The sequence below is a fragment of the Astyanax mexicanus genome, chromosome 22 (assembly GCF_023375975.1).
Source record: "Astyanax mexicanus isolate ESR-SI-001 chromosome 22, AstMex3_surface, whole genome shotgun sequence".
NCBI classification, from domain to species: Eukaryota; Metazoa; Chordata; class Actinopteri; order Characiformes; family Acestrorhamphidae; genus Astyanax; species Astyanax mexicanus.
In genome coordinates, this window is record NC_064429.1 from 20,378,637 (window position 1) to 20,666,994 (window position 288,358).

At 37.1% G+C, this 288,358-nt stretch overlaps 7 protein-coding genes and 2 non-coding genes across 13 annotated transcripts; 3 read left to right on the forward strand and 6 right to left on the reverse strand.

Annotated features, from left to right (window-relative positions):
- The first annotated feature begins 4,236 nt into the window (after positions 1–4,236).
- sv2ca (synaptic vesicle glycoprotein 2Ca) lies at positions 4,237–75,610 on the forward strand. Its single transcript, XM_015608127.3, has 13 exons — positions 4,237–4,446; positions 20,607–21,286; positions 36,341–36,521; positions 43,216–43,367; positions 60,090–60,223; positions 61,937–62,026; positions 65,357–65,467; positions 65,570–65,658; positions 66,768–66,932; positions 67,039–67,172; positions 67,418–67,621; positions 68,018–68,177; positions 69,406–75,610. The coding sequence occupies exons 2-13, from the start codon at positions 20,698–20,700 to the stop codon at positions 69,587–69,589; spliced, it is 2,193 nt and encodes a 730-aa protein (XP_015463613.3). The 5' UTR covers positions 4,237–4,446; positions 20,607–20,697; the 3' UTR covers positions 69,590–75,610.
- LOC125787029 (E3 SUMO-protein ligase ZBED1-like) lies at positions 10,606–12,100 on the reverse strand. The gene has a single exon (XM_049470782.1). It carries the CDS (start codon positions 11,768–11,770, stop codon positions 10,748–10,750), a length of 1,023 nt encoding a protein of 340 aa, XP_049326739.1. The 5' UTR covers positions 11,771–12,100; the 3' UTR covers positions 10,606–10,747.
- Positions 75,611–77,255: 1,645 nt separating the features above from the next.
- iqgap2 (IQ motif containing GTPase activating protein 2) lies at positions 77,256–179,546 on the forward strand. 3 transcript variants are annotated; one of them, XM_049470783.1, is made up of 39 exons: positions 77,258–77,580; positions 90,557–90,656; positions 103,493–103,649; positions 105,325–105,402; positions 111,960–112,036; positions 119,802–119,869; positions 121,167–121,280; positions 122,791–122,969; positions 126,279–126,366; positions 127,649–127,812; positions 128,092–128,179; positions 129,406–129,566; positions 130,609–130,775; positions 131,071–131,195; positions 133,066–133,229; positions 140,624–140,650; positions 141,288–141,378; positions 142,374–142,541; positions 143,402–143,544; positions 144,978–145,148; positions 145,367–145,450; positions 146,315–146,386; positions 146,520–146,589; positions 147,370–147,578; positions 147,790–147,942; positions 149,766–149,929; positions 151,146–151,370; positions 153,513–153,653; positions 155,801–155,885; positions 156,706–156,938; positions 160,455–160,587; positions 166,601–166,703; positions 166,784–166,925; positions 171,172–171,259; positions 172,613–172,825; positions 173,176–173,336; positions 173,773–173,916; positions 177,050–177,158; positions 178,633–179,546. In XM_049470783.1, the coding sequence occupies exons 1-39, from the start codon at positions 77,535–77,537 to the stop codon at positions 178,744–178,746; spliced, it is 5,019 nt and encodes a 1,672-aa protein (XP_049326740.1). In that variant the 5' UTR covers positions 77,258–77,534; the 3' UTR covers positions 178,747–179,546. The 3 variants fall into 3 exon arrangements, with proteins under 3 accessions (XP_049326741.1, XP_049326740.1, XP_022523273.2); XM_022667552.2 differs by lacking the exon at positions 140,624–140,650; XM_049470784.1 differs by lacking the exons at positions 172,613–172,825; positions 173,176–173,336; positions 173,773–173,916; positions 177,050–177,158; positions 178,633–179,546 and adding an exon at positions 171,423–172,585 and having other exon boundaries at positions 77,256–77,580.
- On the reverse strand, positions 134,509–138,541 carry f2rl2 (coagulation factor II (thrombin) receptor-like 2). The gene is made up of 2 exons (XM_007258304.4): positions 138,260–138,541; positions 134,509–136,826 (listed from the first exon to the last, which is right to left on the reverse strand). Exons 1-2 carry the CDS (start codon positions 138,321–138,323, stop codon positions 135,781–135,783), a joined length of 1,110 nt encoding a protein of 369 aa, XP_007258366.2. The 5' UTR covers positions 138,324–138,541; the 3' UTR covers positions 134,509–135,780.
- Positions 179,547–179,649: 103 nt separating the features above from the next.
- f2r (coagulation factor II (thrombin) receptor) lies at positions 179,650–183,268 on the forward strand. The gene is made up of 2 exons (XM_007258305.4): positions 179,650–179,888; positions 181,705–183,268. Exons 1-2 carry the CDS (start codon positions 179,810–179,812, stop codon positions 182,868–182,870), a joined length of 1,245 nt encoding a protein of 414 aa, XP_007258367.3. The 5' UTR covers positions 179,650–179,809; the 3' UTR covers positions 182,871–183,268.
- A 411-nt stretch (positions 183,269–183,679) lies between these two features.
- Positions 183,680–239,941, reverse strand: ssbp2a (single stranded DNA binding protein 2a). Of its 3 annotated transcripts, none has more exons than XM_022667554.2 (17): positions 239,690–239,941; positions 217,210–217,282; positions 212,666–212,727; positions 212,478–212,562; positions 198,157–198,237; positions 194,456–194,515; positions 192,000–192,057; positions 191,275–191,345; positions 191,070–191,131; positions 189,955–190,003; positions 189,784–189,819; positions 189,600–189,657; positions 187,834–187,904; positions 187,623–187,701; positions 186,523–186,551; positions 186,289–186,379; positions 183,680–184,301 (listed from the first exon to the last, which is right to left on the reverse strand). In XM_022667554.2, exons 1-17 carry the CDS (start codon positions 239,743–239,745, stop codon positions 184,264–184,266), a joined length of 1,059 nt encoding a protein of 352 aa, XP_022523275.2. In that variant the 5' UTR covers positions 239,746–239,941; the 3' UTR covers positions 183,680–184,263. The 3 variants fall into 3 exon arrangements, with proteins under 3 accessions (XP_022523275.2, XP_007258369.3, XP_007258368.3); XM_007258307.3 differs by having other exon boundaries at positions 186,281–186,379; positions 194,456–194,512; positions 239,690–239,937; XM_007258306.3 differs by having other exon boundaries at positions 186,281–186,379; positions 239,690–239,935.
- Positions 239,942–251,716: 11,775 nt separating this feature from the next.
- LOC125787084 (U5 spliceosomal RNA) lies at positions 251,717–251,832 on the reverse strand. Its single transcript, XR_007429003.1, has one exon. It is a non-coding gene; the product is annotated as a U5 spliceosomal RNA (small nuclear RNA).
- Positions 251,833–253,778: 1,946 nt separating this feature from the next.
- Positions 253,779–253,894, reverse strand: LOC125787085 (U5 spliceosomal RNA). The gene has a single exon (XR_007429004.1). It is a non-coding gene; the product is annotated as a U5 spliceosomal RNA (small nuclear RNA).
- A 16,390-nt stretch (positions 253,895–270,284) lies between these two features.
- LOC103027433 (piggyBac transposable element-derived protein 4) lies at positions 270,285–272,330 on the reverse strand. The gene is made up of 2 exons (XM_049470871.1): positions 272,220–272,330; positions 270,285–272,132 (listed from the first exon to the last, which is right to left on the reverse strand). The coding sequence occupies exons 1-2, from the start codon at positions 272,328–272,330 to the stop codon at positions 270,285–270,287; spliced, it is 1,959 nt and encodes a 652-aa protein (XP_049326828.1).
- Between the last annotated feature and the right edge of the window lie 16,028 nt (positions 272,331–288,358).

Below are 288,358 nucleotides of genomic sequence, written 5' to 3' on the forward strand. Positions count from 1 at the left end.
TTGGCCTCTCTTGTTAAGACTTAATGGGGTACATTTCTTTTAAGCTTCATCAGTGATTTTGACCTAGCAGTGTGACGGTAAGAGCTACCATTCATCTCCAAATCAAATTAAGCTCAATAATCTGACTGTGCTCTCAATAACAGTCACATCCATATGAACATAGTAATCAGTCAGAAAAGGCTTGCTTATGCATGACGGCTACGTGCACATCCTGCATCCATGTGGTGAGGAGGTTATGCTCATTCTTGTTCTTAAAAAATTAACATTGTGCATACATACAATTCGGTACACTTGATTATTGAGTACTATTTTAAAAGGTGATGTAGAAAACTTTACAATGTTCTTTGATCTGCCCTCTAATTAAAACCCCCCCTAACACATGTAGCACACGGGCAAGTATGAAAATACGGTTTTGCATTGACTTGTTAAAAACTCCATATACTGTACATCGTTGGAAAAGATGTCCTCTTTAAGGCAGCAGGTATTGCTCTTAGATCTCAATGAACTTTTCTGCATAATGGTGCATAACCGAAGTGTTCTGACACAACCTCATACCATGACAGACCCTAATATTTGGACTAGTTGCTGATAACAGTCTTTTTTTGGAGCACACATTGTCTATGTCTTCCTAAAAACATCTTCAATACACACAAGGCTTTTCTTTTACACAGTTAAAGAATGATCTTAAGGATGGTGGTTTCTGTAGTAACTCATAACTTGATCAGGATGTATCATCGGATATTAAGGAAACATGCTGAGTTGAGCATGTTCAGCTCTTGACAGCAGGGCTTTTTTGTTTTTTCTTATTTAAAATATGTGGTATGTCACGGTAATCTACGTGGGATTTAGTCTCTGAATCTGCCCACCTCCATTTCCTCAGTCCCATTTACACATTCAGGGATGCCAGGTATAGACAGCATCAAGCAAGCATCAAGCAAGTGTGCTGTAGCCTTGAAAATGGGCGAGCTGGTTATTTTTATGCTGAACAGGTAATCACTAAGCTTCAGTAAGGTTACTAACCATATCTAGGTAATTTACCACCACAACTAGCATTGCAGAGATGGACATTTTGGACATTGATATGTATAAATTCAATGATCAGCTACAGAGTGAGACTCAACGTCGCCATCACTCATTCTGCCTCATAAAAAGAAGAGTTAAAATTCATGGCTTGTATAATATACATTTGCGTCAATATATGTTTGTAGCTTTTCATTTGAGCTATGTATTGTTTCTTTGTCGTGGTAACAGAGGTTCATTTTCTCCTGGCCGTTCGCATGGCAAACCCTGATGGACCTAATGCAGGCGCAGTATATTCTACACTGGCGGCTCATTAAGTTAAGTGCTTCTTGGCTTTCCATCATTCTGGCTCTAAGTGTAGTCAGCATGCTGGGGGAGCACCCCCTCTTCCAACCCCCCACCAAGTCTCAGTCATACATGAAGAGCACCAAAGCCTAAGGTCACACACCATTACAATCAGCTCATTTAGAGGACAAAGACTGAGACAGTGTTATTCTTTCCATGGATAAGAGTATAGTATGTATGTTGGGTAAATGCTGTCGTGGAGGTTTATAAGCATTTATAACATCATGTTAGTTTCCATAAAAAGTAGCATGCTTAATAAAGTAACCTTTCTCATAAGTAGAATCACATACTGTTTTGTTTTCAAGGTGCTTGAATGGACTTGATCTATTTAATATTTCTCATATTGTCTTCCTACATAGCTGGGGTAAAGTGATTAAAGCTGCAAAATATGATTTCTGTGTTCTCTGAAGTCTTGTAAATATAATAAATAAATAAATACATATTAGCTTTTAAAAAGGGCCAAAAGGCACAGTATTTTGGTATTCTGTATATCCATGGGTAGGCCTATATTTTAACTTATAACAGGACACATCCAAAATCAACAGTCTGAAACCACACAGCTTGATGTAGCTGTTTTGGTGATTTTAGCTACAGCACAAAATTTAGCAAATTCACTGCCAGAATCAATAGCTGTGACACAGTGTTAGCATCACACTTTTCACCACAGGGCATATCTTCTACTTTTTAGATTGTACTTTTCCCTAAGGTCCACTTGTGCTGGTGTTTGTGCTGTGCATATGCTGTAAACAGCATTATTTATTTTTATATGAACATTTTCAGTTTTGGTTCCGAACCTTGTAATTTATGTAGACAACCTTTACTGATCAGCCTGTTTTCTGGCTCTTCAAGCCACCTAAGGCGTTATTTAAAAAGCTGGTTATTTTGTCAGCCATATAACCATAAGTAGATGCTTGTAGGACAATCAGATGTAAATAGAGACAGAAAGAGGAGCTCAGCATGGAATCCCTGGGCTACTCTAACTGCTCTGTATTCTGTCAGGGGTCTATGTTTGAAAGTGTATGCTGTAATAGATGGCAATAGCAAATCTCCAGAGGGGTTCTGTCTATAGTTTAAACTTGTGAGCCCAAATACACACAACACACACACTATAAAAGAGAAATAAACTATCACACATTTCTATATTGTACATACTAAACAAATGAATAAGATTCTAATGATTTTAACACACACTGTTTTTTTTAAGAAAAGTACTTTTCATTAGTAGCAGATAATTAAAATAAAAAGAGTATTTTGGAGGAGCCTGTCTAAATCTCAGACATGTAGTTTGGTTTGCTCTTGATTGTTAAGGGTTTATGAAAGAGCACTCTTCAAAAAGAAGAGTGTAGATGCAGATAATTCTGGGAGGGGATTTAAAAAGCCATTCTACTGTCTGCAAAAAATAAACAAGTAAAATAACTGTCAACATGACCAGACGCCAAACGCAATTACAAGATGCCTAAAGAAGTATCCAAGAAAGGTCAAGTAATCAAGTAATGGCCAATTTAAAGCCTGGATTTTAATTCTACTGAAATAATGTGGGCGGGTCCTATTTTTTCACATGACTGTATATACAAATGTATTGTAACTTTGTTCACTTTTTCAGGAATTAAGGTATTGAAAATAACTTTTATTCAAGTAACTTTCTTTACAGTCAAGGACAAGCTAAATATTGGTTTGAATCCAGCAACAAGAGCATACGTTATTCCCAACTCTCCAACTCGTCCCATTAATATTGGCTAGGGCACAATGATTCCAGTAAACACCTCTGGACCACACCTGGCAGTAGACATAGTGCCAATAAGCTGGCAATACATCTCTAGCAGGACTATAAAATACATGAGATTACACATCTGTGTGAGCAATGGGTGCAGCTTAAAGTAGCCAAATTATTTATTGTCTTCTAACCTCCATTCCGCACACCAACTATTTAGAATTAAACTCTCTCAGTAAGCATGGTGGCTGATAAACAGAATCAGAACATTTCAATAGCTCACACCCCCATTCCTCTTCATCTACAAATGTTTCTAAAAACCTTTTCTAAAGAGCTGAATTTACTGATTTTATCTTTGCTTTACGTCACATTATGGTGATTTGGTCTACAAAGCATGAACCCAATGAACCCCTCCATCTATCTTTCTACCAGTTTCTCTCACTCTTCAGCACTTTCTTTTTCACTTTTTCCCCACCAGCATCCCTCACTCTCTTTATATCTTTTTACCAGTGTCTTGCTCTTTCTCTCACCCTATAACAGTTTCTCTCTCTCTCACTTTCTACCAGTGTCTTTTATTTGAATTTATTTCATCTCCCTCTCTACCTCTCTCTTTTTCTCTACCAGCGTCTCTCACTCTTTTATCTCTCTCTTTACGTGTCTTGCTCTTTCTCTCACCGCACAACAGTTTCTCTCTTTCTCTATCAATGTTTCTCATTCTTTCTCTCTCATTGTCTGTCTACCATTGTCTCTCTCTCCCTTCCTCTCTTTCTCTATCTGTACCAGTTTCTTTCTCTCTATTTCAGTGTCTTGTTCTTTCTCTGACTTATAAATATCTCTCTTTTTCTCTGTTTCTCTACCAGTGTCTCTCTCTCTCTCTCCCTCTCTCTCACTCTCTACCAATGTCTTTCTCTCTGTTCCAGTGTCTCTCTCTTTCTCTCTCTCTCTATCAGGGTCTCGCTCATTTTCTCACCCTATAACCAGTATCTCTTGCTCTTTCTCTCTCTCTACCAGTGACTCTCATTTTTACTCTCTCCCTATTTCTCTCACTCACTAGTCTCTCTCTCTCTCTCTCTCTCTCTCTCTCTCTCTCTCTCTCTACCAGTGTCTATCCCCCCTCTCTCTTTTTCTCTTACTCACTACCAGTCTCTCTCTCTCTCTCTCTCTCTCTCTCTCTTCTGAAGTGGAGCTGCGGAGGAGGAGGAGGAGGAACCTCCGGACTGCAGCTCTGGAGTAGAATCACTGCTCTCCAGCTCTCAGTCTCTATCTGAGGTTGTGGATGTTCCTCTGAGGAGAATCGAGAATCTGTGTTCACTGGACTCCAGCAGTCGCTTCACCACAATGGAGTACCAGAACCGAACCGCCGCCAAAAGGTAAGTTTACGCCTTCTAACGATATCTAACGTTAGCTAGTGTTTCCATTTTACCTGCTCATCTTTATCTACTGCTGTTTAACTACCTCAGTAAAACGAACCCGTGTTTAACCACTGTGGAAACAGAAACAATGAGTCAGACAAATTAGTTGTTTAGTTTTTATATTCTGGAAAACCACTTTATCACAAAACCTAAGAGAGACTCGTTTCAGTGAGCTGTTTTACCTCAGCCACGGCAATTAAGCACAAGTTAGCAGCAAATAAGCTAGCTAATTTTCTCCGCAGTTATTTAAACGGGACTGTAGTTTGTGAGTGTGTCTTAAACTTGAGTTTTTGGTCAGAAGTGTAAAAAATATCGAGTTCACAGTAAAAAGGGTGAGTAACTTCTGTAAAAATTGAAAATTAGCCGAGTTAGCTCGTGTTTAGCTGGGTTAAGTGGCTAATCTGTAAAAGTGTAGCTGAGTGACATGAGTCGAGTCGACTCGACCGTTAGAGTAGAACACAGTGAGCGCTCACTGCACTCAAACACACACACACACACACACACACTTCACAGAGAGAGAGAGAGAGAGAGATACAAATAAATACACTGAAAAAGATAAAACAAAAGAGGGAGAAACAGATAATAAATTATAAAAACACAGAGAGGTACAGACTTCAAGAAGACAGAGAGAAAAACAGATAAAAAGAGGAAAAGAGAGATTCAGACAAAAAGAGGAAAAGAGAAATACAGACAAGAAGAAGGCAGAGATAAAAAAAATACAGATAAAAGAGGGGATAGAGAGACACAGACAAAAAGAAGGCAGAGACAGAAATACAGATAAAAAAAGGGATAGAGATACAGACAAAAAGAAGACAGAGACAGAAATATAGATAAAAAGAAGGGAAAGAAAGAGTTTCAGAGAAAGAGAGATACAGCTGGAGAGGTAGAGAGATACAGATAAAGAAAGATATGCCTTAAATATATACAGACAAAAATAAAGGAGAGATACAAATAAGACAAAATAGAAATATAAAGAGAGAGATACGAATAAAACGGAAAGAGTTGCTGAGAGAGAGAGAAAGAGAGAGGTAGCCTGGCAAATAAAAAGGAGAGAGAGGCATACAGAGTGAGAGACAGGTAAAAAAGGAGAAAGACATAAAGATAAAGTGAGATATACTGTAAAATATATACCGAAAAATAAAGGGAACGAGATAGAGAGAGATACAGATAAAAAGACTTACAAAATATATACAGAGACATAGAGAGACAGAGAAGTATGGGACAGAGACAGATAGATAAGGAGAGACAGATAAGGAGAGAGATAAAAAAAAAGAAAGAGAGGCAGATAAAAAGGAGAGAGATACAGAGTGAGAGACAGATAAAAAGAAGGTAGAGCAAATTAAAAGAGTGAGGAGGTAGGGAGAGAGACAGATATGAAGAAGAAGAATGAGTGGCTGATAAAAAGAAGAAAGAAAGATATGCAAAAAGAAGGGAGGGAGAGAGAGATATAAAAGCTGGAGAGGTACATAAATACAGATCAAAATGATATATACAGAAAATGATATACAAATAAAACGTAAACAAAGGAGGGATGCAGATAAGTAGACAGATATAAAAAGAGAGAGACAGAAAAAAGGAGAGAGATGCTGAGAGAAAGATAGGTTGAGAGGCAGATAAATAGAAGGGGAAAGTCTGATTATGAATATACAGATACGCAGATAAAGATAAAAAGAGAAGAGAGAGAAGGTACAACGAGATACAAAGGAAGGAGAGAGGCAGATGAGAAAGAGAGAGAGATAGAAAGCAATAAGAGAGAGACATATATGGAGAAGAAAAAGAGATAGAGAGAGAAAGAAAGTTTCCTACAAAAAAGAGAAAGAAGTGAAAGGAGCAGTTAAGGAGCTAAGTTAAGGAGCATTAGTGTCCAGTCTGAGCAGCTCTTTTGGAGTCACACTGAAACACTGAAATTCATTATTTTGTTGTTTAAAAGATAACAAGTGGATAAAAGGGTGTCCAGGGTGATTAGTTTCTAAAATCTCATGAACAGAAAGTGTCCTACAGAGGTGTTTCACAGAGGATTTGAACGCTGCATGGTTGAGACAGACCAATGGGTCACTTGACTAATGGACTAATGTTGCTAATTTCTCATTTTTTTGTCTAAAAAGATTAACATGCATTGAGTGGTCCTGTCGGAGTAACAGTGTAAAAAATGTAAAAACTAGCCTTTCAGAAAGCTGTATTATAGCCTGTGCTAGCTTGCTGTAATTCATCATTTGGTGGAGTGTCACCAGCAGTAGAATTTTCTTTCAAAAAAGGCAACTTTCTCTGCAGTCTGCTGCCCTAGCTGTTTACTGCAGGTCTGTTGTTGTGTGCCATTTTTTGATGCCAAGCAAAAATAGATACGTCAGGCACTAGAGGAGGTACATATTTTGTTTGATTTCTGAATGTTTTCAGATGTGTACATGAATTCCCCTGATTTTATGCCATAAGATGGGTCTTAAATCTAAATATCTACCTTCCTTTGCTTAAATTTATACACCATTTTACTCCATAATCTCGTTTAACTGGCCAGAAGACTCCCAGGCCTCAAGGTTGTATCCTTGAGACAAGCACTTTGTCAGCCATGCCGCATTATGGGGCACTTTCGCAAAGTTCAAATACAGCAGCCTTCCTGGGTGAGTCAGGCTCATTAGAGTATATTTTAAGCAAATGGGCAATTTAGAGCTAAATAATTCATTATCTGAGAAACCGTATGATCTATAGAAGGTGAGTGAGTCCATGTCCAGTAATTTTATTACTACAGCTGTACTTCTTTCAGAGCAGGGGGACTAATGTGATTACGCTCTGTCCTCCAAGATCGGCATCCTAGACAGGGACTAATGCATGTGGCCGCAGAAAATGGTCTGCTTCTTCGGTATGTCTTCAGCAGCAAGTTAGCTATATATCAAGCCATCTACTACTTTCATCCACCATGCTTAATTTTCCTTCAAACCGCTGACACACTGTCACTGACACTGACTCTTTCTCTCAAATGCTCGCTCTGTTTACAGGGAACTACCAATGTTTAAGAAATTGATCATAATTTTAATATTAATGCAATATACCAATAGAAATATAATGAAATTTTGCCAATCTAGTACTGATTCTTTTATTTACATTTAAATACCCATTAATACAAGCTTAAAAGCTGTTAGGCCAAATTGTTTACACATTCGTATACTGTTATGTTTGCATTGGTGATTTTAATGGTTTTGTTAAATTAGGTAAATTAAAAAATGATTTATATATATAATTTCCATTATATATATAGAGTGCAACTATTATTCTTTAAAAAGTGCAGGCTAGTGCAATTTAAGACTTTTTAAACACATTTTTGTGAATAAATGATATGTTCAACAATAATAAAAAAAATTTAAAACATTTATGTTAAATTAAGAACCTTTATGTATTGTTCCTTTTTTTACTGCAGTATTGTTTGGGACAAAAAATATAAAAAAATTATCAGGGGCAAAAACATGTGATCGGGACATCCCTAATAAAAATACAAAAAAAAAATGAGTTTAATTATTTTTTATCATGAAAATGTCATGATAGTCAATGCTGACATGTTAAAATGGCAATGTAATAATGAGCAGTGATTAAAAATAGTATGTCTTTAAAATACTGCCTTTTAACCCTATCAAATGAAGCAGATGGAACCAAGTCAATTTTCTAGCATGACTGAGATGTCGCTCTCTATATGCACATTTCTTATATTTTCTTGTAATAATATATGTATATCCCTCCATATTTTGCTTATCTTGTCCCATCGCTCGCCGTAGATCACCATCCCAGCCTGCTTGGCCCTGTGCCTTTTTGTTCTCACACTACCCGGGCATGTGTAGCCCAAACAGTGGGTGGAGAGATCGTCTCAGTGGTGTAGAGCTGGCATGCCTGGCTGCACATATGTCCACTGCTTAGCTCAGAAACTGCATAGAAATCTGCACTGGAGCCCCCGTGGCTTTGGGTGCTGTGCTATGGGAGCAGGTTCCCAGCCCACCGCTCTGCCCATTGAAGAGCGTCTTTATTGAATCACCTACAGAGCGGAGCGGCCGGCCGTGGCGTAATTGAGAGCGACAAGCCTGATATAATCTCAGCCTCCTTTGCTTTAGTGTGCGGCGGTGTACGGCGGTATGCCGCATTATGATACATAGCTAGATCAAATGCAGAGGGTTTCCGGGACAGGAAGGAGATAAGAGAAAAGTGAAGATTAAAGTACAGATGTGAAGAGTAATGCTAAATTTGGAAGGGATTGCTGCAGTAAAATGTGGAAGTGTGAAGATAATTAAAAATAAAAGAGGTCACTTAATTGTTAGTTTAAGTGTATACATAGTTTGAGTTTTCTGGGAAAAATGGCCCCAAATTTCCTTAATATCAGAAAATATTAAGGATATTATAACATAACATGATTCCATTTTCAGATAATTGCCCCAAATATATTCTAGGGCTGGGCGATATGGAAAAAAATCTTATCACGATATAGTTTTTCATATCAGTCGATATCGATATATATCACGATATATCACACTTAAAGATTTCAAGTGAGAGAATAAGGGAGTGAAGATATCAACAATTTTAGTTTCAATTTTATTTAGTCCGTTTATTTTTGTCAGTTAACAAATGAACATTATACAACTGTATAAATAAATAAATAAAAATATAACTCAAATCCTGTATATTGAAAATGGGAACCAAAGATAAAGTAAACAGAACTAAATTCTTTGTCAGTTCCAAATAAATAAAATCTCTCATACAAAAAGTAAATTCTTTTTAAAAGAAAAACAGACCTGGTCAGTTCCATAAAATATTAAAACAAAAATGTCAAGCAACTTTCCAATGTAAACAAAAGATAACATAAAATTCACTCAATTGTGCTCAGCTTATGCTCAAACGCAAAATAAAGAAAGGCACAATAACTATTAGTGCAATACTGTCTCTTAAGTTGCAAGTTTACAAGTTGCGGGCCAGGAAGACAAGCCTGTCCACTGCCTCAGGTTTTAAAGCTGCCCTGTGGCAGGTCACAATATTTCCGCCTGTGCTAAAAACTCTCTCAGAGGGGGTGCTGGTGGCAGGGATGCACAAATAGCGCTTTGCCAGGCAGCTTACTCTTGGGAAGCTTGTCTCATGGATCTTCCACCACTGCAAGGGGTCCATTTCACTGTCTGCATATGGTGCCAGCAGGTAATTGTCAAGCTCCTTTTCCATGGTTTCTTTGTCACCAAGTCCTGTACTGGTGGGGTAAGATCTCTTAAAGAAACTGCCCAGTGACCTTTTCTGTTTCTTCTGGGAAGGGAGCAATGCAGCAGCTCCTTCCTCTTCTTCCTCTGTTCTGTGTGAAGTGGAGGGGTCTTGGTTTTTCTCCAGCATCTCAGACACTGCTCTCATTTTGATGGTTTTGAGTTTTTCTGGCTTGATATATTGTACCTTGAAGCGTGGATCCACCAGTGTTGCCACATCAAGCAGGTCATCTGTTTTCTGATCAGCATACTTTTCATCTAGGTATACCATGACAGTCTTTCTCATGTCCTTTGTGAGCTGAGTTTTACAGTCTGATGGCTGCAGAATCTGTGTTCTGAAGAGATGCAGCATCGGCTTGAGGTAGGACACACTCACATAAGATTCTCCAGAAAGTGAGTCAGTGAATTCCACTAATGGATTCAAGGCCTCATGCATGGACTCCACCACATCCATGTCCTGCCAGGTGGGAACCAAGTGCCTGGTCTTCTTATCTGCACTGAGTACCTGAGAGATGGCCTTGTGCTGCTCCAACACCCGTCCAATCATTTTTTGACGTGAACCCCACCTAGTGGGTGACTCTGTCATCAGCTTGTGTTGGGGAAGGTGATGCTGCTGCTGGGCAGTAGCCATCTCTCTCTTCTTCTTCCAGGAGTAAGTGAAAGCAGCCACCACTTTTTTACACACCCCCACAGCTCGCTCCACCCTCTTGTCTTTTCCTGCTTTCTCTGAGAACAAAATGTAAATATATAAGTTACATCTAATTAATTACTTAAAAAAAATATTTAATTAAAATGTCTATAAGCTAAAAAAAAAAGTTACTGCTAACCAAAAATAACTACTTAACTATTAAAGTTAAGGTTTAGTTAACTACTAAGCCTAAAATAAATAATACAAAATCCATTCATTAAAATAAAACAATCAGTTTAGCTTCTGAATAAAAGACTGACCATTTTTGTAATCAATTTTAACTTTAAAGTAACCAACTGTGTATCACTATTTTCCAGTTTCATTATTAATTTACTCTTACACTTAATGCTTAAAGTTAGTGAGATTTCAAGCTCATTCTTGCAGTTTGTCTGAGTTGGATATGCAATTTAAGTCGCAACAAATATAAAATTCTTCTCATCAACTTACCAACAGCAGAGTGAAGTACATGCCCGAAGCACTGCAGCCGTGTCCAGTTGTTAATTGATGTTGCCTTTACTATATTTGTTCCACTGTCTGTTGTGATGCAGACTTGTTTGGCTTCACTTAGTCCCCAGGATGCAAGTGCTTCTGCCAGTCCTAAAGCCATTATTTCGCCTGTATGGTCTTCAGGAAAGTAGGCGGTTTGAAGACATTTGCTTTTCAAATTCCAGTCATTGTCAATGAAGTGGGCAGTGAGGCTCAAATAAGGTTCGGAAGTGCGACTTGACCACAAATCTGACGTGGTCGCGAAGTAGGACACACTTTGCAGTTCGTTTTCAACTTTCTCTCTGCACTCCGTGTATAGCTGGGGAAGTGCCGTGTGAGAGAAATGTTTACGGCCAGGTAGTTGGTAACGGGGGTCAAGTACTTTTATCAGCCGCTTAAATCCGTCATTTTCAACCGTGTTTATTGGCATCATATCTTTTCCAATAAAATAGGTTATCGCATTTGTTATATCACCGTGTCTCTTCGTTTTTTTGTTGTATGGCATCGCGGCGGAGAAAGCAGACACTACGGTCTGCTGTTGCATGGGCATCACACTGGTTGTTGTTTTAGATGGACCACCGGTGCTTGCTTTGATCTGGGACTGTAAATGCTTGCATTCCGTGTGCTCTAAAGTATGGCACTGCTTCAGATGGTAAAAAAGATTGGTAGTATTACCTGTCTTTGTGGGAACATGCTTGCGACACAGTCTGCAGTGAACGCTGCTTTGCCTCTTGTCCGACTTTAAGTATCCAAAATACCTCCACACAACCGAATTCGTCGGACCATTTTTTTCAACGATTTCCTCATCATTTGAGCCTTGGGCTGTGTTGGTTGGGGGGTCTACCTGGGTAATGCTGTCGCTTGAGGTTTTTTTAACGTTTTCCGTCTCCATTTTATTTCCTTTTTGTTACTCTAGCTCTTAGCTAGCTAGCGTTAGCTAATTAGCATAGCAGCGTGCAGCTCTGCAGAAGCCCAAACATTAGCGTGTGACCTACTCGCCCCGGGTGGGGAAAGCTGTGGGCGTCAACCAAACCCGACGTAGCTCTATTCCAGCCACATGATTGGTTCAGCGTGGCGCTACTCTTAATCTCATTGGCTGTTTCCGTTGTCTGTCAGAAACATTCCTGGAACAAGTTATATCGAAGATTTATCGACTATGTCTTATTGTTCTATCGAGAAAAAGTTATTTCGCGATAATTATCGTTATCGTTTTATCGCACAGCACTAATATATTCCCAACAAAATATGGGCCGCTTTCAATTGCGTCGTCATTGTGTCGTGACTCCAGCCCATTTGTTATCCCACACACATCTCTCTTTCCCTCCTTGTATTCATTCATGTCTGCCGCCTTGTCTGTCTGTCTCTCTTTCTCTCTCTCTTTTCTTCTCCTCCTCCCCCATTTTCCGTAATAGCATCAGTGCCTGATGCAATCTTTTAACGTGAGATGTCCTAGCTTTCTCCTTATAGAAGAGGTTATTCGCTTTGTGTTTTGATGTGATTATATCCGCCTCCGACCATTAGGAGATTGGACCTGGCTGATTCCCACTGTCTGACACTAATGAAAGAAACCACCTCCCTCCCACCTTAATTTCAGTTAGTCAGCTGAGTGTGCGGATGTGTCCGTCAAAGTCAAAAAGAGTGGCAGATTTGCACAAGCAACAAAACAACTTGTACCGTATTTTTCGCACTGTAAGGTGTAACAGATTATAAGGTACACTATCAATAAATGTCTATTATCTGGTCTATTTTTATTCGTAAGGTGCACCAGATTATGAGGCACATTTCATGCTACACTAGTAAGGCACAGGGGTGTCGGCATGTTTTCCTTCTAATTCAGCAGGTCTCACCTGACATGTAAAGCTAAGCTAAGTTAAATAAACAAAACTGTAATCGAAAAAAAAAAAAATCAGACTAGAAAGACGAGTCAAACAAATTCTGAATATTAATCTACACAGATTTCTCTCCTGTTCGTTTGGGTGAGTGAAGCGCTTCCATTTATAAGCTTAGATTTCCAGATTTCCACTAAAGCTAGAGCATTAGCATTAGAGGCTAATGCTGCCTGACAGCTCTACACTGAGAAACTCTGAGTCTTCTGGTAAGCCAGGTAAATATTAGCTAGCGGTTCAAAGCTTGTTTTAATACAGTAAACACACAGTCCGGTATTCTCACCTCTGAACAGCAAAAGAGCTTGCGCCTAGCGCGGTTAGCGGTTAATGCTAATGTAGCTCCAGCAGTGCTAGCCAGGGTTAGCAGCAGGCTACAGGCCGATAATACGCAGCTCTAAATAGCAATTTTAGAGAGCTGGCGCTTGGTGCATTTAGCGGCTAATGCTAATACTGCTGGAGAACTAAACTAAATCTTCTGTATAATGCTGCACTTAGTGGAGTGGCTTTGTTTTGCTTCTTAAAACTTGACTGACAAAATTCATATATAGAGCGCACCGAATTATAAAGTGAACCAGATTATATGGTGCACTGTCGATTTTTGGGAAAATTTAAGGATTGGAAGTGTGCCTTATATTGCGAAAAATACAGTAGTTGAGAAGTAACCTTCCCAAAGCAAACATCGTTGGTAATTCTATTACACATTCTATTACCTTTATTGAAGTAATGTTGTATTTTGACTATGAATTAATGTTAGGTTGTAAAAAAGATTCGATCAGTGGTTTAAAATATGCTTTTTGATGCTATTTGACCTTCAATTTGAAGTATTTTGGTCTATTTTTGGACTTGGCTGATTCCCACTGTCTGACATTAATGAAAGAAACCATCTCCCATCCACCTTTCTTTCAGTTAGTCAGCTGAGTGTGCGGATGTGTCCGTCAAAGTCAATAAGAGTGGCAGATTTACACAAGCAACAAAAGAGTAGTTGTGTAAACTTGCACTACTAATATAGCCAATATGGCATAAATATAATATCACAGTATTTCAAAGAGGGATCATTATGCACAATGATTTACAGTTTTCAGATACAGTGTTTTAGGGCTGGGCGGTTAATCAAATTACTACTTTAAAGCGATTTTTCAAATAGGGTACTAGAAAATGTACATCTTTACATATAGATGCTTCCAGAGAGAATCTCAGTAGATAGATATTTGCAAATATATGCAAATAAGTTTATTTCCTCCATTAAAGTTAATTTCTAATTTAAAAAGTATATAACTGCACTATGTTATAATATAGATATTATAATACAGTAAAAAAGTCTAATCTAAATCTAGTAAATCTAATATTTTCTCCCTCCAAAAAATACAGAGAACCAGCAGCATAAAAAAATTAACCATAATCTTAATTGTGATAAATCAAAGTATTGTTTTTGTCTGACATTTCTTAGTTTGTTTATTTAAGAAAAAAATGCATATGTAAATGGAAATCATTTATATGGGACTTAGGTACTTGTTGGTTTTGTTATAAAAATGTTTTAATAATAATTAATATTAATATTTAATTAAAAATTAAAAATAAAAACTCTTCTTGTTTTTTTGCATTGACAAAGTATCTCATCGGGACTCAGTCTACCTAACACAACCTAAATGTGAAGAATACTGTGTTTCTTAATATGGAGATCTAATTAATGGATTGCAGTGTCAGCAGAAAAACAATCCCCTTATGAAGCAGCACTGTGTGTTTCAGCCTGCCATATACACTAAAACATTCACGCACGTGGATCTTGACCTGCTGTTTTTTCACGCACCCTGCGAGACCAGCGAGAACAGAAACACCATAGATCATCCAGACAGAGGCTATCAAGAGTGCAAGGCCTATTTTCAGTCCTCCTGTGAGTGATCATGGCTAAACTGTACTCTTAAGTTAACTCACACACTCTCTTCGGGATTAGAAAACTTTGAAAGAACCTGTGACAGTACCCAGTTACTTAAATGTCAAGTTTCACAGTTGTTTATATACTGCGGGTAACATTCTGTAGCAAAAGACACTATGGCTGGGTATTGTTTAAAAAATTCTGATACAGATATGCAAACAGTAATTTTTACGATACTTTTGACATTGATTTTTATTTCTCTGCCCGGACCCGACCCGGCCCGAGGAAAGTGATGGAGAATTTTGGGTAAGTCCAGGCTCCAGGAAATAGTCTGTGATGTTGTCATCTAAATTTTTAATACTATTTTTATTTTATATAAAGCTATGGCCTGATAAATCACCATATACCTAAGTAACAAAGTATTATTGTTAACGAAAACTAACAAAAAAACGAAAACTGAAAGTGAAATTTCTCCTTAACTAAAACTAATAAAAATAAAACGAACTGAAATTACAGATTGAATACCCTCATTTTCGTGTTTGTTAATTTATTTTTAAGCGCTGTTTTCACTACAGCAGTTTAACAGCGGGTGGTGTTGTGCCGTTTCTGTTCGCAAAGTGGAGCCGGATTTTGCGGGGGTCAGATTTCGGCAGCGTGCTGCAGTGCGCAGAGCGCCTCGCGGTCCGTGGAATTACTTATATTTACAGCGCTCGAGCTAGCCGCGAAATAACGACAGAAAACCCTGAGGAAACTGCAGAATTCTGTATGGGATTAAAAACCTGTTTTGTAGAGAAACAGGAGATGAGGAATATTTGAGAAGCAGCTGTAACTTTACCTGTGAGTAACTCATACACCAGAACACCCCACGCTGCAGGATAAACTGATAAATCTGATCATTTCGGTGGTTGGTTGGTTGTTGGGGTTTTATTGCCACTCCAGCACAAATGTGGCTATTTGTGGCGAAATTTCCGTAAAAATTAGTGAAACCTGTAGAGTTTATTGAGTTTTTGCTGTATGATCTCCTCAGTGAGAATCTCTAACCCATAACCAATCAGTGAGCTCCAACTGCTTACCCCTCCTACTGCTCTTTCATTGTGGATTCGCAGAATGTCTTAAACGTCCCGTTTTTCAAAGTACAGCTTTGGCACGTAACGTGGTTAATATACCGTCATATTTAAATACCGTGGTATACCGAAATACCGTCATAGCGCCCAACCCTACACAGGATACACAGCAACATAAACATTATATACGGACAGGTAGTTTAAAATATTTTTGAATGCTAAAGCAGTAAGGTTTGCCTTTCCTGAAACTAAGGGGCCGAAGCCATCACCTAAAAAACATCTCCAAAGCATTATCCCTCCTCCGCCAAACTTTACAGTTGGCAAAATGCAATCAGGGGAGTAATGTAGCATTTGTCAAACACAGACTTGTCCATCAGACTTCCAAATAGAGAAGTGTGATTCTTCACCCCACATACTCTTCATAGATATCACATTTCACTATTGTTTATATACTGTAGGTCATTCTTTCTAGCACAAGGTAGTTCTTGTTCTGATGTTAATGCTTGATGTTTAAAACCAGCTCATATTGTGTATTTTGAAGCTGAAACGGGGAAAAACTACAGTGCAATACAACAATTATGGATTATGGACTAGATTTAATGTTTAATTAACACTAATCTATGTGCTGTAATATATAATAAAATAACAAGCTCTGTAAATAGATGTATTTTATTTTTAACATATAGGAATAAATACAGTATGTAGCATTACCAAAATATTCTAATTAGGACTCAACAGACCAGCAAATTATCTCTCCGCTACAGAAACTAGCTCTGTCACTGGTGATGAAGCGCCTGCCCCCAGTGCTGATCAGGTGAATAGGGGGGGTTGGGGGGTGTCTTTTTGTAGCAGGGCCCAGTGGCGAGTTGCAACGCTGCTGTCAGAAAGAGAGCGGAGCTCTGCCTCACTGCCTCGCTGACAGACAGCCGGTCCACATCCATCCAGCAGGCCAGATAATGGATCGCTCCCCCGCCTGACCACTCAGCTCCCCACCAGCATACAAACACAATGATAGTGAAGCCGGCCGCTGGGCTCTTCTGATCCCATCAGAGTGTGTTAAGGCCAGCAGTGCGTTGTCTGGCGGGAAGAGCATGACTCTGAGCATATGGTGCATTCATACACACTGAGGGATGGCTCTACGTCTCTGAGTAAGCCACATAACTTTACAGGTGCTATTTGAACAAGTGGGCTTTGCTGTTGCTGTTGTTCTTTGCTTTATTGTGTCGCAGTATATCACTGTATTATGGAGGAAGGAGAAGGAGTCACACTGCCTGTTGTAGAGCGCAGTGGATGCTCCGTTATGTCTTTCTGACATTGTTGTACTAGAGGTATTTAGATTCTAAAAACAGCACAACAGCGCTAAGTTTCTGACTGTCCACATTGATTCATATCTAGTGCTAGAACCATTGAGAGATTCTGTTTACAACACAATGTGCGTTCTCTCAGTCTCTATCCTTCTTTTCCCACCTGAAGAAAAACTGATGTTCATCCGTCTCTGCAGAGAGTTGACATTGCCCCTGTTTGTTTATTGAATTCCCAACCAAGGTTTCGACCATCAACTCCCAATTTATCCCCCTCCTTAAACTCCTATCCTTTCTTCTCCTGCACCCCTGTGCAGTTTCTAATGTATGTAAGGTTCTCCCGAAATGTCTTAGTCAGTCAGAGGGACACAGAGAGAGAAATGTAAGGCAACTGGACCAGACTGTCGACAACTGGACCAGAATTTTGATCAACAAAGCTGCGCCCATGTGTGATTTTCTGTCTGAATGAGGATAAACTTGCAATCTGAACATCCAGCCTCCTGATTCTTGAATCTGACTCGATAAAATGTGACATTGAAGTGTTTTCCCTAATTTACACGACATTGAAGTGTTTCCCTAATTTACACGGCCAATTACCCAACCCACTCACTATACCTCCGCCTATCACTAGTGATGCACCAACACACCAGGAGGGTGAAGACTAACACATGCTTCCTCCGATACATGTGAAGCCAGCCACTGATTCTTTTCGAGCTGCTGCTGATGCAGCATTGCCGAGCAGCCAGTGCGCATGGAGGAAAACGCAGCGACTCGGTTCTGATACATCAGCTCACATACGATCTGTGCTGCAGACATCACCCTAGGAGTGATGTGGGGAGAGAGCGCCATCTACCCACCCAGAGGGAGCAGGGCCAATTGTGCTTCCTCTGAGCACTGTCAGCTTGATGGCAAGGCTGCATGAGCTGGGGTTCGAACCTGCGACCTCCCTCTCATAGTGGCAGTGCTTTTGACCACTGGACCACTCGGCACTTATTTCAACGATATATATTGCAAAATTACAGAGATCCCGGCCAACCGAGAGCTGAGTTAGCACTTTAGAGTCAAGTGATCACTCAAACCTAAAAGAAAACTGCAAAACAACAATAATTGGCCATTTTAATCTGGCATTTAAATGTTTAAATGGCATTTTAAAAGGTTTAACTAGAAATATCTGCACAAAAAACTGTACCAGACTGAGGTGCACAGCTTTTATCAGGCTGTCAGTGGCTGCGTTTACAAGCACGTGCCCAGCCATGTGGAGGGCATTCGGTTACCTCCTGTTTACGCCCCCTTCCCCTCCCCTTCGTGCTTCTCAGGCAGCAGCAGCCTGTCACTCACACAGACACAGAGACAGCTGCTCACTCAGAAAATAACAACACTGTGTTTTTACTTTTTGTGTCATGAATCAAAATATTGCAACAATGATGTGTTTGATTTAATTTGATTTAATTTAAATGTGACTATTGCAAATGCACACATCGCAATGACGATGCTTAAACGATATATCGCGCAGCCCTACTGCTGATTCCTGAAGGCTGAATTTCTAACATCACATATGAAAGAGATTCAAATCTAATTTATGTCCACACAGCACTGAAAAAAATATCTATTCCACATTCAAATGCTAAAATCAGATTTTTGCTACTTCACCTTGGTAACGTGAACATCTCCTGAACCTCCTCTCAGGCTAAATTGAATTGGCCGTGGTGAATCACCTGTGGAAAAGCTTTTAGTTTAGGCTGAGGTTTAATCTAGATCTGGGAAACCTGCCCGTGAAGGATCAGGGGATATAGTGAGTCCAAAAAAAGGCTTAGTTTTAAATACCCCTCTGCATTACACCATATAAACCTAATTACATTGGCAGCCTTATGCAATGCAGACGTTCTGAAAAGTTGGAGCCCACTCTAATTTAATGATTAATTTGTACGAGAGCTGAATACAGAGCAGTCACCTTGCAGTGGGCAGTGTGACAGTGCATAGTAAGATAATGTTATGGGGTCCAGTAGTCAGTCAGTGATGGGAGGCAGTGAGAGCTCTCCTGACAGTGCTTCAGCTTTCATTAGACCTCCACGCTGCACAGCTCCCAGATCAAGAAAGAGAGACACACACACTCTCACACACTCACAGTTCCTCCATGAGTTGAGAAGACCGTGTGCTTTTATATATTTCTATTAACTAACTATTAAAATATTTGTTTCTACTGTTTACTGTTTCTTAAATTATATGCGATAAAATCTGGAACAAACAGACTGATGCGGACAGGTATCCATCCATAATTTAAAGCCCCATATGCTTACTGTTCTAGACATAATGTTAGCTTTTTTCTAGTCTATTAGTGCATTTGATTTCATATCACGCAGACATTCTGTGCCTGTGGCTGAATCATTTTTAAGAAATGAATGTTTGAGGGCACTACTGATGCCTGAAAAATCCACTAGTAGAATGATTTTTCTCATTTTCCTTATGCTTTTTACCTTTGTAACCTTACATTACCAAAGTAATCTATCAGAAAGAGATCTGTGCATGGTTCTCAAATCTACTCCTGGATAGCAGAATGTACAGTGGCTTACAAAAATCACATTTTGTCACCCTAACACCAAAAGTAAATGTATTCTATTGAGATTTTAAGTGATAGACTAATGCACAGTAGCACATAATTTTGAAGTGGAACGAAAAAATAATACATGGTTCTAAAAATTTGAATCAAATATCAATATATCAGTATGCAGTAGGGCCACCTTTTGAGACTGAGATTTTTGCCCCATTCTTCTCTGCAAGAGAGCTCAAGCTCAGCCAGTTTGAAGGGAACAGCATAATTTTTTTTATTTCAATGTCTTTCCATAGATTCTCAAAGGGATTTAGGTCAGGATGTTGATTGGGCCATTCTAACACACATATTCATATTCCACTGTAACATATACATATTCCACTGTAGCTCTGGATGTATGTTTAGGGTCATTGTCTTGCCGGAAGGTGAATCTAGTTCACAGTCTCAAGTCTTTGGCAGCCTCCAACAGGTTTTTTTTTCAGGATTGCTTTGTTTCTAGCTCTGTCTATCTTCCCATTAAATCTGACCAGCTTCATAGTCATTGATGAAGAAAAGCATTCTGACAGCATGATGCTGCCACCACCATGTTTCACAGTGGGGATGGTGTTTTCAGGGTGTTAAAGGTAATGAGCAAAATAAATTAAAAAAAACACTTGGATGTGTTCTTCCTTTTTTGTTTATCTCATTACCAAAATATTGGATCGGGACTCGGTATCGGCAGATACTCAAAATCAAATGACTCGGACTCTAGTCATGTTGCGAATTATCTGATTAATCTTTTTAATCCATTGACACCAATACTATAAATATGTGATTTGTCTCTCTGCTTCCTCATCTTTTTGTTTATCTAAGGAAATGCTGTCATCCACCTTTTTTCACTGAAAAATGTCTATAAAAAAGAAATGGAAGTGAAAGTTCTAGAGTTGTTTAACTGCCTGCTTATGCACATCTTCCACACTGAGATCTAAAATCACAAGTAAAAAGTGACTTAACAACTTTTGCACTATTGTATCTCAACTAAACATAACATAAGCATCCTCTCTCTTCTTCTTTTAGACTCCACCAATGAGAGCCAGGGAGTTTGAGGCTCTTCTTTTGTGGTAACTGCAGACGTCGCCCTCTCCACTGACCGGGTCCTTTCCAGACCATGGATGACACAGACCCCCGGGACCGGACGTCCCTGATGAAGGGGGCAAAGGACATCGCCAAGGAGGCCAAACGGCAAGCCACTAAAAAGGTGAACAAGGCCGTGGACCGGGCCTCAGACGAGTACTCTCACAGTCGTGCCTACCAACGCTTCCAAGACGAAGACGACGGTGACTACTACAGCCAAACCCAGGGGAACTACGAGGGTGGTCACGCCAACGATGAGGAAGGATCCAGTGATGCCACTGAGGGCCACGATGATGAAGACGAAATCTACGAGGGCGAGTACCAGGGCATCCCATCAGATGCTAAGCCTGGGGTCGGGCAGGTGGCTCTGGGGCGGCCTGTGGCGGACGGCCTGAAGGACCGGAAGGAGTTGGAGAGCGAAAGGCAGGCAGATGAAGAGGAACTGGCGCAGCAGTACGAGCTGATCATCCAGGAATGTGGGCATGGGAGGTTTCAGTGGCAGCTCTTCCTCACACTGGGACTGGCGCTCATGTCGGACGGGGTGGAGGTTTTCGTGGTGGGCTTTGTCCTGCCCAGTGCTGAGACAGACATGTGTGTGCCTGATTCAAGCTCTGGCTGGCTTGGTAAGATATCTGTTGATTGGTCAGTGTTAGAGGTGGGCGAAATGACCCTAAAATAATATCACAATATTTTATGTTATTTTTGCGATAACGATATTCTTGGCGATATGACAAAACATTCAAATAAAACATAAATACACTACTGCATGAAAATGAAAAAAAAAAATGTAATATTAATATTGCATACGATATGATATGGCACACCTATAACTGAAATATAAAAAAAATACAAGAAATTTAACAGATTTGTAACAGAAGTCAATGATCCAGAATGTCATGATACTTATACTACACTTCAAATATCTCTATATATCCAAAACTAAAGTAAAATGAATGATACTGGACATATATATTCTGTCTCTAGTAAATATATATAATATATAATAGAAAAATGAGAACAGTGCGATTTTTCCTTTTGCTAAAAACATAAAAAAAGTAGTAATAAGTGTAAGATAATAAGATAATTAGGGGTGGGTAATATGTCACGATATTTCAGGATATAATATCATTCACAATATTCAAAAAAGTTGCCGATATTATCGCTTACTATACGAAATGGCACACCCCTAGTCAGTGTATGACGAGATGCATTGTTATACAGTTATTAAAATGTAGCTTCTGCTGAAAATGATATAATGATTAATGATTGAAAACATTTTTCACTTGATTTACATTTTAGTTTTAATTTTTATGGATGTCTCTAATGTGTACAGTACCACTTTTACTACATTGTAAATGAATACTGGAGGCATACAGACTATGAAGGAGCACATAATGAATCATGTAGTAACTTAAAAGTGTTAAACAATACAAAATACCCTGTTAACACTTATCTGGGGAGCTGTTAACTTGGGTTTTTTTGAGGCTGGTAACTCAGAGGTAACTTTGTCTTCCTTTCTTGGGGTGATCCTGATGAGTGCCAGTTTCATCATACCATTTTTGATGGTCTTTGCTACTGCACCTGAGGATACTTTCAAAGTTCTTGAAATGTTTCATATTGACTAAAATTCTTTATTTTTTTTTCTTAGTTCAGTAGTTTGGATTAGTTTTGGATTAGAACATTACTCAAATAGGGCTAATCACTGTATACCAACTCTACCTCTTCACAACTTTACAAATGACGCTCTCAAACACAGTAAAATGGCAAGAAAAAGTTCAGCACAGCTGTTAACTGAAAGCTGTTGTTCAAGGTGACTCTACCTCATAAAGCTGGCTGAGAAAATCCAGCCAAGATGTGCAAAACTGTGATGTAAGCAAAGAGTGCTACTTTGAAAAATCTAAAATCTAAAGCTTATTCTGGTTTGTTCAACACTTTTTTGGTTATCAAATATTTCCAAATAATTTTTCTCATAGTCTGGAAGACTTATAGGTAATATAATTTGATGGGGGCATTACTATTAATTTTTGTCCAATTTCTTATGTAGAGTTTCTGCAGGGTGTTTGAAATATACTTTTTAATCACAGCAATTTTTTTTCTACTGTCGACTCATCAAATGAATTGGAATTGCCTTACATGCGTCACAAATTAATCAATCAAGCCTGAGTCAATCTCTCTCCCTCTCTCTCTCTCTCTCTCTCTTGCTCTTCCTCTCTCTCCTCTCTCCTCACTTCCTCCACGTCCTTGTGTGTCTGGGGAGAGCCCTGTGGGCATCGCGTGGTACGCTCTGCTTCTTTCTCTTTCATGCTCCCTCTCTCCCTTTGTCCTTCCGCTGTAAGTGGCTTTTAAGGCATAATCGCACGTGGCCACCCGTGACCACCACTGCAGCCTGGCCTTTGAGATCTGAGATGTTCATCAGATCTGGAGGGCTTTTCTTAGGTCCTCACCCCAAAGAGGCAGAAATACAGACTAAAACGTGACCAATTTATTTTCCGTTCCTTACCGTTTTTGCTTTGTTCTCTTGTTTTTGAAGACAAGAATGCAACGATATGCTAGATGGCATTGATCAGGAAATAGTACGGAGTCCCTTGACTTTTGCCATGTCTCATGGAAGCTTGGTGAGGGTCCCGATACAATGTATGTTTTACTGCATCTTGACAGGTAAACTTTTAGGGCGTTTTTTAGAGTTGACGTACCTATATTAAACTAAAAATAATAATAAAACTGTTATGGCCCTAAAATAATATAAAAATATTTCATGATATTTTCACGAATATCTCGATAATTTTATTATTGCATATGATATATGTCACACCCCTAACTGAAATATTAAAACAATACAAGAATTTTATCAGATTTGTCAGATCCAGAATGTCATGATACTAATACTACACTCCATATATCTCCATATATTCAGGACTGAAGTTGAATAAATTATTCTGGACAGATATAATCTGTCTCTAGTAGATATATAATGAGAACAATGTGAATTTTTCTTTTGCTAAAAACTGCAAAAAAGGAGTACCCTAATGTTATAATTAGGGGTGGGTGATATGAGACGATATTTCAGGGTATAATATCGCTCACTATAATAAAAAATGTTGGCAAAATGATTTTGCACGCCACGATATGGCACACCCCTATAGGAGATTCACATGCCGGATATTGTTATTTTCAGGAAACTCTACTTAAATGTCTTCAGTTAAGATTGAAATATTAACAGTACAAATATATCACTTTAAATTTGACCATGTTTTGATAAAAAATTTAATAATCTCTAAAACAACTTTAAGGCTTAAATGTCTTCAAATGAGATGTAAATATTAACAGTACGTATATCTCACTTTAAATTGGACCATGTTTTGATAAAAAATTAAATCATCTCTAAAACAACTAAAGCACTATATGTTGGATTTAAACACTGATAATATTATTAAATGTATAACGAGTTGATGTATAGTGAGTATGTGTGTTGTCTTGTCCCTTATCTGGGGTGTTTACATTTTTGGAGACACAGAGAGTGAGCTGCATGTGATTCCCCGGAGAAAATTTAACCCAGATAGGGACTTGAACCTAGAACCCTAGAGCAGGCTGCTCCATCACACATAAATGATGCGTGAACAGTAGGGGTGTAACGATTTCGATGTTTCATCGAAATCGATCGAAATTATGTCATGGTCTCGAGCCTCGAAGTCAAAAAGAGGATCGACGATCCCTCCCGCTAAGCTACGCAAGCACCCACGCTACGCAAATGGTGCAGCACACTGTGGCCGACGCCGCGGTCACTGTGACTGCTCAAAGAGCAGCCCTTTCTACAGAGAATGTGGACATTCTAATCTTCTTAAGAAAAACTTAAATAAAATATAAAAATATATATATAATACATATATATCTTAATTAAATTATTTAAATTTGACCATTAGTGCCTAATGTGGTGTATTACAGATCACTTGTATCACTTTGCATCAGTTATATCAAGCCCACCTTTTGAAATAAGATATTGTATATTTTCGAGAAAATCGAGAATCGAATCGAATCGTGACCCTAAAAACGGAAATAAAATCGAATCGAGGATTTAGAGAATCATGACACCCCTAGTCAACAGTAAAATTCAGTGTCGACAATTTTTTTAATCGATGTTGTCGACTATGTTGTTGCAGTCCAACTATCAGGCCTCGCTGCTTGAACTTTTCTTTTTCTTTTTTTTTTTTTAATAAGCCTTCCAGGAAATCAGTCCTTTCTTTTTCAGTGAAGTGTGTTGAGTCATAATTGTAAGCTCTCTCCAGTTGCAATCAGTTGTGGATGTGTGTGTGTGTGTGTGTGTGTAGTGTCTCTTAGAACTATCGTGAATGAATTTGTACAGGTCGTCCTCTGCTGACCTCTTACCGTGAAGAATTGCCTAAAGGTCATTGAGAGACAGGACTGTCTGATGATTAAGATGAGCTCAGTTAATTACGCTTCTGAATGCTATCCACTCAGCAGTTGTGTAGTGTAGAGAAAATTACATCTTGAAAGAGCCTTAAATTGTATCTAGAGGGGAATAAAGTCACCCAAAATTGAGCTGTGGAGCAGTGGGACCATTTTCTGTGGGGGGTTGTAACTCTATCCAGTTTATTTGGGATTGTGCAAAGAACTAATACTTTAAAATCGGCACTTAACCTCTCTAATTCTCTACTGGCTTAATGCAGTCAAATTAAAGATACACTAAAATTAACAGAAATTGACTGAAGCCAGACTAAATGAAACATTTGGCTAAAATGCCCTAAGTGACCAATGACTAGGCTTAATATCTATCTGGGAGGCTAAGTGTGCAGAGAAAGGCACACTTTCATTCCATTCAGAGAAAAGGCTAAAATCATGTTAGTACAGGGTGTTCTTCTTATGAGATATCAATAAACCTGAGCCTAAATGTTCTCAGATCTGAGTCATTTCTACAGCCCATAATCAGCATTCTAACGTCACCAGTTCCAGGACATTTAGTCATTTTCTGTCCACTCTTACACCCTTTCCTCCTCCTCTCTCTGCTCTTCTTACACCATCTCTTTCTCTGTCTTGTCCTCTGTCTCTGTATCGCTGTATCCATCATCACCACCCATTTAAACAAGAGAAGCTAACCAAAAAAAAAAACAAACGGAATATATTGCTCATTTTACATATATGATGCACAAACACTGTTTATATGGATGTCGGTTGTTATTCATTCACTTAATATTACTCCTAATCTAGCTATGCTCTGCCTAGATTCTATAATAATTTTAGTGTAGTTGTGGAATAGCTTAATATCTATTATTACATTTACAGTAAAAAATCTTCTGGTAATCATCACCCCTGTGTGCTAATTATGCAGCTCAGGGGTTGTAGTAGCTGTAGCTGTTAGGAAGTTAGGATGACTACATGGCAAGACCAACTATCTGAAAACTCCATAACAACCACCTAGCAATCACTTTGAAACACTAAAGAAAAATGTATTATATATATATACACTACCGTTCAAAAGTTTGGGGTCACTCAAACAATTCACCACCATATTGGGGTCACACTTATTCACCACCATACGTTGTGAAATGAATGGAAAATAGAGTCAAGACATTGACAAGGTTAGAAATAATGATTTGTATTTGAAATAACATTGTTTTTACATCAAACTTTGCTTTCATCAAAGAATCCTCCATTTGCAGCAATTACAGCATTACACACCTTTGGCATTCTAGCTGTTTATTTGTTGAGGTAAGCTGGAGAAATTGCACCCCACGCTTCTAGAAGCAGCTCCCACAAGTTGGATTGGTTGGATGGGCACTTCTGGCGTACCATACGGTCAAGCTGCCCCCACAACAGCTCAATGGGGTTCAGATCTGGTGACTGCGCTGGCCACTCCATTACCAATAGAATACCAGCTGCCTGCTTCTGCTGTAAATAGTTCTTGCACAATTTGGAGGTGTGTTTAGGGTCATTGTCCTGTTGTAGGACAAAATTGGCTCCGATCAGGCGCTGTCCACTGGGTATGGCATGGCGTTGCAAAATTGAGTGATAGCCTTCCTTATTCAGAATCCCTTTTACCCTGTACAAATCTCCCACCTTACCAGCACCAAAGCAACCCCAGACCATCACATTACCTCCACCATGCTTAACAGATGGCGTCAGGCATTCTTCCAGCATCTTTTCATTTGTTCTGCGTCTCACAAACGTTCTTCTTTGTGATCCAAACACCTCAAACTTGGATTCATCCGTCCACAACACTTTTTTCCAGTCTTCCTCTGTCCAATGTCTGTGTTCTTTTGCCCATCTTAATCTTTTTCTTTTATTAGCCAGTCTCAGATATGGCTTTTTCTTTGCCACTCTGCCCTGAAGCCCAAAATCCCGCAGCCGCCTCTTCACTGTAGATGTTGACACTGGTGTTTTGTGGGTACTATTTAATGAAGATGCCAGTTGGGGACCTGTGAGGTGTCTGTTTCTCAAACTAGAGACTCTAATGTACTTATCTTCTTGCTTAGTTGTGCAACGCGGCCTCCCACTTCTTTTTCTACTCTGGTTAGAGCCTGTTTGTGCTGTCCTCTGAAGGGAGTAGTACACACCGTTGTAGGAAATCTTCAACTTAGCAATTTCTCGCATGGAATAGCCTTCATTTCTAAGAACAAGAATAGACTGTTGAGTTTCAGATGAAAGTTTTGTAGCTTCTGTAATGAGCTAGACTGTTTTCAGGTGTGTGAACATGATTGCACAAGGGTTTTCTAATCATCAATTAGCCTTCTGAGCCAATGAGCAAACACATTGTACCATTAGAACACTGGAGTGATAGTTGCTCTATACACCTATGTAGATATTGCACCAAAACCAGACATTTGCAGCTAGAATAGTCATTTACCACATTAGCAATGTACAGAGTGTATTTGTTTAAAGTTAGGACTAGTTTAAAGTTATCTTCATTGAAAAGTACAGTGCTTTTCCTTCAAAAATAAGGACATTTCAATGTGACCCCAAACTTTTGAACGGTAGTGTATATATCAATACATCTCATTTCCAGACCACCAATTCAATCTGTGTAGATTTATTCAGAAGCGCTGTTGCTATTTAAACAGTGCAGGCATTTCCTTTTTACAAAAAAGCAGAATAACATTTTAAAAACTGATTTCTTGGGGTAAATAAAAAAATCTGCTAATTTTAGCACAGAGAAAACTAACTATTGGAATCGGACACAGGACATTAGACAGAAAATTTACATTTTTGTCATTGAAACATATGGTGATGGGTGGACCTATGAAGTCTTGGGTACTAGACATGTGGTGGCTTCTTTACTTTACACTTCTACCTCAGACTTCTCTACTTTACATTTTTCTACCTCAGACTTCTCGAATTTAAACTTCTCTACCCCAGACTTATTTACCTCACACTTCTACTTTACACTTCTCTACCTCAGACCTCTCTACTTTAGACTTATTTACCTCACACTCCTCTACCTCAGACTTCTCTACTTTAGACTTATTTACCTCACACTCCTCTACCTCAGATTTCTGTACTTCACACTTCTCTACGCTACACTTCTCTACTCTAGACTTGTTTACCTCACACTTATGTAATTTACACTTCTCTACTGTAGACTTATTTACCTCACACTTCTCTACCCCAGACCTTTTTACCTCACACTTCTCTAATTTACACTTCTCTACTTTAGACTTATTTACCTCACGCTTCTCTACCTCAGGCTTATTTACCTCACACTTCTCTAATTTACACTTCTCTACTCTAGACTTATTTACCTCACCCTTCTCTACCTCAGACTTATTTACCTCACACTTCTCTAATTTACACTTCTCTACTTTAGACTTATTTACCTCACACTCCTCTACTTTAGATTTCTGTACTTCACACTTCTCTACGTTAGACTTGTGGTGACTTCACTTTTGATATATTCTGCACAGTTAATGTTTTTCCATAGTTATCTACAGTCATTGGTCTGAGCAGTGTAAATGCTAAAGGAAACAAAATGTGACCTAGAATGGACCCCTGTGGAAACCAGCATGGTTGTTGAGAAAGGGTCATAAATCTAAATATAAATCATACAGCACATCCAGGAAGGCTGTCTCATGCTTCCAATAATTTAATACAGAATCCTATTTGGCAAAGAGAGAGCAGACACAGGAGGGGCGAGCTTTTATAATAGAGCGTGAAAGAAACAACGGAATCCCATTCAGTTCTTGTTTTTTCTGTGTTGTTTTACTACTGCAGAAAATTGTGACTTTGCTGTTCTTCATAATGTGCATGTGCTCTAAGAACGCTCTTCATTATCTGACCTCTTCTTTGCTAAATGAAGAAATTAAGGTTCTACAGGCGAATCAGCCCAAGCCAAAAGGAAATTGCTGCATCACACAATTAGGATAATGGACTGTGCTTTAAGCAAGCAGTGTAGTCCTTTCCATTAATGCTGACACAGAGCCAGAAGGCCTTTTTCTTTCTACTTTTTCTTTTTTTTCAACATCTACATCTTCCTTGATCTCTTTCCTTCTCTCCCCCCCCCCCCCCCTCTTTCTCTCTCTGGCAGCGCAGTTGTGCTGTATAGACCAGGGGCAACTGAGCATGGCTAAACTGCGGTGAAATCACACCACTGCAGAGATTACAGCTCCTGCACGACTCCTCTGTGAAAAGGAAAGAGAGAGAGAGTGTGTGTGTGTGTGGAGGGGTATGTATGTATATGTATGTACATACCCCAACTGTAACAGAACATAAATATTTTTCTCTGTATCTATCTGATTATTTTTCCCTCTACAGACTAGCACTGCTTTAGTAAACACAGCGTTCGCTAGTCCACAGGTTAATGTAGGGTTAATGAAGAAACTGTACTGATGGTGTTAATGCGGTGTTGTATTTGCTAGTCTTGCTCGATCGAGTGATTTTTTTTTTTTTAAGTGAAAGCATTAATAATGCACAGCTCCTGTAAAACAGTTCCTCCAACTCTCTCTTTCCCAGTCAGGAGCATCAAAGCGTGAAATCAGAAAAGAGGCTGCCATGCAGTTTGAACATTTCCACTGCTCCCCAGCGTTCTCTCTGAGGAGCTGACAAAGCAAAAAGATGCTCCTTCTCTTCTCTTCTCTTCTCTTCTCTTCTCTTCTCTTCTCTTCTCTTCTCTTCTCTACATGTCTCTTTTCTTCTGTACCTCACACATTTCTACTTTACACTTCTCTACTTTACACTTCTCTACCTCACACATGTCTACTTTACACTTCTCTACTTTACACTTCTCTACCTCACACATGTCTACTTTACACTTCTCTACCTCACACATCTCTACTTTACACTTCTCTACTTTACACTTTTCTACCTCAGACTTTTTTACTTTACACTTCTCTACCTCAGACTTATCTACTGTACACTTCTCTACTTTACACTTCTCTACTTTACACTTCTCTACCTCAGACTTTTTTACTTTACATTTCTCTGCCCCAGACTTCCCTACTTTACACTTCTCTACTTTACACTTCTCTACTTTTCTGTTCTCTATTTTAGACTTCTCTACTTTACACTTTTCTACCTCAGATATTTCTATTTTACACTTCTCTACCTCAGACTTCCCTACTTTCCCTACTTTACACTTCTCTACTTTACACCTTTCTAACTCAGACATTTCTACTGTACTGGTCTCTACATTACATTACATTTCACACTTTACTCGCTCAGACTACTATACGTTACACTTCTGTACCTCAGACTTCCTTACTTTACACTTCTCTTTCTCAGACTCCTCTACCTTACATGTCTCTACGTACATAAATCTCCATAAACTGCTTTGTGTTTAAAGCGTTGTCTATACTTTTTGATTCATTCTCAATAATTATTCTTTTCCATTACTCAAATCCATTAATTGTATTTATGCTGGCTGTTAGAATTCAGATATTTGAGCATATAGTAAATAGTAAATAGTAGTGCATTCACAAGTCTCGACTGTTGATAAATGGCATGTGTGTGTAATGCTTATGTTAGTGAGGCCGGTATCTCTGTTGTCAGTGAGCTGTGTTGTGCTCCTCTTCACTTTGTTACTCCATTTGTAACAGTTGCAGTTTTCCCATAGAGCTCTCCCCGTGTGATTTTCAGCTGTGTGGATTGGAATTGATGATTTCCCTTTAGGTCCTGCTGAGAAAAGCAAGTGCTCTGTGAAATCTTGTAGCCTATAGGCATGTGTACCCCTGCTCCCCCTGCAGTGCTAAAGTTCACCTGACCACTGCCACCGCCTGGCATTTACCAGCTCCAGACTCCAGTGCACTCTAGCATTCTACAGCACGACACGTCCCGTCACCTCGCCTTTACTCAGCTGCAGGTTCTCCACTTTAAAAAGCCTCAGAGATCTAGCTTTACATTCATAAACTCACTTTCCTTTATACTTAATTAATAGTAGCCGGAGATATTGTGCTCCCAGCTCAATAAAACACTTTAGATGAGTGTCCATCAGTCCTTCATTGGAAGGATGAATTGCCTAAATTAGAATGAATGAATAATGAGCCTTTGTTTCCAATATATTGATCAGAGAGCATACTGAGCATATTGATCCTTTAAAGTGGTTTAAACTCAACTTTACAAAAAAAGCAAAAAAAAAATGTTTAGGCTTTGACTTTGGTCCCGACCAAATATTTTGCCCGTGTTTGAGTCCTGTTATTTTAGTCTCGCCTGATGCGTTGGTAAAGCTAAGAAAAAGAAAGAAAAAAAAGAAAAGTTGTCCGTAAAGTTTTTTTTTTTTTTTACTATTTTTATATTATTATTATTGAAGCATTGTATAAATAAAATAACCAGTTTTAGCACAAATTAAACAAGTACTTAACAGCAATATAAATGATTTCCACTTAAATATGCATTTTGTCCTTAAATAAACAAACTAAAACAATATCACACAACAACAGTTCTGTGACCAATCATAATTAAGATCATGATTATTTTTTTTTTATTTTTGGTCATTCTATTTCTTTGGAACAAGGATGTCCTTAATTAATCTTTAAAAAAAAGATTCACCTTTAATGTGTTATTTTCCAAAACAAGTCATTTTAAACTGAACTAAATGTTTGAATAACATTTTTAAAATGTAGCCTTAATAAATAAACTATGCTTCTTAGCATCACCTGGAATTCATACAGTATAAGTATGTATATATATATATATATATTTTTTTTTGACATCATTAGATGTCTAGATTGACTCATTAGAAATTTTGCTCATTTATGTTTTGATGAAAGTAGAGACCCAGGCGTTTATTAGAAGCGGAGTGAAAATGTTGGAAATTGCTGTTTGGAATGTAGCTTTTGAAAAGCAGTACAGTGGGTACCTCTGGGGACATTGTGATGAAAAGCTGTCGTCCTGAGTGCTGCTGTAATCCATATTTCTCAACAGCTGTAAGAGGAGAAAAATGACCTGCTCTGGTTTATGATACTCAGTCTAGATTATACGGTCACTAAATGTCTGCTTAATTAGAGAGTGAGAAAGAAAGTAGAAACCACAGATACATGAGTGGACTATCAGTGAAAAAAGGTTAATAATGTGTTAATATAGTTATATATATGCAAATAATTATTGGCTGATACTGATATAATTCTGATATCAATGTGCATCCCTAATATACATACATACAGCTCTGGAAAAAATAAAGATGCAGTTTCTTAATCAGTTTATCTGATTTTGCTATTTATAGGTATATGTTTGAGTAAAATGAACATTGTTGTTTTATTCTATAAACTACAGACAACATTTCTCCCTAATTCCAAATAAAAATATTCTCATTCAGAGCATTTATTTGCAGAAAATTAGAAAAAAAGAAAATCTCAAAGAAATGCAAAGAAAACAAGTTAATATTCATTACTCAATATTTGGTGGAATAACCCTGGGTTTTAATCACAGTTTTCATGCATCTTGGCATGTTGTCCTCCACCAGTCTTACACACTGCTTTTGGATAACTTTATGCCTGCACTGCTGTTGCAAAAATTCAAGCAGTTCATCTTGGTTTGATGGCTTGTGATCATCCATATTACTCTTGATTATATTCCAGAGGTTTTAAATTTGGTATCAAAGAAACTCATTGCGTGATTCTATATCGTGATACTCGTGAAATCAGTCTATTTTGTATTGGTTTTGTTATTTACAAAATTAATGTTTAATTGTTTGTTTTTATGCATGCACTAAATATACTGCACTTTATTTTTAAGGTAAAATTTTGTGGTTAATTTGTTTCTACTTTTGTTACACTATTACTATTTTAGACAAAATTATAGTCTTGGCAAGTTACTAACTTTTTTTTTATACTGAATGTTTGAAACTCTTACATTTATATAAAATAAAATTATAAAATGTATCTTGCTGCATTAGTATATTCTGGAATTTATTATTATACATATTTTTTTTTCACCAAGAATATCATTATCGCAAAAATACCCTGAAATATTGTGAGATTATTTTAGAAAAATATCACCCACACCTAATGGAAAGGTTTGATTAGTCAGTCAGCTTTATTATTGTTAAACTGTTTATCTATCTAAAGCATTGTTATTGTTTAGTAATAATAAGTATTGTCTGAGCAATCATTGCATCGCTTGTCTTATTAATCTAATGACAAATGATTCTGATCTCCACAATAGAGGTGGGCGATATGGCCCTAAAATAATATCACGATATGTCATGGTATTTTTGCGATAACGATACTCTTGGCGATATGATAAAACACTAAGTTAAAAAATTAAGAGATATTAAAAATATCATGATGCTAATAATGCACTCCAAATATCTCCATATATCCAGGATTAAAGTAAAAGAATGATACTGGAGAGATATAATCTGTCTTAAGTAGATTTAAAATGGGAAATGAGAACAGTGTGAATTTTTCTTTTGCTAAAAACAGCAAAAAAGTAGTACCCTGATGTGATAATTAGGGGTGGGTGATATGACACCATATTTCAGGGTATAATATCGTTCACCATATTCAAAAATGTTGGCGATATTATTGTGTACGATTCGATATGGCACACGCCTACTCTACATTACATTTAAGCTGAAATCAGAACATGGCGGAGGTGAGGAGAACTAAACACCTCTTTAGTCTCAGTCCACCTATTTCCCAGCGTCCTCCCTGTGTCCTCCAGTATGCTACAAAACGCAGTGCAATGCAGCAGATTTCCCCCTAAAATCGCTGTTCCGTCGCCGGCCTGTTTCCAAGACAGAATGAAACGTTTTTAATGAAAAGTGTATTCCCTGAAGAGACAGGACTTTTCCACGTCACTGATTTTCTTCTCACTTTCCCAGGCGGAGCGCTGCTTGCTGCTGTAACAGCAAAAAAAAAATACAGTTTGCTGCTTTTTAATAGTTGCTGTGTTTGTTCTACAGCAGTAGACTGTAAATGCTGGGGTGTACAGAAAACTGCAACCCAGACACGGGGATAGATTTTACTGTCTGAAAGGTTTCTGTGATTTCTTGACATCCTAGACTCAGCAGTGTGCTGACTTAACTTTAAAATAACATTTTTGATTATACGTTAAAACATTATTATATATAGTAATAAGCAATAAGTTGTATGGATTTTTGTGAGAAACCTAATCCTCAGTGAACTGTTTACATAATAGGCTACAGTACAGCTAGAGTTTGGCTGTGGAAAGCTCTCTCTGCGTACACACTGCGGCATTCTCATTCTGTCCCTGAGCAAGGAGAACCCTACATGATCTGCACGTTAATTTAAAATCTGTTTTATAGCGAAGCACAGTGGCCAAAGAATTTAGAGGACCATCTGCAGAATTGTACATTTATATGCCGGAGTTTTCAGCATCTCTGAGCACTGAATATGTGCTCTGTGTTTAATATTCAGTTCACTGTTACAGTGTTGTTCCCAGTGATCTTAGATGCACTGTTGTGGTCAGAAGAACACATGGATGTAGTGTTACCGAGTAACAAGCCTGCTCGGATACGCTCAGCTCTAATACAACAGCTAACAGAATGATGTGCGGAGAGAGAGCGCCATCAATCCTCCCAGAGAGAGAGCAAGATCAATTATGGTGTTTCGGACTCCGGCTGCTGATGGGTTGGGTTTGTCTACTGCTGCATGTTTCTGTGTGTGTGTGTGTGTGTGTACAAGTGGGAGTGTATATGTGCATTGGGCCCATTCCTGCGTTACCAAGATAGTAATAAACATCTGACTGTTGACTGTTGCCAAGGTTCTAGTCAGTTGTTTATCAGCTGTTGTTGAATGATGGTTCTTGATGCAGTCCCATCTAAAGGATTAAAGATCACAGTTGTTCAGTTGTTTAATTTTGGGTTTATTTTGTGTGTCAGCACCATGCCATTTCTTCTAAAAGTGCACATAACTATAACAAATCTGTATTTATCTGTTATCATTTCAGACTAAACCCATTTGTGAGGTTCTAAGCTATAACAAAACAACATTTCATTCAGGCAGTCAGTGATTCTGAATTATGCACTGAATTAAAGATGTTATGTTTTATTAAAGAGGCTTCAGAAGACAAGGTTTGAAGGTCTGAAGGAAGGATTGCAGAATTGCTGACACATGTAAATCTTTAATAAGTTTGCTTATGTAAAAAGCCATTATGAGTTGGTATGGACTCAAGCATAAAGTGTGCATTTCGTCACCTTGTGAAACGTGTGTGTACAAGTTCTCAGAAATGAATTCTATTGAAGGTTTTTTCCTTTTTCTGTAAAGTTACTATTTTTTTTTTGGACAGCATGATTTACTGTTGTTTTAAAGGTGCTATTTCGTTAGTAAGCATTTAATACTTGCTCTTTTAGAAATAAAATAGGTTGCATATTCATGATACAGGTGAAACTGTTTCTCTACCCCCATTGCCTGCATTAGCCAGTAAATGAAAATATACTGAAAAAATAGTTACTTAGACAACCTCACAGGGCATTCATTCATACTAGAGACAACTGCAAAATTTTAGTGATCGGTAGCGCACAAGTCAATTTCAGATCGCAAAGCTGAATTTGGGGCGTGCTGATGTCTTTGACATTGTGAGGGCGAATAAAATACACCTTGTCCGGCTTAAAAGGGAACAAAAGATGTACTAATTCTCTTAATTAATCATGGGTGTGCTTTAGGTGAAATGTGAAATAGACCAAGTGCTCGGACTTTGGCGCGTTCGTATCTTAACAGCGCGGCACTTTGCGCGTCACAGCAGAAGATACTGACCTGCTCATTCATGCTGTGAAAGTACACCAGCAGCTCATTCTTTATTCTGTTTATTGTTGAGTTAAGTGTTTTTTGTTTGAGGTATTTATAAAATATATGCTTATAGTTTAAAATAACAATAATATATATTTCCTGATTAAATATTATGTAATGATTTACATGCACCTATTCTCACCCCTTCTCTGAAGGGTTAGTAGGGCCTAACCCTGCACACCACTGCTAATAATTAATAAACAAGATTCTCAGGTGAAAGCTGCAGTTTAGTAATAGAATCTGATCTCATCTCCTCAAAATGTAATACCTATAAATGTAACTCCTTCAAGCACTGCTCACAGTGCCGTTGACCAAAGCCAGTCGAGGAGCCTACGAGACACTCCAGAGTGCTCTTCTGCCTCTTGAGTACCATCTTTACTATCTGTGTATATTTCTCCTCCCTGAGGTGCATGTAGTACCTTCTGTCTCTGCTAATAAACTCCCTCTTTTTTCCCCTCTCTCCTTTTCTTTCTGCTCACCTCCTAGGTAGCGTTGTATACGTGGGGATGATGGTGGGGGCCTTCTTCTGGGGGGGCATGGCGGACAAGGTGGGCCGACGGCAGTGTCTTCTCATATGCATGTCCATTAATGGCTTCTTTGCCTTCCTGTCCTCCTTCGTGCAGAGCTACGGCTTCTTCCTCTTCTGTCGCACGATAGCGGGCTTTGGGTGAGTCTTTAGCACTAACCCTCTTTACAACCTCTTTTCTCACACTCAATTAGGTTCTTTTATTACACATGTTTACCCAGCATGTAGTTATTGGAGTACCATATATCTTTAGGAATGTTTAAAGGAGAACTCTGGTGTTTAATGGACTTGTGTTGTACTGAAACATGATAACAAGTACACATTTTTGATGAATAGCCCACTTATATTATCCCCCAGCATTCTGAAATACAGCGCTTTTAGCCGATGCTCCCAGCAGGCTGACGATGCTAGTGATATTGGCATAGCATTGCCCATTCAAAGAAGTCACTATTTTACTTGGAATTCTACCAGTGAAGTCTGGATTGAGTTTGAGCTTGTTAATAGTGTAAAAATAGTATGGCTGAAGAGGTCTAAAGCGCTGCCACTATGAGCAGGAGGTCGCAGGTTCAAACCCCCGCTCAAGCAGCTTTGCCGTCTAGCTGCCGGCGCTCAGAAGGAGCACGATTGACCCTGCTCCCTCCAAGTGGGTAGATGGCGCTCTCTCCACAGAACAGAGCGTCTGTGAGCTGATGTATCAGAACCGAGCTGCTGCACATTCCTCCGAGCGCGCTGTGATGCTACTCGGCAATGCTGCATCAGCAGCAGTTCGAAAAGAAGCGGTGGCTGACTTCACATGTATGGGAGGAGGCATGTGCTAGTCTTCACCCTCCTGGTGTGTTGGGGCATTACTAGTGATAGCGGGAGTCCTAATGAGTGGGTTGGGTAATTGGCCATGTAAATTGGGGAGAAAATGGGAAAAATTTTATAATAAAAAAATAATAATAAAAATAGTGATTTTATAAGCTTTCCCCAGAACCCATTAAGATTGCATTGCGAGGCCTGAAGCTCTGAAAAAAGAATGAGGTAGAAATGAGGCAGTACTGTGGGGAACGCAACTCTATTTACTCACTATTTGCTTTAAGATATTTAGAGGCAGGACTGGCTGTACAGAACAGTCATAGTTAGTTTATTTCTGGTTAAATGTGCTGAAAACATTTTTCTCCTTCTAAATTTATTAAAACTAATAAAAATAAATAAAAATATTGTCTTAAATCAATTAATTATAATGTAGCACGGCCAGTGTCAGCCAATTATAGTAGGGTCGGTCAGCGTTACTTGGTTCTTTCCAGCATACAATAAAAACTTCAGCAAGTATTGGTTTGAAAAATTTAGACATCGGCTGGTGCTGATGATTCTAAAAAAAAAAAGCAATTGCAGGTGAATAAAGATATAATTCTGATATCATTGTGCATCCCTAAAAAATGCATTAAAAAGTTACAACAGTGATAATGTATTCTGTCTGCAAAAAATTCAAAGTTAAAGTAAATGTAAGAAACACTGTTTCTTTTATTTGACGTATCCATATTGTATCAACTTGGGTTGCGTAACATAACATATGATTTACTCATAAAGAGTGAATCAGTTTTAGTGCATAGCTAATTAATCATTTAATTAGCTAAAATCAGGCTTTACTGAACAAAGTATAAGATCTGATTAAAACCTTAATGTGTGTTTCATAAAATAAAGCATGTTATAAACATTGTTCCTGCATATTATAACAAGGTTTGCTTTTCTGCTGGTTTATTCAAAATCAAATGTAAAAAATAAATACCTCAATATAGAGGCAAACTGTTGCAGATCTTTCTTTTTCCCTCCACTGGTAAAAAAAAAACACACAGCCAACCCCCCCACTAGGGTTGCAGCGGTAACCGGTTTCACGGTATACCATGGTATTAAAATGCACGGTTATCATACCGTGTGTGTTTGCTTATTACCGGTAAAAGGCAAGCCAGCGGAGAAACTCACCCGCGCATGCGCAACTCTGCTCCGCTTCAGCTTCTCAGCACACAGCGGTGAGAACAGCAGAAAGTGCATCAGACTAAACAAATCTCCGTCCGCCTACAAAAAGGCTAAACTAAAATCAGCAGTGTGGGACTATTTCGGATACCCGCCGAACGCACCCGAGGATGGTTATCCGATTTGTAATCAATGTGGCCGTACACAGTCACAGCTAAAGATGGACATACGTCAAACCTGTTCTTCCATCTCCGAGAACACCGCAGCGCATATATGTGTGTGTATATATATATACATACACACACATATACACACACACGTGTCACACATTACATGTACTCTAAAAAGTAAAGATCCTGTATTTAAAATAATTGTACTGAATATTTTAAATACAGGATCTTTACTTTTTAGAGTACATTACATGTACTCTAAAAAGTAAAGATCCTGTATCCTGTATCTGTGACACGTGTGTGTGCGTGTGTGTGTGTGTGTGTGTGTGTGTGTATGTATGTATATATATATATATATATATATATATATATATATATATATATATATATATATATATATATATATATATATATATATTTATAATCTATATAATTGTTCCAGGTTTCTACAATAAATAGTTAATTGAACAAAAAAAACTTTGTTGTAATTTCTTTAAGGGACAGTTTAATAATATATGTAACAGACTGTGATACCGTGATAACCGTGATACCGCGGTATTTTCTGAGACGGTTATCATACCGTGAAAATCTCATACCGTTGCAACCCTACCCCCCACACACACACGTAAATGTAATTAACATACAGACGTGCTAACTAAAACTGTGTCCATTTCTTTCTGGACACTGGTCTCTGGAGGTTGTCATGAGAAATGGTCCAGTAGGGATCTTTTATCTACTCTGCTCTAAACGAGAATGCCTTCCTTTTGCTTTAGATAATAGTCTTTTTGGGACAGACAATACATTACGTCTGGCCGGATCGATAGCCGCTGCAGTGTCGCTCTCTCGACTGTGTAGCAGCTGCTGTCACCGCTACACACTGCCACCGGCTCTATACTTAAAGCACTTGTCTTCAGGGTGATGGGATTGTTGTAGTGTTTCTGAACACATTTCATCTAACACTGACTTACAGAAACTATGATACATCCCTTTTTCGTCCCAGTTGTTTTTGTTTGTTAGTGCTGTTGGTACTGCACTCTTAAAAATAAAGGTACTTCAAATGCTTTTGTGAGTGAAGCCACAGAGGAAACACTTTTGGTTCCATACAGAACCGTCTTTGTTGTAGAGGTGTAATGTGAATTTGAAGAATCTTTTTAACACTCGCGTTACATCTCTATTACAATACATGTGGTACTTTGTGGAAACAAAAGTGCTTCTTCTGGGCACCGAGTGGTCCAGCAGTCTAAAGCCACTGCCACTATGGTCGGGAGATCAGTGGTTCGTATCCCAGCGTTGCAGCATTAGCTGCTGAAGTACCGAGAGAGGACAACTGACCTTGCTCTCTCTGGGTGGGTAGATGGTGTTGTTTCCAATCATCACTCTAAAGAGTGATGTCGATCAGCACAAGGCATCTGTGAGCTGATGTATTGGATCCAAATTTCTGCTTTTTTTCTTCAAAGTGCGCTGTGATCCTACTCTGTAATCGAAAAGAGGTGATGGCTGACTTCACATTTATCGGAGGAGGCATGTGCCAGTCTTCACCCTCCTTGTGTTGTGGTATCACTAGTGATAGCTGAATGGATGGCCTAGCCAAATTGGGGAAAAAATGGGAAAAATTTAAAATAAATGTTTTAAAAAAGTGCTTGTTTTAAAACTATATGGCTTCTATAAGTGTTTCTCAGTCTTGGTTATGGATGGACCCTGTCCTGCACATTTTAGGACGTTTTTACTCTTGTCCCGAATAAATGAGTGATAAGCCCCATGTTACAAAATTAACCAATCAAATGAACTCTTCAAAGAGCACTTACTCTTCTAACACCTCTAACAACCTTTAAACTACTTTTAACCTAATTTCCTACTCCCATTCTTTCCTCCTCTATCCCACACTTTCCCCTTTAGGGTCCTCCCTTGTCTTTATAACTTATATGTCCTCTATTGCTAGTGTGCATCATTACTCGTTAGTTGCTTTGGACAAAGGTGTCCGCAAAATGAAATGTAATTATAATGTACAGGGTTTGGACAATGAAACTGAAACACCTGGTTTTAGACCACAATAATTTACTGCCTCGACGGACAGTTCTGGTGGAAACAGGATAGTTGAGGTGCACATTGAATTCTGCTGTGATTTGAGCAGCCGTGGTTTTATGTTTTTTGGAAACAATCCGAGTTAGCACCCGAACATCCCTTTCAGACAGCATCCTCTTACAGCGTCCACAGTTAATCCTGTTGGATGTGGTTGGTCCTTCTTGGTGGTATGCTGGCATTACCCTGGATACCGTGGCTCTTGATACATCACAAAGACTTGCTGTCTTGGTCACAGATGCGCCAGCAAGACGTGCACCAAAAAATTGTCCTCTTTGTCCTTTTGAACTCTGGTATGTCACCCATAATGTTGTGTGCAGTGCAGTATTTTCACACTTTACCTTCACACTCTGCTCTTACTGATGCAATGTGCAATTAATGAAGATTGGCCACCAGGCTACTCCAATTTAGCCATGAAACTTCCCACACTAAAATGACAGGTCTTTCAGTTTCATTGTCCAACCCCTGTATATAGAGTAATGTATGTTATAATGTAATAAAGAGAGAGAAAATATAGTTATTATTAAATTATAATATATATGATAATATCAAGTTTACAGAAACTCATACAGTAGATCACATGTTGAGTTGAAATTTACACAGAGAAAGGCAGCCATTCTGATGATAAAGCTAATTTACCTCAGCTAATGTTACTATCATAGTCCTGAACAGCTCATATGTTTCAGATCAAAAAACTTTCCTTCAGGTTTGAAGAGATGGTAAACTGACTAAACTTAATAAGTGCTGCTGAACACTTTATTTTATTTCAGCGCTTTGATATGCAGTGCTGTGCTACTCTATTGATCTTATATTTACCCAGGGGAGATGGTGGATAATCACTGTACTAAATTAGCTCATACAAATTCAAATCACATGCTGAACATACAATACAATAACTATTATGATGCTCTTCAACATGAATAAATGAAAGAATGTGTGGCTGCTCCACTTCCTTATCCAATCCAACAAAAATAAAATCTAAAACACCTAAAACTGCCCCAAAACATCTAGCTAGATTACGTCTGATTTTCTACAACTCCTGTATGCTCGAGGGTTTACCAGCATAGCATAAAAATATTATAGTGCTACTCATTATTTTTACTGCCTCAGAACATCTTATCCCCAAGGAATACCAAACAAATGACTACCCCACACACAGAAAGCAAGATTATATTTGCAGTTATATGCAAAACATGGACACACTGTTCAAAGTACATTTCTTCCCCTAACTCAGTGAATTAATCATATACAGACCACTAAACTAACTTTCTGTGCCTTTGCTGAATGTATCTGAATTTATCTAAACATAATAGAAAATGTGCTGTTATACATTAGTATGAAAAAGTTTAGGCACCACTGATAATGTTCAGAATTGTCCTATATTATAAATCATTGATTGTTCAGATCAGCAATTTTCTTTAAATATATCACATAGCAGAAAAGCACAGTGATATTTGAGCAGTGAAATTAATTTTGTAGGATTTTCAGAAAGTGTGCAATACTTCTTTAATCAAAAGAAGGCAGGTGCATAAGTTTGGGCACCCCAATATTTAGTAAATCCTCCTTTTGTAGAAATAACAGCCTTTTAAACGCTTCCTATAGCTTCCAATGAGAGTCTGGCTTCTGGTTGAAGGTATTTTGGACCATTCTTCTTTATAAAACATTTCCAGTTCAGTCAGGTTTGATAGTTTCCGAGCATAAACAGCCTGCTTTAAATCAAGAAAGAATTATTGCACACTTTCGGTAAATCCTATGAACTTCATTTCACTTTTCAAATACCTCTGTGTTCATCTACTATATGATATATTTAACTAAAATTGCTGATGTGAACAACCAATGATTTATAAAGAAAAATCACGAAAATTATCAGGGGTGCCTGATCTGTTTCGGTGGATGTCCATTTCTTGGAAGGTTTGCAGTTGTAGAAGAATTATTTTTTCCATTTTTGAATATCGTCGCAGTCCTATGAAAAACACTTATCTCCATTTTTGTCAATTTTTAGTTTACTACATAATTTAAGACAAAATTTCAGACAAACTGTCCCTTACACTGTGCCAAAAGTTCTGGATGAACAGACCAATAGAAACTCTTCAAAATGACCTGAAATGAACTCTTTTACATTGACTTCCATTGAAAGTTTACAAGCTTTTTCCTCTCTCCTGTAAAGTTGTTGTTTTGGAGATGATTGGTGTTTGGAGGGGTTTTTCATTGGACAGCGATGATATATAGATTGTACATTGTGCTCCTTGGGATGCTCAAAACTTGGGATATGTTTTAAAAACCTAACCCTGCTTTAAAATTCTCCACAACTCTGACCTGTCTGGTGAGTTACTTGGTCTTCATGATGCTATTTGTTCACTAGTGTTTTCTAACAAACCACTAAGGCCTTTCTCAGGTGTATTTATACTAATTTATACACAGCTGAACTTAAGTTAATTGACTTCTGAAGGAAATGTCCCCCATGTTTAGTTTGTTGGATAGAGATAATATTTTCAAGATTACAGAAAGAATTTATTTTGACTGAAACATAACTTAAATTTTATTTTTTTTATCCTTGTATCCTTATTAATGACTCATCCATAGAGCAAACATTTATTTTCCTATTTTCCTGTTTATTTATTCTTGTCTAGGATTGGTGGTGCCGTGCCCATTGTTTTCTCCTACTTTGCGGAGGTGTTGGCGAGGGAAAAGCGTGGTGAACATCTCAGCTGGCTCTGCATGTTTTGGATGATTGGGGAGATTTACGCCTCAGCCATGGCCTGGGCTATCATACCTCACTACGGTAAGCAAGATTCACAGATGTTTTGTCTTTGACTCATTAATAATTAACATCAGTTTCATAGGTCCTGTGGGTCTCCATGTGATACGCTTAGGCCTATAAATATTTGTATGGTGACACAGTCACTAATTTGGGCTCTGAAGGCCACCACATTGGGTTTGTAATGAAACAAATGAGATGCAACTGAAGTGTAGACTTTTAGCTATTCTACGAAGCATTTAGGAAGGTAATTGGAAGTCTGGAACCTATGGACATCACTAAATGTTGGGTTCCCTCCTTTATGATGCTTTGTGTCGAGCCATTCCAAGCATTTTCCATACTTTCTTCTTCCCATCATGCCGCTACAGGTTGATCTTCTAAAGCTGGGCTAACAAGTCTAATATGGCCTTTCTATTAATGATTTGCAGCTTGTGGTGAACCCTCTGTATTTGCTTTCATTAAGTCTGATTCTTAATGAAAGACTAATATACTGATAAACCTTCTTCCTCGAGAGTGTTCTTTACTTGTTTGGATGTTGTGAAGGTTTTTTTTTTCTGCAAGATAGAAAAATATCCTACGATCATTCCCCACCGTTGTCTGCCGTCCAGGATTTTTTGAGTTCCTGAGCTCATAACTGTGCTCTTTTTTACCAGAATGTACCAAACTGTTGATTTGGCCGGTCCTAACATTTCTGTTTTCTCTTTGATGGGTTTCATCAGCCTATTGAAGGTCTGTTTCACTTTCATCGAAAGCTCATTTGTGGGTTCACAGCCACAGTTTTTAAAACAACACCCTGCCACACCTGGAATTATCTCAATACCTTTTACCTACTTAACTGATAATGAATTAATAAGGGAATAGCCCATACATCCCATAAAATAGCTTTTTAGATCATTTGTCCAATTACTTTTAAACCCCTGGAATGAGAAGGCTTTATCAAATTGTTAAAAATAACATTTTCTTTTGTTGTGTACCTAGATAATACACCCAAGGTTAAAGGGGTAAACTGATGATTATTACATTGACTAGCTACAGGGGTTGGACAATGAAACTGAAACACCTGTCATTGTAGTGTGGGAGGTTTCATGGCTAAATTGGAGCAGCCTGGTGGCCAATCTTCATTAATTGCACACTGCACCAGTTTTGTAAGAGCACAGTTCTGCTCAAAATATTGCAATGCACACAACATTATGGGTGACATACCAGAGTTCAAAAGAGGACAAATTGTTGGTGCACGTCTTGCTGGCGCATCTGTGTCCAAGACAGTAAGTCTTTGTGATGCATCAAGAGCCACGGTATCCAGGGTAATGTCAGCATACCACCAAGAAGGATGAACCACATCCAACAGGATTAACTGTGGATGCAGGAGGAAGCTGTCATAACATAAAACCACGGCTGCCCAAATCACAGCAGAATTCAGTGTGCCTAGTGATAGGGGGAGTCCTAATGAATGGGTTGGGTAATTGGCTGTGTAAATTGGGGAGAAAATGGGAAAAATTTGAAATAAAATTATAAAGAATTCAGTGTGCGCCTCAACTCTCCTGTTTCCTGTTTTCCACCAGAACTATCTGTCAGGACAATAAATTATTGTGGTCTAAAACCTGGTGTTTCAGTTGCATTGTGCAGTCCCTGTACATTCATTTAGATAAAATAAAGCTAAACACAATTCGCCTGGACTGACTTCTTCATCGCTCACAAGATCTAGCTGTAACTGATCAAGACTGATAAAAAACAAGGATCTTGGCAGCGCTAGGTTGGGTTAGCAGCCACGCGACCCGGCTGGCAGTGATGAGTGTAAGTGCGTGTGAAGCCGGGGAGCTTTAGGTTAAGTGATTAATGCGTATAGAGCACACTGCAGGGATATTTAAAGGATGAAGGCGTTCCTGTGGGGGGAGGTACAACATCATGATTTATGAGGACCTCAGTGCTGGAAATAAGCTGCACTCATCAGTAAAGAAACTAAAGAACGGAGAAGAGAGGAGAGGAGAGGGGGATGGTGGTGTGATGATGATGGTTGAGTATGAAAGAAAGAGCCTTCCAGCAGCACGAGTGAGTGTAGTGTAGACTGTAGTGGCAGAGTATTCTGCTTTTTTTTTTTTGGTTCACAATGATTGGAGTGTAATGAGTTTTTTCCCCTTGCCTTGTGAGACAATGTGCAGGCAAAGCATGATTTATGAGTGACCCACAGTAAGCTCCAGCCATATGCCGGCAGACAGGAATACAGGCTGTCAATACTACTAGCTTTAAAGCAATTTAAGCATTTTGACCAAAACAAACTTGCACGATTATCACAATTTTAAAAACACTATTCTTTAGTTTTTAGAGCTTAATGAAATGAATGTACTCTATATGGGCACCTTCGTATCTAACGTTTCTTTCAAACAGAAGTTTGTACTCTCTCTGTTGTAGTAATTTTCTTCTAGAAATCTTCTAGAAATATTTTTCACTTGAAAATACTAGAGAATTAGGGAAAGCTTTGATTGCATTCAGCCACAAAAAGCATTTATGTGGTCAGATAATGGATGTTTGATAATTAGTTCAATAGGGTTGTTAAAAAAAAAGCTCATATTAGTAGGAGTGGGAATCTCTAAGCACTTTACGATTTTCGATTATTGATGCATCTTGATGCATCTTTTTCTTCTATACAGGATTTCTTTTTCCTCATTGCATGTCTACTTGGTACTACTTGGTACTCAACTGAACTTTGACTAGGCCACTCTTAAATCTTAATTAAATTTTTTTGAGCCATTCCAAGGTGGACTTGCTGGTGCGTTTTGGATCATTATCCTGCTGCAGAACCCAAGTAAACTTGAGATTAAGATTAAGCTTGATCTTGAGCCTAAGAAGGATTTTCTAAATGAGAGCAGAATTCATGTTTTCATAAATTATAGCAGGTTGTCCTGTTACTAAAGCAGCAAAGCAGCCCAGACCATCACACTACCACCACCATGTTTAACATTCAGTACGATGTTCTTTTTCTGAAATTATGTGTTCATTGTACACCAGCTGTAACGAGACACACACCTTCCAAAAAAATCCACTTTTGTCTCATAAGTCCATGGAATATTTTTCAAAGTCATGGGATCACCAATATGTTTGTTGGCAAATGTGAAATGTTTTTTTTTTTTTGGTCAGCGTTGGTCTTTGAAATGGAACACTCCCATGGATACTATTATGAAATCATTAACACTGACACTTAACTGAGGCAAGTGAGACCTGCAGTTCTTTAGATGTTGTTCTGAATCCTTTTAAGACCTCCTGGATGAGTTGTCCATGCCCTTTTGGTGTAATTTCTGTAGGCTGGTCACTTATGAGAAGGTGTAACACTGTTTCATGTTATCTCCATTTGTAATTAATAGTCCCAAAGCCTTAGAAAAGATTTTGGAACAGTGTTACAAGAGGAAGGGGTGAAATCCTCCCCCTAAGAATTGGGACAACTCTTCAAGCACCCAATACATCCTCAGGAGCGCTAAAGTTTAGTAACCGAGCTGCTGCTGGTTAACTAGTTACCTTTAGGACATTGTATGTCTTCAGAAAGGGGGAAGGTGGTGCAGAAATGAATTATAATTGTGCATTTCTTATTGTCTCTGTGAAGGGGAGCTGAAATTAGCTTTGATTAGCTTTTATTTTATTTTATTGTTCCGTTCGACCCTAAATTGTCTGTTATTTAAAGTGTAACGGGAAAGTTAGCTAGCTAGCTACTGAGACAAACTACTAGTGATCGTTTTGTTATGCTTGTTATGAAGAATTTGGCAATAAAACATTGAAACTACACATTGAACTATAGTAATATAGTGCTAATCATCACTTTTAACAAGGAAAAATATTTATATTTGTGGGTTTCTTACCAATTCAATTTAATTTTAATTAAGTTTTATTTATATAGCACTTTTAACAACAAAAGTTGTCTCAAAGCAGCTTTACAGAGAAAAACAGGTCTACGCCTCTTATGAGCAGCACCACAGAGATGCCATTTTTATGCTGACACAGTGGCAAGAAAAACTCCCTTTAAGAGGAAGAAACCTTGGAAGGAACCAAGACTCAGTCAGAGGAACCCAATCCTACTCGGGTTGACCCGCTCAGTACAAACAAATAACAAACAACAAACAAATAACAGAACAAAACAGTACAGAGAATGAGCTATAGTTAATGTAACAGGTACTAATTTCTGAACATAAAATGTGATAGGTACGAACTATAGAGCTATGGCTAATATAGAGGGGTTAAATAGAATTGGGCCTTAGACTGCTTCTTTCTGTTAATAAATGAAATCATTTAAAAACTTTCTGTGATATTAAAGTTTGTTTAATAATCAGAAAAATGTAAAAACAAACAGAATCTCTAAGGGGGTGGGGGGTGGGGGGGGCAAATACTTTTCCACAGCATTCATCTACATTTGTACAGATGTAATATGCAGTACATTGTCAGAAATGGTTAGCATGATTCTACCTGTTAAGATAAAAACTTTCCTTTCTTGTAAGCGGCATTGTTCTCTGTCCTCTATAGACCAGAACCTCTTTAGGCCAGAACAAAAGAAGCAAACTTCAGATGCCAGATCTGCAGTCTTTTCGTAGTTTTGTAGTTCAGTAAAGAGGAAATGATGTAAATGAGATAGCTTCATGTACATTAGGCTGCTCCATTCTCTGTCAGGATGATGGAAATCGATGGGAAAGGAGGACCTGGGGCTCAGTAAAGAGGAGGTGAAGGTCTACTGATTGCTTGGTCACGGTTGGCAAGCCTGGTCTCCTCAAGCTCTCCCTCTCTCAGCCCATCCCAGTGCAGGACATTCGTTTAGCGTTGTATTCTTCTCTCTGTATTCTTCTCCTTCTTTTGTTCATCCCGTTGCTTCTCTTTCTCACTCACACCCCCTATAATTCCCTCTTGCTCAATTCTCTCTCTTTCTCTTCCTCATTCTTTCTCCGTCTCCATTTCTGCCTCGTAGAGTGAGGTACGTGCCTAGCATGCTGCTGATTGCCCTGCTCGCTATTGAGATTTCCCATAAGGAAGCAGAATAACAGCGGAGAAGTGCTCCAAGCTTAAAGTATGAGGCATCTCGCTATCAGAGAGATAGAGAGAGAGAGATAGAGAGAGAAAGATACACGGTGGGTGATTCATGGTGATGCATTCACCACTTCATTTGTCTTAAACAGTCCATTAGATCCTCCCCGCTGGTTTCTCACTTCTCATGAGCTATGGGGAGCCGTCTAAGTAGCTCAAGCGGCGCTGCAGTCATCCAGCTTCATACAATGGTCCACCCAACATCACTTCTTTGTAGTTTTACAGATTTAATGTTCAGTAGACCAAATGTAGAACATCCATCCAGCTAGACAGGGTTGGTGTCCAAGTTTGCTTATAAACATGTAACATGAGCTTATTGACACCATTTTAGGAGTAATTGGCGATTCTATGCTTGAGGTGTAAAATCTTGTATTGTTTGTTACAAGACACTAGCTTGCCAAAAGTCACAAGATAGAAATATGTACAATTATAAAATGTTAAAACACCCTCACTTGTTTAGACCTGCATTTTGCTTGATGTCCTTTTTTTGGATTAGTAGGACCCAACAAATATAAAAACTAAACTGTCATCTGTACAGGAAGTAGTTTTTGCAAAAAACAATGTCCTCATATGGGTTCAGTGGTTTATTTTAACGTTTAAAAATGAGCTATGTCATTATTGGAGGACAGAATAAATCCATTTTTTTTCTACAATGTTTCTGTCTGGACTGGCTGTGGAAACTTTTGACTGGGATTCCCGCCATATAAGACCAAAATTGTGAGGTGTAACCTTGTGAGTGAGGTTGAACACAGGCCAGCATGCTCATGCCAAGATATTGTAAATTGTTGTATGGCAGAGGCCTCATTTGCATATGATTATTTGCATATCAGTTAAGTTTGTCTTGATCTCAAGTACTAAGTAATATTTTTAATTATGGAAGGTGAAGTGTTTCTTGTACAATTAAAACTAAAACTTTCATTTTCATATCCTAACGAAACTTGAAATTGTAACTTAAATATCATTTATTGAATTGATATAAAACTGGATTAAATTATAAACCAGAATTGAATCGTTTCGGAAATCAGTGGAGATACCCAGCCCTACATTAGTATCTATATTATTCCATTGTTTTTCCTTGACTGTCTTGCGGTGTTTTCGTGCAGGGGCGTGTGTCTGTTTTTGGTAGCTTTCGTGCCGTGTCCAATATAAACCAAAGCGAACAAGTGGAGGATCATTAGTGTGCTTTTCAAAAATGTGATTCCTTTGCTCAGCCAATTACCCAACCCACTCATTAGGGCTCCTCCTATCACTAGTAATGCCCCAACACACCAGGAGAAGACTAACACATGCCTCCTCTAATACATGTGAAGTTAGCCACCGCTTCTTTTCGAGCTGCTGCTGATGCAGCATTGCCGAGTAGCATCACAGAGCGCTTGAAGGAAAGCACAGCGACTCGGTTCTGATATATCAGCTCACAGATGCCCTGTGCTGCAGGCATCACCCTTTTAGTGATGTGGGGAAAGAGCGCCATCTTCCCACTAGGGCTGGGCGATATGGAAAAAAATCTTATCACGATATAGTTTTCCATGTCAGCTCATATCGATATGTATCACGATATAAATCAAATCACTTTCTGTTACACTTAAAGGTTTCTTTTTACTCATAAGTGACAGAATACGGGAGTTATGGCTAAGCTCACTAGCAGGCTCAGAGCCTTGTGGACAGAGCAATGATGAGGTTGCTCACTGGCAGGTAGTGATGTTATCCACTGCCCCACACCAACCACTATTGTGTTAAACCAGGTTGAAGTGGCCTAAATCATGTTTTACATGTGTGGCAGTGTGATTGACCAAAAATAGACACTGAATAGACTGAATCTGACATTCTCAGTTCTGACTTGCGCCACTGTCATACATGGTATTAAAATCCAATCCACGTTCAGTATTCGCCAACATTCCAGTTTACACAGGATTAATATGACCTGTGATTTTTACGGGTCATTTTATAGAAGGTAAAAGGCTCTGGAGTCTTTACTGTCACGGGAGCTCACCGTCCGTAAAATTACCTGACAAGGTGGATTTAGACAGGACTAAATCTCCAGGGTACACTGCTGATAATTACATTACCCCACTCTCTACATGTAAAATTCATCCCGTCTGAATTGGGCTTCAGACCGATATGTGTAAATAAGCTCTGTTCTGATTGGCTGCACTGTATTACACCTTATTAAAAAAGGCAGCCTGGTCATGAATGAGAAGAGCTAAACTGCTGTGGGCTGTATAGAGTTTTTATGGCATAACAAAACAGTGAATTAAACACAGTATGGCTTTGCAGCTTCCTGTTTATTAGTTTATGTATACATGGACTGGACTTTATTGATTTTATTTTTTATTGCATACAGTCATTTCAGGCCTTCAAAAAAGTTGGGACAGAATATCATTTACCACTTAATAATGTTGCCATTTTTCCTTCCAATGCCTAAAATACTTTTTAACACTGAAGATACCCTGTGATGAACTTTTTTTTTGTCCTTTCTACAAACATGTCTCAAAGGAAAAAATCTGGTGTGAAATTGACCTGGGATGTAGTAAAACATGATAACAAGTATGAACCTTTGTTTCATAGCCCACCTCCATAAACCCCCAGCATTCAGAAATATAACACTTTTAGCCGATGCTCCCAACAGGTTTACAATGCTAGTGATTGGGGCATAGTGTTGCTCATGCAGAGAATTAACAAGCTCAAAGTAGCGCTACACTTCATTCGTAGAATTCTCAGGGCTCTGACATTTAAAACGAGAACTTAGAAAGTGCACAGATAATTAATTAAAAACACTCTTTATACACACAGTACCTTTAGGTAGTTCTCCAGGTGCCGCCATTTTGAAATTAAGTCATGATAAGTCGACTGATGAGTCCTACCCATTTGTTAATGCTTGTCAGTCGATTTATCGTTTCACAGTTGTGAAAGTATAAGGGGAAATTTGTATAGGGAAATTTGCTTAATATTGTTTTTTTATTGGATATTTTATTTTAGCACAGAGGGTGCTATCTTACACCCTGAGAAAGGCACGTAGCAATATTCATTGCTATCTTACACCCGTCATCAGTAACAGTGATTGTGAATATATTTACACCGATGGACGTGGTAGTCTGGAAAGAAGGTCTGTTCAGGTAAATTTCTGGAGTATTACTATCTTGGCAGCGAAAAACTCAGGTGCACCACTTACTGAAAAAAGCTTAGACAATAGTCAACCATCAGACGTTTATTGCTATCTTGGCAACGCAGGTGCATTGTGTGCACCTACGTCCCAGCTCATTACACACGCATAAGAACACACAACAGGGCATAAAGACAACTTTTACATCAATAATAAACAGAACACTAAATAAAATAACATTACTGTTCCTGTAAATGACCTGCTCCAGCACTTTAACAGTTTGAACGGGCAGGTCAGTTTGCTCAGCTGAGAAGCGCAGAAGCTTTGCACTGTTAAAATACCAATCTGCCAAAGTCAAAGCACACCTGGCTCTTAAATGTGAGGCAAATGACAAGCTGATTAGTTTATTTCACGTTACACATTACCAAAACACAATCAAGAGAATTAATCAAAAGAATTAGTACATGCCTTTTACACGTTTCGAACAACGCAAAGCATACTTTTCCTGACATTACTGCCCTTTTCCCGACACACTACCACCCTAAATTAAGCACGGTTGATGATTCACTTATAGGTCCATAAAACATCCGAAAACGCTACTCATTTCTAAAGTGTTTATTAGTACATGTCTTTTGCACATTTTGAGCCACGCAAAGCATACTTTTCCTGTCGTTACGATAGCAAAGACACACTAACACGCCCTAAATTAAGCACGGTTGATGGTTCACTTATAGATTCATAAAATATCCGAAAACGCTACTAATTTCCGTAGTGTTTATTAGTACATGCCTTTTGCATGCTTTGAGCCACACAAGGCATACTTTTCCCGTCGTTATGATAGCAAAGACACACTAACACGCCCTAAATTAAGCACGATTGATGGTTCACTTAAAAATCAATAATAAGGGCCCAGAATATTATAAAACGTTACATTACAAAATCTCATCTCTATCTATTATGCTTTGGATGTGGCTGCTACTTAACTCACAAAATACAATCCATATCTAAATTTATTCACACACACCTATTACTTTGATCACACACACACAAACACACACACACACACACAGTGACACAGACCTGACAACAACCTGTATGGAGAAAAACAATAATAAATAAAACAATAAAACTGAAAATGCTGGGTTTTTTATGTGACAGCTCCACCACTTTCAACTGCAGGCAGTCGTCAACTCGCAAACCTACCGTTCATTGATTTTAGAAGGGAATTAGGGGTTTTTTTTTTCATGCAAATTTGAGCTCCCTCCCTTCCTTTCGAGCAGTCACGACACCCATCTGCTCCTCTTTTTTTAACTGTTTTCTAATGTTCTTCATCCCTTTCCACACTTTCCGTGACACAGTTGCCTAGATTTTGAGAAATGAATGTAGGGTTGTTGTTTTTTATTTATTTTATTTTTTCTGGTGTGCTCGTGCTTCTTTTATGAAGGGATTGAACACACGATTCAATGTCTCAGTACTCTGTGCACATATACGTAGTATATGCATGTGTTGGCGTGAGTGTGAGTCAGATTTAATCCCCTCTTCCAGCATCAGTGTACAGAAGCAGCAGCAGCAACAGCAGGAGCAGTTACACTGGCAGCAGCTCTGGCTGTCTGATATACGCAAGCCTTTTAAAACAGTGCAGGTATGCCGGCTGCTGCTGACTCAATTATGTACATAATCCACATAATGAGATTTCCAATGACATGGGCGAAACACGAACCCTCTGGGTCTGGCTGCTGCCGCCTCACACAGAAGGCAATTACAGCAGCACTAGTTCCCTCTGAGCACGACTCTACCTATGTATTACACAGCGTGTTTTTATACCGTGGGAGGACATCCATAGGCCATCCATGCCTCCATACATACTGTGGCTTGCAAAAGTATTCCTACCCCTTGGAACTGTTGCACATTTTGTCATCTTACAACCACAAACTTAAATGTATTGTATAGAGATTTTAAGTAATACACCAACATAAAGTAGGCAAATAACCAAATAAAAATCTGATCTGAAGTGTGACGTGCAAAAGTATCCATCCTCCTAAAATCCAGTGCAAACAATTGCCTCCAGAAATCATGTAATTACTTACAAGTAACACTCACATCATGCTCATAACCTTGAACATACCATCCCAGCTGTGAAACATGGTGGTGGCAGCACCATGCCATGGGGATGCTTTTTCTTCTTCAATCCTGGAAGAAGGGTGGAGGTTGCAAAGACTTGAGACCTTCCAGCAAGACAATGACCCTAAACATGCAGCCAGATCATATTTAAGAAGACCTGGTCAACATCCTGAACTAAATCCCATTGAGTATCTGTGGCAATAGTAAAAATAGTGAAAATGCTGTTCACAGACGCTCTCCATACAACGTGGCTAATCTTAAGCTGTTTTGTGAAGAAGAATAAGCAAAAATCTCAGTCTATAGATGCGAAAAGCTGGTAGAGACAAACCCCAAAAGACTTTCAGCTGTAATTGCAAAAGCAAAAGGTAGCTCTTTTGAATACTTGATTGAATACTTTTGCACATCGCACCTTTTTTAGATTTGTATTTGATTAAAATTTTGAAAACCATATATAATTTTTTTCCGACTTCACAATTATGCTCTACTTTGTGTTTATCTATCACTTAAAATCTCAATAAAATACATTTAAGCTTGTGGTTGTAAGGTGACAAAATGTAAAAAGGGTATGAATACTTTTGCAAGCCACCGTATTCTTATTCTAGAGACTGTACTCATCAGACATTCAGGTTGTCAAGACACCACACCACCACCTCTACACATTTATGCACAGAAAAGGCTCTCCATCCCACTCGCATACGTTTACACACCTCTCACGTTCAGTTATCTTAAACAGCGCTGTTTTACATCCCACATATTCCTTACATGCAGATTCTTTAACAGCAGGCTTAAACAGTCCCATCAGCCATCACCCTCCATGTCTTTACAGCACTTCTTTTAATCCAGGCATCTATGTATAATCGGCGCATTTATCAAAGTCTTATTTGAATATGTCAGTGGATTTATTCAAAGCTGTCATTTTCTTGCATTAACACCCCCCTCCTCCTTTCCTCCCACCTTCAGAAGCCTCCCCCTCTCCTCCCACACATCAGTGGATTAGTATTATGGTAATTCTTCCAAAAAATATAAATACAGTTTTCAGCAGCTGCCTGGAGGAGGAATTTGTCGTAGGAAGGAACAACATCGTCGTGGTGGCAGAAAAACAAAAAGGACACAAAAGTTATGAAAAGAAGAGAAAGAAGCGTAATAAGCTTAAAATTGAATCTGTGTTTTGGATTAAGTATATATTTTTTCTATTTTCATTGTTTTCAAAAACATTTATTTTACGTTTATTTTATTGTTTAAAGATTGTATGAAAAATGTCAATATCAAATCTAAAATAAATGCTGCCTGGTTAAAAACAGGTAATCACTTGGATTTAACTAAGCAAATAGTTAAGAGCCTCCCATTGGATAATTACTGCATCAGTGATTCATGTTTCCGCTAGCAACAAGTTATTTAACCCTAACTGATGCAGGGAGTAGCTTCTCATCTGTTAAACAACCATGTGAAAAGACTCATCTTGTGGTCGTGGAAAATATGTTAATCTGTTTTAGTAGAGGCAAATTATTGGCATGCATCAAGCAGAGAAAACATTTAAAATCGGGTGAAGAACTGACCAACGCATTATTAAAAAGTGGAAAGACAGTGGAGAAACATCATCTTTGAGGAAGGAATGTGTTTAAGCTCACGCACAATTTATAACCTCACAATGTATGCAGGTTTGGGTGAATGCAAGTTCCCCTTTTGCCATGTTAGTGTATATAAGATTGGACTAACACGCAGCAGTTCAGGAGTGAAGCCAAAACGTCTCTAGCGCTTTTAACCTCATCCAATCCCATGTAAGTAAACAGGGCAAAAAAAGTTTTAAAGGGGACATATTATAAGAAACTTACTTTTTGCGTGCTTTTGTATTTTTGTATTTCCACTCGGATCTTGGCTGTCCCTGTAAACACTCCAATTCATCCATCCGTTTTCTGTGAATCAGCTGAACAAGTTTGGTGCGATTAATTATATGCTTCTATGAGCCGTTCGGATCCTCCCTTGTTGTGATGTTACAATATGGAAACCTGCATTGAACTATCTTTGCACCACTCTTCACTTTTCAGCCCCCACCAGTGCCCCACCCACTAGATTAGTTGAAGATCTGCCATTTCGGTCTGCTGGTTTTACCAGCACTGTGCTTTGTCTGAAGGAGGGATCTGTAACTACAGTCTGGGGCAAGTCAGCAGATGAGGGAGATGTTAATACTCTCAAATAATCAATGTTCTGCTCCTATTGCACTTAAGCACTAAAATAGCTCGTTTGTTTTTTGCATTTTGCAGAAGAGTTATCTTCATGTAGCCAGCAACAGCTTATGTGCATAAAAGTGACAGTGACTAGGCTAGCAGTCAGGAAAGCACAGAGTGCTGCACAGAGATTCCTAGTGGCAGTATAGTGTATTAATGTAATTCTGAGAGACCATAAAATGATATAAATCCGTTGTAACGATGCTGTTGAGGGATATAATTCTGCTCTAAATAAAAGGCTAAATTTCTTTTATAGCTATAGTTAAAAATCACAATTATTTTAATGGCTAGATGTAGAGGATTTAATTTTTATTTGGATGGGTTGGATATGTTAGAGCCGCAGTATAACTAGGCTAATTCAGCTCAAGCAGGGGTGTTTTCTTATAAAGCCATATTTACAGGTCATTTACACTTTAATGTTGTCATTAGTCTCCTACACCACTTTAAATCACGGAAATGACTTTCAAACTAGCTGAAATGCAAAAAGCTTTAGAGAGAAAAAGCAATTACTGAATCCTGAGAGCAGTTAGCTGCAGCAGGAACCTGTTTATAGACCTGCACTTTACATTTTCTCCTGAAATTTCACAGTGTAACTCACTTCTGCACCTCATATAGGCGTTATTTTATAAGCCTAAGTCAACTTTTCTGGTTGTGAGGCTGGTATTATATAATATGTACTGGTCTTTACTGGCCAGTATAGACCAGAGAGGTAGTTTAAAGGGGGTTGTTTGAGATTTATAGCAGAAAAATAGATTATGGCGTGTTCTATTGAATTGGATTCTTTATGCATCTTGTGCCCCCTATTCATAACAGGAGCCACCTCCCACCACTGTGTGCTGTTTTTGTGCTATAGCTACTACGACTGCAATGATTAGTTGACAAAATCGACAACAAATTTTTATGTCGTTTATAACTGAAGCACAATACAAAAGGAAGAAAATACTATTACTATAGTGTACTTATTAATACATAAATAACATACAAAAAAGAGTTCTTTTTATTTAGACTACTGTCAATTAATGTCAAGTACTATAAATATTCCTGGCAATATAGTAATTACAAAAATGTTTAGTAAATTTTGATCAAAACATGGTCAAATTTATACTTAATTTAAAATAAAGACATATTTAATTAGCCTAGGGGGTTGACAATATGGAAAAAATAGGATGTGCGATATCCCAATTTCAATGTGCGATATCCCGATATACTGGTATTGATGTGTGATATTGTGATATTGATGGACAATATCCCGATATTGATGGACAATATCCCGATATTGATGGACAATATCCCGATGTTGATGGACAATATTCCGATATTGATGGACAATATCCTGATATTAATAATGACACTGAATATGCCAATAATGATGTGTGATATTCCTATATTAATGTGCGATATGGCTATATTTATGTGCAATATCCTGATATCGATGTGCAATATCCTGATATTAATGTACGATATCCTGTTTTTGATGTGCAATATCCCGATATTGATGTGTGATAACCCGATATTGATGTGAGACATTCCGATATTGATGTGCGATATCCTGATAACAATGTGTGCTATTCCGATATTGGTGTGTGATATATCGATATTGCTGTGCGATATATCAATATACAATACCCCAATATCATGTGCGATATTGGGATATCATTATCATAAAGAGAGAAAAAAGAGATGACAGAATTAATTGTTGAGTAATTAACAAAAGGACTAATTGAAAACATTCGTATCAACAGAACAATTGATTACTAAAATACTTATAATTATTAGTTGCAGTCCTAATGGCTACGTAGAGTAATACATTACTACTAATAATAATGATAAGAATTATTGTAGTGCTACTGTATGAGTATAATGCTGTAATAATACTATAATAATAATAAATACTAGTGTTGGTTGTGATTAATGGCAAATCATTTCCAAAAATTCTAAAATAGTTAGACATGACCGCAAAATATCAACTACCGCCATATTACCAGTCTCACATTGAGTTCACATTGCAGATGTTTATGCATGATACTATATTAATATCCACTCATTTCATGGTGAAATGGCTTCTACATATGTTTCAGCATCATATAACTGATGGTGTTGCAAAGCAGCTTTATAGAAATCTGATTGTAACAGCTCATAAACAACTCATAAAACGTAAAATCCGTGAGCAACGTGAAGCAAAAGTGGCAAGTAAAAACTTCCTCAAAGCTGAAGAAAGAAACCTGGGATTGAAACAAGACAAGGAAATATCAAGGTTTGCGTTCTAGGTCTTGGGCCTTCCAGCAAGACAATGACCCCAAACATATTTCAAAAAGCATTTATAGAATGGTTAGAAATAAAGCACTGGGGAATTCTGAAGTGGCCAGCAATGAGTCCAGATATAAATCCCGTTTAACAGCTGTGGAGAGATCTTAAAATTGCTGTTGGGAGACAGTTCTTCAAATATGAGACCTGGAGCAGTTTGTAAGAGAAAAGGTGTGAGAAACTTGTGGATGGGTATAGGAAGCGGTTGATTTTAGTTTTGTTTTAAGGGTGTGCAACCAAATATGAAGATATTAAGAGGGTACCACTAATTTTGTCTGGCCCATTTTTTGAGTTTTGTGTAAAATTATGTAAATTATGTAAAAAAACACTTTAAGCCATGACTTGTGTAATATCAGATATTGGCATTAGCCCAGAATTCCCACATCGAAGCGTCACTAATAAAAACTAACACGGTTAACACTGTGGGTCCTATTTTAGAGATCTAAAGGCAAGCTCCTATCATAACGACGGGAAAAGTATGCCTTGTGCGTACCAATCTGCATGTCATTTGCCTCACATTACCTTTAAGAAACAGGTGCACTTTAATTTTGGTGGATTGGTATTTTAACAATGCAGCACTTCTGCACTTCGCAGCAGAGAAAACTGACCTGATTGTTCATGCTGTGAAGATGCGTGAGCTGCAACAGCAATGTTATTTTTATACTGTTTGTTGTTGTTGTTGCAAAAGTTAGGTTTGTGCACTGCTGTGTGTCCTTGTGTGTGTTATGAGTGGGGGTTTATGTGCTGCCAAGATAGCAATGAACGTTTGACGGCCTAGGCGTGTTTCAGTCAGTGGCGCTCCTGTGTTTTCCATTTGCCAAGATAGCAATACGCCAGAAATTTACATTAAAATACACCCCACTTCCAGACCACCACACCCATCAGCATAGATTTATTTAGAAGCTGTGTCGCTATTTATATGATGCTGGCACAAGGTGTGAAAATAGACTGTTGGTGGGGTGAAAGATAGTTTTAGCGTACCTAATCATGTGTGAGAGGAGAAAGGGGTCAGAAACACTGTGTTTTGAGTTCTGTTTGGATTCTGTCACAGACAAGAATTTTTGGGGGCTGTGGGCTCTTAAAGGAACACAGCATATATGTCTTGTAATTAAAAATTTAAATAGAAAATCTGAAAAGCGCATATAGATTTTCCTGGTTTTTACCATATTTTGATCATTAAATGTTGAATAATTTTAAGTCCACAACAGGATCTTCTTGTCAATCATTATCTACTGCAGCCAATCATCTTAACAGATCTTTCAAAAAAGGCAGAAACTGCAGAGCAGCCATTTAGGTTATTATATCTTATTCAGGATAAGACAGTTGGTATCGGTATCGGTACTTGGTATCGGCCAATACCAGAAAAGCTGGTATCGGTAACGGTAAGGAAAAAGTGGTATCGGTGCATCCCTATTCTTAACCCTCAGTCTGTCTTTCAGCTTCACATCAATTTAAAACAAATAGATCTGCCATGACATTTAAACCAATAACAGGCAGTTTATATGTGTTCTGTGACAAAGACAGAACTATATAAATATATTTAATTTGATTTTATTTAAAGATATTCGTGCCAGCTACCACAGAATGCCTTCAGATGTGTTCCAGGGGTCTTGTTTTAATGTGTTAGATTGTTTTGGTGGCAAGATTGGAACCTGTACAATATATGCAGGTGGTTTTAACGTTCTGGCTGATTGAGTGAATGGATTGTATGTTTTTCCATACATCATTGATGCTCTCACAATGTGAAAAACAACATCTTTCTACACACTTTTTAATGAGCTACATATGTGTAATTATGTACAGTATATACATTATGGAGCAGTTTTTTAGGCTATGTGCATCATTGATTAATCACGTTTCTTCTTTTTTTTCTTTAATGCGATTCATTTTATTTTGCTTAAGCAGCATTTTACATGCTTCTCATTCTGTGTTCCTCAGGCTGGAGTTTCAGTATGGGCTCAGCGTACCAGTTCCACAGCTGGAGGGTGTTTGTGGTGGTGTGTGCTCTGCCGTGCGTCTGCTCTGTGGTGGCCCTCACCTTCATGCCTGAAAGCCCCAGGTTCTACTTGGAGGTAAGCAGGTTCAGTTGGGTGGTTATGCGCGAGTGTGTATGATTTATAGGAAGAGCAACTGAACTCACATCCATCACCAGCTAGATGTGCAAACCTCTGAACTCAGGAATTGCAAATATCAGAATTTATTTATTTAAGTAAATTCTAAATATGTGATTATACATCATTAAATATTATTATAGTATATTTTATATAGTACAGGTTGCGTAAGTTATAGATTATATTAGATTAAAGTGCTGAAGTAGTTAAATTGCAATTATAGCAGCAATCAATATTTAAATTGTCACTGTCATGTAAAACTTTCATTTTGTCGTATTTTTTACTCTTTGACATAAATTGAATCTGAAAGTTGTTTATTATACTGTGTGTTTCATGATGAATGGACCAGTAAAAATGCCCATAAAGGATTTTTACTTTGGCTTCTATTGAAAATGTTTTCTTCCTCTGGTAAATTCCAGCAGAAAGTATCTCATAAAATCGCAAAGGCATATTCGGCTTCAATCAACGTCCACAAATTTTGTTTCACATGAAGTTTTCTAGGACATTGACTACTCTGGGCTCAAAGGTATCTGGGATGATCCATTAAGGTGGAAATATGTATTGTGTAACTGGCTATTCTAGGGGTGGGGCCATGGGGGCAATGGCCCCTGCTAAAATCTGATTGGTCCCCAGAAGTGCCCTTGTTCTATCATTTTCATTTTCTTTACATACAGTAAAAATAAATGCAATATTGGGAAGGAGATTTTTATGGAGTTAATTTTGTGCCAAAGGTTTTACACAAAAATATAAAATCTGCAATTAAAATAGCAGATTATATACATGTAGAAGCATACACATAAGCAAGAGATTCCAGAAGGAAAAGGCTTTAGCAACATAAATCCACAAAACTCCAAGCAAATCACAAAAATTCTACAAAAATCCATTTAAAAATATAAATAACAAAAAAAAAATCACAAAAAATGCATACAATTCCACAAAAACCAACACAAGAAAGAGAGAGAGAGAAGCATACACATGGGTGAGAGATTCCAGCAGCAAAATCCACCAAAAAAATACACAATTCACAAAAAATCACAAAAAACAAAGTCTGGCCAAATCAATGCAAAATATTTTTTAAATAACTGCAAAGAATAATAAAGCAACCATGTATATTTATTTCTGGTTTGAATTTGGAGCTTACATATTTCCTTTTGTATTTTGGCACAAATTACCTCCATAGATTTTGCTATGTAAAATAATATTCAAGTGTTTGAACATCTTTTTAAAAAAAAAATCAGATTGAAACTTTAAGTATGAAAATGTAATACTATCAAAACTTCGTTTTTTGTGTTTTTTAGAAAGCCTGAAATGCAATGTGTATTAAATGAAATAAATTTGATTCATACTGACTGCACTCGAATAAAAGTCAAAGATAATACAATAAGAAATGCATTTTTTTTTATTATTACCATTTTCCATTCTGTTCCTTACCTTTTTTGGGGAGGTTGTATATTAATTTTGCACTGCGTTGCTGTATAGTGGATCTTTTTAGATGTTCTTAACAACTTTTTATGTTTCAACAACTGTGAATTCGTTTTACAAAGAACGAGACTCCCTTTGAAGCTCATAACTCAGGCGCGTCGTGACTCCGTCTGCAAGCTTTAAGGCGAGGGAGGTGGGTGGCTGTCACTGGATCGTGTTAATTCCCCACGGATTTTCCCTCTTCCTACTCAGGTGGGGAAGCACGACGAGGCCTGGATGATCCTCAAGCAGATCCACGACACCAACATGCGAGCGCGGGGACAACCCGAGAAAGTCTTCACTGTGAGTCCAACGCATCCCTCGCTGTGATAAATGAAGCCCATCAGCCCCCAGCCAGGCTTAATTAAGCTCCTTATCTCAACAGTGTGGTCTGAATGCTCAGAGGACCTCCAGTGGCTGTCTTTTTCTACCTTGTTATTTAACCTTAAGGGACAGTTTTGTGTCTTCCACAAACAGACACAGTGACGACCCAGCTGAGAGAGAGAGAGAGAGAGAGAGATGACAGCCAGCTTTAATGCTTGTCGCTGTTATTAAGCTTTACTCACTTTACATTACTCACACGTTTCTCACTGTGCCCCAGGCTTTAGCGTAGGCCCATTCCACAAAATATATTAAATTTGAATCACTCATTGCTTTGTAATGGGTTTTGGAGTTGTAGGCTGTTGCTATACATGCACTGATATGGGAATATTTGTCATGTACTTATCTCTCTGTGCCGATGATATTACACCAGGATTTATAAAATTACATTATTATTACACAGAAATATAGAACTGTTATTTCTGTAGGATTACAAATGCAGTAAAACGAATAGATGCAGATATTTTACTGTGAATATTCTCAACCATTATTAACCATTATACCAAGTATTAGTCTGAAATTTACACAGCTCTGAAAGGACATGAGCTTTTCTATATGGGTACAAAAGTGACAAAAATATTGATATTCATTTCTCTGTAGGTGGAAGTATAGGTCTTAGGGTTTAAAATGCTTCTGTAGAAGTTGGAGTATCAACTCTATTAGCGTTTTTTTTATAAAAGTAAGTACTGGTTTCAAAACTACTTAAAGTATTAAAGTAAAAGTAATGTAAATACATTTTTCCTATGGCCGTAATGACTATAATGTTCAATTAAAATGAATTTGGGATGCGCTAGGCTCCCTGTTTCAGCTGCATATATGCCCATTGTAAATTAATGTATTTTAGTAGAATGTAAATATATTAAAGAAGTTTATTTGGGACATTTCTCCCAAGTTCTCTTGAGTCTCTGCACAGATCAACTTCAAACTAGACTACATATGTCTGGTATGTTCTTGCTGGAGTGGTATAAACCAATAGGGTGTCAGAATGATATATGTTTATACTTCTCATCCAGCTACAATCAAAAATTAGTTTTGAACGATAAGAAGCCGTAATGAAAACAAGTTGAAATAAAATAGGAGTAATAAGGCTATTTTTAAAATGTAAGGAGTAGAAAGTTCAGATAATTGTGTGGAAATGTAAGGAGTGATAGTAAAAAGTCATCTAATAAAATAATTACTCCAGTAAAGTATAGACATTTCTATTTAAGTAACGTAACAAATTAGTTGTGCTTTGTAGGTCGACACCTCTGTAATGGTACAAAAAAGATTTTGTTCTTTAAATGAATGATCTCATAACAGATATGTTAATAAAATTTTATCTGGATCATTTCCTTGGGATAATTAATGATCCTAAAATCTCAAAATTAATGTCTTAAGATGTATAGGGAACGCTTAAGCCGCCTAATGACTCTGCATTGTACATTGCATCAATACTTCATTCACTATTATCTCTACATGCAGAAATCAGAGGTGCTGGAAGTTGTGTATCTATTATCTATAATTCTAACTGTTTTAACTATTTTCTGTATAGCCCTTATTTTAAAGTGTCAAAGTTTTTCAGTGCTCTCCAACCAGTGGTGTGCAGTGAGGCCCTTCTAATCCTTCAGAGAAGGGGTGACAATAAGTGCATGTAAATAATTACACAATATTTAATCAGGAAATATGACTTAATTAAGAACATTGAAAAACATTAAGAAAAAAAATACAAAGTAATTGAAAAGGATAAAATATTAACACTGTAAACTGACATGAGGAAGATAAAGTCAGTTTGAGGTTCTGAATATCAGATCCAGTTATTTAGAACCAGGAAGAGACACGACTTTCAGCACCTCTGAACAACGGACTTTGGGCCTGAGGAGATAACAGTGAATTAGGTATTGGTACCACCTACAGGGCAGAGTGAGTAATGCACTTAAGCTTTCTCTAAGTATCTCGAGATAATTATCTTGAGATAATTACCTTGGAGTCATTAACTATGGATGGTGTAAATATATTGTAAATATATAAAAATGCCCTGAGATAATTAATAATCTTAAAGTAATTTTGATGAAAAAATCTTGGTATAAAACAAATTTAATAAAATTAAAATTCAAGTAATTTTCTAAGTGATTTTCTTAAGATAAGTGATTATCTTAAGAATTATCCTGAGATAATTAATAACCTTGAGTAATTCTGATGAAAAAAATAGAAAAAGGATCGTTATGTGGGGAGTAATATTAATTTGAGAAAAAAACTCAAGTTATTTCCTAAATTGTTTTCCACATAAGTGATTGTCTTGAGATAATTATCCTGAGATAATTAATGATCTTAAATAATTCTGATGAAAAAAATAGAAAAAGGATCATTATGTTGGGAGTAATATTAATTTGAGAAAAAAAACTCAAGTTATTTCCTGAGTTGTTTTCCACATAAGTGGTTGTCTTGAGATAATTATCCTGAGAAAATTAATAATCTTAAAATAATATCAACTATAAAATCAAATATGATCAAAAATCTTCTGATTAAAATTAATTTAAGAGAAAATCTTAAGTGATTTCCTGAGGTGATTTCCACATAAGTGATTATCTTGCGATAATTACAAATCTTGATTTTGATTTAAAAATGTGAAAAAGGATCATTATCTTGGAATTAATGCTAATTTAAGAAAAACAAATCATAAGTGATTTCCTGAGGTGTTTTCCACATAAGTGATTATCTTGAGATAATTATCCTGAGAAAATTGTCCTGAGATATTTAATAATCTTGAGATCATTTTGATGAAAAAGCATCATTATCTTGGGAATGATATTAGTTTAAAAGAAAAAGAAAATCTCAAGTGATTTTCTGAGTTGTTTTCCACATAATGATTATCTTGCGATCATTATCCTGAGATAACTAATAATCTTGATAATTTTCATAAACAATTATAAGAGAGTTGTTTTCTACATAATTATCATGAGATGATCTTGTGATCACTATTCTAAGGAAATTAATCTGGGACAAAATTCAAAAAGATAATTTCTGAGATTCATTTGATTAATTAATTTGGGAAAAAGTCACAATAAGATTTTATAAATTATGTTCTATTTGTGTATAATGTATATCTGTCAGTACTGTCTTAATTCTGATATTATTGTGAATTTCGTATGCATGATGAATAAACTGTTAATATAAAATGAAATATGGAGTATATTGTGTCTGTTATAAAAGTTAGAGAAACTGATCATGAATTGGCTCATGATTTGCATTTGTCTTCATTTCACTTTCTTTCAGGTGAACAGAATTAAGATCCCGAAGCAGATTGATGAGTTTGTGGAGATGCAGGCCGAGTCTAGTAACGTTGTGTCGAAGGCTGTTTTCCGGATGAAGACTGAACTGCATGGAGTGAGTGTCAGCGTCTGATTTCTCTTTATGATTTCTCTTGAATGTGTTATTAATGTTTTATTAGTTTATATCATATTGATCTATAATTATGTTTTGTTGCAGATCTGGTTGAACTTTATGAAGTGTTTTATTTATCCAGTGAAAGATAACACAGTGAAGCTGGCCATTGTATGGTTCACACTGTCATTCGGGTATGTGTTATTTGTTATTTGTTTTGTTAGATACCATCATTAAGAAAAAAAATCATAATTAACACAACTTCATTATCATGTTTATATATATATATATATATATATATATATATATATATATATATATATATATATATATATATATATATAGATAGATATATATAGATAGATATATATATAGCTGTTCAGAAGAAAAGTGTTTCTTTTACTGCTTCGGTTTGTAGCAACTGTATGTTATGTAATTTGTGTAGGGGTTTTTAGGGCTGTATGGATTATCAAATCCAGTTTTTATATCTAATTTGTGTCACTTTCAAATGTGGCCCTAAATTGAATATACACTACCAGACAAAGGTTTGTACACACCTTCAATTTTAAAATGTTAAGATGTTCTGCATTGTAGAATAATATTAAAGACATACAAACTATGAAGAAAAACACATTAAAAACACAAAAATAAACTAGAATATGTTTTATATTTTAGATTCTTCAAAAAGTAACACCTCCTTCTTAGATGACAGCTTTGCACATCTTTTCCTTTATTTTCTCAGTCCGCTTTATGAGGTAGAGTCACCTGGAATAGCTTTCAGTTAACAGCTGTGGTGAATAATTATTTGAATTTCTTGTCTTTTAATGTGTTTGAGAGCATCAGTTGTAAAGTTGTGAAGAGGTAGAGTTGATATACAGGGAATAACCCCGTTTGAGTAATATTCTAATCCATATTATGGCAAGAACTACTCAACTAAGTAAAGAAAAATTACTATTACTAAGTAATAAAGGTCATTAAATCAAAAAAAAAAAAAAATACTGGAAACTAGATTTGTTTATATTACGGACAGATTTACTGTAGGCTGTAGGTATATTGCTACATTTCATTGGCTTGTACTTGTTCTTCTTTTTAATCTCACATTTATGAATATTAACTATCAAGATATCCAACAATCATATCTGAGCATGGAATGGAATTGGTTATATCTGTGTTTAAACATTGTGTGATATAGTAACTGTATTGCTGTATAGAGATATACTTGCTGTTTGGCCTTGCCTGTACTCTATTTCTACCCTATTTCTGACACTAAAACTGGGTTCTGATCTGTGGAACTCTGCTGCAGATACTACGGCTTGTCTGTGTGGTTCCCTGATGTCATCAAGCACCTCCAGGCTGATGAATACGCCTCCAAAGTGCAGAGACACAAAAACGAGTTAACTGAGGACTTCACGTTCAACTTCACATTAGAGAACCAGATACACACCAACGGAGTGTTCATCAATGACAGGTATTTACAGTAAAACGTTGCTGATAATAATAAAGTGTTTTTTTATTGAATGGCAAGCAAACTTATTGGCTTATTGCCTTTATTGTGTTTTTTGCCACTTTTACAGGTTCATAAATATGAAATTCAAGTCAGTCACGTTCATCAACACCACTTTTCAGAACTGCTACTTTGAAGATGTGACCTCAGTGGGCTCCTTCTTTCGAAACTGCACTTTTGTTGATGCCTTCTTCTACAACACAGGTACACTCGCTGCACTTTTCCTTCTCCTTAACTATTACACATTTTAAATGTAGTAATTTCCACACATTTCCACAGATAACAACAGAGGCATTCCGAGTTCATAGTAAATTAACACAATTATCCCACAGTATCTATTATTCTGAAACCGAGACAGATTACCGAATTGTTATTAATTGTTCATTAACACGTGCAGGCATTAGAATCAGAAGATGTTAACACGTGGTAACAAGTTGTCATCCCTACAGATATTGACGACTCCAAACTGATCAACACGAAAGTCGTAAACAGCTCATTTCATCACAACAAGACGGGTTGCCAGATGACTTTCGATGACGACTACAGCGCCTACTGGGTTTACTTCGTCAACTTCTTGGGGACGCTGGCGGTGCTACCAGGGAACATTGTGTCTGCGCTCCTCATGGATAAAATCGGGCGCTTATCTATGCTGGGTAAGATCAAATACTGGGTTGCATTTTTGTGTTATATTACACAGAAATTGCCATCACCTACAAAACAAGATATAGAATGTGACCATTGACATGCTCTAATAAAACTCAATATATGAGTCTTAGATCCTGTTTTTATACGTGGTCACTTATGTGACTACTATCTGGATTGCATCATGATAAAATTTTACGCACATACATTTACACTTGGTAGTCTGGTTAGTTAGCCTGAGTTTCAGTTCTGCTGGATGTGTATATACTGCTATAAATTGTGGCTCAAATGTGTCTACCTCCTAAAATGTGTCTAAGAGAGTGGTGAGGCGTGATCTCGTCTTGATAAAGTCCTGATACTCAAGAACTTTTATGTCTAATTGCAGATTGTGTTTTGTTTGTTTTTAGGGTTCTCCATGGTTCTCTCTGGAATCAGTTGCTTCTTCCTCTGGTTCGGCACCAGCGAGGCCATGATGATTGGCATGCTTTGTCTGTACAATGGCCTGAGCATCTCTGCCTGGAACTCACTGGATGTGGTCACTACAGAACTGTATCCTACAGACAGGAGGTTTGTGCCAGTTACATGAAAACATCATGTGCACATATTTGGACTTTTATGCTGTCTTTCATGTCGCAGGTCCGTTTCTATTATTTTTGTCAAATCAGATTTGAGCAAATTTCATATGTGGTCCTAGGTCAGACACAGTAGCTCACAAACACCCCTCACATTTTATAAATATTTTATTATACTTTTTCATGTGAGTAAACTAAAGATATGACACTTTGATTCAATGTGAAGAAGTCGGTGTACAGCTTGTATAACTTTGCTGTTTGCTGTGCAAAGCAAGTGAAAATGATCAAATTGTGCCCAAAGTGTCAATATTTTGCGTGGCCACCAATTTTTTTCCAGCACTGCCTTAAATCTCTTTGGCATGGAGTTCACTAGAACTTCACAGGACATACTTCTCCATGACAACGTTAAAGAGCTGGTTTATGTTAGAGACCTTATACTCCTTCACCTTCTGTGTGAGGATGCCCCAGAGGTGTTTACTCTTGTCATCTTAGATGTGTGTCAGGGGTCATTATCATGTCGGAAAACTGCCTTGAGGCCATGTGGTTAGAGTGAATATTGCACTTAAGTTATTGCCCCTAATATAACAAGATAACTATTTTGAGATGGCATTGTAATTATCGTATTTTTCACACTATTTGGCGCACTTAAAAATTTTCCCAAAAATCATCAGTGTGCCTTTTAATCCAGTGCACCTTATGCATGAATTTTATCAGTCAGGTTGTAAGAAGCAGTAAAGCCCCTCCGCTGATGTACAGCGTTATACAGGAGTTTCAGTTTAGTTCTTCATTACTGAGGCTGGAATTACATTAGCATTTGCTGCTAACCACTATTTACTTGTTCAGAGGTGAGTATTATCAGACTGTAGCCTGTTGCTACTAACCCTGACTAGCACTGCTGGACATCATTAGCATTACCCTCTAACTGTGTTAGCCATTTATCTGTTCAGAGGTGAGTATATCGGACTATAGCCTGTGCCTTTACTGTGTTAAAACAAGCTACATGCTAATATTGCCCTAGTTTACCAGAAGACTCAGGGTTCTTACAGTGTAAGAAAAAGAAAGATCTCATAATGCATTCAATTATGTGAAACTAGAATATGTTAATAAATCATATTTTTCTTTAGATCAGAGATGTACACCTGTTTTAGCTTTAACTATTAATATAATTAATATGATACAAACATCTTATTCTCTCTCTCTTTCTATCTCTTTTTCTATTCCAGAGGGACCGGCTTTGGCTTCTGCAATGCCTTATGTAAGTTTGCAGCAGTGATGGGGAACCTGATTTTCGGTTCTCTGGTCAGCATCACGAAGGCCATCCCCATCCTGCTGGCCTCTTCTGTGCTGGTGGGCGGAGGTCTGGTGGGACTGCGGCTACCGGACACGCGCTCCAACGTCCTGATGTAGCTACCCCCTGCTGGCCCCCGCAGCCCTGGAGCCGCTTTATGGCTTCAGTCAGCCTGTGTATCTCTAGTGTGTCATTTTACACATTGTTGGAGTCATCCTTTTTTCTTTTATAGAGCTACATGTGATGGAAACCCTAATGAGCAATATGATTAACCTCATGAGCAGCATTATAGGAATAGCTGTAGGACATGAATCAAAAGATAAAGCCATAACGATAGAGCCGAAGAGTGTTTAAGAGTCAGTGTCAGTTAGGAGGCACTTAAGCTTCATTTGTGTGTGGATGTGTAGGCAGATAAAGGTGAGGAGCTTTAATGTTCCTGATCGAAGGACAGAAATCCCAGGAGGGCTGTTCTGCTTCTTGTGAAAGTGTTTCCTGACACCCTGCAGCTGTGTAACGTACTTGCACTCTTCTATCCCTCTCCCAAGACCTGTAGTGTTGAAAAGAACCTGGCTGCAAGGCGGTGAGCGCTGGCATTGATACGGCTGTAAATATTAATGTCCTCCTTATTAAGAAGCTTGGAAAACAAACTCTTAATGAGCAGACCGAACCTGCTGGAGGCCCATAGTGGAATAGGATGATCAGAAAGACTGGGAGAGTGGCACAGCTGTAGCCCAGCTGTCCTACAGCTTAACGCATCCCTGACAGACACGGTCACAGCTCTCTTTACTAACAAGTTATTTTTTTTGTTCATGAATTAGTCATATGATAAATAATTTGTTGAATCACTCTAGTATTGCATAACCATAAATTGGCCTAAAGCTTTTAGTATTAAAGGAATAATCCAGTGTTTTTTATTTCAAATATTGTATATTTCCCAAGCTTTTCAAAAAGGAATGCTTGGGAAGTTTCTTTAATGCCGTGTAAATGCAGCAAAATTCTTCATCAGTTCTCCTTTTAAAGGATTCAGCAAAATACCAGCAAATCCTAAATGCAATTATGTTGAAATAATGACTTTATGAATAGATATGTGTAGTTGAAATGGTTTAATTCTTTTATATTCTGAAGAAATGAAGCCAAAATTGTCAGATTTTGAAATCAAAATTCTGCACAGTAGAAAGCAGAGGCAGAGCCACACTCATTAAGGCCAATTTATAATTCTGCACCTACGCCGTAGACTATGGGTATCCAGCGAGAGTGCGCTATGCAGCGGTGCGTGTTTATACTTACATGTGCGCGTATCAGCGGCTCTGTGTCGCTCTGAAGTTTAAACCAAGAAGGCGGGAACGTGTGTGTGGAAACATGAGGCCCGGTGGACCAATCACAGCTGCGGCTGTCCGTGCTGTGCGACACGTGGTTCCATTTCCTGAGAGGTGTGCATCAAGCTACGGTGTAGAGTGCGCAGCGAGGCATAGGTTACAGCATAGGTTCGATGCAGAAATATAAATTGGCCTTTTTTTGGCACTTGTTTGGCAGGCCTTCGCCCTTTTCCCTGAGCAAGTGTGTCTCAGACTGCCTTCATTGAGTTTACAGCAGAGGCTAAAGGCCAGATCAGAATTAATGCTACTTTTACTCGTATAACAGAGGCGAGCTGAAGTAGGTTTTTGGTGAATTGCAGCACTGTCACCCAGACCAGGAATTGAACCCTTGTCTCCCACATGGTCTGAACGCTAACTGGGGTGATTTGGGGTGATCTCGCTGTTCAAACAAAGTTACAAGCCACATGTTGCAACCGCTCACAACCACAGCTGCAGCGGTTGCAAAGTTTGATTTGGGCCACTTTACCTGCTGTGTGAACATAACTTAAGTAGCTTAAATTACATAGTAGATAAAATAGCAAATCAACATTTTCCAACAGCTCTCCTCTTAAGAAAATGATGGACCTGATTAATCAAACATATGCTAAGCATCCAGCTTACAGGCTTTAATAAACGTAACTAATGCAGTAGCTCCTTCCCACACCTACAATATCTAGCTTTTCTTGTCCTACACTGTTAAAAAAAGGTGTTACATATGGTTCCTTGAGCAGTGCCATAGAAGAACTACAGTACTTTTGTTTTCAGAAAGAACACAAAGAACTTCTTCACACTCACACATCTCTACAGTTCTAAATAATCATATGAAGCACCTTTTTTCACCTTTATTAAATATTTCAAAGGGAATGATCTCAGATATTTCCATACCAGTGTTCCACTCAGTGCAAAAATGACACTATTGCAGTCTTTGTATATGTACATATCAAAAAACGCCAAACACAGCCATCAGAAAGATTGTTTTATTTTAGCTCACTTTGGATGCTGGACCTTCAGCATAGGTACATTATATTGTTTACCTGAAGGAACTGTGGCTGTTTATTAATATTGCTTAACATTGTGTACTTTGTGTACATCATGTGTGTAATGTCGAGTTCTAAAACGAGCCATTCTCCGTTCACCTCACCTCACTTTTCCAGACGTACCTATATGTGCTTTATGCTTTGTCTGGAAATACTGATGGCCTTTTGAAACCGTGCCTCTCCTCTGTAAGACCGCTCTCGCCTATGGGCAGGAGATGCAGCCCTCGTAAACCTGCAGTTGGGTAGCTGTCGTTATCGATGTTATCACCCACTATGTTCTCACAGTAGTTTAGAAAGTTTAGGGACACAGCGCCGTCAGACACTGTGTTCAGAAGATGAAGATGCCCTTGTTTTAACAGGCTGTGGCTGTCGGCCCATGTTGGCGTTGTCGGCAGGAGCCGAGAATAGAGGCAGGTTTTGAGGACTGTAAGGTTTAGAAAAGACCGCCTCAAGCAGATGGGCCCTCCAGTTGTTGCTGGAGAAAACATGTGGTGGCTCTAATAAGCGCGAGTTCATGGAGTTTACCAGCAGTTTGTTCAGTTCAGTTCTTTCTTACTGTTACCTCCACAGTTTGCTCAGTGCTGCGGTAGGGTAAAGCATGTAAGCAAGTACTGTACTGCAGAACTTTAAGGAAAAAAGGAGGTGAAAAAATTATTAGGTGATGAATTGTTTGATAGATGATTATTTTTAAAATTGTGTTAAACCTAGGCCTGTCAGAGTAGCCTGTAACAAATTTTTTAGACAATATATCATCCCAGAAATAATCGCGATAAAATATATTATTGATATTTTAGGACCACTTATGGATTGATAATATGGTAGCATAAAAAGCATTTACAGAAAAATAAACTTTAGATCATTTTTAATATTCAGACATTGAAATTGAAATGTAAAAATTATTTAATATGACAAATAATTGAAACATAAAATAATATCAATGTTTTAACATTTTAAAAGTCGACATACCAGTTAATTATTAATTACCAGTTAATTATACCAGTTAAAATAAAGTGGTTTGATAAAATAAAACCACTGTTTTTAAATTTTAAAAGTCAACATACCAGTTAATTATTAATTATGGTATACTTACCAGTTAATTATGCTAGTTAAAATAAATTGGTTTTATAGAATAAAACCATAGTTTTTAAATAGTAAAAGTTGACATACCAGTTAATTAATAATTATGGTTTATTTAATGTACCAGTTAAGATTGAGGTCAGCAAAAATAATGATTAAAGTTTTGTCTATATAGTGCATGATAAATCTATAACATTATAAATGATTATTGTGACAGGCCTAGTTAAACCCCATAATATGGTCTGTTTTTCTTCTTTTGTCTTAATATTTATAAGCATTTCTTTCTCGTCTGTCCTAATATATCTGTTTTCTTTATTTTGCTAGTTTGTTAAAACCGTATAAAGCATTTTATTTAATTTGATGTGTTATTATTGTTTTACTTTGTTTTAATTTCTATAGGATATTTCATAAGGTTCATAAGATTTCTTAGGTAGCCATATAAATAGCTTAAGCCCAGCGGTGAGGACTGTCCAATAGGAATGCCCCTGCCCTTTTCTCTTATTGGACAAGACAGACACTGGTTTAGGTTGTCTGGCCTATCTAAGAAACCCTGCTTTGTGAAATACAATACAGATTATGGTCAAGTTTCCCAAAAGCATCTCAGCATTAAGAACATCTTCACCCAGAGTAAGAGAGAGAGAGAGCTGTGTGTGAAGCTCCATCGACCATCTAAAGATCATCTTAGTGCTAAGAACCTTTTGGGAGGCCATGCTGTGAGCTGTTTTCCAGACATTGTAATATTTATTACTGATTGTGAACAATGAGCAATGAGTTTTTATTTTCTTTATTTTGCTAGTTTGTTCACATATGGCTTTGCAAGGCAATGATTCATAATTTCTTGTCTTGTCTGGTCTTGTCTTTTATCTTTCTGTTTGTTATTGGAACTACAGTTTTTGAGTCTCCACTGCCCGATTCAGTGACTAGGTGTTGGTGTGTGTGTGTGGCATTTTGTTGTTACTGTTGATATTGAATTACAGCAGTGTTTTGAGATTTCAAAAAAGATGATATTCTATTTTGACGAATGCTCCTTTGAGACAATTCTATATATAATTTTATTGTTTAAAAAAGTGATCCTGTAGCTATTTTTGGATTAGGCCTCCAATAAACCAAAGTGACTTACTGCTGTTTCAGTTTCAGCAGAGCTATGCAGCCTAGAGGTTTATCATTAAAAACAGAAATCCGTGTAGAAATGATACTATAGTAAATAACCTTTCTTTTCCTTGTTGTAAGAAATGAGCTGAATTTAAAGAAAATGCGTTATATTTTCAGTTGCAGACACATTGTAATGTTATTGTAGGCTACTGTTTGTGTCCGTGTGTGCGCGCGCTTCTGTGTGTAAAATATGTACATACAGTTTTATGCAGAGTGAGTTTGCGTGAAATTTGGACAAATAACACATCATCTTGTGTATTTTATTGAGTTTAAAACATTAAATTCTGTGTTTGAACACCCAAAGTGATTATTTTTAGCAGCCTTGAGTCATGTCTCTATTCGTTATTAGGAACTGTCAGCTAAATCAGATTTTTAAGCTTCTTAAACTATCCAAACCTAAAAAATAATAATTGCTAACAAGACAAGAGAATGCTATTAGAAGATATCCAAACAACATTTTTAGGTTGTGGTTTCCACAGTAGTAAAATATCTGTTTAGGGGAACTGTGGAGGTCAAGTTTTCTTGATCTGGACGACCAAGAAAACTCACAGAAAGAACTATTTATATGCTGGTAAGATATATGCAAGGCAAATCACCCCCCCCCCCCCACCCCCACAGTTAAGAGTTAAGAGACTGGTGTGTTGTTTCACTGTGCAGTGTTGCTTGAACAAACTGTATTTTCATGAAGGAATCATCAGTAAAAAACGTAACTATGGTCTCATCACAGTTTTTGTACTAGTTTGTCGAAAATACATGTTTTAAGTATTCTAAACAACACCTAGACTGGCCAGATGAGCTTCAGGAACAAGTGCTATGGACTGATGATTTATGTCAAAATAAAACTTGTTTGCCACAAAAGGAACTGTGTTTAATGAAAAAGAGCACCTTGCTAACTGTAAAGCATGGGGGTGGATGCATCAGGCTTTGGGGATGTGTTGCGAAAAAAATGAAATTTAGGAGCTGAAAGGTTCTGAAAGGTGTACAAACTTTTGAAATGTGTCATTTGTCCAAGAATACCTCAGTAATACTGCATAATACTGTATATACTCTGTGTATATATACTACATGTGTGTATGTGAGTGTATGGAGTGTAAAATATTGTGTATATATATATAAGATGATACAGTATATATGATGCAGGTGGTTGTGTTGAGGCTGAGTATTTGTTGTGAACGTGTTTTGATGGACACAGGCGGGAAAGGATGTAACTAACACCTTCACAGAACTGTGCAATTCTTTCATCTGCAAGTGTTTCAGCAACGTCAGCCAGCATTCTTCAGACATCGCAAGCAATCCTGCATGTGTGTACGAAACACTTCTGTGCTCAGTCCGGAGTCCTGCACTCCCTCCCCGGCCGAGGGACAATCACAGGATGATCATGTGGAGTAAAGAAGAGAATGTAACGCTGTTCGATGTATTACGGAGGTTGTGTGTATGGTTTGGTTCGTGAGCAAAACAAAACAATACAGAAAACAAAGCTTCATTTCTGTGAGAGTAATAAAGATATGTGTTGAAATGATTGTGTGTCATATTTAAAGCAAACTCAAAGTAGTTTGACCTAGGGTAATCTAATAGGAACAGGATGGGATGTACTCCTGTTGCAGAATACACATGCTGTAGAATGTGTTTAAGGAGACAGTCAGTACATGAATACATGAAAACAGTGGAAAAAGTATTAACAGAAAACGAAAAAAAGAAAAGAATGGAGCCCTGAAAAAGCACAATTGGCCTTGCTCTCTCTGGGTGGGTAGATGGTGCTCTCTCCCCACATCACTCCAAAGGGCGATGTCAATTAGCACAAGGTGTCTGTGAGCTGATGTATCGGAACCAAGTCACTGCGCTTTCCTCTGAGTGCGCTGTGATGCTACTCAGCAATGCTGCATCAGCAGCAGTTTGAAAAAAAGCGGTGGCTGACTTCACATGTACGGAAGAGGCATGTGCTAGTCTTCACCCTCCATCACACCAAATCACATCTCAAAATAAATACTTGGTATATTAAAATGAGATAGTGTCTTAGAATAATGACTTAATATCTCAAAAAAAAATCTTAAAATAATGAGATGAGATTAGAATATTATATAAGACCAATTGGTACTTTTGGCAGTGTCCTGCTAGAAAATGAAATCCGCATCTCCATAAAAGTCAGCAGAGGGAAGCATTAAGTACTGTAAGATTTTCCAGGAAAACTCTGCACTGACTTTGGACATGATAAAACACAGTGGACCAACACCAGCAGATGACATGTCTCTCCAAACCATCACTGATTGGTCACACTGCCAAAAGTACCAATTGGTCTTACATAATATTCTAATTTTCTGAGACACTGATATTTGGGTTTTCATTGGCTGCAAGCCATAATAATCAATAAAAGAAATCAAATCTTAAAATAGATCACTCTGTGTGTAATACATCTATATATGAGTTTCACATTATTAACTGAATTACTGAAATAAAGTAACTTTTGAACTATTTTTATATTCTATTTTTTAGATGCACTAGTGTATATATAAATACAGCTTTGGAAAAAAGAAGAAACCACTTCAAAATGATGAGTTTCTTTGATTTTACCAAATAAAAAAAAACTGGAATATAATCAAGAGGAAGATGGATGATCACAAGCCATCAAACCAAGCTGAACTGCTTGAATTGTTGCACCAGGAGTGACATAAAGTTATCCAAAAGCAGTGTGTAAGACTGGTGGAGGAGAACATGCAAAGATGCATGAAAACTGTGATTAAAAACCAGGATTATTCCACCAAATATTGATTTCTGATCTCTTAAAACTTTATGAATATGCATTATTTGAGGTCTGAAAGCTTCTGCATCTTTTTTTATTATTATTCCAGCCATTTCTCATTTTCTGCAAATAAATGCTCTAAATGACAATATTTTTAAAAGAGAAATTTGGGAGAAATGTTGGGAGAAATTTGGGAGAAATGAATAAAACAGCAATGTTCATTTTACTCAAACATAAACCTAAAAATATATATAATACAGAGAAACTGATTCAGAAACTGAATTGTTTTAAGTATGTATAGGTGTCTGTAGTCAGTTCTCGCTCTGACCGCACGGGGGCGCGGGGCGGGCGCTGTGTTCAGCAGTAGCGCTGCGCTGCTGCAGGTTGGTGTGAGCTCCGGCAGGGGGCGCAGTGTCAGTGAGTGAGTGTGAGTCAGTGGAGGAAAGTGTGAGTGGCGGTCAGTGAGCGCTTCGCTGTGGGAGAACCGCTTCCCCTCAGCCTGCAGACATGAGTCCAGATTCCCTCTGAACTCTCCTCTCTCTGAACCGGGACACACTCTCCTTACAGAGCGGCGGGTAGAGGAGCGGAGCGGAGCGGAGCGGAGCGGAGCCGGAGTTATAGAGCCCGGAGCGCAGCGCTGCGTGAGAGAGAGAGAGAGAGAGAGAGAGAGTTTCTGAGGGTTTATAGAGCGGGACTGTGTGACAGGATGTACCATGAAGACGGAGCGAACTCTATCAGACCGCGCTATGGATGTGAGTAAACGCTCTCCCACTCACTTTAACCCTTAAAAAGCTTTATCTACAGAGTTTAAACACGGAGAACCTCTGAGTTCCTGACTCTAAACTCAGACTCAGAACTTGGTAGAAGTGCAGGTGGAGCGGGTGGAAGTGGGTGGGGGCGCGCGCTGACAGCCAGCCTCATAATAGAAGAGCTGGAGCTTTATTATTATTTTACTTTAATTCAGCAACAAAATCTCCATAACTTGCGGTCTTCTAAACTCTTTTACCTTTTATAGCTTTTCTAATCATTTAAAACTTCATTAAACCCCGTAAACCAACGCTTCAGTTCATTACCTTCTTGGAATGATTCAATAACTGCTCTAAACGATTCAGTGAACACTGTAAATGATTCGTTTACTACTGTAAACGATTCAGTCTTTACCATGAATTATTCACTGACCACCATGCATGATTCATTAACAAGTGTGAATGATTCAATAACTAATATGAATGACTCAATGAACACTGTAAATGATTCATTGACTACTATAAATGATTCAGTTTCTACTTTAAATTATTCACTGATCACCAAGTATGATTCTTTAACAATTGTGAATGATTCAGTAACTAGTAGGAATGATTTAATGAACACTGTAAATGATTCATTTACTACTATAAATGATTCAGTTTCTACTTTAATTTATTCACTGATCACAAAGTATGATTATTTAACAATTGTGAATGATTCAGTAACTAATAGGAATGATTTAATGAACACTGTAAATAATTTATTTACTACTATAAATGATTCAGTTTCTACTTTAAATTATTCACTGATCACAAAGTATGATTCTTTAAAAATTGTGTATGATTCAGTAACTAACTAAGTATCGTTATCGTGAAAATACCATGAAATATCGTGATATTATTTTAGAGCCATATCACCCACCCCTAGTAATCACCATTAATTATTAAGTGACTTGTATGCATGAATCAGTAACTGAACTACTTTAAATTTAATAGTTAGTATAAAATATTTTAGTACCAGCTAAAATGATTCAGTAACTAGTAAGAATATTTTTTTGACAGCCATAATGGATTCAGTAACTAGTATGAAATATTCAGTTACTGCTATTAATGATTCAGTGTATAGTATAATAGCTTATTTAACTATTGTAAATGAATTGATTGCTGATATAAATGGTCCGGAAATAGTATGAAGCATTCAGTAACTTTCCTAAATGATTTAATCAACAGTGTTGATGAGTTATACAGTTATAACCATTCTCTTAGACTTAATGAGAACTTTGGAAATCAGCCCTGGGGTGTGAATATGGTCTGAGGCCAAGGGAGGTTCCCTCTGGAACACCTTTCTGTTGTTAAACATTAGCTTTGGCGGCTGTAAAAGCACCTGACACCTAGAATGTGAAGAATTCTGATAGACTACATGTAGGTTTACTATGAAAATCACAGTGACTTTTAATGCTCAGATGTGATAGCATTAGGATCTGATAGTATATGATTAGTGATGCTGTTCATCATGTGTTCAGGGTGTTGTTGAGGCCTGTATTAGATGTTTGGAAGGAGCCTGTCTCTGATTGCACTTTTGAGCAGTCAATGCTGCGCTGGTTTAATATTAACCAGGTCTGCTCCAGCAGATCAAACACTAGTTTGGAGTTTTGCTCGCCAGGCTTTTCCAGGCCCTTTGTGTTGTGTTTGTTTTAATGTTGGACCTGCTACTATTGAGGAACATGGTGCTGCAGCGCTGCTAAAATGCTGATAATACTGTGTCTCATGAAAAATGTGTAGATAAAAACCTTTTCTCTTACTCTGTTTGTCACAGAATATCTGTATTGAGTCTTTGAAGTTATTCATGATATTATTTGTTGTAGAAACAGTACGTTTGTCACTTTGGTTGAGGTAAAAAATGTTTTGATGTGTATTTCACCTCAGAATGAAGTTAATGTAGCGTAGCATAGCATAGCATAGTATATCTTGGTTTTAGCACTGTAACAAATACATGTACCTTATTTTTGAAGATTCCAAGATCTCTTGGTGTCCAGACAACATGGTATGCTGCTTAGCTACCACTGGTTCCATCAGCCTTCATGCACAGTGCTGTGCTCCCTACGCTTTTTTTTATCAATCCTTTTTTACCCTGGGTTGTTTGTTTTGGCATGGCCGGTTAGTAGGGGTGTCACGATTTTCTAAATCCTCGATTCGATTTTATTTCCGATTTTAGGGTCACGATTCGATCCGATTCTCGATTTTCTTTTTTTCTTTTTTTTTTACAGCAGCGAGGCCTATGCCAGTTTTAGTCTATGGTCAATCATTGGTTTGATTCATTGGTTTGATTCTTCAAATTTACAATTTGATATAAGTGATGCAAAGTGATACAAGTGTTCTGTAATACACCACATTAGGCACCAATGGTCAAATTTAAATAATTTAATTAAGATATATATGTAATGCCATCTAGTGGCTTTTTTGGTAGCAGCAGTGTGCACTTTTAAAACAGCAATGTGCAACATAACAAAATAAATAATAAAAAATACAGGAACAGTCATGTAAAAAATAATAGAACAATTAGAGCCCTAACAAACTGAACTCTATCCTACTATAACAGTTAAACCTGAAAAATAAGACTTTAACATTTAACATTTTTTTTGTTAAAGAGCAATTAAAAAGGAATTTTACTCAATAATGAATGACCAATTGGTTTCCTTTTTTAGATAAGTTATATTTTTTAATTCACAACATTTCCAAATTGCAAATACAAATAAATAAAACACAATAAATAAATAAATACCACAATAAAAAAAATAAATTTAATTACATTACTTTCACATTTGGATTTCTTGTAAATAACAAATATAGGGTATAAATCAATAAAAAAGGCATAAACATCGTCTTTGTGTTGTGCATCTTAGCTTCTGAGACGTTGTCAGTTCTGCCAGTGTTGGATCAGTGTGCTGCATTCTTTTACCACCAAGCCGCTTCTCCAAAATATATCAGGACCTGTGCAATAATTGTGACACACAAGTATTACAAATGTTGCTTTTTTCTTTATTTATATGTTGGACTATTTGGGTCTAATTACATCACTTAGACTAATAACTCTAATAATAAGTTCATGGCCGTGCATTTATTAAGATTGACACCTATCGCATTGGGGCACATTAGACACTAGTGGTAATCAATATTTTACCCAATAAATAAGAGACACACTTCCTTATATGAACAACAGTGTTCATACTTTTTTGTCTCACTGGCCAAATGTACTCTTAGATGAAGAAATCAAGCATTTAGTTTCCAGCCAAAGTAACTTCAGTTTAGCTAACTTTTAACATTTTTATTGTTTATATTCTGAACTCCACAGCGCTGTGTTTACTGTTTACATAAAGCCTGTATGAACTCTGTTCTAATAAACTAACCACACATTATAGACAGTGCTTCTATTAATTCACACTCCAAAGCGCTGTCGTTTTGTTATTAATTCACATTAATGTTAATCTCATTGATTTATTATAAGTTATATTTACCTGCTCTCTCGGTGTCCTCGCGTCTCGGGTGTCCTCGGCTCAGATGGTGCAGCATTAAGACGCGCTGTTTTGGCACTGCACCGAGTACAGGTCACAGTTCGAACATAAAATGCTTTTATTCCTTTAAAATCGCTGTTTTCTCTCGCCACTTCCATTTTTGCCGCTGCTCAAACCTCCGTCTGCTTGTTCCCGGGCAGGGTGACGTAACGCTGAGCGCGTTGTCAAAATAAAAGTCGCGAAAATACCGCGCGCTGAGTTTATTAATTAAATAAACGATTACTCGAGGCACAGAAAATTAATCGATCAATTTTGTGAATCGAGTTACTCGATTTACTCGAGTAATCGTTTCACCCCTAATATTTTTCGCACTATAAAGTGCACTGGATTATAAGGCACACTACAGGCCAATAATACTCACCTCTGAACAGCAAAAGAAGTAGTGCTTAGTGCAGTTAGCGGGTAATGCTAATACTGCTCCAGTTCCAGTGCTGCAGAACTGAACTGAAACTACTGTATAACGCTGTACTTCAGTGGAGTGACTTTACTGCTTCTTATCACCTGACTGATAAGATTCATACATAAGACACACCAGATTATAAGGCGCACTGACAATTTTTGTGAAAATTAACAGACTTAAAGTGTGCCTTATAGTGTGAAAAATACGGTAAACTCGTTATTATTCAATATGCCAAGAGAAAAGAAAGTTTTACAGTGTACAGGGTAGTTTTAAATGTCTAAAGTTTCTTCAGTTTTCGATTGGGGCTACAAGGCTAATAGCTTAGAGTATTTTTTGAAGTTACCAAGTAATGTCAAATAGACTCACACAGGCCTGTGGCTTTGAGATTAAATTACCTTATTCTATCTATAAACATTTATAAAGTTCAAGTTTTAAATTGGATGCTATTTCTGTTTTTAGCGAATGAAAACTGTTATACTTCCATTCTGTGTTAGCTACATTAGCAATACAGTTGTACTGCAGTACTAAAGAAGCTAGCAATTTTGGTATTCAGAAAATCATGGCTCAAAACTTGCATTTTGTCTCTGTGGTATTTAAATAAGTCTACAGGTTTGTTCCTTAAAAGCAGACTTCATGTGTGTCCACTGAAGAAGACAGTCCCTCAGACTTGAGCCTACATTCCTTGAGTGCTGATTTTAGAGCCCTCGTCTTCAGTGGGCTGAAGTGGACGAACCAGCCCACAGACTAATTCCTTATAGGTTCAATGGGCAGCCCTGATGCAGTGTTTTTTTGTGTGAATGGTCTAATATTAGCTTCACCGTCTGGCTGTTTTTGAAAGAGTGCACAAGCCATTTAGTGAGTCAGAGCCTGTTAATGGAAGAGAGGGAAGAAGTGGCGAAGACGGCAGGTGAGCAGTAAGATCTGAACTGTGTGGGCCTGAGCTGCATGTTCACACACTCCATCAACTGATCATCAGATCAGGAGATATGAATGATAAGATCATGGGAATCATGGCATCAGGATCAGCTTTCACAGTGATACAGTGCAGTAGACTGTTGTAACTGTGTTGTTATAAAGCTGGACTACTGTATATTGATTAGAGGTGCACTGATAAAATCATAATGATATTTAATACCTCTGCCTGTGCCTGGCTATGGTGAAGTGAATTCTTTTTTATTGCTGTATTTTTGTAACATGTAAGATTGTTCTAGAAACAGCTGTTGAATGCAGCTGCTGCAGTCAGATCCCTGTAGAATAATCTGTCTGTAAGGCTGTGTTTCCATTGCAAGTCTCATTAATCAAGTTGGATTTTATGCTCAGATCAGATTTGGCCATCTTAATGATTCACATTTATAAATGTAGACAATGTTCACAGCTAGCAACAACACTTGTCTTGTGTGATCTAATTAAAAGTGGCCAGTATAAAGTATAGGTGTGAACGGGATACAGTGTATCTTGAGGACACATGTTAATCCAATCACTCAAACCACATTCAAAGATCTCAGAGACACAGATGACCTTATAGTTGTTAGGGAGGGACCAAAACCACTGTTCGGTATCATTGCCAGGTTTTCCAGTATCTGTCAAAACTGACTACTAATACCAAAAAGGTACTAATCCTGGTATTTATATAAATTTTATAGCTTTTTTCTCTGTAAAGGCAGTTTGCTGGATAACAAATAATATACTAGTGCATCTCAAAAAATTAGAATACCATTGAAAAGTTACTTTATTTCAGTAATTGAGTTGAAATGTGAAACGTATATGTTATACAGATGTATTACACACAGAGTGATCTATTTTAATTTTTTATTTATTTTATTGTTGATGATTATTATGGCTACTAACACCCAATTAAAAACCCAAACATCAGTGTCTCAGAAAATTAAAACAATTATATAAGACCAATTAGTACTTTTAGCAGTGTGTCCAGTGTGCCAAGTCCTGCTGGAAAATGAAATCTGGAGAAACAGGTCATGTGCTGGTGTTGGAATACTTTGGAATTGGAATGATGTTCATATTTTTTGAAAACTGTGGGGTTATAAAGAAAATCTCCAGCAGAAAAAAAATATATTTTTTCCATTATTCCTTTCATTTTTAGCTTCATTAGAAAATAGGTGTGACAACAGCGGTTGGAAATTGTATTATGTATATATAGAAGAGCAAATTAAATATCTCAGAAACAGCCACATTCTTACACTGGTTTAAAATATGCAAATACAAATCACTGCAATTGCAAAATGCTAATTTTTTAATTGATTAATCTCCATGACTCTAAAAAATATTTTTTTAGTGCAAAAATGAGTGAAAAAAGTGAAGTACAAAAGATAGGGATAATGAACATAACTAACCATTCACATTAATTTGTGTACATATAAACAACTACCAGCCTGTAGAAGACGCGGTAGAGTGTGTGATGAATAATAAACAAATCTGTGCTGTGTGTAATTGATATTATGCTTCTTCAGTAGAACATACTGTATGGTTACAGCAGGTGGTAAGCTGTGGGTGGCTTCAGCTGTGTTTACCTGCTGATCATTTACTCCCGCTCGCCGCATCTTCTGCTGTGATGTAACTGCTAAACTGCTGCTGTTGTTGTCATCTTTTTTTTTTTTATCACTGAGGTGTCCGCAGGATAAAGTGCAGTGATGGGGATGAACAAAGGGACAGCAGAGTGAAACCCGGCGGAGATTAGCCGGCAAGCCGCAGCATGTAGGCCGGGGCTGAAATTGTGCCGGCCTGTTGGGCATTACGAGCCGCTCATTTGCAAAAACAAAGGCAGGCACGCGATCGTGTGTCAGCAAGCCTAATTATTGTTAGTTGAATAGGGCTCGGGAAAACAGTCGGTGCTTATCTGGCTCACATTCTGTGCACTCATTTTTTGGCGTTAAAGCACAAATTCATGATGTAACTCGCTCACAAATCCAGGATTTATGATGAATTACTTTCATTCTAAAATATTCAGGACTTTAGCTTTGTCCAGAGACTGTAAAAAAGATGGACGCTGTGTCTGCGTTCCCATTCATTCAATGAAAATGAAGCCAAAATCTTCCACCATGTTGGCGATCCTGAAACCCGAGTCTGCGCAGTAGAGACCAGAGGAGGGAGAAAGACTGTGGAGAGACAGACTAGTCATTTAAATAAACCCGCCCCTGAGGGCTGCCTCCACAGAGCTCACACAGACTTTGGTCCCACCCATACAGTCATTGGTCCCACCCCGGCTAGGTGTAACCCAGCCCTTTTATAATAACCACAACTTTTTTAATAGAGCTGAATAACGTTTTAAAAAAACGAATTCTGTCGGGATATAAAAATGTGACAATATAAGCAGAGGTTACACTAGCTGCTGCATTTAAATAATGGAGGTAGAATTACAGTATATTGGTAAAAAACGTGATTGAAAGTTGTCTGTTTTGCCATTGAAATCTATGGGAATGGGTGGGGTTACACAGCTTTCTGCAACCGAACAGCAGGACGATGCTCTGCCCAGCTATACACAGTCTATGGCTTTGTCCAACCTGGACACTAAAGGCCCTATTTTAGCGATTGATCTATAGTGCATCTTGATTTAGGGTGTATTGGCTTGAAAAAGGCATGCAAAAGGCATATACTAATTCTCTTAATTAATAATGGATGTGTTTTGTGTTTCGGACAAGATTAGACTTGTCATTTTCTTCAAGAAACAGCTTCGTTCTGAATTTGGCACATTCGTATCTTAACAGCGCGGTGCTGTTAAGATATGCTAACCGTGCCTGGGTAGCACTGCTAACCGGGGCTGAGTAATGCTGCTAACTGGGACTGAGTAGTGCTGCTATCTGGGGCTGAGTAGCGCTGTTAACCTAGGCTGGCTATGCTTCTAACCACTGCTAGGTAGCACTGTTAACTTGGGCTGGCTAGTGTAGCTAACTGGGGCTGGCTATACTGCTAACCTTGGCTAGCGCTGACTCTTAGACAAAAAACTAGAATTGTAAGCCTACTGTAAATAAACAAAAGCACTTTACTCACCCAAATAAACAGTTTTCAGGAGAGAAATCTGTGTAGAGTAATATCCAGTGTTCGTTTGACTTTTTAAAAGTAAATGTTTTTTTAAGACATACAGTTTTGTTTACTTAGCTTCTCCATTAGAAAGGAAACATGGCGACACACATGGTCACTTCAATGTAAGCATCCTTATTAGTGTGGCTTAATGCCCCTTACAATCTGTTGCGCCTTGTGCATGAAAACAGACCAGAAAATAGACGTTTATATCTTCTTATATAGTCCAATACAGTAATACAGTAAGTTAGTGGTTGTAAGGTTGTAAAATGTAAAAACATTGAAAGTTTATGAATATTTTTGCAAACCATGCCTTATGCCTTATTGTGATTACTTCAACTTTTTAGCTATTCATAGTAACAAAACTCATGCTCGTGATTTGACCATGCCTTTTTCTAATAAGGACTAAATCTGACCTGTTTCTTGCTATTAATCAGAGGTGTCCAGTGTTATCTTTAAATGTGAGGTGTGGCAGCAGGTTATCATCCCAGCCAAGCAGAACCAGAACATGTGCTCAGACTGTCCATCTGATTAAACAAGTGGAATCAGGTGTACTGCTGGTTGTTTCAGTAAAAATCTGCAGCCACATTAACCCACTGTGGATAAAGCTGAACACCCCTCTACAGTATAAGAGGTTAAAGCAATATTTAAACATTGCCACTACCTCCTTCCAGCATTTCCTAAAGCATTTATAAGCCACCTAAACTGATCTGTGTTCATAAAGCCAGTGCTAAAGCTAGTCTTTTATGCAGGTGCGCTAGCAGGTGTTATTTTGAAGCTAACATGTTGTCAGTAATCAAAGGCTCTGTGGTTGGCAGTGTGTCAGCACGTGAGTGACATTGATGTGGCTGAACACGGTAAAGCCTCTACACGAGTCAGACACTGGCTCTGCCTGGGTCACGTGAGGACATACACACACTGCTTCTGTGTGTGTGAGTTACTATAAGTATAAACAGCAATCTGTGGGCTGGTAATCAGGGCTGTTAAATGTATTACACTGTATAGTGCTTGCTGTGAAAAGTGATAACTGAAAATACAGTAAGCATCTGTGGAGAAGGTTTTAATTGGTTTAAAACGCCTAGAATATTATGAGCTTGAGTCTAAATATACTTTATATTGTGATAAGATGTGTGTGAGGATGTCAGCTTGACCACTTCTACACCTGCCCCCAAAAAAGGACACTGGACACTTTGGATTTGACTCCCTTAGCTCTCTGAATGTTGTACTTTTCTTGATGCTGTGTTTTTGGTGGTGGTTAAATTGTGTTCTGCACAATTTGCTATGTTTTGTCATTGTTTGTACTCACTGTACTCTTAAGAGGGGTATCCGATTAGTCAGTTGCAAGACTGACAAATACAGCAAACAAAGCGGAGTACAACACTTGTTGTAATGGGGTTCTGCACCTGTGTGCAAGCTCCATAGTTCTATCTAGCAGCTGAATGGAAGTTAGAGACATAGCTGAAAATACTATAGCCTGTGGCAGAATTTTTCATCTCTAGTATTTCCCATATCAGTGAATCTCTATTTTATTTTTTTAATTTTGCAACCTCCAGTGCACTGCATTGAATAAAAACTGATGAGTTGCATTCTATGATAATTCATTAATTACAGATAAAGATAAAATATGAACCTAATTATTTGCCAAAAACAAGTACATAAATATAAAAAAAGACTAAATTTAGTGCTTGTACATTCTTTTCAATATGGTAATAAACCATTGCGTCTACACCTTATTTTTTCAAGCCCCTGGGAACCTAAAGGTTTTTTAAATTGGGTTAATTTGGCTCTTGTATTCACCGCATGTAAATATACAAACTATTTCTTATTAAAATGTTCTAGTCTAATAATTCTCTGCTTTATTTCACCACTGTTACTCTACAATTGATGTACAATAGCAGGGTGTAAAAGTGGCTCAGGCTGAGATAGCTCTAACCTCTCTTCGAGTCTGAGCAACCGAAACAGGCGAACTGGCAAGCTGTCCCTTAGTGACCATCTTAGTGGGCCAAACTAACTATCCAAATATTTATCGAGTTATGCTTCTCCCTCTTAAAACTGTGACAGTGATAGACAGCTGTTGCATGTTCATTAAAATATTATGACCACACCCACAAAGTTATCTGAAAAGGTCTAAAAACAGTATTTTGCCAATTTGTGAGGAGTGTTTTATCATATTTCTGCTTTGTGCTTCTGTTTAAACTTTGCTAAATGCTTCACATTCATCTCTATATAAAAATGTGTTCCCAGGGGTTTTAAGGGGGCAACCCAGGTCACATGTTAACAGAGCTGATTTAAACATGTAAACAAGCCTGACTGCAGCCCACCACACTGACAGTGTTACTTAAAGGCCCCTTCACTTCGCCTTAAACCTCGTCCACTGCAGCGAGCTGGATCTGCTCAGCCAGAAATAAAGAGATTTAGCTGTGCTTAGGAGAGAGAGAGAGAGAGAGAGAGAGAGAGGGGGATGGGGATCTGGGTAGAAAGCAGGTAAAGGTCAGTTTGAAGCAGATTTACCCAGTTTCATAACTTGACCCTGTTCAGTCATGACTCACTTAAGGGCATGAACTTAAGGGCAAGTTTCTCCAGCATGAAAAAACAGCAGTGACAATTACTGACAATAAGCCACAATATAGACCACTTAAAAAAAGTAAAGTAAAGAACATTGCTAACTGATATTTCCTTATTTAGAGGTGATTATTATTGGCCTGTAGCCTGCTGCTAACCTAGCCTAGCATTGCTGGAGCTGCATTAGCATTACCTGCTTACCACACTAAGCACTAGCACTTTTGCCGTTCAGAAGTGAGTATTATCGACCTGTAGCCTGCTGCTTACCCCAAATAGCCTTGCTAGAGCAGTATTAGCATTAGCCGCTAACCACGCTAGCTCTTTTGTCATTCAGAGGTAAGTATTTACCGGACGAACCGCTATCTAATATCGCCCTGGCTTATTGGAAGACTCAGGGTTCCTCAGTGAAGTGATGTTGGGCAGAATTAGATAGTAGTTAGCAGCTAATGCTAATGCCTTAGTACTGGACAAATTCGGTAATCTAAGACTGGAGTAGCATTAGCATTATGCTTCCCCATTTAGAGGTGATTATTATTGGCCTGTAGCCTGCTGATAACCCCGGCTAGTGCTGCTGGAGCAGCATTAGCATTAGCTAACCACGCTAGCTCTTTTGTCACTCAGAGGTGAGTACTTACCGTGTTAAAACAAGCTACATTGGATGATCCGCCATCTAATCTCACCCTGGCTTATTGGAAGATTCAGGGTTTCTCGGGCAGCATTAGCTAGTGGTTAGCAGCTAACACTAATACTCTAGCCTAAGTGCTGTACAAATTCGGCAATCTAAGCTTAATGTAAATAAACGGAAGCTCTTTAATCACCCAAATAAACAGTTTTCTAAATAGAAATCTGTGTAGAAATAACATCCAGCACTCGTTTTATTTTAAAATAAAGTCTTTTTTATTACAGTTTTGTTTATTTAGTTTAGCTTTATTTAACTTAGTTACCCCCTTACCCCCTGCTGAATTAGAAGTTTCTAATAGTGTCTCTTAAATTGCGCCTTATAATCTGGTGCGCCTTTTGTATGAAAATAGACCAGAAAATAGACGTTCATTGATAGTGCGCCTTATAATATGTTGCACCATATAGTGTATAAAACACAATATATAATAGGCACCATGGGAACAGTCAGTTCTTAAAGTTATGATGATGTATTAAAAACAGGAAAAATAGACAAGCATAAGAATCTAAGCTACTACTGGGGCCAAACCTCAGGCATGTATTGTGGAGTATTCCCAGTATAAAGTGATCATTGCCAACCAACCAGTGAACCAGCGACAGGGTCATCGGTGCTCAAGACTCACTGATGCGATCCACAGAGGCTCCCTCTCACATTAAAGACTTAAAGGATCTGCTGCTAACATGTTGGTGCCAAATGGTCAAATGGTCAGATTGATCGTTGTAGCGGCAGCCAAAGTTCTTACAGGACAGTCTGTTAACCCTCTGGCCATCTTTGCAATGCTATTTCTAACCACACAACATATAATCTCTAAGAAGCTTGTTCAGGCTGCTGCACATGCGCAGGTCTCCACATAGAGGGGCCACTTTGTGCACAATGTAACCTGCAAGCTCAACATTAATTGGCACTCACCATATTCAGATGCCAGTCGGCTTGAGCTAATGTGCTAACGACTTACTGCTTAAGGTTTCCAGCGGTAGCTTCCATTTGGGAAATTTGGTTCCACAATACCATTACCTTCTTTTCACCCTGTTTAAATATACAGTATAAACTATTTCTTATATTCTTTCCCCTCCAGCTCTGAGGGAGTTTGCCTCTTGCATCAGTTGTAAAAAAGCTCTATACAAATAAATGTGATTTGATTCGATTTAATTTTTATAAAAATTTGTAGTCTATAAACCTCTGCTCACTATCACTCTCCTCTGGATGTAAAATGGCGGGGTCTAAAAGTGGCTCAGGGTAAGATAGCTCCCCCCTCTCTTCGAGTCTGAGCAACCGGAGCCAATGAGCTGGTGAGCGTTTGCCTTGCAACCATCTTAGTGAGCTAAAGCACGTTTATTAGAATATGATGACCGTGGGGCGGTACTGAGCCGAGGTGGGCGAGGCCATGAACTCACTGTTTTTTGTCGATACCTTACCTCTCTCTGATCAACTCGTATTTCTGAGGATTTTCTTTTACTAGCTACTGCAGACAGTCCTATTGCCACTCCTAATCACAAGCAGAGTTAGTATATAGAACAGTTGTATTAAAATATGTAATGAATGTAAAATTTACATGAAAAGGACTATTGTTTCATGTTATCTAACCAACTGACTAGCTTTACAAATATGCGTAATATGCGCTGTAGCAAATTGCCAATACATATATATTAGTCTGCGAACACCCAGAGTCTCTCCGTGTGTTGATTGTTTTGTGCGTCACTTTCCAATTGCTATTTCCCTTTGTTTATTCTCCAGCTATTGTGGACGATGAGAGGCTCTCGGCCGAGGAAATGGACGAGAGGAGACGACAAAACATCGCCTATGAATATCTCTGTCACCTAGAGGAGGCTAAACGGTACGTTATTTGTTCCTACATTATGCATGGCTCTGTTTTCTGCAAACGGTAGTAACAGTGCCCACCCCGCGCTCCTTATCTGACTGCTCTGATTGCATTCGTGAGGTTTATGGACATGTCATGATGACCCGGTGTGGAAGTGAAGTGATTTGTGTTTCTGAATGATATCGTCTCATTGAACCTCATCTACCTGCTGTTAGATTAAATTCACTGTAATATCATCGTTATGACAGATGATGCGTCCTTTGATTTGTAGAATGAGCCCACACTGTTTCAGATAAGGTGCAGCATTATGATACAATATGTGCACATATGTTTACCATAACCGGGCTCAGGCAAGGCATGGCAAAATTCAATAACAAGGCCATTAGAGCATTATCAGCTGTCAGCTGTATTATGGGGAACATGACCCACATGTAAGGAAAAGCTACAAAAGACACTGGAGAAGACTGCAGACAGTATTGTCGTCAGAACTACAGCAAATACAGAGTCTGACCTCTTAGCCCAGATAATCAGGACAACAGATGACCACTTCCCAGTCAGTGTTATGAATCCAGGAGAGTGTGATTTACCGTACGGAATATATAACCCTGCTTCCTGCTCTTCTACCAGAAGTCATGACTCCTGCCGGTGTCTCTGGTAAAACCTCTGTTCTGGGAATGCTGTCGTCCTGCATTAGGATTATAACACTGGTCACTAATCGGCCTCTTAAGGAGCCAGGGGCATTCCCACTGCACTGTTCGCCAATTATCACTGAGTCACAGATAAAGATCCGACAGGTATTACAAAATGTGCCAAAGCTTGTCTATCAAGGGTCTATAAAAAAGAACATATTTTCACAAAAGTTGTTATATTTTAACATACATGGAACAAAAATATAAGAAAATAAAAACAATAAGAAATGGCTGAAATACAAAAAAATATGCAGAGCTTTCAGACCTCAAATGATGCAAAGAAAACAAGTTCATATAGATAGTTCCAGTTTTAAGAGTTCAGAAATCAATATTTGGTGGAATAACCCCTTTTTTTATCACAGTTTTCATGCATCTTGGCATGTTCTCCTCCACCAGTCTTACACACTGCTTTTGGTTAATTTTATGCCTGCACTCCTGGTGCAAAAAAAATCAAGCAGTTCAGCTTGGTATGATGGCTTGTGATCATTAATCCTCTTCTTGATTATATTCCAGAGGTTTTCAATTGAAAAAATTAAACTCATAGTTTTTAAGTGGTCTCTTATTTTTTCCACAGCTGTATATTTAATATTCTTATATATATGTAGGTATGCAACATGTAAAAATGTATTATTACATTAGGGCTGGGCAGTACAGTGCCATGAAAAAGTATTTGCCTCCTTGGAGATTTTTTTCATTTTTGCTTTTTAGTAATACTTACATTTTCCAGATTATCAAACATTATCAAGACATTACTATCAAAGGTAACCTGAGTAAATACACAAAGAAGTTTTTAAATCATTATTTCATTTTTTAATGGTTAAAAAGCAATTCAAACCAACCTGGTCCTTTGTGAAAGTAATTAACTGTGAATTAATCACATTATAGGAAAGCTGAGTTCAATTTCACTACTAACCACAACCAGGCATGATTACTGCCAAACCAGTAGAATCAAGAAATCTCTTAAAAAGAACCTGTGACAAAACGAAACAGCTAAAATATCTTAAAAACAACACATTATGCCCTGATCTGAAGAAATTCAAAACCAGATGAGAGAAATCAAGCTTTGGGACTTGTGCAAACCACAATGAGAGCTACTATTTACAAATGGAAAAAAAAAACATTTAACACTGGTGAACCTTCCCAGGAGGGGCCAATCTACAGATTTACTCCAAAAGGGCATGGACAGCTCATCCAGGAGGTCACCCATAATTCTTAACCATATCTAAAGAACTGCAGACCTCACTTGCCTCAATTAAGTTAGTGATGTTGATAATTCAATAGTAAGAAAAAGGCTGAGTATATAAAAATGGTATTTATAGGAGAGTTCTATGGTATAAACCACTGCTGATCAAAAAGAACACAAAGGCCCATCTCACATTTGATGATCCCCAGGATTTTGGGAAAGTATTATGTGGACTGACGTGACAAAAGTGTTGTTATATATGGTGTAAAAATAACACATAATTTCAGAAAAAGAACATCATACTAAAGTCAAACATGGTGTTGGTAGTGTGATGGTCTGGGACTGCATTGCTGCTTCAGGGCCTGGACAGTTCTGCTCTCTACCAGAAAATCCTGAAAGAGAATATCTGTACAACGGTTCTTAACCACTGTAGGCACAGGCGTACTTGTGTTCGGTAGCAGGACAATGACCTAAAGCACACCAGCAAGGAATGCCTCCACCACAGAATGGTTAAAAAAACAATTAAAAATTAAGGTTTTGGAGTGGCCTATGTCAAAGTCTAATAGGATAGTAAGGAATGCAGAGAAACAGAGGTACTTCAGTCTGTAGTTATAGATAAAAAAAAATACAATGAGTGTCGAAATAAAGAGGTGGTTATGATATCCAGATATGACTGTATAGTGTTAATGTACTTTACACTATATATTGATTTGGGGGTTTTACCACATATCTCACTCTTGCAACCTGTTAGTATACCAAGAAAGTAGAAGTGTGGAGAACCTCTGTCATCATACAGCCCACCTCTTCAAATATCAGTTTCCTATGCTGCAGTTCAGAGCCATGGAGAGCAGTTCACAGCTCGTCAGCTGACAAGCACACTTTTTCCCACACCTTCCCTCCCTCCCCCTCTCCACCGCTTCACCCGGAGAGACTTTGTACCTGCTGACTTAAGTAAATAATACACGTTTACCCGTGTGTGCTTTTAGATAGGGTCCTTTTGGGAGACATTTTTTTTCCATTACTGTGTGTGCAGTTAGTTGTATGACGCTAAAGGCCTAAATGAGTTTGCTGCAGGCTGTAATGACATGACGCCGATTCAGAGCGGCTGCTGTCCTGCAGGTTACGGTGCTGTTAGCTCACTTTCCAGACAACACTAAGTATCTTATTTCACACTCCGCTGCTGCTTTAGCCCTTTAATCAGATCACTTTCATTCCAGTGTTTCAAAACTCTCGACTCTGAAGAGCATGAGTGCCTTCAGTCTTATGGCTTAAAAGCCAGTTTTGTTGATAGTAAAATACAATTGTGTTTTATTCCTGTTGATTTTTAGAGATATGCTTTTTAGTAAGGATGTAACCATTTTGATACATAAGGAATAATTCAGTAAAAAGTCTGATTAGCTTGTTTATTATACTGATCCCAGATGCAGTCGGTTTTAGTAACCAAAACATGTCTGATATCTGACAGTCTACTCATCTACAAGTACATCTCAAAAAATCAGAATATCATTGAAAAGTTATGTTATTTCAGTAATTCAGTTCAAGATGTGAAACTCATATATTATATAGATGTATTACACACATTTACATTTACATACATTTGAAGTGTTTATTTTTTATTTTTGATGATTATGGCTCATATATAATATTCAAATCTTCTAGTTTTCATCGGCTATAAGCTATAATCAACTATAAAATAAATAAACACTTAAAATAGATCACTCTTTGTGTAATCCATCCATGTAAAATATGAGTTTCACATTTTGAACTAAATTACTACAATAAAGTAACTTTTCAATTATATTCTATTTTTTTGAGATGCATTAGTAGGGTTATGGTCATATTACAAGCCTAGTTAACCTATTTAAATGTATCCTTAGATTGGGTTTGGCTATATTAACAAACACTTATAGGGCTCTGTTTTAGCAATCTTTAGGCAAGCTGTCAATTGTGCACCGTGCAGTATGATTTAGGGCGTGATAGTGTGTCTTTGCTATTGTAACAGCGGGAAAAGTATGCCTTGCATTGTTCGGGACGTGCAAAATGCTTGTACTAATTCTCTTAATTAATCATGTGTGTAAATAAACCAATCAGTGTGTGTCACTTGCCTCACATTTTTTTAAGAGCCAGATTGCTATTTCATTGGTGCATCTACCTGGATGTGTCCAAAGCTTCTCAGCAGGGAAAACAGACCTGCTCTGTCATGACAATGACCTAGATTGTGTGTTGATGATTGAATAATGTTATTTTACTTTGTATTCTGTTTATTGTTGATGTAAAGGTCTGCATAGCTGCCAAGTGGCATGCTCTATGGGTTTGTTAGTTAGATAGATATGTAGATATATTCACAAGCACTGTTGCTTTTTATTTATTTATTTATTTTTATAATTTAATTCTAATTTTTCCCATTTTTTTTTCCCAATGCACATGGCCAATTACCCAACCCACTCATTAGGACTCCCCCTATCACTAGTAATGCCCAAGACTAACACATGCTTCCTCCAATACATGTGAAGCCAGCCACCGCTTCTTTTCGAGCTGCTGATGCAGCATTGCCAAGCAGACAGCGCAGCACAGCGGCTCGGTTCTGATACATTAGCACACAAACGCCCTGTGCTGTGGACATCACCCTAGGAGTGATGTGGGAAGAGAGCGCCATCTACCCACCTGGAGGGAGCAGGGCCAATTGTGCTCCCTCTGAGCGTCGGCAGGCACTGTTGCTATTTAAATGACACAGACAGAAGGTGTAAAAACAGACTGTTGGTGGGGTGTAAGATAGCAATGAGCATCGTGACGCATCTTGAGCAGAATGAAAGAAAGGGCCCCTACAAAAATAAAAGTTACCTGTTGCTGTTTGTATTGTCAAGGAGATGAATGAAGACTAATGAAGACAACACTAACCACATCCATACAGGCAAAAGTTTCTATTATCTAGTGTTTAAAAACCCCCAACAGCACTGCTGTGTCTGATTGACTCATACCACCAGCACAACACACTCTAAACAGTCTGAACCAAATGTGTTGTTATGTCCATTTTGTTCTCTACCAGATACTGCAGTCATTTGTTTAGGTCTGAGGTTAAGATGAGGTGTACACTAATAAAAGCTCACATCACCCCTCTCAATACTTTCAGTAAGAGTTTCAAGTTTTAAAAATACTCTTCAAAAATGGAAGTTAAAAAGAGAAGCTAAAGATGAGATGAGCAAGATGAGAAAGCATGAGAAAACATGGCGCCTAGCCAAACTATTGAACGAACTAGCGATTTAATAACTAAAAAAACTTTCAGATAGTTGTAAAAATGTGCCTATACACATACATTGTTTATATACAGGTGCATCTCAAAAAATAGAATATCATTGAAAAGTTACTTTATTTAGGTAATTAAGGTCAAAATGTGACTCATATATTAAATAAATGTATTAAACACAGAGTGATCTATTTTATCCATTTAGTCATTTTATTGTTGATTATTATGGCTTACAGCTAATAAAAAACCCAAAATTAGTGTCTCAGAATATTAGAATATTATATAAGACCAACTGATACTTTTGGCATTGTGGGTAGTGTGCCAAGTCCTGCTGGAAAATGAAATCCTTTTATGAAGTTGTCAATAGAGGGAAGCATGAAGTGCTGCTGTAAGATTTTCTGGGAAAACACTGCACTGACTTCGGACTTGATACAACACAGTGGATCAACACCAGCAGATGACGTGACTCACCAAAACTTGTGCAGCTCTGCAGCAACAAAATATGGACCACATGATCTGACAAACTCATAGGATTGGCAAAGTTAACAGATGCATATTTAGGATAAAAATCAGATGATAATGTTATTGGTTGCTTATTGGTCCTTACATCTTTACCATTTATGCTTCTCTTTAATCAGACTACATGACCTAAAATTTCCCTGGCATCTGCTTATATAAGCAGTCACCTCATTACCATAACCGCATTGGACAGCTCAACACGTTTGTAGGAGAGCATTAACTCCCAGTTTTATTAAGAGAATGCTGATTGGCACTCACATGAACAGATGTGTCCTCACCAGAGTCTAAACCCACATTCTCATGATGAGCGTTTAGTGAATTGTAGTGAGATGTGAACTGTAGCCTAAATAATTTACCAATTACTACACCTTTTGCATGTCTTTTCCTTTCATTACATTACATTACATTTGGCAGACGCTTTTGTCCAAAGCGATTTACAATAGTGAAGTACAAAAGTAATAGAAGTTAAAGGTAAAAACATCTTTAGATAGGGCCTAAAGGAAGTCAAAGGAAAATAATGAGATAGAGGAGTAGAGAAGGGGAAGAATAATATTAGGTTTTTCTTTTCATCTTTTCTACAAAATCAAACTTTTCTGCATTGCAAACATTCATTGCCATTTTTTCATTGACATATACTGAGTGTGTTTTAGGTCCTCATGATTTTGAATAGATATGAAACACTGAAGAACACGTGTAGGCAGAGTTTGGACAGATCATCAGAAACTGAAACACTTTGACCAATGGTGTCTAAACCAAGAGTGTAACAGTAGTATGTATTGGAATTTCCCAGATATAAGGGGACATGTATGGTTAATAACTGTGGTTTGGTTTCAGTACCTATCGTGGTGAAACTGCCACTAGTTTCATATGTATATATGTATAAATATACATATGTAAAGTCATGTAAAGCTAGAAAAAAATAATTTCATCAATGAGAAACAAAGAAGAACCATTCTGAAGTTTGCAAAAGACCATAAGAATTGGACCATAGAGGACTGAAGTGATGTCATCTTCTCTGATGAGTCCAATTTTCAGCTTTGCCAAACACCTGGTCGTCTAATGGTTAGGCAGAGACCTGGAGAGGTGTACAAGCCAGAGTGTCTTGCACTGACTGTGTTTGGCATAAGGTCACCCAAAAGCAGTGTGAAAGACTTGTGGAGAGCATGCCAAGATGCATAAAAGCTGGGATAAAAAATCTGGGTTATTGTACCAATTATTGATTTCTGAACTCGTCCTGAGTTAAAGCATTAGTATTGTTGTTGTTTCTAAATGAATATGAACTTGTTTTTTTTTCGTTATTTGAGGTCTGAATGTTCTGACCTCTGTTTAATAAATGCAATATTTTTGTTTGGAATTTTGGAGATATGTTGTCAGTAGTTCAGTTTACCCAAACATATACTTATAAAGAGTAAAATCAGAGAAACTGATAAATTAGTATGTATATATTTATATGTGTGTGTGTGTGTGTGTGTGTATGTTGCCTGTAAGAACACTATATATCATTAGAATAAATACAAATTAATTAAATTAATCATGATAAATGATCGGACTTATGTTAAATAAAAATACAGTTGTAAATGTTTTTATCTTCTTTTTCAAAAAAAAAAAAAATTATATTATATCAAACTGTTTCCAAATTCCAATAATCACACTTTATTACTTAGTTACAATCTAGTCAGTTTAGGTAAACTTAAGATATGAAAATTTGATGTTAATGTAGGAATCACACCTAAAAACCATAATTGTGCAAAAATGAAAAATTCTTAAAAAAAAAAAACTAAAAGTTAAATTTTCTTAATAACTACATTTTTACGTTAACATAGAGCTGGGCAATCTGGGCAATGTAACAATATTTTATTGGATTGTAATAAATGTGTAGTAGTAATTTTTGTGCCAGCATATGATAATATACTGAGAAGTATTGTGGATTGTGAAAATTTCTTTAAGTATTGTGATACAGAATTTGTACAGTGTTATCAGCCAGCCTTATATTGTTGACTATATATGGACATGAACTGAAACATTTGTAATGACCTTAATGCTAATTCAGTGTAATTCAGAATTCAGAATTAACAGTGCACCTAAAACTATATAGAGAAAAGCTTAGAGATTTTCTGATTGGGATTTTAACAGAAATTTGTGATAATCAATCAAAACGAATGTTGCTTAAAAATGTCGAACCTGAATAAAGGGTTTTCCTTTTCCTAAATAATCAGCTGAATTCATTAAAGAGAAACATTCTATTTTCCTGTTATTCTGGTCTGTCTTAAGGGGACTATAAGTCTATTTTTGCCTCATTGTGTTTCGCACATCCTTTGATCACCGCAAACCAGCTCTGGTGTTGGACGTTGTGTAATCAGCCAGGCAGATGATGCCAAGGCTTGCAACTGAAAGTGAAGTGGTGTTGTAAGAGCACAATCTCAACAGTAAATATCTGTAAGTGACAGGACAAATGCTAAACAGTGCCAGATTGTAAATGAATTTACTCCCACATATGTTGTATTTCATCACTAGCTTCTCTTTAGTCCACTGATATAAACCCCGGATCTGATACAGGCTGTCGAACCCTTGCCTGGCATCAGAATCAGTAGCTTGGAAGTAGTAGTGATCCAGTAAATCTCTTTAAGATATTTTTAGAACAGATTATTCTCAGATAGAGCAAAATCCACTGTGATTTCTTTGTTCAAACTGAAACTGAAACAGAGGGAACTGTATTTTATCAAAAGCTAAAACCCTCAGGTTTGATTAAACCCAAGCTACTCAATCAGGCTATCATAGGAGATAAGATACAGGAGAATAGTAGAATGCACTGCTGAGAGTCTGGAGATTCTCCAGCTGATCAGTTTGTGTTGACAGAGCGAGGCTGGTGGGAGGAGGATGGGGAATTGCTGATGCGTGCTTGGGCAGCATGTTGTCTCAGCCACTGTTGATCCAACTGTGTTGTTTTTAATTAAACTACCCTTTAAAGTGGTGTGGAAGTTCTGCAGGAAGTGGGAAGATGTGGACATTGATGGAATGATGAACATACATGGATCAAACTACAACAGGATCAAAGCCTGAAGCCTCAATTATGCTCTTGAATATAAAGGTTCCTAAATTATTCTTAAGGCTAATTTGTGCCCAAAGTTAAATAGGCTGGATTTGGATGTGGATAAGCCTGCTGTGATTTTAAGCCTGTCCTGTGATTATTTTGTCCGTATTTGTACACATTAACTTGAAAGCTTATAGATATGAATGAAATGAAGCAGTACTACTGGAAATCATGGGTAAAAAAAGTAGCTTATACTTCAAAACACAGTAGAAACTGGCAGCTCTTGTCAGCAGAGCTTCAGACAGTATTTTCTTATTTGAACTGTGCAGTGCGTCACAGAAATCTGTGTGGGATATAGCCTTCTAATCTTCCCACCGCCATTCCCCAGTCCCATTTCACACTCAGGGTTGCCAAGTGCACACAGTTAAGGTTGCTAACCATAGCTAGGCCTAGCTATTTACCACCACCACTAGGGTAGTAGAGACAATTTTGGACAGCTCTGGAAAAAAATAAGAAATCACTTCAGTTTCTAAATCAGTTTCTCTGATTTTGCTATTTATGTTTGAGTAAAATGAACATTGTTGTTTATTCTATAAACTACGGACAACATTTCTCCCAAATTCCACATAAAATTATTGTCATTTAGAGCATTTATTTGCAAAAATGAGAAATGAGAAATGGCTGAAAAAAACAAAAAAATGCAGAGCTTTCAGACCTCAAATAATTCAAAGAATCACAGTTTTCATGCATCTTGGCATGTTCTCCTTCACCAGTTTTGCACACTGCTTTTGGATAACAAAAATTAAAAAAACAAATCAGTTTGGTTTGATGGTTGTGATCATCCATCTTCCTCTTGATTATATTCCAGAGGTTTTCAATTTGGTAAAATCAAAGAAATCCATCATTATCTTATTTTTTTCTAGAGCTGTATACTCGCTTGCATTTGTTACTGATTGTTACTTTAAGGCGTTTAGCAGACACCCTTATCTAGAGCTACAAAGTTGCATCATTGTTTTCTTGAAAAAATGTTCTTAGCTACTTTATATTGGCTAAAATCATACATAAATATACATAAAGCTCATAAAGTAAAATACTCATAATATATCTTAAATATTTTGTATTTTTTTATTTTTTTGGTTATTTAATTGTTTTTTATTTATTTACATTTCTCAAAGAATTTAATAAAGACAAATTACAAGTTTTCCAACTGAAAATCAGCACATTTAAGCTTTTTTTTATCTATTCTGTAGTGGTCTAAACCAATGTGGTCCATTATTACTACTTCTGAGAAAACTGCTTATTAGACAAAGATGAGTAGTTTTAGATGATGCTTTGTTTTAGTTACCAAAGCTGATCAGTGAAGCCACTCACCTCCTAGGCCTTTAATGTAGAACCTAAAAAATATCCTCGCTAATCATTAACCAGACTTCTACAAAGCTCTGTCTCAGTGCTGGCATTTCAGCTGATGCCCCTAAACCAGCCCATTCCGTATGCAGCTCAGCTCTGAGTAACGTAATAGCCCTATTGTACGGCTTCCAGTCCTGAATGTAGGCCTATCATCATTTCACCGAGCAGGCAGCACCAGATATCACCCTCAACTGATGCTTTTCTTTCCTCCAATCATGTTAATTGCTTTAAAAAGGCCTTGCTCCTCGTTTCAGGACACATGCCAAGAGAGGTCTCCTCCATGTTTCTGAGCAGAGGAAATGAGGACACTCAGTTGTCGTTTAGATCAATCAGCCGGCTCCTCAGCACCTGGGGCAGTGCCAGCGCCCCTACACAGGCATGACAAGAACTGTGCTGGTGTAGGTGCCGTGACAATGGAGCCTTGTCTTGGTTTGTCAGAGGTCAATCGTTCAGTGGGTCACGGGCTGGTGATCAACACCGGGAAAGGAAATTGCACTGCCCGCACCATTTCACCTGCGTTTTCTGGATTCAGTGATCTTGGTTGAAACATAACCTTGGGATGACTAACCGATGAGTATGTCGATGTAGAAACTTCTTGATTATTTGTGTTAGTTGTGTCTAACTGTCTAACTAAAACTCGAGAGACAAGAATGATAGAGTAACTGGATGGACAGAATGAAGAAATTTGCATTTTTTTTTCAATGTACTGTGGGGTTCTGTTGATAGCTTACAAGCTTACATGCTAAGCTAGCTTCTTGTACAGATAGACAGAGTATCAGGCAGCTCAGTACAGCTGTTTTGACTTACATGAGTACTGATTATATAGAGTCTAAGTCTAAAAAGTTTGTGAGCTAGATAACGTTATCTAACAAGCTAACAGCTAAAACCACATCACAGATCGTGTTCCAGCTAAATGAGGAGCTTCAAACCTGTGCACACAGTCAAGTTCATAAGGTAATATTGCAGACCCAGCCTCATTTCCACACTCAGGGTTGACAGGTATAGGCAGTAGCACTCAAACAGTGTGCTGCAGCCATGGAAATGTGCCTATTTTTATGCTGAACAGGTAATCATTGAGCTTCAGTAAGGTTGCTAACAATAGCTGAGTAATTAACCACCACCACTAGCATAGAAGAAAAAGGCATTTTGGACACTGAAATGTATATATTCACTAATCAGCTATAGATTAAGACTTGTCGCTTGTCACTGTGTGTCAATCTGGCAACCTGCTTGCATTTTTGCATCTGTGGAGGAGCGGGAAAGGCAGAAAACTATCCAATGTTTGGAAATTTGATTTATGTAGCCATTTTTTACACTCATTTATCACTGATTGTTTCTTTAAAGCATTTAGCATACACCTTTATCCAGAGTAACAAAATTGCAAATGACTTCATTGTTTTCAATAAAAAAAATGTCCTAAGCTAGTTTGTGAAGGCTAAAATAAAAAAAATATATAAATGAATCTAGGTAATATACTAAAAAATGCACAAGTATGGATAACTAGAAGAAAACTGTTCATTTTTCTTGGTCTATCACTTAAAATCTCAATAAAAAAACATTTAAATTTGTGGTTGTTAGGTGAAAAAATTTGAAAAAGTTTAAGAAGTATGAATACTTTTTCAAGCCACTGTACTTTAAATGCAGTCAAATCCTCAAACGAATGCTCTAAAATCTAGTAGACAGACTTCTCTGGACAGTAGAGACAATCACAACAGCAGAAGCAGAATAAAATCTTTTTTAATTCCCAAGAAATTGCTAAAATCTGTGAATTTCAAAATCTTCCATTACTTTTGTCCTTGCAGTGTGGAGAGTCTGGAATGTTCTGAACACTTTTACTGTCTCTTTCTGTTTACTAGATTATGTTTTTTTTTCATAATTGCTCTGACAGCAACAGGCGATAAGCTTCCTTCACTCCTCAAATCATTGCTCAGCTAGTGTGGCAGGAAGGAAATGTGCACATGCTAATCATAGCAGAGATCAAATGAAAGTGCAGTTTTGTGTGGAAACTCCGCTCACTGCAGACATCTAGTGGGTTGGAAAAATCACTACTGTGACTGTCTTCTTCTGGTCTGAGCTCAGTCACATAACCTTGACCAGTAACTGCACACTGTGGAAAAGCCAATATTGACTAGCTGGTTTCAGCTCTGGCATCTTCAGCCTGTTTAGCTTATGCTAAGGGACAGTCCAAGGTTTCATTAGCTTCACAAGGTTGCTGAGGTAAAAAATTAGCCCCTTAGTGCTAGGAAGTGAAATAGTCTAACAAAAACAGGTGTAACCATTGTGTTGCATCACTGAGGAACTGAAATGCTGCTGTCTGTGTTTTGAGGGGAAAAAAAAGTCAAACAAAACATGGCTAATAGCTGTTAATGCGCTCCATTACGCTCACCTAGCTTAGCTTCTTCTTTTTGTGCATTCTTCCTCATGCACCAACAGCTTTGTGGTGAAAAACAAGGATCTTCAGGAGTGTGACTGTAGTTCACCATCAATATTTTATTAGTAGCTCTCACAAGTTTAAAAATAGCACGACTTTGTACTATATGTAGCTTCTTGGAGAGAGTTTCGGATGCTACACAGAGGTCTGCAACCCCTCAAATCTTTTATTCTTTTTGATGTGATGCCTACACACTCCTCTGATTTCACATTTTCGTCCTTGATAAAAGTTGCTCTAATGGCATTCAGTATATTTAAAAGCACACCAAGGTCTTATTCTCAACTTTTAAGGAGTTAGAGCCTGGTCTGAGATCAGATCAAAGTAAATCCTGGTTCTTTTGTTTTCAGGTGGATGGAAGCCTGCCTGGAGGAGGAACTTCCTTCCACCACTGAGCTGGAGGAAGGCTTGCGGAATGGCGTCTACCTCGGCAAGCTCGCCAAGTTCTTTGCACCCAAAATGGTGTCCGAGAAGAAGATCTACGACAGAGATCAGTCTCGTTACAAGGTATTTCTTAAAGATTTAAAGTTAGCATATCCAGTTAAAGCAGTAGTGTTGAGTAAAATCTGATTCATACATTTTCCCTCTGGTACACTGATTTCTGATGCACTGTTGTTTATAAAACCCTAATACGTTCAGTAGGCCTGTTACATTCAGTGCATAATACATTGCATTGATCAGCATTATCACAATAAAGAGAATTATGATTAGTTAAAATCTAAACCTAACCCTAATCATTGAAATTCTTATGATTTTCCATCTTTTTATTTATTTTTTGAATCTCCATAGCAGAGAAAATAGCATGAACAGCATGAACATAGCTGCAGCAACACTGTTTTCTCAATTTTTCTAAGAGTACATGTCACAAATGTTGTGTGTATTCTTCAAAATACAATATGTACAAAAATATCAGCAAAACAGTGACACCACTGGACAGAAACGACTTTTGTGAATCGCAAAAGATGTTCAAAATATGTCCTTGCAAATATGTCATCATTTTGGGGTACATCATTTGTAAATGAATACTTAAGTCATCCAGACTATGAAGAAACACATAAGGAATTATGTAGTAACTTAAAAGTGTTACACAAACCAAAATACTCTGTGAAGCATTTAGATTCTCTTATCTGTGGTTCTGTTAACTTGTAGTTTCTAAAGCTGGTAACTCTGATGAACTTATCCTATGCAACAGAGGAAACTCTTGCTCTTCCCTTTCTGGGACGGTCCTGATGAGTGCCAGTTTCATCGTAATATTTTCGATGATCTTTGCGACTGCACTTGAGGATCCTTTTAAAGTTCTTGGAATGTTTCAGATTGACTGACCTTGATTTTATTTCTTTACTTAGTTAAATAGTTTTTGCCATAATATGGATTAAAACATTACTCATAAGATGCAAAAGGTGCCTACTTAAAAAAAATCTAAAATATAAAACATATTTTGGTTTGTTTAACACTTTTTGTTTGCTAAATAAATCCATATGTTTGTCTTTATAGTCTGGATGACTTTATTACATTTTAAAATAATGAAAAAAAAAAAGTTAAAAAAAAATTAAGTTGTGTCCAAATATTTGTCTTATATATGTTACATGAATTTTATTAGATCATATTTGCACAATATTAACTAGCAAACAAAACTTTTTTTTATTTATTAGCTGTATTTGCCACACAGGTTGAGTATAAAACTGCAGAATTAAGCTTTGCCCACTTTTTTGAAATCCTGTCCTACATTTGTAATGGAGGAAAAATTTAAATTTTATTGGATTTAATATAAATCTCTTTAGATTTATAGCCATTATCATTAGAGCATTTGACCTGTCTAAAAATGAATGTTGTGTTCACTAAGATCAATACACATTCTAAAAGTCTCTGTATGAACCTCCCAGTTCCATTCCTTTTGCAGGAAGTGCTGTATCCCTAATGCATCACAGACATCCTCACTTCCTGAAAAGCTCATTCCCACAAGCTGAGAGAAACCAGTGTAGAAAACATGTGTTGAACTTGACAGTGTAGTTGAGTGTCTCACCTTTAAACTAATTTCTGTTCATACTCTCAGGCAATCTATAATCAAACAGTAGTGGAAGCTACAGTAATTCTCAGACTCACATGTTTAATGAAGGGTTGAGAGATTTGCTGTGCTGTAACTGTGTGTTCTGCTTATTGTTTTCTCTCTCTCGCTGTCCAGCGAACAGGGCTACACTTCAGACACACAGACAACACAGTCCAGTGGCTCAGAGCTATGGAGTCCGTGGGTTTGCCAAAGGTGAGGCTTTCTCTGCCTGCATACAAACACACACAAACACACACACACATCCGCTCAACTACTTGTATTTCTGTTTTACATGTGGTCAAACATGAGTATATAATTATAATGTAAAACCATGTTTCAGAATTAAGCTTTACAGGTGGTATTTATAGGTCCCTATCTTGCATCCTGCGCAAGGTGCAATGTGATGCTCATTTCTAACTTACTCCCCACCAACAGTCTATTTTCACACATTGTGCCTTCTTTGTTTAAATACTAACACTGCGAAGCACTTACGAATATAACTACGTGTGGTGGTCTGGAAGTGAGGTGTATTCAGGTACATTTCTGGTGTATTGCTATCTTGGCAATGGAAAACACAGGTGCGCCACAGACTGATTTAAACCCTGACAACAGTCAACAGGCAGATGTTCATTGCTGTCTTGGCATCGCAGTAAACCCCCGCTTGTTACACACACGCAAGGACACGCAGCATCACAAACTCAACTTTTATATCAACCGTAAACAGAAGGTACTGTGTGTAACTGTAAATAGTGTAAAACAGGGGTCTCAAACTCATTTTTGCCGAGGGCCACATTGGCATATTGGCTGTCCTCTGAGGGCCAGATGTAACTTATAAATATAAGAAAATGTAACCAGATGTAATACAAAATGAATGTAATTACTCCTTAATGTTAAATAACTCTCAATATACTATTTATTCAATCAAATATTACAGTTGCATACTACTTTGAGACCCCTGGTGTAAAAGCTTCTGTAGGGATAAGTTTGAAAATAGTTTATCTAAACCCAAACACACACTAAAAGCAGCATTATGTGAGAATTTGTATTTTTATTGTGCTCCTGTGCTTCCCCGACAGGTTGGAGGAATAAATTCACCTTTAAATGCAAATTGCCTTTTGAGCACCTCCTTAATAGACAGCTGTACACATGCATTTGTTGACAAGCTAATAGATATAGAACCAGTATTGGAAATAAAAGATGCATTTAGTCTGCTTCACTAGAATAATAATAAAGAATCTAAAGCCCTAGTTTCTCAGGGGGTCCTGGGTCCTCTCTGATTTTATTCCTGTCCGGAACGACCATGCATGTTTTTTTTGACGTCCTCTAAAAAAATGACAATTGAATTACCAACTGTTTTTACTGAACTTCTGTAAACTTAGTCCCGTCCGGACGCACATCTCTTAGTTTTGTCACCTCTCGTTTAATAAACTAGCTAATTGTCCACTGCCACGCACTGTAATTACACATTGGGTGTGCGTTTCCATGGAGATCCGTGTAAACATGACAGCGAGTGGAAATAGAGGAGCTACTGGATGCAACGTCATGTCTGAGAAAGCCAAAAACTCACTGGTCCTCCTGTTTTTTCAATTGCAATCCAGATGCAAGAGTTTTATCACTGAGTAGAAGTGTGAAATAGTTTTCACAGACGTCCCCCTGAAAAACTAATCCCATCCAGATAGGGCTTTAGACATACAAATGTCTTGGTTTACACAGCGTTATGCAGTTCTTGCAAGAATTATTGCGCAGATGCACCAAAGTTCCATAGTGCAGTAGCGACACTATGTAGTAGTGGAGCATCAACATGATTTAAAAGCTGTTATTTTAAGGTACCTTTGTTATATAATGCTGCTTTACACCACATACTGCACAGATACAGTAAATTGCTTTACTTCCATATTATGTCATATATTTATTTCTGTACCTATGTAATAACTAATAAAGTACTAACTGTAGGCCACACACACACACACACACTAACACACACCCATAAATAGTGCTTGCAAAATCATTAACGATTTTCCCAAGGTGTGTCAATTTTATCTTGAGTTCCTTCCTTTTGCAGAGATAACAGTGGAGTTTATTAGACTTTCACTCAGCGAGTAAACACATGCATCACACACACACGCCATCCTATTATGTTTGTGGTGTCGGCTTCTCTTAAAGGGGGATGGGTGGAACCGTACGAAGCCATTCAAACAAATGCATGATTAATGAGGAGAACAAAGCTATTATCCTACATGGGTGAATAGTAATGGAAAATGTCTATTCTTTCTTTCTCTTTCTTTCTGGTCGGTGGTTGCCTGAAGTGAAAGAACCTATTTTTATGAAGTTGAACTGCGTCCTCGCGGTTGACAGTCGGATAGTCTGCACAACAATTACTTTGTGGAAATGTTTGTTGTTGATCCTAATTAGCTGCTGTGGTCTGGGCCGTGCGCTTACTTGCACGGTTTGATTGGGTTTGCAGTACCTGGCAGGAACTTTCCCTCCAGGGCAGGAAAGCTAAAGCTGCAGCCAGCTGTAAACTGAAACCCAGAGCAGTGTGTGGGAGAGCATGAAGGCTGGCACAGGCTGGTATCATCAGGAAGAAACAGAGGTCTGTTTTTGTCCTTACCATAAATTACAGAACAGTAAATTACTGTATTTTTTTTATTTTGCCACCTCTGTTGCTAGAAAAAAAAAAAATCATCAGAACACAGAGAAGCCCTGTTTAAAATATTTTATGTACACAAATTATCTAAAATAAAAACATTTATCTTATTTTTCACACTATAATGTGCACCAGATTATAAATATATTTTCTGGTCTATTTTCATACATAAGGCACAAATTTAATACAAATATACTATTATGAGGCGCATTTTAAGAGACATTATAAGGAACTTCTAATTTAGCAGAAGTTAACAAAACTGCAAAGAAAGTCAAACGAGTGCTGAATGTTCACCTACACAGATTTTTCTCCTGAAAACTGTTTATTTGGGTGAGTAAAGCGCTTCCGTTTATTTACAGTAAGCTTAAATTCCACAATTTTTCCAGCACTAAAGCTAGAGCATTAGCATTAGTAGCTAACCGCTTGCGTTTTGCAGCTAATGCCACCTGACAGCACTACATTGAGTAATCCTAAGTGTTCTGGTCAGCCGGGGCTAGCACGGTTAGCGGCTAATGCTAATGCTGCTCCAGCAGTGCTGGCAGTGCTAGCCTGGGTAAGTAGCAGACTACAGGCGCACCTACAATTTGTGAGAAACATTTTTGTGAACATTAATTAAATGTAGATTAGCTGTACATTTTACAGTGGCTTGTAAAAGTATTTATACCCCTTGAACTTTTTTACATTTTGTCACATTACAACGACAAACATAAATGTATATTATTTAAATTTTAAGCAGTAGACCAATACAAACTAGCACATGATTGTGAAGTAGACAGAAAATGATACGTGGTTTTCAAAATTTTAATCAAATAAAAAAATCTGAAAATTGTGACGTGTTTACTCTGAAACCCTAAATAAAATCCAGAGCAATCAACTGCCTTCAGAAGTCGCCCAAACTATGAAAAACAAATGGAATTGTGTAGTCAACAAAAAATGTTAAACAAACCAGAATATGTCTTATATTTTAGATTCGACAGAGTAGGCACCACTTTCTTAGATGACAGTTTGCACATCTTGGCTGGATTTTCTCAGTCAGCTTTATGAGGTAGAGTCACCTGGAATCAAAGCTTTCAGTTAACAGTTGTGCTGAATTGCCATTTTAATGTGTTTGAGAGTATCAGTTGTAAAGTCGTGAAGAGGTAGAGTTGTGTACTGTAAAAAAAACTATTTAACCCTATTTGACAGGAACTACTCAACTAAGTAAAGAAAAAACGAAGATCAGTCAATCTGAAAAAATTTAAGAACTTCTAAAGTATCTTTAAGTGCAGTCTTCGCAAAGACCATCAAAAACATTAAGATGAAACTGGCACTCATCAGGACCATCCCAGGAGAGAGGGAAAGACCAAGAGTTTCCTCTGTTGCACAGGATAAGTTCATCAGGGTTACCAGTCTCAGAAACTGTAATTTAACAGTCCCCAAGAGCCACTTAAATGCTTTACAGAGTATTTTAGTTTAACACTTTTAAGTTACTACATGATTCAGTATGTGTTCCTTCATAGTCTGGATGACTTAGTATTTATTCACAATGTAGGAAAAAAAACAAAAATATTTTTTATGTCTTTTTAGAGTGTTTTTCTAGAACGAAACAAGCAAAATACTATACTAAAATACTATACTACTGCTAAAATTGTGCGCAAAAACTAAAAAGCCTTTTATGTCACTTTGATCAATATGAACAAGCAACAAATGATTGACACAAACCTAACAGCTGTCAATCACACCCTGTCAGTGGTTTAGCACCTGCTGGTGATGTGGTTACGCTCTGAAAATCAGTTGAAATATGTTAAAACTTTCCTTTAATTAGCTTAGAAGTCTTATTGACTTATTGATTTAATTTACCTTGCATTTGTTTATTTTTCATATTTTAAAACAGATTTTTGCAAAAAACAACAGCTTAAGAGTTGTTCCTCCCTTTTACTGTATATAGAAAAACCCAGTAACAAAGTGGTACCCTGGGATTAATGCCATATCCCCCACTGTGTGCCCACTTTTGTGATGTCAGCACTTATAAGCACTCAAACCTTTTAGCTCTTTAAAGCCACCTGAACCACTCTGTCAGATAGAGCCGGCAGATGGGTGATGTAACTAGATATCAGCCATGTTTTAAAGGTGATTATCTAATTTAATTTTAAACAGCTTGCTAAATGATTTAGATTAAATAATAAGTATACTGGGGCTATTTAAATTCCATTGAAACCAGTGGGTAAATGGGTTGTTAGGCTACGGTATAGTACTGTATTTACTCTATTTACTGCTTGTGTTGGATAATGCAATATATGACTCAATGGCTAATCTTCAATAGAAGTCAATGTAAAAAAGTTTTTATTTCAGGTAGTTTTAGAGCATTTCTGTTGATACATACATTTAAATGCAAAAATTATGGGATAGCAGTATGTAAATTGATTATGAAGTGTTGCCTCAGCAGTTAAAATATTTTTCTAACTCAAACTCATTGGCATTGGCTCATTTTTTGTGAAAAACATATATCAAAACACATTTTCGATAAACACACTGTACACCCCCCCCACACACACACATTTATATTACATACTGTTTGGCCAAGGGCTAATAAACATTGCTTCATTTGTAAATTTGAAACTAAACAATTTTTCTACTCATATCTTGAGTTTAATTCATTTTCTTTTACATTTTATTAAAAAACTAATAAAAAAAGTGTAGCACTTTTTAAAAGAAATGTAACATAAGAAAGGTGAAGGGCAAATAACCATGTAAGCTGTTTATATTGCTTGCAATTTAGGTGAAGCAAGCATGTGTAAAGCATTTTAATGTAAAATTGCTTCATTTAGCTGAATTAAATACAAGTAACAAAGTAAACGAGTAACAAAAATATGAACACCACACAAGGGTTAAGACATAAAACTGCAAAACATAAAGGGTTTCAGAAACATTAAAAGATTAATAATCTAGACTAAGTTGAGGAATATTAACACATACAATTATTACATATACAGAAGTAGTTTGTAACATGTGTAAAGAAACTGAATTGAACTTCCACTATGAGTCCCCCCAGGTCCAACTTAATAATGTCATAACGTCAGGAAAAGTACACCTTGTGCGGCTCGAAACGCGCAAAAGGCATGTACTACTTCTTTAAATTAATCATAGGTGAGTTTTGGGTGTAACATGCAATAAGCCAATCAGCGTGTCACTTGCCTCACATTCTGTTTAAGAGCCAGGTTTGCTCTGAAAGTGCACTTTGGTGCATTGCTATTTCAGTGGTGCAGCTACCTGGATGTGAAAACAGCAGGAATCCACCAATGATGTTTATTGTTGATGTAAAAGTTTGCATAGATGCTAATAGGCACACGCTGAGGGTTTGTGCACTGCTGCGTGTTCATGTGTGTGTAACAAGGGAGGGTATATGTGCATTGGCAATGCACCTGTGTTGATAATTCACTGCCAAGATAGCAATGGACATCTAATTGTTGACGTCTGTCTAGGTTGTATTCAGTTAGTGGTGCACCTGTGTTTTCTGTTGCCAAGATAGCAATACAGACCTGAAATTTACCTGAACACACCTTATGTCGAGACCACCACACACACCCATTGGCATAGATATACATTTACAAGCACTGTTGCTATTTAAGCATCACAGGCAGTGAAAGGGCCCATAGATGCTTTGCTTTTTTTTTTTTTTTTTAAGGTCTTTATTTAATTAGTAACAAGCATACATAGATGCTTTGCCATGGCCAGTCACATTGCCAGACCTTGCTCAATAATTTTTGCTTATGTGAGTCTAAATTATGAATTATTTATTGTTCCTGGTAACTTTTTATCTTCCTTCAGAATAGCAACTGCTTCAGGCTGCAACTATTTTGTAAATAATGCAGGAGCTCAGTGCCATATGTTTTAAGTAGAACGTACTGTTCTTATTAATTGTCGATTATTGCCTGAGCCTATTGTCATTTTTTTTCATACCAGGAAAGATGCTTTCAAATATTATTATATATTAATAAGACTTTACTAACAATAAGGCTATGTGTTAAAAAATTCCTGATGGGTGATGCACGTCTGTAATAAATTGTTCTGATTTTTGGCTTTTAAAGGAAGGCAGAGGCTGCTGAAGAAAGGGCGGTTGACTAATAATGGTTTCTTCTTTCAGATATTCTATCCAGAGACGACTGACGTGTACGATCGCAAGAATATGCCCAAGGTGATCTACTGCATACACGCACTCAGGTACAGACCAGACACTCTTCTTACCTTATTCTCTGTCCAGGTATTACAGAGCCTTAATGTTACCAAATATGTATATATATATATAAATATATAAAATTAGAATACACCTATTGTTTTTTTTTTGTAAGCACAACTTTGTTTGAATGTGTGCCTCTTTTAAATATATACACTGTGGGAGTGGTGTACTAGGATTACTTGTTATCAGGTAGTGCTATTTGCAGAAGGCTTAAGTATGCAAATGAGATTTCGGTGGAAATCAGTATTTGTTTTTGTACTGTGTGCAAAAAAAATCCAGGGGGTGGTGTTCCTGGGGCTGACTGTTGACTGTTGTCAGGGTTTTAATCAGTCAATGTCACACCTGTATTCCCCGCTGCCAAGATAGAAATACAGCACAAATTTATCTGAACACACCTCACTTCCAGACCATATTCATAAACTCTGATGCTATATAAACGGCACAGTTCAGGATGTATGATAGCTCCCTTCAACGGCACAGTTCAGGATGTATGATAGCGCCCTTCAACTACTACTGAAGTCACTGTTTTGATAGAGCTCTTGTATTTTTATTCAAGTCTGGATCTCTAATACTTTATACATGTCTTCTGTGTTTAGCTCAGTGTTGCAAATCACACACATGAGCTTGGTGGAGCTTCTGCAGAGCTTATGTGGTTTTTGCCTGTTTGCGTCTCTTAAGTACCGGTCGTCATGCCAACCTGAAACCACACGCACACGCTCAGGTCCCTTCTTGGTACTGTTTTCAATCACAAGAGTCCTGTGGTGCATCTCCTGCTAAGCCCTGCTGGTGTATTTCCTGCTTGCGTTTGCTCATTTCCTGTCAATGTTTCCTGCTGTTTCCCGTGTCTCTTTAGCCACAGTGGGCTGCTGTTGTTATCTCCACGCCAGGTGGCCACTCACAGTTTATAGTACACCCTAAATATAGGGTCCACAGAGCAGCAGTGTGGCTAAAGCAGTGTTAAAAAGGTTTGTATATGTGATTAAATAGTTTATATACTGTAGCTGTCAGCAATAAAACAGAGCATTTATATTAGAATAAATACAAATACGCCGTATAGTGTAATTTACTGTGTGGGAGTGTGTTAGCTTGACCATTTCTGGGCCTCTGCTCAAAGAAGGCCAGTATTTACAGTTAGCATGTACCATCATACCACACATAGTTTATCTAGCCAGTTCTTCATTACAGTAAATCAGGAGAGCTGCTGGTGGAGCTGGAGATATTTACATTACAGTGAACAAACTACTCTTATTCTAATTCAGGAGTATCACATGTCTCAGTGCAGGACTTTACAAGCCACAAGTTCTTTATTTACTACAGTGGCTTGCAAAAGTATTCATACCCCTTAATCTTTTTCACATTTTCACCCTATCGCACACCCTGCCTAAGGCGCGTATCAATGCTCTTTGCTATCTTACACCCCGCCAACAGTCAATTTTCCCGTCTTGCGCCCACACTGTTAAAATAGTGTCAGAGTTTAGGAATAAATCCACACTGATGGCCGTGGTGGTCTGGAAGTGAAAAAGAACCTAGACAACAGTTAATCACCAGACTCCATTCCTATAGGTGCGCCATTCATGCTGCACATGCCCAGTGCACGTTCACCGCCGCTCGTTAAACAAACACACACACACACACACACACTCACGCACTGCAGAGCGCTAACTCGACTTTTACCACAATAAAACAGAATAAAAACAGGGTTATGAAAAACCTGGAAAATTCATAGAATACGAAAATAGCAATTTCCAGGCCTTGGATACGTTTTGGAAAAGTCATGGAAATTTGGTTTACAAATCTTTGTGTTTTCATTTATCGATGGTGAAAATCTATTTTGAGCTACAAATATGTCAGCTCAGAGTTAATTAAGTAATGTAGCTCATGATCTGGCACGTTTTATTATTAGAAATTGTGTCAACATTTCTATCAGATTTTTGCTTTTACTGTCCTCGTCTGCACTGATGTTTTAAAAGCCGTTTGATCATAAAAATTTGCCTCGAAGACATGGAAAAGTCATAAAAATGGCATGGAAATGTATTGGTTAAAAAGTGTAGGAACCCTGATAAAGAATAAAATAACATTGCTGTTTCCTTAAATGAACTGCTGATGCATCTTCACAGCGTGAAAGCACAGGTCAGTATCCTCTGCTGAGACGCACAATGTGAAGATATTAAAGCGCCAATGTCAGAGCACACCTGGCTCTTAAAGGAAATGGCAAGTGACACACTGATTGGTTTATTTCACGTTACACCCAAAACACACCCGTGATAAATTTAGAGATTAAGTACATGACTTTTGCGGATTTTGAGCTTCGCAAAATGCACTATTGATTGCTAAAATAGGGCCCTTCGTATTTTATTGCGATTTTAAGAAGACTACAAAAATGTAGCAACAAAAGAAAACTTTGTTAAAAGAAAGTCATAAAATGGGCTGTTTGCAGATTGTAGCCACAAGCCATGTAAGGGACACAGCAAACATGTGGAAGAAGGTGCTGTGGTCGTGTGTTTACTATTGTGTGCTTTTGTTTCATTTTATTACTTTGAAATGAAGACATGAATATGAATAATGTTAGTTTTTGGTATGCTCCATTACAAAATGTATGTTAAAAATGTTAAAAGTATCGTACTTTTATGTGATAAGAATTGTATCTGAACTGCAATGAATTCAATTCAACAGCATGTAGGGTGGGTTTAATTCAAATTCAAATTCAGATTAATTCACTGAATTGAATTAAATTCTAAAATTCTTATTTTTGCAAAACCCTAAAGTTAAAAAACCCTAAAGAGCTTCTATATACCAGTAGTAATAAAAGCTGATGCACGGTTATGGTGTTACTATTATGGCTGATTAGTGTAAATGCATATATTTTATACTTTAAATATGAAGGTTATTTAATTAACATTTTTATTTTTATATTTATGAGTAGTTCTTTATTCATTTTTATTCGTCCTCACTGCGTTTATGTCAGTTGAGTGATGCAGAACTAGTGCTGTTATGATGGCGTGTGTACGCGGTTATGATATCAGGTGCCCAGCCCTACAGGAAACATGTTAACAGAGGTGGTTTCTGTTTCCTTTTCTGAAGCACATTACATTACATACACACAGATACGGTGACATGATGAAAGTCAGCAGTGCCCCTAGCGATTCATCTTCATACGGTAAAAAAAAGGAAGTTGTGAGAATGATCAGTAACTCCACACGTGTTCAGCTCAGAGCTGGGGAAGTAGATTCTATAGATACATTTGTGATCCATAGTTTACATACATTCATTATAGAGATAAATATAATGGCAATACAGTGCTTTCATTGATTCACTTGAACACATATTTAAAAGAAAAATGAAGTCTTTGGTCACAAGATTTCTTTGAGTTATTTTGGGGGTGGGTGGAGTTCTGAAATCAAAACAAGTAAAAAAGGAAGTTGCACCTTGAAAATAGGTATTTTTAGTTGCATCCTTGTTTTCATCCATTCCTCTGATTCTAGCTGATAATTTTTTAGGTTATCCTGAAGAATTCTGGGATAGTCCTTCTTATTATTATTATTTCTCATCATTTATTAGTGCAGTGAAAATATGACGGTTGAATTTTGTCTAGGTAGCAATACATCAAAAATGTACCTGAACAAAGCTCACCAGACCATGACTCTCATCGCTGTAGATATATTCACAAGCTCTGTTGCTATTTAAATGACATAGACACACAGAGTGAAAACAGATGGGGTAATTAATGGGGTGTTAGATAGCAATGAACATCACGCCCTGCCTTTCGCAGAGTGTAAGGTAAGGTTTTTCCTTGTTACAAATTATGATAACCTCTATATTTCCATAGTTTATTGTGTAGTTTTAATGTTTTATGCCCACTTTCTTCATAACAAGCATAAAAAAGCTAGTAAAAAAGTAAAAGTTAATAAAAACTCATTTCAGCTCCCCATCACAGAGGAAATAAGTAATGAACAATAATAATTAATTTATGCACCACCTATCTCCTTTCTGAAGACATACGAACATATGATGCCCTAAAGCTAAATAGTGAACCAGCAGCAGCTAGGTTGCTGAACTTTAGCGCTCCACTGCTATATATTGCCCAGTTCTTAGGGGGAGAAGGATTTCACCCCTTTCCCTCTGTAACTCGAAAACAAGGGGTAGGAGTCACAAGTGAAATGGGATTGGGCCTTAATATTTGAAGCCAGTGTTGACTGTCTGTAGCTATTTCTGTATCTGTAATCAGACAGTGGAAAATAATCGAATGGAAAAGCTGCAATGGTGATGGAGGACTGATTGAGGTTATTTTCCAGGTTGGGTGAGTGGAGAGCAGCCGGACACATCAGTGGAAGTTAATCCCGAACATCCTTCTTTTCTTTGTGTAGACGAGTGCACTTAGCAAATACCTGTCAGTGTGTTTAACAACTGACAACAGGAAGGTCTCTCCAGCTGTAATAAGGGTTTTATGGTGCTGTTCCTGCTCTCCCTCATTCATTCGTTCATTCATTCTCAGCCTCTCTCTCTCCCTCTCTCTCTCTCTGAGTCTATGTGTGGGCTGCCTGGCTTCCTCTCTCTCCCTCACACATGCGCTTCCTTCCTGACCCTGTAGTCAACCCTCAGCTGGACTAAGCAGCCTTGAGAGCAGAGCAACAAAGATCCAGAGAAAATCCCTCTGAGAACAGGAAATGGCTAAAAGCGTAAAATAACTTCAGCTATCAGCATAGCGCTGATTATATTTATCTGCTGAGAGAGTGGCTGAATAGTTTACTCACTGGATGAGAAGATAAAATAGAGCTAAATAGGTATAACAGAATATAAACCACATCAGCCTAGTTCATGGAAAACCTTTGTTGAGTAGCCCTCCTCATCTCTCCCACAGCTTTTCTGAGATACAGCAATTTTTGTGCAGTTTGTCCAAACAGGCTACACTGAAAAAAAATATGAGTAAAATTTATTTTTTACTACTTTTTTAAATAATTTTACTGTACTTTTTTAATACTTTTTATTATTTTTGATTGACTCTACCAATGAGAAGTGGAGCTACTTTGAGCCTGGACAATGGTATAAAAAGTGATTTATCTGCAGGGTGAAAATATGCCTCGTTAAAACCCATTCTAAAATTTACTTAAAAAATTTGCCACTTTCTGCATTTGCTTTTTTTAAAGTAAATTTAATTTCAGATAAATTTCTGCAACTCGGTTTCAAGACTTAAATGTTACATAGAATAAATAAATGAACTGAACTTCAGTCAATCCTTTCTTTTAGTGAACTTTACTTAATTTATTTTGCTGAATCAATCCTTTCTTTTAGTAAACTTTACTACATTTATTTTTGCTGAATCAATCCTTTCTTTTAGTAAACTTTACTTAATTCCTGCATACGATATTACCTAATTACAATTACTTAATTTATACAATATTACTCAAATACTGCACACCACTGATTTATTGTTCTTAATTTGAATCTGGATAACGGTGTAAAAAGCGATTTATCTGCAGGGCAAAATATGCCCCATTAAAACCCATTCTAGCCAGTTTGGACAAACTGAACAAAATTACTGGATTTCAGAAAGCTGCAGGAGAATAGAGGTGGGCTTTTTAACAAGGGTTAGTACTCTTTATCATGAATTACTACACCAAAAGTCAGAAAAATTTCACGTCAGAGTTCTCCTTTAAGTCCTGCCTCTTTACCCCAAGACTGTAATCTACCCTGGACTCAAAATTCTGCCCAAATTATATGTTCTCCTATATGTAGTCATACAGGTTCTTCCTGTGGTCCAAACTTAAATACTGAAGTTATTTGCTTTCAGAATTCCAATGCTGTGAAAAACTTCTGTGGAAGAGGCAGTTCTAGCTCACGCCTCTTTGTTAGTACAAGGCCTGTAAACAGGTTCATTACTGTACGTCTGCCAGATTCAGTTGTAGCCCAGTTCTCCTGAGCCAGAGGGTTAACCATCATGCCCTTTGTTCCTTCTGCTGATTGGAGGCTACAATCAAGAACGCCTCAGTCTCTCCTGTGTCTATCTATTGTCTTGAACGGTCAAAGGTAGAAGACGGAAGCTGGCTTATCTACCACAAACACACACACACATCAACACACACATAAATACACAGACTGACACGCGGTGCACTAAACAATTCAATAATTCATGACCTACTTATCCCCCATCAGTGAGTAGATGAAAGTTTAATGCAGTTTCCAGACACCTGTAACAGCCGCTCTCTGCACAACTTTCCTCTACTTCATCTGCTGCAGAGAGTAGACCTACTGCATGCTGACCTCTAGTGTAAGGAACCATGCTATTACAGCACTACACACTCAGATACACTCAGTTACTGTGTAGATAAGGGTTTCTCATTGATGTTTTATGTCCCTGGTCTAGATTAGAGTGTAATATATTGATCTTGTATTTGTATTTTATTAGATATTTTAAAGCCAAGATATTCTTCAGTACAATCAGTACGGTCTCATCTTAATTTTGATAGATTAAAATGTTTCCATTTCTTAACAGCATAAGAAAATGTAGAAATGTTGCAACAACAACTGTTTAACACTATATATAGAAATACATGTGAACTTTAAATATAACCTAGATATTATATTAACGGGTGTTGGCTGGATAGTAATGACTTAATTGCTTTTACTTATCAGTTGTGGTATTGGATTGGTAGCAATCAGGCAATTAGTATCTGCATTAGCCATATATATATATATATATATATATATATATATATATATATATATATATATATATATACCTGTATACTACTCAGCCATAACATCTATATATACACTAATTATTCATAATTACAGACGCTCGCAAAAGTATTTATATCCCTTGAACCTTTTCACATTTTAATATATTTTAATTGATAGACCAACACAAACTACCATATAATTGTGAAGTGGAACAAAAATGATAGATGTTTTTTAAAAAAGTTCGAATCAAATAAAAATCTGAAAAAAGTGTGACATGCAGAAGTGTTCCTATACCTCCTATATAAATACTTAGTAAAGACAACTTTCACAGTAATTACAGTTGCAAGTCTTTTGGGGTATTGCTCTACAAACTTTGCTCATGTAGAGATATGTAGAGAGATTTTTGCCCATTCGTCTTTGCAAAATAGCTCAAGCAAACAGATTATTCCTTTTTCTTAGCTGTGGATTTCTACAGTTCCTCCAGAGTGACTATGGGCCTCTTGGCTGCTTAGGTGAACAGAAATGTCCTGTTAGGTTTGCAGTTGTAAAACATTTATTTTTTAAATTTTTGCATGGTGGACTGAGTAGCGCTCCTTGGGATGCTCAAAGTTTGAGATATGTTTTTATAACCTAACCCTGCTTTAAACTTCTCCACAACTTTATCTCTGAATATCTCTGTCTGATGAGATCCTTGGTCATTGTGATGCTGTTTGTTCACTAGTGTTCTCTAACAAACCACTGAGCCTTTATAGAACAGGTGTTTATATTTATACTGAAGCTAAATTACACACAGCTGCACTCTATTAACTAATTACTGTAAGTGACTTCTGATGGCACTTGGAATTTAAACTGGATTTTATTTATTGGTTTCAGAGTAAAGGGGAATGAATGTGTATTTGAGCCACTGTACACTGAAATTAAATTGTGCTTATGCCATAACAGATTCTTTTTTTATTATTCATTTCATTTACCATTTTTTTAGATTAGATTGTGATTGTAATTGAATATTTACTTGTATACTGTACTGATCCATGTTCTACCTTTTTCTGTGTGTGTGTTTTTTTTTTGCAGTTTGTACCTCTACAAATTGGGGATTGCTCCACAAATCCAAGACTTGCTGGGAAAAGTGGCCTTCACAGGTATGTAAAGAAGTTTAAAATGTATGTAAACTCATGAAGCATCTTCAACTGTCAGCATGTCAGCATGCATGACAACTGATATAAAACCTAAAAACATTAATCTCACATTAACTTCATGACCCCAATTACACTCTACACCCCAAACAGCTGGCCTGTAATCAGTCATGACACCCAGCTATACTCATAAGCATGGTAGAACAATGAAGCTCCCACTAGTGGCCTGAATGACAGATACACAGAGGCTGAAGACACAGCTGGCAGAGTGATTGTATTTTGATTAATGAGTCACGCTGGCAGCTAATGACAGATAATTACTTACTACTGTTCTCGGATTAATTGCAGAGTTGGCCTAACACGTAGCACAGACATTGATTGAGTGTTTTCTCCCATCATCTATCTCTACCATCTCAGTGTTTACGGAGTTATCTTCCATCTCCAGTCTTCTTGATCTGCACTAGAGAGCTTCAGACGCTTATCTGCGTGATTTAATTGACTGCAGAAGTAATATGATAATGGCAAACTGCCAACCGTGATAAGAAATGGCCGGGATCCCGTAACTTGATTGACTGAAACTGAAAGTAAATGAGGATTTAATTGCAGTTTCTGTTTGTGTTTTACAGAGAGAATCCAGAATCTAGAGATTAAATCAATAAAGAGTAATCCAAATACTTAAAATTTAAATTATTCTTTAAAATATTAGTTTTTCAAGTGGTTCTTTGAGAGAGCCATAGAAGAACTTTTTTAAAATAAAGGACCATTTAAGGGAGCTGTGTAAATTAAAGGTGAATTAAAGCTAAATCTCTGGCCCACAAATGTGGTTAAATTTAGGAGACCACTTCAGTTTCTGAATCTGTTTCTCTGATTTTACTATTTATAAGTATGCTTGAGTAAAATGAACATGTTGTTTTATTCTATAAACTACAGACAACATTTCTCCCAAATTCCAAATAAAAATATTGCAATTTAGAGCATTTATTTGCAGAAAATGAGAAATGGCTGAAATATCAACAAAAAAGATGCAGAGCTTTCAGACCTCAAATAATGCATAGAAATCAAGTTCATATTCATAAAGTTTTAAGAGTTCAGCAATCAATATTTGGTGGAATAACCCTGGTTTTTAATCACAGTTTTCATGCATCTTGGCATGTTCTCCTCCACCAGTCTCACACACTGTTTTTGGATAACTAAGCAGTTCAGCTTGGTTTGATGGCTTGTGATCATCCATCTTACTCTTTACATCTTTACTCTATTGTTTTAATTGAACTAACTAATGACAAACTTTTATTTCTTGTTTCAGAGGAGGAGATCAGTAACATGAGAAAAGAACTGGAGAAATATGGTATTCAGATGCCCGCCTTCAGCAAAATAGGTGGCATCCTGGCCAATGAGCTTTCAGTGGATGAAGCTGCATGTAAGTGACAAATTGTTAAAAAGGCTATCAATGCTTATAATTTCATTTTTAAGCCACTTACATTTTTTTCCTGTACAAGTACAATTTTGACACATATGCAAATGTGATGACATAGTAAAAAAGACTGATTAAAGTGGAATTACATGCCAACAAGCTGTTTGGGAGGAATGTCTTTTCTGAGTTATAATCATAAGCATAAACCCTTTTTGGGATGAGTACGCAGAAATACACCTCATGTGCACTGTTAAGAATGGCCTGTTTCTCCTCCAAAGGTCCTGGTAACCTTGCAAGATACATGGGATCATTAACTCTTTGAATTATCATGACATTTTTAATCAGAATCTTGTGACCTCTGCCCAAAAGCTGAACATGGGTCATCACTGGGTCTTTCAGCAAGATAATGACTCTAAACATGTGACAAAACCTACTCAAAAATGGTTCACAAGGCACAAAATCAAGCTGGCCATCTCATTCCCCAGACCTCAACCCAATAGAAAAGCTGTGGGGTGAGCTGAAGAGGAGAGTGCAGAATAGAAGACCAGGACTCTGGATGATTTAGAGAGGTTGTGTAAAGAGAAGTGGTAGAAGATCCCTCTTTCTTTATTCTCCCATCTTGTGAAGAGTTATAGGAGAAGATTAAGTGCTGTCTTTTTGGCAAAAAAAGGAGGTTGTACAAAGTACAAACACCAGGAGTGCCAATAATTGTGGCACACATGATTTGATTTAAAATATATTTTTCTTAATGTGTGATTTGTTCCCCCAAATAAAGACACTAGGTTTTGTTACATGTTTAGAGTCTTTATCTTGCTGAAAGACCCATTGATGACCCATGTTCAGCTTTTGGGCAGAAGCCACAAGATTCTGATTAAAAATGTCATGATAATTCAAAAAGTTCATGATCCCATGTATCCTTACAAGGTTACCAGGACCTTTGGAGGAGAAACATTCTTAACAGTGTGCATGAGGTGTTTTTCTGCGTACTCATCCTTAGTGATATGGCAAAAAGCGATTACCTTTAAGGCTACCTTCATAAAGGGTTTATAAATAGTTTACAATTCATTTATTAATGGTTAGTAATTAGGTTGTAAATGCCTTAAAAATTAATTAACATTAATAATCAGTTAAAACACATACATAGAAAGGACAACAATGACCTGTTGTTTGCCAAATAGTAAACCCACAGCCGTCTATATTGTCGCCGTTTCTAATTATGTGTTATGACTGATTATAAATGATTTTAATGCATTTACAACCTAATTAGTAACCATTAATAAAGTAATTGTAAACCATTTATAAACCCTTTATAAAGGTACCGTTATTTTAAAGTGGTACCATTAAAGCTTATAATTAAAGTTTTGAATATTATATTTAAAAAAAAGAGTTTATAAGATACCAAAAACACTTCTTAACCAGGGGTGATAATAATTATGGAGGGTGCTGTATCAAACAATTAGACATTTTCATAAAATGCTGCTATTAAATAAATATATTTCCTAATTTTCTGTTACAGTACATGCTGCTGTATTTGCCATTAACGAGGCCATAGACAGAGGCCAGGCTGAGGGCACCATGACTGCACTGCAGAATCCAAACGCCATGCTGAGGAACACCCAGGTGGAGCTGGCCAACGACTATCAGGACACACTGAGTCAGGCCAAGAGGAGAAAAGAGGCCCTGGCCTCTGGGCGGGTAAGCCACGTGACTCTTGACCCTGTTTCAAATGTGGTCAAGTTTGCTCAGTACCTTGTATACTCATATTCATGACTAAGGGCGGAAGCACGTCCCACATTTCCTGCATGCTTATTCTGTGCATCACAGCTGCTTATCATCACTGGAGGATGTACTGAAGTTTGTGCAGGAAGTCAGACAAATGTTGCTTTACTTTGTTTAGGCCATGGAATTATACAGTATATACTGTAAATAGAGCAACAGCTGGTCCAGTGGGTCCCACATAAGAGACTAGAGAGTGGACCCTAAACTTTCATCTGCTCAATGTGGCGCAGTTAGTGGAGAAAATGTGTGTAAATGTACATTTCTATTTACATTCTGTTATTATTGCTAGTGCTTCATGTTAGGGGTGTGCCATATTGTGGTGTGCGTATTGTATCATACGCAATAATATCGCCAAATTATTTTGAACGATATTATACCCTGAAATATAGTGCCATATCACCCACCCCTAATTATCACATCAGGGTAATACTTTTTTGCCGTTTTCATCAAAAGATAAATTTGCACTGTTCTCATTTTCAGTTACATATCTCCTAGAGACAGTTTATATCTGTCCTGTATCATTTATTTTACTTTAATCCTGGATATATGCAGATATTTGAAGTTTATTATTATTAGTATCATGACATTCTGGATCATTGACTTCTTTTACAAATCTGACAAATTTCTTGTATTTGTTAATATCTCAGTTAAGGGTGTGCCATATCATATCGTATGCAATAATACAATTTAATTTCATTAATTAATTTATTTTTTTAATTTAGTGTTTTGTCATATTGCCAAGAGTATCGTTATCATAAAAATACCATGAAATATTGCAATATTATTTTAGGTCCATATCACTCACCCCTAGCACTCACAAACCCACCCTCACCACTCTCCCTTAAAAAAACTGTACACAAATTTAAATCAGACAAAGAAGTTATTCTGCAATTTTTCAGTAGATAAGAAGGTAAAACTATTGGTTTAATAAAAAAAAATCCTTCCAAAGCTGCATTCTCCATTATCTGGTCTAATTTAAATAGCTAAAAGCAGGAAGCTACTCTCAAACTCAGTAAAGATTTTTCATGTCATATGCTCACACTGGGCAATAAAATCCCACCATTTTTTTCACCTTATTCTCTCACTTGATCCTGCACCTAAATCTACTCTTTACTTTGGAAAAAAAAAACAATATACATGTGAATTTACTACACAAAACCAACAAAAATCAACAAGCTCAACCTAAACATGTTAATAAATTAAATAAATAAATTAACTTCTTATCATCTTAATAAATAACTTCACATCTTAAATTACATTTGCTGAACTATCTGTCTTACTTTTCAAGATAGAAAAAAAGAATTCCTGTATATCTGCGGCCCACGGGTTAAAAAAAACACTGAGCTAGTAAATAGTCAAGTATACTCATTCAATTCAATATGTGCACTTTTGTTCTTATAGTTTTTAATCAATCATTTTCCTGTGAAATGATAACAGATGGGATGGTGAATATTATTATAATATTGTGTATCAGGGTGACATTTAATTTCGAGAGGTTGTGACGTAATGAAACAAGTAAATACTGCCCAATTTATATCCAGCCCTAACTGTGATTTATTGGCTTATTTGCATAAGACAAAGAAACACTCTACAGCAATTAATAACAATGGACTGTGAAGCTGTGTGTGTGCCTCTATAGTGTGTATTGTATCTATAAACTAGTGTAGCTTTATTGTACTGTAGTGTAATTTCTCACATCTGGCTTAATGTCCCTGCGTAATGCTTCTCTTCTGTTTCTGCTGCATCAGCTAAACTATGAAAAATAATTTAAGCATCTCCCTCACAAGGACAAAATGCTGAAAACTACACTGTACAGCTGCTTACGGCACACCAGAGAATGAGTCCCTCAGCTGTGTGAACCGGGGTTAAGCATTAAAGCACAGAGAGAATTATTCATGATGTACTACAGTCAGAATTACAAGAGCATCTGTGTACAGCGCTGAGAAACGAACAGCGCAAACACAGCAGATTTTCCGGAGGGATGTACAAAAAACAGCTAATTTAGGTTTACACTCTTCTCCCTAGAGCCTCCTACAAGGTCAAGCATTCCTGCATCCGCAGAATCAGCAGAATTTAGGCCTAGAAATAACACAACCCCCCCAAACTACTAATGTCCTGTAACATTGTGACTTTGCTAACTAACCTGGAATGAGAATCCCAGAAGAGATCTGATTTATTAGTTTTTTGGGAAAGTCATGAACGTCATACTGTCTGATATAAATTGGGATTTGTAAACTTACTATATGACTATATATGCAAAGGTTTCAAAAGTATTCCCATGCATTACTAAGGTAGAAGTATAGATACTAAGGTTTAAAATACTTCTGTAAAAGTTGAAGTATCAACTCAAGCTTTTTACTCTTTAAGTGAAAGTGTAAAAGTACTGGTTTCAAATCTACTTAAAGTATAAAAGTAAAAGTAATGTAAGGGGAAAAAATGTCATTAAGGATAAAAGCTTAGGTTATATCACAGGAGCCTATAGTGCACTAAGCAAATAGGAGTAACATGGCTATTTTTAAAATTATATGTAATAGAAATTTTAGATAATTGTGTAAAAATATAAGGAGAAGAAAAAAAGTACTGGTAACCAAAATTTCTACTTAACTAAGGAAACAAATGTGGAAAAAAAACAAGAGACAACTTAAAAAAAAAAAATTTGCTTTCTTTTTTTTTTTTTTTACCAAATTGGAAAGAGGAAGATGGATTATCACAAGCCACCAAACCAAGCTAAACTGCTTACATGTTTGCACCAAGAATGGCCTAAAGTTATCCAAAATCAGTGTGTAAGACTGGTGGAGGAGAACATGCCAAAACTGTGATTAAAAACCAGGGTTATTCCACCAAATACTGATTTTTTTTTTAACATGAACTTGATTTCTTTGCATTATTAGATATCTGAAAGTTTTTTTGTTATTTCAGCCATTTCTCATTTTGTGCAAATAAATGCTTTAAATGACAATATTTTTATTTGAAATTTGGGAGAAATGTTGTCTGTAGTTTATAGAATAAAACAACAATGTTCATTTTACTCAAACATATACCTATAAATAGCAAAATCATAGAAACTGATTCAGAAACTGAGGGGTCTCTTAATTTCTTTCCAGAGCTGTATATGCTTGATATAGAGATTCTGGATGTTTTTTAAATTTGAAATGATTCTAATTAAAGCTATTACCACTGGTTAGCACTAGTTAATTTCTGTTTTCTGTGTTTGTGTGTGTCCAGCGCTCATCCATTGCAACTGAAGAGAGAGACGTGTATGAGGAGTTACTGACGCAGCAGGAGATCCAGAGCAGTGTGGACGGGGTCAACAGTGAGTGCAGAAGATATCTGCACAATTTCTGAATTGCAACTTCTGAAGTCTGCAGCACTGATGCATTCAGACTGCAGTAATGTTAGAATGCATCAGTGCTGCAGACTTCAGAAGTTGCAATTCAGAAATTGTTACAATGAAAACAGTTTGAAATTATTATAATTACTTAGTTGTAAATAATGCACAAATAAAATAATTAATTTAATAAGTTCATCATCTCATTTTGGAGCATTTTTATTGGTGCATTTCTCTTGAAATTCATATTCTTGGAAATAAAACAGTCACTGGCTTGTAGAGCTGCACAATATATTGTTTCAGCATCGCCATTGCAGTGTGCACCTGCGCAATAGGACATGGACATGCAATGTTACTAGCAGCTCAAATCTGAAATCTGGTAAAAAAAAAAAAACTTTATTTTTTATAATCCTCAGTGCGCCTTATAATCCAGTGAGCCTTATGTATGTATTTTATCAGTCAGGTGATAAGGAGCAGTAAAGCCACTCTGTTGAAGTACAGCGTTATACAGGAGCTTCAGTGAAGTTTCTCCAGCACCAAGAGTAGAGCAGTATTAGCATTAGCCGCTAACCATGCTAAACTCTATCTCTTTTGTCATTTAGAGGCAAGTATATTGGACTGTAGCCTGCGTGTTTACCATGTTAAAACAAGCTACATGGGACGAACCGGGGGCTGATATTGCCTTGGCTTACCGGAACACTTAGAGTTCCTCAATGTAGTGCTGTCGTGAAGCTATCGCTAGCGGTTAGCCGCTAATGCTAATGCTACTGCTACTGCTCCCAGCCTTAGTGGAAATCTGGAAATCTAAGCTTACTGTAAGTAAACAGAAGTGCTTTACACACCCAAATAAACAGTTTTCATGAGAGAAATCTGTGTAGTAACATCTAGCACTCGTTTGACCTAAGAAAATGTTTTTTTTTTTTAAGAATTACAGTTTTGTTTACTTAACTTGGTTTAGCTTCACAGCTCATGCCCCCCAGCAACAAGACCCTTCTGAATTAAAAGGAAGACCCTTCTGAATTAAAACACCCTTGTTCCTTACTAGTGTTGCATAATGCACCTTATAATCTGGTGCGCCTTATAGTGCGAAAAATAAGGTATTTTAAGGAACAACAAAATCATGTTATCAGGGCATATTTTCAGAACCTTAAGTTAGGTAACATGGTAACAAATTTGTATTTATTCTATGCATTCTGGCATCGCTGCAGGTGTAATGTGGCTATGTACTGGACAGTTTTCCAAAATTACTGTAATCATGTCTCTGTAGCACTCATCGCCTTGCAGAAGGTAAACCAGGCCATCGATACCCAGGATACAGACGCTCTCCTGGCTGCTCTCAGGTTACCTGCCCTGGGCATTCTCGGAGTCTCAGAGGCCAATTCCCAGTGGTACCTCGAGCACTTCACATCCTACAGGGAACACAAATCCAAGGTGAGTCCCAAAGATGAAAGGTGACAAGTGAAATAAATGCAATTTAATTTATTTAACAATATCTGCAGGTTTAGTGATATGGAGCAGATTCTCGTTCCTCTTTGACATGAACTTTTTTTTTTTTAAGAAAAACTTTTTGGGGAGCTTATGGGTTCTGTTTATGTATATTAATCATTAGAATATGTCTCCCTGACCTCTCTACACCCCAGAAATTGGTTTGCTGCCTTAAAGCAACAGTGTGCTACAGGAATACTTAAATATTCAAGTTTCTCTCTGCAGGATGTTGGTGCTGCAGCTCATTTGGAGAAGGACGAGATTCAGAGGGCCGTGAGCTCCTGCAACGACTTCGCTGAAGCTGAGAAACGAAGTATGCATCCTATCCGACTTCACGTAACTGTCTGTAGGAGTGGCATTCGGATTGTTTCTCATATGTAGAAATAAAGGAGTTTTTACATGTTGCAATGAGACATTACTCAGCAAAAGAGCTTTGATAATGTTTTTGATTAGTTGCCCAGAAACTACTGATTGAAACGACATCTGGGTTTTATGTTAGACTCCAGAGACTCTCCAGAGAGAGTGTGTGTAATGAGGCGTGACACAGCAATGCAGCAAATCAGATCATGCAGTCATGATTTTGAAAACTGCAGGCTTTCCACATTTAAACACTTTTGCTGCTAGTTCTGAAACATAAACATATATTTTTTAGGTTGCAATATTTAAAAATCTAGAAATTTTTACCTGAAATTACAAGTTGTCGATAATCCAGCATGTGAATAATGCTCTCTGTGTATCAAGGATTCTATATAGGATTATATACATTACTAGAATATAAATGATACTAGATCCTAGGTAAATATTAGAGGTGGGTGATATTGGTTTAAAATAATATCACAATATTATATCCTTGACGATATGAGAAAATATATATATAAAAAAAAATCAAGAATATACTACTGCAACAAAAATGTATAAATATAACAGTATAAACAAAACAAAAGTGCATCATATCTAGTGCATGCATATAAAAAGCAAAATTAGGTACAATAATTACAAAACAAATGTAAAATATACTTCATTCAAGAATATCATGATATCACAATATAGTGTTTTTTTATTATGGAACATTTTTGGCAATATTATTGTGTACAATATGAAATGGCCTAGTAGATACATTATAATAAAAATAAGAATTGTTAAAAGTAATATGATGCTGAAACAACATATTGCACAGCCCTAAGCTACACTAAGTATAAAAAGGCACATCTTTGATTATATTTGCTTTTTTGTTGCTGTTCTTGTTGTTAGTGGTGGTTTTCTTTAGAACCATCTAGGTTTTTCGAAATATTTGTAAAATTCTAATTAAAAGGAATGTAAAGAAAATTGGCAAACCAAAATTAAGTCAAAACCTAAGATTAGATTTAATAATATACCTGAAGTATTTATAAATAGCTGCTTTTTAATATAATTATTTCAGTATTTAAATCACTTAATTAAGAACATTGATAATAAAACATAAATGTCAGTAATATGTTCCTATGCAAGAAAAAATAATGTATTTAATTTTGACCAATGTTATTCTTTTCATTAACACAGAGCAGGAGGCCGTGGCTGCAATCAACGCTGCCATCCGGCGTGGAGTTCCAGAAGAGACAGTAGATGAACTCATGAACCCAGAGGCTCAGCTGCCCATCATCTACCCCACTGCTGCCAACCTGTACCAGTCTGAACTCTTCAGCCTGCAGAATGGCTCAAAGGTCAGTTTTTACATTGACTGATATTTTTATATATTAATGATACACAAAGCTTTTTAGTAGTAGCAGCAAAAAGGTCCTTAAAGTTTAAAAAACAATATTTATGAATTTCATATTATAATAACTATATTGCTTTTATATGAGAGTCAATTTGCAAGTTAAAAAAAGCCTATTTGTGAGAACTTTATACCATTCTATACCATTATAGGTAAAATATTATGTGCATCCAAATACAGCTCTGACAAAAAAGAAACCACTTCAATTTGTGAATCAGTTTCTCTGATTTTCCTATTTATAGGTTTATGTTTGAGTGAAATGAACATTGTTGTTTTATTCTAGAAACTACAGACAACATTTCTCCCAAATTCCAAATAAAAATATTCTAATTTAAAGCATTTATTTGCAGAAAAAGAGAAATGGCTGAAATAAAAAAGATGTAGAGCTTTTAGACCTTAAATAATGCAAAAAAAAACAAGTCCATAGTCATAAAGTTTTAAGAGTTCAGAAATCAATATTTGGTGGAATAACGCTGGTTTTTAATCACAGTTTTCATGCATCTTTGCATGTTCTCCTCCACCAGTCTTACACACTGCTTTTGGATAACTTTATGCCACTCCTGGTGCAAAAATTCAAGCAGTTCAGTTTGGTTTGATGGCTTGTGATCATCCATCTTCCTCTTAATTATGTTCCAGAGGTTTTCAATTTGGTAAAATCAAAGAAACTCATCATTTTTAAGTGCTCTCTTATTTTTTCCAGAGCTGTATATTGTCACAACAGAGCAAAAAAATATGGATCTTAACAAATAATATTATCAGCGAAGAAAACAACCTTTTTATCCTTTAGTGGAGTTTGAAGTCATTTTGGAGCATGTCTGTTGGTCGTAAAACATTAAATACTGAAACACACCTTTTTAGTCTTCAGAGGGGTTATGGGTGAGAGTTATTATTAAAAATATGTGGAGAAAGTCACTGAAAATGAGAATCTAATTTTCTTTATCTCCTTTTTTTAATGTCTGTGAGCTCATCATCACACTTTTTTATGTCAGAAAAAGGCAGGTCTGAGCCACGAGGAGCTGTGTGTTGCCGTGGAGATGCTCACAGCAGTAGCAATCTTAAACGAGGTGCTGGACACTAAGGACTCTGTGGCCGTTTCTGAGCAGCTTTCAGACTCTCCGTTAGGATTCAGCAACATCGACCATGACAACATGCAGAGGTATGCATGACCCTGAAACCATGCAAGCACTGACCGTTACTTTATACTTTACTCAGATACTGACGATGAGTAAAATCTGGTCAAATATTTATCAGATTTGATCAGAGCACTGACCTATAGAATCAGATTCTGACACTCCAAGGCTGTTTACAGCTTGTATAAATGTGTTTTTGGTGTCCAGATCATGTTGGTAATAAATATTGAGGCTCATGATTTGTTGACAAAGTTAAAAGCTTTTTGATCAACTTGGAAAAACTTTAACATTAATTACTTTTTTATGTTTAACTTTTCACAGATATGCTGATACTCTCATAAACCTTAGAGCTGAGTCTCTTGCTCAGGGACAGGAGTTTCTCACCTGGAACGATGTTCAGAAGAGCATCGACACTGTCAACTTTCAGGTTCATGAGGAGCATGAAAGTAAGTACCCGGGACTTTGACATCAGTAAAACGTTGGAATCTAATATTGGATAGATGCTAGATTTATTTTTTTTTAGAAAAACTGGTTCAAAACCTAATCGGGTACACATTAAATTATGGTTTCTTAACATATCGACTCAAAAACAGCAAAATAACATCGTCACATCGAGCTGATGTTGTGATTCCGACATTTATCAGACATTGGGTTTTGATTAACATAACTCACAACTAAATCTTAATATTTCATGTCAATTTGATGCAAGGATGAGATATTTAGGTGATGTTGGATTTTAGTTCAAATAAAACTTAACATTATGATGAAAAACAAAAAAAAAACTAATGATGTGAGAATGTCATGTTGAGCTGACAATAAGATTCCGACATTTACCAGATGTTGGGTTTTAATTAACATCACTTACAACTAATGGTGGTTGCTTTTTTTAACGTCAATCTTAGATAAGGATGTGATGTTTTTGTGATGTTGGATATTGGTTACTTAACATTTTGACTAAAAACAACCAGACGTTTATCGTGGGTTTTGGTGAACTTAACTCACAAGTAAATGTTGTATTTTACTTCAGTTTGACCTGAGGATGTGATGTTTTGGGGATGTTGTAATTTTGGTTACTTAATAATACAAATCAAAAACAACAAAATAGTAATGTTGAATGATGGTAGATTGTCACATTGAGCTGATGTTAAGATTACATTGTTTACCAGATGTTGGTTTTTGGTTAAAATAAGTCACACCTAAATGTTGGTGTTTGACGTCAATTTGATGCAACAATGTGATATTTAGCTGAGAATCTCACATCAAGTTGAAGTTAAGATTCTGACATTTACCAGATGTTGAATTTTTTTGTCTTTATATCTTACAACGAAATGCTAGTATTTTAAGTCTATTTAAGATCAGGATGTGATGTTTTGGTGACTTTGGATTTGGACTTTGGATAACTTAACATTATGACACATAAACAACAAAATATTAATGCCTAATGGTGTTGGAATGCCACATCAAGCTGACATTAAGATGCCTTAATTTACCAGACGTTGGGTTTTAGGTAACTTAACTTACAACTAAATGTTGGTATTTTACATCAATTCGATATAGGAATGTGATATAGATATAAGAATCTATTTGCATACTGGGTGTGTCCAACAGTTTCTGACTAACACTCACCATCAGTGTGTAGTGATTTCCCCTGGGCTACCTTAGAAATAAATCAAGTTCCCATTTAGTTGTAATAACTTGATGTTTTAATTTATGCTAAATCAAGTTTTTATTCCACATTACTTAATACATTTGAGCAAACCGGCTGCTTTAAAAAAGTTAAGTAAACTTAACTTACCCGGTCTTAAAGTATAACAAAAATACAAAAGAAAAAACGTTAAATCAACTTCCCCTTTAGTTGTAATAATTAGATTTTTTAAGTCATGCTAACTTAAATTTTCATTGCCCATTACTTAACATTTTTAAGGCAACCGGTTTCCTCAATTTGTTTTAAGTAAATTCAACTTATCCAGGCTTACAGTACGGATATCATCGTCTATTGACTTTGACATCTAGCTGAGCAAGGATTCACTGCAGACATATCCCAGCTGGCTGCTGGTGTAGACAGAATGCAGGTTGTGATGTTGAAAAAAGCAGAATATCGTAGGTTATGGGCTCTTTAGATTCTTGAATATTACACTGGAGACTGGAGAGTTAAACTTTAACAATTTATTGAACACAGTACATTTAAAAATGAACACTTTACTCCCCCGTTTTGCTTAGTCTGTTGTGAACAGAGGACATTTTTAACACCCAGTTCCAGTTTAAACATGTGTTACCTCAGTCATGATCATGATGTACCGGTATGTGTTACTGCAGGGGTCATTGCCATTGCTGAGATCAACGAGGCCCTGAACTCTGGAGATCCAGAGAAGACCCTCGCTGCTCTTCTCCTCCCCACAGCCAAAATACAGGGAGTTAACCTGGATACAGCCAAACACTACCACGACCTGCTGCTGCACACCAAAGAGCTTATCTGCAAGGTACTGGCATATCGCCATCTCATTTCTTCACTATCCACTGCTGTGTCTGCTGTTGTTTTTACTTTTCAGTTTGGTGCTGATCCAAACACACGTAGCAACTTAGTTACCTCATTTTTTATCTGTAATCATTTTATTTTAAGGATTTAAAATTAGGGTTTTATTAAGGTCTTGTTCTTTGTTAATTAACACCTGAATTCAACATTTGTAAAAATGTATTTACTATTTATTAAGCTTTATGTTTTAGGAATGCAGTTAATCTGGAAACCTTTTACGCAAATTAAGCATGTGACAAAAATGACCGAGCCTGGTGATGAATTAGTAGTTTTATTTTTAATGATATAACTCAGTAACTCTTACGTGTTGAAGGTGGAATATGGAGCTAGACTAGCGTTTAATTTCTCCAGGTGTAAAACAACAATACATTATTATTACAATCCCCTTCTCAAAAATACAGTTAAGTACCAGCATTAAGAAATGTATTAATATTTTATTCCATGATTTATTCACAGAATTAATACAATTATTTTTTATGGGATTGGCATCAATAAGAAGTGTTTCTTTCAGTATTTCAGTATTATTCACACTTCTTAAATACCCAATATCAAAAGCTTAATCTTAAGGAAGAAAAAAAATGTGATTAATTGTAATAATTCACAGAACTCTGTTGTGATTAATTAGATTTTTTAATCACATATGTAATATATTTTAGTTTTTACAAAAAAAGTACTATGCATTTGTGAAACGTTGACTCATTTGTTACAAGTTGACTTGTAACAAACTTGTTTGATGCTTTTTAGTTTCTCATTAGTGAAAAGTAGAACCTCTCCTCCAAACATGGATCACCTCTATCTTGAACACACATTAACCAAAAAGTGCTGCCACTTTCGATTAATCTAACTATTATTATTGATTGCCACATGTCAGGTGTCCAGTTTTTTTTTTCTAGTCCATTAAACCCTTAAAAAAACAAGACCTAAAAAAATCCTATATTTTTTGTGTTCCTTAAAATAAAATGTTACATTGATGTTAACTTTCATTTTATTTAGAATATATTTGTTTTGAGAATCTCGGATAGTAAATTATATTAAAAACAGAATGGTATGCATATGTGCTGGAGGCAGATGTTTTGTCATGTGCTTTGCCCATTCATGTCCCAGGATGATTTAAAATTACAGTCAGCATGAGTGGGTTTTGACTGGAATGTTCTTTCCAAAGCTTAGCTGAGCTTGCTGTTGAGGTTGTTTTGGCAGTATATATCTTATATATTAAATAAAATATATTTATTTTAAACAAGATTCTTACAGTAATGAAAAAACTGGAAAACAGGATTGTGGAAACAGCAATTTCCAGATCTGGATACATTTTGGAAAAATAAAAATACCCAGGAAGTTTTCGAAAAGTCAGTAAATTTTCTCTTTTTCTGTTTAGCGAATGAGAAAAGTTATTTTGGTTTAAAAAAATAATTTAATATTTCTGCAAATCCATTACACATTAGCTAGCCACGTTTTTTTTTATTTAATTACAATTGATTTTAGGCTACTATGGATGGATTTTTAGTTGTATTTTCTATATCTGCACTAGGGGTGGGCGATATGGCTCTAAAATAATATCACGATTTTTCTTGGTATTTTCACGATAACGATACTTTTGGCGATATGACAAAACACAAATATTTGGAATTGTATTATTGCATTCAATATGATTATGGCTAATTGAGCTATTTAAAAAAGAATAATTTTATTAGATTTGTAACAGAATCAATGATCCAGAATGTCATGATACTAGTAATGCACTCCAAATATCTCCATATATCCAGGATTAAAGTAAAATAAATGATACTGGACAGATAATCTGTGCCTAGTAGATATATAATGGGAAATAAGAACAATGTGAATTTTTATTTTGCTAAAAATGGCAAAAAAGTAGTATTTTGATGTGATAATTAGGGGTGGGTGATATGGCACAATATTTCAGGGTATAATAATGTTCACAATATTAAATTTTTTTGGCGATATTATCACGTACGATACGATATGGCACACCCCTAATCTGCACTAATGTTTTAAAGATTGTAGGCAAAGACATGGAAAAGTCTGGAAAATGTATTGGATAAAAAGTGTATGAACCCTGTTTAAAAATTACACATGCAGACAGTTCAGTCCTAGTAACTGTAGCCTCTTTTTCTACAGCTATTTCTTTTGTAATGTGTGCAGCATGTGGATTTGCATTTTTTTGTTGAAAAATAGTGATAGTGATAGTGAAACTCCGTAAATATGTCTGTAAACATTGCTGTAATGTAACGCTATTGACTTGTTCCCAAAACCTTTTGTGACTGTAATCTTACTACGTCATTTGTTTAAGTGCCTCTGAAACTAGACAAACAACTTGCTCTGTTTTTTAGTATCTTTCAGTCACTTTTTCCAGGAGACAAACTTGGGTATAACAAAAACATCAACATCCGCAAGCCATTGTTCTGCTCTAGCTGCACCAGGGGTTCCCCATGATTCCTTTGTAGATAACAGATTATTCCACTTCCCAGGACCCCTTTGGTTCAAGCAGTAGCTGAAGTTCTTGGGGAAAAGCTCGCTAAGGAGATAAATTCCACTCGGGAATTGGCGGTCTTTGTTATGAAGTAGGAGAGGAAGGGGTCCAGACAGCTGTGAAAGCAGCAGAGACATACAGCCACGCTGAAGTAAATATAGAAGTCGTCCTGCTGGCTTGTGTACAGTCTTATATAGTGTATCAAGTGGACGGCATTACCTGGAGTGTAGCACAGTAAAAATATGGTAAATACCAATGTGCACGCCTTGATGTAAAGCGCCCAATCGCAGCTAGACCTGCTTAGCTGGTACACAATGGATCCATAGGCGAATATGATGACCGCAAAGGGAAACACAAAACCCAAACAAATGAGGCACAGCCTGTATGGAATCAAGTAGTTGTAGGGTTCATCTTTATAAGGTAGAAAATCGTGGCACGTGGTGATTCCCACATTGGTGAGGTCATAACTCTGACGGACGAGGAGTTCCGGAGCCATGGCCGTGACGAAGACCACCCACACCGTCAGGCTCGCCAAGATGGTGCAAGATCTTTTAGATAGTCCTCTGTACAAGAACGGGTGGACCACAGCCAAGTAGCGCAGCATGCTGATGCACATGTGGGCATGGATGGAACAGTAGATGTTCCCATAAAAGCAGGCGGTAACCAGCTTGCAGGCAAGTTCTCCAAACACCCAGCTGTTGCCATTCAGATGGTAGTGGACTTTCAGAGTCAGGGACACCAACAGGAGAAGGTCTGAAACAGCAAGGCTTATGTAGAGGGTCGCACTGGACAGGTTTAAGGTCTTACCGCTGAGACACGCCAGTACCAGGCAGTTCGAAGGGATTCCGACTAGAATAGCGACCACATAAGCCACCGGGATGATCCTGGTGCTGAGGGTTCCTGCTGTGTAGTTCAGTATGTGATGGTTGGAGATGTCAAGTTCATGTGGGAGTGGGATATATTCTTGTGAGGAGTTAATATTAAAGGTAATATTTGCAGATCTTGTCCCACTAAAAGTTTTTAGAAAAACATTCTTCGTTTTTTTGGTCTTGTTATCTGTTAAAATAGACAAAAAAAATATGAACATCACTCAAGAAACTCAAAACTAATATCTCAGACATTACTAATTTGGTATTTTTTTGGAAAAAATAAAATGCAACATAATGGAAAATGCAAATAAAAAGATTTATTCCAACACAGGCAGTATGAACCAAAGATATTTCATGTTGTGTGTGGTTGTTAATATCTATCCATTCCTCTGTTTTAGGCCTGCAAAACCAAAAGAAGTTAGGACTGTAAAGAATTTACCTCTTTTTAATCTTTATATTCTTTCTTACAACACTTTAGAAAGATGTTCCGGCAAAAAAAAGATACTAAATGCTGATTTGTTTAAGGTGTTATTTTGTCCCATTCTTCCTGCAAACACTTCTTAACAACTATATGGATCGTCAAAATTCTCCTCCACACATTTTCTATTGGCATGTTTCAGGACTGCAGGCAGGCCAGTCCAATACCTGTACCCTATTCGTCCACTGCCAATGTATATTATACCACAGTTAGTTCTGACCCTGCTGTGTGATTGGCTGAAAGGTGTTCTATGAGTGCCGTTATCAGCCGGTAATGCACTTTAATCTAAGCTCTCCATGTATTACTCTGCCACATACAGGTAACCTAGCAACAATACAGCGCTTACAAGCCAAACAGCGCAGCTACAAATGAAGCAGCACTGGAACTATTTTAACTCGTGGAGTGTTTATAACCAAACAGATCATATTTTCTCATCCTCCTTAACTCAAAATCTTTCAATAAACATCAATAACGAAGCTGTGGTATAATCGCAATAATACACTTGAGGTTCTTGCTATAACGTGTAATATTGGCACTACTGTGCTGATCTACAGCACTCGGCACAGCAGTGCCAATATTACACATTATAGCAATCCCTCTTATGTGTTATTGTTTTAATATGCAGTGTATGGTTTTGCATTGTCTTTTTGAAAAAATGCAGTGACATCCCTGGAAAAGATGATATTTTGAAGGCAGCATATGTTGTTCTATGATTTGAATCTGAATCACATGGCATCTATTTCTTAAAAAAAATCTGGAATACTGATTTGTTTGACCACAGTTTACGTTTCTGCTGGGACAAAGTTTATTATAGGTGTCTCTGAGCCCAGAGAAGCTGACACTGCTACCAAATTATGAAATAATCATGTTAGCGCCAGTTGAAATTATTTAGTTTGTTTTTGCCTCACTACTAACTAAAAATAAAGTTTATTAGACAAAACATGAAATATCTTGAGCTCTTATCATCTGCAATTGAATAAAAATCAAAGTAAATGTTAGAGGCACTGCTTTTTTACATACATTTTCCATAATGTAACAACATTTTTTATTTCAGTCTAGATATTTATATTAGATACATTTAGTCTAATTACAGTTTTAAGAGGTTTTTAAGAATAAATAGCCATATAAAGTAACGTACTTACGTGCCGATTGAAGTGAGTCACTGAGGACAATTATGATGAAGAGGACCAGAAGCAGTCTGAACATGTTTGTCTCTCTCCTCAGTTCTTTTCATTTAGAGATGTATTTTTTATTTTTCTTTGATGAAAAGATCTTGTTGAGTCCTGGTTGAGGACATCTTTAAATGAAAGAAGAAGGAAATGGAGATGGTCTGAAGAAGTAAAGTTCCAGTAATCTTCATGATAGCACAGGCTCTGTGTGTTGAGTGTGCTGCTTCCTGTTGAGGCTTGTAGGACACTGTGCTGTGAATTCCTCCCTCTGTTTAACATGTCAGGATACAATTTAGCATTGTGGGTGGAGACCACAGCTAACAGGCTTCTGATGACTTTTGCGTACAGGGTTCATTTTCCTTCCACTGCTTCTGCTTCCTGTAGGATTACAGTCATACAGTGAAGGAAATAATTATTTGATTCTTTGCTGATTTTGTAAGTTTGCCTGCTGACAAAGACATGAACTCTTTGTCATACTTTGTCATACTGGGTGTGTCTCATAAATCTTTAATTTTAAGGGTAGGTTCATTTTAATAGTGAAAGAAATCCAGATAAATATATATATAAATAAATTATATAAATTTCTTTGCATTTTGCAGAGAGAAATAAGTATTTCTCTTATTTATACAATGTGATTTTCTGGATTTTATTTGTGATATTTTGTCTCTCACTGTTAAATTAACCCACACTTACATTTATAGACTGTTTATAGACTGTTTTTGTAAATGTAAAACTTTTATGATCAATCTAATATTTTGAATATGTAGTTATGGGAGTCTGGAAATGAATTTTGGGTTCCTAAAAACAGTTTGAGGTAAAAAAAAAAAATGTTTATCTTTCAAGTTCTTGCCTAATTTTGTGGCTAAATAGAAGAGTTAGTCACAGGGACAGTGCTCATTTAAGGCTCCTATATTAAAATTGATAAAAAAAAAGATTGTGTTCTACAAAACAGATGACCCGAAAGCCAGTTTAGCCATGCTGTTCTACCCACACCTATCATAAACATACAACTTTAACCATGCCTTTTAGTCACACCTTTAGCTAGGTAGCTACCTCAGCAGTCCCTTTAGGTCATTAGCTACCTCAGCAGTGACATTCATATCATAAGCGTTCCCCAGCAGCGCAATTTTAGTTATAAATTTCACTCAGCAGTGCCATTCCAATAGTAACTTTAGCCAAGCTTTTTTAGTCCCACTTAGCTAGCTAGCTAGCTCAGTAGTGCCATTTTAATCATAAACATACCACAGTAGTACAATTTTAGTCATACATTTTGCTCAGCAGTGTCATTCCAATCATAACTTTAGCCATGCTTTTTTAGTCACACATTTAGCCAGCTAGCTACCTCACCAGTGCCATTCTAATGATAAACATACCAAAGTAGTGCAATTTTAGTCATATATTTAGCTCAACAGTGCCATTCCAATCATAACTTAATTTATATTAGATACATTTATTGTATTACAGTTTTAAGAGGTTTTTAATAAACAATAGCCATATGAAGTAAAGTACTTACGTGCCGATTGAAGTGAGTTAAAATTATGAAGTGAGAACAATTATAAAGAAGAGGACCAGAAGCAGTCTAAACATAGCTAGCTATTTCAGCAGTGCCATTCTTATCATAATCATACTGCAGTGTGATTTTAGTCATAAATTTAGCTCAGCAGTTCCATTCCAATCATGCATTTACATCTGCCATGCTTTTCTAGTAATATATTCAGCTAGCTAGCTCAGCAGTACTGTTTTTGTAAAAAAAAACTTAAGCAGGGCCACTCATGTAAAATGTAGCTTGCTAGCTAACTTGTCATTTTCACAGAAAAACATATGGTTAGTCTTTTGGCAAACAAAGTTAGCTAGCTGGCTAACTTTTCTTTTGTATTCATTATGAATCACCAAGCCAGTTTTTAAATTAGTCATTCAGCTCATCTGTAGAAAAAAAAAGAATTACTGGAAGGAGTGAGCTGAGTCTGATGGAACTTTTGTTTTAATTACATTTATTTAACATACTAAAAAACATTTAGACTGGGAGTGAATAAGAGTGATTGGAGTGATTTTACAGTTCTTCAACACATCTGTTGTGATCTTTTAGATCTAGTAGTCTTTAAGTATAATTGCTGCCCCCCTGAGTGTAAAGGCGTGTACAGCAGCACAGATTATTTCAGTTTCTGTTTTGGTAATTGGTGAGAATGTCAGTCAGAATGGAATGCTGTAATTGTGAGTTCTGTGGGTTTTCTTAGTAACTCTGTGAACATTAAATGTGTGTGAAGTCTGTGCTGTCTGTGTTTAATGATCTAATAAATTCAGATTGTTTTTGAAAGCTCTGTTCAACCCTTTCTTCAGGTCTGTTCCCATGAAGAGGAAGAAACGGTATTAATCAACTTTGAGATGATGTTGCTAGTAGATGTTTTAGTCTGCTGTGCTTGTGTTACTTTTATTTTTTACAGCATTATCTCTACAGTAACATTTCTTATAGAGTTCTTGGAACAGCCTTTTAGTGGTATTGATGTCATAAGAAGCTTATTTTGTAATGTACAGAGTAAGACATTTTATATACCTAATGTGATGTACCTTATTTTAAGGACAGTATATAAAAATTGCTTGATATATCTGTGTAGATAAAAATTATATAAATGAAAATAATAAATTAATGTATTTGTTTATACATGTAAAATGTAAGTCAAAATGTAATACATAATTTAAAATACAATTGTTTAAATATGTTTAATAAATAATCTGTTTGGGGTGGGTTGTTTGCAGTTTACAGGTTTATATACTGAAAACAAGTATTCACTATGTCGATCTGTGACTTTTTTATCACTTATGTTAGTTTTACACGCTTATGCTTGTGTTAAGTGATCAGTGCTGTATGATTTCTGTGTTGTTCACCTGAGCACTGTTACTGTGTATGTGTAACTGTATGTATGTGTGTGTGTGTGTGTGTGTGTGTGTGTATTTGAGTGAATTAACGCTCTTATTGACTCAGTGGTGTGTTTTGTTATTACAGAGATCAGGGGATGAGTCTGCAGTTCTGTGGCTGGATCAGATCCAAGAGGCAATACACGCTGCCAACCAGGACCAGGAAGATGCTCTGAAATGTATGAGTAAATGTTGATTGCATGCGTGTCGTACATGTATCTTCATGTCTTACACTAAATCAGTATCACACTGTAAGCCTGGATAAGTTACATTTACTTAAAAAAAGTTAAATAGTGGGGAATGAAAACTTGAGTTCTTACTACTAAATGGGAAGTTGATATAACTTTTTTTATTTTTTGTTATACCAATTCATTTGTCCAAAAATTCTACTTAGTATCTTGTGTTCCAAATAAAATAAATATGTTTATTTCTTTTTACTTTTCTTTGAATTCCATTTTACTTAAATATTTATTTTATAAATATTCACACTGAAAGCTTGGAAAAGATGAATTTAGAGGTCAGACAGTTAATCATAATATTTGATCTACAAATTTACCTAAGGTAGCCCCGGGGGGAGTGACTACACACTGAGGCTATGTTACTTAAATAAAATGAAAGAAGAATGTATACAAATCTATTTTATTCACCTGACCATAACATTCAAGAAGAACTAATATGCAAAACCTATATAACTATAAAACATGATTATATATAGCAAAAAAATAAAAATTAATGAAATTAACTTACAATTTACATATAGTAACTAGTCTAACTAACTCAAAAATTGTAAGACAACATAACTTAAAAAAGTACACATATTTTTGAATAAATGCAAATAAACATAAATACAGATAAAAGGGACATGTACATCCCTTTTTGAAGAAAGTAGTTCATATCCCGTATAGTTTCAAATTTCTCCTGGATTTCGCCAGCCAATATGTGGATGTGTTCAATTCCATCACCAGCTTACCTGATTTACCATCATTAAGCCTTGATTTACCAAACCAGCTGTTGATGTGACAATTAAACAATAATACCAGACTCCCATGAGGCAAGTTTACTCAGCGTGAAGCTCGTTCGGCCATTTAAGAATCATCTTAGTGCCCCCCTGTCTGTTTAAGGGTTAATTGCTGCCAAATCCTAACTGAGTTGAGTGATCTGTGTTTGCTTGCAGTGGCTGAGGCAGTGGCAGACGTTAACAGAGCGATAGCTGCAGGAGATGAGGAGGAAACACTGGCAGCTCTACAGAATCCAAACGCAGGACTGAGAGGAGTTCTGCCTGAATGTGCTCACACCTACCAGACTAAACTAGCACAGCTACAGGATCAACACATGGAACAAGGTAATGTTTTTACAACCGTATCACTTTAAAGGACTGTAGAGAGCAAATATTACCACCGTATTAGTAAGTTCTGTCACATCAACACCATTATAACGCCCTGTAACCTTGTATTTTTGCTATTTTTTGTATTACACCTCTTGAAAATATTTGCTTACATTTCACAATGCACAGACTACTGGAAATGATTTGTAATTGCTTTAAATTTAAATATATATTTGTATTTTTACTTAATTGTACAGACATTTTTTCTCATATATTTTGTTATATACAGCTCTGGAAAAAAATAATAAACCACTTCAGTTTCTGAATCAGTTTCCCTCTAAACTACGGACAACATTTCTCCCAAATTCCAAATAAAAATATTGCCATTTAGAGCATTTATTTGCAAGAAATAAGAAATAACTGAAATAACAAAAAAGACGCAGAGTTTTCAGACCTGAAATAATGCAAAGAATACAAGTTCATATTTATAAAGAGTTCAGAAATCTATATTTGGTGGAATAACCCTGTTTTTTAATCACAGTTTTCATGCATCTTGGCATGTTCTCCTCCACCAGTCTTACAAAAAATTGCCAGCAGTTCAGCTTGGTTTGATGACTTGTGATCATCCATCTTCTTCTTGATTATATTTCAGAGGTTTTCACTTTGGTAAAATCAAAGAAACTCATCATTTTTGAGTGCTCTCTTCTTTTTCAGAGCTGTTTTTGTATTTGAATGGTAAATATGTTTTCAGAATGAGAGTTTAAACCCAATGAAAGACATTCCACTAGTGGTTCACACACCAGTAGGAATTCAGTGGTTTCTCACTATTGTGCTGAGCAGTACAATACAGTGTATTGTTCTCTTGCCCTTTTCCATAGGGAATAGTGGCAGTCTGTGGGTGAAGCACAGAATCAAGGATAAGTATGACTATTTCTATAATCTGGAAACCAAAGAAGGAACATGGGAAGAACCTGAAAACTTTGTCCATGACAGCTCACAGCTCACTAAAGAGAACATTCAGGTAGGTCACTACCAATACCATCTCCTATATTCATTTATATTCATTATGTTTTTGGTGCTATTTATAAACATGCGCTGTCCATTGTGTGAAAGTTTAATGATGAATAAAACAATATACGTGGTCAAATACATACAGCACATAACATTTTGATCAGTAAAGTTACTCTTTTTGGTCAGTTCAGAAATGTTTTAACACTTGCAAGTTCAGCCCAAGATTCATGAGCTTGTTATATTGTATATACAGATATTGTGCATTGCACAAAATCAGAATATAATTGAAAAGTTACGTTATTTCAATAATTCAATTCAAAATGTGAAACTCATATATGATATAGATGTATTACACACAGAGTGATCTATTTTAAGTTTTTATTTCTTTTATTGTTGGTAAAACCCAAAAATCAGTATCTTGGAAACTTTGAATATTATATAAGATAGGTACTTTTGGCAGTGTGCCAAGTCCTGCTGGAAAATGAAATCTGCATCTCCATAAACGTTGTCAGCAGAGGGAAGCATGAAGTGCTGTAAGATTTTGTGGGAAAACACTGCACTGACTTTAGACTTGATATAACACAGTGGATCAACACCAGGAGATGACATGGCTCTACAAACCATCACTGATTGTAGAAACTTCACACTAGACCTCAAGCAGCTCTGACTGTGTCTCTCCACTCTTCCTCCAGAAGAGTGATGGTTTAGAGAGGCATGACATCTGCTGGTGTTTATCCACTGCGTTATATTAAGTCTAAAGTCAGTGCAGTGCTTTCCCAGAAAAAAATCCTTTCAGCACTTCATGCGGATTTCATTTTCCAGCAGGACTTGGCACACTGCCCACACTGCCAAAAGTACCAATTGGTCTTTTATAATATTCCAATTTTTTGAGACACTCAATTTTGGGTTTTTATTGGCTATAAGCCATAATCATTACAATAAAAGAAATAAACTTTTAAAATAGATCACTCTGTGTGTAATACATCTATATTTTGAACTGAATTACTGAAATAAAGTAACTTTTTTTTAATGATTTTCTAATTTGTTTAGATGCACTAGTACATTTGCTCCAGTTAGTTTTGGTTTCACACTGCAAGAAAGAGCTTTGTTACATCCTCCCTTCCTTACGTAGATGGCCAACTTCTGCCAAAGTCTGGTTCCTTTCAAGTGCATGAATGTCACACAGCAAAAATACAATTTTTGTTATTTCTATTTAGATACAGGAACCTATGTGAGCTGCATCACGCTGTATTTGACATTGTTTGTAGAATGTTGTCAGTTCAGCCTGTTGTTTTCCAGGTGCTTTGAATGCTACCAGAATGCTGCATGAATTTACACCTGCTATTTTGTGAATCAGATCAAACTGAAAGGTCTGAAAATCCTACTAAACCAACAGATCTTAAAGCACAGCTTAAAAAATTCTCAATTTCTCCATTTTCACAGGGTGTCGTGAGCAGCTTGACAGCCGAATACAACCGAGAACAGCTTTGGTTGGCCAATGAGCCGCTCATCATCCAGCTGCAGGCTTGTACTCGTGGATACCTGGTGAGACGGGCCTACAGGGAGAGACTGGAGTATTTACAGCAACAAGAGCCAAGAGTAATCAAACTGCAGGTACATCCCACAGTTATATCACTTCATATCACTCATATATATTGATTGCACTTAAAACATTTTAATTATTACAGTCATAAACTATGGTTTGTGTTACTATAGTTTATGACTGTTATCATTTAAATGTTTTGAGTGGTTTAAAGTTTAAACTAATGGATGCCATAAATGATGTGTGCATGTGGTTTACCTTCTTGTGGCTTGTTTACGTATGTGTGCAGGCTTCCTGGAAGGGCTATAAACAGAGGAAAGCCTATAAAGGCAGACTACAGACCTTACAAAGCAATGTCCAGACTGTGGTCAAGGTAAACCATCTCTGATGTACATCTCTACATGTGTCTGTCAACAAAGTCATTTTTTTTAAACCAAAAACATTGTGGGAGTATTCCTTTTTTTTCACAATACTTTAAAATCATAAAATATAACAGGAATTCTTGACAGACAGAAGAAAATTAACTTTCTGGTAACAGGGGTACCATAAGATTAGCAGTTTTTTTACAGACATTTTTTTTGTTCCCTGCTGACAGAAAAGAGTTTTTTACAGATATTTTTCTTTTTTGTTTACATTTTTGTTAGCCCTGCTGCAGGAAAATTGCAGTTTTTTACAAACATTTTTCAGTTTCATAGATTTTTTGTCACTTTTTGTCACCCCTGCTGCCAGAAAATTGCATTTTTTGCTGACATTTTTCAGTTTAATTGAATTATTTGACAGCCTTGCTGCCAGAAAAATTCAGTTTTTTAGACATTTTTCAGTTTCACTGATATTTTTTATCTTTGCTCACAGAAACTTGCAGTTTTTCACAGACATTTTTTTTATTTTCATTGCATTTTTGTTAGCCCTACTGCCAGAAAATTGAATTTTTTACAGACATTTTTCAGTTTAATTGAATTTGTTTGTCACCCCTGCTGACAGAAAATTGCAGTTTTTTTACAGACATTTTTAATTTTTACTGAATTTCTGTAACCCCTGCTTCCAGACTTTTTTTTTTAAGTTTTTTACAGACATGTTCAGAAAATAAATTACCTGGAAAAATATTATACAATTTTTGGGGTAAAACTTGGGGTAAGAAAACAGAAAGAGTAGAAGTAAAATTTGTTTTCTTTTGTTAAATCAATTACAATTGCCATTATTTTTGTACATATATCAATTTACAATCTTCAATAATCAGATACAGTCTCTGGTGAAAATGTGGAGGGCCAGACGAGTGTACACAGAGAGACTACAGTATTTTAAAGATCATGTAAGTCATCTATTTTTAAATGTTTTATATTTGTAATGTCTATGTAATAAAGCATTTATTTTATTGATTGTATAATGGGAATTTTAGCTCCCTTGTTTTAAACCATTTTTCATTTACAATTTTTGGTCTGCAGGAAAAAGAAATAGTGAAGATCCAAGCTTTTCTGAAGGCAAACAAAGCCAGAGATGACTACAGAACTCTGAGTAAGTGAAATAACAATATTTCATGGGATACTGTTATAATATCATGATATAATTGAGATGTTTTTAAATGTGATAAAATTCTTATATATTTGAATATTACAGTTATGGTTTGGAAGTTGATTTAATTAATTGCTGTTTTAATGATGTTCAAAATGGGATAATCAAGATTGTACATATTTACATGTAAAAGCTGCCAAAAGGAATCTCAATAGATTAACATTTGCTTCTGTCTGTAAAAAACTCTTTTATGTGTAATTTCCATGTTTTACACTTTTTCTGAACATACCTCAATACAATGAGGTTATATTTACACTGTGTTTAATATAAACGTTTAATGCTGAAGGTTGAAGGCTCCTTACTATTGGTTAAAAAAAATAAAAAATAAAAAACTTACATGAATTGAAAAGGAATCAATAGCATGCACATCACTTCAAATGGTGCTGTCTGTTTACAAAATAAAAAAATAAAAAAAAGTTGTTATGTAAGAACTAAAATATTTTTTACGATATTGCCTAGCCCTAATTGTAGTGTATTGTTTGGCAGCACTGTAGGGATTCTCAAAAAAACACTATCGGTTTTCAGTCAACAGTTACATGTAAAGATTGTCTCAGACAGTGGTTCATTTTGTGTTGTGTTTAAACCCCGCTCACTAGGTAGCAGTGTTGAACTCAGTGTTGTGTCTTCAGACCCTACTGATCTGATTGCTTTAAAATAAAACTTGATAAAGTTTATGACAGTGGTTGTTTTTGTGTCTGTTCGTGTCTTACGTCTTTGCTGTAGCGGGTTCAAAGGACCCTCCTCTCTCCGTGGTCCGTAAGTTTGCCCACCTGCTGGAACAGAGCAGCCTAGACCTGCAGGAAGAGCAGGAACTGACACGACACAGAGAGGAAGTGGTCACTAAAATCCGTGCCAATCAACAAATGGAGAAGGACCTGAACCTGATGGACATTAAGATCGGCCTATTGGTGAAAAACAGGATCACACTTCAGGTTTGGCTAGAGTTCATAGTTTAATGAATGGACAGTTGATCTATCATAGCAACTCATTATGTAACAGTAATAAAAATGTAATTTTTTTTTAGCTTAAATGTGTTCTATTCATTTAAAAACTGTAGGTAAGTAACTATTTTTAGTGTTTGCTTTAATCCAATTAATCCACAATTAATCTTTAATTGTGTTCCATTGTGCACTATTCTAACAGGACGTGGTGTCACACAGTAAGAAGATGAAGACGAAAAAGAACAAAATGAGCAAAGAGGATTTGGCTGTGGGCGACAAGCAGGGCATTAAAGGTCTGAGCAAAGAGAAGAGGAAGAGACTGGAGGCCTACCAGCATCTCTTCTATCTACTACAAGTAAGCTGATCCTGATTGACCATATAATACATAAACACCTACTGTATATACAGAAATGTTTGGACCAGAGGTGGAAAAAGTACTGCAAAATTGTAATTGAGTAAAAGTACCTTTACTTTGCTAAAATTCTACTCAAGTAAAAGTAAAAGTACCTATCTAAAAATCTACTCGAGTAAAAGTAAAAAAGTACTCAATTTAAAATGTACATATTGTACAAATGTACATAGTTACTTTTAATTATTTGATGTAAAAAAAAAGTACAAATCATAAATTAAATTGTTTTTAATTAACTATTATTCCTAATAATAATTTGGACCTTTCAGGCAGTATTTGTTCAGACCACCCCATAAAACATTTTCATGAACAAGTGGCATAGGTTTCTATGATCCCATTTTTTTTCTTTACTGTTAAAAAGATTGGTCATATAGGTGACTATAAAGCGTATTTTTATAGTTTTACAGTTCATTATTATTTTTTAACTTGCCATTGCTATGATTTAACTGCTATTTACATGTTTTTTTTTACATCCAAGCAGATTATTGTTTCCAATAAAAACTTTAGGAATTATCATTAAAAACATGAAAACATACAAAAAAAACACAGTTGGTCGGTGCATGCGAAGTGTCGTAAAGAAGCACATATCGATAGGTATCATAACTCGACAGAACACCGGTTCCCCCGAGCCACGCACACAGACCCCAGGCTACACAGCTGATTTACACAGCGTCTCTCCGCTAACCGTAATAATAAACACTGCTGGGAAAAGTTCAGCTGCGCTGCCATGGAGAACAAAGCTCAATAACAATTTGTTTTTCCCCAGCATTTAATTATTTACTCAGTAACGGGGAGTTTTACAATGTATTGAAGTAAATTACTTGTGTCAAAATGTACTTGAGTAAATGCAAAATTACCTATTTATTAAAAAAACTTTAAAAATTACAAATTACTCATAAAATCTACTCAATTACAGTAATGTGAGTAAATGTAATTCTTTACTTTCCCCCTCTGGTTTGGACACACCTCTTCTCTTTCAATGTGTTTTCTATCTTTTTATTATTGTTCACATTGAAACTTTGATATTAAAAATATTAAAGCTATACAGAAACAAATGAGACATTTATTAGTAAAAAGGGGCTAAATAAACCAGAATTTGTTTTATATTTTAGATTCTTTTAAGTAGCTAATTTATCTTTAGGAACAGATCTGCACACTCTTGGTATTTTAATCCTAGTGTCTTCATGGGGGAGAGTCACCTAGAATAGTTTTCTCAGCGTCTTGAAGGAGTTCCTGAAGGTGCTGAACAATAGTTGCTGTTTTTCCATCACCCTGTGAAGCTCCAGCCTGTCCCAAATCATCTCAAATCACCATGTCAGTTGGGTTTATATTATTATACAAAGTAGAAAATGAATTAAATTAATTAAATTAAAAAAAAAAAACACTGAATGAGGAGGTGTGTCCAAATTTTTTAATGGTACTGCATTTCCAATAAAATAGTGGCAGATAAACATAAATATTTTGGCACTATACCTATTGCCAGAAATGGGCTGGAGAAGTATAAAGCCATCCAGCATTTAGCAGCAGAGCAGAGGATCTGTGCTCCCTGGAATGATGGTGCATCATCCAATACTTTTAGGATGAGGTGTGGTGGTGATTATCCCACACTATGGCATCACTCTTACCTCTGAATTCTCACATCAGTGCTTCAAAATGTATTGAAAAGTGTTGGTAGCGAATAGACAGCTACTTCAGCAAATTAACACGTCTACAGTTTGGATAAAACACATTAATTCATTGTTATTTGCTCTCTTTTCTTGTTGAAACAGACGAATCCATCATATCTGGCCAAGCTCATCTTCCAGATGCCCCAGAACAAATCCACCAAGTTTATGGACACAGTGATCTTCACTCTCTATAACTACGCCTCCAACCAGCGAGAGGAGTACCTGCTGCTCAAGCTCTTTGAGTCCGCCCTCAAGGAGGAGATCAAGTAAGATAATGCATCAATGTTTTTTTTAATAAAGTAGGAAAAGTAAGAAGGTTTAAAATATGTGTAATATAAGGAATGCAATAACATGCCAAAAGTCATGAGACCGGAACTAATATAGTATATCATTACTTTTTGCCATGTCCTGTGAAAGCCAAAACTAAAAAGCACCTGATTCACCTGTATTATATATGTGTGTGGCCTTCAGTATTGGATACAATTGCAAAATCTCCATCACATTGTAATCATACAGGTCAGGTTCTTTAATTTTACTCTTTATACGTATATGTTTGAGTAAAATTGTTGATTGTTTTATTCTATAAACTACGGACAACATTTCTCCCAAATTCCAAATAAAAAAATATTGTCATTTAGTTAGAGCAGAAAAAGGCTAAAATAACAAAAATAACAAAAAAGATGCAGAGCTTTCAGACCTCAAATAATGAAAAAAAAATACAAGTTCATATTCATTTAGAAACATCAATAATACTAATCTGTCTAATACTCAGGAAGAGTTTAGAATATTGTGTGGAATAACCCTAATTCCTGCGTCTTGAGATGCTCTCCACCAGTCTTACACACTGCTTTTGGATGAATTTATGCCACTCCTGGTCCAAAAATGCAAGCAGTTCTGCTTGTTTTGATGGCTTGTGATCATCCATCTTCCTTTTGATTAATTTCCGGTTTTAATGACAAGATGTGCTGTGAAAGCTTTGATTAAAAATCAGAGTTATAACTCTTCCTGAGTTAAAACATTAGTATTGTTGTTTCTAAATGAATATGAACTTGTTTTCTTTGCCTTATTTGAAACTATTTCTCAGTTTCTTTAAATAAATGCTCTAAATGGCAATATTTCTATTTGGAATTTGGGAGAAATGTAGTTTATAAAATAACTCAAAAGCATTAATTTCAATTAAACAAAAAAAAATATTATAAAATGTAAAATTAGAGAACCTGAACACTTTGAAGTGGTCTCTTAATTTTTTTTCCAGAGCCCTGTATTTAATCAAATTAAACCCAGCGTTTACGTTAAAATTTAGAATCTTAAAAAGGGCCCTAGAATAATGTTACACCCTCAGTTCCCTGGTGTTGGATGTTTATTTCGCCTTCAGTGATCCACAAACTAAAGCTGTCCTGTATCTAAACAGTGTGTTTCTAGAACCCTTTAACCAAACTTCTTTATAAACTGTTGGAACTCTTCTTGTATCAACACTAACAGATCAAAGGTGGACCAAATCCAGGACATTGTGACGGGGAACCCTACTGTTATCAAGATGGTGGTGAGCTTCAACCGTGGAGCTCGAGGACAGAACGCTCTGAGGCAGCTTCTCTCACCAGTGGTCAAAGAAATCATTGAAGATAAAAGCCTGGGCATCAACACTAATCCCATAGACATCTACAAGGCCTGGGTCAACCAGCTGGAGACGGCTACAGGAGAGGCCAGGTACGTAATGCTGGGTAATGCTGATGACAGATGTGCATACAGTCATAAGATTCTAACCATGTGTGTGTTATTGATGTATGAACTTAATAGGAATTCCCTAAATGATTTTTCAGTAAATCTTTTTTTCCCCAAAACGTTTAACTTTTCCAAATTAATTTTCCGTTTTTGCAGCCAGGATGATCTCAGTATATATTCAAAAGCTTAGTCATTTTCTAAAGTGAACCCAGGTGGCGCTTATGCTGCTTGAGAGAATGATTGAGTGTAAGCAGCTGCACCAGAGCAAATCGTGACCAGCCTCAACACTGTCAAATAGGACAGTTTTTAATATGTTTAGCATTTTTTCTAGGTGCATTGTTCTACTTAATAATAATAATAATACATTTTATTTGTAATGCACTTTACATTTCAAAGAAGTCTCAAAGTGCATTGTTCTACTTGTTCTACTAGGTGTGTCCAGGCTTTCTACTGGTGTAGTGTACGTTACCATTTATATTAACAATATCAATGTCATGCGCTGAAAATACAAGGAATTAATGATCTGCATGTAGAAGTTACAGTATTGTATAAATATAAGATACAGTATTAGTATATGTGTGTAACAGATAAAGAGATAAGTAATGTTCTGTTTTGGTCTGCTCAATCAAGTTATGGACAAAACTGTAAAATAATCCAGGAAAAATCCTGAGGAAAGATTAAATATCCTCTGTAGCAGCTATTCTCAACGGGTGGGTCGGGTACCAAAACTGTGTCGTGGACTCTGGGCGGGTCACGGACAGCTTGTAAAAATTAATACATTTAAAAAAAATAATAATAATAAAAAAATAATAATAATAATAATAATAATTAATTCTCATTTGAGTTTGTACTCGTCTTTTATATTGGGGAAAAAAAGAGACAGAGGGAATTTCTTACAAATTTACTCTGAATTCAGATATAGGAAATATCTAATTGTGTGGCCTCAATTACTTCTTTAGTTTTTTTACAGTTTTTAATTTTGTTGTAGTAACTTTTATACATGTAGTTGTCATGTTCCTCTTCAGTTAAAAAAAAAAAGCTCTGAATTCACTTTTATGCATATGTACGATATGTTTAAATGGGTTTTTGTGGCTATTTTTCAAAAGTCAGAGACCAGTTGAGAACCCCTGCTCTATAGCTTTTAAAATGGCAATTCAGTTGTGACATTTAGAGAACATGAATTAAATTGGTGTCCTCTTTACTTGGATGTCTTATAGATACTCAACTAATGTTCAACTAACTATCTATTAAATCTATTAACACTCTATTAAACTCTAATACTTTAACCCAAACTCTAAATTAACCCTAAACCTCAGCCTAACCATAACATTACATTACACCCTAAACTGAAACTCTTCTACATTAAGGATAAGTTGTAAGGTTAGGGTTGGATGCAGGGTTACATTCAATATAGAGAATCATTTACACTCAACTAAGAATTCTGTTGCATTTAATCTACAATTAGTTAAATGTTAGATTAGCATCTTGAGGCATCAGCAATGCTTCATCCACATTAAGGGTTACCATTAAATATTATTTCATTGTTGTGATAGCTGTATACCTTTGCTATTTTTCATTGTTAATTGTTTTTTATTTGATAAATGATAAATGTTTTTTTATGATGAAAGGCTTCAAAATGATTTAATAGTATAAAATCTTTCCTATATAAAAAAGCCTTTCTTCTTAGATAAAGTTTACAATTATTTTTTATTAATTTAATATTCTGCCAATCACTTTTTTTAAGGAATTGATTGTGAAACACCAGCATTTAAATGTACCGAAATATAAATGATTTATGTTTACTAAATATATGTACATGTGCTGTAGATGTACTAAAAAAATTGTTAGCTAAAAATGAAAAAATATTCTTAAAAATAGACCAATTATATTCTGTGTTTACGGGTAATGCCATTGGCACGTTGTCATTGGAATGTTGTAAGGGCATCAAAAAAAAAAAAAAAAAAAACATTCAGTACTTTTCAGCATCTGTGGGACCCTACCAAACAAACCTTTTTTTTAATTCAACGTCTCAATGATGTCTGTTTTTCCAAGTTGAATTATGTGTAATTGTGTAATTTCGTGAGCTCATTTTGTTGCTATTTTTGTTTATTTTCTTATCTCTCTCAGTAAACTGCCGTATGAGGTCACAGCGGAACAGGCACTATCTCACGAGGAAGTGAGGACTAGGCTGGAGGCGTCTAATCAGACACTGCGCTCCGTCACGGACAAAGTGCTGAGCTCCATCATGTCATCGGTGGACACTATCCCGTGAGTGCTTTTGGCCCAGTTCAGTCTTTATTAGGGTCTGAATCACTGATGTATGATACCTGTTTATATGTGTGCAATTTTGTCCTAAATAATTCATATAGAGCCTGTCTTATGATGCTTGTCTGTGGATGGTAGTGTTCATTCTTCACTAGAGGGCAGTGTTGTGGTTTTTAGTGAAATGACTGCAGACTGAGGTGTGGAGGACCTCTTCAGTTCAGAGCATTCTAAACTCTTTTTAGTACTGGTTTAAACATGACCTTTTTAACTACATCATTAAGCAGATTACTAGGTGACCAATTGACCACATGTTTCCAGTACTTTTACCCCATTATTTACTTTATTATACTGTAGATTAATGCTGAAAGATGTGACTAAAATGTATGGCAACAACATTTTTGTTTACTTCGTTTTGATACAAAATGATTCATATATTGATAAACAAACAGTATAAAAGTCACTTCCTGTGATATATGTCATCATGCATTGACCTTGCCAGTAGCCAAGACAGTTAGAGCCAAGTCCAAGTCAAGACCAAGACTAGGAGTGGCCAAAATTGAAACCAGAATTTCCAAAGACCAAATTTGCTATTCAAAAACTCCTTCATGCATTGCACAGTGATTTTTATTCATTATTCAATATGTTTGACATCATCCAGTTAATTAGGAATGATTACACTGTTTGGGCCCTGCGCAAAGCAAATCGCGATGCTCGTTTAGTGGTTTCACAAGTCTCTTATAGACTGCCAGTACTGTGTATTCTGCATGCTTTTGTGCGAACCAAACCATGACCCGTACCTTTCGCAAATAATACACGTACCGTTACACCCCTAGTATCCTCTGCTGATATGCACAAAGCACAGCGCTGTTAAGATACGAACGTGCCAAAGTCAGAGCTCACCTGCCTCTTAAAAGGAATGACAAGTGACACACTGACTGGTTTATTCTATGTTATGCCAAAAACACACCCATGATTAATTAAAAGAATTAGTTCATGCCTTTTGCGCTTTTCGAGACATATTTTTTTGCACTCTCATGATACCAAAGACACAACAACGTGCCCTAATTCCAGCTGCATGTTCTGCAATTGACCGGTGTGCTGTAGATCGCTAAAATAGGACCCAAAGTAATGAAATGCACAGTTGGGTCTGTGTACGTTTAGCACTGATACTATCTTCAATATGTGAAGTACTGTCCTCATTTACTGCAGTGTACGGTACTACCATAATGCCACTCATAATGCTACACAGTAAATTTACCAGTCCTAAAGCACCATTAAGAATTATATATTTTTTTAGTAGTAACTCATAAAATGGTCAGGATGTGTCATAAGATATTAAGGAAACATGCTGAGTTTAAGCACTAGCAGCTCTTGACAGCAGAGCTTCAGTCAGTATTTTGTTACTAGAACTGTGCGGTAGTACGTCACAGTAGTCTGTGTGGGATTTAGCCTTCAAATCTGCCCACTGCCATTCCTCCAGTCCCATCTCCACACCCTGGGTTGCAAATAATGTGTTGCAGGTAATCCCTGAGCTTCAGTAAGGTTGCTTCAGCCATGGTTGGCTAATTTTACACAACTGCTAGCGTAATAAGGATGGGCATTTTGGACACTGAAACAATAATCTTTGTTTCCTGCCACTGTGTGGTAATCTGGCAACCCGCATGAGCTTCACATCTGGAAAGGAGTAGGTGGGGCAGAAATCTTTATACAGTGTTTGGGAACTGGACTCTTTTAGCCATTTCACACACTCACTCACATTTGTTACTGATTGTTCCTTTAAATCAACACTGTTAGTGTTAAATTGATACCAGTAGTGTTAAAATTAAAAATCTGCTCAACACATCTGCCCTTTACATTAACCATACTTACTGTTCTTTCATCATCTCCTCACTACATTTGGTAAAGAAAAACACATTATGTTTTACAAGTTTATGACTGCATTTCATACAGGGAACATCCTGACACTGCTGCTCATGTTTTTATACTTTCTGTATTTCATGAAGCCTGTATTTTTCATATCTTTATAAAAATGACCCAGCTAGACAGCTTCAGTCTTTTTAGTTTGCATATACAGTAGTTTTCATGGGTTTTGGCAAATAAAAAAAATTGATTGTTTCATTTCATGCTTTTCCCTTTTTGTTTGCATGTAGCTATGGCATGAGGTACATAGCGAAGGTTCTGAAGGACACACTTCATGAAAAATTCCCTGATGCTTCTGAAGATGATCTCCTGAAGGTCAGAGATGAAACATTAATGCAGAGCTTCTGGTCTTTTGATACAAGAGAAAAATAGTTGCTTTAAAATCTGTATGAATCACAAAGCAAAGGGCAGGGGTTCCCAATCCCAGAACTGGGATTAGTTACTTAATTTATTGACTAATTTCCAATCCAAAGAATAAGAGTTTGGAATCTACTGTTATTATAGGCCCAATGTTCCATGTAAAATATTGATTTTTTTTTTCTATGTTAAACATTGTCCAGATCTTTGCAACAGACAGGGTTCCCGCAGGTCCTTAAAAAGTCTTAAAATGTAATTTAATTTAAAATCAGGGTAATTAAATTGAAATAGTCTTAAATTTTCTTAGAATTTGCTGTAGGTATTAAATTTTCAAACAGCGTGTTTAATGCCAGTGGGAAAGCACATGCTAAGTTTAGCAGTGAGTTAGCTAACGTTAACGGAAAGAGAGCTAGCTAATGTTAGCAGTGAGGTAGCTAACATACTAACATTAGCAGCGAGTTATTTAGCTACATTACTGGGGAGAGAACTGAGGTTAGCGGAGAGATAGTTAACACGCTAACATAATAACATTAGTGGCGAGTTATCTATGTTACCATGGAGAGAACTGAGGTTAGCTAGCTAGGCAAGTTAGCTACGTTCACTTTTAATTTCTCATGCAACAAATGATTTTCTATCAAAGAAAATATGACTACATTTTTGGGTCTTAAATTATATTTATTGCAGTCTAAAAAAATTACATTACATTTGACTTTTAAAATGGTGCAAGAACCCTGAAAGAGTTATTTTGTATTTCACTCTGTCTTTCACTTTAAAACAGATTGTAGGAAACCTGCTCTATTACCGGTACATGAATCCTGCTATAGTTGCTCCTGATGGCTTCGACATCATAGACATGACGGCCGGAGGGCAGCTGCATTCGGACCAGAGGAGGAACCTGGGCTCTGTGGCGAAGATGCTGCAGCATGCCGCCGCCAACAAACTGTTTGAGGATGGGAGCGACCATCTCACATCTATGAACAGCTACATCTCTTCCACTTATCAGAAATTCAGGTAAGAGGACCTGTATCTACAGTAAGAAGCTTTCCAACTTGGACTGTAAAATTGCAGTGTGTGATGCTATGTGATCCCAGATCAGATACTTATCCAATTCGTGGGTGTGCGGTGTGATTGTGAACATTCAGATCTGATTTTTTTTTTGCATAATTTGTCTGTAATGCAAGCGCTCTTCGCTGTTGGGAATGAAGGGTCAAAATCATTAAAAGAAACCCAGGCATTTTTTTTACAGTCATACAGGACCAGGCTCTAATCTCTATGAATGGATGGAGACCAAAATACCTACATTCAAAACTGAAGGTTAGATTACTGGTACAGAATTATATAAAAACCTCAACTAATGCACAAAAAACATAATTGAAAACAAGCTGATCGGCTACTGGTCACTAGAGATGTTCAGAAGTGTTTTTTTGCAAGACCAAGTCAAGTTTTAAGTCTTTGGTCACAAGTCCAATCAAGTCCCAAGTCTTCGTGGGGAGAGACTTGTATGATGTCACATCAATGTCAAATGTCAGGGGCGCAAAAATACCAGGTGAAAAAAATTAACCAGCAGAGAGCGGGTTGTTTGGATTTTAGCATAGCCAGCAAACTAACTCTCCTGCTGTCCTTCTTTCTACACCCTCCTCTGGCTCTTGGAGGTAGGTGGTCCGTCACAAACCCAATAGTATTCGCTGAGGGAGGTGACCCTGACCCCGCCCCCGGCCTGTCAAAGCCAACCCCTTTCAAAACTCGAGCGCAAAAGCCTCGCTCGAGCAAAACCAAAATCCACAGGTAATTGGCATGCCGTGTAAATTGAACTGTGAATTCGAGAGAAAAAATAAACACCCAGGAGGAGGAAAATGAAGCTCGAGAGCGATATTCTGTTCAGAACGCACATGATTTCCTTTTTTTCCTTGTGCGCTTCACCTTTGCGCTCGCGAGAAGTTAATTTACACACGCAAAATGTTAAAGGCTGGTTAATTTTTTTAATCTGGTATTTTTGCACCCCCGACTCTTGACATTGATGTGATGCCATAGACTTGGTCAAGTTTTAAGTTTTTGTGGGGTGAGTTTTGGACAATTCTCAAGTCTTTGTGGGGGCGAGAGTACATACATAGTGTTATTGTCATGTGAGATACCAGTGCATAGGACATGCACACATGTAATATGATATCTTGACAAAAAAGAAGGAAACTTGTTTATTTTATGTTAATATGCCAAAAATAGAAAACGAAATGATTGTTCATGACTCCGAACAGGAGTCTGAAGTCTCTGTGTGTGCAACTTAAGTGTGAGTCAGGTCCGAGTCACAAACATTAGTCTCCATCTCTGCTGGTCACACTTATGGAACAGTCTATTAAGGCTTAAGGCTTTGTGGTGACATCAGTAGAAAGAAAAAAAAAACAACATCTGCTCTAGAGTCTTGGTTTTCCACCTTTTTTATCTTGCACCTTTTTTACAACGTTAAGTTATTAAGTTATTATCTTGTTTTTTTCCTGACAAATATGTGTGCAACACTTCTGAAAAGTAGTACTGTAATACACCGTGCTGGTGAACCAGTGGTCAGGACAGGTTTCTCAGAAGTGAAAAGTGGAAAGTGGGGTGAAAGGAGAGGAACTGCCTGTGTGTTAAAGTGTAGCATCAGCAGAGAGGAGAGGAGGTGTGTGTCCGTGTGTGTGTGTGGAGATTGTGGGAAAGTGTGGGAAACGGTGAGCCCACAGGACACACTCTCTCTGTCACTGCTCACACTCCTGCTGGTGAGTCATGCTTACTGGAAATCCCCTTCATCGGGCGCTTTCACTTTTGTCTGTCTGAACTTACTAAAGACATAAACAGAAATTGGTTCATCATTCTCTGTTATGCACAACTACTGTACTGAAGATACATGTTGTTTGTTTGGATTAGAGTTAGGGGTGGGCGATATGGTCCAAAAATAGTATCACAATATTTCATGGTATTTTCGCGATAATGATAATCTTGGAGTTGGAATTAAGAAAATATTTCAAGAATACATCACTGCAACAAAATGAAAAAAAAAAAAAAAATATTGCAAACAATATGACATGGCACACCTCTAACTGAGATATTAAAAAATAACAGTAAGAACAGTATGATAACTCTAAGAACAGTATGATTTTTTCTTTTGCTATAAACAACAGAAAGTAGTACCCTGGTGTAATCATTAGGGGTGGGTGATATGGCTAATTATTTTAGGGCACGATATTCAAAAATTATATTATTGATATTATTGCATACCTCTAATTAGAGCTTTAAGAAAACAACTTGGTTGAAAAATATTTTTAAACTGTAGTTATCGCAATATGAGTTTTCAAATTGCACTACCCATGTGCATCAACAGATGGATCTTTCCTGATGTAATAAGACTAGAAGCAGAGTGAGGTAGAGTGAGGCAGAGGTCCACAATGAACACACAAACCAAACTACTTCCTTTCCTGTGAAAAATAAGAGCAGCCAACCCAAATGCTGAAAAACCTTAGACAAGCTTAAACTAGCTAATTTATGAAATGAATCGTTTTAAATTAATAATTTATTGCATTCACATCGATATCGGGATATCCAACGGCGTTATCACACATCACATTTTTTGTCAATAATGTACATCTCTAGTTTGTGTAGATAAAAACGTTCTATGTAAAGTTCTATTTACTTTTACTGAACTAAATACCTGTTAAATTCAATTTAAGAATCAACAGAACAGTGCAGATAATCTGCACAAGGCTATCCAAATGAAGTGGACCTGACCACTGTCCGCATAGTTATTATTATTTAGTCATTAATGATTAGTCATAAGTGCTGTAATTAGTTTGTACTGAATAATAACAGTTAAAACACTTGCAGTCATGTAGTCATATCCAAACAGATATCTAAATGATTACATTGAGAGATTGTGAGACATGCTTGACTTTTAACGGGGGTGCATCATTAAAATAGGAGAAGCAGGATGGTCGTTTTGAGCAGTTTTCCATTACTTAAGTCTAGATAGTATATGTTTAGTATTTATTTAGAAACACCTGAAATCTGACAAACCTGATTCAGTTTATTAAACCTTTAAAAGAATGTGAATGGGAATTAGGTGGACTCTAAATTGCTTATTCAGCAGAATTACACATATATATATATAATAAATATATATGAAAAATATAAGAGACCACTTGAAAATGATGAGTTTCTTTGATTTTACCAAATTAAAAACCTCTGGAATATAATCAAGAGAAAGATGGATGATCACAAGCCATCAAACCAAACTGAACTGCTTGAATTTTTGCACCAGGAGTGGCATAAAGTTATCCAAAAGCAGTGTGTAAGACTGGTGGTGGAGAACATGCCAATATGCACGTAAACTGTGATTAAAAAACAGGGTTATTCCACCAAATATTGATTTCTGAACTCTTAAAACTTTATGAATATGAACTTGTTTTATTTGCATTATTTGAGGTCTGAAAGCTCTGCATCTTTTTTGTTAAAGCTTCATGTTTAATATCTTCAATAATAATTAGGTGCTGTCATTCGCAGGTTATTCCTCCAGGGTGCATGTGACGTTCCCACTCCAGAAGAGAAGTTTAATGTGGACGAGTATTCAGACATGGTGACGCTCAGCAAACCTGTCATCTACATCTCCATAGAGGAGATCATCAACACACATTCGGTAAGATCAGCCACATGCATGCTCTTTACATCAGGTGTTAGCTATGCAGCACTTTCAGCAGTGTGTCATCGTGTGACTAAGTAACTTTTATTACTTTTTAATATGAATAGTTTTAACATGAATTTCTAGGGAAAGTGTGTCATTAACAGGTAGGTCAGCAGAACTGAGCTAATAGCCTTGTAAAAGACTATGAGTCAGAATGCTGCAGAAAGCTGACAGACACACACTTGTCATCTGATATTGATATCTGGGTTTGTATGTAAAGGAGTGACATAACGTCCTGCATTTCTTCTGTCTAGCAATTGAGAGTGGTTCATTATTTAGAGTGGCTGCCAACACACCCGTTACTTATTCTGTTAATCCACCCTTCCAGTAGTTCACCATGTTTAAAAGATCTAGTTCTAACATCTTGTTGAGCTGTTTTGGTGGCATGAGGTGAGTCTACACAATATTAGTCAGGTGGTTTTAATGTTATGGCAGATTGGTGACGGCCCTGTATCAGTTTGTATATCAGTTTATTCTAGTAAATAACCCAAACAGGTTTTGGTTACTTTTCACTCTCTCTTGAACTGAATCTGGTAATTAAAATATACTGATAGTTTGTCAAGGCAACTCTATACTGTACCTTTTGCAGCTCTACACAACATTCTGTAGCTCTATGCTGCACTCTTTGCAGCTCTATACTACTTTTTGCAGCTCAGCACTGTTTTTTGCAGCTCTATGCTGTACTTTTGCAGCTCTATGCTCTACTTTGTGAAGCTCTATACCATTATTTAGTTCTACACAGTACTTTTGCAGCTGTACACATTATTCTGCAGCTCTATGCTGCACTCTTTGCAGCTCTAAACTACTTTTTTGAGCTCTATAAAGATTACACTGTATTTATTGCAGCTCTATTCTGTACATTTTGTAGTTATATAGTTATTAGTTCTACACTATATTTTTTACCTCCTCTAGCGTATTTATTGCTGCTCTACACTGTATTTATTGCAGCCCTATGCCATACTTTTTGTAGTTCTTCACAATTTTTTAGTTCTACACTGTACATTTGTAGTTCTTCCACTATATTTCTTGCAGATTTATATATTATTTATTGCAGCTCTATGCTGTACTCTTTGCAGTTCTACACTACTTTTTGCAGCTCAACACTACTTTTTTGAGCTCTATATAAATTTTTAGTTATAAACTGTACTTTTGTAGCTCCTCCACTGCATCTTTTGCTAGTTTACACTGTATTTATTGCACCTCTGTGCTGTACATTTTAAAGTTCTATACCATTTGTTAGTTCTACACTTTATTTTTGTAGCTCTTCCACTGGATTTATTGCTGCGCTATGCTGTATTTATTGGAGCTCTATGCTGTACTTTTGTAGCTCTACCTCTTTTTTGATCTACACTGTACTTTTGTAGCTCTTCCACTGTATTTCTTGCTGAGTTACACTGTATTTATTGCAGCTCTATGCTGTACATTTTGTAGTTCTTTGCCATTTTTAGTTGTACACTGTACATTTGTAGCTCTTCCACTGTATTCCTTGCTGCTCTATGCTGTACTCTTTGCAGTTCCAGTACTTTTTGCATCTTAACACTGTACTTTTCACAGCTCTATGTTCTACTTTTTGGAGCTCTACCCTACCTTTTGTTGCTCTGCCAGTATTTTTTGCAGCTTTATGCTGTGCTTTTTGCTAGAGATGGAAAAAATGTATCGGTATTGGGTGATTTTCAGCCAAAATACACAATGGGCTGATTTTTGGAGCCCTATGCCCTGTTTTGTTGTTCTACACTGTACTTTTGCAGCTCTACACTGTCATTTTAATAGCTATACAGTTTTTTCCTCTACTACAGTTTTTTGCTGTACTAACTTGTAGAGCATCTCTGTTCTGTTTTGTAGCTCACCATTTGATGTCATCATAGAACATCCTGTAAAGTCAGTATATGATGTAATTCAGAAATGACACACTACATTAAAAGAGCAATAAAAATCTTTTCTTCCAGTAAATGGCATGTGAAACAACAGTAGTTCATGTTAATCAGCCCATGTCCTTCAATTAAATGGTAATAAGCTACAGAAATGATATCAGAATGCTGGTAATGGGAAAACTTTTGAACTGTTGAACTACTAGAGTCTGAAAAGGTTCCTACACTTCGTCCCAGAAGCTGCAGAGCAGAGCATTTGCATCATCCAGGCTGGAAGGCAGACTGGATAACTACATGCTGATGTCTTGGAAACAGGGAGTGTCTCCTCTCTAGTCTGCATGCTAAGCACATCAGCTTCCTTAGCAACAAAACACAAGTAAAGCTCAAACCCGTCCTTCTGCAGAAGGGATAGTGAATACACCGTAACTAAATGTCCTTGTAGTACAGAATACATCTGGACTGCTAGATGCTAGATGCGCAGCTGCTACCTTATAACCTTGCACTGAAGACAAAATCAGACTCTGTTTTCATAGAGCTTCTTAAAAAATAAAAAAATTCTGAGAGGATCAGACTTCTGATTTCAGCTTTAAAGAGCCACTAAACCTTAAACCATATTTTTTCATTAATAGCTGGAATATGTTCCTTTATAGTAAAGAAACATACCAGTCCTGCTTAAAGTTTCTTAAACTTTAAGCAACTCTTTTATTGTGGTAGATTTAACTGTGCTATACGTGTGGATGAAGTTTTTGTTAACTTTGGTACATGTACACATCACAATATGCAGATCAGACAATCAGTAATACCGCCCCACTGCTGATGTCCAACCACCTCACAACTCTCACCGCTATCAGCCAATCAGCTCTCTCTCCTGCTCTTCTTCTAAACACATACATCACCCAGTGCTCCTCCAGAACTATCCCTCCCATTTTTTGAGCTAAAATCAGGGAGTTAATGCCCCTTTAAGTAACTCTGGCTACTGTTATAATAGTCTACATATTTTAAGCACGTATTTAAATGAATATTTTGTAGAAAGGTCAAGTGTACAGAGTTTTCCCTATACGCTTAATGTAGCTGATCAGCCAAGAGAGACACATTTGGGCTACGTTCAAACAGGACATAAAAGTGGCCCAGATCATATGTGTGGGAGTGTGTCCAGCAAAAACTACACTGACTCTGAAATTTCCGTTCTGTTTTTTTGGCCATTGATATTTTGTAGTATTGAAATTTGATACATATCTGATTGTCTGGTGTAAGAAAAATAGACGTGAGGATAAGACCATAGACAAGAATCAAAAGAGAAAATAAATAACGGCAGTGAGAGAGGTTTTGAGTGATGGAACAGTGAGGTGAAAGATCTCATAAATATTTAGGGTGATGTCCCTGTTCAAGCAAAATTAAAAGGCCCATATCACATCCCTGTTTTTAAAGAAATGGCCAAACACAGCCACAGGAGGACATGGCTGTAGTGTTGAAGGAAAACAAAGACTGAAGATTCGGCTGTGGCTTGCACTTTTTCCGGTGAGCTTGAGTGCTTGAGTTACTGTGATACGACAAACTGCCAAACTGTCAGCAACTGGAACTCTTTCGTAGCTCCTGTAAAGCAGGCAAAAGGTATAACTGAAACTTTCTATAAAGCGTTGTAAAGAAAAAAATAAAAAAATCATAGTGGTCCAGCGGACTAAGCCGCTGCCACCTTGATCTGAGGATCGCCTATTTGGATCCTGGTTCTTGCCATCAGCAGCCAGAGTCTGAGAGAGCACAAAGAGATTCTTGGGTGGGTAGATGGCTAGTGCTGGTCAGTATGGGTGTCTGTTACCTGATGTATTAGAAGTACCACTTGCTCTTCTTTTACTGGGGTGGCCCTGATGAGAGACAGTTCCATCATGAATTTTTGATGGCATTTGTGACTACACTTGAGGATACTTTCAAAATTCTTGTCATTCTTTCTTTGTTTAGTTGAGTAGCTCTTGCTATAATATGGATTAGAACATAACTCAAAAAATAGTGCTATTCACCGTATACCACCTCTTCACAACTTTACTACTGATGCTCTCAAACACAATAAGAGGCAAAAAAATTAAATTAATCAACTCTTGATAAATTCAGCACAGCTGTTAACTGAAAGCTGTGATTTCAGATGACTCTACCTCATGAAAGCTGACTGAAAAAATGCAGCCAAGATGTGCAAAGCTGTGTTTATCTATGGAAGAGATACTACTTTAAAGAATCTAACATATAAAACATATTCTGGTTTAAGATTTTAAGACAAGTACAATAAACTAAAACGCCAAATTAGCACAAAGATCTCAGAAGTGCAGTCTCCATGTTGTCTCTGTCTGTCTGCACGTACATGGAGATGAGCTGCCGCTGTGATTTATGGGATAGGTCAGAATGAGCCCCCTCCCTCTCCCTGCTGTTTTACTGGAGGTGTTTTTTTTAAGCTGTGGGGAATAACAAGGCAGAGTGGCCTGGCATCTAAGCAGGTCTCCATAAAGTGCTGAAACCTTGGCTTTGTGTTGGCTCTCCTCCATGTTCTTCTCCACTGCTAACATAGATAACGGCCTTTCAGCACATGCTGTCAGCCCTCAATCTGTTTTTAATCAGTTTTGGGAAAACAGTAAAAAAGAACATGCTGTACATGTGATCTGAAGCATTGTTGGAGATATTATATTGTTGTGGTAGTTGTGGAAGAGCTGGATCAAAGGGGAGAAGGTGAATAGTTCTGATGTTATTTATCCAGCAGCTTCATTGTTTAGTCAGAGTTGTTTTTCTGGTCTAGTATGGGAGGATTTTTTTTATAATATAATTAATTCTCCTATTAATGCTCCTACTGGGAATATACATTGGCTTGCAAAAGTATTCATACCTCTTGAACTTTTTCACATTTTGTCTCTTTTCAACCACAAATATTAATAAAGTAGGGGCGCAGAGTGGTCCAGCGGTCTAAGGCGCTGCCACTATGAGCGGGAGGTCGCAGGTTCGAATCCCCACTCATGCAGCTTTGCCAACAAGCTGCCGGCATCAGAGGGAGCAAAATTGGCCCTGCTCCCTCTGGGTGGGTAGATGGCGCTCTCTCCCCACATCACTCCTATGGTGATGTCCACAGCACAGGGCATCTGTGAGCTGATGTACCGGAGCCGAGCCACTGCGCTTTCCTCCAAGCGTGCTGGCTGCTCAGCAATGCTGCATCAGCAGCAGCTCGAAAAGAAGCAGTGGCTGACTTCACATGTATCGGAGGAAGCATGTGCTAGTCTTCACCCTCCTGGTGTGTTGGGGCATCACTGGTGATAGGGGGAGTCCTAATGAGTGGGTTGGGTAATTGGCCGTGTAAATTGGGGAGAAAATGGGAAAAACTAGAAATAAAATGTAAAAAAATATATATATTAATAAAGTAATAGACCAACACAAAGTAGCAAAATTTCAATATTTTAATTAAATAGAAGTCTAAAAAAAGTGTGATGTCTAAAAGTATTCAGAAATCCCATACATTAAATGCAATCAATTGTCTTTAGAAGTCACTTAATTAGTTAATAGAGTTCAGCTCACATTGACGAGGAAAATCAGTTCACATACAAAGAGGTAACATAAATGTATTACTTAGTTATGTATGTGAAGGTCAGTGATTTTTAGGTGACGAAGGTGTACTAAATGATGGTTTAGCAATTTGCAAAGCTGTGATTTAGAATGATATTTGAGTGGGGTGGAATTGTGTTGAGTTTAGCAGTTTGAAGTCACAATGTTGACAGATGAGCTGTTTTTGGATTTGTGTGCATAGGTCTATATTTTGTGTGAATACAATGTGGAAAAACTGTAAAGACTACAGGGCCAGATCTGGGGTTTAGGATTGTGTGAAGCTGCTCGTCCAAAAAATCCAACCCATAAACAGTTAATTTGCTTACATTTGTTTTAGTGACACTGTGGGATTTAGTAGTGAACACTGCAGCCAAGGACAGATGTTTCTACAGGTGCCAGCACTTCAGTAGTACTGTTTTGGGACCGTTTTGGCCTATTAAGCAGCCAATTGTCAACACACATCTGGTCATGTTATCTTGTATATGCTTTCTTTGTTGATGTATATTTTGTATTCATGTTTTTAACAGCTAGTGCTGGAGCATAAAGAGGCCATAGCTCCAGATCACACTGATCTTCTGCATGAGCTTCTGGAGGACCTGGGTGATGTTCCTGACATGGAGTCATTACTTGGTAAATAACTATTTTAAAACATTGCTTTGACTGAAATATGATTTCAGTGAACAGACTAACAGACCTGTTCTTCTGTGCAGGTGAAGGTGCTGTGGATGCCAATGACCCAAACAAGGAGAATACTCTGGGTCAGTTGGCTAAAACAGAGGTATCCCTCACACTCACCAACAAATTTGAGCTGATGGATGATGATGACAGGGACATGAAGGGCCTAATGATGAAGTAAGACATGAAACACTGTCTTTGCTGAAGTCTATTTTAGTTAACATAATGTAACTCTTTCTATTTTGTTTTATTTTTGCTTTTTCAATTGCTAAAACACAACATTGTAAATTAGGGTGGCTTGATAAAATGCTTATTCACAAAACCACACACCCATACGACAAAATACCTCATGTACCGTTTATTTTTTTTTTTTTGCACTGTAAGACGAATAAATCCTCAGTGTTTCTTATAATTCGGTGCACCTTATGTTTAAATTATATCAGTCAAATATTAAGGAGCAGTAAAGCCACTCCACTGAAGTACAGAGTTATACAGGAGTTTCAGTTTAGTTCTCCAGCACCGGGGCTGGAGCAGAATTAGCATTAGCCACTAACCATGCTGAGCGCTAGCTCTTTCGCCATTCAGAGGCGAGTATATCGGCCTGTTGCCTGCTGCTAACCCTGTCTGGCACTGCTGGAGCAGCATTAGCATTAGCCACTAAACACTAGATCTTTTACCATTCAGAGTTGAGTATATCGGACTGTAGCCTGTGAGATTATTGTGTTAAAACAAGCTACAAGAATCGAACCCCTAGCTAATATCGCCCCAGCTTACTGGAACACTTAGGGTTCCTCAGTGTAGTGCTGTTGGGCGTCATTAAATAGCACTTAGTGCTGCTAGCGCTGGCGGTTTGCAGCTAATGCTACTGCTGCTGCACCCAGCCTTAGTGGAAATCTGGAAATCTAAGCTTACTGTGAATATATGGAAGAGCTTTACTCACCCAAATAAACTGTTTTCAGGAGACAAATCCGTGTAGATTAACATCCAGTGCATGTTTGCCTTTAAAAGAGAATTACATTTTTGTTTGCTTAGCTTAGCTTTAGTTAACTTAGTTACCCTCCTCTCATCCCCCCCCCCCCCCCCCATATTCACCACCACCTAGTGGCGAGACATGCTAAATTAGAAGGAAAACATGGCGACACCCCTGCTCCTAACTAGTGTTTGAACTGTAAAATGTGGGTAAATCAGCTAAATGTATTTAGAGTGTTGAAAGAGGTTATGTGTCAGTTTAAAAAATTGTGCAACGCATGTTATTTTAGTGTGTTAGCAATTGGAAAAAAAAAACTGTAATAGTAGCACTAATAAAACTGGCTTAAGATATTTTTCCCATCTGTTAAATCTACACAATCTAACAGTGTTCATACAATGACTAAATACAATACAAATATAGTATAGCACTATTGCTTTTTATTGAAATCATATTAATAAGTTAAGCTGTGCTTTATTTGTCTTTAATTATTCTTCAATTAAATCAAGAACTTTTTTTTAATCAACAAGTCCTTCATTTTTATATTTTATGACTGTTGCACTGTTTTTTGGTTTTGTTTTGTTTTTTGCATATTTTCATATTTATGCCAGTTATAGGCCACTTCATCTCCTATTGCACTGCTATCTCCTCCACTCCACACTGGGAAGTGGTGTGCACAGGCTGTTATCTCTTCCGCTGTTGAAATGGGCCTTTCTGGCATTAAATTAGAACAGTTCCTAGAATTTACGCATCTATCTTATGCAGCAAAAAATATGCATGGCATTGTTTTTGGTGATCGGAAGGAAATGTCTGTCTTTGATGCCTCACAAATTATGCTGCAGCATGAGGTATAAAACAATTTGGTTCTGTATGCAAGCGTTGTATATAGATGACTGATTTGGTGCTGAAATTGACATTGACCGTTTATTCTGCAGACCTACAGTGTCAAAAATGCTCAGAAAAGAGTCAAAAGTCACAGGAAAGCAGTATGTGAATTGTTCATGTGTCTAAAGCCCTATCCGGACGGGATAAGTTTCTTAAGGGGACAGTGATAAAACTCTTGCATCTGGACTGTAATTGAAAAAAAAAAAAACAGAAGGACCAGTGAGTTTTTTTTTTTTTTTTGCTTTCTCGGTCACGACATCTAGTTCAGTAGCTCACTGTTGTTTTTACATGGATCTCCGTGGAAATATGCGCACAAAGTGTAATTACGGTGCATGGCAGTAAACAAAAATAGCTGTTTTTTCAAACGTGAGGTGAAAAACTCAGTGATGTGAGTCCAGACAGGACTAACATTACCACGGAAAGACTACGGAGTTCAGCGAAAAAGAGAAAAAGAGAAAAAAATCAGCCTGTAATTTTTTTCTCAAAGGACGTCTGAAAAAAAAAAAAAAAACACATACATGGCCGTTCCGGACGGGAATAAAATCACAGAGGAAACTAATCCCATCCGGATAGGGCTTAAGTTTTACTTTAGTATTCAAATTGGAAACATCCACACCTGTAGTTAGGAGGTGTTATCTTGTTAGTGCCCCAGCATGCTCATTGAAAAAGGCGACGTGAATTATTGTTTGAGTTTGAGTGATAGTTGGAGCTTTATTGATGGGAGGCATTACCATCCACAGTGGACAGTAGCACAGTGGGTGGTAATGATAGTGATCGTGACCGGTGTCATCTGGCTGGAATCGTCCATGCAAACAAACAAGTGATTATGGCAGAAATTACGCTCATATTTAATGCAGGAGAACCCATGTGTGTATCCCATAGGTTAGTGCAGTGTTTTTAGCCTCTATTGGACACAATATGAATACCATGATATAAGATATTTATATTGAGACTCATTACTCTTAATACCCTATTACTAGTGAATTACTAAGAAACTGTGATATTACCTTATATAGGCCTTTAGGATCTGTATTTATAAAAAAATGACTTAAAATATGTCAGAGTTTTACTCAACAAAACAAATTCTACTGTAATATTTAGAGAATCACAAATAAAACATACTTCCCATTGACCTAATTGTAACCCATCCCACTTATCCTGAACTGTTAGGGGCTCAACCCCAGCTGCATGTCCTCTCTCCGGTCATCTTTTTTCAGAGGGTTCAGGCTCTCTGGGGAGGAAGCAGGAAGAGTGAGTCAGGCCCTATACCCAAATGCTGCAGACGGATCAGGCTCAGTGGCGTCAGAGCTTATTGTCTGACTGCTAACACACTTCTCCGTTTCCTCCCCTCACACACACACACACACACACACACACACACACACTGACCAAAAAAGTTTTACACATATTTAGTCCTATGAGTAAAAGACAGAACATTCTTTGCTCACATAACAAAGCTCAGATACACAAAATCATGTTTTAATTGGTTAAATTAGGTGCTTTCCTTGCTTGTGGAACATAGGGAATGTAAAAATATATTGATATATCAATGCATCACAATATTTTTTTCTGCTGCATCCCTGTAGGGTTATGTATGGTTAGAACTCTGACCTAGCCAACCCAAAATAATTTTTTTTTTTTTATGTAAGCATGTAAGCATAGATCATATACTACTGCCCTTGCATTGTCAACTAAAATGTTTGGATATACAGCTCTGGAAAAAAATAAGAGACCTCTTAAAAATTATGAGTTTCTTTGGTTTTACCAAATTGAAATCCTCTGGAATATAATCAAGAGCTGAACTGCTTGATATTTTGCACCAGGAGTGGCATTCAGTTATTCAAAAGCAGTGTGTAAGACTGGTGGAGGAAAAAGTGCCAAGATGTATGGAAACTGTGATTAAAAACCAGGGTTAATCTACCAAATATTGATTCCTGAACTCTTAAAACTTCATGAATATGTGTTTTCTTGTTTTCTGCATTATTTGAGGTCTGAAAATGGCATATTTTTTCAAATAAATGCTCTAAATGACAATATTGTTATTTGGAATTTGGGAGAAATGTTGTCCGTAGTTTATAGAACAAAACAACAATGTTCATTTTACTTAAACATATACCTATAAATAGCAAAATAAGAGAAACTGATTTAGAAACTGATTTAGAAACTTTACTTTTTTCCAGAGATGTATTTCTATGTTTGAACACAGCTATCACTGTTTTCACTATTTAAATCTTATTTTCTTTGGCAAAACATATTTTGTAAATCAGATAATTAGTATTAGAGAAATCCTTAACACATATGTTCACTTACTTTTTTTAGCCTGCAATTTAGATGTTTACTGAATGGGCTTGATAAAAGACATGTTCAGTTCCTTTTATTGGCTTCGTAGGTCAGTGTTTGTCTATGTAGGTCATTTAGATAATGATCAGACCACATTTTATTAGTAATCCAAACAACAATGCCTGGTTATTTCATACGATTTTTACTTCAAAATCAGGTAGTTTAAATACTTCCTTGTTTAAAATTGTGTCTGATGTTTATACTATTCTGTGTTTGTCTGTCACTTTAAAGGACGAAGAAGCTGATAGTGGACATGGTGAGAATCCAACCAGGAGAAACACTGACAGATATTCTTGATACTCCAGCTACTACCCTGCAGGTGAATTTCTAAAATATTTCTTTTGACCCCTACTGGAATGTGTGTGAGAATGAATTCTGGATGAAAGAAACATGAAATATTGAAAGATGAATGAAATAGTCCGTTGACTGGGCAAGTGTACACTGTCTGTTCTGTGCTAGAGATGTTCTCTGTGTGACCCTAGGAAACAGAGGAGGATATAGAGCTATGGAAAGAGTACCACTTTCTGCTACATCCACCTAACAACAGAGCACAAGAGATAAGTGTAGTGTGATGTAGTGTAGTGGCAGCAAAATAGCAATTCTGTAAAGTGTTGAAGTGTCCATTAGGGGTGTGGATGGGTGACAACAGACCTTTGGTGAATGACTGACTAAACTAGAGCTTAAATGCTTTAGTGAGTAGTTTAATTGTATCCAAGTGCTGCCTCGGTTATGTTCAACAATATAATATGGACAAAAGTATTAGGACACAAGGTGTGTCATTCAGTCCCATTGCCATGGGTTTATGAGTAATGAAGCACTTTGTAGCCATGCAGTCTTTTTCAGACATATGTGAAGAGTTGGTCATTCTAAAGAGCTGTCACAGTGGCCAAACACACGACAGATACACATAGATACAAATCACACAATTTATTTAATACAGGGATAAACGTATAGGAATGGTCAGGGACAGGCAAGGTCAGTAACAAAAGGTCAACAAAGAAAAGCAACATGGATGGTTAGTTAAAAAAACAAAAATAGGTTGGCAACTAGAAAACTAACAAACAACAAAGGGCTAAGCAAAAGAGTGCTTAAAATTACAGAAATGGGTTATTAAACAAAGAAGTAAACACGAAAGAAAACCTGGTGGAAAAGCTTTAAAAAATAGAACACTGGGCAACTATGAACAGAAACATGGGGCTATATATACTAGAAGGACAGGTGTGAATGATTAGAAAGCCGGCGAGTTAGAACACTGAAGCGTGACATGATTCGGAAAGTCCAGGAGGTTGGGCACAGGTGAATTCTGGGAAGTGGAGTCTTTGGTTTGTGAACTAGAGTCCGTGGCAGGCAGGCACAAGGTCACAGAGTTCCAGGATATGCCACAATTATAGCAGTTTTCATTTGGTGAAATATCTTCCCTTCTAGATATTTTATAACCATTTTATGAGTGATATAAATGAAAAGTAGAAGCGTTAGAATAAAAAAAAAAAAACTTTGGCCATGTAAAGTTACAGAGCAGGGTTGCTGAACTCCTGCATATGTAATTTGTAGGTGTCCCAATACTTTTGTCCATGTAGTGTAGTGGCAGTTCACTGTTTGAAGTTTAAAACGTAAATTTTAAAATTGTGTTGTTAGTGGTCGGCATCACCCTCTCTTATCTCGTACCATGCAGGAGTCTGAGCATGCCAAGCTTGTGGAGAAGCGTGCAGCTCAGGACGCTACAGCTCCTGAGGGGCTGAAGAGCAGTCAGGCTGTGCTGGAGGACAGGCAGCTTCCTCTGGAGCAGAAGAAGCGCAAGATACTCAGGAACCTTCGCACTCTGGAACAGGCTGGATTAGTCAGCGCGAGCAACAAGTACCAGGAGATCATCAATGACATCTCTAAGGTAAGTCAGGACTAATATTGTGTCCCATAACTTTTGCCATGTTTAATGAAAGCTGCACAAACCTGCAGGAAAAGCGAATGGGGTCTTTCCTGCACTGAATGTGGATGTGGAGTATGGATTTCTGTCAGTCTTGATCAGTACCATCCACTGCGCTGTCCACTGTGGGTGGTAATGCCTTCAGTGGCATACTTCGGGTACCCGTGTGACACTGTGTAAAAGTAACTAATGTTTTGGTTCTTTTCCAAATTGGAGATATTAAAATTTTAACTACAGTTTGCGAACACCAATTCTCAAACCTATCAGGACCCTGAATGCCTTTAAGCTTAAGAATTATTATGTTATGGTTACAGGACATTCGCTACCAGAGGCGCTACAGACAGAGGAGGAAAGCTGAACTGGTGAAGCTCCAGCAGACCCTGCAGGCCCTCAACTCCAAAGCAGCTTTCTACCAGGACCAGATCAACTACTACGACACATATATTAAAACCTGCCTGGACAACCTCAACAGAAAGTGAGTGGACACAATGTTGAAATAGATCAGTCTTAGATTCTAGTGCTGCCCCAACAAACCATGTCTGGCCTCCCAACACAAAACGTGCTATAACCCAATTTTAGCCCAGCTCATGATGTTTGGTCCATGTCTGGCCCACACAATACTTGCTGTAACCCAATTCTAACCCTGCTAAAAACACAATATTATAACTTATAACTTAATAAAACTTAAAACTTCAGTACCTTATGTAGGACAACATATACAATATCTTAACATAAGTGCTCTGCCTGGCAGAGCAAGCTAAAAGGAAATGTGATGGACTGGGCAAGTATGTCTCTAGACCTTAACCCAGTTAAGCACCTGTGGGGCATCCTCAGCAGCACCACTCAAATCGCCACAAATAAAACCTTTGTTTTTGGTCACCTTGACAACATTACACATCTTATTTTCACAGGAACGCTCGCAGATCGATCAAACTTGACAAAAAAGGCGAAGAGAAGGGAAGCAAGAAGTCTAAGCAGCAGGCTTTGAAGTACACAGCTGCCCGACTGCACGAGAAAGGAGTCATTCTGGAGATTGAAGGCCTTCAGACCAATCAGTAAGTTTTTATGTACAGTAGATACTGGGGTTGGACAATAAACCTGAAACACCTGTCATTTTAGTGTGGGAAGTTTCATGGCTAAATTGGACCAGCCTGGTAGCCAATGGTCATGAATTGCACATTGCACCAGTAAGAGCAGAGTGTGAAGGTTCAATTAGCAGGGTAAGAGCACAGTTCTGTTCAAAATATTGCAATGCACACAACATTATGGGTGACATACCAGAGTTCAAAAGAGGACAAATTGTTGGTGCACATCTTGCTGGCGTATCTGTGACCAAGACAGCAAGTCTTTGTGATGCATCAAGAGCCACGGTATCCAGGGTAATGTCAGCATACCACCAAGAAGGACCAACCACATCCAACAGGATTAACTGTGGACGCTGTAAGAGGAAGCTGTCTGAAAGGGATGTTCGGGTGCTAACCCGGATTGTATCCAAAAAACATAAAACCACGGCTACTCAAATCACGGCAGAGTTTAATGTGCACCTCAACTCTCCTGTTTCCACCAGAACTGTCCATCGGGACAATAAATTATTGTGGCCTAAAACCAGGTGTTTCAGTTTCATTGTCCAACCCCTGTACAAATGGACAACAGTATTGGAAAATCAGCTCATACAATTTTTTCTTCTAAAAACTAGGGTATTACAAATAGTATATCCTGCTTTTGTTGCAGTAACTTCTCTCTACATCCATGGAAAAAGGCTTTCTACTGCATTGTGCAGCATTGCTATAATGATTTACTTGCATTTGATGACAAGAGATTGGAAAGGAGAGTCACCTTCCAGCAAGACAATGACCCTAAACTTACAGCCAAAGCTACAGTGAAATGGTTAAGCTCTAAGAACATTTATGTATTTAAATGTCCCAGTCAACATCCTGACCTAAATTCCATTAAGCGCCTGTGGCAAGACATGAAAGTTCTGAAGATTGCTGTTCACAGCTTTTTTGGAAAAAAGAATGGGGCAAAAATCTCAGTCTCTAGATGCCCAAATCTGGTAGAGACAAACATCAAAAGACTTGCAGCTGTAATTGCAGTGAAAGGTGGCTCTACTAAGCATTGATATAGGGGGCTGAATACTTTTGCATATCACACTTAGATATTTAGATGTTTGATTAAAAATGAGAAAACATTCCACTTCTTACTTATGTGCTATTTTGTTTTGGCCTATCATTTAAAATCTCTATGTTTGTATATATGTTTGTGGTTGTAAGATGACCAAATGTGAAAAAGTTCAAGGGGTATGAATATTTCTGAAAGCCACTGTATGGTGTTTTTTTTTGAGGAAATGAAGATTCCTTTATGTTTAAGATTCACATATTTTATGAAAAAAAAGCATGCTTAGTTCACCAAAAATTGTGCCCAAAGTTTTTAATGAGGTAAACTGAGCTCATATTAATGCAAGCGCCTCCATCTATGATTTAGTCCAGTGTGAAATAACATTCCAGAAAGACTCCCACTCCCAGAATTCCCACTCATGTTTGATGTAGGCCAGCTACTGTGTTTATAACACTCAATAATAACAACATGATCTGGCTCACTCAGATCAGTTTCATCAACTCTGTGCCAAAAGTATTAAGTATTTAGAATTATTACTCTGTCGGTAGAAGTATAAATAGTAGAGTTTAAAATAGCTCAACATAAGCTTTTTACTCTTAAGTAAAAGTGTAAAAGTACTGCTTATAGTATAAAAGTAAAAGTAATGTAAGGGGAAAAATGTCATTAAGACAAAAAATACATTTTTCTAAAAGGCATAATGACTGCAATATTGTATTAAAATGTTAATGTTGAAAAATTTGGGATGCACTAGGCTCCCAGTTTCAGCTGCATATACCACCATTGAAAATTGTACTGTATTTGTATTGTACTGAATTGTATTTCAGTACAAAGCAAATATATAAAATGAGACTCTTGAGTGACGGATCACCTTCATACTCGACTACATACAGCTCTGAAAAAAATGAAAAGACCATTTCAGTTTCTGAATCATCTTTTCTTTTCTTTTTTTTGCTATTTATAGGTATATGTTTGAGTAAAATGAATATTGTTGTTTTATTCTATAAACTACAGACATTTCTCCCAAAATCCCCTAAAAAATATATCTCCTCCACCAGTCTTACACACTGCTTTTGGATAACTTTATGCCACTCCTGGTACAAAGATTCAAGCAGTTCAGCTTAATTTGATGGTTTGTGATCATCCATCTTCCTCTTGATTAGATTCCAGAGGTTTTCAATTTGGTAAAATCAAAGAAACTCATCATTTTAAAGTGGACTCTTATAAACCAATAGGGTGTCAGAATGATATATGCTTCTCAATATCCAACCACAATCAGATTCAGTCTATCTGGATAGAGAGATTTATCTGGATGGGGTAATTTTGAACACTAAGAAGCCGGAATGAAAACAAGCTGAAATGAAATAGGAGTAGAAAGAGTAGAAAGAGTAACATATATTTGTTTGAATTATTCCAGTAAAGTATTGATATTGACCAACATTTCTACTTAAGTAGGGTAAAAAAGCATTTGTACTTCATTACTTGACACTTCAGTGCCAAACTGAACGATATGAAGGGAACATCAGAGACTGATCACAGAATGGTGGGAGCAGCAGCTAATCACTTTGATGTGAGTGGAGTGCTGGCTCAGCGCCGTTCAGGGGTGAGACCGGAGGGAAGGTGGCTCATTATGAGCAGTTATATATCCTATTTTGGTCTTTCTACTCCAGGCCAAAGGGAGCTTTCCAAGTGCAGAGCCGCTCTTTGCATGTGTATCACTGATAAGAAGACTTGACGTAATACAGTGGAAATGGAGGGAAGGGATCTAAAGCATTGCGCCTGCATTATCTGTGCTTAGCATGTACGATGGATGGCCTGCTCTCTCTCAGTTAACAAGCTAAAGGCCCTGCAGTGGTATATTTATCACTATTTTATCAGTTATTCTGTTTATTTTTGTTAAGAGCTGACAAAAACATATCAACAGAAGTTAGGCAGCTGAAGTCTAGTCTAGTTTTTCTCTCTAGTCGACATTCTCTTCAATATTGTTTTAACCAAGACAATTCCTGGATATTCTTTTTTCTGTATTTCCGACTTCATGTCAGATTGTGCCCTAACTTTTCTTTATCTTGATTTCAGGCTCAAAAATGTCATGTTTGACATCATACCCTGTGAAGAAGTTGGGGATTTTGAAATAAAGGCCAAGTTTTTGGGAGTGGAGATGGAAAAAGTCCAACTGCATTTCCAGGTAAATCACACCGAACAGATAATTTTTTCATCTGAACATTTCCCATAAAAACAGATTCAGTGGAATCATTTCAAACTTATAGCATCATACTTTTAAATCCACTTCTTGTGTTCCATAAAATCCTGTATGTAACTAACTACGTTAGTCATGCACCATTTATTTTATTATTGAATAAACTAATTCTTAATGTATTTTGTGTTGTTTTCCTAAGAAAGAGCAATTACAAAACTATCATTTAAAAATAATAACTGTCCAATGAAAATATTTAACCCAAACAACCCAACAAATCACATACTAGTGCATTGAAAAGTTACTTTTTTTAGGTAATTCAATTCAAAATGTGACTTCCGTTCAAAACTCATATAGATATATTACACAAAGAGTGATCAATATTTACTTAATTATTTTATTGTTGATGATTATGGCTTATACTTAATGAAAACCCAAAATCAATATCTCAGAAAAATACAATATTACATAAGACCAATTGGTCCAGCTGGAAAATGAAATCCACATCTCCATAAAAGTTGTTAGCAGAGGGAAGCATGAAGTGCTGTAAGATTTTCTGGGAAAACACTGCACTGACTTTAGACTTGATAATAAAACACAGTGGACCAACACCAGCAGATGACATGTCTCTCCAAACCATCACTGATCATCAGTAAATTTTACATTTCCTTTGGAAATCAAGAGATCAGAGTCTTGAGGAAGAGTGGAGAGACACACAGTCCAAACTGCTCGAGGTCTTGTGTGAAGTTTCCACCAATCAGTGATGGCTTATATAATATTCTAGAGAGACTGATTGTTGGGTATTTATTGGCTGCAAGTCATAAGCATCAACAATAAAACAAATAAAGCTTAAAATAGATCACTCTGTGCGTAATACATCTATATTTGAGTTTTACATTTTGAATCTGAAATAAATAAACTTTTCTATGATATTCTAATTTTTAAAGATGCACTGCTATTCTAGTCACATATTTAGCTTGCTGTCATTGCAACCTTAGTCATACATTTACCTTAGCGGTGCTATTCTAATCAAAATTCAAAAATCTTTAGCAGTGCTACTCAAGTCACATATATGAATGAAATTTATACAGAGAAATGCAGTCAACCAGATTCATGCAATGCTAATGTTATTATCCTAGTCCTATACAGCTTGTACTTTTCAGCTGAAGAAGAGACAGTTTGTGAAGAGATAGGACACTGAGTAAGCTGATACCAAGTGAGAGAATTGAAGCTGAAGGCTTTATTGACCTAATGCATGTGGTTAGTGTAAGAGTGTAAAAACAAACTTAAACCTGATGTTTCTCAGCTCTCCCTGCTGGCTCTCTCCCTCACTCCCTGCCTGCTCTGTAAATAGCAGTACACTGATACACACACATTGCTGCTGTCGCTGCTTAAACCTTGGAGGAAACATTTAATCTTTTTACTTATTTAGCTGAAAACTGACGTTTATTTTTTTCTCCTCCAGGATCTTCTACAGCTTCAGTATGAGGGAGTCGCTGTCATGAAAATGTTCGACAAGGCCAAAGTCAATGTCAACCTCCTCATATTCCTGCTGAACAAGAAGTTTTACGGAAAGTGAATTGCGTTTCAGAATTCCGTACGCATTTACTGAGATGAGCGCCTGTACACTTGGGAACGTGAACTAATGCTAATACTAAGTCTTTGATATATAATGCACAGTGAGAGAATAGTGTGTGCCTTCAGGCCTTCAGGTTAAGCTGGTTTTATATTTAAAAAAAAGCCTGCGGAACTGGGAATTCTGGGATTTCAGTTGTTGTTAATGGAGATTTTGAGTATTTAATTATAAGATATTTGCTGCATATTAAGAGTCCACATATTAAAGCTGTACATATAGAGAAGCTTAAGCACTCTGATTGACTCTGACTGCTGATTGGTGTTGATTAGAATCGCAATTAAATTGTACCAAAAACCTTTTAGCACAACTTTACCAATGAAGGCTTATAACTCGTTTATGTTTGTTTTCCACGCGGTAATTGTACATGAATTATATTTTTAAATGGTATTATAATTGAATTATATATTTTATATATAGTTAGTACTGTATGTGGACCACTGTTATGATGTCACTGTACAAAAAGAAAGAAAAAACAGGGAACAATTAAGACTTAAAATGAATGAATTTCACTATTCAAGCACTACTGCCTCTGCTTCTGAACAATTTATGGGGAAAGCCAAAAAATATATTAAAGCCACAGAAAAATCTGTTTTTCGACTAGTGCCTTCCATTCATACGTGATTAAGCTGTGTGCATATTTTAAATGATCTAATAATAAGGAGCATTGGGTAGAGCTTTTAAAAGAATGTACGGGTGATGTAACAGCTGAACTGAAATAATTAAATAAATAACATAAAAAAATACATGTGTTAACTTTCTATTATTTTTGAGAATGGGGGTGTTTAATGCCTGTTTTCAGTTCTGAGTTCAACATGTGGGCGTTCACATGTAACCAAAAGCCGAGGGGAGGGGATGTTCCCGCTCAGTCACTCCAGCAGTGAGGGAAGAATGAGTGTGTGGGACTGCGTGTGCTGTCTGACTCTGAATCTTCAGGAGCAGCTGCTTCTTCTGCAGTTTCTGAGCTGAGCTTAGTTTACTTTAGTTTACAGAGTGCTGAGCGTTTAACATGGCTGTGATTGTGCGTAGCTTTATTGCAGTGGTCCTGCTGGCTTTGGGAACTACAGCAGCAATGATGCCGGACAACGGTGAGTTAACAAATCCTACTGTAGAGCTGTATTTATTATTGCAGTTTAAATATGAAACATCTGGAGGGAGGAAACAAAACAAAAGTTTTGAATGATTCTAAAGCATGGAATTGCACTTAGATGTGGATAACAGGAACATATTATAACAATGCTATAAAATAGGTACTGGTATAAAAAGGCTGTACTGTAAGGTCACTAACATGTACTGTTAGTGAAGTTAATGTATGTAATGCACTGTACTGTTTAAAAATAAATACTGTGCTAGAAATTATGTGCTAAAACAATAAGGATATTGTAAGGCCTGAACTAATAAAAAAAAGAACAAAGTGGGTCTGTCAAAAGAAAATATTGTATGGGCTGTAACATAATAAGGGTACTGAATTGAAAGAACACTTTAAGGCCTGTATTGTTAATGAAGTTAATGTATGGGCTGTACTATTTTAAAAAGGATATATATATATATATATATATATATATATATATATATATATATATATATATATATATACATTTTTAATCGATTGACATCACTAATATATATATATATATATATATTTTTTTTTTTTTAATATATTATATTTTTATAGTTGATATGTAAATGCAAATAAAAGAGTGAATGTAAAAAATGTAAAATGCAATTACTGTATATTAGTGGTGTCAATTAAAATAATAGTATATACTTGTATGTTTGAGGGGAGATAAAATAAAAGTAGGGTGCTGGAATAAAGAATGCATGATAAATTGGATTGTAAAGGTTCTTACACACTGAACGCGGTACACCGCGCTGTATTCCGCTGTGCCGCCGCTCAGCTGGACGCTGGCCAGTTGTTGTTGCGTTGGGCTGCTGCTGACGCCAAGCGTCTCCTGCTGATAATAGGCGGAGTTTTCTAAAACCCATCACCTCTGCGAGCGGTGTTTTGTAGTTTTGAGTCTCTACAGCCTCTGTGGATCTGTATCTGTTTCTCAGCCTCAGAACAAAGCTCTGATTCTTCTCTTCCTCCTGTTATCTCTATATGAGTGTAGGGAAGTGATGTACAGCTGAGGGGATTCACTAATCGCTATTATTAGTCTCTCGCGCACGTTTATTGTTGTTTGGACTACAGTTTCTCTCTAGTCGCGTGAGTTCACGTCATGCGTTTTCTGCCGAGGTACCGCTTGATTAACGTTACTGATTCCAAATTATTTGTGTGGGCTGTACTATAATAATGTGGATATTGTGTGGACTGTACTATAATAATGTGGATATTGATATTGTGCAGGCTGTATTATAATAATGTGAATATTGTGTGGGCTGTATTATAATATTTTGGATATTTTACAGACTGTATTATAATTATGTGGATATTGATATTGTGCGGGCTGTACTATAATAATGTGGATATTTTACAGGCTGTACTATAATAATGTGGATATTGTGTGGACTGTACTATAATAATGCGGATATTAATACTGTGTGGGCTGTAGTATAATAATGTGAATATTGTGTGGGCTGTATTATAATAATGTAAATACTGTGCGGGCTGTATTATAATATTTTGGATATTTTACAGACTGTATTATAATTATGTGGATATTGATATTGTGCGGGCTGTATTATTATTATTTTTATCAATATCATAAATGCACTGAAAAGTCTCTATTACCATTATTATACTCATACTGTAAGGAACTGCACTATTTTAAAAGGGCAGATCTCTGTATTGCAGCCTGCACAGTCTTTTCCTCCAGAACTGCTTTTGTTTATGGTGTCTTCATATCTCATTTCCTCACATCGTGTCTAACTGTTATCTCTTGTCTCTTCTTGCACTCCTCTCAGGCACCCACAGCATCGTGAGGACCTTCTCAGGCTTCTTCCTGACTGTCACTGATGAGCCCTTTGAATATCTGGATGTGCAGGAAGGCAGTGGGTCTGGTATGGGCCTGGAACGTGAGCAGCACCTCCCAGTGGCCAAAGGACGCTACTATATCTCTAAAGAGGCCTCAGTGTTTCTCCAGAGTCGTCTGGCTACAGTTTTCGTGCCCACCATCTACACCCTGGTCTTCCTTACCAGCGTGCCCCTTAACCTGCTGGCACTCGTGGCCTTTGTGCGTCGGGTGCGTCCCAAAAAGCCTGCAGCCATCTACATGATGAACCTGGCGTGCGCCGACTTGCTGTTCGCTCTCCTGCTACCCTTCCGCATCTCCTACCACTACGGGGGCCACGACTGGCAGTTCGGGGAGGGGCTGTGCCGCCTGGTCACCGCGGCTTTCTACTGCAACATGTACTGCTCAGTGCTCCTGGTGACCGCCATCAGCGTGGACCGCCTCGCCGCCGTCGTCTACCCAACAGACTCGCTCATCTGGCGCACGCCTCGTAACGCGTGGGCCGTGTGCGCTGCCTCCTGGCTGCTCTCGAGTGCAGGGGTCTTCCCTTTACTCTTGTCCCAGCAGACACTGCGGGTGGCCATGTTGGAGATCACCACCTGCCACGACGTGTTGGATGTTCGCCAGCTTCGTTCCTACTACGTCTACTTCTTCCCCATCTTTGTCTCGGTCTTCTTCTTCATCCCTTTCCTCCTCAGTGCCACATGCTACTACCGCATCATCCGAGTTCTCTGCGGCGTAGCCAAGCGAGCTAAGCGCCACCGAGCCGTGCTTATGGCGGCTACGGTGTTCGTGGTGTTTGCAGTGTGCTTCACTCCAGCTAACGTGATCCTTGTGATGCACTCGGTGCACGCGGCACGAGGTCTGGCCGACTCCTCCTACGCCGCCTACCTGCTGGCCATGTGTGCAGGCAGTGCAAGCTGCAGCCTCGACCCCCTGCTGTACTATTTCGGTTCGTCACGCTGTCACAAGGTGGCGCTCGACTTCTTCACGGGAAGGAGCAGGTGGAGGAGCGAGGCGGCAGCCGGGGCGACGGACAGCTCGCAGTCCACCAGGTCCAGCAAACTGGACACATTCAAAAGCAACGCAGGTGGGCAGTACAGTAAGCTTGCGGCCTGAGCTGGACGATGGATTTTGGACCATATTATGGACAGGAGAAATATGGGTCAACTTTGACCTGAGGTGCACTTATTATATCAAAAGCAAATGTCAAAAAATAATACAAATCAAATCTCAGACTCAGATTTTAGGCAATTCAAGATAGGATATTCTGTCTGTTTTTTTTTTTCAAATCCTCCATTTCTTCAATCCAAAAAGAGAAGACCTGTGAAAAGGGGATAGCACTAAAGCAGTCTGCAGCAGGATGCTACCTGCTGTCCATAAGCTTCTATTGCTGGTTAGCTACATAAGCCTTGTAGCTCCAGTGCAAAGCTTTGTTCTTGCAGAAAACTGGGACATCACTGTTTTATCTTTTTTAGTTAAAAGCTTTGTATTCTTTACAAAACCAATAATTTCAGCATTCTCACGGCAAAGTGTTGTGATTTATTGGAGTTTATCAAAGTTTATACCACCCACAGTGGACAGAGCAGAGCAGTGGGTTGTAATGATTGTGACCGGCGGCATCTGGCTAGAATTGTCTGTGCAAACACACTCAACTCGTTCTTAATGAAAGTGTAACGGAAGCTCGTCTACAGGGCCAGCAGGCTGGGCCAAGAACTTGGAACTTGCCTATATTTAAATGTTAACTGTGTTTATTCTGTATTATGTAAACAGTGTATATGTAATATGTCAGCAACATTTAAGGACTTTTTCTTTCCCAGCTGTGGAAATCTGATTTTATACAAACAGATAAACGTGTACTTTTGTATATTTCTAAGCTAAAATGTAAATAAAAAAATTACATCAATCAGAAAACGACTCCCTTTAAAAACATTGAAAATGAGCTTTATAGCAATAATTCTGTCAATGTCAGTACAACACATGTCAGAAACAGAAAATCTCAAAAGCAGAGAGTCGGCCAATTACGATGCTTCCAGCAATGAGAAAAACTGTACATTAAACCAAACCGAGAGCTCCATCTTCATTGTATTAGAACAAATCCTTTGCTCCATTTTCCGCAGACCATAGCAAAATGACCTATGAGGATTAACATATAGTGTGCAATACCAAGACGTACGAAGTACGAAGTATGGATCAAGACTACTAAACAGCATGAGGGATCTAGCAGGAGTTTCACTGGTAAACCTCTTGGGTTGCTTTGTCCTTGTTGAGGCTCACGTCTAGAGCAACATTTTTGAAGTGATATATACAAATACGAGTATATTCAGGTTCCTCTTCATGGACTGTCCAGGTTTGTGAATAGTTCATGTTCATGGGATGTTCAGATTTGGTCTCGGATGAAAGTTTGGAGATGAGTGAATATTGCACCCCGTCCACGCTCCAGTCCTTTGGGGAACACAGCGCTATCCCATCCCATGAGAATCTTAGCGGATCTGTCAATGTGTCAGTCTGCTCAGTCTCTCACACGCTCATCGTCATGTTTGGAGAATACTGCAGAGAAGAGAAAGAGAGCGACTGAGAGTGGGCAACAATTAAGGGCGTTTTTACACCAGCAATATTTGTTTTGGTTAAAATTGACTCTGATTTGTTAGTGCAGTTCGATTTAGCAGATGTGAAAACAGTCATTGCACTCGGGTACTGATCAAAACAACTCAACCGAGACCTGCTAGAGGAGGTGGTCTCGGTCTAATCCCAAATGAACTCTGGAGCGGTTCACGGTTCACTTCGATCTGATCCAGCTATTAAATATACTCCTCTTATTTAAAGCTAAACTGCTTGATAAGGCATAGTTTAATCTGATAGATTAACCAGATAACGTTAATTTCCACAGCTATGAACATCCACTGTCTCTGCTCCATGCTGTTTACACGTGCTGTATGTGCTGCGTTCACTGCTCGCAGCCGTGCGACTCTACGCATTTACTAAGTGTACAACTGCACTGCACATCCTATTAAAAACACAGTTTGAAAGCAAAGCATTTTAGCGCTCTTTGTTAAAGCAGCTTTGAACTGCACAGATATACAAGCTAGAACAAAGAATCTTCTTACTATATTTACTTTCCTGCTCACATGCCAGACAGCTCTGACCAATTAAAGGAAACAATGCGTTTGCATGGTTTCTTGAAGCGCATTTTGGTAAGAGGGAGAAAATGCTCCAAGTAAACAAACTAAAAACTGATTTGGACCGTAGGAACCAACTACAGGTGTAAAAACGCCTCAAGAGTTTGAAGGCATCAGTAAACTCGGTGTAGACACAATGTTTTACGTTAAACCTATTGCTGACAAATACGTGTAAATGCACAGAGAAGAACTGCCAACAGAATTTTACTCTCTGGAGGAGCAGAGAGAACATGAACCTATTGGAACTGTGGCTAATACCAGGGAAGGGCTAAAGTATAATAATGCCCTCCAGCACTCAGAGTTGTGGATCAGTTGTGGATTCCAGAGTTCTCTGGAATGATGGTGCTCCATCCAGTACTTGTGGGATGAGTTGTGGAATTTGGATCATGTTTGGACATCCAGACCTCATGAATGCTCTTATCACTGAATCGCTGCTATCCAATCCTCACAACAATGCTCCAAATGCTCCAGTAGAGACAGTTACCCCAACAAAAGCAGAAAAAACTTTTTTGATACCCTCAATTTTATAATAATTATCATAATTCATTATCATTTTAATCACATGTTGGCTAAATTATTGCTGGGTGGTTTTACCAAAAATGTATACCACAGTATTTTTCAAGATTCTGACGGTTTCACGATACAACACAGTATTTTGATTATTATTGTTTTTAATATTATTATTATTATTATTTTGAACAAAATATTTTAAATAGTTCAAGCCATAAGAGGCATTACATTTAAATCAGTTACAATCCCCTTCTTTCTCCATTTTATCCTTCAACCCACCAGGTTGCCCACCTCGTATCCTCAAGTTTTATCACTTGCTGAATAAATGATTCTGTGCTCAGGACAGTTTCTGGGGGATAAAGGGCTGTTCTTAGGCAGGATGGAGAGAGGGACAAGTGTTTAGGCTCCAGACAGGGGAGCTTTCAGTGCGTTAGCTTGTTATGCCAATTGGCTAGCAGAATCTAGCAAGCTGTCCCAGTGTGCTTGTTTGGTGGCGCTGTTCTTTACTGTGTGCTTCTACAGAGTGCTCCGCAGCACCTCTAGTGGTATGGCGGTATGAGAAAAATGCATACCAGATCTAATTTCCCCTGTGCTATAGTGTATGAACCGGTATACCGCCCAGCGCTAGGCTAAATTATTGGCTAAACACACTTCTTATTTCCAGCTAATTATCTATAAACATACTGTACACTGTACAAACTCTGGACGTCCCTTTATTTTAATATACATGCAAATAAATCACATCTATACAAATTTCTGCTCTCTGAGGCAGTCTAGCCTTCTCTATTTGTCAGCTTAGACTACTGCAAAGCACACATCTCAGAACGCCAAGCGACGTACACTCTCACTCTGAAAAGGGTTGAGGAAATTGCCGCCCATCTCTCCATCATCTCTTGGCGTGCTCGGCTGGTTGTTCATGCTCAGATTCCCGGGAGAGCTCTGGTAAATGGAAAACGCAGTCAGGACAGACCTTTCATCACAATACAAACAACATCCTCAGATGCCTTTATGTGGTTCTGAATGAATGTGTTCGTGTGAAAGTGAATCAGTGTCTTTCAATAGAGCGAGGAAGCGTCTCTTACCTTGGGGAGGCTGTCAATGTCACCCGACGCTGTCGAGACAAAACAAAAAAAAGAAAGAAAGATTTAGGTCCAATCCCATTTCTCGAAATCTCATTTGTACCTCTAACCCTTGTTTTCGAGTGTCACTGGTTGCTAAAGTGTTTGAAATCCTCTCCTTCAGAAATGAGACGACAAAATAAATAACCAAGAAAGAACATTGTCTTATTAGCAGCTACTGGCTGTGCTCTGTAGGGGGAGCTGCTAGTCTGTTGTCACATTAGAGTAGCTGTAAAGGAATATAGTTACATTTAAGCATCGTCATATGACACAGTCCACCCATAATTCCTCAATAAAAAAGAAGCTGAAGTTAGCGTGTTTGAATTTTGCCATTCCACTTTAAATCAGGCAACAGACCTAGTCAGCAATTAGGTCATCGCAATTATTTATGCTTGTTATAAAGAAATGAGCCGTGACCTGTTGAAAGCTAAGCTAAGCTAAGCTAAGTAAAAAAATTCTAGTTCTTAAAAACATATTCTTTTAACATTAAATGAGCACTGGATGTTAGTCTACACAGATTTCTCTCTCTCCTTTTTTTTGGGTGAGTAAAGCGTTTATTTACAGTAAGCTTAGATTTCCAGAGTTCCACTAAGGCTAGCAGCAGTTAGCGGCTAATGCTGCCCAATAGAGCTACACTGAGGAATCCTGAGTGTTCCAACAGTTTTTGACAGACACTCACCATCAGTGTGTAGTGAGTAAACTCAACTTATCTGGTCTTACAGTAAAACAAAAATAAAAAAAGTTAAATCAACTTCTTCTTTAGTTGTAATAACTTAATGTTTTAAGTTATGCTAACTTAAGTTTTCATTACCCATTACTCAATTTCTTTAGGTAAATTCAACTTTTCGGGCTTACAGTGTAAACCAGCTTTCCAGCCTGGGTTGCTACACAAACCAGGCGTTGTGTGTACAGCCCTTCCAGTGATTGTTTGCTTGAACCCAAACTGGACTAAAGTTAAAATAAGAGCTAAGCACACATCAGTAATGTAATGTAATTGTCTGCTGGCAGTAAAGGATATTGTGATTTTACTAATCAGCCTGTTATTTTAACCATTTTGCCCATACCTAATGATCCATTCAGTGGGTGAGGTTCCATTCCTGCCACACCTCCCATTACACCATCAGCACAAGGGCCAACAGGAAACTGAAAGACCAGGAAAATTCATCCACACACAAACACACACACACACACACACACACATTACAATATAGTTTACCTCCTACATCCGATATGCGATTCTTTTTTCAGCATTATATGCAGAGTGGAAGTTCTTACATTTGGTCTGTTTCCATTTGGTGGGACTGAACTCATCACACTGTACATGTTGTCGCCTGAATTGGTCGACTCTGAAATAAAAAAATCAGATCAAAGAATAAAAAACAACACAGCTGAATCAGTAACAACATGAAGGATTACATGAGAGTTTCTTTAAACTGGTTGTATATACAGTAAATCCTAATACACTACATATCTTTTGGCAATACTTTGTTCCCTCTGTTTATAAAAAAAATCATAACCAAAAATAGTAAGAAAAAAGTGTTGAATTGCAAAGATATTTTGAAATAAGGTAAAGATTACAATAAATGATTAAACACTTAGACTGATACGGACAGTATTTATTACAAAATTAGTGTAGCAGATGTTTTGGCATGGAGTTGTAGAGGTTCCTAATGGTGCCCTACAATAATCCATCTTATAACGCTTGAATATTCAAGCAGATTTTGCTGCAGGGGTGAGTGTGTCAAATAGCATCCCATAATTTGTCTCTTTATGTGGCTGATCATGGCATAGCATCTGCATCTTCAAGGCAAGCTTTTGAGGTTGTTCCAACATTGCCCTGTTGCAATAGTGCAACATGGTGTGTCTTGATGGAGACGACCAACGAATGTGTGTGTTCAGGTGTGTTTCACACTAGTTTAGAACACAGGACCTTCTTCCTGCATTTACTTTCCGTATGTGGAGGCACTGTGGTCAGCGCCAAAATTAACAGTTTGTCAAAAATGCCTGGTATCATGTGGAGCATCGTGTGGTGCAATTAATGTGATACCAGATTGATCAAAGTTATATTAAAAAGGTCTTCTAACTACCAGCAATCTCCGCACACAATCTGAACAATGCTCTTTCACATACGGCTGCCATTTCAAGATACAGATGCCAGACCTACAGTATCCCTGACTAAAATGTGCTATTTGGTGGCTGCAGGAATCTGCAGAAATATTCAAGTTGCATGAGATGGATAATCAGAGGACACCATTAGGAACCTCTACAACTCCATACCGAGGTGTCTGGCATGTTGCGTTACACATTCATTTCACACTGCTTCTGCATGTGTAGATCAATTAATGTTGCTATGTTCCTATTTAATAATTTATTGTAATTTATTTTTCATTTGGGTGCAATAATTGTTTGGGTGATAAGTGTGTATACACACATACATACAGCTCTAGATGATCTAAAAATTATGATTTTTTTATTTTATTTTACCAAATTGAAAACCTCAGGAATATAATCAAGAGGAAGATGGATGATCACAAGCCGTCAAACCACCAAGCTGAACTGCTTGAATTTTTGCACCAGGAGTAAAGGCATAAAGTTATCCAAAAGCAGTGTGTAAGACTGGTGGAGGAGAACATGCCAAACTGTGTGAAAACTGATTTAAAAGCAGAGATATTCCACCAAATGAACTTGTTTTCTTTGCATTATTTGAGGTCTGAAAGCTTTGCATCTTTTTTGTTCTTTTAGCCATTTCTTATTTTCTGCAAATAAATGCTCTAAATGAGAATATTTTTATTTGGAATTTGGGAGAAATGTTGTCTGTAGTTTATAGAATAAAACATTAATGTTCATTTTACTCAAACATATACCTATAAATAGCAAAATCAGAAAAACTGATTCAGAAACTGAAGTAGTCTCTTAATATTTTCGAGAGCTGTACACACAAAAACACACACACACACACACACACTGGGCAATCAGGTTTTATCAAGGTCTTGTTCGATTTGGTTTGCAATTCTGCACTGATATGCAGAATTTGTGTTTACCTGCAGGACTTGGCATGACCGGTGTGCCCGGTGGTCCTCCCCCTCCCCCCGCAGGACCCTACAAACACACCAACTCAGCTTAGTCCAACTGTCCTACAGAAGCATGTATAGATACTACTTATTCAGTCATACATCATTATGGCAGTTTCTCAATGGAATAACACACCAGAAAGTGTAGACCTACCGTGTACGTGCCTGGAGATGAAGATGAGTATGATATCTATACAGAGAGAGAGAGAGACAGACAGAGAGGCGCAGAGAGACACAGCATTACAAAAGATGCTGATGTTGATGGTCTACTGGCTGTAGAGGATTTGAAGTGAGTGTGTGGTTTGCAATACTCTGGAACACTTACAGAGTTGGCGTTTGGAGGATTTGGCCAAGGCCTCCCTCCTCCCGGAGCCCTACACACATCGCAAACACAAGACAAATAGCATCTGGCTCACATACAAGCATTCAGCCTCCCACCAGCAAACAGAGAGGAGTAGCTCAAGGATGATACTGAATATTGTTCTTTAAGCAGCAGAAAATAAGAGGGACTGTGTTTGCTTTAGTAATCTCAAATTCAATTCAACCCTTTTATAAACACAGACTGTTCTGAGGGTGACCCTGATGATGTAGCCAAACATTGTTGACAAAACAAGAGACTGGCAACAGTAAAAATTGATTTCTGCAAAATAAAAATGCAGCAATAGAAAAATCAAACAACTGTGGTGTTTTCACACCTGCATGTTTTAGTCCAGTTAGGTCTGACAAATAGGAGCAGACAATGTTCTCATGGTTTGTTGTGATGTATTTTATTGGACTTGAATTTTTCTTTTTGACATAGGGATCCAAAATAAAATGTAGCAATAAAAAATAGAACACTAATGGTGATTTCACCCTATGCAATATGTCTGGCTGCTCTTGAAAAGCAGTTTATCCAATTTATAAACTCTCGACCTTAATCAACAAGTTTGAGCTAAACGGCTGTGCAGTGCTTTGCAGTATTATTACCTCATATCTGCTGTTGTTCCATGTTAATTTGCACTAGTCTAAAACACAGAACCTTCTTTCTGTATTAACTTTCTTGCTCCTGCCTCAGAAAATGATTTTATGTGGTTTGTTGTAAAAACAAACAGAATCGGCTCTGAGTAGCCCAGCGGTCTTTAAGCGCTGCCACTATGGTCAGGAGATTGCTGGCTCATATCCTGGTCATGCAGCTTTTCATCAGCTGTTACTACTGGAGCCTTGAGAGAGCACAATTGGCCTTGCTCTCTCTGGGTGGGTAAGATGGTGCTCTTTCCCCTCATCACTCCAAAGTGTGATGTCGATCAGCATAAGGCATCTGTGAGCTGATGTATCGGAACCCAAGTCGCTGCGCTTTCCTCCGAGCACACTCATTGGTTTAAAATATAGTAAAGTATACTGCTGTCCAGTAAAATTATACAGATTTTAATCATGTAATTATTATATTTTATTTACACTCACATGCCAGGCATCGCTGGTCCCATTAGGGTATGTACAGGAGGCCGCATTCCAGCAGCGAAGCCCTGCAAATTATCATTAATTTACCATCAGTTAAATCAAAGTAAATCAAATATCTAAAAGCACACACACACATACACACACAACACAATTGAAGCTTATAAAACTGTGTGGTGTGATTATCCTCAGAGTATCCTCTGTTACAAACCTGAGGTCCAATAGGAATCATTCCTCTTGGAGGGGTCATTCTCTGCATTGGCCCATTCATGTTGGGGTGGCCTGGGAAGGAGCAGTGTTACATAAACATTAAAACTTGAGATTAAACACTTCAACACATTAACTCACTACTAGAATAATATAAGAATAAACTATCCCAGTGGTGCATTTAATGGTGTATTTATTTACAGTATTTGGCTGATTCCTTTATTCAGAGCAACATACAAGGTGGTCCAAGGATGGTGTATTGATGTAGTGTAGCTTAATCACTCAAGAACCACACCAAGAATTAGCCACAGCTCACTGTTAGCTCACTGGCAGGTAGTAGTGTAACCACTAATAGTGCAGAGAGGCCAATCACACCAGGGTCCACAGTCTGCAGGGTTCATTAGTGACTGAGCCCATTACAGCCTTTAATGGACTGCTCATGTAATCTTATACCAATGACTCATGGGCAGCTCTGCTAACTCAAAAACATACTCAAACATCAGCCCATATTAGACCACCAAATAGCTTCAGCTTCAGTAATAAAGCACTTTCTACTCAATTCATTCTATTATTTTCACTAAAATGTGTTTGCTCCATTACAACATTCATTAATAATGTAAAGGGGGGGCTCATTACTTATGTTTTTCCACTGGGACTAGGAAGATATCCTAGCCATGTCAGTTCACTGGCTCATACGAAGAAGAAAGATAATCATCTACTGTATCTCACCAGGCTGTCTCATAGGATCCATCCCACTTAAGAGCGGCTGACTGCCTGGACCCATTGCCTGGTCAAGACAAAACAGAATATTTGAAATACGTAAGTGTAGTTTAGAACAAACATCAAACTTTTTTTAATGTTTTTTCTAAATTTACCTTCACTGTCTTTATCAAACTCTATTCCTTGGAATGAAATGCATGTTGTGCCTAATAATGATTTGATTTATTAGGGATGCGCAAGTTTCTGAATCAGTTTCTCTGATTTTGCTATTTATAGGTATATGTTTGAGTAAAATAAACACTGTTGTTTTATTCTATAAACTACAGACAAAAAATCCAAATAAAAATATTGTCATTTAAAGCATTTATTTGCAGAAAATGAGAAATGGCTGAAATATCAACAAAAAATATGTAGAGCTTTCAGACCTTAAACAATGCAAAAAAATAATTATATTCATAAAGTTTTAAGAGTTCAGAAATCAATATTTGGTGGAATAACCCTGGTTTTTAATCACAGATTTTATGCATCTTGGCATGTTCTCCTCCACCAGTCTTACACACTGCTTTTGGATAACTTTATGCCACTTCTGGTGCAAAAATCCAAGCAGTTCAGTTTGATTTGATGGCTTGTGATCATCCATCTTCCTCGTGATTATATAACCAGAGGTTTTCAATTTTGTAAAATCAAAGAAACTCATCATTTTTAAGTGGTCTCTTATTTTTTTCAGAGCTGTATATGATGTTATGTGATACTTTACAGAAACACCCATCTCCTCATTCAATGTTTTGATTTTCATTTTTTCCTACATTGTAAGTGATTCAGACTATTACATTACATTACATTACATTTGGCAGACGCTTTTGTCCAAAGCGACTTACAATAGTCAAGTACAATGTAAAATAAGTTTAAAGGTAAAACATCTTTGGATAGGGATAAAAGGAGGTCAAAGGGGAATAATAGGATAGAGAAGTGAAGGAGGGGAAGAAGGAAATGAGGTTAGAAGTAGTTAGTGTGTTAGAGGTGTTAAGAGAGTAAGTGCTCTTTGAAGAGCTCTGTCTTCAGGAGTTTATTAAAGATAGCGAGAGATTCTCCTGATCTGGTAGTGGAAGGTAGTTTGTTCCACCATTGGGGAACTCTGTATGAGAACAGTCTGGATTGCTTTGTGTGAATGTTTGGCAAGGCGAGGCAACGTTCACTGGAGGAGCGCAGCGGGCGGGAGGTAGCGTAAGCCTTCAGGAGTGAGTGCAGGTAGGAAGGAGCTGTTCTGTCATCACCTTGTAGGCGATTGTAAGAGTTTTGAATTTGATGCGTGCATCAACTGGTAGCCAATGGAGCTCAATGAGCAGCGGGGTGACATGTGCCCGTTTTGGCTGGTTGAAGACCAGACGTGCTGCTGCGTTCTGGATCATCTGGAGTGGTTTTACTACACAGGCCGGGAGGCCAGTTAGCAGGGCATTGCAGTAGTCGAGGCGTGAGATGACGACAGCTTGCACCAGGAGTTGGGTGGCCTGTTGCGTCAAGAACGGTCTAATTTTTCGGATGTTATAGAGCGCAAAGCGGCAGGACCGAGCAACCGAGGCCACATGGTGCGTGAAGGAGAGTTGGTCATCAACCAGAACCCCCAGGTTCCTAGCAACCTTTGTCGGTGAGAGAGAGAGAGTCGATACTTATAGAGAGGTTGTGTTGAAAAGATGGTTTTGCTGGTATGACCAGAAGTTCAGTCTTTGAGAGATGAAGGATGAAGGAACACATACGGAATCAGGTAGCAACTTAAAAGTGTTAAACAAACCAAAATACTCCGTAAAGCATTTATTTGGCTTCTATTTGGGTAGCTGTTAACTTGTGGTTTCTGAGGTTGGTAACTCTGATAACTTATCTTGTGCAACAGAGGGAACTCTTGCTCTTTCTTGCCTGGGGAAATCCTGATGAGAGCTAGTTCAATCATAATACTTTGATGGTCTTTGCGACTGCACTTCGAGATACTTGATGATCGATTATTTGAATTGATAAATGATTTATTTAAACAAAGATTTTAATTAAAAAAATCTATTTTTTACTATTTTTTTCTGTTATGCACTGAATCAATGTCACATATGTTCTAAACTGTCACATATGTTCTAAAAAAAAAAGCCAATGTTTATTACATTTACAATTACACTTCTATTTGGTTGCAGACAGTTTGGACCCAAGATATTTCATGGTTGTCTGCTCAGCATTATTTAGTTAATATACTGCACATCCGTTCCTACATTAAAGGCTTTTAACACAGAGGCCACCCAGAAGTTCCTCCAGAGTTCTCAGAGTTCTTCTCCCTCCTACAGATTTACATTCTCCACAAATCATTACTGATCAACTGAAGGCGCTGAAGGTCTGACCTCAAAAACTGAAATCAGGACCTCACAGCTTCACACCATGCTGGAGCTCAGCAATTTCTCTCCATGAAATGAAAGAGTGTAAGAGTTTACCTGAGCGGGTATTCTGAGTGCAGCTCGGGGACCGCCAGGGCAGCGAGGGGACATGAACTGCTGGAGAAACACATAACACATAATCACATGAACCACTCTTCAATCTTCTTTGCTATTCACAAAGTTTTTAAATGATTGAAAAGTTACTTTATTTCAATAATTTATCATATATTATATAGATGTATTACACACAGAGTGATCTATTTTAGGCGTTTATTTATTTTATTGATGATTATGACTTACAGCCAATGAAAACCACAAAAATCAGTGTCTCAGAAAATTTTAATATTATATAAGACCAACTGATACTTTTGGTAGTGTGGGCAGTGTGCCAAGTCCTGCTGGAAAATGAAATACACATCTCCATAAAAGACGTCAGCAGAGGGAAGCATGAAGTGTTTTTTTGTATTAAAACAGTTTACTCTGTGTGTAATACATCTATATAATATATGAGTTTCATATTTTGAACTGAAATTACTAAAATAAAGTAACTTTTCAATGATAATCTTTTTTTTCCAGATGCACCTCTGACTGTTGTTTATTACAAGACACATTACACATTAATTGGCAAACAGGACTGCATCAATTAATCAAACATAATTGACAATGTCGGTTATAATAGTTTCAGTTTGGACAAAATGTTCATTTGTAACTGCAATGCACTACACAAAGTGCTGAGGACAAAAATGCTATAGAGAAAGATTTAAAAGCTGCTCACAAACACAACAGATTACATATTATTATCAATAAATATCGGAACATTCACATTTAAATATCTTCTTGTCATTTAAAGTCCATGTCCAGCTGTTTCTTTTGTTTTGAAGAGATAGAGAAATCTAGGAACAAGGAACAGATAGGGGGCATGGCAGAAATAATCATAGACTAATTGACTAACTGAAAAATAATTGACAGATTAGTTGACTGCCAAAATAATCATTAGTTGCAGCCCTATTGGCAATTTAATTTTTCAGAAGTTTTTAGGTGCAGTCATCCATTGTAGACGTAATGGGGAGTTGTATTGTGAAGCTGACAATTTAATTGATGATTTTGGAACAGTTTTGGATAAACAGACCATAATAAAAAACATAAACTGTGCAAAAAGATGGAAAACAAAATATTTATAGGTATTGTGTATTGTTTTTTTTTTTTTTTTTTTAGAATTGTGGTTAAACTGTGGTAAAATATAAGCTTTAATGAAGCTCAAAATGATTTAAAACATGAAAAAAAAAAATCCCATACTTACCCCTGTGTTGGAAACCAGTTCACACAATCATGAGCCTAAAAGTCAATTGCCTCTACTTTTACTGCATTATTCAGTCATATATTACTACAGATAATTCAAAATTCTCAAAAACTGTTCTGAATTCCTCCACCAGAGGGCACTGCAGGAATTACTTTCATCAACTAACCATGCAGAACTGCTTACAGCATTTGTTTTACATCACTGTGAACATTAAAATTAAAATTAAAATCACTGCTGAAGCTTCCCTTACCCAGAGCAGATTCAACACATCAAATCAGATAATAAAAAAATCATAAAATAATGGAATTTATGGTATGCGGTTATAGGCATAATCTATCAATGACCCATGCTCTGTAAGCAACTGGAGAATGTTGGGTTTTTGCTGTAAATTGACACAATATAGAAGTGTAAGATGTATTTGTTTGCCCACACAGTATCTGAATCATCTATATTGGTACAATCATCTTGATTACACTAATTATACTGATGGCTCAGTGTTTGTTTTCTGAAATACAGTGTATTAATAGGGGTTTTGGTCCATCTTTGCTGCAGCAACAGCTTCTACTCATCCTGCAAGACTTTAAACTAAATGCAGAAATATTGCTGTGAGTATCTGATCTGGCTGATTAGCAGCCAGAACGAAGGTTAGGGGTCTGGGTTCGCTTTTGGCCTAAATCCAGCAATTCAAACCTACCCAAACAAATCACACCAAGCATGAAAACGAATTTAAAATATGAATATTGTGAATATTCTGTCAGTTAAATCAAGCTACAACTCAATAAATAGAGACTGATCAACTTTTACTAATTCCGTTCCAGTGACGATAAGTACAGACTCCATTTGAAAAAAATCTCCAAAATTGGCCACTTCATAGCAGCAAAAACGAAACTTTCTATTCAATGTAATGTATGTAAGATGTTTTTATTCAAATTTATTTTAGACTGTGTCTACTAGGGGTGTAACGGTACAGAAAATTCACGGGTTGGTTCACACTTCGGTATAAACCCCCCAGTTCAGTACGTTTTCTGTACGGTTGGTGGAAAAAATAAAGAGGCTGGGCATTCTGTATAGCCTTACCTTTATTAACTTCATAATAACAATTAATCTTTATTATAATCATGTTGTTTTTTGGGGGGGATAGAATGTTGTAACGGGGCTTGAGCTCTTTTATTAAATGCATATTACTGGATGTGTTTAATATTTGAGTCATTTTTAAGAAATATCAGCTTTACATTGTTAAAATTAAATTATATTAGTGGTGTCAATCACTTAAAAAATGAATTAAAGTCATGATTTTTTTTTATGCTGGAATTTCACAGAAATAATAGTGTAGTGTGGTTTAGGTCTGGCAGACTAGATAATTTTTGTACTGTATTATAATAACTCAGAGAAAGAGAGAGAGAGAGAGAGAGAGAGAGAGAGAGAGAAAGAGAGAGTATGAGCGCCTAACCCTGCGTTCACACTGGAAATGACAGGCAACCAATCATTTCCCATGGCATGCCACAATTTGAATCATCTGCGTTTCTGCCCACGCTTTCTGCTTGTGTGCTTCAGTCACCATACTCAGCCCATGTGCTCAGAGCTAATCTTCTCAGGGCAGGATACGGACTAGGTCAGTAGCAAGTCGCTAAAAGCAACAGTGCTACAGCTACACTTTCCGGGTGCAACACTCCTGTAAACATTAGTTCCGCATTACATTCTTTGGTTCCACAAGTCTCGTATCATGTATTTTGCGAGTGTTTGTAAAAAAAATACACATACCGTAACACTTGGAGTTTCTACTGGTCAATTCATCTTGAAATAATGATAATGTAAAGAACATCTGACATTCAAATTATACAAAAAACCCTGACAAAAATGGGTGTCAGGTTTTACATGAAATGTGTGTTTTGATCTCAGTAAAAGTGAGGTGAATAGAGAGTGCTGGAGACAGGCTGAGCTGCACTGAAGATCCAGCAGGAGAGCATTTTTGAGAAAGTTGAGCTGTAGAATGCGAATGAGGGCTGTCATTTCTCATTAGTAGGGCCGAAGAGCAGCGAGGAGTTCAGCTGCTGACACTAAATCAATCTGTTTATGCTGTGCTCTCTCTCAGTGGATCTCCACAAATTCCTCGCTGATGAACTCCAGAGTATTGTTATTGGCACGCGTGCTGGGGAGTAGCCCGCGCAGGCTTTCACAAGCAAAAAAACAGCTAAACAAGTTCAAACACATTGACTTCCCCTGCATTTTACAAGCTCCCAGTATCACACAATATCAGTGATTTCTGGAATAATAATGTGTAATGTGATTTACTCTCAGCGTGACCCGATAAGCTACACATTTTAATTGGGTTAGTAAATGTGTTTGTGGTGTATGAGGTGTTCTGTTCTTTACAGGAATGAAGTGAAATGTGATATATGTGTATTTTACTGCATGGTTGAGTGTGTTTATGTGTGTGTGTGTGTGTGTGGGTGTGTACCTGGAAGAATCCAGGAGGTACTGGCATTCCCTCTCCAGGAGGGAGGTTCCCACTCGCAGGACTGGGCACTGCTGTTGCACTCTGAAAAGAAAGTATGCATGAGCACACATACAGACACACACACACACACACACACAGAAAAAAGAAAAATAATGAGTCATCAATGACCACAAGGATAGCTGTAATAAATATTAAAGCAAATAAAATAAAAACATTTCTCATTACTAAAAATATTAAACATTGCAATATACAATAAACATTAAATTATATTTCATGGATATAAAATACTGTAACATAAATAAATAAACACAAACTACATTTTTAACTCTTTAAATCTATGTTCACACAGCAGGTAAAAAAGTCTAAATCTGTGGCCGTGCCATACGCACGCTGGCCGGTATTTAACCTCACTTACAAGACAACACCTCACAACCTATACAAGTGTGGGCATTCCCATGCTCTTCTTTAAATAACAAACACTTCATGATCAATTTACATACTGCTATCCCATGACTTTTGTCATTCAGTGTAATCTTTTGTTACTTACAAGGAAATTTATTCAGGTGGAACACTATTTGCCATAAAACAACTTCAGAACAATAAGACATACACTATTTTTCCCCTGATTCATTGGGTCAATACACACAACTTTGCATTTGCTAATTTGCACAATAAGCAAAATATACTTTTATCAACTAGTCTTAGGGTTTTTGACCAATCCTGACATATTTGTCATTATAATACTCAGTAGAGCATGCCCTTCAAGGTTCATTAAGAAGAAGTTAAAAGGTTTAACAATATGACTGCCATATGCAAATAAGTCCTTCTGGATCAAAATCCAATACACTCCAACAGCTATATCTTTGAACTGCTTACGTTAATTTCATGTAAACTTCACAAGCATATTCATCACATGATTCTGAGGTGTCCTGTCAAGTTTGAGAAACACACATCAAAAAGGGGGTGGGGGGGTAAATTTCTCAATCAAGCTGAAAATGTGCATGCAGTATCTATTAAATAAGCTATAAGAGACATTCAAAAAGCAGCTTCATGAATCCAAAAGCCAATCAGAACTCAGCAGGCATTAGGCAGGCTTGTCTCATACATTCTGTAATGTAATGACATCTACTGGGTTCGGTCATATTCGGTACCGTAGTCCAGATAGATTTGTGTTTTCAACACTGCTAATTAGGGGTGTCACGATTCTCTAAATCCTCGATTCGATTTTATTTCAGATTTTAGGGTCACGATTCGATTCGATTCTCGATTTTCTTTTTCCTTTTTTTTTTTTTTTTACAGCAGAGAGGCTTATTTCAAAAGGTGGGCTAAATAAAAGTGATGCAAAGTGATACAAGTGATCTGTAATACACCACATTAGGCACTAATGGTCAAATTTAAATAATTTAATTAAGATATATATGTAATGCCATCTAGTGCCTTTTTTTGGTAGCAGCAGTGTGCACTATTAAAACAGCAACGTGCAACATAAAATAAATACTAAAAAAATACAGGAACAGTCATGTACAAAATAACAGAACAATTAAAGCCTTAACAAATTGAACTCTATCCTACTATAACAGTTTGCTATAATGAACCCCGCCTACGCGATGCGGGGAGGGGAACTGTGATGATGTTGCTTGGGGTACAGTTCAGAACAGCTTGAGACGGTTCTCAAGCCAGGTCCCCCCCCCCCCCCCCCGCAGCTAGGAGTAATGAAGATGAGTGATGAAGATGAGAGTGAAGATGAGAGTGAAGATGAGGGTGGTGATGGGGTGGAGGCGGGTGCGAGGTCGAAAGTCGCGTAGGTGAGCACCTGGAAGGTATATATATAGGACCAGGGGGGAGCACGGGAAATTGAGGCGTGGTTCATATCCCAAAATTTTGTTAATTCTTAACAACACTTAACCATGAAAAATAAGACTTGAGAATGACAAGTTTTTTCTTTAACAAAGATATTTGACATATTAACATATTTGAGGCTAGACAAAACAACTGTTATTTTTATATATATTTTTAGTTTTTCTTTAAGAAGAACTTCTGGAGAAAGGGCTGCTCTTTGAGCAGTCACAATGCGGCAACAGTGTGCTGCGTCATTTGCGTAGCGCTCTGCGCCATTTGCGTCGATCCTCTTTTTGACTTCGAGGCTCGAGACCATGACATAATTTCGACCGATTTCGATGAAATATCGAAATCGTGACACCCCTACTGCTAATTATTTTAAAATACCTTTTTTCCAACTAGTCTCTGGGTTTTAGCAAATCACCTCAGTAGAAACATTTAGTAGAAGCAAAAAACATATATTTTTACTAATAAAGTAGTAAAAGTTAAAGAAATAAATAATAAGATTAAAACAGTGTCAATGTTACAAAATCTCTACCACAGTACTAAAACGTAGATATTTTGCAGATTCAAACTGTAAACATAAACAAAAACATGTTTAAAAAATCTATGCTAAAATCTTTACAATAAATAGCAAATAAATACAAAATAGGCTGCTTTCAAGACAGAACACCACTATTTTTTACATAGATATTTTTAATGATTCAAAATTTTTTATGATATTATCGGATATGATATGATAATGCACACCCCTGTGTGTTTGTTTCTCTGGGGAATAAATATGAGCTGTGGTTTAACAGTTGGGGGTAGAGGGCAGCACAACAGTACCAAACACAAGCATGTGTAAATGTGCTGTAAATCTACTTCCTGCATCTCCATAATGACTGAACCCAACATCCAGTAAACAAAGTGCGTGTATGTTAGACTACAGGAGTGAACACAACAAGAGGAAATCTGAAACAATGGATACACAGCTCCTGAAAGGCTTGCACCTTCTGGCAAACTCATTTTGTTCTCTGAATAATTAACAGCTCTGTTGTGGGTCTAGAGTTTCACACACAGGTTTTAGCTTTCCGCTAGCCTAGTTTCTCCAGCCATCTCCACCAGTTTCAGAGCGTAGCCTGCTGCACTACCGGCACGCTACATTTAAAACCAAACAATGGCTGAGAAATTAAAGTGCACACTGAACACTGGCTTATCAGTTGTTTATTTGCCAGCTAAGCCATTAGGTTGTACACATGAGGGCATGCAGTTATAGATGCTGATTCTAGATATTCCATATGCCTCTGGAATCTGTAGATGTCTCTTAACTGAAGAGCCAGTAAACCTCCCATTAACCAGTGAGCTTAGAAATAACAAATGTCAGACAATGCTAAAACAATCTGTAAATAAAACATTTATTTTTTAAAAGCAGGGGTGTAAAAAAGTAATTTTCTGTGAGTTTAAAATGGTAAATTTCAGTTTGTTATATAAATTTTTCTGTTGCTGCTGCTGTCAGAAAATAACTTTACACTGAAAATGCATTATTATACTATTATACAAGAATTTTAAAAGAATAGGTAATGGGCCTAGTTACTGATGTGCTTCATGTTCTTGATGATAAATGTAGAAATGGACGGTCTACAAATTATGTCACTCAGTACAAAATCTATCATAAAGAGTTATTTGTCTTTTGATATTTACCTCCTGTTAGCATGTATTAAACATTAATAACACTTGACCTGGTTTCCATTAATAAACCATTTGCTTTTAAGAGCACGGTGGCCTCATGGGCACTGGGTGGGGCACAGTCTTTAAAAAAAAAACCTAAAGATTATATTACAATATTTTCCTTTAGTTGTTCCACTTGCTTCTTTTAAACTTTATACAGTTAAACTGCATTGCTCAATAATTTTCTCAATTGTTTTGACTGTTTATCTTCTTAATCTGTGGCTTGAGTGAGGATTTAACAGCTCAGGTTAGGGCTTCATGTTTTTTCAGCATTGGTGCCTTCAGGAAAAACAGTATTCATTTTTAATGTTAGGTTAGACCTTAGAAAGTTAGGCTACAAACAAAGTGCAGACATAAAGCACGGGCAGCACTCCATCAAAAACCATCATTCAACAATAGCTGACAGAACCTTATTGACAAGGGATTAAACTGGCAAACCTTTGTCAGTCAATACAATTTGAAGTTACATTCACAAATGCAAGTTTAGACTTTACTGTGAAAAACAAAAGCCTTATATTAACCATGTCTAGAGGTGGGCTTGGAAGCATCTGGAATTAAACCATCATTCATAGAAAAATATATAGCTCGTAATGATGATGTTTTTCCTTGATTTTATCTAATTAAAAACCTCTGGAATATAATCAAGAGGAAGATGGATGATCACAAGCCATCAAACTAAGTTGAACTGCTTGAATTTTTGCACCAGGAGTGGCATAAAGTTATTCAAAAGCAGTGTGTAAGACTGGTGAAGGAGAACATGCAAAAATTGATTAAAAACCAAGTTATTCTAACAAATATTGATTTCCGAACTGAATTTCTGAATTTATTTTTTGCATTATTTGAGGTCTAATAGCTCTGCATCCTTTTCGTCATTTCAGCCATTTCTCTTTTTCTGTAAATAAATGCTCTAAATGACAATATATTTATTTGAAATCAGAGAAACTGATTCAGAAACTGAAGTGGTCTCTTATTTTTTTCCAGAGCTGTATATTGTGGTCAGGTTAATCAAATTTTAGAGAAACATGTGCTGCACATGTTATAAAGGCATGGCTGAGGGATAAATGTTATAAAGGCATGGCTGAGGGATAAAAAGGTTATGAATTTTAAAACAAATAGATGAGACAATATAGACCCATACTGTTGCACATCTTAAAGTTCTCCTTCTGCTAAAATCTGCTTTTTCTTGTTCTTTGTGAAATACTAAAGATCTCTCTGAGTTGTATATGATTCAACACATGAAACTCTTCCTCAACCTCCATTGTCTGCAGTAGCTAGTAAAAGCAAATATTCAGAAAAACGAGTGGATCAGGAAAAGCTCCCTTGTCTACATCAACCAGTGAATTAATATTCATGGCCTCGCCCATCTTGACTCACGACCGCAAGTTTGTTTCTGTGTTATTTGTGCAAATATCACATCAGTGTTATATGCTTTGCCCAGTATTTCAGAGCTAAGAAACACATGGTTAGAATTTGTCTGTGAAACACAACCAGCGAAGCACAATTGAGATAGGTAAGTGTGTATGTTTAGAACAGTTCTGTTTACACTAGTTAAAAGTAAAAATTCACCCGGGGTGGATTTTTTTTTAGTTCTGGACCTGGACGTCCCTCCTCTGTGTGTAAGTAACTAAGTTTACATAGGATCTCCGGTGGATTTCGTGTTTTACAGAGACTCTAAGACTAGATCAGAGGCTGAACTGCACTTAACAGGGCATTACACATGTAGTAAAGTAACATATGATATTGCAAAAACTGTTTTTAGTGTAAAAATGCCTTTATTTTAAAACATTTCTAACTGTTGTTCATCTCACTGCCTCGCAGTGCTGCTAGCCAATCAGAGGCGACATGTTTGCATGTATGATTATTCATAAGCCGGAATCCTATCATTATACCGGATCATCAGAGCACTTTTTTCACAAAAAACAGCTCACATGGCATTCATTCATTCTAGAGACCACAAAGAGACATTTTAATATGAATAAAAAAGCATGGAAGGAGACCCTTAAGACATGTTTGCACCAAAAATGGGACAAATTCCCATATTGAAAACACTTTGTTGCTTGAAAACCTCAGTACCAAAACATCTACTAGGTGCTGTGAGAAGGGATGGCAACATTACAAATGTAAGTGCAGCAAAAACATCATTTTGTAGCTGCTATTTAAAAGCAAACCTAATACATAATGCTTATTTATTAAGAGTGCAACATTGTACATTGTACCATGTTTAATTATAGCAGTATAATCTGATAAACTGCACAATCACAAGTTAAATTGTGTCAGACCTATAGCAGTCTAAACGTGAGCATGCTGCAAGATGAGTGTGAGACAGACAGCGAGACAGAAGCGAGTTGTTCTTCAGAATCAAATCACTGGAGAAAAGCTATGAGATGAATGTGTATCACAGCAGACATCACAGCTGCAGCATCTGACCACAGGCTATGGACAAGGTCACAGCAGCTGTTCCAGCATCACATATGGCAGTAATGGTTTACTGATGGCTCCATTAGAAACCACCATCTCAAGAGGGTGATCTACACTACAATAACACAACGTCAGACGTCTGTGACAATCATTGCTGCGAAAAACACGCTAACAATAAAGGTGTTAAAGCTAAGTGTGACGTTTTACCAGCTACTGAACAGAAGGTGGTAATTACTTTATCACACAGGTAGACTGCGTTTCCTTTTTTGGAGCGGCCCTTGAGGTATTTTAGAAATAGAATGAAAGCTGACCCGCTGTTAAGCAGGTTTTTGTAATGTGAGATTCAAAGTTTGAAAGCTAGGTGTCAGAAACGGGCCAAAGAGTCTAAAAGTGGAGAGAGTGCGCAGTTGTAGCGCAGAAAACGGGCCAAAGAGTCTAAAAGCGGAGAGGGAAAAGAGTCTAAAAGTTGCCGTAATTAAGGAGGTTAATATTAAGAGACATCATGAAATGAAACATCAATTTGAAAAATCTTAGTTTAAACAACACTGTCAAAGATAGATAAAGATAGTAAGTCAAGTAAAATGGTGTGTAAATGAAAGTAATGAGGTAAATGTATTATTTAAAGTATATATTTCATTATTTCATTACTATATTTCATTATTTGTTTTATTACAGAGTCTGTGGCCCGTGACTTCCAATATATTTCTCCTTCTGGCCCCCAACAAAAAAAGTTTGGACACCCCTGATCTAACCCCTCATGTTACGATAATTGGAGCAAACATCTGTTTTTCCAATCAGGCTAATTTGGCTTGGGCAGATTCTCAAATTATACTTGGTAACCAGGGTATTGGTACAAGCAGCTTTGGCCAATTCACATATTATACTCTGTAACCGAGGTGTAGGACAGATTCACATATTATAGTCAGTAACCACAGTGTTGGTACAAGCCACTTCACATATTAGGCAGATTCACATATTATACTTGGGAACCTAGGTATAGGCACAAGCAACTCAAGCCAATTCCCATATTATACTTGGTAACTGGGGTGTTGGTACAATCACTGCTGACTGATTCCCATATTATACTTACTAACCAGCATATTGATACAAGCGGCTTGGGCAGATTCATATGCTTTACTATACTAAGTAACCAAGGTGTTGGCACATGAGCTGCCCGGACCGATTCTCATATAATACATGGTAAATGGGATATTGGCACAAGCTGCTTGGGCCAATCCCTATATTATACTTGGTAACCGGGGTGTTGGCACAAACTGCTTGGGCCAATTGCCATATTTTACTTGGTATCTGGGGTGTTTGTACAAGCATTGCTGACTGATTCCCATATTATACTTGCTAACCAGGGTATTGATACAAGCTGCTTGGGCAGATTCCCATACTATACTATACTCAGTAACCAGGGTGTTGGCACATGAGCTCAGTCAGATTCTCATATTTTACTTGGTAACCAGGGTATTGATACAAGCAGCTCGGGCTAATTCCCATATTATACTTGGTAACTGGGGTATTGGCACAATCAGCACTCAGCGCAGAAGGGAGCTGAGCAACTGGTCTAGAATCAAGCCTACATTCAAGTGTTAGCCTAGCATAGAAATTCAACATGCAATCAGATTACATCAGATTTACAATCAGATCTGATTGTTCCAGCTGAGCATTGTCAATCAGCTTGTCTTTTTCTCTCGGCATATTGACTTGATTTGACGTTTCTGCATGCAGTGTGTGTGTGTGTGTGTGCTAACTTTAGAGGAGAGGAGGATTCCATCTCTCTAATCATTAGGGAAACGTGGCAGGAATGGCAAGTGGCCTTGTCTAGACATTCTCAGCCCCCCCACCACCCCCTGCGGAACAGGCACTTGGGCTAGGACAGACAGGAAAACATGTTTATGCTGCTGAACAGAGACTCTAATGATTTCAGTTCAGAAGACGCACAGTTAGCAGACCCAATAAAAGCAATTTTACACTTTTAAGAAGTTGCATGGAACAGCTACACGCAAAGGGGGCAAGTACAGTTTGAGAAAGGTGTATATTGTATGCTAAGTCTATAATCTAATTATATATTACACTACTTTACACTGTACAGTAGTGTGCACAATGGTAAATGGTGGATATTTTCTAAATCATTACTATTAGCTGCATTAGCATTGCTGCTATTTTGCAAAAAACACAGAAGCAAATTTGAATTGACTATATTTGTGAGAAGAAGTGTTAGATTTCTTGTTACTATGCTAGGTGTAGTGAGGTAGGTTAAGGTGATTTTATACAGTATTCGGCAGTGTTATTTACACTCAATTTAACACTTCAGTCAAGTGACACTGGCTGCCTTGTCTTTTGATCTTCACTAATCAAGCATGTCATTATGTCCTCCTCTTTGTTTCTACACCCATTATCCATTTCCCAGCTCAAATAAGCATGCGGGAGCACTTTGTAGTTCTAGAATTACAGATTGTAGTTCTTCTCTGCATATTTAGTAGTCAGGACACCACAAGAGTGGATCAGACACAGCAGTGCTGCTAGAGTTTTTAAACATCTCTTGAACTAAGAATAGTCAGTGAAAAGCAGTGACCTGTGGGAAACATCCTGTGACCTATAGGTAGGAGTGTCTAAAAGAGTGATCAGGGAGTGAACTCAGTGTTTAAGAACTCCAGCAGCACTGCTACACCTGATCCACTCACTGTACCAGCACAACACACACTAATACCCCACTACCACCACCATGTCAGTGTTAATCACTGCAGGGCTGAGAATGAATGACCCATCACCCAAATTATACTTGCTCTGTGATGGTCTCTCCTGTGGGGTTCTGAATAGTAAATAACAGGGTAAAAGGGGGGTAATAAAATATGCAGATACAGAAAATGGTACAGGACTACAGTCTGTAATTACTGAACTACAAATGTTGGCACCAATATGCTCAGTAAAGCTGAAATGGATAATAAAATGGGTAATAATCGATGTATGAGCTCTACAAATGGGGTTGATCATAAAAAATCAGAGCTGGCTTTGTAGCGTGTAACCTAAACCCAAACACAGCTAAGCAAGACTAACATAATGACAGGAAATATACAAATGCCTACAGTGTTTTTTTTTCACTCTTCCTTCCTCTTTACTTCCATCCATCCATCCTCAGTCATGCCATTAAGCCACTTCCTGTGTGAGCTAAGGGGAAGTGTTAAAAAAAAAGAAAACAGAAAAGAAAAGCCAACTTCAAAACCGAGCGAGAGAAGGTGATGAGCTTTCGGAAAAAAAAACTCATGGTCTTCCTTTACTAATTAGCTTTGGAAACAAGCTGGAAAATGTGAAAAGGGAAAGAAATAAAAGTTGCGGGACAAATGGAAAAGAGGCATTTCTTTTTTCATGCTTTTTAAGCCAAATGCAATTTCAACATCTGTGCCAATTTGTCGGGGCCATATAAATGTGTTTATTACCTGGCAAGTTTTGAGAATAAACCCAAGCAGATTTGTTGGGAACTATCAAAATTATTTCTAGCAACATTCAGCCAAGTGTTATCTTCGAGGACTTTTTGGGAACACCCACACCTGTATATGTGGTGAGGTGTTATCTGGTGAAGGAAGCTGAACAGGTTATTCAGCAATGTGACCTGAACTACTGACTAGTTGGAGTAAGGCCTAATTGTGTTTGCTAGAGGGATGGTATATATTCTATTTTCAAAGTTGTGCGAAGACCATTCTACCATTCCTGGATTCACAGTGTCAGGTGTGTGCTGGAAATACCCTTTCCCTGTGTAAATTACATTACATTACATTACATTACATTTGACGCTTTTGTCCAAAGTGACTTACAATAGTGAAGTACAAAAGTAATAGAAGGTAAAAACATCTTTAGATAGGGCCTAAAGGAGGTCAGAGGGAAATAATGGGATAGAGGAGTGAAGGAGAGGAAGAAGGAAATGAGGTTAGGAGTAGTTAGTGTGTTAGAGGTGTTAAGAGAGTAAGTGCTCTTTGAAGAGCTCTGTCTTCAGGAGTTTATTAAAGATAGTGAGGGACGCTCCTGATCTGGTAGTGAAAGGTAGTTAGTAGTTAGGTAGTTATTCACCTAGTCAAGAGTAGCACTGCTGAGGTAAATGTATGAGTAAAATTGCACTGCTTAAGTAAATGTATGATTAAAATGGTACTACTGAGGTACAGTAGTTACATGTATTGTCCTTTGTTGGTATTTCTAATGGATTTCTAATTAAGTGTTCAATAAATATGTTTTAAATTGTACGTTTGTAATTGCTAGTGGGTTTAAAAAGCACAGGACAAGAAATTATTATTCATTTAAAGGGAAAAAAGGGCAAATTCAATGAAATCATGCAAAAAGAAAATCTATTTGGTACTCTGCCAGGTTTCCTTTTCTGCCAAAAACTTTTATTTTGGACTTTGGACTATGAAAACTGACCTCTATTGGTGTAACAGTCAAATTTTAAACAGCACAGAAGCTATTAAGTAACCATTATTGTCTAGTAGACTTTCTGGGTGCACTGAGGCAGCGTGGGTAAAAATAGTTTTCTGTGTTTATGAAGTCAGGCTCTGCTCAGATGGAAGGTGCTCATTTAGAGAGAGTGATGTTCAGAGCTCGCACAGAGCTGTAAATGATACATCCTTGCTGAAAAGGGTAAATGATGGAAATCAGTGTATGGAGTGTTGATTTATTATCACACCAGTGCTCCCATTGAGAATATCTAAAAGGCTTTATGATGCTCTTGCTGGTGAATATGACACACAATCATTAAAATAAACAACCTAATGTGTTGTCGTTACTCCTTCTGATTGATGTTTATAGCAGACGACATTCTCACAAGGAAAATCTGGAAGCAGCAGTTTCAGTTTGTATTGAAATAAATCTGACGGGTTCACAGGAACAGACACAGACTAATATCTGTATATATCCCACAGTATATCAATATAGCCTATGATACAGTATGTTCATACCATGCAGATGAAATTAAATGAAAGTTTTTCTACCTAAACACATTACAGAATTTCATACATGTTCTAATATTATACATGCGTTATGTTTATTAACTTATTAAATCCTGATTTCTCTGGACTCATAGGCGTCTGGGAACTGTGTATTGTGGTAAGACAAACATGTCTTTTTTTTTTTTTTTTGGATGAAATGGACATTATTTTCAGCAACTAGTCCAAAAGCCAAAGTCTGTCATGGTAGAGGGTTGTGCGTCAGTACAATTCGGAAAGCTAATTTACAAGAAACACTTTTTTTTAACTATTACTATTCCTACTATTTCTATTTTCCAACCTTTTTAGATTTGGGCTTGTAAATTGCAGCCAAACAAAACAGGGATGTCCACGAGCCGATCATGTGATTGGAAATCGGGGCCGAATAGCGTCATTTTCAAATGATCAGAATCAAGTGTAAAAGATCCGGATCAATTGATTTATCAGAAAGATTATGTTTAAACAATACATGCAGCTACAGTAGTGTTTATTTCCTCCAACAAAGCTCTCATTTAAACTCAGCAACAAAGAAACTTGTTAAAATATTGAAATTTGCATCAAAACTACCCTGAGATATTATTATACACTAAAAAAGTCTAGTCTAAGGGTTCTTTCACACCTGAAAGTCCAGACCGTGGTTCGAACCAAGATTCATGTGTTTGCTACATTGTATATATTTGGTTTTCTTATTTTTGTTTTCACACTGCAGTTTAAGGAGCGCACCAAAGACCTTTGTGTGATACTCCTACATTCTTTTATCATCACTTACGTATCGATGCGTTTTCCTTAACTTGATGATGATTGACGACGTCCAAACGAGGCAGGTGTGAAAGCATCCTAAATCTAATTTTTTTCAAATATTATAATTATAACTGGACTCAGCAGATACTCAAAATCAAATGACTTTGGGGAAAAAACTGTGATCGGGACACGTCTTAAAAAAAGCTGCAGAGCCCCTAAGGTTACATTGTGTTAAAAGAAAAAAAAAAGTAATGCGTGGCCATGACTTTTCAAGGCGTGGGAACGAGATCCTAATGCATGGTAACAAGATAATTGAATTGATAAGTGAATGAGATAATTAAGTTGTGGCCAAAATTTATTAGGGCGTGGGAATGAGACCAGTAAATTGTTGCCAGAGAATAATAAAGCTTGTTTTTCCTTAAAGAAATTATCATAAAAAAGACTAAATATTACATTAAAGCTCCAATCCAGGAATAATATTTTGTAAGTAAATGAAGAGTGAATTGGTTTCTTTTTTTATTTTTAGCTGGTAATAAATTATGGTAATATTTTGGAATCTCCTGCAGTCAGACATGATATAATTAAAGTAAAAGACACTTTGTCCGCATACTAAAAGCTGACGGGCTCAGACGCAGACATATTGTGAACAAACCCCAGAGAGCTGCTTGCTTTGTTAGCTGTGAAAGAAAAAGGATCTTGTGACCACGCCTTAATGGCTACAATATAATTAACTCGTTCCCACGCATAAGGCTCTCATTCTTACACCTTAGGATTTCATTCCTACGCCCTATTAAGCCGTGGTTTCGCATATTTTTTTTTTAACATGATGTCACCTTAAGGGCTCCATACAAAGCTTATATAACTATATATAAAAATGGCACTCAGGCAGTTGTTACCAGAATAACAGCTACTTTTTCAAAAATATATCCACCATTTTCATTTAAAAATAAAAAGGAACTGTGGAAATATCAATGCTGCTCACCCAGGGTCACTTCAGCTCACTGAACACAATGTACATCTTTAAATTATTCTGTACAACAGAACTGTTCAACATTTTACTCATGAATAATGAGACACCAGATATTTTTTTCTGACCGACTGAAAGACTAGCGAATATCTTACTCTATTACAGTAATGACTTACAGCTCCCAGACTTATTCTCTCAGATTCTCTCCAGCTGCAGTGTGACTGGCGGCTTGTGAGAGTTGGTTTAATCAGTAGGGTGCTTTAAAAAAAGAAGAAAAAAGCTAAAAAGAAGTGCTACTACACTGTGAACTCAAACAAGGTGAACCACTTGCATTGTCTTTAATCTGTTATCCACTTTCTCTCTCTCTCTCTCTCTCTCTCTAGGAGAGCTGACCACAAGAGTATGACATCACTTGAGCATGATATCCTTTCAAAACCAATCCATCATTCCTCCACAGCTCACTCTCTCTCTCTCTCTTCTTCGTCTCTCTCACAGCTGCAGACATTACAGATTTCTGTTCACAGAACACCTGGTTAAAAACAATCCAGCTCAAAGATAAACAGTACATTAAAAATATTATGGCCACCTTCTTTTTTTACACTTTCTGTCCATCTTATCAGCTCTACTGACCATAGAGGAGCACTTTGAAGCTCTATAATTAGTCTGATTGCTACAGAGCCCTGGAGGGTTCACTAGCGAAAAAAAAAGAAAAAAGTTAAAAAGCAACGGTTTAGTAATATGTACTTTCGGTTTATAAACTGTACCCACAGATTTATAAACTGTATGTCATATCTGGTGCTATAAGCAATCCTGTCTCTTTCACACTCAGCTCTACCTGCCATTTGCAGCCTCCAGACTACATTGCCCAGGATGCACCTCACACTGAAACTACACTTACTCACGATCACATGACACATCACATGCCTCTACCAGTTAGTCACCTGAGTACTAGGCATTTTGGCCTATAAAACGCAACTTATTTTGCACATGTGCTCTGCTGACTATTGATGGTTTTTCTTCATACAACAAATTTCTTTGGCCAGTTTTTTGTATCCCACATTTTTGACCGTGCTTTGTTCACCGATCTTGATTTTTGCCTGCCTTCTTATATTTCCTGCCTGTGTTAGACCTGTGGACTGTTCACTTCACTGGTATTGTTTGCCCCTGGTGATATATTTTTTCTGACTATCCCTTTGTCTTTCTCTTTATTTAATAAATTCACGTTTTATCTGTATCAGTGCGTGTTTGAGTGCTGTCCAGCCATGACACTGTACCCATGGATTTATAAACTGTACCTTCTGCAGGGTTTTATAATTGCTTGGGCCACCACTACAAAATATACGTAGCAAAAACACTGTATTGTGCTTTCTTGGTTTTTCAACTGAGATATAAAGGGTTCAATACTTTTTTAACTGTAGTTAAAAAAAATGGCATTTTCTTACATTTAAGCAATTTCATTTATTTAAAGGGGGCAACAATGGCAAAATAATTTTACATACATATTAAAAATATATGTTTGCGGTATTCATCCTTTAGCCAGATGATACATTTTGTTTGATCAGATTTTTTTTTCTTTTCGTTGAATCACTAAAAATCTTTTATGATCCCAAAAATGGAGATACAAGTTTTTCTGTCCAACAGAAATGATAAATAACAACGCCACTCACATAGTCATGGAAAGCTTTGGCCTCGCTCGAATGCTCACACGTCTCTCTCCTCTCTGGAGCCGCACAGTAGAGATCCCAAAAAACACTGCGAAAAAGAAGACAAGAAGGTAAACTCTGTATTAATTATCAATCTATTCTCCTACACAAGTATCTATGTAGGTTTATTCTGCTGAATTTGAGCAGCTTACCACCACCAGGAGTGCAGGAACCCAGGCGGCTCGCCCAGCGTGATGTTCTTCTCCCATCGGATCTGCCAGGTCAGACACAAATAAACAGAGAACACTAGAATGAGAGATTAGAATTCAGCTGGAGCAGAAGAATCCTGCTGCTCTGGTTAAAGCTTCAAGCTTACAGCACATAATTAACAGTGGATTATTTATGAACAATTAATGATGTTAAATATGACACAAGGTGACTGTGTGATGTTCGGTAATGCTGTGTTTGTTTAGATGATTTAAATGTTTACATGCATCAAAGCATCAAAATAATAACCGTAATTGGTCAGGATATTCACAGCATTAAAAAAACAAACTAGTATGAACTAAATGAAATAAAATGGTAAAAGCTACATGGTTAGAAGCTAATTTCCAGAGTACACACTTTAAAAGACACAAAAAGAAACAAAAAGACAGGAATTAAAAAATATTACATTAAAACTGGTTCACCACAAGCAAAATCAATGCATTCTTGCATCATTTAAACACAAACATACCCTTGGGAAACCTACCTGAAAAAAAGTGAATGTAATTTCATGAAAAACACTCATTTAGAACTAGCTGGCAGCAACACATTTCAAAAAAGTTGAAATGGGGCAGTTAGAAAAGGCTAGAAAAGTAAGTGGTACTAATAGCAGCATCAAAAAAATCAGAAAAGTGTTCCTTAAAAGTTCCATTTTGAGGACTTTGGATATGCAACCATTTACAGTACATAATATCACCTAAAGGTTCAGTAAATCATATCTGCATATGTATAAAATAGTATATCAAATGCACAAAACAGACAAAAACATCTCTTAAGCACCTCTTAACCATTAATTTTAGATATTTTATTTAGTTCCATTGACACAATGTTCCTTTCAAACATTACTAAAACAATGGGAGTGTGGTACTGTAATAGGATGGTCGGAAGGAGTAGTACAAAGCACACTGATCACTGATGAACTCTGGAGCACTGGCAGCATGAGAAATCACACTCACTCTGTCTGTCAGTCTGATGGATAAGTCTGGGTTTAAACATTATCTGTCTGACTTCAATGGGCCAACTGTAAAGTTTGGTAGAGGAGGGATAATGCTATGTGGTTGTTGTTGTTACAGGGGTTGGTAATACTGTAGGGTGCTTTGAGCCATGAAAATTTACTAGATACTGCAAGCCAGACCCTTTCGTCCAACATCTGTATCTGACCACACAATTGCTCTTTTGGATGAATAGGTGTAAATTCATGGCGTAACATAAATGTAAAAAAATAACGTGAAAAAAATTAACCAGCGTTTTTTAACATTTTGCGTGTGTAAATTAACTTGTAGCAAGACGAGTGAAATCTTCCTAGATTATTAAAAGCTAAAACAGCTGCAATGCAGAGATCAATTCTGTATTATTACCAACTGGTTTTGGAATTGGCTCTTGTATGTGTACTGTGTGGGAGTCCCACATTTTTTTCCCACACAAAAAAACACAGTTTTACACTAACCGCAAATATGGAATCAACTAATATCGAGTTGCTTCTTGCACAGAACGCAGCATCTCGCTCTACCATGCAACTGCTTTCATATTACCCACACAAGCTGCAGACCACAAAAAATCCTCCAGCACCACACACTCCTCGCAGTGAGATCACTGGATGAGCTGGCTGGCTGCGTATTCTCTCCACACAATGATCCAACCACTGCCATAAAGCAGGTGGGTGTGCCGAGTGCCCCTGTTATCTAACGTCATTGTTTGTGCGCGGCTGTGTCGCCACTGCAGAGATACAGACGGGTTATTTTGGGCTCCGGTGCTGCGTGGCCTGGCTGCAACGGCCAGGGTGGCAAAAGACACGAGTCGCAAAGGAAGCAGCACACAATGGCAGGGGATGTCTCAGGATTGTCTTGTTTGTGTCTGAATCACAACATGGCATGGCTGGCTTAGTCGTGGCTGTGTCTGTAATGTAATCTTGTTTTCCCTCTTTCACTGCACCAGCCTCTCTCTCCTTCATTTTAACATTCCTTAGTATGGTGTATCAGTTTACTCTACAGAGGACTGCAATATATTTAAATACTTCTAGATACTTTTAAAAACTTCAACCGACTCATAGGGGTGTAAAAAAAAGAATATATAAAGTACCACTAAAAAGTTGGACACACCATAAATTCAGAAGCTTTTCCTTATTTTATTTATTGAACAAAAATGTGTTAAACCAGAATATGTTTTATATTTTAAATTCTTCACAGTAGCACATCTTGGCTGGATTTTCTCAGTAAGCTTTATGAGGTAGAGTCACCTGGAATAACAGCTTTCAGTTAACAGTCATGCTGAACTTGTCAAGAGTTAACTACTTAAATTTCTTGCCTCTTAATGTGTTTCAGAGCATCAGTTGTAAAGTTGTGAAGAGGTAGAGTTGTTATACAGTGAATAGCTCTATTTGAGCAATGATCTGAATCCATATTATGGCAAGAACTAGTCAACTAATTAAAGGGAAAAAAAATGAAGAACTTTGAAGGTATTCTCAAGTGCAGTCGCCAAAACCATTAAAAATGTTATGATGAAACTGGCACTCATCAGGACAGCCTCAGGAAAGGATGCCAATTGTTACCTCTGTTGTACAGGATAAGAACATGAGAGTTTCCAGCCTGAGAAACCATAAGTTAACAGCACCCCAGATAAGAGCCACCTAAATACTTCACAATATTTTTGGTATTTTGGTTTGTTAAACACTTTTAAGTTAAAAGACTTTAAGACTTTGTTTTATTTAGGACCACATTTCCTGCTATATCTGTCAGATTCCACTGTTTTGATTGGACAGTGAACTTTGATGAACTTGATGCATATGGCTTGTATTTATTTTATTATTTATTTGATTGTGGTACATATCATATCTCCAAACTCTTGCCAATACACATCCCTATTAACTTTGCTGTAAATGTATCATATATTGGTGTAAAAAAGACAGTTTCTATTGAATTGTAAAAGCTGTGCACTGTCACACTTTTGTCTTCCTTTATTTTCCTTTCTTTCAGCACAGAGAAGAGATGCTAGACATTATAAATAATGTCATATCATCATTTTTGTCTAAAGCACAAGTTACAGAGCTGGCTGTGTGTATTTAACATGTCTTTCTTATAAACAGAGCTAGACTGTTTAGCAGGCTCTTTAAGCTGAGTGGCTCTTTTTGCAGATTCTTCAAAGAAGCAGTGATAATGCTCCCTGCTGTCTGGACTATTGTGACTGTGTACAATACAGACCCTGCATGTCAATTGTTACTTGAAATAGACTTAATCCATAGTCTGAATCATCAAGATTATACCTATTCAGTCGCTGCTTAGCTGGCGACAAAGTATGATTATGCCAGCAAGTGTTCGGAAGATGTGCCGCATTTATATAGCGTACGGCATAAATCAATCTATGACATTAAACTTGTCCTTGACGAAGTGTGAACATGAACGCAAGTACTGAGCATGCTCTCTCTCTCTCTCTCTCTCTAATTCTTGCTCGTTCTCCCTCTCCCTGTTCCAGTAAAGACACACTAAATGTCCTGCCAGCTCAGCTCGGTGTTGGAAGTAATTAAATTAGTAGCCGGCAGCGAGGGAAAAGACATAGTGTAACACGGGTCATACATGGGTAAGGTTCTAAGTAGAGCTACACTTCATACCATTTATTAATCTATAATGTGATATTGGCCTTTGCAGTACTGCACAGTAAAATCCACTGTTAAAATTGCAGTGTTAACAATTTCTGACAGCGTTAAACAGCCACAGAGTTGGTGTTATTTTCCCTCAAAGTTAACAACTCCTTACAGTTCTGCCTTCTAATTTTGCCTCTCTCCCAGCATGTTCTGCAGCTGCCATTATTCTTTATTACTTCATATGAGATTTTGTTGTTGTTTGTGCGGTTACATATGTGTGTGTGTGTGTGTGTGTGTGTATTTATGTTGTGTATGTGTTTGTAGGTAAATGCGATTTAATTGTAGTGGTTCCACTGGTGGAACATTATTTGCCCTCTTGGTGTTGGGTTAGAGGGAGAATAAGGGTCTCCATCAGTGCAATACTACTTCAGGAGAGAATCTTATTAACACTGCGGAGAGTTACATACAGTTGAGACTATATGACTCCACACAATATTGAATTAATTCTAAAATATTAAAATGTGACTATATGCAGTTGAATTCAGTTCTTAAAGAGTTCATTTAACACTTAATTTTAACTCACATCCACTTTTAACGATTAGATAAATCAGGTGTGTAAGGAGAAGGGTAGGGTGCCAGGACCAGGCCTGAGAATCAATGTGTTAAAAAGTTAGTAAATTGTTGCTTTCAGACAAAAGCCTGGTATTTCCACAAACAGCAACTTTACAGAAGGAAAAAATGATCTTAAGAGATATTGATGAATGAAGGCCATTAGGAGTCAGCAAATGTGTGTTTAAATGCACATGAACAATAACACACTAGATGTCACTTTAAAATCCATATGAATATACAGTTTTCACAAGATGAAATCATGCTGGCTTTCATCTGCTGCATTGTTGGTTTCTTGATACCTACCTCCGAGAGAAAGGTCTGTGCTGATTTCTGAGCTCCAACATGAAGCAGATATTCATAAACATAGAGGGCTAGCCTGCAGGAGAGACAGGAAGAAAGAAAGAGGAAGAATAAAAACAAGCTCAAAATCACAGTAAAGCACTGAGAACATTCTCCATGATTCAGGGGTTTCAGCAGAACTTTTCTCAAACAACACAGACAGTTCGGCTGCGAGAGCTGAGAGGCTAATATTTGAAACGAGCGAACCCTCAGGTTTGATTAGATCAAAAACACCGTCATCCTTCTGGCTAGGTGAACACATCCTAAGTAGGGCAACAGTTGGGAACCTTCCTGTTGCTTTCATTAAATGATCGTTAACACGGAAAATAAAAGCAGTGCCATTATAAAATAAAACCAAAAAATAAAGTTCCTTAGATGCTTGTAGATTTCGACTTGAATGTGTTTAGATTTATTATGCATTCATGTTTTAGCACAGCTGCTCCAAAGAAATCCCTAATTGTCCCTTAATTAGTGTCATATAAACTCCCTAAAGTGTCTTTGCTGTTTTTAACTAAATCCAATCCAAGTCAATTTTGTTTGAACACAGCAGTTACTTATATTCACAATTATTATGCACAGCTTTAAAAAGGCCAAAATAAATCTTTTAGCAGAGGAAAATAAGAATGTATTAAAAGCTGCATTTGAAAACCTGTAAAAACTCAGTTTTGTGGACTGGGGAATTTAGAGACCTCTCTGATAAGAATGTTTAATTGCACAGAGCATATGGAAGAGTACTTTTAAAATTCTGGTTAATGTAAATGTAATTACTGTGTAAAATTCTGTTTTTTTATCAACTTTATCTTTAAAGAAATGCTCCAGTTCTCATTTGAAAAATATTTTACATCATGTTCAGGTTTTATATATCAGCTGATTCATTGTTTTTTCAATTTTTATTTTGGGAATGTCGTTTCAAATCCTTTTATTTCACATGATTTCTGTAACCCTACAAACCTTCTTGATTTTATTACTTTAATTTTATTTTATTCTTCCGTTGCATTTTTAAATGCTGCAGCCTATGCCATCTGTTGCACCATTTAATGTGGAAAAGAGAAGATTCTAGCAACTAGAATTAACTAATAGTGTTTTTTTTATGTTTGTTATTAAGAAAATGGCAATAAAACATTAAAACTACACATTAAACTTTGGCAATATTATTATTATCTCATTTCTAACAAGGAAAATACTCAAATTTGTGTTTTTTTTGGTTGCTTGTGCCACTGCGGTAGCTCTTTTGATGTTCAGATTTGAGTATATCGGACTGTAGCCTGGGCGTTTACAGTGTTAAAACAAACTATGTAGGACGAACCGCTAGCTGATAGCACCCTGGGTTACCAAAACACTCAGGGTTCCTAAGTGTAGCGGGTAAGGTGGCATTTGCTAGCGCTAACAGCCACTGGCCAGTGCTGCTAATCGCGGCTAGCGCTCACCCTTGGATAAATGCTGGAATTCTAAACTTACTGTACAGAAACCGAAGTGCTTTACTCACCAAAATAAACAGTTTTCAGGAGAGAAATCTGTGTAGATAAACATGCAGCGCTCGTTTGACTTTACAGGAAAAGGTTTTATTTAAGAATTAGCTTTGTTTACTTAGGTGCCCCTCCAGCGGTGAGACCTGCTGAATTAAATAGAAAACATGGCGACACCCTTATTCACTTCAACTAGGCATTCTTTTAATCGTTTAAAGTTCCTTATAATCCGATGCACCTTATAGTCTGTAAAATAAAGTGGTTTGCTACTAAGCTAATTAGCCCAAATTATAATATATTTACCTCACACTGCTTTTGAATTCACCTGTAAAATAGTCTTAGAAAAGCTCTGCTTATCCTGTTTCCTTCCTTGCAAATAGCTAACATCCCACTAAACATTAGACGTCTTATGGACGTGAAGATCATGTCTATATTGCGTCGGTCGGTCCAAGACCAATTCTGTACGTCTACACGACGTGCAAACTAGGTCCGCTATTTGGACGTCTAACTATGACCCCACTTGGACGTCAATATGCAGTTAAACATTTGAACGTCGGACTAGGTCACTTTTTTGGACGTCATGGGGACGTCTAATACAGGTGCAGGAAATTAACATTATTTAAGAATATATTTATTTTTAAATGTATGTCAAAATTGTTGTTATCAATATTGTTAATCACTATGAATATAGATTATTTATGATTAAGCATCATTTATTTCTAATTATTTATTTGAGTATTATATTTTTTATCTATTTAATTAATTAATGAATGTAGGTATTTATTTACGTATGTTTTTATTTTTATTTGGAAATGCAATTTATGTGGAAAATTGTTAAGTTGATTTCAACCAGTCAACGCTACTCTGATTTGCTGAGACCGCACGTCATCATAAACTCCACTCTGATATGCCGAGGCAAAACACGCTAAACATTTTTTGGCTGCTGCAGTAGCTCAGCTCAGCTCAGCTCATTCAGTTCAGCTCGCTCAGCTCAGCTCCGCTCCGGACCGGACTCAGCTGCCAAGCTATAAGGTAAGACGATATGTATAAGTTAATGTATTTGTAGTGTTAGTTGTTTTAGCTCTGTGGTCTTAAATCATCTGAACCTGCTGGCGTTGCCTCTCTTCCCAGGCAGTTAGCTAACTAGCTAGCTAGCTAACGATAGCTAAACAGTGGCCATAGTTAAAATGGAATTGGAATTACTTTTGAGAACGACCCTAATGCAAATAATATTTACTGTAACCGAAGCTTTAACGTAGAAGCATTGTCCGGTCATTAAGTCAATGCACTAACCAGAGCTAGGCTGATAAGCCAATCTAAGCTAAATCAAAGAACCGTCTTTGGCTAAATTCGCTAAGCTAGCGTTAAGTTATATAAGTTTGTGGCACCCACAATTAACCTAGGCAACTGGGGGCAATATCAAGTGCATTTTGAATAGCCTGAAGAAGTAAGTTTATGTTAATATTACATAAATAAGGCAATTTAAAATAGTTTGTTGTGGGAAAAAAAAATATTAAAATACCTTAATATGATGTGTGAGAATTAAAACGGCACGATAATTCTCATCAGGTGTTAAATGTGTATTCCCGCCTTTAGCTTAGCGTTAGCGTAGCGTTAGCGTAGCGTTAGCTAAGCCATAGCATGAAGAAGTAAGTTTATGTGAATATTACATAAATAAGGCAATTTAAAATAGTTTGTTGTGGGAAAAAAAAAATATTAAAATAGCTTAATATGATGTGTGAGAATTAAAACGGCACGATAATTCTCATCAGGTGTTAAATGTGTATTCCCGCCTTTAGCTTAGCGTTAGCTTAGCGTTAGCGTAGCGTTAGCTAAGCCATAGCATGAAGAAGTAAGTTTATGTGAATATTACATAAATAAGGCAATTTAAAATAGTTTGTTGTGGGAAAAAAATAATTAAAATAGCTTAATATGATGTGTGAGAATTAAAACAGCACGATAATTCTGGTCAGGTGTTAAATGTGTATTCCCGCCTTTAGCTTAGCGTTAGCTAAGCCATAGTGTGAAGAAGTAAGTTTATGTGAATATTACATAAATAAGGCAATTTAAAATAGTTTGTTGTGGGGGAAAAAAAATATTAAAATAGCTTAATATGATGTGTGAGAATTAAAACAGCACGATAATTCTCGTCAGGTGTTAAATGTGTATTCCCGCCGTTAGCTTAGCGTTAGCTAAGCCATAGTGTGAAGAAGTAAGTTTATGTAAATATTACATAAATAAGGCAATTTAAAATAGTTTGTTGTGGGACAAAAATAAATGGCCATCTTCAACATTTTCTGAGATTTCTAATTTGTCTTTTTCTACTTGTGCAGATGGAGTCATGAAATGTGACGGGACAGCCACCGAGGACTTCATACTTCGGAGCATCTCAAACATGCACCACAAAGACGTGGAGGACACACCGCTGTCTCTCAGGACCTAGAATCTTAATGAAAGTATAATGATGTTAAGGGAAGGTGTAATGGAAAGGTGTAATGTAAAGTTGTAATGGTGTTAAGGGAAGGTGTAGTGGAAAGGTGTGATAGTGTTGAGGGAAGGTGTAATAGTGTTGAGGGAAGGGGTAATGTTAAAGGTGTAATAGTGTTAAGGGAAGGTATAATATTGTTAAGGGAAGGTGTAATGCAGGGGTCTCAAACTCATATTTGCCGAGGGCCACATTGACATATTGGCTGTCCTCTGAGGGCCAGATGTAACTTATAAATATAAGAAAATGTAACCAGATGTAATATAAAATGAATGTAATTACTCCTTAATGTTAAATAACTCTCAATATACTATTTATTCAATCAAATATTACAGTTGCATGGAAAAATGTTTGCTTGTTGCTCTATTAACATAAATCCTTTTAATTTGTCATGTTATGAAATCCAAAAACTCCATCAATCAAGAACCAAACTATTCAAGTGAATAGAAATTACATCAAGTACAAGTTATATTAACTTTGATCAAAACGTTTGATACTGAAATAAGGCTTAATAAATATAAAATCAAAAATTGTGAGCTGTGACAGATTTAGCATTTCCTCAGATTTAGCAGTTCCTCATCCAACCACTAGTCGGAGCTGCAGCTGCAGCACCACAAGCCCGCAGTCTTTGCTTAGTCAGAGCTACAGCCCAGCCACGGGCTACAGGACTCAGCTGAGCCAGTCTGGAGCGTTTTGAAAATTTTTAAGTTCTTCTGTGTATGAAATAAAATAACCCCACTAACCGGATAATACAGCTCTCTACAGTTCATCTTTCAGCCCAAGCAGCTAACAGCAGCCGTTTAGAGCAGCGTCACGGAGGCACTGCTGGGATTACATTATAAACAGGTCAGTTAGCGCGCTGCTAACCTCAGGATGTTTATAACTACGGAGTTTAGTGGACACACCACGGCTGCAAGGTTAGACTGTTGAAGGCTACTGAAGACTACTAAAGCAGGCAACGCAGCGTAAAAAAAAAACACACACACACACACCAAAATACAAGTTAAGATAAAATATGAAAACGAACATAATAAAGCATAAATAATTAAATTGAATTGCGGGCCAGATGTATGTTTATTTTGTTAACCCGTGAGGGGCCGTATGAAACCGCGTGGGCCGGTACTTTGAGACCCCTGGTGTAATGTAAAGGTATAATAGTGTTGAGGGAAGGTATAATATTGTTAAGGGAAGGTGTAATGTTAAAGGTGTAATAGTTTTGAGGGAAGGTGTAATAGTGTTGAGGGAAGGTATAATATTGTTAAGGGAAGGTGTAATGTAAAGCTGTAATAGTTTTAAGGGAAGGTAAATGTTTAGTGAAATTGTTATGGTGTGAATCTAAGGTGTATGTTATGTTGATGTAAAATAAAGGCATTAACCCCAAATGAGATTTACTCATTATGTTTATTATTATATTAATGTTTCCCCAAACAGAAAGGGTCAATTTAAAATCAACAGTGGTAAGATGGGGGTAATTAATTTATTCCTTGCTTTTACTGGTTCTTTGCAGGTTGACATGTTTTGGAAAAAGTGAGAGGGTTGAAATTCAATTTATTTGTAAAGCATATTGTGTATAACTGTTCCAGTAATTGTTTGGCTTAGCTTTGTATGCGTTTCCAGTTAACTGCTGAAGCTGGAACAATGGAACAGTTGCCACCGTCTGAAATGGCACTACAGTTATGCAGGGAGCCTCAAAGTAGTTGGTCTATAAAAACGTATACATGTAAATTTCACGTAGAAAAGACGTCCACAACGACTTAATTTAAACTAGAATTAGCCCTTATCCGGAGGTCTGGGGGACGTCAATACTGGACGTGCAGAAGACGTCAGAAAAAAGACGTCGTCTGGCGTCACAGTCTGCACCTTCAGGAGACCAAAATTGGACGTGCAAAAATGACCTAGAAAAGACGTCGTTTCAACGTCTCTTTGTTTAGTGGGATACTGCTAGCAATAAAAACAGACCAAAATTCATATCATAGTAGCTATAGCAACCATCTTGAAGCCTGAATTTCTGCCTCCTGTATCGGCAGCCATGTGGATAGAGTCTTTGCTCACACCCACAGCTAACGCACTGCTGACAGAACACAGCAGCATCCCAGCTAATTTCTAGCTTAAGCTGTACCTTATTGCCAGAATTATTATGTTCATAAATTATTCTGCAGTAGCTCATAATAAGCTCGTCCCTGACTCATCTTCTCCCCAGGCATGGTAACTTCTGCCTGGGGTTTATAAGCATGTTTTGCGTCGGCCTGGTCTGCCCACTGAGCCAAATGTACTGAAAATATTTCTCCACAGACTTTAAAAAGAAGCTTTTGCTTGTATTCAGAACACACTGGCTTCGTCTCTGTAAGCATCTGCAAGATCCGGAGACTTACAAGAAAAAAAAGCCTCCCAAAAATTCATGAAAAATAAAACAGGGCAAAAATAAATGTACCGGAACCAAAGGGAAGAAGTATTCACAGGAGGAGGCATTTCATGTGAGAGAGGATGGTGCAGAGGTTGGAATAATGATAGCAGGGTTTTATGGAAACCAAGATGAAAGACAGCCGGTGTTGAGGGAGGAGAACGGGCGGCTGGAAAGAAGGGGGATGGGGGAGTGAGGGGGTCTCAGGCAGAACTCAACAATTAATACTCCAGAGATTCTGTCAAACCTTTAAATTTGAGCAGGGAAGCATCTAGCAGAGAAAAGAGAGAGCGAGAAAGAGAGAGAGCAAAAGAGAGAGAGCGAGAGAGAGACTTCCCTGCTGAACAAAAGCCAAAGGCTACGAAGCGGAACAGGCGAGGAAGCTAGACTAGCTTTAATGTAAGACAAGATAAACATTTCAGAATCACTGGACCACAAAATAAAAAGGAAGAGAGGTGCTCAGAAATGCTATAATGCTTAATAACTCTCTCCATAGCAGTATTTAAACCTGGAATATACTCTCACAGTGGAAAAGTACACCAAAATATCTGAATCTTTTATCAGCGTTTAAAAGAATGGATCACTGTGAGAGAATTATAACCTCTTTACTTAAAAGTTAAAGTGATTTTTCAGCTTAGTTCAAATGTTGGTGTCTAACATTAGCTTTGTATGAGCTTGAGATTTGCACTGGAGATCCAATGTTAGCTAACTAACGTAGCTAATAATAATTATGTTTGTGGATGCTTAACCAGAGATTTTATTAATAAGGAGACCAACCGCTGACTGCAATATTAATGGGAGTTCTCGTAACATGGCGTAATCATGGTGTTAGTGCCCTTCAACAAAAAATGATAGTTGGCAAGCCCCCTTGCTGTGGAGATCTGCGCAGGTGCATGTAACCATAAAAAGCCGAAACACCAAATACTATGTCTCTCCTCATTCAAACAGATGGAAGGTCATTTTTGCAGTACTGTAAATAACTGGCTGGTTGCATTGCAAAGAAGCCTTATGTTTACCATGTTTAGAAGCATCTTTAGCTTTGCTGGACTTGGAAGCATCCAGGCTGGACCCTACTTGCTTTTCAAAAAGACAATGTAAAACAACATGCTGCAGGTACAAATGAACCTTTTGCCACCATGCCTATTGCCAGGCGTGGGCCACTAATTTCTCTGGGAAGAGTTGGGGAGATGTGATAGTGATAATTTAACACCCTGAACTCAAAGTCAATGTCTTGTTGAGTTGAGTATAATAAAATATTCAAAGCAATATTCCAAAATCTAGTAAAAAACCTTTCCATTACAGCAGAAGCAGTTACTCCAACAAAAGCAGAATAATTCTTTTTTATTACCCTTTTATTACCTTTTATTTTTGATGAAACTATGAATGAGCCCAAGTGAAATGTGTCCCAATATGTTTGTCCATATAGTGTATTTTATTTAGCAGATTTAAGAGGCAGCTTTTATGTTTTACCATCAGCAAACCTCAACAATTCTGACTAAGTAATGTCCTCTAAATTATCAAACTGTTGTTGTTTGAATTGTTTACATCTTTATCTTTTTTTTTTAATTGTGATATATGCTGTTTCTTGTGTAACAACTTTGATACAATCTGAGGAAAGCATACAACATACAGTACAGTAATTTTTAATCAGTAATTTTTAAGCTTCTATTTCATGTTAGATACATATCCTCATAGCCCCAGGGCAACAAAAAAGAAGGAGCTAAAATTTTAGCCTGGATTTTAAGATCACCATGACATTAGCACACTATAACACATCTTTCCATTGATCGGTATAGGAGTCTGCTAATCACTTCCCACTTGGCTGCTGTACAGAGCTCTAGAGATGACTGATATAAGCGAAGAAAGGAATGAAACGGGACACTGCTGGAGAGTGAGACCACGTGACACACTCTCATTAAATGGGATGGGGAGCATGGCCTCTTTCGCCAGTAAAATGCATGAAGAAGAAAAAAAAAAAAAGAGCCACCGAATTTGAGAAGAAGGCTGCTCTAAAGGAAATGGCTTTTCTCATGGTTCACTGATTCAGAGTTGGCCAGTAGGAATTAACGGTGTGTTACCGCGATTGCATCATGGTCAAGGGATTTCAGAAATGTGGACACTAGCAACAGCTTTCTGCAAAATAACACAGCACCCAACCATACATCAGAAATAGTTGGGACAGTATGAAAAAAATAAGAAATTAAAGTGTTTATTTTATTTACTTTAACTTTTAAATTATTGCAGGCGGTATGAACTATTGATGCACAATATACTGTCTCAACATCCTTCACCATCACAATATGGCGAATGCATGCAGAATAGTCACATACCAGGATATTAAATTTGAATGAAACACATGATGATATAACTTAATTTACACATGTACCAAAGGCAAGTGTGTGTCATGCCTAATATAAATTATTTTACTATTTTTACAATTTTTAACACAATGCATTACTAATATTATTGATTACTGACTTCTAGAAAAATGCAGCCCTGGTAACTAGGGGTGGGACAAAATATCTACATGGCGATTAGGGGTGGGTGATATGGCCCTAAAATAATATCACAATATTTCATGGTATTTTCGCTATATCGATACTCTTGGCGATATGACCAAACACTGAATAAAAAAAAAATAAAAAATGCACTACTGCAACAAAACAAAACTTACATTTTATTATTGTATACGATATGATATTGCCGATCTCTTTCTGATTAAAAATACAAGAATTTGATCAAATTTGTACCAGAATCAATGATTCAGAATGTCATGATACTAATAATAATGCACTCCAAAAATCTCCATATATCCAGGATTAAAGTAAAATAAATGATACTGGACAGATATAATCTGTCTCTAGTAGATATAGAATGGGAAATGAGAACAGTGTAAATTTTTCTTTTTCTAAAAACAGCAAAAATGTAGTACCCTGATGTGATTAATTAGGGATGGGTGATATGGCATGATATTCCAGGGTATAATATCGTTTACAATATTCAAAAGTGCTGGCGATATTATCGCGTACGATACGATATGGCACACCCCTAATGGCGATATATTGGATTGTTTTTATTTGCAATAAATTATTGATACCTAGCATCAAATATCAATTTTAGATTTTTTGCATTAATGTATCTTTGTTTTAATAATTCTCTCTGTAAGCTTAGTTTTAAAAGATTTTGGTGTAGTGTAGTTTAGTTTCACCTACACATTTTAACAGCAGCAGAAATAGCCACATTTGGAAGAGTTGCAGCCAGTCTATGTCTGTTAAAGAGATACGAGCAAACTAAACTATGCACTTTGCTGTACATTGTTTCATATTGGTTGTCAACTGTCAAACTGACCCCAATAAATTCCAATTTCTGGTATTTGCTTATTTAGGAGTATCTAATCATCACCAGCAACACAGATGCTGTGAAGTTATTATAGAGGATGATCTTTTGATATAGCCAGTTTACAGAATTACAGTATCGTAATATGTTAGTTATCGTGGGCAATGAATCCTGAAAATATCATATTGCGAGATACCCTATGATTCCCTCCCTGTGTTTTATTAGGTCAACTTAATTTCACTTGTTAATACTTGTTAATATATATCAATTCCAGCATTTAAGGCCTGCAACATATTCTAAAAAAATTTGGATGGGGAATTTAGGGATAGTAAAGAGGCATCAATGCTAGAGCTTAATACTTCTCTAGCCCATATCTGGCATTAGATGTTGAGCCAACAGATTCATGTTTATCCACTCCAAAGAGTCCTATTCTATTGGCAGTACTTCTCTACAGGGACTAGTCAGATTGTGTGTTCAATCTGTGTCAGTATTGGGTGCGACTTAAAGCAACTGATTGCTTTATTAAATGTGGTGTCGACAAACACAACATCAGAGCAGTCTATGGAATTGTACTCTGTCATTACACTCTTTGGTTGTTTCTTAATACCAAAGAAACAATGAACAGACTTGGGTTCTTAGAAAGAATGTTCCTGACAAGTTCCCTTCCAGGAGCAAACTCGCAAGCATACAAGAATGGAGAACACTTTTTGTTATGTGCTATTGTTTTATGTTAAATGATAATTAGGGATGCACAGATGTGTGAATTCTGAGCCAATGACGATATCCGATGTGACACATATGTATATCTACTGATGCCAATGCAAATGCCGATATACACATATATAACTTACAGAGAGACTAGACACCCCAGTATAACTTTTTAACTGTAAAATCAATTCATTTTAAACAATGTCAATCAATTGTAGTAGTTTGGCCAGCATTGTTTGGTCTTTTTCCAGCGTACAATAAACATGTTGCCAAATTTATTTGATATATTGTCCAAATCAACCAAGGCCTAAAAGATATATATATATATATATATATATACATATATATATATTGGCTAACCAGCTTAGATAAAGCTGTAACAGGACAGTATACGAGCCTCACGACTTGACAGAATAAACAATTGTTGCTTGTGTTAAAGGATTTGGCGATATCAACTTTTTTTTTCGTACTGTGTGGAAACATTACCACAGCATACAGTATTATTGACATCAGGGATTTGCTGTTTTCATCCCCTAGGCTACAATACAATCACATTTGGGTTACTGTAAACTTGAAAAATGTTCAAATTTCAGTTTGTATTTGACAGACTAAGTGAACACTGCACACACATTTAAGTCACAACATGTACTAATCAGAGACTTCTCTTAGCTTGTCCTGTGGTGTTGGTTCTAAAGCTCCTTTGCTAAGCTAGCTTTTATTAAAGAGATACAGTTACACAGAGCTCAGTACAGCTGCTTTAACAGATGATAAAAAACTAAGAGAGTGAAGTATGGCTAATTGCTAACACCACAGACTGTTAACACTAGCTAACAAGCTAACCGCTAACAGCACAGACAGTGTTCCAGCTAAATGAGGCTCAAATCACAAACATATTTTGAAGACAAAACCAAATCTGAGAGTTTTAAATATCATTTTGAACTTAAAGACAAACAGGTAAAGTGCCTGATTTTCCACCAGATGTCACTGTGGTGGACGATAATTCAAACAAGTTAACAACAGCTAATTTGATTCAATCTCCCTAAGTCTAGAAAGCCACTTAAATTCAGTAAGCGCCCCCATCCTGTGGCCATCCTAAAAGTGCATGAATGAGCTATTTTGCCCTGTAATAGTGAGATACAGAGCAGAATTTGTCATGTTAGGCGACACACTATTTTTTTATGGTATTAGAGTCATACTACCCAACCCTAATACATTTCTTCATTTTTTTTTTTTTTACAATTGTATATTTTAAAATTTATAAGGTTTGGAGAATTGGAATGCAACTTGGCCAGTGGCAAGAGCATAAGAATGTGTATTTAGAAACTTCATTTTTCCTTCTACCAGTTAGTAATTGTGCCTTTAAAAAAATGTTGGAGAAATTAATTCCTTCACCTCTTAAATCCATGTTAACAGCTGTTAATAAGACTGGCACACAAACTACACTGGAACACACTGGCCTTTATTAAGGCCATGCAGACACCAAAATGTCCCATTAGAGAAGCTCCTCTTCTGTTTTTCCCAATGACTCCCCAAAGTCTTTCTGATACCACATAGACACATATAAAATCTCAAGGTGGGGGGAGCAGGGGGATCTGTGGAGTGTGTTTACCATCAGAACTTCTATGGCAGAGACACAAATGAGAGCTTTCAAAAGCTTTCATGTCCAGAGAGAGACAGAGCAATATATAACAACAACAGGAAGAGACCAAGAAAGATAAACAGAGAGAAAACAAACAAAGAGGAGGACATACTGGGAGAGAGAGGATGGGAGAAAGAGGAAGAGAGAGAGATGGGGAGAATGAGTAATGAGAAGATCTATGAAGGGAAGAGAGAGAGAGACATCAGGACGAGAACAAAAATGGATTGCAACCATGGTGATAAAAAACATTTACAGACAACAGGGAAAAATTCCCTTTCGCAAATGGCAAAACAATTCTCTTCACCTCACCCAGCACTCGCCCTCTGAAATAACACACAGACTCAACTGCAGAGACACGTTACACCAGTAAATGAACATGAACAACAAGATTTTGGGGCTACACATGATGAAAATTCCATTTTTTGTGAACGTGCTAACACTAGCGCTAATGCTAACATTAATGCAAAACGCTGCAGTCCTTCTGGGAGTTCCAACAGGTGATGACTGAAAAACAAAATGCTGCAATTTAATAAAAGGTTGTTGCAATGTTTTGAAAGCTGGTTGTTGTACAGCAAGCTTTTTGAACACAGCACCGGTTCATGTATAAAAAATTAATACATTATTCTACACTGAATTATTTATTAGGAAAATCTTCAATTTATGATGGGAATACAACCACAGAAGCAATGTGTGCAATGTAACTAACCACTGTCCACTTGGAGGACTGCATTGAACACTAGGGGAATTCACTCAGAACAGAGTGTCAATCAATACCTGGGCATACAAATATAGAAATATATTATGTAATTCACCGTATTTCCATGTTTTTGAACTGTGAAAAAAACAGAATCCCCAGAGTAAACCAATGCAGACAAAGGGAAAACGTAAACAACTCCACCCAGAGTGGGACTTGAACCCAAGACCACAGTGCTGAGAAGAAAACTTGCAACACCAGTTTAGATATAGAAATATACATGTTAAAAATGGCAAAGAATGAATTTATTCAGTATTTTAAATAGTTAATTCTAATGCAATAATAATGTAAATAAGTAAAAAAGTAGTTGCCTTTGCATAGGAAAAAAGTATATATTTTGCTTAAATGGTAAAGTGAGCATCATACTGAACAGTAATCTAACAGGTAAGAAGATCCTAACAGTTTCCTCCAGTCAGCCTAGTGTAAGTGGTTTACCTTTTTCCCATGATCCCACGGCTTTACACCAAGCAAATTTACAAATTGGCTTAATCTGATCAGTCCTCCACACTTCACACATCAGCATTGCATTAGCTCTTAGCCTTTCTAGATTGCCTTGCATACATATACTCCCAAAGTATCTTGGGCAATTGGCCTTGAAAGATGTTAACTAATAGTAGAGGCTGGGGGCTTAAATACAGTTAGTCAAAACTGATATGTAACAGTTTTGGGGGTTTTGGATGTAGCTTGTTTTACTTTTTTCTTTACTTTACCAATTATACTGCCAATTACCCAACCCACCCATTAGGACTCTCCCTATCACAACATCAGGAGGGTGAGGACTAGCACATGCCTCCTCCGATACATGTGAATTCAGCCACCGAACTGCTACTGATGCAGCATTGCTGAGTAGCATCACAGCGAACTCAGAGGAAAGTGCAGCAACTCGATTCCGATACATCAGCTCACAGACTCCTTGTGCTGATTAACATCAACCTTTGGAGTGATGTGGGAAGAGAGCACTATCTACCCACCCAGAGAGAGCAATGCCAGTTGTGCTCTCTCAGGGCTCTGGTAGCCGATGGCAAGCTACATGAACAGGATTCGAACCGGCGATCTCCTGATCATAGTGGCAGTGCTTAGCCCGCTGAACCACTTAGAGTTTTACATATGCTAGTTTTTTTTTAAGATTCCAAATATTTAACTTCCATGTTTAGATCTTTTTGTATTTACCTCAGCATAGCACTCTTTTCTGTAGAACTGCCCCTTCTTTAAAATCTGTGTAAAATCAAAATGTGCAGTACTTGAGTCCAAGACCAGCTTTCAAAATGAATACTCATGGTCTAGCGCTTAGAAATCAAAGCTCAGAAAGGTGAAAAAAATCTGCTTATTTATTTATTTTGCTGAAAATATATGAAGCTAACAGATTTAAAATCAGAACCTGCTATGCTGATTGCTCTGTGGTTATGTGTTAATCACTGAGGCTTTTGAAACTGCAACAGCAGCAAGTCGTGCATGAATTTCTGTGCCACTTGCCTCTAGAAAGGTGTAGAAAATACACTCCCACAACATTTCACTCACAAACAGCTGGTGCAAAAGGAGGGAACAAATCTCTTCTCTTCATGGCTGTGCTGTGTGGTTTCTGGTAAACAACAATCTTGGGATATTAGCGTTGGGTTGTAGTCAAAACATTAGATGTGATGCAATCTAGATTATGATTTCAAAAACTGCAATTTGTTAGTATAGCACTGTACATTTATTTGATAGTTAATTAATAATCAGTAAATGTACTTTTTTCTTTTTTTCTGGGAAGAAGACACTGTACTGTACAAAATGATGCATGCATACTCACTGGATAATACCTGACATTTCCCAAATCTGTAATTATTTCAGAACATTGGTTCTAAACTAATAATATTATATATAATATTATATTATAATATATTATATTTTCTCAGCATCTCAAAGAAGTTCTTGAAGGTGCTAAACAATAGATGCTGCTATGACCAAAGTGTATATAAATATATACTCTAAATACAGTATTTTTTAAAATTTTTATGGTTTCACTGTTTTTTTTTTTTACTATTGGGTTTACTTTTTCCCACAAAATTACACAATATATGAAGAAACCAGACAAAAAGAGATACACAAACAAATTTAACACGGCTTCCTTAGCGAAACTACTATTTTTAATAGTTTTATAAACATTATAAATTGACCTACAATACTCAATGTTTAAGTATTCAACAGAGATGTTTCTCAAAAGCTGTATTGCACAAGTAAGACACAAGTTAAATATCCATTTACGATATGTTATTTCTGAAGCCATTATAGGCATTACAGCATTAAAATCAGACACAAATCTGATTTTAAGCGTCTTTCTCCACTTAACAAAAAAAATAAATTCAGTGTGCATTAAAATGATCCCTCAAGCTACAGTATTAATATATTTAAACAGGGCTATAATTACTGCTCTTGAAGATTTTTTTTACACATTGTATCCAGAGTTTAAGGAGTTTTAGTCTCGTGCTGAATAAATTATTTCACACCCATTCGTTTTTTTTCTGAATGAATAATTGCGGTTTGCTGTTGCCAGTATGCTTTTTGGTGGTGCTGTTCTACACAGCACTCTGCAGTGCCTCTAGCAGTATGGCGTAAAAATTATGTAAAAATTGCATACTGGTTTAAATTTCCCCTCCGTTATATTGGATGAACCAGCATATCGCATAGCACTAGATTGTCCCAAATCACACCTCTCAGTTGACCAGGTTTAGGTCGGGGGATTGTGGATTGTGTTTACTACGTAATTCCATGTGTCCCATATTAACATGTTAATTGTTTTGATGTATTTAAGTAGTAATCAACAATGTACAAAATAAAGATTTATGAAAAACATTGAATGAGAAGGTGCATCCAAACTTTTGACTGGTACCGTATATGAAGCTGAAATTTGATCTCCTTATACGAATTTGATGAGGGTAAATAGCACGAACAGGAGCTAATAAAGTAAAACAGGTATATTCAGGCTGCATTATGTTGTGTTGTGGTGCAAATGTGTGAGAGGACAAACCATGAGTTATTGTGCAGCTCAGAGAATGACCAGGGGCTAGCAGACTGATACACAGAGGGCAGTCACATCTGTGTGTGTCACAGTGTTTTTGTCGAGTTACAAAACGAGGGAGAGTGGCTGACTGACAGAGAGCAAAGAGAGAGTAACAGATGAGGGTGAAAAAGACAGACAGATGAATGTGTAGTTTCTAAAGAACAGGGTCATGCTTGCTTTACCTTGGAAGTGCAAATCTGTTTGTATGCTGTAGCAAACAGTACATTACATAGCCTTGTATATTTGAGGAACTGTACAGCAGTGTCCAACAGTAAGCAACAACAAGTACGACAGTAGGTGGCTGGTAACAGCAGTATTGAGCAGAAGTAAGCAGCAAAAAGTGGTCTGCATGCCTTTAAACCATCTAAAAGTGCCACCCTCAATGCTGCCAACATATATGCACCCCTGAACCAAGTTTGTCTGACTAGACTAGTGGTGCATTAGTGATTTTTTTAGCAATGTCAACACATCTGCATCGTTATTGCTGAGTTCAGAAGGTAGATTAGTTTTTATTAACAATGGATAAAATCTCATAACTAACACTCATTACCGATTCCTCTCTCTTTCTCTCCCACTAAGACAACACAGGAAAATGTACACACAGATGCTACTTCTGTTAAAGTAAAAATCTGGTGTGAAATAGACCTGGGGTGTAGTGAAACATGATAACGAGTACACATTTTTTTCAAACAGCCCACCTCCATTCACCCCCAGCATTACAAAATACAGCTCTTTAAGCCAAAGCTCCCAACAGGCTTACATTGCTAGTGATAGGGGTATAGCATTGCCCATGCAAAGAAATCTATATTTTTACACCTGTTGCACGAAATATCTCTAAAATATTCATGCATTTCCACAGAATTCATTTTGCAATCTGTTCCCCTATCCTACTAATTCGTCCGTGCTCATCTATCTAAAGGTACTGTGTGTATAAACAATGTTTTTTAATAAACTATCTGTGCACTTTTATAGTTTTCAGTGTCTCATTTTGAATGTCAGGGCTCTCAAAATTCTACCAACAAAAGTGTGGAGCTACTTCTAGCGTGTTAATGTTGTACAAATAGTGATTTATTTGCATGGGCAAAGCTATGCCCCTATCACTAGCATTGTAAGGCTGTTTGGAGCATCGGCTAAAAGCATTATATTTTGGCGGTGAATGGGGGTGGGCTATTAACAAAAGTTTGTGCTTGTTATCATGTTTCACTTCAACCCAAGCCAATTTGACACAGGAGTGCTCCTTTATTTCAGCACATTTATCTGTTAAAAGTTGTTAAAGGTGAGCTGTTGTCCCCATTAAAGCTTCTGTTTTTTTAAGTAGCCAATTAAAAGACTTCAATCAAAAGCATCAGAACTACCCATGTTAAAATGTAGACAAAATTAATATTTTTGCCAGGCGTACAACACTACACAATTATTTTGTCTTTCTCACGGAAGTCTTGTGATTAATCTGATTATAAATATAATTCCAATAAGAAAAAGTGTGATCACAGAAAACTGTAGTGATAAATCAGATTCAAATCCCAAATCATTTGACACGACTAATTTATTTGCATTTAATGTTGGAGCATTCCTTTTACACAATATATATTTGGTATGTGGTAGTGTGCTGGTTGAGCCTTAATCTAAAAGAATACAGTTAATTATTTTGCGTGTTGTCCCGTGTCCATTTTCCACCCTCCCAACCTGGACACAATGTAGAACATTATCCTGCACTGCAAGAGATTATAGGAGGCTACAGACCACTAGCACACCTCATCTATATAAACAGGATGAATTATATATACATACTTGCCTTCTTTTCACAATCATGTGAAACCTTATACAGCTACACCACCTGCGTCATATAACTAGTTGTTAAAATATCAGTACAGGGAATACCATACTGTCATGTAAGTCATTACAGTAATAGAGTTACTTGACTCATTACATTAGAAATTCCTGTAATGTCATTAGTAAATGGTCAGGTTATGTAAGCCCCCAGATTCTGAGTCTCCTACTGCTGAGTATCAGCCAATTCGGACCTGATATGATCTTTGTTACACAGATTTAATATAATGTGCTGCTAATAATACTGGCAACAAATTACTTAATTTTCAGTTCATTCTGATTTCAGACATTCTGGCCTGATTTATTAGTTTAGCAGTGACCTATTTTTAAATATTGTTTAATAGTGTGTTGTTTAAAATATTGTTAAGTAGTCTGTACAGTGCAGATAAAAAAAACAGATTTTCAATTCAAATCAATTTTCTTTACCCCTGGAAAAGTGGTAGGATTTATTTATAGCTAAATAAATCCTTCATCCTTCCGGATGTTTGTGTCAGAAGTGCTGAAACAGTGCTGGAACTTTTTTCGGTACGAGCTCAGCCCTCGGACTGAGCAAAATGTTTAGAAAATATGTGAACAGTGGTCTGTGGGAGGCGCCAGTAACCAAGGTAAGACGGTTAATCACTTTGGAAACAAAGAGCGTTTTCGGATATTTTAGATAAAAAAAAAATTGCTCTCTAAAATCGCAATTACTCTACTTTGAGAATTGCATTAAAACTGAAATTTGAATTAACAGAATTAAGTGTGAAAATTGATCTTATATAGGTTGTGACTTTTTCTACTATCAGAAGGACATTAAAATTAAAATTAAAATTAACATTGCAAAATTACACAATATACGAAGGAGTCATTTGCATCATTTGCAGAATTACAGTTGCAGAATGTAAACAATATTTACTGTGCAAACTGCAACCCTGCAGGCATGTAACAGTATTAGACATTATCCTAATGTAAAATTTTTGTCATCTGATGTCATGACCAACATTCAACCTGAAATTAACGTCTACTGACATTGGTGGCCAGCTGGAAAGGTATTAAAATTTAGACCTAAGGAAAAGATATGCTATGATAACTTTAAGACGAAATACTTTATATAAACCTTTAAATAATCCAAATGTTCAAAAACAAACTTGTCTCCAGTTTCTGTTTCTGGCTCATTCATTTCTTCAGCAGAGGATAATATGGTTTAAATGACAGCAGGAGTCAGCGGCTCTTAGCATCATCTTATGCAAATCTCATGAGCTTTCCTCTGCTCATCACCAAGCACCTACTAGAACTGCACGGCAGGATGGGTCCAATCAGAGCCCGTGGAACACAAGAGAGGATGGCGGCCCAATCGCAGTAATTTGCTTACCTCAGCAAGTGAAAGGAGGATGCTAAAAGGCTGAGCAGCCCTGTGGAATACCACTGTGTGCTCTGTGGGGAAGTAACTGCAAACAGGCCATGATACTAAAATCCATCATACTGTCTATTCCAACAGAAGCTGCTTTAATTAATAAACAAACAAAAAATTATCAAATTAATCAAATTAGTAAAGCAAAATCTGCAATGTCTAGAAACACCACAGCCTCAGAAAAACACAAACAAATTTTAATTAAAAGTGAGAAACACATTCCCTTCACACTAATGTCTAATAAAACAGTGTCAGGGAATGATCTCAGAGCTTCTCCTGATAAAGTATGAAATTACTGGTATTAATGCACCAATGAGGGAATTGTGGTAGGTATAGCAACGGTATATTTTAAATTCAGGTTGCCGTAAAAGCAGCACTGCTTAAGATTTATTTTTCTTAGAAATTGTATCAGTAGTAGGCCTATTCCTAAAGTGGGAGAATACAATATATTATAATCCTCATTATCAGTGTCCTGACGCAACCATCCATGCAACATCTAATATAATCAGTCTGAAAAAACACAGTGGTCTGGTAGGTTTGCTGGATGTAACTGCTCAAAAAGGAAAAAATGAACAAAACAAAACACTCAAAAAACACAAAATTTCACACAGTAATTTAATAACATTAATCTGTACTAAAAGTACTCTTCCATTTGCTCAGTGCAATTCTACATTCCCACCAGAGACGTCTCTAAATTCCCCAAATCCCCAAAACTTACCGACTGACGATTTAAAAAGCAAAACTGACATCTAACTAAATCTCTTGTATAAATAAGTCTAATATCACTAGCAGATTTTCCGTAAATCAAGTTTTTCCTGACATCACTTTTCTGAAAAAAAAAAACATCACAAAACAAAGCAGGCTACAAGCACACAATTCTCAGAATACTGAAGTAAACTGAGTAAGATTACTAGTGCTCTACAAACATCCCCACTATTTCTTCACCAGTGCTTCAGTCTTCAGTCAAACATGGATATTAGCTGCACCAACACTCAGTGGGAAGCAAGATTGAACACCCACGAGAAAAAAACACAGAGCAGAGCCTGATTTATCACTGAAACTCCTACTATTCCAGCTAGGCTAACACTAACACAACCATACAGAAAACCTGCAGTGTATCTCTACTTCTCCTACAATTCAGCATCTAAATGTCTTGTGACATCAGCCCTTGATTAACTGGTTTATCTTAACACATCAAATGTCACACTGACCAAATTAAAACACTAAAATAGTGTTTGTGAATAGACAGACAGTTAGCATATCTCACACTTTAGACAGTACACTTCTAAAGCTACAAAAAATGCAAAAGATGTATGAGAATATGCAAGAATGAGCAGAGTTACAATATACAGAATATGACATTTAGCAATTGAAAAGGAAGAAAATAAAACAGAGAAAGAAGGGAAGGGGAAAAATGATGAAAGATAAAGGTAGAGGGCAAGATGGTGACCTTAAAAAAATTAAGTTGTTGTAAATGATGTTCATCCAGCCTGTACTGTTTTTTTAGCTGTTCCAAATGCAAGTTTCCAGTAATTCATCTATTTTAAGGAAGTATAAGTGCTAAGTTATAGCAAATAAAGCACAGTCACAAACAAGGATCATATACCACACCAGATAAATCTGATCTACACTTGTTAACATATTTCTAAAATTCTGAAATAAAACGGCACACTCACAATATATAGGCCTAAGTAGAAATTATGGACTTTGCTATGTGTAAGCAAAGTCATTTAGAATGATAATGGTGCAAATGTGCTGGTCAAAATAACAACAATATAAACATATCATACAATTTTATGGACATGACACATTATATTTCCTGTCCATGCTGTCCACATTATATTTCCACCATGTTTACTTATATGTTTGTTTACATAAAATATGTATGTCACAAGCGTACAGCAGTTTTACAGAAGAAGGAAACACAATCTGTTCAAATAATGTATTAATTAATATTATTGAGGTTTTAACATACTGAGAGGTTTTATTATAATTAACTTTACTGTACAACGAGGCTGAAGATACAGAGTGTAAAGGTACTGAGATTTAAAGTACAGAGTTTTATGTCTTACAGTTTAGGATACTGAGGTCCTAAGAAACAGAGATTTAAGGTGTTGAGGTTTTAGGTACTAAGGTTTAAAGTTCTCAGGTTTAAGGTACATAGGTTTAATGTTTAACTGTTTAAGATACTGAGGTCCTAAGAAACTGAGATTTAAGGTACTGAGGCCTACCAAACTGAGATTTAAGGTAGGCCTACTGATGTTTTAAGGTACTGAGGTTTATGGTACTGAGGTTTTATTGAGTTCTAAGGTTCTGAGTTTCAATTTATTTAAATTTAAGGTATAATAAGGTTTTAGGATAACAAAGTATGTAGTTTTGACGTTTTAGCTTACTGAGAAATTTTGAGGTATTGATGTTATAGAATATTGAGAGGTTTAAAGATAATGAGGTTTAAGGCACTAAAGTCCAGAGGTTTAACATGCTGAAGTAGTACGGAACTGAGGTTAAAAGTACTGAGAGATATTCTGGTACTGAAGTTTAAAGGTAGTCCACTTCTGAGGTTTAAAGTACTGAGGTTTTAACAACTGACAGGTTTTAAGGTAGGATAATGAGTTTTAACTTAGATATAATAAGGTTTTAAGGTACTCAGGTATTAGATACTGAGGTTTTAAGGTTAGATAATGAGTTTTAACTTGAGGTATGATGAGGTGTTAAGGTACTAAGGTATAAGGTACTCAGGTTTTAAGGTAGGTTAATGAATTTTAACTTAAGGTATAATGAGGTGTTAAGGTACTAAGGTATAAGGTACTGAGATTGTAACGTACTGAGAGAATTTAAGGTGGGCTAATGAGATTGAGGTAAGGTAATATGAGGTTTTAAGGTACTAAGGTATACGGTACTGAGGTTTTAACTTGCTCAGAGAATTTTAGGCAGGATAATGACTTTTAACTTAAGGTACAATGAAGTTTGAAGGTATAAGGTACTGAGGTTTTAAGATAGGCTAATGAGTTGTAACTTAAGGTATAATGAGGTTTTAAGGTACTAAAGTATAAGGTACTGAGGTTTTAAGGTATTAAGGTTCAGATTTTTTAGGAATAAAGCCTCAGAACGAGTGTGAAGTAAAACCCAGTAAACACGCGAGGACACACCAGCAGCACACACAGTCCCCGCGCGGCGCCTGAGGATCCAGCGTGTCTGTGGTAAACAGAGCGCGCACTCAGAGCGCGGGAACGCGCGCGGCTGCTGCGGGTCTGAGTGTGTCGCGCGCGGTGTGTTGGTATCGCTGCCTGTACGCCTGCCCGCGGGTCCGGCGGCTCGGTAATGGCGCTGTACCGCCCCCTCCTCCCCACGCGCCCCCCCTCTCCTCTATCTCCCGCCAAAAACACGGAGGAACTTACTTCTCTCGCGCCTGGCTGTCGGACGGCACGCGCGCGCTCCTGCTCCTGGAGTACATGCTGGAGCCCCGCTGACTGCCACGCACCTGTCAGCTCATCACGCACTCAAGCCGCACACCGTCACCATGGCGACTCACGCAGGCTGCCCAGCCATTGGCCGGGCGGCGGAGAAGCCACGCCCCGTTTTTGTAGTTATCCAGTAATTAGCGCCGGTGCGGTCACGCCCTTCCAGGCGCCCCCGTGCGGCTCGCGCTTCTGCAGAGTGACCCTGCTGGAGCTGCAGCTGCAGGACTGCTGTCTGACTAAACACCAAGATTATATTTAGCTTTTTTTGGGGGGGGGCATTTTGCCATTTTTGGGGTGTTGTTCTATTAGGGATTTTGCATTTTTTTTGCATTTTTTGGGGTATTGTTTTTTGGGTGTTTTTTGGGGCATTTTATGCAATTTTTGTGGTTGTGTTTTTTTATGGGAATTTTCTTTTTTGCAGTTTTTGAAATGTTTTTGAGGACTTTTATGCTTTTTGGGGATTTTATTTTTTTCACGTTTTTGGTGGGTTAGTTTTTTTTTGCTGTTTTACATTTTTTTTGGAGGGGGTGCCTTTTCTTGGTGTGTTGTTTTTCTGGGGGTTTAAATGGAATAAATATATAATTAAAAAAACAGTTTTACATATTTTTTTAAATATTAAGTTTGCATCAGGAATTGAAAGTGTAGGTTAACCATGCTCAAAACAATAAAGCCAATACTCTGTGAAGGATTTAGGTGCTCTTGTCTGGGGAGCTGTTAACTTGTGGTTTCTGAGGCTTGTAACTCTGATGAACTTATCCTGTACAACAGAGAGAACTCTTGCTCTTCCATTTCTGGGACGGCCCTAACGAGAGCCAGTTTTATCATAAAGATTTTCATGGTGTTTGTGACTGCACTTAAAGAAACTTTCAAAGATCTTGAACTTCTTCTGACTGACCGTAATTTCTTAAAGTCATACTTATATGTCACTTCTTAGCCCTGTCTCATGTCTCTGTGTGTCTTCCCCACGTGACCTGTGCCTCTCTGTGTCTCCTGTCAGTAGATTTCCACCATGTGTTTCTCATTTGTAGCTCCGCCCCTTCCCCAGGTGTTTCCAATTCTAGTGTGTTTTATGTTACTATAAATAGCCCTCCTCTGCCACCTTGTCCTCCGTCGGTCTTTGCACCTTCCTCTGTTGTTTTGTCATTCTCGTGTTTTCTAGCCTAGCCCTCGTTTTCTTAGCTTTAGCCCTTGTCCTTTGTTTATCTCTTGTTTAATGTTTCTAGTTTCTTGTTTATTTCCGTGTTCCCTAGTTCCTTGTATATACCCCTGCTTTGTGTTTATTAGTTTATTCCCTTGTTTATATTTCCCTGCCCTGTTTGGTTTGTTTATTATTATCGCTCGTTTGTTTTGGTTATTGGTTATTTGTGTTTCTTTGTTTAGTGTTACTCGTTCCTTGTTTCTTTGCTTATTTGTTATTTATTTATTAAATTATTATTTATTTAGTCCTTACCTGCACTTGTGTCTGCTTTCCTCGTCACCCTGCTTGGGTCATCCGTGACATTATATTACTTAATAGAGTAGTTCTTGCCATATTATGGATTAGAACATTACTCAAATAGAAAGATGTGCCGACTGAAGAATCTTAACACAAATTCTGGTTTGTTTAACAGTTTTACATTAGTATTAATCTAAAATACAGAGCATTTTAAAAAAAAATTAAAAACACTGGATTTCAGGTGTGTCCAAACTTTTGACTGGTACTATATGTAATGTTTTATGCACCTGTTATGGATTGTAGTAAGGTCTTTTAAATATAATATAATAGCAATCCCTGTAATCCTTGACTTTTGATATTTGTCTTGTTCTTAATCTTACAAATCCAACGAAAAATGGAAAAAGTAATTTTTGCAACAATAAATGATATAATGGGGACATATTAAACAGTAATCAGACTGCACATATACATTTATTGCAAATCATATGCAAAGACCATTTTTTATGTATTGGAGCCACATTTACATGATGTTCATTACCAAAGTTACTATGCATAGCAAGCAGTTATTATTATTCGCAAAAATGGGCGATGCCTGAGGGTGGGCAGGAGATAATCTTGAACATGGGGAGTAGCTTTTGGGAAATAATTAGGTGGATGAGAGCCAAAGTAATTATAAGCTCTGTTAGTCATCTTTCCATTTTCTCCAATTTCAAGAATCACCTGCAGGCTAGTAGTGGAATAGGATACGACTTGTTTTTCAGTATGCAGATATTTTTAGCTGAGGAACAGAAGAAGAATTTGTTATTATAAGTTTATAGACATTCATTTTATACTAATACCAAAATTACTTCATATACAGTACATTCTAATACAATAGTCTATATTATATGTATAATGTATACATATTTTGTATATTCTGTTTGTGAAAAATATTACATTTAAAATTTTAATGCAAAATATGTAATGCAGTGCAATGTGTACATGTGCAATAGCCACAGTAGATGATTACAACACATGCACCATAAACATTACACTACAGCTTGTTTGATTTGACCGAGAAAATTTCAACAGTTATATTTTCCACAATGTACTATATAGGTAGTTTATACACTGTCACCACCAAAAAAGGTCACACACTCTAATATTTTATTGGACCACCTTTAGCTTTGATTGCAGAACGCATCAAACCAAGCCCTCAAACCAAGCTGAACTGCAGCAATCAAAAGCAGTGTGTAAGACTGGAGGAGGAGAACATGCCAAGATGCATGAAAACTGTGATTAAAAACCAGGGTTATTCCACCAAATGTTGATTTCTAAACTCTTAAAACGTTATGAATATGAACTTGTTTTCTTTGCATTATTTGAGGTCTCAACACTCAGGTTTTGAACCCACAACCATCTCGTCTAATGCGCAGTGTTCTAACCGCTGAGCCACTACTGCCCCACAACGACCCCAAAGAGCAGAGACAAAGAGGGGATAATTAAAATCATTAAAATAATGTTAGATCACTGTCTACTGCAATACAAATCACAGAAGAGTAAAATACAGCAATGACAGTGCCAATATTCTGCAGCCCCTATATATATTTAAAGGCTGGGCGAAATAGTATAGATATCACAATATTTAAAGAAATGTTAAAAGTACATATGTATGTATGAAGAGTGCAGAGAGATGGGGATGGTGGATCTGAATAAAAGACTATTACAGATAGAAGAATGTCATTACTCAGTGCAGAACTTGTCATCACTGCCATCATGTGGCTAATCATATGTCTTGCATTTTTTTGGATCTGTTTTTTATCTGTTTTTCTCTTTGTACTGTATATGTAGTCTATATTTTAAAACTTGCTTTATTTATTGTTGTCTTATTATACATATATAATAAGCCATATGTATATAGACCACTATGACTTTGAAAACCTCTGGAATATAATCAAGAAGAGAATGGATAACCACAACCATCAAACCAGGCTGAACTGCTTGAATTTTGGCACCATTAGTGGCATAAAGTTATCCAGAAGCAGTGTGTAAGACTGGTGGAGAAGAACATGCCAAGATGCATAAAAACTGTGATTAAAAAAAACAGGGTTATTACACCACATATAGATTTCTGAAACTTCTTTCTTAAAACTCTATGAACTTGATTTCTTTGCATTATTTAAGGCCTGAAAGCTCTGCATCATTTTTATTACTTAAACCATTTCTCGTTTTCTGCAAATAAATGCCCCAATAGATTTAGAATTTGGGAGGAATGTTGTCTGTAGTTTATAGAATAAAAAATGTTTTTTTTACTCAAAACATATACCATATAAATAGCAAAATCAGACAATCTGATTTAGAAACTTAAGTGGTCTCTTATTTTTTTCCAGAGCTGTATATTATACAATATGTTCATTAAAAGCACTGATATTTGCATAGCAAGTTTGTCTAATCCACTTTTTCTTGGTCAGGATTGGATGAGTCCAACACACACACACACACACACACTCCCCAAGGGAGTAATTTAGTTAAGCTAAGAAACCAGAGTACCCAGAGGAAACCCACACAGACTCCAAAAGATCACACAGCAAGCTCCTCAGAGACAAGAGACCACAGCCAACACCAAACTCATTCACCTAACTCCAGGACCAGTCCTACACACACTACCTGTTGCATGAAACTAATAATTCCATTACCTTTCATTATAAAGTAAAGAATGATTTTCATTGTCTTGTAAAATTAGCATTTACAGATACAGATTTTTGTTCAATTTACTAGTAAGCAGAAATATGCCTAGATAAATTAACACATCCCCTGAGCCACATTCTTACACATTCTTATGGTGATTCACCACTGGCTCTGGCACTGTAATTTAAGCCAAAACTGTGCTCAAAAATGTTCCCAGGCAGCCTAGCTTGTATGTTTAGTCAGGATCTGTTTCTGCACTCTAAAAAGTGATTTTGTGTTTTAGTCAAAAGAACTAATACTATCAAATTGAGTAAATTTACCGGCCAGCACAACTCAATAAAATGAGTTCAGAGAACTTCAACCTGAAAACATAAAAATGTTTGTTTCTCTTTCTACCGTGTTGGTTCATACAACTTTCCCATAGGCTGCTGGCACCATATTGGGTGTGGCCTTTCCCTTACGTACCATCTTTGTGTTGTCTGTTGTCCAAAGCTACCTTATACTAGGCATGCAGTAGTGTAATGTATATGTGTTGATTGCCTGTTCTGTGTAGACTGTAAATATAAAATCACCTTTATTCTGTTTTCCTATTTTTCACTGTATATTAGTTTAGAGCTACAGCGTTTGTTCTTATACTGCTGTAGTATTATGTTGTGAGTCTTGGCAGTTCTATAAAGATGTGCTAGATATGTTGAGAAAGCCAATATGTATGTTTTAAATATGCTACATTCTTTAATCCCACAATTACGGTGGCCGAGAAAGCCCAACGCAGTGCAAATTGAAAAGCGCTGCAAAAGCACAAAACACATCCATCAAAATTACAACACAGGCGCAGCAAATAGAAAAACGCGCTGCAACTAGAAAAACGCGCTGCAAATAGAAAAACGCGCTGCAAATAGAAAAACGCGCTGCAAATAGAACCACAACACAACGGAAGTGAGTCACAACACAACGGAATTTTCCCGGGGGACCTTAAAAGATGCTGTACCAGCTAAGCTGCGTCTTCAGTAACGTCTCGGACTTCACTATGTGTACAAAGGACAATAAGTGGCAAACAAGGCGTTTTGTGAAGCAGAACTTTTAATAATATGCACACAACCGTGGTAATCACAGGAAATAAACATAACTTACTTTTCAGAAGCTTGTTTGCCACTTAAGTTACTGTCCTTTGTATACAGCTGGTACAGCATCTTTTAAGGTCCCCCTGGAAAATTCCGTTGTGTTGTGACTCACTTCCGTTGTGTTGTGGTTCTATTTGCAGAGCGTTTTTCTATTTGCAGCGCGTTTTTCTTTTTGCAGCGCGTTTTTATATTTGCTGCGCCTGTGTTGTAATTTTGATGTATGTGTTTTGTGCTTTTGCAGCGCTTTTCAATTTGCACTGCGTTGGGCTTTCTCGGCCACCGTACACAATACTTGAAAAAAAAAAAACTGTTGAGTTAATTAAAATATTGCTGTGTGAACAAAACAAGTAACTTAAAACTGTATGTATTTTCAACCTTACTGAGTCAAAGCAAAACAATGACTTAACTGTGGTCAGTGGAACCAAGAAATATATGTTTAGTGCAATTCTGACAACGTATTGTGAGTAGGAACAACGCCTAAAACACTAAAGCCTAAAAATCAACGCACATATTACAAAAATGCTTGCCTAGGATATGAAAGCTTTGTGCAACAGACAACAGAAAGATGGTAAGCGGGAACACCACACCCAATATTTAAATAAATGGTACAAGGAGCCTTAAACACAAAAAAAAAATCACATTTTTTAATTGGCTTAACAAGACTAAAACACAAAATCACTTTTTAGAGTGCATTATATTGATCTGCTTGTACAAACTGTTTTGAGTATTATTTCTGATTTGAGAAATGCACCAAAGTGACTTTATATGTGTAATAATATGTTCATTAAAAGTAAAGTAGAGAGTTTTTATTTCCAGGTATTTACACACTGTAAAACCCGATAAGTTGACTAAACTCAAAACTTTTGTTGTAACCAATTAACTTATAAATTTTAAGTTCATGTAATATAATTTTTAAGTACAGTGAACTTAATAAATACATATACATATATACTTAAAATGAATATTTTCCTGAACTTGTTTTTAGTCTTCTTCTGGTTTCATTCAACTATTTTTTTTTTATAGTTTTTAAAAAAAGTAGATGAAAGAAAACAGTAAAGAATTAAAATTACTGAGAGCACAGTGAGAACACAGAGATACTGCAGTTCAGTAAATGATGCTTGTTTTACAGCCAACAACACAGAGACCAAGTACTTAATCATAGAGAAATTGAGATTGTTACCCCCGTAGACACTTGGTATTGGCCATAGTGATCCTATATAGGCTTATAGTGCAGAAGTGCACCTTAAAGTATGTGAACGAATATTATATGTATTATTGTGTATAGAGTGTGTCTCTAATGTGAACAGACCAACCGTACCAAAAATCTGTTAATGAAAATAACACTAAAAACAAACAAACAAACTAACTAAAGAGTTTCTGGCATGGCTCTCCAATAATAGAAAAATGAACAGCTCATTTATCCACAGTCTGTTTTTATACTGTTTACATTTGGTAGAGTGTCGAAACACTCCAAATGCTAATGAAGCGTGTTATTTCTGGCACATCAATTACAGACCCAAGATAAGTTCACAATAACTTGAGGCACTGAGCTGAACAGCCGCTCCTCAATTAATTAAAAATAATAATAATAAGTGATTTCATTTCCATCCAGCCTTTTCCTTTTTAGGCTTAAAGCCGAGAGCACACAGAGTCAGCATCAGCTCATATGCTGATGAAGTCCAACAGCCATCAGTGCTGTGACCATAACTATGTGGAATTGTACAGCCATTAAAAAATCAAGCAAACCAAACTGGAAATACAATATTTCACTTAATTGAACACACATCTTTTCATGGAAAAACACTGAAGATACAACATTTTGATACAATCAACTAAATAAAGTCATCATTGTGCCTGACTCTGTTAAGTTGTTAATAAATAGACTTTTATGTTCCTTCAACTAAACAGAGTCAAAGCAAGATGGTAACTTGAACCGGTTATGTTTATTCAACTCAAATTAGTTTATTTTCAAATATATATAGATATTTTTAATACATGCATCATATTTTTACCGAACTTGTATTACTGAGAGCAACAAGTCAACATACTGTGACAACTAGGAACACAGAACAAAAGTAACTTGCTCTTACAGTCAACAACACTGAGGCCTGGCAACCAACATAAATATTACAGTAAACCACATGACTAGGATAAGATAGCTTTGGGCCACAGACAACACAAAGATGGTAAGTAAGAGAGAGTCCACACTCTATATGCAAATATATGGTGCCAGGAGCCTATGGGAAAGGTGTATGAACCAGCCCTGTAGAAAGAGGATTGGCACATTTGTAATATATTACAAGTTGGTTGAAATCACATGTTTTTATTGGCTCAATGAGCATTTTTAGTTTTCAGGTTGAGGTTCTGTGAACTCATTTTGTTGAGTTGTACTGGCCAGTAAGTTCACTCAACTTGATAATATTAGTTCTTCTGACAAAAAAAACACAAAATCACTGTTTAGAGTGCATAAACATAAAAAAAAACTACATGCATCTCTTTTCTGTAGACCAGAAGTTGTAAAGTTGTTTGAACTCAAATAAATTAAGTCTGTTTTACATAAAATTGGAGATTTCTAAACAATACTCAACTATTTTGAGTTAGTTGAACATTTGTGGACACATATACATTCAAACTGAGATCCAACTGAGTTGAACCAACTTATAATAACTGAGTTTAGTCTGTTGCCATTGGCAGCCTCTTTTCCATTGGCCACTGTCACAATCGATTTGCATACTGGGTGTGTCCCCCAGTTTGTAGCACTCACCATCAGTGTGTAGTGATTCCTCCCAGGCTAGGTTAAGTAAACTTGTAGATCACATATTATGATTAAATACCTGGTCATTGTGTTGTAGGCCATAGAACAAACATCATTTACTGAGCTGCAGTAACTCTGTGATCTTGCTGTGCTCACAGTGCATTTGCTTTTTTTTAAATGTTTTATTTCATCTATATTTCTATGAGTATTTAAGAAATAGTTGAATAAAACCAGGAAGAAGACTAAATACAAGTTCATTGTAATTGTTCAAAAATTATATTACTTGAACTTAAAAGAAAACTTTATTAGGTAAACAGTTACAAAAAAAAAAGTTTTGAGTTTAGTCAACTTATCGGGTCTTACAGTGTATTGTCTGTGGCAGGACAACAGACAAGGAAGACGTAAATACTTTCCAGTAGTGAGTTCTATGCTTCACTGTAAACCCTAATAAGTTCAGTCTAATCAAATCAATTGAAGCAGTAAAATAAATTATGTTTTGGGGTGTATCACTACACATTGATGGTGAGTGTCAGAAACTGGGGCAGACACCCAGTATGCAAATTGATTGTGCCAGAAACCAATGGAAAAGAAGCTGTTAACGCTGAAAAAAAAAGTTTAACAAATATGTCACTGGTTTCTGGTTCAACTTTTTTTTTTCAGAAAACAAATGTATTCCCTATCAAAACAACTTAAAGTAAATAATTTAACTCAAATAATATTTTTGCTTCATTTCAGAGGTTATGACACATCACATCAGATCACTCCTCCTGGAGTTTTTCTGTCAGTCAGTCCCACACTCTTCCCATTGGTTCCCGTCACCACTATTATACGTAAACTGCACCTTCCTCACCATCATTGTGAAGTTGTTTCCCTCAGAGTATCTTCTCTTAGCTACTGAGGAAAGTTTTATACAGTGGCTAAATGCTGCTATGCAGTAATGCAGTGTTTATTTTTAGATTATTAAGTCATTTTAAATAACCCTTTATAATTTTATGCTTTTTCACATATCACCATATAAAATCGATAAATAACACATTTTAGCTACAAGTGCAATTGCAGGAAATTAGAAACTTATCTAACAGAATATTTTTAAAATGTGTTTGTTCAAAGATAAGAATATACATGGCTGTAATAGAAAATTATAGTCTTTTCCAGATTGAAAAAAAATGTGTAAAAAAGGGTATTTATAAATTCTTTGTTTTAAAGAATTGTTTGGTACTTGGGTTAAATAATATATTTATTGATTTTAAATCAAAATGTTAGATTCTAATATATTTAGGTGTGACCATTTTTTTAGGTTGGTCCAAAGTATTATTATTTTTGTATATTACAGAGGTGGGTTAAAGTACACTGAAAAAAAGATACTTTGGACCAACCTGAAAAAATAATCTAATTCTATTACAGCCATGTACAGTTTTACCTTTAAATAAACTAATAAAACTTTTATCTGTTAATAATTATATAAACTTTCCGTAATTTCTTTTCCCACCAAAATGCATTATTTATGCATATATTACCTACAAGTATAAAACCTATTAAATGATGTCAGAACAAATTAGAATGACTTAATATTGTAATATTAAGCAACATTTAAAGCTAAAGTAACTTGCAAAGCTTCTAATCTGGTTTTCTATAATTAACTACACACAGGCAGTATGACAACACAGTAACTCAACAAAAAAGAAAACAGCAATTTGCTTGTACCGCCTATAACACTGCATACAAGCGTTTCACCATTATATAAACCTTGACCCAGTAGGTAAGAGAAGATACCCTAAAGAAAATAGCAATTTGCTCTTAGAGCCCATAACACTGCATGGGACACTGCAAGATTTTGGTACATTTCAGGGGTGGTCACTTCTGAAAATTTGATCTTCAATTTGATCATTTTTAGTCATATATTTATTAAATACAGGTAATAGATTATCAAAAGGTTTGATTCATCTAGCTCAGGTATCGAAACAGTTTTTTTAATTAGATGCTTAATTTGGTATGCAATATATTTGGTTACTTACAGTAACAGGGTTGTGAGTAACAGGGTTGCAAATCTAGGCTAAGTTATGGTTTACCCCAGAAACAGATGCTAACTGTAAAATTTAGCTATGTATACAAGATCAAGGACAACTCATTATTAGTCTTACAATATGAGTAACAGGGTTGCGTTCACTGAGTGACACACACAACTTGGACAAACATGTTTTGAAAAAAAATTGAAAATTGTTAGAGCACTTACTCTTGGACTTGCCATGTGGGCAGAAAATGTCCTTGTGATGTAACTTCCTTTGTGTCAGTAGACAATTATTTTTAACCCTTACCTCTGCCAGGTAAAATTCCTTATGGTAACAGGGTTGAGCGCATGTTGTGGGACACAACTTAATAGCATAAAAACTGTAACATGCAAAACAATGTAGACCAAAAAAATTATTTTCATAAGTGAAGGAGATGCTTATCAACAATATACAGTAATTATAGGAAGTAATTTATTTAGAGCTTATTTTAATTGTTAAATGTGTGGGACAAGAGAAAACAGCCATTCTTTGAGGTGGTCCAAGAGTACTCAGACTTCTGACTTTTGAGCATATTTTTCCACCAAATTTTACAGTTTGTCTTATAACAAGTACATTTCTCACAAAAAACATTCACATAGATATTTTGGGCATGTACGTATGATTAAAATTTAAGTGGTAGGACAGGAAACATACCAAAATCCTGGAATGTCTCACATACAAACATTTTACCTTTACCGGACCCTGATGCAGTTGCTGAGAGAGGATACCCTGAGAGAATGACTCCACAATGATGGTGAGGGAGGTCACGCCCTTCACAGGTAATAGTGCTGACGGGAACCAATAGGAAGAGTGTAAGACTGACTGACAGGAAAAAATTCAGGAGGAGGGATCTAATTAATCATTTATTTAGTTAAATACATTTTTAATGTTCTTTTAATGTACTAACATTCCTCCGTCAGAATGACACCTTGACTGTGACCAAAATGGCTCCCTATTTACTATTTAGGGCACTATTGAGTGTCTGAATCCTAAAGTGAAAATCGAGTGTGAAGTTTAGGGCACTAAAAACTTCCATAAAGCATCATGAATTATAGTAAACATTGCTGCTTACTACACGAGCGGACTGCATCCCAGAATGCAGTGCGAGTCTCGCTATTAATTAACAGACAGCCTATCAAAAGGAGCGGACAGCGAGCAATCAGGGTTGCCAGATTGTTACAGTGGGATTCAGGTAAACCCAATTCACTGGGTAAAACGTTTTTTAAACCCGCCAAAATGCTGAGAAAACCACCAAAAGATGTTCAGCATATCAATAATATTAAAGGATTTATTCAAACATGATCTTAAATAAAATACCTTAAATATCACAACTACAAAAAAGGACATTTAAAATTATTTTATCTGCATGCGTCAAAGCGTGAGACTTGAGAACACTGGTGGTTAGTGTATCATAAGACACAAGAACCAAGAAAAGTAGTTACAGTAGATAAAAATAAACCTGCAAGCAACAAAGAAGTAATACATAACAACCAAAACACTGATTATTCAGATGTCCATCAGCAGGACTAAAAGCTCTGTCTCTGCCAGGTTAGCGTTAGCTATCTACAGCACTGATGATTTAACTTTCCTAACTCTTAAAACTTGGTAGTTTTGTCCTTCCATCATAGCTCAGCGTTTAATCCAGTCAATATCAGACACAACACGACATTTGGTATGAAACCACCCGATCTGGCAACTCAGCGAGCCGGAGTACGCTGTTAATTTTAGACGTTTCTCCGTGTATTTCATTAATGTGAGGATTATGTTTTTAATAAGGCAAAATATAACAGTCAGAGAGATTCCTCCATGCTCAGTTCAGAGCTGCACTAACTTAATTCCACAGCTCAACCATGAAGTCTTCAGCGATCCAGGACAGTTATGAGGTAATGGAAACATACAGTATTTATTTTTAAATTCTGCTTTTAACCACGTTGGTAAGCCTTACTATAAAAGTAAAGCCACAAAAAATTAAGATATACTCATAATGTTCCTCTCCACGGAAATCTTTAGTAAAAGGCGAAAGATTTATACGATATGAAAAGAAACAAGAGTGTCATACCGTTGCCCTGTCGAACTTACAGCTTGATTTAACACAGTACGAGTATATATTATGGTGAGGAGTGTAAATTATGCTGTTATTTAAACGGCATAACGGTGCTACACTATAAAACATACTTTACATTTTCCAGGTTTATTCTAGCGATTAACTCCTTTAGTAAAACCAAATTTAAGTTGTAAGTTTGAAAAAGTATAGCGTGAGACACAAACTGCATTCTGGGAGTCGCGCAGCTCAGGTCACGTGGGTGTGGGAAGTCTATTTTTTTTGCTTGTGGGAACTTTTCAGTGTGGTTTAAAAACGTATTGAAAACTTTGTTTTATTAGTTTCAAAAAGTATACTCTGATGGTACAGAGATTAATCATAACCATTAATCAGACAAACCACAGAAACACAATTTATTTACCAGCTTGTGTGTGAATACACACACCTCAAGAGCATAACAGTGTACTAAATTAAAAATTATAATTCTATATTCTATTTCTAACTACTGTAATAGGCCTCACTATACATATAGTACGAAAAAAAAATCTTCAACACAAAAGATATAAAAGATTTGTATAAGATGGGTAAAGTGAAGAAGAAAAAAAAAACCCACAGTACATTTCTACATTATGATTATGGCGAGGACCGTAAATTGTGCTTTTCTTTAAACTGCATAACAGTGCAGCACCATACAAAAAATACTTTACTGTTTCATGGTTTATTCTAGCGAATTAATCCTTTAGTAACATCAAATTTAAGTTGTAAGTTTGAAAAAGTATAGCGTGAGACACAAACTGCATTCTGGGAGGCACGCCACTCTTACGTGGAAGTGGAAAGCCTGTTTTTGCTTGTGGGAAATTTCAGTGTGATTTAAGATCTGCAGGTTTTCAGATGAGTGGTAGAATTGGTATTTTTTAATTAAACACATTTCCATACACATTAATATAAATACATTTGTGTTCATGAAGACTTTTTGTGGTTGAATCACAAGTAGCATTCTTAGCCATAAGGAATCTTTCTATACAACAAAGAAATTGAAAACTTCGCAATTCGTTTAAAAAAAGATACTCTGAAGGTACATCTTAACCATTAATCAGACAACCCACAGAAACATAATGTACAAATCAGACTGCCTGTACGTTTGCACATCTACCTTAAAAGTAGAGGTGGGCGGATCGATCCAAATATCGATAATATCGATACCAACGCTGGTATTGGTATTGAGCAATACTCCTGTAAAAATATCGATATTCAAGCTTTTTTCTCTGCCGCATGCACTGACTGCTGCGCACGAGGATTCACCACAGTCTACTCTCTGGTCTCTTGTTGTTGCACATGCGTCACATGGCTCAGCAAAGCCAGCCAAACCGCCACGCAGGTAGGCTCAGCCTGGCCCCGCCCACTCAGCGCTCTCCTCGAGTCGACACGCCTCTACCTCAGGAGATTAGTGTTGAGTGATATTTTTTTACACTCTGTTTATTTAAGAAAAACTTGCATTTGAATTGCACTGAAAGGAAGACAATCCCTTATTTTTTATTGTTTTTCCAAATGACAATTCTATTAAAAAAAGAAAAAAAGAAACAAAGAACTAGAAAAGATGTCTAGTGAGGGGAATTTTTATTTTATTTTTAAATATTTTTTTACTTTATATTTAAACTTTGTTTTGTTACTGTTCCATTGTTTCTAAACAAAAAATGTTGATTGTGATACTAAAGTATTTTGTTATCACTTACAATGTTTGGTGAAATTATATCCTAGGTTTTTGGATCATTTGGATCTATAAAGCTTAAATATTAAAAAGTAACGGTATCAGTATCAATATCAATATCAGCAATACTGGCCCTGCGTTTACTTGGTATCAATTCCCTGTATTGCCCACCTCTACTTAAAAGAACATTTGTCTTCCACAGCTATCTATTGACCCCCCCGCTCATTCTCTATTTTCAACCACGTTTGTAAGCTTTACTAAATAAATAAAGCCACTAAAAATTAGGATATACTTATAATGTTCTTCTCCACGGAAATCTTTAGTAAAAGGCGAAAGATTTATACGATATGAAGAGAAACAAAAGCATTATAAAGTAGAGTTGTCAGATTTACACCTTGATTTACCACAGTACAATTCCACATTATGGTGAGGAGAATAAAGTATGCTACTATTTAAAACGCATAACAATGCAGCACAACAAATCATACTTTACTGATTCATAGTTTATTTTAACGGCTAACACCTTTAATAAGATCAAATTTAAGTTTAAGTAAAAAAAGTAAGCCGTGAGACACGAACTGCATTCTGGGAGGCGCGCCGTTCAGGTCACGTGGGGGTGAAAAGGCTGTTTTTGCATGTGGGAACTTTTCAGTGTGGTTTAAGATCAGCAGGTGTTCAGATCAGAGAAAAAATGGTCTGAATCACAAAAACAGAGTTATATATCTAAAAAAAATGAGAGAAATGTCTAGAAAATATAATCAGTTCACTGTAAAAGAGGCTCTAAATTAGTTAGCTAGTTACTGTGGATGAAAAGCAGGACTGAGCTCTTCATGACCGATCAGACTAAACATAAAACGGATTAAAAAAGTAAAAAAAAGTCTCCCTAAAGCTAAGAAGACGAGATAACGTTGATCTTATTGAATACCTGTGTCCTGACTTCATAAACACTGCTTTAAAAACGGTTTGAAATGTGTTAAATAAGCAGGTTAAGTAGGTTAATTTTCTAGAGATTTCTACGTATAGATATGAATTGAGAGAAAACAGAAACAGTCTTTATTGAATATGTTTAAAACCCCACACATTATTGCATTACTGTTTCCACATCCTACATATACCATTATACTTAATATTTATATATATTTCAAGTAGAAATTTTAGACTTTAGTGCTTAATCTACAATTTACAATTTAAAAGTCTAACTACTTTCTGTGAAATGTCATTTCAGTAAATATATATGTTAAATGTAGATTTAGATCAATTTTTCCCGTAATTTGTAGGCGAATAAACGTTGTAAAAGATATACCGTACATTATACAATACATATACAGTATTTCAGCATCTGTTACTGACTGGTGTTTATTACAGGGAGCTGTATATCTCAGTTATTCATTCATTTGCTCCTCAGCTAAAGTTTAGTTGCATTGTACAGTTTAAAATACTTTGATGATGAATGGGATTAAATTAAGATTAATTCATTACAAAACATCACAGCCATATTAATTATATAGATTCTATCAACAATAAATAATAAAAGTCACATATTATTATTTTAAAGTTTGCTAAATTAGATTCAAGATTCATAACTGGTATGTCTATACAAATAAGTATAACAATAACATTTTAAATAACACAACAATAACAAAAAATCTATCTATCAACAATTGATAAATGAAAAAAACTTACCGTAAATAAATAGTAAAGCATTGAGATATGGTGCAGAAGGTGTCGTTACCCACTTTTACCACAAGGGGGCCGTGCCGGGCTGCTCCCCTTTCTAAATCACCTGTAGCCAAATTTTTCCAATGTTTTTTTTTTTTTTTTTTTTTTTTTTTTACAGTTTGGGATCAGCTGATCAGCTGATTTTTTTCTCATGTTGGTTTATATATTATATTTTTGCACAGAATAAGGAAAGAACATTTCTATTCCTGGTAACATTTAATAAACTTTAAAATTAACATGCATTTTTGGTGATCAGATAATGGTCAGTTAACATCCTCAAGACGCTTTTGAACAGATTACAATCCACATTTGGAGGTGGTCAGAGACAGATCTCGTCCCCACACTGAAAAAAATATATCTGAGCGTTAGTAAATGTAACGTAATTAAATCTGTGTTATTAACAAAAAAAAAAATTGTTTCTACCTTTACATGAATACATCTAGTTTTTAATTACTCCACATTTATTCTGAATACAAGACATTGTGTATTTTTTCCTTAATATAATTTATTGATGTAATCCCAACAAATCTTTTTAGGTACACCTGCACAACAAACTAAAGTCTTGTTATATTTACTAGGGTTTTAGTCACTACCTGTGTCAATGCTCTTTCTACAGTGTTGGTTCATGCAGCTTTCCTATAGGCTCCTGGTACCATATATTTGCATATTGGGTGTGGCCTCTCCCTTACTTACCATCTTTGTGTTGTCTGTTGCCCAAAGCTACCTTATCCTGGCCGTGCAATAATTGTAATACACATGTTGATTGGCAGGTCTCAGTGTTGTAGAGCTGTTAACTTTATTCTGTGTTTGTAGTGATCACAGTATGCTGGCTTTGAGCTACAGAGTTCACTCTTTACTGAGTTTACTCCTGTATTGCTCCGTTATTATACTGTCAGTGTTGGCAGCTAAATAATAATATACAAAATATGTTGAGAATCCCCGTGGTTAACTTAAAATGTTAAGATATGTGAATATAACTAAAGTTTTATTAACTTGAAAGTGTGTGTTAAAATAAAGATGAGTTGTTAGTTTTTTTGACTAAACAGATCATTTTTAAAAAAGGACAAATTAAACACTTAAGTTAACTCAGCTTTTTAAGTCAGCAGTGTGCAAGAGAAAATTAAGTTGACAATACTTAAAATTTCCCATGTAGTGTCAATGGACTCTTTTAAGTTGTATGTTAGCTCTACTTGAGAAAATTAAGTTGTAACTATTTGAAAAAGTATGTTAGCACTACTGGAAAAAATTAAGTAGTAAATACAATGACTACTCTTGCTTGATCTACCTAATTATCTAATGCAAAAAGTTTACATGATTTTTTTTAAGTAGATCAAGCACACTATTTTTTCAGTGCATGTATTAAAAGCATAAACAGGATCCAGTAAAGTATATCAATATAGCCTTATAATAATAAGGCTTGAGTTCTTGTTTTGCCTTTTTGCATAAGGCACTGTAAGCCAATGTGACCACACCATTAATTTCCACTGTTTAGCTGTTCAGCTATGGAGACGGCCCTGGGTTATACATTAATAATGGTCTTTTATTTAAATAATTTATTTAAAATGGTGCAAACAGATGCAGAAGCTTAGTAACAGTTAGGCCTTCTAAGAAAACCTAAAAAACTGCAAATGTAAACTTATTTTCACAAAATGTTTTTATTTGTACTTAATTATGACTCTTCATTTATAGGGCAAGAATGAGCTCTTAGGTTCATACATAAATCAAGATAATCTGGTCCTTTTTCTCATATAAAATGTTAATGCTACTAGTAATATTGCAAATAACCACATATGAATATAAAATATGCAACTGCTTCTTTTCAGATTTTCTCTTACTCAGTGACCTTGGGGAACCATCCCACAAGTACATACAAGTTATGAGGTGATTTCTTGTGGGTGAGGTTGAACACCTGAATATATTAGACCTGTGTGAATCTATAATTACTTTTTAACATTCATTTAAAAGCTGTCTGACCAGTGATAGGATGGTCCCCCTCTTATAAAGCTCCAAAAAACATTGAGACCACTTCAGTTATGAATTAGTTTCTTAGATTTCGCTATATATAGGTATATGTTTGAGTAAAATTAACATTTTTGTTTTATTCTATAAACTACGGACATTTCTCCCAAAAATTAAAATAAAAATATTGCCAGAGCTATCAGACTTCAAACAATGCAAAGAAAACAAGTTCATATTTATAAAGTTTTAAGAGTTCAGAAATCAATATTTGGTGGAATATTCCTGTTTTTTAATTACAGTTTTTATGCATCTTGGCATGTTTTCCTCCACCAGTTTTACACACTGCTTTTAGATAAATTTCTGCCACTCCTGGTGCAAAATCCAAGCAGTTCAGCTTGTTTTGATGGCTTGTGATCATCCATCTGCCCCTTAATTATATTGCAGAGGTTTTTAATTTGGTAAAATCAAGGAAACTCATAATTTTTAAGTTTACTGTATTAGAGTTTTGCTTCTTCCCAAGGTTTCTTCCTCCTCCAGCTGTACTATATGGTCAGTGTTTTGTTTAGTGTTTTGCCTGTTGCTTTGTCCTGTGATTTCATTTCTGTAAAGCTGCTTTGTGACAACAACAGTTGTAAAAAAAGCTATACAAATAAATGTGATTTGATTGGATTAAAGATGTGCAGGTATTTAACATTCATCAATCCAGAGTGTAACGTACTTACCAGGAATGCGTAGTCTGTATAGCAGGCATTACCACCCACAGTGGACAGTGCAGTCTGATTGCTAGAATTGTCCATGCGAACGGACAAGCGACTCTATATTCAGTGTAGAAGATCACATACACATCCCACAGGTTAGTGCAGCATTCTTTAGCTTTCATAAGCCATGGCAAAAATCATGGGACATAATACTACATAATAGACCTCTCCCATGACACGTGGCATGTAAGCGTAATTATGAGAACAATAGTGTTAGACTTACTTACTCGTAGACTGCTTTGCAAATTTTGTTCTTGTGTTTTGTGAAATATTCCCAGTACAGTTTGTACACAGATAACGATAAGAAGTGAAACTGCAGCAGCAGTTTTTGCAGCTGATTTAACAGTGATAAAGGCTGGAACAAGCTGCTGGGGCTGCAGTTTTGAAGCAGTTATGAAGCTTTCTCTGCCAACACTCTTTATTAGAGGAACTGTGTGTTGTGCTATGTAGTGTTGCTGCGGCTGCTGTTTTTTAACCGATGCTGTTGACTGTTGGTGTCAGGGGTGTCACTAGAAATGAATGGAAATCCCTTACTAGTAAGTTCTGGGGAATTCTCCACTGGGAGAAATAAAAAATGAAATTATTAACAGCTAGAGATTAAACCAAGAACACAAGATTTAATGAGAGATTAGTCGTTTTGTTTGAATTGGCAATTTTTTTTCATATCACTGGTCTTTAGCAGAGCTGCTGCCTGCCTTACAAAAACTGTTTAATTTATTTTACCTTTTTACAGATATTAACTTATTTTACACATTATATATGCTTTGAAATTTCAGATGATAAAAAAATAGATAGTGAGTGTGAGTTCCTTCCACTGCAGGTATGTAAAGAGCACTTTTAGATACCGTAGTCTACTATGATTGAAAGAAGCATGGAAACAAGCAAAACACAAACATTTAACTCAGTCTTTGCTTTTAGAAAAAAATTGCTGTCTTTTTGTGTCTGTGTTATTTACAGTGTACAGATGCTGGGCAGCATGAGCAGTGGGCCACTTAACAGGGGATAACATCTCTGTACAACCCCTTATATCCACCACACATCTAGGAGTACAAACACACCAGACAGTTCTTGCAGAACAGTGCAAAGCGATTTTTAAGACCAGCTTTCAAATCAGAATAAACTATATGTACTCTATATATCGTATTTTGCACACTATAAGACGCACAAAAAATTATTTAATTTTCCTAAAAATCCTTTAATTTTTCCCGAAAATCAACAATGCGCCTTTCAATCCAGTGCATTTTATGTATGAATTTTAACAGACAGGTTGTAAGGAGCAGTAAAGGCACTTCGCCAAATCGCAGTGTTATTCAGGAGTTTCAGTTTAGTTCTCCAGAAGTTCTTTATAGTGCCTCTTAAATTGCGCCTTATAATCCAGTGCGCCTTATGTATAAAAATAGACCAGAAAATAGACATTCATTGATGGTACAGTAGTCATTTTTCACTTCTGACATAAACTGTAACCTGAATGACTCACAGTTTATACAGTTTTAATGCACTATATCTTTCGTAAACTCTTTTTATGGATGTGTGTCATGTTTACAGAGGCTTGCTATACTTTTACTATAGCATACACCAAGAGTTTTGGAACTCTGCAGTTTTGGAGTCAGCAGAGTTTTGGACACTTTTCTGCACTATGCTCCAGGCCAGCCGTTGGAGATCCTGCTGTGTAAATTTACGTGGTCGTGGTGGAGTTCCTGTGGTTCCGAAGCGCTATACCGCTCACAGTCGATGGTGGTATGTCTAGTAGAAAAGAAGTAAAAGAAGTGGATTTAAAGAAATGAAAGAACTGTAGCATCCTATTTAAAATGACCTATTCTTTTACAAATTTGTGAAAGGCAGACTACATGAATAGGTGCTTGATTTTATACACACCTTGAAGTGAGTCATTCAGGTCTGAAGACTAAAGATTTCCCCCAGTATTTTGTTCCAGCTGTCTGGATAGTTGAGAGCTGTGCATAGCTGAGCTGCACCAAAAATCCATGCTAGTTGAAACAAAGTCCTGGGATGGATTATTCCTTTTTGGATCTGATTTACCAGTGTCTGTGGCAAAGGAACTGAATGAAACACCTACATTCTGTGATTACAAGGTGTCCCAACACTTAGTTGGGTAAAGCTTAGTATATTAACAATACATGTTAGTACTGTTTTTCAGTTTTTTTCCCCAAACAAATTACACAGCTATTTTAATATATTATTCATGCTTATTGTACTGTAATCCCTTTATTTTTTTCAACTTTATCACATTACCTGGTTTACAAAGCTCACCATATTTATTTATGCTGAAATATGCATTTAATTTTATAAGTAACTCTAACATCTCCTTCCCCCAACCTCTCACTCTACTAAAGCTCTTTGTTAAACTTTTACTCAACACATTAAAATAGTTTTTAAAAAATGCAACACCAGACTACACATGCAGTTTCCTACACAGAAATTAGGCCTAGTCATAGACTATATTTTCCTTTTAATGAAAACTCTCTACTCAAAATGCTGTGTAGTCCAAGAACAGACTTAATCCCTGATATGTTTCATAAAATAGTACACTCTACTCAACTCATAACACTTTACACAAATACAGCAGCAAATGTCAAGCAAAGGCAAGCAAAAACAACCATATGATAGCGCTCTGTGCTGGTTTCCTCGCGCGGCAGTCTATGTAAATAACAACTGTGACCTGCTGGGTCTCTGTGGTTTTGACAGATAACCACCAGCTCAAGCTAAAACAAACCACTGACAGTTTCCTTCCAGATAACAGAGTTCCACCAGTTAATGCTGAAAATTACGATTCTGCCTCTTTAGTCGTTTCCTGTGGGCGACAGTTCCCCTCATTCTGCTCTCAGATTACACCCTGGAAATGTATAATCTAGCTGGGTTGTAACTGAGAGTCTCTAGACTCAACTTTATGTGTTTAAAGCAGACAATATATCAGTACCACAAACCTGAGAACTTGTGATCTACTGTTTGAGTGATTTTGTGGTTAGTCTGGTGTTTAGGGCCCAAAATCACAAAGCTGACCTAGGATCAGATTTGATGTTACAGATAGGAGTAGCTCCTAGATCATACTGCTACACTAAACAATAAAAAGGAAAAAAATATTATGGCTGTAGGGTTGCCAGAAATTGATTTTATGTTTATTTTTTGTGTTATAAACTGCATGACAGTGATATATTTACATAACTTGCAGAAAAAATACAGAAACTAAAGAAGACATAATACTTATTTTACAGTTAGTTTTGTCATGGTTTTCATCTGAGCACTGTTTGTCATTCACACAGAATTCTCCTTTAAAATCATAACACATTTTATTAAACAGTATAGTGCTGCTAGTGTTAACGAATGCTATTAATGCAGAAACTGTAATGAGTTTTTTTTTTCAACCTGATCACACTAACTGTTTTTTAAAGCCCAGCATCACATTTATTAATGCTGAAATATGGATTTAACCTCTCACTCTCCTAAAGCTCTCTGTTAAACTTAAACAATAAAATAGTATAATTGAAAATGCATCAAAACTACAAATAAGTATTATGATAAAGTAAAACAAAGTCAGTATTGTGTTTGCCAAGAACACCAGACTACAGACTACTGTTTTCTGAAATGTAACCAGTTAATTACAGAATTAATTACAGAATATTGTAAAAATAAAATACAATATGATATCATACAATATTTTTTGAGTGATTGACATTACCAATAAAAAGTATGTATAAAATATTTGTTTTCCAGTCTTATAACCTTTATTTTATGTTTTTTAATATATTATATATTTTTTTGTGCCCTGATAAGCTTTGTGAATACATGCCCAGAGCTTTTAATGTACTGATTTAAGTAGAAATACATGAAATTACATGAGCAGGAAATTTATCCTGCCAGGAAATTTAACATACCCACTTCCTGTTGTTGAAACAAAAAACAAGATCAGCTGGAAAATAAACTTAACAAGCCTAATTTTTATTTGTTTTTTTTTAAGCTTAAAACAAACTGTAAGGAAAAGCTAGACGAATACAGAACAATATACCTGCCAACTAATAGATCCGTTTTTAAAACCATCTCCCTGTCTGTGTGTTTTCTTTCAGGTGAAATTTGCTTCTGATGCAGGAATTAAATTGCCAGTGGTGCTTCCCATCTTGCTGACCCAGAAAACCAGTGCTGTAGCACCTGTGGATGTGCACATCAGATTTGAATCATGGAGCTGCAGTCAGGCAGAGGAAACAGCTCTGCTTTTCCTGCTCCTCACTGCATTCCACACTATATAAGGAATATACCAATATACCCATCACTGAATGAGTCCACTACAATATGTATTTTTTTATTAAGAGAGCATATTTAAGTGAGTGACATTTTACAGCATCTGGAAATTCGGTAAAATAAATGTCCAGAGTGGTTATTCAGACATATATCCCAATGCTTAGTAGTGGCATTTATTATATCGCCTTGTATTTGCATCCTGCCTCCAAGTCACAGACACAGACAGTTATAACATGTATATACAACAGTGCTCCAAACTCTAGTCATTACTCTAATAAAAGCAGGATAAACTATTTTTGATTGAAGAAGAATAAGCAGTTGTCCCAATTATTTTGTACCTAATGTATTATACATACGGTACTGGTTTTGATTTGTTTAATTTTTTTATTTATGCATTGAAACTAAAATTGACTGAACAAATGAATAATAACAAGAACAAGTAATACTATGCTTCCAAGGATGGCTTGGAAGTGGATACACATAAAAATTACTTAATGGGAGCATGTTAAATATTTAATTTGGCAATGTGGGCCATAGAAAGAGTTCCTAATCCTTTGATTGTGTTTGCTACCCTGAGATCAGTTTATACGGTGGCCGAGAAAGCCCAGCGCAGTGCAAATTGAAAAGCGCTGCAAAAGCACAAAACACATCCATCAAAATTACAACACAGGCGCAGCAAATAGAAAAACACGCTGCAAAAAGAAAAACGCGCTGCAAATAGAAAAACGCGCTGCAAATAGAACCACAACACAACGGAAGTGAGTCACAACACAACAGAATTTTCCCGGGGGACCTTAAAAGATGCTGTACCAGCTGTATACAAAGGACAATAAGTGGCAAACAAGCTTCTGAAAAGTAAGTTATGTTTATTACCTGTGATTACCACGGTTGTGTGCATATTATTAAAAGTTCTGCTTCACAAAACGCCTTGTTTGCCACTTATTGTCCTTTGTACACATAGTGAAGTCTGAGACGTTACTGATGACGCAGCTTAGCTGGTACAGCATCTTTTAAGGTCTCCCGGGAAAATTCCGTTGTGTTGTGACTCACTTCCTTTGTGTTGTGGTTCTATTTGCAGCGCGTTTTTCTAGTTGCAGCGCGTTTTTCTATTTGCTGCGCCTGTGTTGTAATTTTGATGGATGTGTTTTGTGCTTTTGCAGCGCTTTTCAATTTGCACTGCGTTGGGCTTTCTCGGCCACCGTAAGTTTATGCCTTTTATGAGACAAATACTATACAAAGGTTTACTGTCTAAATGCTTTGTACATATAAAAATGCTTAAAACCTGCTTCTGGTGACCTCAGGTTGCAAAGCCTGCAGTTGTGTATGCAGCCCCATCTAGTGGTTGACCTTGTCTTTTTTAGTAAGGAATCTGAATATTTGAAGTATATAAGTTCTGTACAGTCCAGACCTGCTGTCTGAGGCTTTTCTGCCTTGTTTGTTTTCTAATCATGACTGGTAATCCCTATAGTGTAACATTTAAACTTTTAAAATAAAGCCAGCCCTTTTGCTTTTGTCAACCAAAGGCACAGGTATACATATTCTCTGTATTTTATCCATGTTTAGGTGGACTTATGGCATCAGCAATTGGCTGTTTGTTGGAATTTGGCTCTTCCATACACCAACACACTCCAAAAACATTCACACCAAGTTTAAGTGAGGCGAGCTGACTTAGCTCAACACCCTCCACGCACACTTTCAACACTACATAGATCCTTCTTTTATTCAAAGCTGGTCACATTTTAATTTGGCAACCAAACCCACACCATAAACAGTCAATGCACTCAGGAATAGTTTGCCATATTTGTACTGTTTTTTTTTTGTTCGTTTTGTTAATTTTTAGTGTGAAAATAAATGAAAATGCTTTAAAGAGAACATCTTTATCATGTTAACATACACAATTTTTATATTAAACGCATAATGTGGTGGAGTTTTGACTTGGCCTGTAGCCTAATTATATTAATAATATAATATCAGTCACTTCAATACTATTAGTTCAGCAATCTGGGGTGGACTTTTTTTTTACTTTCTGCTGCCATCTTTGCGTAAATATCTTCATTGACCCAAAAGAACCCATGGTGATGTATGTGTGACAGACCCTTTCAAAGAAAAGAACCAAAAGTTCCCTACATCATTCTGTCCATCATAAACTCCCAACTTAGGAATTCCCTAAGTGAGAACGAACATCACAGGACAGTGTGTAAATGTGCATTTGTTCATCTGACCTTATTTACAGACTGTAGGTATGCTGGGTTAATATTTAAGATAGAAACTAGCTTCTTTTATTTGTGTATTTTTTTTGCTTCTTCGTGTCTGTTCTAACCATTTAACAATTAAAATGCTTTAATTAAAGATTTTACATTTTTTAAAGTTCTCAGTGCCTTGTTTTAATTATGAGGGCCCTCGGAATCCTACCAGTGAAGTGACGAGCTATTTCTTTGCAACGCTATACCCCTATTGCTAGCACTCTATGCCTGTTAATAGCATAGGCTTAGTGTATTAACTGTATTTTGGAATGCTGGTGGTGAATGGAGGTGGACAACTTGACAAAAGTTTAAACTCTTTATCATGTTTCAATAGAAATTAAGTCCAAGTTCAAACCGGATTTCTCCTTTAAAGAAAGGTGGATTTTTGCTGACTCCACCCTCAGCTCAATTTTGAAAAAGGCAAAAAAAAAGGGAGTAGTAGTTTAGGTGGGGGGACTGGGTGATGTATGGGTTTAGGAGCAGGGCAGGAGGGAGAGCTGATTATCTGAGTTGTAGCAGCAGCAGTGTGCCTCTGATAGCAGTGGGATGCAGATGGTTGTTTTTACCTTTAAACTGCTATTACTTTTGTACTTCACTATTGTAAGTTGCTTTGGACAAAAGCGTCTGCCAAATGTAATGTAATGTAATGTAATGGTTGGATGTTGGCCAGGGGTCAACTGTCAGATCTGCATATTGTGAAGGGACGGTCAATGTACCAAAGTACACGGACACATCATTTATGCCTATGCCTATACATTTGAAGCTGAGATGCTGCTGCAGAGGTGCATTACCAAAATAAGTGTTTTTTAAAGGTTAGGAAATGTTTACAAAATTTTAAGCAGCACTGGTATGTTTCATTGTTTCAAAGGAATACGTTTAAGCTATTAATAGAAAAATATAGTTTTTGGTTTAGAGGCTCAGTTGTGGAGCCACTGTAGAAACCCGTGTGTAGAAACAGCCTCCACACACCCCTGCTATCCTACCACCGGCTCCTAGCCCAGCTCTGCTCAGCCGCTGCGCTTCTCCTCACGCGCCGCTTTTGGACAGTGGGGGAGGTGAGGCGAGGGGGCGTGGCTTCGGACGGCTCCCGGCCCGCGAGTTACCCGGACAACCGCTCGAGCCCGCCGGCAACTCCCCGCCTTCACTGGTTGGGGTTGCCATGGCGACTCCCCGCGGGACTCCACCCCGCCCCCCGCTCAGAGGCGGCGGCGGCAGCAGGAGCGGCCAGGCCAGCCGGAGAGAGCCGCAGAGCCGCGGGGCTGCTGGGGAGAGGAGCGGAGAGCCGAGTCGGGCTGAGTCAACTAAAGCAGGCCTGGGTTACGAACTACAGGCCGGGCCTGTGGTACTCTGGAGCTGTTATATGAAGTTGGTACACTAAAAAAACAAAAAGCCCACACGCAGTATTCTCGCTGTAGGATATTATTATTCAGGGTTGTTTTTGTGAGGCGACTTTTAACGTTAGCTTAGCTTTAACGCCCCCACTTTCCCGCTCCCACTCACCTCACCACACCACATCCTTAGCCTCACTGTGGCTGAGATAAAAAAATAAACTAGCTATTCTAACTAACTAAACATGTTTTATATATCAGAATAAACGAGCTGAGGAAGAAAAACACTCAATGAAAACTCAGAAATTTAATGGAGTAAGGTAATAGCCTGATTTAGCTACAAAAGACTAAAGACTACAAAATACTACAAAATATTTGAAAAATCCCTCAAAAAACATTACATTAGAGAGTGTGGGCTGTGTTCCAATTCCTTCTGGAAAATGAAATCCACATCTCCATAAAAGTTGGCAGCAGAGGGAAGCATTAAGGGCTGTAAGATTTTCCAGAAAAACACTACACTGACTTTGTACTTGATATAACACAGTGGACCAACACCAGCAGAGGACATGGCTCTCCAAACCATCACTGACCATCAGTAAATTTTGCATTTCATTTCGAAATCAAGGGACCAGAGTCTGGAGAAAAAATGGAGAGGCACACAGTCCAAGCTGTTTGAGGTCTAGTGTGAAGTTTCCACAATCAGTGATGGTTTGGAGAGACATGTCTTCTGTTGGTCCACTGTGTTATATCAAGTTTAAAGACAGTGCAGTGTTTTCCCAGAAAATCTTACAGCACTTTTGTGTTTAGTACATCTACATATTATATGAGTTTTACATTTTGAATTAAGTTACTGAAATAAAGTAACTTTTTTCTGCACTAGTATAATATACTAAAATACTTAACTATTTTTATGTAGCACTAATAGATGGATCAAACATCCAGAAACTGATCCATTCTAACAATTAACCATATACTAATCATTTTTTCTTTAGGAAAAAAACATTTCTCATTGCATTTACTATTTAAAGTTATCATATTATAAGTGCATTCATTCCAGTGTAAAAATGCACATTTAATTTTTTTAATGTACTACTAATACTAACCTAATAAACCTAGTAATTTCTCTCAGAAGGGAAAAAATCATTTATATACAGTACCAGTCAAAAGTTTGGACACTCCTCTTCTCGTTCAATGTTTTTCTTTGTTTCTTTATTTAATGTATTTCCTTGATTGTAGATTAATATTAAAACATCAAAACAATGAAAAGACACATATGGAAACAAAAAAGGGTTTGTTCTTCACAATCCCCTGAACTACACCTTAGCAACTGAGAAGGTGATTTGGGATGAGCTGGAGCTTCACAGCGTAAAGGAAAAGCAGCAACTATTGTTCAGCACCTCCAGGAAATTCTAAAGACACTGAGAAAACTATTCCAGGTGACTCTACCTCATGAAGATACTGAGATTAAAATACCAAGAGTGCGCAGCTCTGTCCTCAAAGCTAAATGTGCTACTTTTTCTTTACAAAATAGTTCTGCATATGTTCCTGATTAGTTTTAATTTCTTTAATATTTAATTAGCAAAGTAAAAAATCATTAAAAGAAAGAAAACACATTGAATGAGAAGAGGTGTGTCCAAACATTTGACTAGTACTCTATGGCCATTCATTAGAAGGGCTAATTTGTGGCATTTACTAAAGGTATACATTTAAACATTCTCTATATCAGGGGTACTCATTCCTTGTCCAGGAGATCTACAACCCTAGAGATTCCAGATTATACACACCTAGAGCCTAGAGTATAGAATGTCCCCAAAGGTCTAAATTACCTGGATCAAGTGTGTCAGATTTTGGGGGGATGTAAACTCTGCAGAGTGGTAGAAATGAGCACCCCTGATCTATAGGGTGGCAAATTGTATTAAAAAATATTTAAAACAATATTAAATATTGTCTTTGGAGCAAAGTAACTAAAAATCCAAAAGTGCAACAGAAAAGCATTACAAAACAAAGCAGCATGATAGAATCAGTGTGATTTTCAGGTCAATTTATAAAAAAACGTTTCCTTGCAAACCATATATGAGGTATTTTTCTAAGTTGTGCATATGACACATGCATGTGATAACTGTGGTCTTGTATCGTTATATGTAAACATGAAATGTAGAAATTTGTTAAAATATCCTTGCATTAGCATAATTCAAATTTGTCCTTTATAAACAAATACAATGTAATACAAATAGTTTCAAAATTAAGAATCTTCTTAAAAACTATGTATAACTTATTACACATGAGCTGTAATCTTTTTGCTCTAATAGTGACTAATTATATGGTAATAAAATGGATGCATAGAAAAAGAAACATAGGACTTATATTGATATAAAATACTTCTGGAATGTAGAATAAATTGTGAAAATTACATCAAAAAATAATAGCTGTGGACAAAGATCCAAATGTGTAACCAATCAACATTTTCTTTTCAACACACTCCTAAGTGGAGTCAGGTAACAGCTTAATTTTAAGACCAAATTACAAATTGTTTGTCTAGCCTGATTTGGGCTGCAATATTTAGGGAAAATTACACTTTTTTTGTCTCTGATATCTGCTGCAATAATAAAAAAATACCAAAACCATTGATTCAATATGTTATGATAATAATAATGCCCTTGCTTATCCAAGAACATGCCTATATTGTGATTACAATGCTTAAACAATATTTTGTGCAACCTTAGTCTTTAGTTTATTGTCTAGCGTTATTGGTTATTACCTACACATTAATTGCATTTTTAACATTTAGAGAGTAAATTTAACAATAACAGCGTTTTGTTCTAATAGTGTCAAATTAAATTTGTATGGATATAAAAAGGAGAATTGTGGGCTGTAACAAAAGCTCACAAAAAATTCATCAGCTATTTGAAGACTGACCAACTGATTAAACAAATGGAATCAGGTGTGCTGCTGGTTGTTTAGAATGAAAGCCTGCAGCCACATTAACCCACTACAGATAAGCTAGGACATCCCTGACCTATCTTGATACTTTACAAGACTATGCCAACATGGATAAGCACAATAGAGGAATGTGACCTTAATATACTGTTGCAAATGCAATAAAATATGAAATTTTAAATATTTTAGTGCAATAGCCAACCATTGTTAAAGCTTTCTGCTTTGCTACTTAATTTTGTATTGGCTTGAAAATTCTATACTGATGTGATTATGATTACATCATAATTACCTCACATCCCTACGCAAACATATTGTATATTAAGGCCACTCCCAACTCCTTACTACACTAAAAAAAATAAAAGAATGCTATGCAACAAAACCCTTTAAATGCATAACAGAGCAAATATCAGCCCACATTAGCTACAAAGTACATGTAGACCTCATTGTTAAAGCTGCATCCAGATCAAATTTATTATCTGTCCAATTACTTCTCCAAACAGCTCCCCTAGCTGTTCTTGACTTCTCATACAAATCACTTGTGTCATGAACTGTTAAGTCTCTTTCAACATCAGTCAGGGTCTCTCTTCCACTGTACAGTCCAAATGAATCAAATCAGTAACACTCTCAATTAAATGTGCTACTTTATGCCACTTACCCACTTCCCTTGTCTGTACACAGCATTCCCTGACTGACAAATTAAGTACGTCTCTATTAAATGAGCCGTGCTGTATAAATATAACATAGCGAAACATGTTCGAAAGGAGCATTAAATTGAAGGAGTCTGTGGAGAGCTCTCTTTAGCACAGCTTCAGCTCTCTATTGAAGTGCAGCTCATTGAAAAAAGACACTGTACTCATATTAAGATCACACAGATGGTATTGCCGTGGTGGCTGGAGTGTGTTTAAAAAGGTTACAATCTGTCCGTCCACCGAGACTAGAGAGCCCTTTTCAGCCTTGTAATTGCTACAAGCTGTGCATCCCCCTTGACACTTTGGAACATGTATGAGATGTCTTTCGTGCCAGGTTGTAAACATAATTCCACTTTAGCAGTGTTTAATGCTAATGCCAGAGAATAAAAGCAACTGATTCAGAAAAAAAGAGGGCTTTCTTCTTGGAGTATTTATTTTGGAAAAGCGTAAGAACTTCTCACAGGGAAAAAAAAACATACGCCACTGCTATTGTCAATTTAAGTGCTGAAAAGTTTTCTATTGGTTTTCTATTTGTCAATAAAATGCATCTCAATTCCTGATTATAAAAAAGTGACACAAGGCCTTTTGTTGGCAATATGAAAGGCAATTAGACAAAACATTCTATACTAATGCAAATGTATAATTTCTGATTTCTTTAACTTGTAAATTCGTGCATTACTACAACTATGAAACTACAACTACAACTACTAATCAAATCAGACTACAAGGATGATTACAGTACTTGCAACAATTACCTTTGGATAACAAATCCTAAGTATTCAAAGTGTTGCATAACCAATTGAGAACAAAAAACATTAACGTAAACAGTAGAAACTTTCAAAAAAACAAACAAACTAAAAAAGAAAGGAAGGCTTATTTATGGAATTCACTGAAGCACCCTCCTCGGCACAGGTGTACGTTGCAGATTTTGCAGCCAAACACACTCTCGTGCCTCAGTCCTTTGTTGGTGCAGTTCCGGCAGCGGCGTGAGCGTTCTGACATACGCTCCAGCCGATGGCCGTACTCTAGGGGTGAGTCAGCATGACGTTTGCGGGCGGCCCGCTCCATGCCCCTGGCGCCCTGATAGTCCCCAATTAGCTGCTGCGCCAGGCGTACACGGAAGTGCCGTTGGGTAAACTCCTTGCCATTAAACCCTGCAGGTGGCACCCCACCACGGCTCTCACGCAGAATGATGTAGGCGTTGACAATGCACAGGTTGACATAGAACCACAGGAAGTAGCGCCACCACTTTTTGCACGGCCGCCCCACCTGGTAGCATTCCCTCAGCTGGTCGCACAGGTCCACGCCACGCATGTTCTCCTGGTACAGGAGCAGTGGGAGTGGACGTGGAATGCCAAGGGCTGACAGGCTGCTGGCGTCCCCGTCGCCCACGTCTCCATCACGCTTGCTGCCAGGTCCTATGCCCACGATGCCCGGCGCAGAGTTTGACGACAAACAGCTGACTACCTTGGCATCCCTGGTGACGGTAGCTACCAGGTTGCCACGCTGGCACTGGTAGAACTCACCCGGGTCCAGTTTGCCAACGTTGCGGGGCTTGAGGGCATCAGGGTAGCCACGGCGGTATGGATTAGTGGGGCCGCAAGAGTAAATTCCATCTTGCAGGAGGCGCTCCAGCAGTGGCACTGAGGTGAAGAAGCTGTCCATGAAGAGGTGGTGGTACCGGCCCTCCAGCCCCCTGACCAGGGACATGACCATGCGGTGGCCCAGCGCAGCAGTCGACACATCATCGCTGGGCTTGCCCACATGCAGACGTGTACGATGGCAGTAGCCTGAACGTGAGTCGCACAGCATCCACACTTTCAGGCCTTTTCGTAAAGGCTTGGAGGGCATGTACTGTGTGGGCGAGAAACGGCCTTTAGTGGCAATGGAACACTCATCAACAGTCAAACAGCGGTTGGGCAAATAGGAGTCCCACATAGTGTTTCCTACCATGTCCAGCAGAGGCCGGATTTTGTAGAGGCCGTCGTACCCGAGCTCACCTTTGGAGGGCTCGGACAGACGGTCGCATAAGTGCAGGTTTTGGTTGAGTTTCTCAAAGCGCCTGGCTGTCATTGTTTTTTTAAAGCCGGCGTTGCCTATAAAAATGTCACTGGCCCAGTACATGCCGTAATCTGGAAGCTGATTGATGCCCATCAGGATGTTAAGGCCGACATATGCCCTCATCTCCCTGACGTCAGTCGGGTGCCAGTGGGGGTCTGACCTACCACTCCTCCTTTGCCGGTAGAGGGCGTAGTTATTTGTTTGTTCTACCATGTGTTCAAACAATGAATCTGGGAAGAGCAACCGGAAATAGTCTAAAGTGTCAGCATCATCCCCTAGCGAGTGCTGGGGGCCACAGTCGGCGGTGAATGGCTCGATTGATATTACCTGGTCGGGCTCTCCCCAGAAGTCCGGAGAAGTGCACTCGTCGTCCAGCACGTCGTACGGGGCGAACAAGCCTGCGTGCTCCTCTTCCTCCAAGTCGGAGAAATCAATGTCCGAGTCTGTGGAGGTGGTGTCCGAGCAGTTATTGGAGCTGGCGTAGTAGGACTCCTCCTCGTACTCCTCGTGCTTAATGCCATTGCCCGTTACCAGAATAATGTTGCAGCCGCCTCCCGCGATGTAGCTCGCCGCGTCCTCGGTCTCGTGCCCCGCCGCCTCCTCCTCCTCCGCCTCCACCACAGCCGCGCTCTTCAGCTCGGGCTCCCCCTCGTCCTCCTCCTCCTCCTGCACTACTTCTTCTTCCTCCTCCTCCTCTCCGTCCTCGTCCGACTCGGGCCGTCTAAAAGGGATCTCGAACCACTTCACGTCTACGGACAGGTTCAGGGGACAGTCTTCTCCGTCGGAGACCGCGCTCGGCTCGGTGTCCGCGCTAGTTTCCAAAATAGTAAAAAGCTCGCCTCTTTTCCTCGCCGCCATGTCGGGGTATCGAGCGGCGCCCGCATGAGTCCTTTATTTATTTTCGCGGCGCCGAGGGTCGTCGAAACTGAGCGCGGACGCGGATTCGACCGAAAACACGCTCTCGTCGCGTCGGTGTCGCCGGGGAAAGTCATGGGTCTTCAGGAACATGGTGTTTTGGACCGCTCGCCGCTCATTGTTTCCGCTCTCGGCGTGAGCTAGCTCGCTTTGTAGCGCAGTGTGGCCGCAGACGTCAGAAGCTGCTTGCATGTCCTGCTTTGTAAGGGCGTTTTTTTTTCCCTCTCGCTCTCTCTCTCTCCCTCGCTCTCTCTCTCTCTCCTGACTGCAGCTGGTGGGGTTGTTGCTAGTTCTCTAGCCTGCCAGATGGCCGCTCGCTGTGCTAATGCCCGCTGGCACTGGCCGTTAGCCTATCACGCTTTTTTGTCCACGCAGCCCCCCGAGAAGCCCCTCACACGCAAACTTTACCTCAGGAAACGTGAAGCTGGCGTGGGCAAAGTTACCCGGCGCCCTTCAGAGCCACCAAACTCGGGACATTTCCACACTTGGGACATGTTTTAGGAGACGTTTGTTTAGCCTTTTACGAAGCTGACGTGGAGACGCGGGGAGAGAGACACACACTCATAAAAAAAGAGAGAAAGTGTGTGTGTGTGTGTGTGTGAGAGAGAGAGAGAGAGAGAGAGAGAGAGAAAGAGAGAGAGAGGGGGGCTACAGAAGTAGGCTAGCTAAAATCCCACCACACTGCTGCCGTGAGGCATGTGGGCGAGTCACGATTTAAACAGCCGATAAAAGCGCCAGTTTTTTAAATTCGAAAATGAAAATGTCGAGTGGTCTGACGTTGGATGAACCTTGGCCAATATCATGTCTCCTCGCCTGTGTGGAGAGGAAACAGAGGGACACACACACAGAAACACATCTGCTCTCCACGCTGTTTACTCAGCTGAACTTCTGTGTTTTGATTGCTCAACATTGCACATAGTATAATGACGTATCCTCATATATATCATGACTTCATGGTCACATGACTAGCCTGCATTCTGAAATATATCAATAATAACATTAATTTATTGAACACTAGGGTTATTCTCCAGTTATTAATCCAACACAGCTAACTAAAAATGTTGATTTAACCCTGGCAACTTTGCTGTCTAGGATTAATAGTTGTTCTGAGTTACTTTATGTTAATACACCCTTGTAATTTCATATTTTTACCCACTGGCTTCTATTTAAAGGGCTACGACTCTTGAAATGTTTATCATGACAGTACTAACCTATTGTTGTGAAAGCAAAGGCGTATTAGCTACAGGCTATAAGTGGGTTAAAGTTGGCCACTAACTGTGAAGATGTATGTTTTAAAGTGGTATACATATCTTATATTATATTACATCATAACTCAGTTCACATTGACCCTATTAACCCAAGGTTTATTATCTAGTTATTAATTCTACTGTTGAGAAACATTTACATCTTTGTAACAACTGATTTAACAAATATTTTTGAAGTCCCACTGTGTTCTATTTTAGGGCCTTTTAGGGATTTGAAGGCAAATAAGGCAGAAACACATCATTTATTATTATTTAAAAAACATAACTTGTCTTCTACATTTTCTGGTTGCCATTTTTGTAGTGGCATTAAGTGTTTTCTTGATCTCTCACAAAAAAAAATCCTTTGGATGTTTTGGTTACACTTAGGACTGAGTACACTGCAAACATACTACATCAGCAAAGTACGACAGTGACAACCTATTTATATAGGGATTTTGTCTTGTTTTTATAATAAAACAAACATGTTAGTTTGTCTATATGGTGTTTGTACAACTGTCTTCAGCTAAATGTGTGTGTTTTGATTGCTCAATTTTCACATAATATATGATGCTTTATCACTATTGTTATTTCATTCTTATAGCAGTTGATTTAGCATATTTTGTGTAATCCTTTTATGACATTATTGTCAAAATCATGGGATGCCCACTTTATAGATGTTTTAATTATAAAGATAAAGAACTCCCTTTTATTAGTTTTAGTAGTAGTAATACATTTTTTTGTTGTTTTTTTATTGGTATGTTTTGTCGCAGTATCAAATGTTTTAAATTGGTCGTCTCCACAAAAAACTATTGATTACATTCAGCATTAAGCACACTCCGGACTTATGACATCAGCAAACTGTGGGATACATGGTCTTTTAGGGGGTTTATACATCTGATAACTGTAAAATATGTTGTATAAACATATTTTGTTGCAGTATCATGTTTCAAATCTATCTTGTCCACTTGCACAGTTGCAACCTACTTATACAGGAATTTCCCCCATTTGCCTTGTTTTTTTTATTATAATACACCAAACATTTCCATTTGGATTATCCATAATATATAGTATTTGTGCAGATAAATACAATACAAACACTAGAAGTAGGCTAGCTATAAACTACACTGGTGCCACTGGGTAAGTCATGTTTTAAACAGCCAATAAAGTATAAAAATATCCTTATAACATCTCATATATTTTAATGGCATTATAATCAGAAACCAATAACACAACTAGCTTGCATTCTTTAAACAGTGGTTTATCACTGATTACAATCCTTGTGCATGGAAACAATTGTGATTTTATTTCTGTAAAATGTGGCTCCCACTAGGGTCTATTTAGGGCCTAATTAACTATGACAGTAATATCATTATGAAAGTAAAGATGTATAAGCGACAGGGTCTAATAGGTTAGGTAAGACACTAAGTATGATGTCATATATGTTTTAAAATTATTTACATATCTTATACCTGTATTAAATATACTCAAAATTACTCTATCAGTATTTGTAGTGAGAATTGTATTTTATTAGTTATTATCTATCTTTGTTTGAGTTTGTTTACAATTGCTTGTCCAAAAACTTCTGAACATTTTGATTATACTCTTGTCTGAGTACTTTTCAAACATATGACATAAGTGAAGTGCCACAGTGACAGCCTACTGATATGAGTCAATAATACCAATAAGTTGGACACTAAGAGAAAGATGTATGCTTTGAGGTGGTTTACATATATTACATTTCTAACATGTGTTGCATAAATGAAACAAGGCACAATATTTATTATAAAAAAAAAAAAACAGTATAAAACTCCCACAGTATTTGTAGTAGGATTACTACTTGATTAGTTGCCATTTTGGCCACATTTAAATGCTTTCTTTATCTTAAATAAAAAAAACAAACAAACATTAAACGGGTGTTTTGATTATACGCAGAGCTGAGTACACTGGAAACATATGACATCAGTACCAGCACAGTGTGACAGTAGCAACATACTCATACAGGTTTCTACATATTTGTCAAGTTTTTTTAATAAACCTAGAAAGCATTCTTTTTGGATTATGCATTGTAAATAGTATTTTTTCTTTTAAGTCTCAGCAAATGTTCAACATGAATTATTCTTCTAATAATATAATATCAATTCACAATCTTCAAGGAAACACTGACCTTGGAATCTCTCAACCAGTATTTTTTACATACTGTGTTTATAAAAGAAACAACACACCTCTCTGCACTATGATGTGTAATTTCATTTTCAGCTTTTATTTGAATATTTTTTAAGTGAAGGTCAGAATTGCTTGGTTCTAATTCTTTATGTAAATGAGAAGAAATATTTTTTTTAACTGAAGTGAAAGAAACTAAACCATGTGATAGTGCGCGAAGAAATTCTGGCCAAAAATAGAAGTAAGAAGGGGAAAAAAGCCTCTCCCTAGCATTTCCAGGCCTCTGGAGCTCTATCCTGCTGCAGCCCCCGTTGAGATGCTATTGGTGGGGTGGAGTGAATGTGACCAATAGGGGCAGAGAGAAGGGAGAGTGTGCAAGAGAGGGGGGGGGTGTGAAATTGAGAGAGGGGAAGAGTGAGAGAGGTAGTAGGAGGAGGGCCAGGTTAATTCCCTGAGACAGTGTTGAGTTCACAGCAGTAGAGTTGGACGATTGAAATGCTAATTGATCTGTTCGTGGTTCTGCCACCGCTCATCAGATACAGTTACCATCCCTGTATGTGTGACTGGCTTTGTGTCACTGAATATAGAGCTTCTTAAATGACTGGTTTATTAATCACAGTTAATTAAGAAGAAAATATAGAGCTTATGGAATTGGATACAATCAGCTTTGCTAAATATTACACTGCAAAAGGAACAGTGTGAATTAAATGTACAGTAGCAATCTGGCAATGATTAGTAAGTAAGTTACTGTAGTAAATTTTACAGTATGCCTAACATTTATTTAATCATTGTATCTACAAATACTGTATTTTTTGTTAAATTAGTGCAACAACATAAAACAAACAAAACAAAACCTATACAATTTCATGTATGTGTTTATTGTAGTAATGATATACTTGACACTAGGGAGATAGCTGAGGATGGTGCACATCTTAAAAGTCACTAAAGCTTTATGTTTAAGGTAGTGTTCTTGTAGGCAGTACAGTGAAAGTAGTAGAAACCAATGTTTTTAGTTTTTTGTGGAATTTAAAGCAATAAAGCTGAAGAAACAGAAACAAAGTAAGGAAATAGCGCCCCCTGACGAGCTGAGCAAGTATACCACATACTCTTTTTTATTATTAATTATCATCTTATACACTGGTTAAATATGACATGACTACAACTAGCAAAAGAGCTACTCAGAAACTATAAAACAAATCCACAGAAAGCTATAAAAATCCCAAAGACTTCTTCTTGATTTTACCAAACAAAAAAAAAGCACCAAAACAACACAGTCTTACTATTCTACCAGTAAAGCTAAGCTGCTTTTAACAATATTACTAGCACCATAAACTTTACTGTTTTCTTTCAAATACTGGATATTTTTGGACAGTGTGAGTGAGCCTGAATAAAATACAGGTTTTAAAACATGTTTCAGACCCAAAAGCTTCTCAAAAATCTTGTAAAACAGTATTTTGGGCATCATACAGTGTATTCATAACCATTTGGTGTAATAACGGTTGGTGTAGTGATTGAATTTGTAGAGGTTCAGAGGTCTTGAATATTTTTATTTGTATTACATTTTTCTTGCATTTATACATAACCTGCAGTTTTAACAAGACCCCGCTAACCTGTTTCTGCTGTCCTGCCTGGATGTGCTAGCCTGGCTAATCCAAAACAATGCTAACATGTAATGTTAGCCAGATACTTTAGAAGACGAAAAATTACTGCATCATTATAAGGGAATGCAAATAAAAAGAAGATAAGAATAAGGCTGTAACTGGGTAAAAACTGCATTACAGCCTGACCCCAGAATACCTTCAGTATTGTGCTAAACACAAATAAAACCTCACTGCGATGTCACCTGTCAATGACTGATTAAATTTCATGGACAAATTATAAATTGTGGTAATAATATACTTACTTGCTAGCTTGCTAAGGAAGGTGCTCCTCTTGAACATTTCTCTCCTCTAGTACAGTATAGCTTGCATTAGCTATGTAGTCAGCTAGCAGAGAAGTACCACAGAGCTGCAGCAAGAAGCCAATAAACACCAAGTTGAAGTTCATTAAAACACTGTATTTAAGTAAACTGAAGGAAATAAAGCTTCCAGTTCCACTTTTCAATGCTGGCATCAGTTTTTACGTCTTCACAGACACAAACTGACTGTTTACTATTTGAAAGATACGAGCTAAAAATGGCTAGCTTAACGTTAGCAAGCTGAGGTAATGACCACTAGCATATATCTGCTAACGGACTGGCTGCCTTTTCTCTGTAAATTTCAGACACATATCATTTTACTTACTGTAGCTTTCTTTACAGGACCAATAGAAGTTCTCAAAAATGGCCTGAAATAAACTCTTTTTACATTGACTGCAATAGAAATTTAAGAAGGTTTTGTCTCTCTTCTATAGTTGCTGTTTAAGATATGCTTGTTTTTCATTTGGCAGCGGCAATATACAGTTACGGAGGATATAAAGATGTTATTGTGTCTGTATGAGAATAAAAAATAGTATCTGGGTTGAAAATAATGTAAAATGTACCATTAGCAAAGACGAATTATTGGTTAAAAATGCTGAAAAAGAAAAGCTAAAATTACCATACTGTTACTGTCACAAGAGAAATATAATATGAATGTATATTGATATTATGTTATAATATATGTTTATTGCAGAATGCACCCTTCATTGAATGCTGACAATAACTGTGCTTTGCAGATCATGCTTTATATATAGGTTCTATAGTAAGAAATTGTTAACTATAGACTTAAAACGCTGTGAAAACTACAGAAAAATGTCACAGTGTTGGTCCATTTAGCTACATTGAACTCCCATGTGTTAAAAAAAACATAATGAAATGTAATTAAAACAGAATGTGAAGCTGAATCAGATTACTATGAATATGAGGATGCTGGGGAGTAATTATGTACTGGTTGTACACCTTTTTTCTGCTGTTCAAAGTTTAAAAGAGATGGCATGGGGTAAATCAGCCCTTTGTGAGAGTGGGTTGTTCTATGGTTGACACATGAATAGACTATCAAACCATCAGTCTGGGTCTTTTTTTTTCAAGTCTCCAGAAGCATAAATTCATGTGCCACAGGAACTGGCACACTGGCACAGGCTAAATCTTTGATGCAAACCAAAACTGGGGCATTTTATATAGACTGTCATGCCATGTGTCACGGAATGTGTCCCATGACTTTTGCCATGTGTCATGGAAGCTAAAGAACACATCTCTGATCTGTGGTATATAAGTGTGGGAGCTCCTACAGTGAATGGAATTTCTTACAATTCCAGCCAGATGCTGCCAGCCACAATCATTACCACCCACTGCACTGAACTGTCCACTGTGGGTGGTAATGCCTTATGTGATGTATTCCTGGTATGTTTGTATTGAGGAATGCTAAATGCCTGCACAACTTTGGAAATGGGATGTCCCATCCATCTGGAATCCACTATCAGACCTTGCTTAAACTGAATAATTAACCTCACACAATTACACATGCTGCTATCCAATGACATTTGGCATGTCAGAATATAAAGATTATAGGAGAAAGAAAATTTTTGGGTAACAAGGTAATTTTAAATCATTTTCTATTTATTGACCAAAAATGTATTACCCCACATTTTTTGTTAAGTATTGTGTTTTTGAGAGTTTTAATGAGGAAGATTTTGCTTTTTACTCATACGACCGATTTAATTTGTATTGATTATCGAGTGTTATTTCTTTAGATTCTGCTAAAGTATTGTTACACAATATGAATTAAAAGAAAATTAACTTATTTTGATATTACATTTACTGTATACTAAAAGACAATTTACTCAATCTACTATGAATGATTCAGTATAACTGATTCTGTATCTTTTATAAATGATTCACTTTCAACTATAAATAAATTTACTACAAATGATTGGTATCCTTAATAAATGATTCATTATCTACAACACATGGTTCAGTATCTACTGTAACTGACTCTGTATCTATAAAAAAATTATTAACCCTAGAACACTAACCTTAAAATTAGTAACACCATCACTAACTTTGGGTATACACTGTATGACAAGTTTTAAAGTTCTTTTTTAAAATTTTACAACATACAACATCACATGAAATAAAAAAGGTACCATGGCTGACCCTATAAAAAAGCAGAGAAATTATTGGAAAATCAGATCATCCTTGACAGGTAATGTCCTAACAAAAAAATAATGCTGCTGGGAACTTGGTCTTTGGTCCACCCATTCCTGGAAGATCTAAGCACCTGATTTAAACACACAAACACCAACATCAGGTTAATTACACCCATAAAATATGTTACTCACTAACAACAGATGAAAATCACCCGAACGCATGCCTCTTGAATAAAACATAGATGGGAGGAGAGAATCAACCATAACATTAATGACATCAATGAGCTAGGTCCTTTGCAACTCAGACAGCAGCAACACAATGAAAATCACATGAAAAAAATAGTGTGCGTAAAAATTACCCAGCATTAGTGTTCTAGGGTTAAGTATCTATAATAAATGATTTCATATATAAGTGGTTCTTCTTACTATAATTGATTTGGTATCTAGAATATATTATGTATTATCAATTAGAAAATCTTCAGTTATTACTACAAAATATATAATATATATCTTATATATAGAGCAAATGTAAGGTTCATTGGGTTACTAAAGGGGCTTTACGATGGCATTATTCCAAAAAGCCTTTGAGAGGGTCATGAGAACTTCTAGCACTCTCAACCCCCCAATTTTATCTTTATGGTCTACTCTGAAACTTGACTATCTTAACAGAACATTGGTATGTATCGGATTATAATGACTCTTTAATGTAATGAATCTGTATTGAGTACAATACCCAAAAATCAGCCTTTATTTTAATCAGCTGGTTTGCAAGTTTGAATGCCATCGTGGCAGTGACCTATGCAAGGTGTCCCAGATGTGGCCCGGTAGCAATCACACCATAAAAGACACACACTTTGCCTCGAATGGGAACATGCTGAGGCTGCTTTCTGTCCAACAGGCATATACTCCTGTTATACTTGTACTAAAAGCTCAGCCATGCATAAGACAGGGAGTTTTGGAAGTTGAAAGTTACTGCTGTCTGAGTTCAAAAGTCCACCGAGGAAAGTCTGCTCAGTCACGGTAATAAGATGAGCAACCTTATACCAGTTCTTGTTCATTTGTATGATCAGGATAACCGTGTTCAGTTTAAATATGGGCAAATGGCATTCTCAGGGCTCCGTGGGCCTTGGCCTCAGGTGAGCCTGAGGCTAAGTGCGGACATCCTTGCAGATAATCATACCAATAACTCACTGTTGTAGCGAATGATCTAATATGGGGCAGGCAGCAATCTGTGTCCCTTGGTGTTCTAAAGCTCATTTTTCAGCCTATTCTTATTCCCCAGAGACACGGACTGGCCAGCCGTGCTGTCTCAGACAGTGGACGTCTTACACCTAATTACATCAGGTTTACCTCATTCCCCAATTATATACCTTGTGCTAGGGTGGCTAGCTCCTGCTGCACCAAGAAAGTCTGCATTAGGAATAGTGTCACTCGCAAAATGTGACCTACTACTACAGTGTAAAATATGTGTCCCAAAGTATTCAGACACTTTTTCCCCAATTTGTGACCCATTAGAGAATTTTTACCACCATCTGTGGTAAACATACACACAATTGCACTAGCAGAGGTGCTTCCTGCCACTATATGCAGGGCAGGCAAGTGCATAGGCCCCCAGTCCAAACTTTAGTTACAAAGTCTGCCATGATAATAGTGAAAGGAGAGACCTAAGCTCCATAAAGACCAGACTCTGGCCACTCCCACTGCATGCTAACATGAGTATATGAATATATATAACATAGAAATATGTGAGGCCAATCATAAATAATTAAATATTATGCTAAATAACTAGCAATTAAAATAAATATTGTGTACTCAAAGTGTACTCAAGTTAAATAATTAAAATATGTACTAATGCACATTATTATGCTACACAGCTCTGGAAAAAAATTAAGAGGCCACGTCAGTTCCTGAATCAGTTTCTACAATTTTACTATTTATAGATACATGTTTGAGTTGTCATTTTATTCTATAAACTACAGACAACATTTCTCCCATTACTGTCATTTAGAGCATTTATTTACAGAAAATGAGAAATGGCTGAAATAACAAAAAAGATGAAGACCTTTCAGACCTCAAATAATGCAAAGAAAATAAGTTCGTGTTCATGAAGATTTAACAGTTTTCATGCATCTTGGCATGTTCTTCTCCACCAGTCTTTCACACTGCTTTGAATAACTTTATGCCACTTCTGGTGCAAAACATTCAAGCAGTTCAGCTTGGTTTGATGTCTGTAATCATCCATCTTCCTCTTGGTTATATTCCAGAGGTTTTCAATTTGGTAAAGTCAAAGAAACTCATAATTTTTAACGAGTTGCTTTTTTCAGAGCTGTATATGAACTGAGATGCTTGCATTTTGTTTGTATTTTCCGTATCTGTAGTGTAAGATTTTTGTAGTGTTTTTGATATTAAAAACTGTGTAATTCTAGGGCGCCGAGTGGTCCAGCGGTCTAAAGCGCTGCCACTATGAGCAGGAGGTCGCCGGTTCGAACCCCAGCTCATGCAGCTTTGCCATCAAGCTGCCGGCGTCAGAGGGAGCAAAATTGGCCCTGCTCCCTCTGGGTGGGTAGATGGCGCTCTCTCCCCACATCACTCCTACGGGGATGTCTGCAGCACAGGGCGTCTGTGAGCTGATGTACTGGAGCCGAGCCGCTGCGCTTTCCTCCAAGCGCGCTGGCTGCTCGGTAATGCTGCATCAGCAGCAGCTCGAAAAGAAGCGGTGGCTGACTTCACATGTATCGGAGGAAGCATGTGCTAGTCTTCACCCTCCTGGTGTGTTGAGGTATCACTAGTGATAGGGGGAGTCCTAATGAATGGGTTGGGTAATTGGCCGTGTAAATTGGGGAGAAAATGGGAAAAAATTAGAAAAAAAAAAAAAAAAAAACTGTGTAATTCAGTATGTAAAACACATACAGTCTGTAATGGAACAATTATATATTGTCAATATCTAATTAAATGTAAATAGTAAACAATGGAATTCTATATATTGTTTTTATTACAATTTATTTCTTGACATTGTGGCATGTTACCAGTATTAAATGAGAACAGGCATGTGAAATGGCTACAGCTGTCCAATTTCCAAACCTTGGATTGTGTTAGCAAACTTTAGCAATAGTGGTGAGCAGGTTCAGATCCTAAAACCCCAAAAGGTTTTTGTTCTTTACCAGACATAATATATTAAAGAATATATTGGCTCTGCTGTCAAGAAGAGATGCTAGTGTTTAAACCTAGCATGTTTCTCTAAAATACAATGACACATCCTAATCATTTTTACTACAAAGTTCTTACAAAAAATATAATCCTCATCGGTCCTTTACGTTTTTGGCAACTTATATCTGTATTAAAAAAATAAAAGTAATGCTCACTTCTTTTATTTTAAAAGTTTTGTTTTTCTTTTGTTGCTGTCAGACTTTTAATGACAAAAATATGATGAAATCTGGTTGGAGGTGCCCCCTGTGAATTTTTGCTTAGGGCCCCAGCAAACTCTAGAATCATCACTGCCCACTAGTGGATAGGGCAGTGAGAACACACAGGGAGAAGCTGGGGCCTTGCTCAAGGGCACCATCCACATTAGTCCTGGGTTTCAGTCCTGGGGATTTAACTAATGACCTTCCAGTCCCAAACCCTGCTCTGACCTTTAGGCCATGACTTCCACAATTGCTTACACAAGCATTAAACCCGCACACACTTTCTGTATAATCTCTATAGAAAAGCTGTTTCAATAGAATGTGATTCCACACATGAGTCACTAAGGTCACCATGTTCAGTACCATGCCAAAGAATCCCCTCTACACTGCCATGAATTGAGTGAATTCTTATTAAAAAAATATATTAAAAAGTATATTAAAGAGAACTGAAAAATGACGAGTTTCTTTGATTTTACCAAACTGAAAACCTCTGGAATATAATCAAGAGGAAGATGGATGATCACAAGCCATCAAACCAAACTGAACTGCTTGAATTTTTCACCAGGAGTGGCATAAAATCCAAAAGCAGTGTGTAAGACTGGTGGAGGAGAACATGCCAAGATCCATGAAAACTGTAATTAAGAGTCAGTGCTATTTCACCAAATATTGATTTCTGAATTCTTAAAACTTTATGAATATGAACTTGTTTTCTTTACATTATTTGAGGTGAAGAAGCTCTGCATCTTTTTTTGTTATTTCAGTCATTTCTTACTTTCTGCAAATAAATACTCTAAATCACAATATTTAATTTGGGAATTGGGAGAAATGTTATCCGTAGTTTATAGAATAAAACAATGTTCATTTTACTCAAACATAAACCTATAAATAGCAAAATCAGAGAAACTAATTCAGAAACTGAAGTGGTCTCTCAATTTGTTTCAGAGCTGTATTTATAGCAGTTTATATGATTTTGATCATAAAAAAGGTATATTATTCAACCTAATTCTACACAGGTTATCCCAAGGTTAGCTCATGACATGTTACTATTTTTAGATACCAAAAAAAGCAAAATATATTTGCATGTGACCTGTTTCAGCCGCTGTTAATTACATTTGAAGCAGGATATTTTTGCATGGTTAAGTTTTTGGAACTTATCTTTGAAAATTATCTGTTGAAATGGTAATAGCAACTTTTGCTTATTTAAATACCATCTATATTGATGTCTAAGGCTAATGTCGCATGCCATTTACCTCAGAATTTAGATGTTGGTGGTAGGAATGTCAATACACCAAACTTGACAATGGTCCATTTAAACATTCTGATAATTGAACACTAAGACTTCTGAAGATGTTCGCTAAAAAAATTAGAGTTTACCACATGTGGTTGGACAATCCTGTACTAGTGTTTTATGGTGATTCTATTCAAAATATGTTTCACTTTTCGTTTCCCAGGTTAGAATTGTCCCAAGTTAGCATTGCTTGTTAGCAATAACTATAGCGACCAGTTAATAACTAGACATTATGCAGTATTTTACACATCCAAACTCATCAACAACCTGTTGTCCACAGATAGAAGTTCTACAGTACTGTATGTGTGACTGATTTTATGAAAAAAAAAAAAAAAACAAAGATAGAAAATGATAATGAACTGTTTAATCCCAGTTTAACAATTTTTGATTGGTAGATCAATGTTTTCTGCACATTACAGTTAACATTCTTAGAACATTCAATCTTACGTTGAATGTTCAATCTATGTTTTTAAAATGTTTTATTTAAATGTAAAATGTTGAGAATGCTACTTTGTAATATTTCCATAATATTCCGTTAATATCTGTCTAGCTGCGAACATTCTAATAACGCTGTGATGCAAACTCTTACGTCATACATTTTCAGAGCATTTTTGGAACATTATTTATCTGAATGTATGAATTTATCTGAAAGTGTGAAGTCATTCCCTGCTCCAACATCTAAGGTAAATGTCATGCAGAGGTATAGAAATTTAATGCACAAGTATAGGAATTTGCATTAGGGTGATACTCAGACACAGGTGTCTTCAGGTACATTTTTTTATTTGTGATTTCATTTCATCTGAGTTGATTAGTTATGCCTTTATCACAGTTTGACTGTAAAGTAGTCGATGAGAACTTTTTTCTGTGTTTGTCTTTGTCTACTTTTATTTAAAATGATGCATTCCTCTTATCATTAAATTATTATAAAACGATCAAATAACAGTGTTGGAATCAATGAAAATGTAACAGAAGTTAAGGGCCAATCCATATTTCAATGCAGAATGAATCTATTGTAAAATCAATAAACATTAAGTTTTTTTTAGGTTTTAATATTTTTCTGACTGTCCTGTAAATTATATGTACATGTTCAACTAACATTTGGAAGGATAATTCCTGGATACAAACCTCGCGGCTTTCCCAATGTGATGTGCAATAAAAATCGCAATTTCATCTAAAATTCATGTATTTTTTGAGACAAATTATATGCTTAGCTAAAATAAACAAACATATTACAATTTTAATCTGTTTGATGTTCAGTGAAAATGTAATGATGGCCATTGGGGACATGCCAATATGCTTGCTGTCTACTACTAAACAACAAATAAAAAATATTTTTATGTTTTTATTTGTTATTTAGTTTTAAAGCATAATTTAAAATTCCATTTGTGGTTTCCATTAAATGAATATTTAAACATAATTCTTCATAAGAATAATATCTCATTTAAATTGTAAATTGTTAAACTGCATATAATTCAATAATTACGAACAGTTTTTTAGTTAATCCTGTTTTTAACTGATATTCTCCCTCAGTAAGCCTACTAAAGTTCTTCTTTTCCTCTCAGTTAATTTTTATTATATATTTATATTTTTATTTTAGCTTTTTGAAAGGCCAAGGACAATATCTGCACTTTTGAACCTGTCAGTATTACACTTGCTTAAATGTCCACAAGATGGCAGCATTACGTTGTATTACCTCAGGTTTAAACAGGTCATTTCCAACACTGATAGCACATACAAAGCCTTAGAAATGACACAGATGTGTATTACATATATTTTGTTTATGTTATTATAAGTACATTTTAATAAGATCGGGTTTCAATTCTGGTTAGACCATGTAGCTCTATTTAGTGTTAATTAAAGGTCAGAACCTGAATTAGCACCTGAGCATTTCTGTTCTGAGGAGGCTGTTAAGGCTCTCTGTTGGATGTTTGTATTATTTTGAAGTAGTATTGTGTCTTATGCTCAAGTATATGTTGAATGGTTCAACACTGCATAGAGGTCATATCAGTAATTGCTCCAATTATTTATACCATTATGTCATGTGTTGTACAGTAGATGGCCCCAGTGTACAGCACAATGGTGCCTAATCACCAGAATGACTGGTAGGGTAATCCTTTTTTTGCAGGATCCTGTATATACAGTACATACTGCTAATATGCACTAATGTAAATAATTGGATACAGTACAGAACCTGTAAAGGAGAGCATACTGTACTATAAACATACTGTATATATTACACTACATAAATGTTTTTGCCAGTTTTTTTAGATTCTGAACCAATAAAGAGCACAAACTACACGACCAGATTTCTGACCACATGCATCACTATGCATATGCTGCAGTCATCGTTTGTACTGCTACAGAGCTTTTAAACCGTTGTTGTGTAGTCCTCATGCATCTTTATTGTTTACTGCTGCCGCAGCGCTGATTACTGGAGCTCACACATGGTGGTGTTTCTACATTAAGAAGATTAGAGCACGACCAAAAAGCACTTAACACTGCATTATTTTTTATTTATTATTTAATTTTCCCCCATTCCCCCCCCCCCCAAGTTATGTGTCCAATTGTTCCCTCAATTCATCTGCTACTCAGCTGTACATCAGGCACAACACAAGGAGGGTGAAGACATGTGAAGTCAGCCACTGCCTCTTTTCCTACTGCTGCTAATGCAGCATTGTCGAGTAGCATCACAGCGCACTCGGAGGAAAGTGCAGCGACTCTGTTCCGATACATCAGCTCACAGACGCCTTGTGCTGATCAACATCACCCTTTAGAGTGATGTGGGGAAAGAGCATTACATTACATTACATTACATTACATTTGGCAGACGCTTTTGTCCAAAGCGACTTACAATATTGAAGTGCAAATAATAGAAGAGGTTAAGTACAAAAATAATAGAAGTTAAAATAAAACATCTATAGATAGGGCCTTAAGGAGGTCAGAGGGAAATAATGGGATAGAGGAGTAGAGAAGAGGAAGAAGGAGATGAGGTTAGAATTAGTTAGTTTGTTAGAGGTGTTAGGAGAGTAAGTGCTCTTTGAAGAGCTCTGTCTTCAGGAGTTTCTTAAAGATAGCGAGAGATTCTCCTGATCTGGTAGCACCATCTACCCATCCAAAGAGAGCAAGGCCAATTGTGCTCTCTTGAGGCTGCGACAGCTGATGGCAAGCTGCATGACCAGGATTCAATCTTCCGATCATAGTGGCAGAGCTTTAGACGGCTGAACCACTCTGCTCTCCTAATCGCTTCTGCATTAATACATAAAGACAACAGCCCCCTCCCCCTAAAAACTTTGTTTGGTAAAGTGGTGTAGTTGGGAGATATGATCAACATGGTCTCTACACATTAACACAACGAATGGTGCAGACTCCAGCTGCTGCAAAAATGCTAAGGTTAAGATGGAATGGAAAATTTGAATAAAAGGTGGAAAAAAGCTGCAAATATATTTTTATGTCACCCACTGTGTGGTCTATACATAAAGAGTTACTTCAGTAGTATATATCTAGCACCATTTAGTGTCCACTGGTGAAGTGGGTTTAGACTCAAGTTGTTGAAGAGTTTTCACTACCAGATTCCTTGAAATTGGGTTGAAAAAATCAAACGGTTGATTTTCTGCGACTGAAATTAAATGCGATTTTTTTAGGCTTATAATCAAGTCATAGTCCATCATAAACTACATGAGTTTCACTCTGACGGTCAGCTCCAACTACACCAGACTCTGCAGACCAGAGCCAACTAGCACAGGTTTGCCACAACTGGGAATCTCTGTGTTA

Bases quoted from the DNA above. Each gene is read 5' to 3' on its own strand.
- LOC125787029 (XM_049470782.1), bottom strand. From the start codon at position 11,770: ATGGAGACGGAAAACGTTAAAAAAACCTCAAGCGACAGCATTACCCAG.
- sv2ca (XM_015608127.3), top strand. From the start codon at position 20,698: ATGGATGACACAGACCCCCGGGACCGGACGTCCCTGATGAAGGGGGCA. The intron at 43,368-60,089 runs GTAAGCAAGATT...TGTGTTCCTCAG, and splicing joins GGCTATCATACCTCACTACG to GCTGGAGTTTCAGTATGGGC. The intron at 67,622-68,017 runs GTAAGATCAAAT...GTTTGTTTTTAG, and splicing joins CGGGCGCTTATCTATGCTGG to GGTTCTCCATGGTTCTCTCT.
- iqgap2 (XM_049470783.1), top strand. From the start codon at position 77,535: ATGTACCATGAAGACGGAGCGAACTCTATCAGACCGCGCTATGGAT. The intron at 133,230-140,623 runs GTACTGGCATAT...CCCTTTCTTCAG, and splicing joins CCAAAGAGCTTATCTGCAAG to GTCTGTTCCCATGAAGAGGA. The intron at 147,579-147,789 runs GTTTGGCTAGAG...CTATTCTAACAG, and splicing joins AAAACAGGATCACACTTCAG to GACGTGGTGTCACACAGTAA.
- f2rl2 (XM_007258304.4), bottom strand. From the start codon at position 138,323: ATGTTCAGACTGCTTCTGGTCCTCTTCATCATAATTGTCCTCAGTGAC. The intron at 136,827-138,259 runs GTAAGTACGTTA...CTATTTTAACAG, and splicing joins TGACTCACTTCAATCGGCAC to ATAACAAGACCAAAAAAACG.
- f2r (XM_007258305.4), top strand. From the start codon at position 179,810: ATGGCTGTGATTGTGCGTAGCTTTATTGCAGTGGTCCTGCTGGCTTTG. The intron at 179,889-181,704 runs GTGAGTTAACAA...CACTCCTCTCAG, and splicing joins AGCAATGATGCCGGACAACG to GCACCCACAGCATCGTGAGG.
- ssbp2a (XM_022667554.2), bottom strand. From the start codon at position 239,745: ATGTACTCCAGGAGCAGGAGCGCGCGCGTGCCGTCCGACAGCCAGGCG. The intron at 212,563-212,665 runs GTAAGCTGCTCA...TCTTTTTCGCAG, and splicing joins TTCCTGCACTCCTGGTGGTG to TGTTTTTTGGGATCTCTACT. The intron at 186,380-186,522 runs GTAAGAGACGCT...TCCATTTACCAG, and splicing joins ACATTGACAGCCTCCCCAAG to AGCTCTCCCGGGAATCTGAG.
- LOC103027433 (XM_049470871.1), bottom strand. From the start codon at position 272,330: ATGGCGGCGAGGAAAAGAGGCGAGCTTTTTACTATTTTGGAAACTAGC. The intron at 272,133-272,219 runs GTGAAGTGGTTC...GTGCAGGAGGAG, and splicing joins CCCTGAACCTGTCCGTAGAC to GAGGAGGACGAGGGGGAGCC.